Source organism: Aphelocoma coerulescens, chromosome 20 (genome assembly GCF_041296385.1).
Source record: "Aphelocoma coerulescens isolate FSJ_1873_10779 chromosome 20, UR_Acoe_1.0, whole genome shotgun sequence".
Classification (NCBI taxonomy): Eukaryota; Metazoa; Chordata; class Aves; order Passeriformes; family Corvidae; genus Aphelocoma; species Aphelocoma coerulescens.
Genome location: NC_091033.1, coordinates 15,991,310 through 16,259,756, shown reverse-complemented (window position 1 = coordinate 16,259,756; position 268,447 = coordinate 15,991,310). Strand labels below are relative to the sequence as shown.

General features: G+C 42.3%; 2 protein-coding genes and 2 long non-coding RNA genes across 24 annotated transcripts; 2 read left to right on the top strand and 2 right to left on the bottom strand.

Moving 5' to 3' along the window:
- Positions 1-23,378: 23,378 nt before the first annotated feature.
- LOC138120989 (uncharacterized) lies at positions 23,379-28,369 on the top strand. Its single transcript, XR_011156021.1, has 2 exons — positions 23,379-23,483; positions 25,486-28,369. It is a non-coding gene; the product is annotated as an uncharacterized lncRNA (long non-coding RNA).
- A 41,062-nt stretch (positions 28,370-69,431) lies between these two features.
- On the bottom strand, positions 69,432-76,941 carry LOC138120936 (uncharacterized). 3 transcript variants are annotated; one of them, XR_011155995.1, is made up of 5 exons: positions 76,799-76,941; positions 75,368-75,539; positions 73,423-74,022; positions 70,509-70,624; positions 69,432-70,318 (listed from the first exon to the last, which is right to left on the bottom strand). It is a non-coding gene; the product is annotated as an uncharacterized lncRNA (long non-coding RNA). The 3 variants fall into 3 exon arrangements; XR_011155996.1 differs by having other exon boundaries at positions 69,432-70,676; XR_011155994.1 differs by having other exon boundaries at positions 69,432-70,624; positions 76,799-76,940.
- A 1,910-nt stretch (positions 76,942-78,851) lies between these two features.
- Positions 78,852-141,198, top strand: NCOA3 (nuclear receptor coactivator 3). Of its 11 annotated transcripts, none has more exons than XM_069034526.1 (24): positions 78,856-78,981; positions 92,323-92,362; positions 105,044-105,125; positions 112,083-112,158; positions 118,571-118,678; positions 120,453-120,625; positions 122,108-122,208; positions 123,190-123,364; positions 123,918-124,106; positions 124,317-124,418; positions 125,208-125,348; positions 125,957-126,104; positions 126,982-127,370; positions 127,622-128,499; positions 130,087-130,222; positions 131,336-131,524; positions 132,008-132,247; positions 133,629-133,755; positions 134,462-134,633; positions 135,392-135,688; positions 137,166-137,270; positions 137,660-137,882; positions 138,107-138,281; positions 138,842-141,198. In XM_069034526.1, the coding sequence occupies exons 5-24, from the start codon at positions 118,581-118,583 to the stop codon at positions 139,116-139,118; spliced, it is 4,335 nt and encodes a 1,444-aa protein (XP_068890627.1). In that variant the 5' UTR covers positions 78,856-78,981; positions 92,323-92,362; positions 105,044-105,125; positions 112,083-112,158; positions 118,571-118,580; the 3' UTR covers positions 139,119-141,198. The 11 variants fall into 11 exon arrangements, with proteins under 11 accessions (XP_068890637.1, XP_068890635.1, XP_068890632.1 ...); XM_069034535.1 differs by lacking the exon at positions 105,044-105,125 and having other exon boundaries at positions 78,857-78,981; positions 138,842-138,983; positions 139,979-141,198; XM_069034534.1 differs by lacking the exon at positions 105,044-105,125 and having other exon boundaries at positions 78,855-78,981; positions 130,090-130,222.
- Positions 141,199-144,433: 3,235 nt separating this feature from the next.
- On the bottom strand, positions 144,434-266,680 carry SULF2 (sulfatase 2). 9 transcript variants are annotated; one of them, XM_069034541.1, is made up of 22 exons: positions 266,322-266,410; positions 246,226-246,292; positions 202,979-203,225; positions 196,627-196,866; positions 188,255-188,406; positions 184,759-184,928; positions 181,785-181,935; positions 179,650-179,825; positions 175,172-175,300; positions 174,156-174,212; positions 173,338-173,467; positions 162,632-162,839; positions 155,816-156,059; positions 153,884-153,980; positions 153,169-153,263; positions 148,971-149,030; positions 148,373-148,542; positions 147,747-147,889; positions 147,399-147,522; positions 146,906-146,936; positions 146,552-146,608; positions 144,434-145,512 (listed from the first exon to the last, which is right to left on the bottom strand). In XM_069034541.1, the coding sequence occupies exons 3-22, from the start codon at positions 203,151-203,153 to the stop codon at positions 145,482-145,484; spliced, it is 2,640 nt and encodes an 879-aa protein (XP_068890642.1). In that variant the 5' UTR covers positions 203,154-203,225; positions 246,226-246,292; positions 266,322-266,410; the 3' UTR covers positions 144,434-145,481. The 9 variants fall into 9 exon arrangements, with proteins under 9 accessions (XP_068890642.1, XP_068890643.1, XP_068890638.1 ...); XM_069034542.1 differs by lacking the exon at positions 266,322-266,410 and adding an exon at positions 266,054-266,081; XM_069034537.1 differs by lacking the exon at positions 246,226-246,292 and having other exon boundaries at positions 266,322-266,680.
- Between the last annotated feature and the right edge of the window lie 1,767 nt (positions 266,681-268,447).

The window sequence follows — 268,447 nt, the reverse complement described above, 5'->3', positions numbered from 1 at the left end:
CCGTCGCCAAAGGCTACCGGGACGGTACCTTCGCATGGAAAAGGTAAAGGCTTCATCGCAGAGTCCCGTGATACTTGCGGAGGATGCAGGAGGGCGGCAAGACAAGTCTGTCAGCCAGTCGGTGAGGAGTTCGGTGTAATACAAGGGGACTACCTGAAACACACAAGTGACAATGGATGCTTAGAGCTGTACCAGAACTTGGCACCCAAGGCATACCAAGTGCTTCTTTCCACCAGTGACTTCTTACCTCATTCACTTGACCTTGACTGCTAAGATCTGACTTTACCTCCTAAGAACAAAGACAAAGAACAATCCTGTAACACAGCCACCATTTATGTTTGCCCTGCAAAGACAAACAGTGACCGACCTTCAGGTGGGAACCCCCTCACACGGTATGGGGCGCTCTGCCGCAGATTTAATCCGTCTGCATCTGCAAGAACGTGATGACAAAAGTCAAAGAGCTGCATTAGAACTTCACAGCTCCAGCCATCCTGTATGAGTCTAGGAATACCATCTTGAGGCCAAACTACAACCTACACCACAAATTCCACAGCCCCAGGCCTTGTCCTATTACACCCATACTCCACAGTATGCATCAGGGCAGAGCACCTCTGGGCCAAACCCACTCAGGCACCCGTGACACAGAAGATGACAAAACAAGGGGACACAACAAGGAGAGAAAACTCTAGGCTAGATGATCACAAGGACCGAGCAAATGAGGAATGAGATGACCACGGCGAGACCGACGGTGAGCCAACGAGGCTGCAAGAACCCTGGCAGAGGAGGATGATAACAGAAGGGCTTATTCCAAGAACCGCAAAGATGGATGCCCGAGAATTGGACGGGTGGAATCCTCTAGCTATCTTCACATTCTTACAAGCCTTCATCCTCTATAATGGATCATTGCAGTGCACAGCTGACAATGCAGCTCAGAACAAGACCTGAAAAGACACCTGACTCAACGTCGCTGAAGAGAGACGTGATCCTGATGCACCTCCAAGCTCACGAGTCAAAGGATCAATGGTATCGGCACCACACTGAGGAACACCAAGAACAGAGACGCTAAGAATAATGCCCAGCGTTTGCGATAAGCATCTCAAAGGGCTAAGGCAAAAGACCTGTGACATGAGATGCACAAAAGACGGAGAACGCACAATAGACAGGTGACATGTACCAGGCCTGCTCTGCCCTGCGCACCTCGGCACTGTGATCAAAAGCAAGACTTAAGCTTTATGGGGCCTAAGGGGCCCCTTCTTGGGTATCCCCACCTCCAAATCTGACTCAAAAACACCTCCTGGTGAGTCCCAACTCAACACCCTGCTTTCACCCCTACTGTGGGTCACAGGTCTCAACTTATCTCTTGGATGTCTGGGGATGTCAATCTGCCTCGGGTGCAAAAGAAGGCTGCATCACCATGCGGGAAGCTCGTGCCTTCACCGGGCTGGTTCTCTCTTCGTCAGCTACAATAAAGAAAACCAGACAAACATCAGTGCATGAACTTAGTGGCACCTCAGCCAAAACCTGTCGATTCTGCCACTCACCGTCTCCTAAAAAGGCTGGCCTCCTCAGGCCGCACGCTTTGGCCACGCTCTGAGGCCAACGCCATCGTCATCGTCACAGAGTATACCTGGGTTAAGAGGAGACGAGGTGATGTGGCAGTGCCGAAACTTGAGTGGGCCCTCGCTCCTCCCTCCCTCCGCAACTCACTGCAACTACCTGGCCGTTGCCGAAGGCAACCTGGACGGCACGTTCAAATGGAAAAGGTAAAGGCTTCGTCACAGAGTCCTGTAATACTTCCGGCGGGCTAACGACAGCGGCGAGCCAGGTCCATCAGCCAGTTGGCAAGGAGTTTCACCATAATACATGGGGAGTGCCTGAAGCACACAAATGACAATGGATGCTTAGAGTGCCAGAACTTGGCATCGAAACAATAACAACCCGTTCAGTACACCGGTCACCACTTACCTCGCTAACTCGACTTTGACTGCTGAGATCTGGCATTACCTCCTAAAAACAAAGACAAAGAACGATGCTGTAACACAGCCACCAATTACACTTGCCCCGCAAACAAACGGTGACTGACCTTCCTGCAGGAAACCCCCTCACCCGGTAGGGGGCGCTCTGGCACGGATTTAATCTGTCTGCATCTGCAAGAAAGTGATGACAAAAGTCAAAGGGCTGCATGAGAACTTCACAGCTCCAGCCATCTTCTGACAACCTAGGAATATCATCTAGACGCCAGACTACACCCTACATTATGGATTTAAAGGCCTTGGGCCTTGTTCTATTACACCTATATGCCAGAGTATGCAGCAGGGCAGAGCAGCTCTGGGCCATTCCATGCAGGCACCCGTGACACAGGAGACGACAAAAGAGGGGATGCAATGAGGAGAGAGAACTCTCGGCGAAAAGCGTGACTGCAAGCACATCAAAGGACTAAGGCAAAAGACCTGTGACACAAGATGCCCAAAAGACATGGCATGCACTATAGACAAGTGACGCAAGATGCACTCGGATTGCTCTGCCCTGCGCACCTCAGCATTGCGATCAAATGTGAGGCTTTCCCATTATGCGGGCTAAGGGGCCCCTTCTTGGACATCCCCATCTCCAAAGCTGACTCAAAACTCCCTCCCAGCAAGCCCCGACCCGACACCCCGCTTTCATTCCCTCCGTGGGTCATATCCCTCAACTTATCTCTCGGACATCTGGAGATGTGAATCTTCCTGGGGCGCAAAAGAAGGCGGCCTCTCGCCGGCCCAGAAGCTCCTGCCATTGCCAGGCTGTTGTCTCTCAGTCAGCTACAATAAAGACAACCAAACATCAGTATATGAGCTTAGTGGCATGTCAGCCAAAACCCAACAATTCCACTACTCACCGTCTACTAAGAGAGCCCGGGTCCTCAGGCCGCACGCTCTGGCCACGCTCCAAGGCCGACGCCATCATCGCAGGGTGTACCTGGGTTGAGCGGAGACGAGGTTATGCAGCACTGCTGAAACTTGAGTGGACCCTTGTTCCTCCTCCCTCCCCGACATGCTGCAACTCCTCGGCCGTTGCCGAAGGCTACCCAGACGGTACCTTCGCATGGAAAAGGTAAAGGCTTCATCGCAGAATCCCATGATACTTGCAGAGGACTCACGAGGGCAGCGAGCCAGGTCCATCAGCCAGTCGGTGAGGGGTTTCCGTGTAATACAAGGGGACCGCCTGAAACACACAAATGACAGTGGATGCTTAGAGCTGTACCAGAACTTGGCACCCAAGGAATACCAAGTGGTTCTTTCCACCAGTGACTTCTTACCTCATTCACTTGACCTTGACTGCCGAGATCTGGCTTTACCTCCTAAGAACAAAGACAAAGAACAATGCTGTAAAACAAAGCCACCAGTTACACTTGCTGAGGAAACACAAACAGTGACTGACCTTCCTGTGGGAACCCCGTCACCCGGTATAGGGCGCTCTGGCACGGATTTAATCTGTCTGCATCTGCAAGAAAGTGATGACAAAAGTCAAAGGGCTGCATGAGAACTTCACAGCTCCAGCCATCTTCTGACAACCTAGGAATATCATCTAGACGCCAGACTACACCCTACATTACAAATTTCAAGTCCCCAAGCCTTGTTCTATTACACCAATATGCCAGGGTATGCAGCAGGGCAGAGCAGCTCTGGGCCAAACCCATGCAGGCACCCATGACAGAGGAGATGACAAACGAGAGGATACAACAAGGAGAGAGAACTCAGGGTGGAAAGCATGACTGCAAGCACATCAAAGGGCTAAGGCAAAAGACCTGTGACACAGGACACCCAAAAGACATGGCATGCACTATAGACAAGTGACACAACATGCACTGCGATTGCTCTGCCCTGCGCACCTCAGCATTGTCATCAAATGTGAGACTTTCCCATTATGCGGGCTAAGGCGCCCCTTCTTGGGTATCCCCATCTCCAAAGCTGACGCAAAAATCCCTCCCGGCGAGGCCCGACTCGATACTCCGATTTCATCCCCTTGACTTATCTCTCAGACGTCCTGAGATGTGAATCCACCTGGGACGCAAAAGAAGACCGCCTCACCATCCTGGAAGCTCCTACCATCGCCGGGCTTTTGTCTTTTAGATGGCTACAATAAAGAAAACCAAACATCAGTACAGGAACTTCGTGGCACATTGGCCAAGCCCCCAACAGTTCCACTACTCACCCTCTCCTAAGAAGGCCGGGGTCCTTGGGCCCCACACTTTGGCCACGCCCCGAGGCCGATACCGCCATCGCAGGGTATACCTGAGTTAAGAGGAGAGGAGGTGATGCGGGACTGCTGAAACTTGAGCGGACCCTCGCTCCCCCGCCCCCCCCCCACCCCGACTTGCCGCAACTCCTCGGCCGTCGCCAAAGGCTACCGGGACGGTACCTTCGCATGGAAAAGGTAAAGGCTTCATCGCAGAGTCCCGTGATACTTGCGGAGGACTCAGGAGGGCGGCAAGACAAGTCCGTCAGCCAGTCGGCAAGGAGTTTGGTGTAATACAAGGGGACTACCTGAAACACACAAGTGACAATGGATGCTTAGAGCTGTACCAGAACTTGGCACCCAAGGCATACCAAGTGCTTCTTTCCACCAGTGACTTCTTACCTCATTCACTTGACCTTGACTGCTAAGATCTGACTTTACCTCCTAAGAACAAAGAACAATCCTGTAACACAGCCACCATTTATGTTTGCCCTGCAAAGACAAACAGTGACCGACCTTCAGGTGGGAACCCCCTCACACGGTATGGGGCGCTCTGCCGCAGATTTAATCCGTCTGCATCTGCAAGAACGTGATGACAAAAGTCAAAGAGCTGCATTAGAACTTCACAGCTCCAGCCATCCTGTATGAGTCTAGGAATACCATCTTGAGGCCAAACTACAACCTACACCACAAATTCCACAGCCCCAGGCCTTGTCCTATTACACCCATACTCCACAGTATGCATCAGGGCAGAGCACCTCTGGGCCAAACCCACTCAGGCACCCGTGACACAGAAGATGACAAAACAAGGGGACACAACAAGGAGAGAAAACTCTGGGCTAGATGATCACAAGGACCGAGCAAATGAGGAATGAGATGACCACGGCGAGACCGACGGTGAGCCAACGAGGCTGCAAGAACCCTGGCAGAGGAGGATGATAACAGAAGGGCTTATTCCAAGAACCGCAAAGATGGATGCCCGAGAATTGGACGGGTGGAATCCTCTAGCTATCTTCACATTCTTACAAGCCTTCATCCTCTATAATGGATCATTGCAGTGCACAGCTGACAATGCAGCTCAGAACAAGACCTGAAAAGACACCTGACTCAACGTCGCTGAAGAGAGACGTGATCCTGATGCACCTCCAAGCTCACGCGTCAAAGGATCAATGGTATCGGCACCACACTGAGGAACACCAAGAACAGAGACGCTAAGAATAATGCCCAGCGTTTGCGATAAGCATCTCAAAGGGCTAAGGCAAAAGACCTGTGACATGAGATGCACAAAAGACGGAGAACGCACAATAGACAGGTGACATGTACCAGGCCTGCTCTGCCCTGCGCACCTCGGCACTGTGATCAAAAGCAAGACTTAAGCTTTATGGGGCCTAAGGGGCCCCTTCTTGGGTATCCCCACCTCCAAATCTGACTCAAAAACACCTCCTGGTGAGTCCCAACTCAACACCCTGCTTTCACCCCTACTGTGGGTCACAGGTCTCAACTTATCTCTTGGATGTCTGGGGATGTCAATCTGCCTCGGGTGCAAAAGAAGGCTGCATCACCATGCGGGAAGCTCGTGCCTTCACCGGGCTGGTTCTCTCTTCGTCAGCTACAATAAAGAAAACCAGACAAACATCAGTGCATGAACTTAATGGCACCTCAGCCAAAACCTGTCGATTCTGCCACTCACCGTCTCCTAAAAAGGCTGGCCTCCTCAGGCCGCACGCTTTGGCCACGCTCTGAGGCCAACGCCATCGTCATCGTCACAGAGTATACCTGGGTTAAGAGGAGACGAGGTGATGCGGCAGTGCCGAAACTTGAGTGGGCCCTCGCTCCTCCCTCCCTCCGCAACTCACTGCAACTACCTGGCCGTTGCCGAAGGCAACCTGGACGGCACGTTCAAATGGAAAAGGTAAAGGCTTCGTCACAGAGTCCTGTAATACTTCCAGCGGGCTAACGACAGCGGCGAGCCAGGTCCATCAGCCAGTTGACAAGGAATTTCACCATAATACATGGGGACTGCCTGAAGCACACAAATGACAATGGATGCTTAAAGCTTAGAGTGCCAGAACTTGGCATCGAAACAATAACAACCCGTTCAGTACACCGGTCACCACTTACCTCGCTAACTCGACTTTGACTGCTGAGATCTGGCATTACCTCCTAAAAACAAAGACAAAGAACGATGCTGTAACACAGCCACCAATTACACTTGCCCCGCAAACAAACGGTGACTGACCTTCCTGCAGGAAACCCCCTCACCCGGTAGGGGGCGCTCTGGCACGGATTTAATCTGTCTGCATCTGCAAGAAAGTGATGACAAAAGTCAAAGGGCTGCATGAGAACTTCACAGCTCCAGCCATCTTCTGACAACCTAGGAATATCATCTAGACGCCAGACTACACCCTACATTATGGATTTAAAGGCCTTGGGCCTTGTTCTATTACACCTATATGCCAGAGTATGCAGCAGGGCAGAGCAGCTCTGGGCCATTCCATGCAGGCACCCGTGACACAGGAGACGACAAAAGAGGGGATGCAATGAGGAGAGAGAACTCTCGGCGAAAAGCGTGACTGCAAGCACATCAAAGGGCTAAGGCAAAAGACCTGTGACACAAGATGCCCAAAAGACATGGCATGCACTATAGACAAGTGACGCAAGATGCACTCGGATTGCTCTGCCCTGCGCACCTCAGCATTGCGATCAAATGTGAGGCTTTCCCATTATGCGGGCTAAGGGGCCCCTTCTTGGACATCCCCATCTCCAAAGCTGACTCAAAACTCCCTCCCAGCAAGCCCCGACCCGACACCCCGCTTTCATTCCCTCCGTGGGTCATATCCCTCAACTTATCTCTCGGACATCTGGAGATGTGAATCTTCCTGGGGCGCAAAAGAAGGCGGCCTCTCGCCGGCCCAGAAGCTCCTGCCATTGCCAGGCTGTTGTCTCTCAGTCAGCTACAATAAAGACAACCAAACATCAGTATATGAGCTTAGTGGCATGTCAGCCAAAACCCAACAATTCCACTACTCACCGTCTACTAAGAGAGCCTGGGTCCTCAGGCCGCACGCTCTGGCCGCGCTCCAAGGCCGACGCCATCATCGCAGGGTGTACCTGGGTTGAGCGGAGACGAGGTTATGCAGCACTGCTGAAACTTGAGTGGACCCTTGTTCCTCCTCCCTCCCCGACATGCTGCAACTCCTCGGCCGTTGCCGAAGGCTACCCAGACGGTACCTTCGCATGGAAAAGGTAAAGGCTTCATCGCAGAATCCCATGATACTTGCAGAGGACTCACGAGGGCAGCGAGCCAGGTCCATCAGCCAGTCGGTGAGGGGTTTCAGTGTAATACAAGGGGACCGCCTGAAACACACAAATGACAGTGGATGCTTAGAGCTGTACCAGAACTTGGCACCCAAGGAATACCAAGTGGTTCTTTCCACCAGTGACTTCTTACCTCATTCACTTGACCTTGACTGCCGAGATCTGGCTTTACCTCCTAAGAACAAAGACAAAGAACGATGCTGTAAAACAAAGCCACCAGTTACACTTGCTGAGGAAACACAAACAGTGACTGACCTTCCTGTGGGAACCCCGTCACCCGGTATAGGGCGCTCTGGCACGGATTTAATCTGTCTGCATCTGCAAGAAAGTGATGACAGAAGTCAAAGGGCTGCATGAGAACTTCACAGCTCCAGCCATCTTCTGACAACCTAGGAATATCATCTAGACGCCAGACTACACCCTACATTACAAATTTCAAGTCCCCAAGCCTTGTTCTATTACACCAATATGCCAGGGTATGCAGCAGGGCAGAGCAGCTCTGGGCCAAACCCATGCAGGCACCCATGACAGAGGAGATGACAAACAAGAGGATACAACAAGGAGAGAGAACTCAGGGTGGAAAGCATGACTGCAAGCACATCAAAGGGCTAAGGCAAAAGACCTGTGACACAGGACACCCAAAAGACATGGCATGCACTATAGACAAGTGACACAACATGCACTGCGATTGCTCTGCCCTGCGCACCTCAGCATTGTCATCAAATGTGAGACTTTCACTTTATGCGGGCTAAGGCGCCCCTTCTTGGGTATCCCCATCTCCAAAGCTGACGCAAAAATCCCTCCCGGCGAGGCCCGACTCGATGCTCCGATTTCATCCCCTTGACTTATCTCTCAGACGTCCTGAGATGTGAATCCACCTGGGACGCAAAAGAAGACCGCCTCACCATCCTGGAAGCTCCTACCATCGCCGGGCTTTTGTCTTTTAGATGGCTACAATAAAGAAAACCAAACATCAGTACAGGAACTTCGTGGCACATTGGCCAAGCCCCCAACAGTTCCACTACTCACCCTCTCCTAAGAAGGCCGGGGTCCTTGGGCCCCACACTTTGGCCACGCCCCGAGGCCGATACCGCCATCGCAGGGTATACCTGAGTTAAGAGGAGAGGAGGTGATGCGGGACTGCTGAAACTTGAGCGGACCCTCGCTCCCCCGCCCCCCCCCACCCCGACTTGCCGCAACTCCTCGGCCGTCGCCAAAGGCTACCGGGACGGTACCTTCGCATGGAAAAGGTAAAGGCTTCATCGCAGAGTCCCATGATACTTGCGGAGGACTCAGGAGGGCGGCAAGACAAGTCCGTCAGCCAGTCGGCGAGGAGTTCGGTGTAATACAAGGGGACTACCTGAAACACACAAATGACAATGGATGCTTAGAGCTGTACCAGAACTTGGCACCCAAGGCATACCAAGTGCTTCTTTCCACCAGTGACTTCTTACCTCATTCACTTGACCTTGACTGCTAAGATCTGACTTTACCTCCTAAGAACAAAGACAAAGAACAATCCTGTAACACAGCCACCATTTATGTTTGCCCTGCAAAGACAAACAGTGACCGACCTTCAGGTGGGAACCCCCTCACACGGTATGGGGCGCTCTGCCGCAGATTTAATCCGTCTGCATCTGCAAGAAAGTGATGACAAAAGTCAAAGAGCTGCATTAGAACTTCACAGCTCCAGCCATCCTGTATGAGTCTAGGAATACCATCTTGAGGCCAAACTACAACCTACACCACAAATTCCACAGCCCCAGGCCTTGTCCTATTACACCCATACTCCACAGTATGCATCAGGGCAGAGCAGCTCTGGGCCAAACCCACTCAGGCACCCGTGACACAGAAGATGACAAAACAAGGGGACACAACAAGGAGAGAAAACTCTGGGCTAGATGATCTCAAGGACCGAGCAAATGAGGAATGAGATGACCACGGCGAGACCGACGGTGAGCCAACGAGGCTGCAAGAACCCTGGCAGAGGAGGATGATAACAGAAGGGCTTATTCCAAGAACCGCAAAGATGGATGCCCGAGAATTGGACGGGTGGAATCCTCTAGCTATCTTCACATTCTTACAAGCCTTCATCCTCTATAATGGATCATTGCAGTGCACAGCTGACAATGCAGCTCAGAACAAGACCTGAAAAGACACCTGACTCAACGTCGCTGAAGAGAGACGTGATCCTGATGCACCTCCAAGCTCACGAGTCAAAGGATCAATGGTATCGGCACCACACTGAGGAACACCAAGAACAGAGACGCTAAGAATAATGCCCAGCGTTTGCGATAAGCATCTCAAAGGGCTAAGGCAAAAGACCTGTGACATGAGATGCACAAAAGACGGAGAACGCACAATAGACAGGTGACATGTACCAGGCCTGCTCTGCCCTGCGCACCTCGGCACTGTGATCAAAAGCAAGACTTAAGCTTTATTGGGGCCTAAGGGGCCCCTTCTTGGGTATCCCCACCTCCAAATCTGACTCAAAAACACCTCCTGGTGAGTCCCAACTCAACACCCTGCTTTCACCCCTACTGTGGGTCACAGGTCTCAACTTATCTCTTGGATGTCTGGGGATGTCAATCTGCCTCGGGTGCAAAAGAAGGCTGCATCACCATGCGGGAAGCTCGTGCCTTCACCGGGCTGGTTCTCTCTTTGTCAGCTACAATAAAGAAAACCAGACAAACATCAGTGCATGAACTTAGTGGCACCTCAGCCAAAACCTGTCGATTCTGCCACTCACCGTCTCCTAAAAAGGCTGGCCTCCTCAGGCCGCACGCTTTGGCCACGCTCTGAGGCCAACGCCATCGTCATCGTCACAGAGTATACCTGGGTTAAGAGGAGACGAGGTGATGCGGCAGTGCCGAAACTTGAGTGGGCCCTCGCTCCTCCCTCCCTCCGCAACTCACTGCAACTACCTGGCCGTTGCCGAAGGCAACCTGGACGGCACGTTCAAATGGAAAAGGTAAAGGCTTCGTCACAGAGTCCTGTAATACTTCCGGCGGGCTAACGACAGCGGCGAGCCAGGTCCATCAGCCAGTTGGCAAGGAGTTTCACCATAATACATGGGGAGTGCCTGAAGCACACAAATGACAATGGATGCTTAAAGCTTAGAGTGCCAGAACTTGGCATCGAAACAATAACAACCCGTTCAGTACACCGGTCACCACTTACCTCGCTAACTCGACTTTGACTGCTGAGATCTGGCATTACCTCCTAAAAACAAAGACAAAGAACAATGCTGTAAAACAAAGCCACCAGTTACACTTGCTGAGGAAACACAAACAGTGACTGACCTTCCTGTGGGAACCCCATCACCCGGTATAGGGCGCTCTGGCACGGATTTAATCTGTCTGCATCTGCAAGAAAGTGATGACAAAAGTCAAAGGGCTGCATGAGAACTTCACAGCTCCAGCCATCTTCTGACAACCTAGGAATATCATCTAGACGCCAGACTACACCCTACATTACAAATTTCAAGTCCCCAAGCCTTGTTCTATTACACCAATATGCCAGGGTATGCAGCAGGGCAGAGCAGCTCTGGGCCAAACCCATGCAGTCACCCATGACAGAGGAGATGACAAACAAGAGGATACAACAAGGAGAGAGAACTCAGGGTGGAAAGCATGACTGCAAGCACATCAAAGGGCTAAGGCAAAAGACCTGTGACACAAGATGCCCAAAGGACACGGCATGCACAATAGACAAGTGACGCAAGATGCACTCGGATTGCTCTGCCCTGCGCACCTCAGCATTGCGATCAAATGTGAGGCTTTCCCATTATGCGGGCTAAGGGGCCCATTCTTGGACATCCCCATCTCCAAAGCTGACTCAAAACTCCCTCCCGGCGAGGCCCGACCCGACACCCCGCTTTCATTCCCTCCGTGGGTCATATCCCTCAACTTATCTCTCGGACATCTGGGGATGTGAATCTTCCTGGGGCGCAAAAGAAGGCGGCCTCTCGCCGGCCCAGAAGCTCCTGCCATTGCCAGGCTGTTGTCTCTCAGTCAGCTACAATAAAGACAACCAAACATCAGTATATGAGCTTAGTGGCATGTCAGCCAAAACCCAACAATTCCACTACTCACCGTCTCCTAAGAAGGCCAGGGTCCTCAGGCCGCACGCTCTGGCCGCGCTCCAAGGCCGACGCCATCATCACAGGGTATACCTGGGTTGAGTGGAGACGAGGTTATGCAGCATTGCTGAAACTTGAGTGGATCCTTGTTCCTCCTCCCTCCCCGACATGCTGCAACTCCTCGGCCATTGCTGAAGGATTACCCAGATGGTACCTCCACCCGGAAAAGGTAAAGGCTTCATCACAGAGTCCCATGATACTTGCAGAGGACTCACGAGGGCAGCGAGCATCAGGGCAGTATGCATCAGGGAAGAGCAGCTCTGGGCCAAACCCACTCAGGCACCCGTGACACAGAAGATGACAAAACAAGGGGACACAACAAGGAGAGAAAACTCTGGGCTAGATGATCTCAAGGACCGAGCAAATGAGGAATGAGATGACCACGGCGAGACCGACGGTGAGCCAACAAGGCTGCAAGAACACCGGCAGAAGAGGATGATAACAGAAGGGCTTATTCCAAGAACCGCAAAGATGGATGCCCGAGAATTGGACGGGTGGAATCCTCCAGCTATCTTCACATTTTTAAAAGTCCCCATGCCCTATAATGGATCGTTGCAGTGCACAGCTGACAATGCAGCTCAGAACAAGACCTGAAAAGACACCCAACACAACATCACTGAAGAGACGTGATTCTGATGCACCTCCAAGCTCATGAGTCAAAGGATCAATGGTATCGGCACCACACTGAGGAACACCAAGAACAGAGATGCTAAGAATAATGCCCAGCATTTGCAATAAGCATCTCAAAGGGCTAAGGCAAAAGACCTGTGACATGAGATGCACAAAAGACAGAGAACGCACAATAGACAGGTGACATGTACCAGGCCTGCTCTGCCCTGCGCACCTCGGCACTGTGATCAAAAGCAAGACTTAAGCTTTAAGGGGCCTAAGGGGCCCCTTCTTGGGTATCCCCACCTCCAAATCTGACTCAAAAATATCTCCGTTGAGTCCCAACTCAAGGCCCGGATTTCACTCCTACTGTGGGTCACAGGTCTTGACTTATCTCTTGGAGGTCTGAGGATGTCAATCTGTCTCAGGTGCAAAAGAAGGCTGCCTCACCATGCAGGAAGCCCATGCCTTCATGGGGCTGGTTATCTCTTGGTGAACTACAATAAACAAAACAAAACAGACATCAGTGCATGAACTTAGAGGCACCTCAGCCAAAACCTGTCAATTCTGCCACTCACCGTCCCCTTAGAAGGCCGGGGTCCTCGGGCCGCACGCTTTGGCCAAGCTCCTAGGCCAATGCCATCGCCATTATCGCAGAGTATACTGGGGTTAAGAGGAGACAAGGTAATGCAGCATTGCCAAAACTTGAGGGGGCCCTCGCTCCTCCCTCCCTCCACAACTCACAGCAACTACTTGGCCATTGCCGAAGGATTCCCGGATAGTACCTTCACATGGAGAAGGTAAAGGCTTCGACCCAGAGTCCCATAATACTTCTGGAGGGGTCACCAGGGCGGCAAGCCGGGTCTGTCAGCCGGTCAGCGAGAGGTTTTAATGTAATACAAGCAGACCATCTAAAACAGACAAATGACAATGGATGCTTAGAGCTGTACCAGAACTTGGCACCCAAGGCATAACAAGTGGTTCTTTCCACCAGTGACTTCTTACCTTGTTCACTTGACCTTGACTGCTGAGATCTGGCTTTACCTCCTAAGAACAAAGACAAAGAACAATGCTGTAACACAGCCACCACTTACACTTGCTCCGCAAACACAAAAGGTGACTGACCTTCCGGCAGGAAACCCCCTCACCCGGTATGGGGCGCTCTGCCACGGATTTAATCCGTCTGCATCTGAAAGAAAGTGATGACAAAAGTCAAAGGGCTGCATGAGAACTTCACAGCTCCAGCCATCCTGTGTCAATCTAGGAATATCATCTAGAGCCCAAACTACACCATACATTACAGATTTAAAGGCCCCAAGCCTTGTTCTATTACACCTATATGCCAGAGTATGCAGCAGGGCAGAGCAGCTCTGGGCCAAACCCATGCAGGCACCCGTGACACAGGAGATGACAAACAAGGGGATGCAATGAAGAGAGAGAACACTTGGCAAAAAGTATGACTGCAAGCACATTGAAGGTCTAAGGCAAAAGACCTGTGACACAAGACACCCAAAAGACACGGCATGCACAATAGACAAGTGACGCAAGATGCACTCGGATTGCTCTGCCCTGCGCACCTCAGCATTGCAATCAAGTGTGAGACTTTTCCATTATGTGGGCTAAGGCACCCCTTCTTGGGCATCCCCATCTCCAAAGCTGACTCAAAACTCCCTCCCCAAGAGCCCCAACCCAACACCCTGCTTTCATTCCCTCCGTGGGTCGCAGGCCGTCAACTTAACTCTCGGATATCTGGGGATGTGAATCTTCCTGGGGTGCAAAAGAAGGCGGCCGCTCGCCGGCCCAGAAGCTTCTGCCATTGCCAGGCTGTTGTCTCTCAGTCAGCTACAATAAAGACAACCAAACATCAGTATATGAGCTTAGTGGCATGTCAGCCAAAACCCAACAATTCCACTACTCACCGTCTCCTAAGAAGGCCAGAGTCCTCGGGCCACACGCTCTGGCCGCGCTCCAAGGCCGACGCCATCATCGCAGGGTATACCTGGGTTGAGTGGAGACGAGGTTATGCAGCATTGCTGAAACTTGAGTGGACCCTTGTTCCTCCTCCCTCCCCGACATGCTGCAACTCCTCGGCCGTTGCCGAAGGCTACCCAGACGGTACCTTCGCATGGAAAAGGTAAAGGCTTCATCGCAGAATCCCATGATACTTGCAGAGGACTCACGAGGGCGGCAAGACGGGTCCTTCGGCCAGTCGGTGAGGAGTTTCAGTGTAATACAAGGGGACCGCCTGAAACACACAAATGACAGTGGATGCTTAGAGCTGTACCAGAACTTGGCACCCAAGGAATACCAAGTGGTTCTTTCCACCAGTGACTTCTTACCTCATTCACTTGACCTTGACTGCTTAGATCTGGCTTTACCTCCTAAGAACAAAGACAAAGAACAATCCTGTAACACAGCCACCAATTACACTGGCTGAGGAAACACAAACAGTGACTGACCTTCCTGTGGGAACCCCGTCACCCGGTATAGGGCGCTCTGGCACGGATTTAATCTGTCTGCATCTGCAAGAAAGTGATGACAAAAGTCAAAGGGCTGCATGAGAACTTCACAGCTCCAGCCATCTTGCGACAATCTAGGAATATCATCTAGAGGACAAGCTGCACCATACATTACAGATTTAAAGGCCTTGGGCCTTGTTCTATTACATCTATATGCCAGGGTTTGCAGCAGGGCAGAGCAGCTCTGGGCCAAACCCATGCAGGCACCCATGACAGAGGAGATGACAAACAAGGGGATGCAATGAAGAGAGAGAACTCTCGGCAAAAAGCATGACTGCAAGCACATTGAAGGTCTAAGGCAAAAGACCTGTGACACAGGACACCCAAAAGACATGGCATGCACTATAGACAAGTGACACAACATGCACTGCGATTGCTCTGCCCTGCGCACCTCAGCATTGTCATCAAATGTGAGACTTTCCCATTATATGGGCTAAGGGGCCCCTTCTTGGGCATCCCCATCTCCAAAGCTGACTCAAAACTCCCTCCCGGCAAGCCCCGACTCGACACCAACTTGCTGTCATTTCCTCCGTGGGTCATATCCCTCAACTTATCTCTTGGACATCTGGGGATGTGAATCTTCCTGGGGCACAAAAGAAGGTGGCCTCTCTCCATCCCCGAAGCTCCTGCCATTGCCAGGCAGTTGTCTCTCAGTCAGCTACCATAAAGAAAACCAAACATCAGTACACAAGCTTAGCGGCACATCAGCCAAAACGCAACAATTCCACTACTCACCGTCTTCTAAGAGGGCCCGGACCCTCAGGCCGCACCTCAAGGCTGGCACCATCATCACAGGATATACCTAGGTTGAGTGGAGACGAGGTGATGAGGCATTGCTGAAACTTGAGTGGATGCTCACTCCTCCTCCCTCCCTCCCTGACTTGCCGCAACTCCTTGGCCGTTGTCGAAGGCTACCCGGATGGTACCCTCACATGGAAAAGGTAAAGGCTTCATCGCAGAGTCCCGTGATACTTGCAGAGGACTCAGGAGGGCAGCGAGCCGGGTCCATCGGCCGGTCAGTGAGGAGTTTGGTGTAATACAAGGGGACCGCCTGAAACACACAAATGACAGTGGATGCTTAGAGCTGTACCAGAACTTGGCACCCAAGGAATACCAAGTGGTTCTTTCCACCAGTGACTTCTTACCTCATTCACTTGACCTTGACTGCTTAGATCTGGCTTTACCTCCTAAGAACAAAGACGAAGAACAATGCTGTAACACAGCCACCATTTACACTTGCTCTGCAAAGACCAACAGCGACTCACCTTCCTGCGGGAACCCCCTTAACTGGTACAGGGGCACTCAGCCACGGACTTAATCCATCTGCATCGGAAAGAAACTGAGGACAAAATTCGAAGTGCTGCATGATAACTTAACAGCTCCAGCCATCTTGTGTCAATCTCAGAATACCATCTAGAGATCAAACTACACCCTACATCACAAATTACAAGTCCACAGGCCTTGTTCTTTTACACCCATACTCCACAGTATGCATCAGGGCAGAGCAGCTCTGGGCCAAACCCACTCAGGCACCCGTGACACAGGAGATGACAAACGAGGGGACCCAACAAGGAGGGAAAACTCTGGGCTAGATGATCACAAGGACCGAGAGAATGAGGAATGAGATGACTTAGGTGAGACTGACAGTGAGCCAACAGGGCTCCAAGAACCCTGGCAGAAGAGGATGCTAACACAAAGGCTTTATTCAAGAACCGCAAAAATGTATTCTTGAGTTGTACAGGCAGAATCCTCTAGCTATCTTCGTATTTTCGCAAGTCCTCATCCCCTTTAGTGGATTGTTGTGGTGCATAGCTGTCAGTGCAGCTCAGAACAAGACCTGAAAAGACACCTGACTCAACACTGCTAAAGAGATGCGATTCTGATGCAGCTCCAAGCTCAAGAGTCAATGGTATCAGCACCACACTGAGGAACACCAAGAGCAGAGATGCTAAGAATAACGCCCAGCATTTGCAATAAGCATCTCAAAGGGCTAAGGCAAAAGACCTGTGACACGAGATGGCCAAAAGACAGAACACACACTAGACAAGTGACATGCACCAGGACTGGTCTGCCCTGCATACCTTGGCATGGTGATCAAAAGCAAGATTTTTCCCTTTATGTTGGCCTAAAGGGCCCCTTCTTGGGTATCCCCACCTCCAAATCTGACTCAAAAACCACTCCCGGCAAGTCCCAACTCAACAACCTGATGTCGCCCCCTCTGTGGGTCACAAGCCTCGACTTTTCTCTCAGACGCCTGGGGATGTGAATCTGCCTTGGGCGCAAAAGAAGGCCAACTTGCTGTCCTGGAAGCTCCTGCAGTCACTGGGCTGTTCTCTCTCAGGCAGCTACAAAAAAAAAAACCAAACCCAACATCAGTACATTAGCTTAGTGGCACCTCAGCCAAAACCCGACAATTCTGCTACTCACCGTCTCCTAATAGGGCCAGGGTCCTCGGGCTGCACACTTTGGCCGCACTCCAAGGCGGACACTGTCATTGCAGGGTATACCTGGATTAGGAGGAGACAAGGTGATGTGGCATTGCTGAGACTTGAGCTGACCCTCATTCCTCCTCCCTCCCCAACATGCTGTAGCTCCCCAGCCATTGCTAAAGGCTGCTCAGAAAGACCCTCACCTTCCTGCGGGAATCCCCCTCACCCAGTGTGGGGCGCTCTGCCACAGATTTAACCCGACTGCATCTGAAAGAAAGTGATGACAAAAGTTAACGCGCTGCATGATAACTTAACAGCTCCAGGCATCCTGTGTCAATCTAGGAATATCATCTAGAGGCCAAATTACACCCTACATAACAAATATCAAGTCCCGGGGCCCTGTCCTATTACAACTATAGGCCAGACTGTGCAGCAGGGCAGAGCAGCTCCAGACCAAACCCATGCAGGCACCTGTGACACAGCAGATCACAAACAAGGTGAAGGGATGAGGAGAGAAAACTCTCAGTGAGAAGAATGACTGCAAGCACATTGAAGAGCTAAGACAGAAGACATGAGATGCCCAAAAGAGACAGGGCACACAATAGACAAGTGACATGACATGCACTGGGTCTGCTCTGCCTGGCGCACCTCGGCCTTGTGATCAAAAGTGAGGCTTTCCTTTCATGGGGCCTAAGGGGCCCCTTCTTAGACATCCCCATCTCTGAAGCAGACTCAATATTCCCTCCTGCCGAGCCCCGACGCGACACTCTGCTTTCACCCCCTCGACTTATCTCTCAGACGTGCAGGGATGCAAATCCTCCTTGGGCACAAAAAAAAGGCCACCTTGCCACCTGCCATCGCCAGGCTGTTCTCTCTTAGAGAGCTACAGTAAAGAAAACCAAACCAAACATCAGTGCACGAACTTAGTGACACCTCGGCCAGAACCCAACAATTCCACCGCTCACCATCCCCTAAGAAGGCCAGGGTTCTCAGGCCGCACGCTTTGGCCGTGCTCCGAGGCCGAGGCCATCGTCGCCACGTATTCCTGGGTCAAGAGGAGACAAGGTGATGCGGCATTACTGAAACTTGAGCAGACCCTCACTCTTCCTCCCTCCCTGACTCACCACAACTACCCGGCCATTGCCAAAGGGTGCCTGGACAGCACCTTTGAATGGAAAAGGTAAAGGCTCCGTCACAGAGTCCCGTAACACTTCTGAAGGGCTCACAAGGGTGGCAGACCGGGTCTGTTGGCCGGTCGTGGAGGTGCTTCAGCATAATACAAGGGGACCACCTAAAACACACAAATGATTGTGGATGCTTAGAGGTGTACCAGAACTTGGCACCCAAGGATTAACAACTTTTTCTTTCCACCGGTCACTGCTTACCTCGCTCACTTCACTTTGACTGCTGCTATCTGGCTTTACCTCCTAAAAACAAAGACAAAGAACAATGCTGGAACATTGCCACAATTTACACTTGCCCTGCAAACACAAACAGTGACTGACCTTCCTGCAGGAACCCCCTCAACCGGTGGGGGGGTGCTCTGCCATGGATTTAACCCGACTGCATCTGAAAGAAAGTGATGTCAAAAGTCAAAGGGCTTCATGATAACTTAACAGCTCCAGCCATCCTGTGTCAATCTAGGAATAACATCTTGAGGTCAAACTACACCCTACATAACAAATCTCAAGTCCCAGGGCCCTGTCCTATTACACCTATAGGCCAGGCTATGCAGCAGGGCATAGCAGCTCTGGGCCAAACCCATGCAGGCACCTGTGACACAGGAGATGACAAACAAGGGGACACAACAAGGAGAGAAAACTCTCGGCAAGAAGAATGACTGCAAACACATTGAAGGGCTAAGACTAAATACATGAGACACAAGATGCCCAAACAAGACAGAACGCACAACAGACAAGTGACATGACATGCACCAGGACTGCTCTGCACACATAAATGTTTTAATCAACAGTGATACTTTCCCTTTATGGGGCCTAAGGGGCCCCTTCTTAGACATCCCCATCTCTGAAGCTGGCTCAATGTTCCCTCCCGGCAAGCCCTGACCTGACACTCTGCTTTCACCCCCTCAACTTATCTCTTGGACATCCAGGGATGCAAATCTACCTCAGGCATAAAAGAAGGCGGCCTCACCGTCCAGGAAGCTCCTGCCATCACCAGGCTGTTCTCTCTTAGTCAGCTACAATAAACAAAACCAAACAACAGTGCACAAAGTTAGTGGCACCTTGGCCAGAACCCGACAATTCTGCCACTCACCGTCTCCTATGTAGGCCGGGGTTCTCGGGCAGCACACTTCAGCCACACTCCGAGGCTGAAGCCATCGTTGCAGGGTATACTGGGGTTAAGGAGACAAGGTGATGTGGCACAGTTGAAACTTGAGTGGACCCTCAATCCACCTCCCTCCATCCCCAACTTGCTGCAACTCCTCGGCCGTTGCCAAAGGCAGCAGGATGGTAGCTTTGAATGGAAAAGGTAAAGACTTCATTGCAGAGTCCTGTAATGCTTCCGGAGGGTTCACGAGGGCAGCAAACTGGGTCTGTCGGCCGGTTGGCAAGGAGGTTCGGCATAATACAAGTGGACCCCCTAAAACACACAAATAACAATGGATGCACCAGAAATTGATACCCAAGCCATAACAAGTCATTCTGTCTACCAGTCACTGCTTACCTCACTCACTTGACCTTGACTGCTGCTATCCAGCTTTACCTCCTAAAAATAAAGACAAAGAACAATGCTGGAACACAGTCACCATTCACACTTGCCTTGCAAAGACAAATGGTGACTCACCTTCCTGCGGGAACCCCCTCACCCAGTGTGGGGCGCTCTGCCACCGATTTAATCCATCTGCATCTGAAAGAAAGTGATGACAAAAGTCAAAGTGCTGCATGAGAACTTAACAGCTCCAGGCATCCTGTGTCAATCTAGGAATATCATCTAGAGACCAAACTACACCCTACAGAACAAATTCCAAGTTCCCAAGCCTTGCCCTATTACACCTATAGGCCAGACTGTGCAGTAGGGCAGAGCAGCTCCGGGCCAAATCCCATGCAGGATTTGCATGCAGCAGATGACAAAGGAGGGGACACAACAAGAAGAGAAAACTCTCGGCGAGAAGAATGACCGCAAGCACGTCAAAGGGCTAAAGCAAAAGACATGAAACACAAGATGCCCAAAAGACGCAGAACACACAATAGAGAAGTGATACGACATGCACTGGGACTGCTCTGCCCTGCACACCTCGGCACTGTGATCAAAAGTGAGACTTTCCCTTTATGTGGCCTAAGGGGCCCCTTTGTGGGTAGCCCCGTCTCCAAAGCTAACTCAAAAATCCCTCCCAGCAACCCCCTACCCAACACCCCGCTTTCATCCCGTTGACTTATCTCTCAGACATCCAGGGATGTGAATCCTCTTTGGGTGCAAAAGAGGGCCGCCTTGCCATCCAGGAAGCTCCTGCCATTGCCGGCCTGTTGTCTCTTAGTCAGCTACAATAAAGAAAACCAAATATCAAGGCTTGAACTTAGTGGCAGGTTAGCCAAAACCCAACAATTCCACTACTTACCATCTCCTAAGAAGCCCGGGGTCCTGGGGCCACACACTTTGGCCGCGCTCCAAGGCTGGCACCATCATCGTAGGGTATACCTGGGTTAAGAGGAGAGGAGGCGATGCGGCATTGCTGAGACTTGAGCAGACCCTCACTCCTCCCCCCTGCCTCCAACTTCTCGGCCGTTGCTAAAGTCTGCCCGGACGGTATCTTTGAATGGAAAAGGCAAAGGCTTCATCGCAGAGTCCCATAATGCTTTGGGAGGGCTCATGAGGGCAGCGAGCCGGGTACATCGGCCAGTCGGTGAGGGGGCTCAGCATAATACAAGTGGACCCCCTAAAACACACAAACGACAGTGTATGCTTAGAGCTGTACCAGAACTTGCCACCCAAGGAATAACAACTTTTTCTTTCCACCAGTCACTGCTTACCTTGCTCACTTGACCTTGACTGCTGAGATCTAGCTTTCCCTCCTAAAAATAAAGACGAAGAACAATGCTGGAACACAGTCACCATTTACACTTGCCCTGCAAAGACAAATGGTGACTGACCTTCCTGTGCAAGCCCTCTCACCCGGTATGGGGCACTCTGCCACCGATTTAATCCATCTGCATCTGCAAGAAAGTGATGACAAAAGTTAAAGGGCTGCATGATAACTTAGGACTAGAAAACTGCAAGACACCGCCATACCACTCCCGCCGAACCCCGCATGGACCGGCCGTGGTTGCTCCATCTGAGGTGTGGCTCAGGTGGTTATGCAAAGGTAAAGGTTACCCGTAAAGCCTTCTTTCTATTCCACCTACCCCCCAGTCTATTCCACAGGGCAGAGCAGTTCCAGGCTAAACACAAACTCAAACAACACATTATGCTACGAACAGTGGGACGCAAGGATGATAAAAAAAGCTCTCGGAGAGAAGAATGACGGTAAGGACCGAGATGACGCCAAAAGAGATGACCGATGGCATAGTGACAGTAGACGGAAGCGGCTCTAAGGAGCAGAAGAAAAGACTTTAATAGAGTGACCTATTATAAGAACTGTCAGTCACGATGATCAAGACGGCTACAAAACAATGCTATGTTCAGAATGCTCCCTGTATCCTTACAATGTTATAAGCCCCAGGACATCACAACTCACAGCTGGAAAGGATGTATGGCAATACAGCCGGGAATGAGGCCTCAAAAGACATCTGACTCAACATTTCTGAGATGCGATTCCGAGACATGGCTGAGCCCATCGGTAAGAGAACAAATGATATCGGTGACATGCCGAGAAGTACAAATGTTTGAGAACCTAGAGATGATGGCTGACACTTGCCATAAGGTCCTTGAGGATAAAAGGCAGACAAATCTGATCCAAGGGATCCTGAAGACACGCTAGACAACACAACAGACTGGAACTGCTCTGCACTGCATACCCTACAGTTGCAATCAAATGTGGAGCCTCTCCCTTTAGCTGTCCTAAGAGGCCCCTTAGAGAGCATCCCTTACCCCTGCACTAATTATTAAGTTTTTCCCAGGAATTTCCAACTCACTACCATGCTGCCATCCCATCTCCAGGTCATAGCCCCTGACTTATCTTTCGGATGACTGGCAATATGAATCCACATTGGATGTGAAATGAGTCCTCCTCAGTCGTCTCGGAAGGCCCCATAATAGCTGGGTTAGCCTCTTAGTCAGCTACAATAAAAAAAAAAAATCAAGATCAATGCATAAATCTAGTGGCATATAGGCCAAATGCCCACAATTTGGCTACTCACCACCTCCTAAGCACATCCAGGTCCTCGGGTCTCTGGCTTCACCCAGAATCAAAAGCTGTGGCCATTATTTCAATAGACACGTGAGACAGCAAGGGGCAAAGTTATATGGTATTTCTATGAGTGCAGTGGATGCATTCGTGTGCTTTAAGATGTATAAATGTATCTGCTGTGCTTGGGAAAAAGCCTTAGGTAGCCCCAAATAGACACCTTTTCCCACCCTATGGCCTTCAAAACCCCTTTTGGCACTTCCTAAGCCAGCTACCCTGCTCACACTCTCCCAGCTGCAATCCATAACTTACCTATCAGAAGCCACAATTTTGGATATCATCTTTGATATGGGCAAGGTCCCTTTTATGACACAATGAATACGCTAAAAAAATTTGAAGCTTCATACTCAATACAACCTGGAAGTTACAATGCTCCTAAAGAAAAAACAAAACAAGAAGAAAAACTGAAATTAGAAAAGCACCTTACCACCCCTGAACACTCAAGCCAAAATTATGAGCCTAAATACTCCCTGTGTTCAACACTATCTTCTTCACAATGTCTTCAAAACCTCTGTTGCTTTAGAGACTAAAAGCATCTACTGGGGGGAAAAAAAAAAAACAACCTGATATAAGCTGAAAGGCCCTCTTCATTAAAATGAGAGCAGATCTCCTACCTGGTCAATCCCAGGGAGGAAATGAATCCCCTTGGCAAGGGCTGGGGTTAATATACCCCTGGCCGGGTCCGCCTCTCATTCCCATCATGCCCCAGAAAAGGGAGGAGGCAATTACCACAAGGTATAAAAGCTGTCAAAGGAGCTATAGCTGCTTGCCTCCTCTGATTTAAGTTCAAAATGAGTAAAGGGCTGGAGAGGAGGAAAAAAAGCTCTTCAGGGAATTGATGATGCCTTCTTTTTTACTACAGCTACATCGAGCAAAAGGGCAGAGACCAGGTAAGAAATAAGACTTTGTATTTTGGCAGTGTAGATAGCCAAGTGGGATAACTAGCTATTAATTTGCACAGTTGCTCCTTAGTGATTAGTAAGTAGTACTTCACATGTGACTAAGTAGGGTGGAGAAGAATAGTAATTATATGAATGGTGAAGCTCTCACTGGGACCTCTAATTAGGGCTAGATACATTATAAATAAAAATAACAAAACTAATAGACTCCTGGGTGCTGTTAGGGTTACGTATGTGCTGGGCTTACTCCCATATGAGATATTTGGTACCGGGGCATGGGTAGAAGTGCCCTGAAATGCAGATTTAAACCCTTAAAATGCTGAAAAAGGGAGCACTTCCTTTAACTGAACCCCTAAAATGAGGAAATGGGGTGTTTACCTCCACTTAAGCTAATATGATGGCAAATAAATGGCTTCTCCCCTTTAATTTAATCCCCTAAAATATTTGGAAAAGAGGGGGTTTCCTCACTTTAAATCTCTCAAATAATACAGAAAGAGTAATTTTTCCCTCAGCTCAAACTCTTAAAAAGGGGGGACAACTGGGCTTCCCCCTCCATTTACACATTTGGATGATGAAAATGCAGGAGTTACCCTTAATTCAAACCCATAAAATAGCACAGTCAAGGTTTTCCCTTTCCATTTAAACTAGAAAATAATGGAAAATGGGGATTTGCTGTCAATTGATAGCATAGAAGGGGTGGGGTTTCCTTCAAATGATACTATTAAAATTGCAGGGGAAGGGGATTCCCCCTCAATTTTGATAGAGACAATTATGGAAAAGGAAGTTTATTCCCTCAATTTAAGCCCCTTTTCTCTTAATAATACTTCTCTTTTCTGGGGGCTCTGGGGAGGGACTGACAAGATAAAAGGGGAAAGTTGAAAGTTTCCCTGTGGCACCCCATATGCTGCCTGGCATGCTCAGGTGCCCAGGTGCATCTGGCTGCTCCCTAGCTCCTGCTAGGATGCTCCAACTGTTGTTCCTGGAGGGACACTTGGGATACCTTCATCAGCCCCTCTGAACTAGTAGCTCCCTGTGCAGGTGTGCCCAGGCAACCCTCTGAAAGCAGCTGGTCATACCTGGACCTGCTGTGCCTTGGAGCAGGGGGTGAGGTGGAGAAAGGTCCTGCCGGTTGTTCCCTCCCATTCATGGGCCATTGTCTGTCCCTGAAACACTGGGGTGCCGGGCTTTCCTTTCTGTGGAAAAGAACTGGCCTTCTCAGCCAGGTGCCTGTGGCCAAAATTGGGATTCTGCCTCCAAAATTCCCTATGTCCCTGCTTTGTAATTAACGAGGAAATTTCCCTCAGATCATAAGCGATTACAGGTAATTTTTCCTCTGCAATCATTACTGAATTGTGTTTCTGTGGAAGTGTTTGATACATCCCTTGAGGGGACAAGGGTTTGGCCGGGTTTTTTATGGCTAATCCTGACAGGCCCTGACAGAACCCGAGCCCCCCATCGCTGGTCTACCCCGAATTTCTGTGAACTATTGATATAGTTTATAAGTACTCCCTTTGCCTGCTACTCAGTCTTTCCCTGTCCATCCAGGGAGCAGATTACTCCATCCTTTGCTCCTGACCGCAGCTCTCCTGCCCAAATGCCAGTTCTCACAGACAAGAACTAAGCAGAAAACTGCTACAAGTGTTGGCTTTTAAAGTAAAATTCTTATTACATCTGGCTAAATGATCAAAATAAATACAAGTATTGATGGTCATTGGGCAAAAGCTTTTCAGAACAGAAAATATCAATTTTGATAGCACAGATCCCATTTTGACAATAATGCATTCTTTTGCGTTTGGGAATCCTGCCCATATAGGGCATCTGAAAATTGGTATTTTGGAATTTGATATTTTGAAATGGGGACATGTTGATATTTTAGAACTTAATATTCTGGTATTTTGAAAGGGAATTATTTTGGTATTTTGGAACTTGGTATTCTGGTATTTTGAAAGTAGGTTACTTTGCTATTCTGAAACTTGGTTTTCTGGTATTGCAGAACTGGATTACTTTGGCAATTTGGGACTTGGTAGTCTACTGTTTTGGAACCGAATTACTTTGGTACCTCTGGACTTGGTATTTTGGAACTGGATAACTTTGGTATTTCAAAACTTGGTTTTCTGGGATTTTGAAACCTAGTTTTCTGATATTTTTTACCTTGGTTTTCTATTATTTTGGAACTAGGTTATTCTGGTATTTTGGAATCTGATTTTTTTTATTATTATTATTTTTGTAGGCTGGTTTTTTGGTATTTTTGTGGGCTGGTTTTTTTTTTTGTATTTTGTAACATGGGCTTTTAGTTTAGTATTTTTGTAACCTGGGGGGTTGCTATTTTGTAACCTGTGCTTGGCAGGGGCCTGTGGCATCCTAGTCCAGGATCTTGGCTTCATTTGCCTTCTTTGACAGTGATTATCCTCTCATGGGAACTGTTAAATCACAGACTGTACAATGAGACAGACTTCCCAAAACAAAATAAATTCCAGCTATGGAAAATCTCACTGCCGCATTTAGAAACACTTCAGCAAAGACTTTGGAAAAAGCAAAGGTGATGTATGATTACCTGGGGCCCCAGGAAACTGAGGTGAAGGTGGGGAACAAGCAGACAGCAAACAGCTTCCACTGCTTCTTGCTCCAGACACTACTGCAAGTGCAGCTTCCCTGGAATTTCATGTCCAGTGTGTCTCTTCCAAGCTCAGCAGGCGAATGAACAGGTACTCCAGGATTTACTTTGCTTGTACTTCAGGCAGCACAGACCCTCCACGAGGAACTGGAATCCAAGGGTAGATCTAAAAATGGTCCTTCCTCCCACTTACCGCTCCACACTTTCTCCTTCTGCAGGTAGGATGCAGGTGCCACACAGAGGCAAGAAAACTGCCTTTCAATTCAGTACAAAACCTGCCTGAAAAAAAACAGGACGCCGGGACTGAGAGCCAGTAGCAATTCCTTAGTGTTTCTGTTCACAACTGTTCTCCTGCTGCTTTTCTTGACAGGGGCTTTTCTTTCAAGGTCATTCCTGTATTGTTTTATCTTGACAAATGTTTTAGAAAGTTGAGTTTCTTGAGAACTGTTTCATCCTGATGTTTTCAGTGCTGCGCTTGCCACGATCCTTTGGATGCCCTAACTGTGCATCCAATTCAGGGAACACCAACTTAGCCCTGGGCTGGGAAACAAAAGACAACAAACATTTTAAAATCATCCCTGCCTTGAGGGTGTTCAGGCCCGGGAGAAAGCCCTTCCCACCACCCTCTTGGCCTCTTCCCAGTCCGAGTAACTGGAAATGTGCATCCAAACCTGAGTTATACAGATCGGGGTGTGTTCTGCACACCAAAGATCACAGCCCCAAGCCCTGGGAGCCTGAAGATGCTCTGGATTACAATTCACAGCCTCAGTGAACCCTGCAGAGTAAAGCCAAGTGGTTTCTTTCTCTGAGGGAGGAAAATGCATGACAGCAAGGGCTGTCCCAGCTGACCCGGCCCTCGTGGGGTCAGCTGAACAGGATAACCCATTGAGTCTTGCTCTGCTGTTGAAAAACACTACAAACCCTGTGGCTCGAGGGTTCAAAATCTACTTTTTAGGTCAGCCAGAAGGCCTCTGGCTGAGACAATTCACTGAATTCACTGGCAGATCCCAAGATCTGTTTCCAAGTGCATAAAAACCTACACCTACAAAAAGGTCCCAAGCACAGTGGAGTTAAAGGTGCTCTGAGCATGGGTTCCTTGAACTTCAGGGAAATGACCCCTAGTCTGGCTTTGGGATGCTCCCACCTGCACCTTGTGTTCTCCACACCAGCCATCCTGCCTGGGAAGGCCAGGGGTTTTGGACGCCCTCTGGGAACCCCCAGACCCCCTGCCAGTGAGTAATGGCGCTGTCTGTGCCTGCAGCCCTCACCCCAATTTTTGTCAGTGGGTGGTTCTTGATGTGGCAGTTGGGGACAGGGGTAAGGAGTGGCCCTGGCAGTGCTGGGGCAGCAGTTGGACCTGATGGTCTCAAAGGGTTTTCCAGCCTCAGGGATTCTATGGAACAGCCTGTGACTGACCCAGCTGCACAGACAGCCACGGGAAGCTATTACACACAGATTATATTGCCATGAGCCAGAGCACTTCAGGGCATCCTTGAGAGAGTTGCAGAGAGGAGGAAAAAAAATACACAGTTACGGCGCTGATCATGCTCTGTGGTTTGCAAGTGGGGCATGATCACCATTTTGTTTTTGTCTTGATAGCTCCAAGGAAAATAACTGTTGAGCTGGCAGCAAAGATGCTGCCTTCCTGATACTCCTGGCCCAGAACCATGGCCCAGCAGGCAGCTGTGGCAATCTGAATTATTTGTGCAGTTCAGAAGCTGCACATCCCTAGACCAATCCCTTGGGAGCATGAACCTTCCCATGGGCATTTTGTACTTCAATGTGTACTTTCAGCACACTGGGACCATTAAATCAGAATGAGGTCACTTGGTGACAGCACAGCATTAGATCAGATATCGAGAGACTCACCAGACAACATTCACTATGGATTCTCTGTGGATGCTAAAAGGCAGGAGCAGAGAAATTTTCCAGCTCTGTAGTTTGTGAAGTTTTTCCTTTCTCATCCTTTAGCTGAGAAACAGAGAAATCCAGCTTCTCACAGCTTCTCTGTGAGAGCTTTCGTTCTCATGAGAACTGGATGGGTGGTAACAGTTTGTAAGAATGTAAACTATTTCTACACCTGCTATTGTTGTCAGAACACTAGAATTGTTTTCAGTCTTGTGAGAATAATATTTGGAAATGGGTGTCTTACTGCTCGGCCTATCACCTTGAGAGGTGGTGAGTGAATAAGCCAATCATGTAATTTCTTTATTGCAAACTACACTATAAAAGAGGAGAAATTCATTAAATGAGGTCTTAACTCCGCTTTGGCCATATCTTTTAACCTGGACCTATGTCGTGATTCGCCGTTCTCTGGGGATAACAGTGACAGACTCTCCATTCTCATTGTTCTGGCTGCAGCATCCTCATTTCTCACAGGTCTGTTTCAAGGACTCCCCTCAAAATATGGATCGCTGGTCCCAGTAGGGAATCCCCAAGGGCATTTTTACTCCCTGCAAACTGCAGGAATGACCAAGAACAGGTTCTGTCATAGGAAAAGCAGAGGATTGTGATGATTACACAGCTCTCCTGGTGAGGGCTTCAGTTTCTACCTGCAGTCCCTGAGCAGCTCTGCCTTGGTCCCACCCGCCTGCTCCAAAATGCCTCTGTGGGGTTTAACTCCGGCTCGTTGGATCTGCCCATCCCCACGGCTCTGACAGACAGCACAGCAGGGGAACACCTGAACAGGTACAGCCAGGAGCACACTGAGGCCATCAGGTCTTGCAGCACAGCTTCTTGTGCTTCAGGGCTTCCAGTTTTTTGGTACAGATTCACTGGAATTTAACCTCGTAAAAATCATCTGGCAAGACTTAACATTAACTCAGGAATTCCAGTGCATCCCTGCACCACTGGGATTCCAGCTACTGTACAAGCTGTGAGAGGCAGTGAACAAGCCAGGACTTTACAGGTAAATCAGGTGCCAATCTGTTCAGCCAACAGCAGCTGCAAGAAACGCCTTGAGAATCGCTTCAGTTTTGAATTCCTAAAGCAAAACAAAAGCAATTTTCAGATGCTTGGCAAAAGTCCATCCCATTTTAACCAATTTCTGGGACTTGTTCCCAGCCTCCTGATGTTCATTTCCCAGCTCACACGTGGCTGCCAGCCACCATTAGAGCTGGTTCTACACACAGACATGTGAGGTTGCTGCGACTTATCATTTCAGCAGTTCCTGGGAACGTGAATATGACCCACATTTCCCACCTGCCCAGCACGGAGTCCATCCAGTACTCACCGAGAGCTGCTGGAAACTGACATTCTTCCTACTTCCCGTCTGGGAAACCCTGCCTCCAGCTCCGGCCTCTCCACCTCTCACCTCCTGGGAAGGAGTGCTCCTGACTCTGCACAGCTCCTGCCCTTCGGGGGAGCAGGGGAAATGGCGAAGGCTGCTCTAGTGACTGTTATTTTCAGACCATTTAGAATCCTGAAGCATTTCCCCCGGGCGGGAGGGGGGCCGCGGGCGGTGGCAGGGGTCCGTGAGGCGGCACGGGACGGCGGACACCCTATGAGGACCCCCAATGGCGGGTGGGGGGAGAGTCCGGGAGGCACGGTGGGGTGGGGCGCAGGGCGCGGCCAGGAGCGGAGTGAGGGGCGGGGATACATTACGCGCGTGCGCGAAAGAATGGGGCGGAGCACCGTCGGGGGCGCTACGGGGGCGTTTTTACCCAGCAGCGCTGCCCCGAAGGTCCCGCGGTGCAGCTCTTTTAGTGACACGGGGCAGCGGCCACACCTGCTGCAGTACCTTTTGAATATTTCTTAGACCATTGTCAACATTTTATTCCGCTCACACTTCTTAGCCTTTCCCGTGCTGCTCTTTTTACCCAGCAGCGTTGCCCCGCCTGTCCCACGGTGCAGCTCTTTTAGTGACACGGGGCAGCGGCCACTCCTGCTGCAGTACCTTTTGAATATTTCTTAGACCATTGTCAACATTTTATTCCCCTCACACTTCCCTTTGTCAATATTTTATTCCGCTCACACTTCCCAGCATTTCCCGTGCTGCTCTTTTTACCCAGCAGCGCTGCCCCGAAGGTCCCGCGGTGCAGCTCTTTTAGTGACACGGGGCAGCGGCCACTCCTGCTGCAGTACCTTTTGAATATTTCTTAGACCATTGTCAACATTTTATTCCCCTCACACTTCCCTTTGTCAATATTTTATTCCGCTCACACTTCCCAGCATTTCCCGTGCTGCTCTTTTTACCCAGCAGCGCTGCCCCGAAGGTCCCGCGGTGCAGCTCTTTTAGTGACACGGGGCAGCGGCCACTCCTGCTGCAGTACCTTTATTGTACCTCTTTTACCATGCTCAACATTTTATTCCCTTTACACCTCTCAGCCTTTCCCGTTTTGCTCTTTTAACCAGCGGCGCCGCCCCGGCGTGGGTCCCGCGGTGCAGCTCTTTTAGTGACACGGGGCAGCGGCCACTCCTGCTGCAGTACCTTTTGAATATTTCTTAGACCATTGTCAACATTTTATTCCCCTCACACTTCCCTTTGTCAATATTTTATTCCGCTCACATTTCCCAGGCTTTCCCGTGCTGCTTTTTTTACCCAGCAGCGCTGCCCCGGAGGTCCCTCGGCGCAGCTCTCTTAGTGACACGGGGCAGGGGCGGAGAGCCCTCTAGGTGCGGCTCCTCTGTGGCACTTTACCGTGTTCTATTTTATTTCATTGGCACCTCGCGCGTTGCGCCGGGCGGCTCATTCGGAGACATGCGCCGGCTCCCACAGCGCCCCGCCCGCCGCCGCTCCCCGGGGCCCTCCCCGCTGCTCTCGGGAGATCGCACACCGCAGGCGGCCCAAGCCCCGTCCCGCCGACGGCACTCGCCACCCGCCGCCCGCCGCCGCGTTCTCCCGCTCCCTACCGGGCACGAAGCGGCGCTGCCGATGACGGAGCCGATGCGCGGCTGCCACGCCGCTTTCCCCGCGCCTCAGGGCCGGCGGCTTCGGCCCCACAGGGCGGCGTCCCCGCATCCGGGCCAGCCCGCGGAGCTCCTGCCGCCGCCGCCCCCCGACTGAGGGGCCGCGACGCCGGCGCCCCCTTTTATACTCCGCACCCCCTTTTCCCGCCACTGCCGCGCTGGGCTCCCCCCGCCTCAAAACCGCCCAGAAGCGCCCGAGGCGGGAACGGCGCAGCCGCGACGGTGCCTCAGAGAAGCTCTTTTAGCGGCACGGGGCAGCGGCCACTCCTGCTGCAGTACCTTTATTGTACCTCTTTTACCATGTGGAACATTTTATTCCCTATACACCTCTCAGCTTTTCCCGTGCGGCTCTTTTGACCCAGCGGCGCTGCCCCGAAGGTCCCGCGGTGCAGCTCTTTTAGTGACACGGGGCAGCGGCCACTCATGCGGCAGTACCTTTTGAATACTTCTTAGACCATTGTCAACATTTTATTCCCCTCACACTTCCCAGCCTTTCCCGTGCTGCTCTTTTTACCCAGCAGCGCTGCCCCGAAGGTCCCGCGGTGCAGCTCTTTTAGTGACACGGGGCAGCGGCCACTCCTGCTGCAGTACCTTTTGAATATTTCTTAGACCATTGTCAACATTTTATTCCCTTACACTTCCCTTTGTCAATATTTTATTCCGCTCACACTTCCCAGCATTTCCCGTGCGGCTCTTTTTACCCAGCGGCGCTGCCCCGAAGGTCCCGCGGTGCAGCTCTTTTAGTGACACGGGGCAGCGGCCACTCCTGCTGCAGTACCTTTTAAATATTTCTTAGACCATTGTCAACATTTTATTCCGCTCACACTTCCCAGCATTTCCCGTGCGGCTCTTTTTACCCAGCGGCGCTGCCCCGAAGGTCCCGCGGTGCAGCTCTTTTAGTGACACGGGGTAGCGGCCACTCCTGCTGCAGTACCTTTTAAATATTTCTTAGACCATTGTCAACATTTTATTCCCCTCACATTACCCTTTGTCAATATTTTATTCCGCTCACAATTCCCAGCATTTCCCGTGCTGCTCTTTTTACCCAGCAGCGCTGCCCCGAAGGTCCCGCGGTGCAGCTCTTTTAGTGACACGGGGCAGCGGCCACTCCTGCTGCAGTACCTTTATTGTACCTCTTTTACCATGTGGAACATTTTATTCTCTATACCCCTCTCAGCCTTTCCCGTGCTGCTCTTTTTACCCAGCGGCGCTGCCCCGAAGGTCCCGCGGTGCAGCTCTTTTAGTGACACGGGGCAGCGGCCACTCCTGCTGCAGTACCTTTTGAATATTTCTTAGACCATTGTCAACATTTTATTCCGCTCACACTTCCCAGCATTTCCCGTGCTGCTCTTTTTACCCAGCAGCGCTGCCCCGAAGGTCCCGCGGTGCAGCTCTTTTAGTGACACGGGGCAGCGGCCACTCCTGCTGCAGTACCTTTATTGTACCTCTTTTACCATGTGGAACATTTTATTCCCTATACACCTCAGCCTTTCCCGTGCTGCTCTTTTTACCCAGCGGCGCTGCCCCGAAGGTCCCGCGGTGCAGCTCTTTTAGTGACACGGGGCAGCGGCCACTCCTGCTGCAGTACCTTTATTGTACCTCTTTTACCATGTGGAACATTTTATTCCCTTTACACCTCTCAGCCTTTCCCGTTTTGCTCTTTTAACCAGCGGCGCCGCCCCGCCGTGGGTCCCGCGGTGCAGCTCTTTTAGTGACACGGGGCAGCGGCCACTCCTGCTGCAGTACCTTTTGAATATTTCTTAGACCATTGTCAACATTTTATTCCGCTCACACTTCCCTTTGTCAATATTTTATTCCGCTCACACTTCCCAGCATTTCCCGTGCGGCTCTTTCTACCCAGCGGCGCTGCCCCGAAGGTCCCGCGTTGCAGCTCTTTTAGTGACACGGGGCAGCGGCCACTCCTGCTGCAGTACCTTTTGAATATTTCTTAGACCATTGTCAACATTTTATTCCCTTACACTTCCCTTTGTCAATATTTTATTCCGCTCACGCTTCCCAGCATTTCCCGTGCGGCTCTTTTTACCCAGCGGCGCTCCCCCAAAGGTCCCTCGGTGCAGCTCTTTTAGTGACACGGGGCAGCGGCCACTCCTGCTACAGTACCTTTTGAATATTTCTTAGACCATTGTCAATATTTTATTCCGCTCACACTTCCCAGCATTTCCCGTGCGGCTCTTTTTACACAGCAGCGCCGCCCCGAAGGTCCCGCGGTGCAGCTCTTTTAGTGACACGGGGCAGCGGCCACTCCTGCTGCAGTACCTTTTAAATATTTCTTAGACCATTGTCAACATTTTATGCCGCTCACACTTCTCAGCCTTTCCCGTGCTGCTCTTTTTACCCAGCAGCGCTGCCCCGAAGGTCCCTCGGTGCAGCTCTTTTAGTGACACGGGGCAGCGGCCACTCCTGCTGCAGTACCTTTTGAATATTTCTTAGACCATTGTCAACATTTTATTCCCTTACACTTCCCTTTGTCAATATTTTATTCCGCTCACACTTCCCAGCATTTCCCGTGCGGCTCTTTTTACCCAGCAGCGCTGCCCCGAAGGTCCCGCGGTGCAGCTCTTTTAGTGACACGGGGCAGCGGCCACTCCTGCTGCAGTACCTTTTGAATATTTCTTAGACCATTGTCAACATTTTATTCCCCTCACACTTCCCTTTGTCAATATTTTATTCCGCTCACACTTCCCAGCATTTCCCGTGCTGCTCTTTTTACCCAGCAGCGCTGCCCCGAAGGTCCCGCGGTGCAGCTCTTTTAGTGACACGGGGTAGCGGCCACTCCTGCTGCAGTACCTTTTAAATATTTCTTAGACCATTGTCAACATTTTATTCCCTTCACACTTCTAAGCCTTTCCCGTGCTGCTCTTTTTACCCAGCAGCGCTGCCCCGAAGGTCCCGCGGTGCAGCTCTTTTAGTGACACGGGGCAGCGGCCACACCTGCTGCAGTACCTTTATTGTACCTCTTTTACCATGTGGAACATTTTATTCCCTATACACCTCTCAGCCTTTCCCGTGCTGCTCTTTTTACCCAGCGGCGCTGCCCCGAAGGTCCCGCGGTGCAGCTCTTTTAGTGACACGGGGCAGCGGCCACTCCTGCAGCAGTACCTTTATTGTACCTCTTTTACCATGTGGAACATTTTATTCCCTATACACCTCTCAGCTTTTCCCGTGCGGCTCTTTTGACCCAGCGGCGCTGCCCCGAAGGTCCCGCGGTGCAGCTCTTTTAGTGACACGGGGCAGCGGCCACTCCTGCTGCAGTACCTTTTAAATATTTCTTAGACCATTGTCAACATTTTATTCCGCTCACACTTCCCAGCATTTCCCGTGCGGCTCTTTTTACCCAGCGGCGCTGCCCCGAAGGTCCCGCGGTGCAGCTCTTTTAGTGACACGGGGCAGCGGCCACTCCTGCTGCAGTACCTTTTAAATATTTCTTAGACCATTGTCAACATTTTATTCCCTTCACACTTCTTAGCCTTTCCCGTGCTGCTCTTTTTACCCAGCAGCGCTGCCCCGAAGGTCCCGCGGTGCAGCTCTTTTAGTGACACGGGGCAGCGGCCACACCTGCTGCAGTACCTTTATTGTACCTCTTTTACCATGCTCAACATTTTATTCCCTTTACACCTCTCAGCCTTTCCCGTTTTGCTCTTTTAACCAGCGGCGCCGCCCCGCCGTGGGTCCCGCGGTGCAGCTCTTTTAGTGACACGGGGCAGCGGCCACTCCTGCTGCAGTACCTTTATTGTACCTCTTTTACCATGTGGAACATTTTATTCCCTATACACCTCTCAGCCTTTCCCGTGCTGCTCTTTTTACCCAGCGGCGCTGCCCCGAAGGTCCCTCGGTGCAGCTCTTTTAGTGACACGGGGCAGCGGCCACTCCTGCTGCAGTACCTTTTGAATATTTCTTAGACCATTGTCAACATTTTATTCCCTTACACTTCCCTTTGTCAATATTTTATTCCGCTCACACTTCCCAGCATTTCCCGTGCGGCTCTTTCTACCCAGCAGCGCTGCCCCGAAGGTCCCGCGGTGCAGCTCTTTTAGTGACACGGGGTAGCGGCCACTCCTGCTGCAGTACCTTTTAAATATTTCTTAGACCATTGTCAACATTTTATTCCGCTCACACTTCTAAGCCTTTCCCGTGCTGCTCTTTTTACCCAGCAGCGCTGCCCCGAAGGTCCCGCGGTGCAGCTCTTTTAGTGACACGGGGCAGCGGCCACACCTGCTGCAGTACCTTTATTGTACCTCTTTTACCATGTGGAACATTTTATTCCCTATACACCTCTCAGCCTTTCCCGTGCTGCTCTTTTTACCCAGCGGCGCTGCCCCGAAGGTCCCGCGGTGCAGCTCTTTTAGTGACACGGGGCAGCGGCCACTCCTGCAGCACTACCTTTATTGTACCTCTTTTACCATGTGGAACATTTTATTCCCTATACACCTCTCAGCTTTTCCCGTGCGGCTCTTTTGACCCAGCGGCGCTGCCCCGAAGGTCCCGCGGTGCAGCTCTTTTAGTGACACGGGGCAGCGGCCAATCATGCGGCAGTACCTTTTAAATACTTCTTAGACCATCGTCAACATTTTATTCCCCTCACACTTCTCAGCCTTTCCCGTGCTGCGCATTTTACCCAGCAGCGCTGCCCCGAAGGTCCCGCGGTGCAGCTCTTTTAGTGACACGGGGCAGCGGCCACTCCTGCTGCAGTACCTTTTAAATATTTCTTAGACCATTGTCAACATTTTATTCCGCTCACACTTCTAAGCCTTTCCCGTGCTGCTCTTTTTACCCAGCAGCGCTGCCCCGAAGGTCCCGCGGTGCAGCTCTTTTAGTGACACGGGGCAGCGGCCACACCTGCTGCAGTACCTTTATTGTACCTCTTTTACCATGCTCAACATTTTATTCCCTTTACACCTCTCAGCCTTTCCCGTTTTGCTCTTTTAACCAGCGGCGCCGCCCCGCCGTGGGTCCCGCGGTGCAGCTCTTTTAGTGACACGGGGCAGCGGCCACTCCTGCTGCAGTACCTTTATTGTACCTCTTTTACCATGTGGAACATTTTATTCCCTATACACCTCTCAGCCTTTCCCGTGCTGCTCTTTTTACCCAGCGGCGCTGCCCCGAAGGTCCCGCGGTGCAGCTCTTTTAGTGACACGGGGCAGCGGCCACTCCTGCTGCAGTACCTTTTGAATATTTCTTAGACCATTGTCAACATTTTATTCCCTTACACTTCCCTTTGTCAATATTTTATTCCGCTCACACTTCCCAGCATTTCCCGTGCGGCTCTTTCTACCCAGGAGCGCCGCCCCGAAGGTCCCGCGGTGCAGCTCTTTTAGTGACACGGGGCAGCGGCCACTCCTGCTGCAGTACCTTTTGAATATTTCTTAGACCATTGTCAACATTTTATTCCCTTCACACTTCTTAGCCTTTCCCGTGCTGCTCTTTTTACCCAGCAGCGCTGCCCCGAAGGTCCCGCGGTGCAGCTCTTTTAGTGACACGGGGCAGCGGCCACACCTGCTGCAGTACCTTTATTGTACCTCTTTTACCATGCTCAACATTTTATTCCCTTTACACCTCTCAGCCTTTCCCGTTTTGCTCTTTTAACCAGCGGCGCCGCCCCGCCGTGGGTCCCGCGGTGCAGCTCTTTTAGTGACACGGGGCAGCGGCCACTCCTGCTGCAGTACCTTTTGAATATTTCTTAGACCATTGTCAACATTTTATTCCCTTACACTTCCCTTTGTCAATATTTTATTCCGCTCACGCTTCCCAGCATTTCCCGTGTGGCTCTTTCTACCCAGCGGCGCTGCCCCCAAGGTCCCGCGGTGCAGCACTTTTAGTGACACGGGGCAGCGGCCACTCCTGCTGCAGTACCTTTATTGTACCTCTTTTACCATGTGGAACATTTTATTCCCTATACACCTCTCAGCCTTTCCCGTGCTGCTCTTTTAACCCAGCGGCGCTGCCCCGAAGGTCCCGCGGTGCAGCTCTTTTAGTGACACGGGGCAGCGGCCACTCCTGCTGCAGTACCTTTTGAATATTTCTTAGACCATTGTCAACATTTTATTCCCCTCACACTTCCCTTTGTCAATATTTTATTCCGCTCACATTTCCCAGGCTTTCCCGTGCTGCTTTTTTTACCCAGCAGCGCTGCCCTGGAGGTCCCTCGGCGCAGCTCTCTTAGTGACACGGGGCAGGGGCGGAGAGCCCTCTAGGTGCGGCTCCTCTGTGGCACTTTACCGTGTTCTATTTTATTTCATTGGCACCTCGCGCGTTGCGCCGGGCGGCTCATTCGGAGACATGCGCCGGCTCCCACAGCGCCCCGCCCGCCGCCGCTCCCCGGGGCCCTCCCCGCTGCTCTCGGGAGATCGCACACCGCAGGCGGCCCAAGCCCCGTCCCGCCGACGGCACTCGCCACCCGCCGCCCGCCGCCGCGTTCTCCCGCTCCCTACCGGGCACGAAGCGGCGCTGCCGATGACGGAGCCGATGCGCGGCTGCCACGCCGCTTTCCCCGCGCCTCAGGGCCGGCGGCTTCGGCCCCACAGGGCGGCGTCCCCGCATCCGGGCCAGTCCGCGGAGCTCCTGCCGCCGCCGCCGCCGCCCCCCGACTGAGGGGCCGCGACGCCGGCGCCCCCTTTTATACTCCGCACCCCCTTTTCCCGCCACTGCCGCGCTGGGCTCCCCCCGCCTCAAAACCGCCCAGAAGCGCCCGAGGCGGGAACGGCGCAGCCGCGACGGTGCCTCAGAGAAGCTCTTTTAGCAGCACGGGGCAGCGGCCACTCCTGCTGCAGTACCTTTATTGTACCTCTTTTACCATGTGGAACATTTTATTCCCTATACACCTCTCAGCTTTTCCCGTGCGGCTCTTTTGACCCAGCGGCGCTGCCCCGAAGGTCCCGCGGTGCAGCTCTTTTAGTGACACGGGGCAGCGGCCACTCCTGCTGCAGTACCTTTTGAATATTTCTTAGACCATTGTCAACATTTTATTCCGCTCACACTTCCCTTTGTCAATATTTTATTCCGCTCACACTTCCCAGCATTTCCCGTGCTGCTCTTTTTACCCAGCCGCGCTGCCCCGAAGGTCCCTCGGTGCAGCTCTTTTAGTGACACGGGGCAGCGGCCACTCCTGCTGCAGTACCTTTATTGTACCTCTTTTACCATGCTCAACATTTTATTCCCTTTACACCTCTCAGCCTTTCCCGTTTTGCTCTTTTAACCAGCGGCGCCGCCCCGCCGTGGGTCCCGCGGTGCAGCTCTTTTAGTGACACGGGGCAGCGGCCACACCTGCTGCAGTACCTTTTGAATATTTCTTAGACCATTGTCAACATTTTATTCCCCTCACACTTCCCTTTGTCAATATTTTATTCCGCTCACACTTCCCAGCATTTCCCGTGCTGCTCTTTCTACCCAGCAGCGCTGCCCCGAAGGTCCCGCGGTGCAGCTCTTTTAGTGACACGGGGCAGCGGCCACTCCTGCTGCAGTACCTTTTGAATATTTCTTAGACCATTGTCAACATTTTATTCCCCTCACACTTCCCTTTGTCAATATTTTATTCCGCTCACACTTCCCAGCATTTCCCGTGCGGCTCTTTTTACCCAGCGGCGCTGCCCCGAAGGTCCCGCGGTGCAGCTCTTTTAGTGACACGGGGCAGCGGCCACTCCTGCTGCAGTACCTTTTGAATATTTCTTAGACCATTGTCAACATTTTATTCCCTTACACTTCCCTTTGTCAATATTTTATTCCGCTCACACTTCCCAGCATTTCCCGTGCGGCTCTTTCTACCCAGCAGCGCCGCCCCGAAGGTCCCGCGGTGCAGCTCTTTTAGTGACACGGGGCAGCGGCCACTCCTGCTGCAGTACCTTTTGAATATTTCTTAGACCATTGTCAACATTTTATTCCCTTCACACTTCTTAGCCTTTCCCGTGCTGCTCTTTTTACCCAGCAGCGCTGCCCCGAAGGTCCCGCGGTGCAGCTCTTTTAGTGACACGGGGCAGCGGCCACACCTGCTGCAGTACCTTTATTGTACCTCTTTTACCATGCTCAACATTTTATTCCCTTTACACCTCTCAGCCTTTCCCGTTTTGCTCTTTTAACCAGCGGCGCCGCCCCGCCGTGGGTCCCGCGGTGCAGCTCTTTTAGTGACACGGGGCAGCGGCCACTCCTGCTGCAGTACCTTTTGAATATTTCTTCGACCATTGTCAACATTTTATTCCCTTACACTTCCCTTTGTCAATATTTTATTCCGCTCACGCTTCCCAGCATTTCCCGTGCGGCTCTTTCTACCCAGCGGCGCTGCCCCGAAGGTCCCGCGGTGCAGCTCTTTTAGTGACACGGGGCAGCGGCCACTCCTGCTGCAGTACCTTTATTGTACCTCTTTTACCATGTGGAACATTTTATTCCCTATACACCTCTCAGCCTTTCCCGTGCTGCTCTTTTAACCCAGCGGCGCTGCCCCGAAGGTCCCGCGGTGCAGCTCTTTTAGTGACACGGGGCAGCGGCCACTCCTGCTGCAGTACCTTTTGAATATTTCTTAGACCATTGTCAATATTTTATTCCGCTCACACTTCCCAGCATTTCCCGTGCTGCTCTTTTTACCCAGCAGCGCTGCCCCGAAGGTCCCGCGGTGCAGCTCTTTTAGTGACACGGGGCAGCGGCCACTCCTGCTGCAGTACCTTTATTGTACCTCTTTTACCATGTGGAACATTTTATTCCCTATACCCCTCTCAGCCTTTCCCGTACTGCTCTTTTTACCCAGCGGCGCTGCCCCGAAGGTCCCTCGGTGCAGCTCTTTTAGTGACACGGGACAGCGGCCACTCCTGCTGCAGTACCTTTATTGTACCTCTTTTACCATGTGGAACATTTTATTCCCTATACCCCTCTCAGCCTTTCCCGTGCTGCTCTTTTTACCCAGCGGCGCTGCCCCGAAGGTCCCGCGGTGCAGCTCTTTTAGTGACACGGGGCAGCGGCCACTCCTGCTGCAGTACCTTTATTGTACCTCTTTTACCATGTGGAACATTTTATTCCCTATACACCTCTCAGCCTTTCCCGTGCTGCTCTTTTAACCCAGCGGCGCTGCCCCGAAGGTCCCGCGGTGCAGCTCTTTTAGTGACACGGGGCAGCGGCCACTCCTGCTGCAGTACCTTTTGAATATTTCTTAGACCATTGTCAACATTTTATTCCCCTCACACTTCCCTTTGTCAATATTTTATTCCGCTCACATTTCCCAGGCTTTCCCGTGCTGCTTTTTTTACCCAGCAGCGCTGCCCCGGAGGTCCCTCGGCGCAGCTCTCTTAGTGACACGGGGCAGGGGCGGAGAGCCCTCTAGGTGCGGCTCCTCTGTGGCACTTTACCGTGTTCTATTTTATTTCATTGGCACCTCGCGCGTTGCGCCGGGCGGCTCATTCGGAGACATGCGCCGGCTCCCACAGCGCCCCGCCCGCCGCCGCTCCCCGGGGCCCTCCCCGCTGCTCTCGGGAGATCGCACACCGCAGGCGGCCCAAGCCCCGTCCCGCCGACGGCACTCGCCACCCGCCGCCCGCCGCCGCGTTCTCCCGCTCCCTACCGGGCACGAAGCGGCGCTGCCGATGACGGAGCCGATGCGCGGCTGCCACGCCGCTTTCCCCGCGCCTCAGGGCCGGCGGCTTCGGCCCCACAGGGCGGCGTCCCCGCATCCGGGCCAGTCCGCGGAGCTCCTGCCGCCGCCGCCGCCGCCCCCCGACTGAGGGGCCGCGACGCCGGCGCCCCCTTTTATACTCCGCACCCCCTTTTCCCGCCACTGCCGCGCTGGGCTCCCCCCGCCTCAAAACCGCCCAGAAGCGCCCGAGGCGGGAACGGCGCAGCCGCGACGGTGCCTCAGAGAAGCTCTTTTAGCAGCACGGGGCAGCGGCCACTCCTGCTGCAGTACCTTTATTGTACCTCTTTTACCATGTGGAACATTTTATTCCCTATACACCTCTCAGCTTTTCCCGTGCGGCTCTTTTGACCCAGCGGCGCTGCCCGAAGGTCCCGCGGTGCAGCTCTTTTAGTGACACGGGGCAGCGGCCACTCCTGCTGCAGTACCTTTTAAATATTTCTTAGACCATTGTCAATATTTTATTCCGCTCACACTTCCCAGCATTTCCCGTGCTGCTCTTTCTACCCAGCGGCGCTGCCCCGAAGGTCCCTCGGTGCAGCTCTTTTAGTGACACGGGGCAGCGGCCACTCCTGCTGCAGTACCTTTATTGTACCTCTTTTACCATGCTCAACATTTTATTCCCTTTACACCTCTCAGCCTTTCCCGTTTTGCTCTTTTAACCAGCGGCGCCGCCCCGCCGTGGGTCCCGCGGTGCAGCTCTTTTAGTGACACGGGGCAGCGGCCACTCCTGCTGCAGTACCTTTTGAATATTTCTTAGACCATTGTCAACATTTTATTCCCCTCACACTTCCCTTTGTCAATATTTTATTCCGCTCACACTTCCCAGCATTTCCCGTGCGGCTCTTTTTACCCAGCGGCGCTGCCCCGAAGGTCCCGCGGTGCAGCTCTTTTAGTGACACGGGGCAGTGGCCACTCCTGCTGCAGTACCTTTTGAATATTTCTTAGACCATTGTCAACATTTTATTCCCCTCACACTTCCCTTTGTCAATATTTTATTCCGCTCACACTTCCCAGCATTTCCCGTGCTGCTCTTTCTACCCAGCAGCGCTGCCCCGAAGGTCCCGCGGTGCAGCTCTTTTAGTGACACGGGGCAGCGGCCACTCCTGCTGCAGTACCTTTTGAATATTTCTTAGACCATTGTCAACATTTTATTCCCTTCACACTTCTTAGCCTTTCCCGTGCTGCTCTTTTTACCCAGCAGCGCTGCCCCGAAGGTCCCGCGGTGCAGCTCTTTTAGTGACACGGGGCAGCGGCCACACCTGCTGCAGTACCTTTATTGTACCTCTTTTACCATGCTCAACATTTTATTCCCTTTACACCTCTCAGCCTTTCCCGTTTTGCTCTTTTAACCAGCGGCGCCGCCCCGCCGTGGGTCCCGCGGTGCAGCTCTTTTAGTGACACGGGGCAGCGGCCACTCCTGCTGCAGTACCTTTATTGTACCTCTTTTACCATGTGGAACATTTTATTCCCTATACACCTCTCAGCCTTTCCCGTGCTGCTCTTTTTACCCAGCGGCGCTGCCCCGAAGGTCCCGCGGTGCAGCTCTTTTAGTGACACGGGGCAGCGGCCACTCCTGCTGCAGTACCTTTTGAATATTTCTTAGACCATTGTCAACATTTTATTCCCTTCACACTTCTTAGCCTTTCCCGTGCTGCTCTTTTTACCCAGCAGCGCTGCCCCGAAGGTCCCGCGGTGCAGCTCTTTTAGTGACACGGGGCAGCGGCCACACCTGCTGCAGTACCTTTATTGTACCTCTTTTACCATGCTCAACATTTTATTCCCTTTACACCTCTCAGCCTTTCCCGTTTTGCTCTTTTAACCAGCGGCGCCGCCCCGCCGTGGGTCCCGCGGTGCAGCTCTTTTAGTGACACGGGGCAGCGGCCACTCCTGCTGCAGTACCTTTTGAATATTTCTTAGACCATTGTCAACATTTTATTCCCTTACACTTCCCTTTGTCAATATTTTATTCCGCTCACGCTTCCCAGCATTTCCCGTGCGGCTCTTTCTACCCAGCGGCGCTGCCCCCAAGGTCCCGCGGTGCAGCACTTTTAGTGACACGGGGCAGCGGCCACTCCTGCTGCAGTACCTTTATTGTACCTCTTTTACCATGTGGAACATTTTATTCCCTATACACCTCTCAGCCTTTCCCGTGCTGCTCTTTTAACCCAGCGGCGCTGCCCCGAAGGTCCCGCGGTGCAGCTCTTTTAGTGACACGGGGCAGCGGCCACTCCTGCTGCAGTACCTTTTGAATATTTCTTAGACCATTGTCAACATTTTATTCCCCTCACACTTCCCTTTGTCAATATTTTATTCCGCTCACATTTCCCAGGCTTTCCCGTGCTGCTTTTTTTACCCAGCAGCGCTGCCCTGGAGGTCCCTCGGCGCAGCTCTCTTAGTGACACGGGGCAGGGGCGGAGAGCCCTCTAGGTGCGGCTCCTCTGTGGCACTTTACCGTGTTCTATTTTATTTCATTGGCACCTCGCGCGTTGCGCCGGGCGGCTCATTCGGAGACATGCGCCGGCTCCCACAGCGCCCCGCCCGCCGCCGCTCCCCGGGGCCCTCCCCGCTGCTCTCGGGAGATCGCACACCGCAGGCGGCCCAAGCCCCGTCCCGCCGACGGCACTCGCCACCCGCCGCCCGCCGCCGCGTTCTCCCGCTCCCTACCGGGCACGAAGCGGCGCTGCCGATGACGGAGCCGATGCGCGGCTGCCACGCCGCTTTCCCCGCGCCTCAGGGCCGGCGGCTTCGGCCCCACAGGGCGGCGTCCCCGCATCCGGGCCAGTCCGCGGAGCTCCTGCCGCCGCCGCCGCCGCCCCCCGACTGAGGGGCCGCGACGCCGGCGCCCCCTTTTATACTCCGCACCCCCTTTTCCCGCCACTGCCGCGCTGGGCTCCCCCCGCCTCAAAACCGCCCAGAAGCGCCCGAGGCGGGAACGGCGCAGCCGCGACGGTGCCTCAGAGAAGCTCTTTTAGCAGCACGGGGCAGCGGCCACTCCTGCTGCAGTACCTTTATTGTACCTCTTTTACCATGTGGAACATTTTATTCCCTATACACCTCTCAGCTTTTCCCGTGCGGCTCTTTTGACCCAGCGGCGCTGCCCCGAAGGTCCCGCGGTGCAGCTCTTTTAGTGACACGGGGCAGCGGCCACTCCTGCTGCAGTACCTTTTGAATATTTCTTAGACCATTGTCAACATTTTATTCCGCTCACACTTCCCTTTGTCAATATTTTATTCCGCTCACACTTCCCAGCATTTCCCGTGCTGCTCTTTTTACCCAGCCGCGCTGCCCCGAAGGTCCCTCGGTGCAGCTCTTTTAGTGACACGGGGCAGCGGCCACTCCTGCTGCAGTACCTTTATTGTACCTCTTTTACCATGCTCAACATTTTATTCCCTTTACACCTCTCAGCCTTTCCCGTTTTGCTCTTTTAACCAGCGGCGCCGCCCCGCCGTGGGTCCCGCGGTGCAGCTCTTTTAGTGACACGGGGCAGCGGCCACACCTGCTGCAGTACCTTTTGAATATTTCTTAGACCATTGTCAACATTTTATTCCCCTCACACTTCCCTTTGTCAATATTTTATTCCGCTCACACTTCCCAGCATTTCCCGTGCTGCTCTTTCTACCCAGCAGCGCTGCCCCGAAGGTCCCGCGGTGCAGCTCTTTTAGTGACACGGGGCAGCGGCCACTCCTGCTGCAGTACCTTTTGAATATTTCTTAGACCATTGTCAACATTTTATTCCCCTCACACTTCCCTTTGTCAATATTTTATTCCGCTCACACTTCCCAGCATTTCCCGTGCGGCTCTTTTTACCCAGCGGCGCTGCCCCGAAGGTCCCGCGGTGCAGCTCTTTTAGTGACACGGGGCAGCGGCCACTCCTGCTGCAGTACCTTTTGAATATTTCTTAGACCATTGTCAACATTTTATTCCCTTACACTTCCCTTTGTCAATATTTTATTCCGCTCACACTTCCCAGCATTTCCCGTGCGGCTCTTTCTACCCAGCAGCGCCGCCCCGAAGGTCCCGCGGTGCAGCTCTTTTAGTGACACGGGGCAGCGGCCACTCCTGCTGCAGTACCTTTTGAATATTTCTTAGACCATTGTCAACATTTTATTCCCTTCACACTTCTTAGCCTTTCCCGTGCTGCTCTTTTTACCCAGCAGCGCTGCCCCGAAGGTCCCGCGGTGCAGCTCTTTTAGTGACACGGGGCAGCGGCCACACCTGCTGCAGTACCTTTATTGTACCTCTTTTACCATGCTCAACATTTTATTCCCTTTACACCTCTCAGCCTTTCCCGTTTTGCTCTTTTAACCAGCGGCGCCGCCCCGCCGTGGGTCCCGCGGTGCAGCTCTTTTAGTGACACGGGGCAGCGGCCACTCCTGCTGCAGTACCTTTTGAATATTTCTTCGACCATTGTCAACATTTTATTCCCTTACACTTCCCTTTGTCAATATTTTATTCCGCTCACGCTTCCCAGCATTTCCCGTGCGGCTCTTTCTACCCAGCGGCGCTGCCCCGAAGGTCCCGCGGTGCAGCTCTTTTAGTGACACGGGGCAGCGGCCACTCCTGCTGCAGTACCTTTATTGTACCTCTTTTACCATGTGGAACATTTTATTCCCTATACACCTCTCAGCCTTTCCCGTGCTGCTCTTTTAACCCAGCGGCGCTGCCCCGAAGGTCCCGCGGTGCAGCTCTTTTAGTGACACGGGGCAGCGGCCACTCCTGCTGCAGTACCTTTTGAATATTTCTTAGACCATTGTCAATATTTTATTCCGCTCACACTTCCCAGCATTTCCCGTGCTGCTCTTTTTACCCAGCAGCGCTGCCCCGAAGGTCCCGCGGTGCAGCTCTTTTAGTGACACGGGGCAGCGGCCACTCCTGCTGCAGTACCTTTATTGTACCTCTTTTACCATGTGGAACATTTTATTCCCTATACCCCTCTCAGCCTTTCCCGTACTGCTCTTTTTACCCAGCGGCGCTGCCCCGAAGGTCCCTCGGTGCAGCTCTTTTAGTGACACGGGACAGCGGCCACTCCTGCTGCAGTACCTTTATTGTACCTCTTTTACCATGTGGAACATTTTATTCCCTATACCCCTCTCAGCCTTTCCCGTGCTGCTCTTTTTACCCAGCGGCGCTGCCCCGAAGGTCCCGCGGTGCAGCTCTTTTAGTGACACGGGGCAGCGGCCACTCCTGCTGCAGTACCTTTATTGTACCTCTTTTACCATGTGGAACATTTTATTCCCTATACACCTCTCAGCCTTTCCCGTGCTGCTCTTTTAACCCAGCGGCGCTGCCCCGAAGGTCCCGCGGTGCAGCTCTTTTAGTGACACGGGGCAGCGGCCACTCCTGCTGCAGTACCTTTTGAATATTTCTTAGACCATTGTCAACATTTTATTCCCCTCACACTTCCCTTTGTCAATATTTTATTCCGCTCACATTTCCCAGGCTTTCCCGTGCTGCTTTTTTTACCCAGCAGCGCTGCCCCGGAGGTCCCTCGGCGCAGCTCTCTTAGTGACACGGGGCAGGGGCGGAGAGCCCTCTAGGTGCGGCTCCTCTGTGGCACTTTACCGTGTTCTATTTTATTTCATTGGCACCTCGCGCGTTGCGCCGGGCGGCTCATTCGGAGACATGCGCCGGCTCCCACAGCGCCCCGCCCGCCGCCGCTCCCCGGGGCCCTCCCCGCTGCTCTCGGGAGATCGCACACCGCAGGCGGCCCAAGCCCCGTCCCGCCGACGGCACTCGCCACCCGCCGCCCGCCGCCGCGTTCTCCCGCTCCCTACCGGGCACGAAGCGGCGCTGCCGATGACGGAGCCGATGCGCGGCTGCCACGCCGCTTTCCCCGCGCCTCAGGGCCGGCGGCTTCGGCCCCACAGGGCGGCGTCCCCGCATCCGGGCCAGTCCGCGGAGCTCCTGCCGCCGCCGCCGCCGCCCCCCGACTGAGGGGCCGCGACGCCGGCGCCCCCTTTTATACTCCGCACCCCCTTTTCCCGCCACTGCCGCGCTGGGCTCCCCCCGCCTCAAAACCGCCCAGAAGCGCCCGAGGCGGGAACGGCGCAGCCGCGACGGTGCCTCAGAGAAGCTCTTTTAGCAGCACGGGGCAGCGGCCACTCCTGCTGCAGTACCTTTATTGTACCTCTTTTACCATGTGGAACATTTTATTCCCTATACACCTCTCAGCTTTTCCCGTGCGGCTCTTTTGACCCAGCGGCGCTGCCCGAAGGTCCCGCGGTGCAGCTCTTTTAGTGACACGGGGCAGCGGCCACTCCTGCTGCAGTACCTTTTAAATATTTCTTAGACCATTGTCAATATTTTATTCCGCTCACACTTCCCAGCATTTCCCGTGCTGCTCTTTCTACCCAGCGGCGCTGCCCCGAAGGTCCCTCGGTGCAGCTCTTTTAGTGACACGGGGCAGCGGCCACTCCTGCTGCAGTACCTTTATTGTACCTCTTTTACCATGCTCAACATTTTATTCCCTTTACACCTCTCAGCCTTTCCCGTTTTGCTCTTTTAACCAGCGGCGCCGCCCCGCCGTGGGTCCCGCGGTGCAGCTCTTTTAGTGACACGGGGCAGCGGCCACTCCTGCTGCAGTACCTTTTGAATATTTCTTAGACCATTGTCAACATTTTATTCCCCTCACACTTCCCTTTGTCAATATTTTATTCCGCTCACACTTCCCAGCATTTCCCGTGCGGCTCTTTTTACCCAGCGGCGCTGCCCCGAAGGTCCCGCGGTGCAGCTCTTTTAGTGACACGGGGCAGTGGCCACTCCTGCTGCAGTACCTTTTGAATATTTCTTAGACCATTGTCAACATTTTATTCCCCTCACACTTCCCTTTGTCAATATTTTATTCCGCTCACACTTCCCAGCATTTCCCGTGCTGCTCTTTCTACCCAGCAGCGCTGCCCCGAAGGTCCCGCGGTGCAGCTCTTTTAGTGACACGGGGCAGCGGCCACTCCTGCTGCAGTACCTTTTGAATATTTCTTAGACCATTGTCAACATTTTATTCCCTTCACACTTCTTAGCCTTTCCCGTGCTGCTCTTTTTACCCAGCAGCGCTGCCCCGAAGGTCCCGCGGTGCAGCTCTTTTAGTGACACGGGGCAGCGGCCACACCTGCTGCAGTACCTTTATTGTACCTCTTTTACCATGCTCAACATTTTATTCCCTTTACACCTCTCAGCCTTTCCCGTTTTGCTCTTTTAACCAGCGGCGCCGCCCCGCCGTGGGTCCCGCGGTGCAGCTCTTTTAGTGACACGGGGCAGCGGCCACTCCTGCTGCAGTACCTTTATTGTACCTCTTTTACCATGTGGAACATTTTATTCCCTATACACCTCTCAGCCTTTCCCGTGCTGCTCTTTTTACCCAGCGGCGCTGCCCCGAAGGTCCCGCGGTGCAGCTCTTTTAGTGACACGGGGCAGCGGCCACTCCTGCTGCAGTACCTTTTGAATATTTCTTAGACCATTGTCAACATTTTATTCCCTTCACACTTCTTAGCCTTTCCCGTGCTGCTCTTTTTACCCAGCAGCGCTGCCCCGAAGGTCCCGCGGTGCAGCTCTTTTAGTGACACGGGGCAGCGGCCACACCTGCTGCAGTACCTTTATTGTACCTCTTTTACCATGCTCAACATTTTATTCCCTTTACACCTCTCAGCCTTTCCCGTTTTGCTCTTTTAACCAGCGGCGCCGCCCCGCCGTGGGTCCCGCGGTGCAGCTCTTTTAGTGACACGGGGCAGCGGCCACTCCTGCTGCAGTACCTTTTGAATATTTCTTAGACCATTGTCAACATTTTATTCCCTTACACTTCCCTTTGTCAATATTTTATTCCGCTCACGCTTCCCAGCATTTCCCGTGCGGCTCTTTCTACCCAGCGGCGCTGCCCCCAAGGTCCCGCGGTGCAGCACTTTTAGTGACACGGGGCAGCGGCCACTCCTGCTGCAGTACCTTTATTGTACCTCTTTTACCATGTGGAACATTTTATTCCCTATACACCTCTCAGCCTTTCCCGTGCTGCTCTTTTAACCCAGCGGCGCTGCCCCGAAGGTCCCGCGGTGCAGCTCTTTTAGTGACACGGGGCAGCGGCCACTCCTGCTGCAGTACCTTTTGAATATTTCTTAGACCATTGTCAACATTTTATTCCCCTCACACTTCCCTTTGTCAATATTTTATTCCGCTCACATTTCCCAGGCTTTCCCGTGCTGCTTTTTTTACCCAGCAGCGCTGCCCTGGAGGTCCCTCGGCGCAGCTCTCTTAGTGACACGGGGCAGGGGCGGAGAGCCCTCTAGGTGCGGCTCCTCTGTGGCACTTTACCGTGTTCTATTTTATTTCATTGGCACCTCGCGCGTTGCGCCGGGCGGCTCATTCGGAGACATGCGCCGGCTCCCACAGCGCCCCGCCCGCCGCCGCTCCCCGGGGCCCTCCCCGCTGCTCTCGGGAGATCGCACACCGCAGGCGGCCCAAGCCCCGTCCCGCCGACGGCACTCGCCACCCGCCGCCCGCCGCCGCGTTCTCCCGCTCCCTACCGGGCACGAAGCGGCGCTGCCGATGACGGAGCCGATGCGCGGCTGCCACGCCGCTTTCCCCGCGCCTCAGGGCCGGCGGCTTCGGCCCCACAGGGCGGCGTCCCCGCATCCGGGCCAGTCCGCGGAGCTCCTGCCGCCGCCGCCGCCGCCCCCCGACTGAGGGGCCGCGACGCCGGCGCCCCCTTTTATACTCCGCACCCCCTTTTCCCGCCACTGCCGCGCTGGGCTCCCCCCGCCTCAAAACCGCCCAGAAGCGCCCGAGGCGGGAACGGCGCAGCCGCGACGGTGCCTCAGAGAAGCTCTTTTAGCAGCACGGGGCAGCGGCCACTCCTGCTGCAGTACCTTTATTGTACCTCTTTTACCATGTGGAACATTTTATTCCCTATACACCTCTCAGCTTTTCCCGTGCGGCTCTTTTGACCCAGCGGCGCTGCCCCGAAGGTCCCGCGGTGCAGCTCTTTTAGTGACACGGGGCAGCGGCCACTCCTGCTGCAGTACCTTTTGAATATTTCTTAGACCATTGTCAACATTTTATTCCGCTCACACTTCCCTTTGTCAATATTTTATTCCGCTCACACTTCCCAGCATTTCCCGTGCTGCTCTTTTTACCCAGCCGCGCTGCCCCGAAGGTCCCTCGGTGCAGCTCTTTTAGTGACACGGGGCAGCGGCCACTCCTGCTGCAGTACCTTTATTGTACCTCTTTTACCATGCTCAACATTTTATTCCCTTTACACCTCTCAGCCTTTCCCGTTTTGCTCTTTTAACCAGCGGCGCCGCCCCGCCGTGGGTCCCGCGGTGCAGCTCTTTTAGTGACACGGGGCAGCGGCCACACCTGCTGCAGTACCTTTTGAATATTTCTTAGACCATTGTCAACATTTTATTCCCCTCACACTTCCCTTTGTCAATATTTTATTCCGCTCACACTTCCCAGCATTTCCCGTGCTGCTCTTTCTACCCAGCAGCGCTGCCCCGAAGGTCCCGCGGTGCAGCTCTTTTAGTGACACGGGGCAGCGGCCACTCCTGCTGCAGTACCTTTTGAATATTTCTTAGACCATTGTCAACATTTTATTCCCCTCACACTTCCCTTTGTCAATATTTTATTCCGCTCACACTTCCCAGCATTTCCCGTGCGGCTCTTTTTACCCAGCGGCGCTGCCCCGAAGGTCCCGCGGTGCAGCTCTTTTAGTGACACGGGGCAGCGGCCACTCCTGCTGCAGTACCTTTTGAATATTTCTTAGACCATTGTCAACATTTTATTCCCTTACACTTCCCTTTGTCAATATTTTATTCCGCTCACACTTCCCAGCATTTCCCGTGCGGCTCTTTCTACCCAGCAGCGCCGCCCCGAAGGTCCCGCGGTGCAGCTCTTTTAGTGACACGGGGCAGCGGCCACTCCTGCTGCAGTACCTTTTGAATATTTCTTAGACCATTGTCAACATTTTATTCCCTTCACACTTCTTAGCCTTTCCCGTGCTGCTCTTTTTACCCAGCAGCGCTGCCCCGAAGGTCCCGCGGTGCAGCTCTTTTAGTGACACGGGGCAGCGGCCACACCTGCTGCAGTACCTTTATTGTACCTCTTTTACCATGCTCAACATTTTATTCCCTTTACACCTCTCAGCCTTTCCCGTTTTGCTCTTTTAACCAGCGGCGCCGCCCCGCCGTGGGTCCCGCGGTGCAGCTCTTTTAGTGACACGGGGCAGCGGCCACTCCTGCTGCAGTACCTTTTGAATATTTCTTCGACCATTGTCAACATTTTATTCCCTTACACTTCCCTTTGTCAATATTTTATTCCGCTCACGCTTCCCAGCATTTCCCGTGCGGCTCTTTCTACCCAGCGGCGCTGCCCCGAAGGTCCCGCGGTGCAGCTCTTTTAGTGACACGGGGCAGCGGCCACTCCTGCTGCAGTACCTTTATTGTACCTCTTTTACCATGTGGAACATTTTATTCCCTATACACCTCTCAGCCTTTCCCGTGCTGCTCTTTTAACCCAGCGGCGCTGCCCCGAAGGTCCCGCGGTGCAGCTCTTTTAGTGACACGGGGCAGCGGCCACTCCTGCTGCAGTACCTTTTGAATATTTCTTAGACCATTGTCAATATTTTATTCCGCTCACACTTCCCAGCATTTCCCGTGCTGCTCTTTTTACCCAGCAGCGCTGCCCCGAAGGTCCCGCGGTGCAGCTCTTTTAGTGACACGGGGCAGCGGCCACTCCTGCTGCAGTACCTTTATTGTACCTCTTTTACCATGTGGAACATTTTATTCCCTATACCCCTCTCAGCCTTTCCCGTACTGCTCTTTTTACCCAGCGGCGCTGCCCCGAAGGTCCCTCGGTGCAGCTCTTTTAGTGACACGGGACAGCGGCCACTCCTGCTGCAGTACCTTTATTGTACCTCTTTTACCATGTGGAACATTTTATTCCCTATACCCCTCTCAGCCTTTCCCGTGCTGCTCTTTTTACCCAGCGGCGCTGCCCCGAAGGTCCCGCGGTGCAGCTCTTTTAGTGACACGGGGCAGCGGCCACTCCTGCTGCAGTACCTTTATTGTACCTCTTTTACCATGTGGAACATTTTATTCCCTATACACCTCTCAGCCTTTCCCGTGCTGCTCTTTTAACCCAGCGGCGCTGCCCCGAAGGTCCCGCGGTGCAGCTCTTTTAGTGACACGGGGCAGCGGCCACTCCTGCTGCAGTACCTTTTGAATATTTCTTAGACCATTGTCAACATTTTATTCCCCTCACACTTCCCTTTGTCAATATTTTATTCCGCTCACATTTCCCAGGCTTTCCCGTGCTGCTTTTTTTACCCAGCAGCGCTGCCCCGGAGGTCCCTCGGCGCAGCTCTCTTAGTGACACGGGGCAGGGGCGGAGAGCCCTCTAGGTGCGGCTCCTCTGTGGCACTTTACCGTGTTCTATTTTATTTCATTGGCACCTCGCGCGTTGCGCCGGGCGGCTCATTCGGAGACATGCGCCGGCTCCCACAGCGCCCCGCCCGCCGCCGCTCCCCGGGGCCCTCCCCGCTGCTCTCGGGAGATCGCACACCGCAGGCGGCCCAAGCCCCGTCCCGCCGACGGCACTCGCCACCCGCCGCCCGCCGCCGCGTTCTCCCGCTCCCTACCGGGCACGAAGCGGCGCTGCCGATGACGGAGCCGATGCGCGGCTGCCACGCCGCTTTCCCCGCGCCTCAGGGCCGGCGGCTTCGGCCCCACAGGGCGGCGTCCCCGCATCCGGGCCAGTCCGCGGAGCTCCTGCCGCCGCCGCCGCCGCCCCCCGACTGAGGGGCCGCGACGCCGGCGCCCCCTTTTATACTCCGCACCCCCTTTTCCCGCCACTGCCGCGCTGGGCTCCCCCCGCCTCAAAACCGCCCAGAAGCGCCCGAGGCGGGAACGGCGCAGCCGCGACGGTGCCTCAGAGAAGCTCTTTTAGCAGCACGGGGCAGCGGCCACTCCTGCTGCAGTACCTTTATTGTACCTCTTTTACCATGTGGAACATTTTATTCCCTATACACCTCTCAGCTTTTCCCGTGCGGCTCTTTTGACCCAGCGGCGCTGCCCGAAGGTCCCGCGGTGCAGCTCTTTTAGTGACACGGGGCAGCGGCCACTCCTGCTGCAGTACCTTTTAAATATTTCTTAGACCATTGTCAATATTTTATTCCGCTCACACTTCCCAGCATTTCCCGTGCTGCTCTTTCTACCCAGCGGCGCTGCCCCGAAGGTCCCTCGGTGCAGCTCTTTTAGTGACACGGGGCAGCGGCCACTCCTGCTGCAGTACCTTTATTGTACCTCTTTTACCATGCTCAACATTTTATTCCCTTTACACCTCTCAGCCTTTCCCGTTTTGCTCTTTTAACCAGCGGCGCCGCCCCGCCGTGGGTCCCGCGGTGCAGCTCTTTTAGTGACACGGGGCAGCGGCCACTCCTGCTGCAGTACCTTTTGAATATTTCTTAGACCATTGTCAACATTTTATTCCCCTCACACTTCCCTTTGTCAATATTTTATTCCGCTCACACTTCCCAGCATTTCCCGTGCGGCTCTTTTTACCCAGCGGCGCTGCCCCGAAGGTCCCGCGGTGCAGCTCTTTTAGTGACACGGGGCAGTGGCCACTCCTGCTGCAGTACCTTTTGAATATTTCTTAGACCATTGTCAACATTTTATTCCCCTCACACTTCCCTTTGTCAATATTTTATTCCGCTCACACTTCCCAGCATTTCCCGTGCTGCTCTTTCTACCCAGCAGCGCTGCCCCGAAGGTCCCGCGGTGCAGCTCTTTTAGTGACACGGGGCAGCGGCCACTCCTGCTGCAGTACCTTTTGAATATTTCTTAGACCATTGTCAACATTTTATTCCCTTCACACTTCTTAGCCTTTCCCGTGCTGCTCTTTTTACCCAGCAGCGCTGCCCCGAAGGTCCCGCGGTGCAGCTCTTTTAGTGACACGGGGCAGCGGCCACACCTGCTGCAGTACCTTTATTGTACCTCTTTTACCATGCTCAACATTTTATTCCCTTTACACCTCTCAGCCTTTCCCGTTTTGCTCTTTTAACCAGCGGCGCCGCCCCGCCGTGGGTCCCGCGGTGCAGCTCTTTTAGTGACACGGGGCAGCGGCCACTCCTGCTGCAGTACCTTTATTGTACCTCTTTTACCATGTGGAACATTTTATTCCCTATACACCTCTCAGCCTTTCCCGTGCTGCTCTTTTTACCCAGCGGCGCTGCCCCGAAGGTCCCGCGGTGCAGCTCTTTTAGTGACACGGGGCAGCGGCCACTCCTGCTGCAGTACCTTTTGAATATTTCTTAGACCATTGTCAACATTTTATTCCCTTCACACTTCTTAGCCTTTCCCGTGCTGCTCTTTTTACCCAGCAGCGCTGCCCCGAAGGTCCCGCGGTGCAGCTCTTTTAGTGACACGGGGCAGCGGCCACACCTGCTGCAGTACCTTTATTGTACCTCTTTTACCATGCTCAACATTTTATTCCCTTTACACCTCTCAGCCTTTCCCGTTTTGCTCTTTTAACCAGCGGCGCCGCCCCGCCGTGGGTCCCGCGGTGCAGCTCTTTTAGTGACACGGGGCAGCGGCCACTCCTGCTGCAGTACCTTTTGAATATTTCTTAGACCATTGTCAACATTTTATTCCCTTACACTTCCCTTTGTCAATATTTTATTCCGCTCACGCTTCCCAGCATTTCCCGTGCGGCTCTTTCTACCCAGCGGCGCTGCCCCCAAGGTCCCGCGGTGCAGCACTTTTAGTGACACGGGGCAGCGGCCACTCCTGCTGCAGTACCTTTATTGTACCTCTTTTACCATGTGGAACATTTTATTCCCTATACACCTCTCAGCCTTTCCCGTGCTGCTCTTTTAACCCAGCGGCGCTGCCCCGAAGGTCCCGCGGTGCAGCTCTTTTAGTGACACGGGGCAGCGGCCACTCCTGCTGCAGTACCTTTTGAATATTTCTTAGACCATTGTCAACATTTTATTCCCCTCACACTTCCCTTTGTCAATATTTTATTCCGCTCACATTTCCCAGGCTTTCCCGTGCTGCTTTTTTTACCCAGCAGCGCTGCCCTGGAGGTCCCTCGGCGCAGCTCTCTTAGTGACACGGGGCAGGGGCGGAGAGCCCTCTAGGTGCGGCTCCTCTGTGGCACTTTACCGTGTTCTATTTTATTTCATTGGCACCTCGCGCGTTGCGCCGGGCGGCTCATTCGGAGACATGCGCCGGCTCCCACAGCGCCCCGCCCGCCGCCGCTCCCCGGGGCCCTCCCCGCTGCTCTCGGGAGATCGCACACCGCAGGCGGCCCAAGCCCCGTCCCGCCGACGGCACTCGCCACCCGCCGCCCGCCGCCGCGTTCTCCCGCTCCCTACCGGGCACGAAGCGGCGCTGCCGATGACGGAGCCGATGCGCGGCTGCCACGCCGCTTTCCCCGCGCCTCAGGGCCGGCGGCTTCGGCCCCACAGGGCGGCGTCCCCGCATCCGGGCCAGTCCGCGGAGCTCCTGCCGCCGCCGCCGCCGCCCCCCGACTGAGGGGCCGCGACGCCGGCGCCCCCTTTTATACTCCGCACCCCCTTTTCCCGCCACTGCCGCGCTGGGCTCCCCCCGCCTCAAAACCGCCCAGAAGCGCCCGAGGCGGGAACGGCGCAGCCGCGACGGTGCCTCAGAGAAGCTCTTTTAGCAGCACGGGGCAGCGGCCACTCCTGCTGCAGTACCTTTATTGTACCTCTTTTACCATGTGGAACATTTTATTCCCTATACACCTCTCAGCTTTTCCCGTGCGGCTCTTTTGACCCAGCGGCGCTGCCCCGAAGGTCCCGCGGTGCAGCTCTTTTAGTGACACGGGGCAGCGGCCACTCCTGCTGCAGTACCTTTTGAATATTTCTTAGACCATTGTCAACATTTTATTCCGCTCACACTTCCCTTTGTCAATATTTTATTCCGCTCACACTTCCCAGCATTTCCCGTGCTGCTCTTTTTACCCAGCCGCGCTGCCCCGAAGGTCCCTCGGTGCAGCTCTTTTAGTGACACGGGGCAGCGGCCACTCCTGCTGCAGTACCTTTATTGTACCTCTTTTACCATGCTCAACATTTTATTCCCTTTACACCTCTCAGCCTTTCCCGTTTTGCTCTTTTAACCAGCGGCGCCGCCCCGCCGTGGGTCCCGCGGTGCAGCTCTTTTAGTGACACGGGGCAGCGGCCACACCTGCTGCAGTACCTTTTGAATATTTCTTAGACCATTGTCAACATTTTATTCCCCTCACACTTCCCTTTGTCAATATTTTATTCCGCTCACACTTCCCAGCATTTCCCGTGCTGCTCTTTCTACCCAGCAGCGCTGCCCCGAAGGTCCCGCGGTGCAGCTCTTTTAGTGACACGGGGCAGCGGCCACTCCTGCTGCAGTACCTTTTGAATATTTCTTAGACCATTGTCAACATTTTATTCCCCTCACACTTCCCTTTGTCAATATTTTATTCCGCTCACACTTCCCAGCATTTCCCGTGCGGCTCTTTTTACCCAGCGGCGCTGCCCCGAAGGTCCCGCGGTGCAGCTCTTTTAGTGACACGGGGCAGCGGCCACTCCTGCTGCAGTACCTTTTGAATATTTCTTAGACCATTGTCAACATTTTATTCCCTTACACTTCCCTTTGTCAATATTTTATTCCGCTCACACTTCCCAGCATTTCCCGTGCGGCTCTTTCTACCCAGCAGCGCCGCCCCGAAGGTCCCGCGGTGCAGCTCTTTTAGTGACACGGGGCAGCGGCCACTCCTGCTGCAGTACCTTTTGAATATTTCTTAGACCATTGTCAACATTTTATTCCCTTCACACTTCTTAGCCTTTCCCGTGCTGCTCTTTTTACCCAGCAGCGCTGCCCCGAAGGTCCCGCGGTGCAGCTCTTTTAGTGACACGGGGCAGCGGCCACACCTGCTGCAGTACCTTTATTGTACCTCTTTTACCATGCTCAACATTTTATTCCCTTTACACCTCTCAGCCTTTCCCGTTTTGCTCTTTTAACCAGCGGCGCCGCCCCGCCGTGGGTCCCGCGGTGCAGCTCTTTTAGTGACACGGGGCAGCGGCCACTCCTGCTGCAGTACCTTTTGAATATTTCTTCGACCATTGTCAACATTTTATTCCCTTACACTTCCCTTTGTCAATATTTTATTCCGCTCACGCTTCCCAGCATTTCCCGTGCGGCTCTTTCTACCCAGCGGCGCTGCCCCGAAGGTCCCGCGGTGCAGCTCTTTTAGTGACACGGGGCAGCGGCCACTCCTGCTGCAGTACCTTTATTGTACCTCTTTTACCATGTGGAACATTTTATTCCCTATACACCTCTCAGCCTTTCCCGTGCTGCTCTTTTAACCCAGCGGCGCTGCCCCGAAGGTCCCGCGGTGCAGCTCTTTTAGTGACACGGGGCAGCGGCCACTCCTGCTGCAGTACCTTTTGAATATTTCTTAGACCATTGTCAATATTTTATTCCGCTCACACTTCCCAGCATTTCCCGTGCTGCTCTTTTTACCCAGCAGCGCTGCCCCGAAGGTCCCGCGGTGCAGCTCTTTTAGTGACACGGGGCAGCGGCCACTCCTGCTGCAGTACCTTTATTGTACCTCTTTTACCATGTGGAACATTTTATTCCCTATACCCCTCTCAGCCTTTCCCGTACTGCTCTTTTTACCCAGCGGCGCTGCCCCGAAGGTCCCTCGGTGCAGCTCTTTTAGTGACACGGGACAGCGGCCACTCCTGCTGCAGTACCTTTATTGTACCTCTTTTACCATGTGGAACATTTTATTCCCTATACCCCTCTCAGCCTTTCCCGTGCTGCTCTTTTTACCCAGCGGCGCTGCCCCGAAGGTCCCGCGGTGCAGCTCTTTTAGTGACACGGGGCAGCGGCCACTCCTGCTGCAGTACCTTTATTGTACCTCTTTTACCATGTGGAACATTTTATTCCCTATACACCTCTCAGCCTTTCCCGTGCTGCTCTTTTAACCCAGCGGCGCTGCCCCGAAGGTCCCGCGGTGCAGCTCTTTTAGTGACACGGGGCAGCGGCCACTCCTGCTGCAGTACCTTTTGAATATTTCTTAGACCATTGTCAACATTTTATTCCCCTCACACTTCCCTTTGTCAATATTTTATTCCGCTCACATTTCCCAGGCTTTCCCGTGCTGCTTTTTTTACCCAGCAGCGCTGCCCCGGAGGTCCCTCGGCGCAGCTCTCTTAGTGACACGGGGCAGGGGCGGAGAGCCCTCTAGGTGCGGCTCCTCTGTGGCACTTTACCGTGTTCTATTTTATTTCATTGGCACCTCGCGCGTTGCGCCGGGCGGCTCATTCGGAGACATGCGCCGGCTCCCACAGCGCCCCGCCCGCCGCCGCTCCCCGGGGCCCTCCCCGCTGCTCTCGGGAGATCGCACACCGCAGGCGGCCCAAGCCCCGTCCCGCCGACGGCACTCGCCACCCGCCGCCCGCCGCCGCGTTCTCCCGCTCCCTACCGGGCACGAAGCGGCGCTGCCGATGACGGAGCCGATGCGCGGCTGCCACGCCGCTTTCCCCGCGCCTCAGGGCCGGCGGCTTCGGCCCCACAGGGCGGCGTCCCCGCATCCGGGCCAGTCCGCGGAGCTCCTGCCGCCGCCGCCGCCGCCCCCCGACTGAGGGGCCGCGACGCCGGCGCCCCCTTTTATACTCCGCACCCCCTTTTCCCGCCACTGCCGCGCTGGGCTCCCCCCGCCTCAAAACCGCCCAGAAGCGCCCGAGGCGGGAACGGCGCAGCCGCGACGGTGCCTCAGAGAAGCTCTTTTAGCAGCACGGGGCAGCGGCCACTCCTGCTGCAGTACCTTTATTGTACCTCTTTTACCATGTGGAACATTTTATTCCCTATACACCTCTCAGCTTTTCCCGTGCGGCTCTTTTGACCCAGCGGCGCTGCCCGAAGGTCCCGCGGTGCAGCTCTTTTAGTGACACGGGGCAGCGGCCACTCCTGCTGCAGTACCTTTTAAATATTTCTTAGACCATTGTCAATATTTTATTCCGCTCACACTTCCCAGCATTTCCCGTGCTGCTCTTTCTACCCAGCGGCGCTGCCCCGAAGGTCCCTCGGTGCAGCTCTTTTAGTGACACGGGGCAGCGGCCACTCCTGCTGCAGTACCTTTATTGTACCTCTTTTACCATGCTCAACATTTTATTCCCTTTACACCTCTCAGCCTTTCCCGTTTTGCTCTTTTAACCAGCGGCGCCGCCCCGCCGTGGGTCCCGCGGTGCAGCTCTTTTAGTGACACGGGGCAGCGGCCACTCCTGCTGCAGTACCTTTTGAATATTTCTTAGACCATTGTCAACATTTTATTCCCCTCACACTTCCCTTTGTCAATATTTTATTCCGCTCACACTTCCCAGCATTTCCCGTGCGGCTCTTTTTACCCAGCGGCGCTGCCCCGAAGGTCCCGCGGTGCAGCTCTTTTAGTGACACGGGGCAGTGGCCACTCCTGCTGCAGTACCTTTTGAATATTTCTTAGACCATTGTCAACATTTTATTCCCCTCACACTTCCCTTTGTCAATATTTTATTCCGCTCACACTTCCCAGCATTTCCCGTGCTGCTCTTTCTACCCAGCAGCGCTGCCCCGAAGGTCCCGCGGTGCAGCTCTTTTAGTGACACGGGGCAGCGGCCACTCCTGCTGCAGTACCTTTATTGTACCTCTTTTACCATGTGGAACATTTTATTCCCTATACACCTCTCAGCCTTTCCCGTGCTGCTGTTTTTACCCAGCGGCGCTGCCCCGAAGGTCCCGCGGTGCAGCTCTTTTAGTGACACGGGGCAGCGGCCACTCCTGCTGCAGTACCTTTTGAATATTTCTTAGACCATTGTCAACATTTTATTCCGCTCAGACTTCTTAGCCTTTCCCGTGCTGCTCTTTTTACCCAGCAGCGCTGCCCCGAAGGTCCCGCGGTGCAGCTCTTTTAGTGACACGGGGCAGCGGCCACTCCTGCTGCAGTACCTTTATTGTACCTCTTTTACCATGTGGAACATTTTATTCCCTATACACCTCTCAGCCTTTCCCGTGCTGCTCTTTTTACCCAGCGGCGCTGCCCCGAAGGTCCCGCGGTGCAGCTCTTTTAGTGATACGGGGCAGCGGCCACTCCTGCTGCAGTACCTTTTGAATATTTCTTAGACCATTGTCAACATTTTATTCCGCTCAGACTTCTTAGCCTTTCCCGTGCTGCTCTTTTTACCCAGCAGCGCTGCCCCGAAGGTCCCGCGGTGCAGCTCTTTTAGTGACACGGGGCAGCGGCCACTCCTGCTGCAGTACCTTTTGTATATTTCTTAGACCATTGTCAACATTTTATTCCCCTCACACTTCCCTTTGTCAATATTTTATTCCGCTCACACTTCCCAGCATTTCCCGTGCTGCTCTTTCTACCCAGCAGCGCTGCCCCGAAGGTCCCGCGGTGCAGCTCTTTTAGTGACACGGGGCAGCGGCCACTCCTGCTGCAGTACCTTTATTGTACCTCTTTTACCATGTGGAACATTTTATTCCCTATACACCTCTCAGCCTTTCCCGTGCTGCTCTTTTAACCCAGCGGCGCTGCCCCGAAGGTCCCGCGGTGCAGCTCTTTTAGTGACACGGGGCAGCGGCCACTCCTGCTGCAGTACCTTTTGAATATTTCTTAGACCATTGTCAATATTTTATTCCGCTCACACTTCCCAGCATTTCCCGTGCGGCTCTTTTTACCCAGCAGCGCTGCCCCGAAGGTCCCGCGGTGCAGCTCTTTTAGTGACACGGGGCAGCGGCCACTCCTGCTGCAGTACCTTTATTGTACCTCTTTTACCATGTGGAACATTTTATTCTCTATACCCCTCTCAGCCTTTCCCGTGCTGCTCTTTTTACCCAGCGGCGCTGCCCCGAAGGTCCCGCGGTGCAGCTCTTTTAGTGACACGGGGCAGCGGCCACTCCTGCTGCAGTACCTTTATTGTATCTCTTTTACCATGTGGAACATTTTATTCCCTATACCCCTCTCAGCCTTTCCCGTGCTGCTCTTTTAACCCAGCGGCGCTGCCCCGAAGGTCCCTCGGTGCAGCTCTTTTAGTGACACGGGACAGCGGCCACTCCTGCTGCAGTACCTTTTGAATATTTCTTAGACCATTGTCAACATTTTATTCCGCTCACACTTCTTAGCCTTTCCCGTGCTGCTCTTTTTACCCAGCAGCGCTGCCCCGAAGGTCCCGCGGTGCAGCTCTTTTAGTGACACGGGGCAGCGGCCACTCCTGCTGCAGTACCTTTATTGCACCTCTTTTACCATGTGGAACATTTTATTCCCTATACACCTCTCAGCCTTTCCCGTGCTGCTCTTTTAACCCAGCGGCGCTGCCCCGAAGGTCCCGCGGTGCAGCTCTTTTAGTGACACGGGGCAGCGGCCACTCCTGCTGCAGTACCTTTTGAATATTTCTTAGACCATTGTCAACATTTTATTCCCCTCACACTTCCCTTTGTCAATATTTTATTCCGCTCACATTTCCCAGGCTTTCCCGTGCTGCTTTTTTTACCCAGCAGCGCTGCCCCGGAGGTCCCTCGGCGCAGCTCTCTTAGTGACACGGGGCAGGGGCGGAGAGCCCTCTAGGTGCGGCTCCTCTGTGGCACTTTACCGTGTTCTATTTTATTTCATTGGCACCTCGCGCGTTGCGCCGGGTGGCTCATTCGGAGACATGCGCCGGCTCCCACAGCGCCCCGCCCGCCGCCGCTCCCCGGGGCCCTCCCCGCTGCTCTCGGGAGATCGCACACCGCAGGCGGCCCAAGCCCCGTCCCGCCGACGGCACTCGCCACCCGCCGCCCGCCGCCGCGTTCTCCCGCTCCCTACCGGGCACGAAGCGGCGCTGCCGATGACGGAGCCGATGCGCGGCTGCCACGCCGCTTTCCCCGCGCCTCAGGGCCGGCGGCTTCGGCCCCACAGGGCGGCGTCCCCGCATCCGGGCCAGTCCGCGGAGCTCCTGCCGCCGCCGCCGCCGCCCCCCGACTGAGGGGCCGCGACGCCGGCGCCCCCTTTTATACTCCGCACCCCCTTTTCCCGCCACTGCCGCGCTGGGCTCCCCCCGCCTCAAAACCGCCCAGAAGCGCCCGAGGCGGGAACGGCGCAGCCGCGACGGTGCCTCAGAGAAGCTCTTTTAGCGGCACGGGGCAGCGGCCACTCCTGCTGCAGTACCTTTATTGTACCTCTTTTACCATGTGGAACATTTTATTCCCTATACACCTCTCAGCTTTTCCCGTGCGGCTCTTTTGACCCAGCGGCGCTGCCCCGAAGGTCCCTCGGTGCAGCTCTTTTAGTGACACGGGGCAGCGGCCACTCCTGCTGCAGTACCTTTTAAATACTTCTTAGACCATTGTCAACATTTTATTCCCTTACACTTCCCTTTGTCAATATTTTATTCCGCTCACACTTCCCAGCATTTCCCGTGCTGCTCTTTTTACCCAGCGGCGCTGCCCCGAAGGTCCCGCGGTGCAGCTCTTTTAGTGACACGGGGCAGCGGCCACTCCTGCTGCAGTACTTTAAATATTTCTTAGACCATTGTCAACATTTTATTCCGCTCACACTTCCCAGCATTTCCCGTGCTGCTCTTTCTACCCAGCGGCGCTGCCCCGAAGGTCCCTCGGTGCAGCTCTTTTAGTGACACGGGGCAGCGGCCACACCTGCTGCAGTACCTTTATTGTACCTCTTTTACCATGTGGAACATTTTATTCCCTATACACCTGTCAGCTTTTCCCGTGCGGCTCTTTTTACCCAGCGGCGCTGCCCCGAAGGTCCCGCGGTGCAGCTCTTTTAGTGACACGGGGCAGCGGCCACTCCTGCTGCAGTACCTTCTGAATATTTCTTAGACCATTGTCAACATTTTATTCCGCTCACACTTCCCAGCATTTCCCGAGCGGCTCTTTTTACCCAGCGGCGCTGCCCCGAAGGTCCCGCGGTGCAGCTCTTTTAGTGACACGGGGCAGCGCCAACTCCTGCTGCTGTACCTTTTGAATATTTCTTAGACCATTGTCAACATTTTATTCCGCTCACAAGTCCCCTTGTCAATATTTATTCCGCTCACCCTTATCAGCCATTCCCGTGCTGCGCTTTTTACGCAGCAGCGCTGCCCCGAAGGTCCCGCGGTGCAGCTCTTTTAGTGACACGGGGCAGCGGCCACTCCTGCTGCAGTACCTTTTGAATATTTCTTAGACCATTGTCAATATTTTATTCCCGTGACACTTCCCCTTGTGAATATTTTATTCTGCTCGCACTTCTCAGCCTTTCCCGTGCTGCTCTTTGACCAGCAGCGCTGCCCCGCCTGTCCCACGGTGCAGCTCTTTTAGTGACACGGGGCAGCGGCTACTCCTGCTGCAGTACCTTTTGAATATTTCTTAGACCATTGTCAACATTTTTATTCCGCTCACACTTCTAAGCCTTTCCCGTTTTGCTCTTTTAACCAGCGGCGCCGCCCCGCCGTGGGTCCCGCGGTGCAGCTCTTTTAGTGACACGGGGCAGCGGCCACTCCTGCTGCAGTACCTTTTGAATATTTCTTAGACCATTGTCAACATTTTATTCCGCTCACAAGTCCCCTTGTCAATATTTATTCCCTATACACCTCTCAGCCTTTCCCGTGCGGCTCTTTTTACCCAGCGGCGCTGCCCCGAAGGTCCCGCGGTGCAGCTCTTTTAATGACACGGGGCAGCGGCCACTCATGCGGCAGTACCTTTTGAATATTTCTTAGACCATTGTCAACATTTTATTCCCCTCACACTTCCCTTTGTCAATATTTTATTCCGCTCACATTTCCCAGGCTTTCCCGTGCTGCTCTTTTTACCCAGCAGCGCTGCCCCGAAGGTCCCTCGGCGCAGCTCTCTTAGTGACACGGGGCAGGGGCGGAGAGCCCTCTAGGTGCGGCTCCTCTGTGGCACTTTACCGTGTTCTATTTTATTTCATTGGCACCTCGCACGTTGCGCCGGGTGGCTCATTCGGAGACATGCGCCGGCTCCCACAGCGCCCCCCCCGCCGCCGCTCCCCGGGGCCCTCCCCGCTGCTCTCGGGAGATCGCACACCGCAGGCGGCCCAAGCCCCGTCCCGCCGACGGCACTCGCCACCCGCCGCCCGCCGCCGCGTTCTCCCGCTCCCTACCGGGCACGAAGCGGCGCTGCCGATGACGGAGCCGATGCGCGGCTGCCACGCCGCTTTCCCCGCGCCTCAGGGCCGGCGGCTTCGGCCCCACAGGGCGGCGTCCCCGCATCCGGGCCAGTCCGCGGAGCTCCTGCCGCCGCCGCCGCCGCCCCCCGACTGAGGGGCCGCGACGCCGGCGCCCCCTTTTATACTCCGCACCCCCTTTTCCCGCCACTGCCGCGCTGGGCTCCCCCCACCTCAAAACCGCACAGAAGCGCCCGAGGCATGATATCCCTTGCGCCGGAATCCCTCCTGTCCTGGAAAATGTTCGCTAAAAAAAAAAAAAAAAAGACCTCCGAATTTTCAAGAAATATCCCAAAAAACGAAGCCGCTGTGAGGGGCTTCGATCTGAGCCTGGTCCCTCAGGTAACGGCGCTTCCCATTGGCTGCCGGAGTAGCCAGGGCTCCTATTGGCTGCTGCACGCTGCGACGCTTCCGATTGGCTGCTGCCCGACCCACCGCCCCCGGGCAGCTGCTGCTGGGGGTCTCGCCAGGCGGGCTGCAGCCAGAGCAGGACACAGCGCAGCGCCAGCAGGCGTCCAGCGGTGCTCCGTGTCTGTCGGCGTTTGCACTTCAGACAGACAAATTGCATCCAAATTGCCGGCGATTTCCACCACCTGCTATTTCTCCTCTGTTTTCCTGGATGGATTTGACAGCGCTTTCTTTCCCCCCACAGAGCTGCAAAGCAAAATACTCAGCTGCCCCTTGGCCATCTCCCCTTCCTTCCACAGCTCCGGCCTTGTCCCTCTTTCTCTCCCCTTTACTTTGCACTAGGTTCTCCCTCCTCCTTTCCCAGGCAGCTCGCAGCAGAGACATTTTGCCCACCGGCATGAGCTGCTTCCTCTCACTCCGTCCCAATTTGCCCACTTTGAACTACTGTAGCCGCCTGCCCGCGGAGCCGGACCCGCCGTGCGCCTGGGTAATGGTGGCGTGAATTATCGCAGGGATTATTGGGGTGGGCTGGGCCTGGCCAGGTGCCTGGTGCCAGCAAAACCGCTCCGTCCCTCTCCTCCTCACCCTGGGCAGGGAACAGAACACATCAGGAAAGACTTGAGGATCAGGAGAAGGGCACAGAGAGATCGCTCACGGGTCACTGGAATAAGACACGACTGGGGGGAATAAATTGAATTTATTGTCAAACAAATCAGAGTAAGAGAATGAGAGGTAAACCTGCAGGGGTTCAAGCCTAGGAACGAGAACTTTTTCCTCGGCAGCTCGCAGCTGCACGAGGGGGATAAAGGATCCCCCGGGCCCCCGAGCAGCGGCTCTACCCCCCCTCAATGGGGATGTGTCCAGACCCGCCAGTCCATCCCGGGCTTTGGGGGGCAAGAGAGGAGCAGGTGCTGAGCTGCTCCATGGAGCTTCCAGCCCCTGTTGGATCCGTCGGGGCGTGACACAGTCACTCCTGGGTGTCCGCTGGCGCTCGGTGTCTATCGGCGTTTGCAATCCTGACAGATAAATTGAGTCCGAACTGGCAGTGCCAGCTCATCTTTACTGTTCTTTTCAATTTCTTAATGAATTAAGGGAAAACTCCCTTTAGTCACCATTTCAAAGCCTTGAATCAAGGGGAAAACGGAGGTTCCCTCTCAATTTAGACCCGTAACTGATGCATGAGAAGGGTCTCCTCTAAATTTAAACCCAAATAAAAAGTGAATCAAGGGGGAGTTTTGCTCAAATTAGCCTCCTAAAATGAGGGGAAATGCAGCTTCCTCTTCAATTTCCCTCAAGAAACACCATTTTGGGGGCTTTTGGACACATTTTTCCTCTATGAAGGTCCCTTCAAATGAGGGTCCCCCTTGATGGAACTCTTATAATGGCACATAAAGAGGTTCTTCTCAAGGGAAGCCCTTTAAAACCAGGGACGGTGGTGTTTTGCCCTCAATTTTAACCTTAAGATTATGAAAATGGGGCGGTTTCCCTCAATTCAAATCCATCAAACAGCACCATAAATGCTTTCTTCTTCCATTTAGATACGAAAATAATGGAAAACAGTGATTCCCAGCCAACTGAGATACAAAATCATGAAAACGTTGTGTGTTCCTTCAATTGAGACCCTCCAAATCGTAGATGAAGTGGGATCTTCCTAAGTTCAAGCACAATTAAAGAAATGGAGTGTTTTCCCCTCAATTTAAATCCTTTTTCTTCTCATAACCCCGCCCCCCCTTTTTTGGGGGGTGAAGGGGGGCGAGGCACTGGGAGCACTTCCTCCTCCTCACTGGTCGCACTTGGGGCTGCTGCACGTTGGAGAGTGGTGGGAAGTTTCCTCCCAGTTCCCTCCCAGTGTTCCCAGTATCTCTTCCAGTGCTCCCACTGGCAAAACACTGGGGGGCACTGCATGGTCTGATGATGGGGGGGGTGCATTGTCGAGGATCACAGAGGGGCTCGGGGGGTCCCAGGCGTCCCTGGGGGGGTTCCAGATTCAGCAGTAGGATTTTTCGGACTATGAGTGAGCTGTGTGGCCTTTGGAGGTGTCCCTTCCTCTCCTGCTCACAAGAGAGCAGCTCAGAGGTGATTTGGCTCCTGAGCGTTTCAATTTAGGCCCCCAAAGAGAGGAGGAGCTGCTGCCCACATTACACCTTATAGCTCTGCCAAGGGGCATCTAACCCCATGTGTGCTCAGGAGGTGGGGATGCAAACCCCAAATCCCATCTCCACCTCCCTCTGCAGTCCTTTAAGGGGTTCCTCTAGTCTGGAAAACCAGTCCCATAACTACAGTAAACCCAGAGTCTCCTGAGTGAGAAACCACGTACTTGTAATTCCTCTGCAACAGCCTCATCCCACCTCCAGCAGCCCCTGGGAAGTTGCAGGCAAGAACACCTAACCTGGTAAGCAACTCCATTTCTTGGCAGATTTCCAGGGCAATACAAAAACATTAAGGAACATGAAAAAAGCCAACATCACAATAAATTCATAACAATTATGGAACATGCGAAAAGCCAATACCACGGTACATTTATAACAATACCTTCCTTTTCCTTTCTTTAGAGATCATTTGGCTTGACCGCCGCCTCCTCGCCCGCCATCACGGAGATCGGCCGTGCCATCGCCACCCCTGCCGGGCCCCATCCCCGCGCCGCAGACGCCCCCGCCGGGGACCCCGCCCCGCGCAGCCGTATCCCTCCGCCGCCCAGCAACATCCCTCCGCGCAGCGCAGCCCCGCCTTACAAGCTGCAAGAAGCGAAGGGAATGGTGCAGCTCCAGTGGCAGGGGAGACAGGGAGCCGCTCTGCCAGAGCTGATCCTCCGTGTCTGAGGCGGCGCTGGACACGGGAGCGGGCGCAGCGCGTGCGTGAGGCGCGGCTCCTGGCGGCCGCGGTCGGTGCCCGTCAGGCGCGGGGCGGGAGCGGCCCCGGGACCCTGCGGGCCCCTCACATTCCCTGAGGGATCGCTGGGCTGGAGAAGCCCTTCGGGGACCATCAAACCTAGCCTGTGCCCCATCCCCACCTTGTCCCCAGCCCAGAGCGCTGAGTGCCACGTCCAGGCCTTCCTGGGACACCTCCAGGGCTGGGCACTCCAAACCTCCCTGGGCAGCTGTGCCAAGGCCTGAGTGCCCTTTCCATGCGGAAATTCCTGCTGACGTCCACCCTGAGCCTCCACCGGCCCAGCCTGAGGCCGTTCCTTCTCCTCCTGTCCCTGTTCCCTGGGAGCAGAGCCCGACCCCGCCGGTTGCCCCCTCCTGTCAGGGAGTTGTGCAGAGCCACAGGGTCCCCCCTGAGCCTCCTTTGCTCCGGGCTGAGCCCCTTTCCCAGCTCCCTCAGGAACTCTCCAGCCCCTTCCCAGCTCCGTTCCCTTCCCTGGACTCGCTCCAGCCCCTCCGTGTCCCTCTTGTCCCAGAGCTGCCCCCAGCACTGGAGGTGCCCCAGCAGTGCCAGCACAGGGATGGGCACTGCCCTGGCCCTGCTGTCACCCCAAGCTGGCACAGCCCAGGTGGCCTTGGCTTTGCCCACCTGGGCACACCCAGCTCGTGTCCAGCTGCTGTCCCCAGCACCCCCAGGGCCTTTCCCAGTTTTCCAGCCCCTCTTCCCCCAGCCTGGAGTGTTCCATGGTGGCCCAAGGGAAGGACCGGGCACTTGGCCTTGTTGACCCTCACACTGCTGGTCTCACCCCATGGATCCAGCCTGTCCCGATCCCTCTGCAGAGCCTCCCTGCCCTCCAGCAGATCCACATCCCACCTGACTCGATGCCATCTGTGAATTTACCGAGGGTGCCCTCGATCCCCTAATCCAGATCATCAATAAAGATATTGAACAGGACTGGGCCCAGCGCTGATCCCTGGGGGACACCAGGCGGCTCCCAACTGGGTACCGCACCATTCCCACCCCTCCCTGGGCTGGCCATCAGCCAGTTTCCAACCCTGCCCAAGTGACCCTGTCCACGGGCTGCAGCTTTTCCAGCACAGCAGCAGCCTGGGAGTGCTGGAATGAGGCACGGAGGCAAAATTCCATCCCAGAGAATAGCCTGAAAAAAGGAAAAGCATCGGGAAAAGCCACAGAGGACGCTCAGAAGAAACAACGCAGCTCCTGGGCCTGGCGCGGGGACAGGGAAATGTGTAACTCCAGCCCAGAGACCACGTGCTGCTAGAAATAGCAACATCTGAACAGAAAACTGGACCCGCAGAGAGAATTAACTCCTTGCATGTGTGAAACAGAATATTTGGGAGAGGTAAGAAAGCTCAGGCGAATCCCTGCCGTGTCCAAATGCTCTGCTGGAGCAGGCTGCACCTCAGCGGTGCGGCTGTCAGCACAGGGATCAGCAATCAGCGCTTGGATGCATCCATCCGTGCCGGGAAGAGCAGGAATCCGCTGAGCGGCAGCCAGGGGTCCCCTGCTGCAGGCGCTGCTGAGTGGGACAGGGACATTTTTGTGACTGCCGAGCAGTGAACGGCAAAAATGGACAATTTCCGTTCCTGTCTCCGGGAAAAGCAGCAGGGATCAGGCCAGGGAGGAGGTCACTGGCTCCGGGAAGGGATTTTTCCAAGCCGGGAATGAGTGCAGGCAGCAGAAGGAAGAAGCTCTGCAGCAGCTGCCCTGCACAGCTGGCCACAGCTGGCCTGCGGATGGCACAGCGCCTCAGCAAAGGAGGCATTTAGTGGTTTTTAGTGAAAAAACCCCTTTTTCAGTGAGTCCCCAGGTGCTGCAGGGCTGGTTGTGTCCAATCCCACAGCCCAGAGCAGAGCAGTGGGACAGAGCTGAGGCAGGAGCGCCACAGGGCTGATTTAGTCAGGATTTTTTCCTCCTTCTGGAGGAGTTCCTGGGGGTATCAAGGGTTCCCTAAACTGCCTTCCTGCTCCATTATTTTATCCAGTTCATTTGGGACCACTCAGAAAATCCTGTTCCCCTCATGTCACCTGGCACCATTTGTTATCCTTGGTTCCATCTCTAGAGCAAACAGAAACTTCTAATTTAATTTAAATGAGATTCTATAACATTCAAGCATCAATTTTTACCACCTGCTCTTCCCTTTTCCTCTTCCTCACTTTTTTCTTTCCCTTTCCCTCTTTTCTCTTTCTCTTTTTATTTTCATTTTTCTTTCTTCTTCTTTCTGTTTTTCTTGCTGTCTCTTTTTCTGTTTTTATATCTATTTTTGCGTTTAATTTTATTTTTATGTCTAATTTTTCCTTCCCTTTCCCTTCATATTCCCTTTCTCTTTCCCACCTCTTTCTTTCCCTTTCCCTTTCTCTCTCTTCTTTTTTCCTTTTTCCATTTATTTTTCCTTAAGGAAATATCTCAGCACACCAATTGTCGTTTAATGCACAACTCAAAACTTTTTGGAAGCAGTAAATTCCGTGTTTAAGCTTTGATTCTTGGACGGGGAAATCAGGAACATCCAGGCTAGAAAGAAACGTGATCCACACGTGCTGGAAGCCCTTCCCAGGCATGAACCACCTGGAATTCGTTCATGTCTTTGGGGAAGGTTTTGGATTCAGGTAAATTTAAGTCAATTGCTTCCTTGGGCAGTTTGTTTCTCTCACTAAGTCCAGGTTATTAAAGATCTGGGATGAAATTTAAGATGCAGCTTTTGTGGACAGCTCAGGATGGGAAAACAAGGAACACAAGCAAGTTTGAAGGCTGGGAAGAGCAGGTGCCTTTTTACTGAAATATTAATTGCGATTACCAAACACACACAATGGCCAGGGCAGCCCAGAATTCTGCTCGAGAAGGGGCAGTACAGCAGAACCCCCCCTGCAATGCAATAAAACACCTGGAAAAACATCTGGAGCAGTCCCAGAGGCTGCAGAAGCTGCAGGGATCCTGCAGGGGTGTGTTGGGATCTCCCCGTGCAGTAATCCTCCTGCCACCATCTATCCCCGTCATTTTAGGATTAGATGGGTAGGATGCATTCTTTAGGGGTTGAACCTTGGAATTCTTGGGGAGCAAAAGGTGCTGGGAGATGCTGCTCACCTGTGACACGTCCCCGGGTGCTGTGGGCTCTGTGCCAGAGGGCTCCAGGTGGGATTCCAGCTGGGATCATCCATAAAGCTCTTTCACAGCAGCAGGTGCCAGAATGCTTGCAGCTGGACCCTGGAGAGGGTTGGAAAGCATTGGAGCACACCAGAGTGCTGGAGTCCCAGTCCCTGGAAGTCTTCAAAAAAACCTGTGGGTGTGGCACTTGGGGCCGTAGTGGTGCTGGTTGAGGGTTGGACTCGATGACCTTTAAGTGCTTTTCCAACCTTAAAAATTCCAGGATTTTGGGATTTTTTTTCCTTCTTACCTGTACCTGGTGCTGCCTGGCCAGGCATGGGCCACTCCAACATCACACCTGGATTTTCCAGAGGGAGGTTTCTCCCCTGCAGGTCCACAGGCTGTTCCACACTCTCCCAACAGCTGCTGCAGGGAAAACAGACACTTCCCATCCATATAGTGGGAACATTGGAAAATCCTTGGCTTGGTTAGTGCTGGGATTATCAAGGAATAACTCAGGTTTCTCTACTGGGATGGAGATCATGGATCCACCATCCTCCTTTTTATGCCCTCATCATATCCCTCACCCTAAAAACATCTTATGGGGCTGGGCATCAACACATTAAAACACCAATTAAAGAATTAATTAAAGCATTAAAGCTGCTGTCACCCAGCCCTTTGCAAAGCCCCTCCCTGCAGGCACAAATTCCCTCTCTCTGCTTCTTCTTTTTCTGGGGCTGCATTTTGGAGCAGCCCAAGCTCAGGGATCAATCAGGGAATAAAGAGGATTTTTTCCCTTCACCTCTCCTTCCCCAATCTCCTGTGGCCAGGGACATTTAACAGCCCCAATTTAAATAGCTCTGATCTGCAGACAGCAGGAAAAAGCAGCTTTTTCCTCTGCTGATCCTCAGATGTGTTTTCAGTCCCTGCTAGGCAGCTCCCTAATTCCAGCCCTGTAACAAAAGGCCCATTTAAAACCCAATATTCCTATTTCAGGCAGAGCTGGGGGGATTTTTGCTGCATTTGAAGTTCCTGGAAGCCTTTGGCACTTTGCTTTCAGTGATCCTGGATCCAGCCCAGCAAGAGCTGCCCCAGATCTGGGGCAAGGTGGAAAGAAGGGAGCAGATTAAGATCCTAATCTTGATTCCATCACAGATTTTTTCATCACCTGTCCTGGTGAATCACTTTCACTTTTATTATTCCTCCTGTCCCATTCTCCATCTGGGAGATAAGATCTTCTTCCCTGGGCTTTTTTTTTAATTTTAGGTAGATTGCACTGACACCTTCTGAGGGAGGATGGGTTGACAACTGAATGGATTTTCGTAGAGGAAGCAGCTTTAAAAAGCCAGAAAAAATCTGTTTATGGCCCCATGAAAAAGAAAGTTGCTTTGAGCCGAAAACCTAAGGAGGCTTTAGGCTCTGTACAGTCCTGAATTAATGAGAGTTTCTGTTCTATTCCTAATTTTTAAAGCTTTTGCTTTTAAAGACAAAGTCCATATTAATGTTTTGTTCCAGCCATTACCTGGCCTCGAAATCGGGGACCTCAGCCGTGCTGTTCCCTAATCCCAGGGATTACCCAGCCCTTCTTTCCCTTGCATTCTAAATACCACACAAAAAAAGGGCCGAGGGGCTCATTTCAATTTTATATGCAGTGGTTTGATCTCAAAACTTCCTCGAGTGTTTCTCCATTTCTCTTTGAATCCGGGGGCGAGGGGAGCAGCTCCTTTGGAGCTGTGATTTTCCCAGATTTCCCAGGCTTTACAGGAAGGGGAGGAACCCAAGGTCGTTTCCCTCAGTCAGGAATTTTGTTGTGGGAATTCAGCTGCTCTCCAGGCAGCTCGGAAAAGTTGATTAATACATGTAGGGGCTGTGGAGAGAAGGATACAAAGGAACTTTTCCATGATTTTGGGGCTTGAAGAGGGATTGAATTTCCCTCAAAGCTGGGAAGGGCCTGAGTGGGAGCAGGTTGGGAAGTAAATGTCCAAAAGGGGAAAGATGGATTTGTTTCACATATATTGTTGGGAATAAAGTCTCAAGCTTAGTAAAAGAACAACTAGTAAATAAAGAGGCAAAGCCAGCACAACAATCTAACTCTATATCAACCCCAATTCAAGACATGTATGTGAAACTCAAACAACAATTTCATCCCCATCTCTGGTCTACCCTGAATTTCAGTGAATATCGATATAGTTTATAAATACTCCCTTTGCCTGCTACTCAGTCTTTCCCTGTCCATCCAGGGAGCAGATTACTCCATCCTTTGCTCCCAACTGCAGCTCTCCTGCCCAAATGCTGGTTCTCAGAGACACTAAGCAGAAATGTACTACAAGTGTTGACTTTTAAAGTAAAATTCTTATTACATCTGGCTAAATGATCAAAATAAATACAAATATTGATGGTCATGGTGGGAAAGCTTTTTTGGAAGAGAAAATATCCATTTTGGTAGCACAGATCCCATTTTGACAGTAATGCACTCTTTTGGGTTTGGGAATCTTGCACATCTAAGACAGCTGAAAAGTGGTATTTTGGAAGCTGATACTTGAAATTGGGCCATTTTGATATTTTTGGAACTTAATATTCTGATATTTTGAAATGGAATTATTTTGGTATTTTGGAACCTGATATTCTGCTATTTTGAAACTTGGTTTTCTGGTATTATAAAACTGGACTACTTTGGTAATTTGGGATTTGGTATTCTACTATTTTGAAAATGAGTTACTTTGGTATTTCTGAACTTTGTATATTGAAACTAGGGTACTTTTGTGTTTTTGAACTTGGTTTTCTGGTATTTTGAAACTGGGATTTTGAAACCTGGTTTTCTGATATTTTTTAACTTGGTTTTCTATTATTTTGGAACTAGGTTATTCTGGTATCTTGGAATCTGATTTTTTTTTTCGTAGGCTGTTTTTTTTTGTATTTCTGTAGGCGGGGGGAGGGTGGTATTTTGTGACATGGGCTTTCAGTTTAGTATTTTTGTAACCTGGGGGGTTGGTATTTTGTAACCCGTGCTTGGCAGGGGCCTGTGGCATCCTAGTCCAGGATCTTGGCTTCATTTGCCTTCTTCCAGTACAATTATCCTTTCATGGGAACTGTTAAATCCCAGACTGTACAATGAGACACGCTTCTCAAAAGAGAAGTAAATTCCAGCTATGGAAAACATCACTGCCACATTTAGAAGCACTTCAGCAAAGACCTTGGAAAAAGCAAAGGTGACGTGTGATTACCTGGGGCCCCAGGAAACTGAGGTGAGGGTGGGGAACAAACACACAGCAAACAGCTTCCACTGCTTCTTGCTCCAGCCACTACTGCAAGTGCAGCTTCCCTGGAATTTCATGTCCAGTGTGTCTCTTCCAAGCTCAGCAGGCGAATGAACAGGTACTCCAGGATTTACTTTGTTTGTACTTCAGGCAGCACAGACCCTCCACGAGGAACTGGAATCCAAGGGTAGATCTAAAAATGGTCCTTCCTCCCACTTACCGCTCCACACTTTCTCCTTCTGCAGGTAGGATGCAGGTGCCTCACAGAGGCAAGAAAACTGCCTTTCAATTCAGTACAAAACCTGCCTGAAAAAAAACAGGACGCCGGGACTGAGAGCCAGTAGCAATTCCTTAGTGTTTCTGTTCACAACTGTTCTCCTGCTGCTTTTCTTGACAGGGGCTTTTCTTTCAAGGTCATTCCTGTATTGTTTTATCTTGACAAATGCTTTAGAAAGTTGAGTTTCTTGAAAACTGTTTCATCCTGATGTTTTCAGTGCTGTGCTTGTCACGATCCTTTGGATGCCCTAACTGCGCATCCAATTCAGGGAACACCAACTTAACCCTGGGCTGGGAAACAAAAGACAACAAACATTTTAAAATCATCCCTGCCTTGAGGGTGTTCAGGCCCGGGAGAAAGCCCTTCCCACCACCCTCTTGGCATCTTCCCAGTCCGAGTAACTCTGGAAATGTGCATCCAAACCTGAGTTACACAGATCGGGGTGTGTTCTGCACACCAAAGATCACAGCCCCAAGCACCGGGAGCCTGAAGATGCTCTGGATTACAATTCACAGCCTTGGTGAACCCTGCAGAGTAAAGCCAAGCGGTTTCTCCTTCTCCGAGGGAGGAAAATGCATGACAGGGAGTGCTGTCCCAGCTGACCTGGCCCTCATGGGCAGCTGCGTCGCTGAACAGGATAATCCGCTGGGTCTTGCTCTGGTGCTGTAAAATACTACGTACCCTGTGGCTCTGGGGTTCAAAAGCTACTCTTAGGTCAGCAAAAAGGTCTCTGGCTTAGACAATTCACTGAATTCACTGGCAGATCCCAAGATCTGTTTCCAAGTGCATAAAAACCTACACCTACAAAAAGGTCCCAAGCACAGTGGAGTTAAAGGTGCTTTGGGCACGGGCTCCTTGAACTTCAGGGAAATGATCTCGACTCTGGCTTTGGGCTGCTCCCCCATGCAGCCTGTGTTCTCCACACCAGCCATCGTGCCTGGGAAGGCCAGGGGTTTTGGACGCCCTCTGGGAACCCCCAGCCCCCCTGCCAGTGAGAAATAACACTGTCAATGCCTGCAGCCCTCACCCCAATTTGTGTCAGTGGGTGGTTCCTGATGCGGCACTTGGGAACATGTCTAAGGGGTGGCCCTGGCAGTGCTGGGGCAGCAGTCAGACCTGATGGTCTCAAAGGGCTTTTCCAGCCTCAGGGATTCTACGGGACAGCCTGTGACTGACCCAGCTGCACAGACAGGCATGGGAAGCTGTTACACACAGATTACATTGCTGTGAGCCAGAGCACTTCAGGGCATCCTTGAGAGAGTGCAGAGAGCAGGAAAAAAATACACTGTTACACCATTTATCCTGCTCTGTGGTTTGCAAGTGGGGCATGATCACCATTTTGTTCTGTTATTTTCCTTGATAGCTCCAAGGAAAATAACTATTGAGCTGGCAATGAAGATTCCACTTTCCTGATACTCCTGGCCCAGAACCATGGCCCAGCAGGCAGCTGTGGCAATCTGAATTATTTGTGCAGTTCAGAAGCTGCACATCCCTAAACTAATCCCTTGGGAGCATGAAGTTTCCCACAGGCATGTTGTACTTCAATGTGTACTTTCAGCACACTGGGACCATTAAATCAGAATGAGGTCACTTGGTGACAGCACAGCATTATATTGGAGATATCAAGAGACTCACCGGACAACATTCACTATGGACTCTCCCTTCCCATTGTTCTGGCTGCGGCATCCTCATTTCTCACAGGTCTGTTTCAAGGACTCTCCTCAGAAAATGGATCGATGGTCCCAGTAGCAAATCCCCAAGGGCATTTTTACTCCCTGCAAACCGCAGGAATGACTGAGGACAGGTTCTGTCACAGGAAAAGCAGAGAATTGCGATGATTAGACAGCTCTCCCGGTGAGGGCTTCAGTTTCTACCTGCAGTCCCTGTGCAGCTCTGTCTTGGCCCCACCCGCCTGCTCCGAAATGCCTCCGTGGGGTTTAACTCCAGCTCTTTGGATCTGCGCATCCCCACCGACAGGCAGCACCGACAAACAGCAGGGGAGCATCAGAACAGGTACAGCCAGGGGCACACCAAGGCCATCAGGTCCTGCAGCACAGCTTCTTGTGCTTCAGGGCTTCCAGTTTTTGGTACAGATTCACTGGAATTTAACCTTGTAAAAATCATGTGGCAACAATTAATGTTAACTCAGAAATTCCAGTGCATCCCTGCACCACTGGGATTCCGGCTACTGTACAAGCTGTGAGAGGCAGTGAACAAAGCAGGACCTTACCGGTAAATCAGGTGCCAATCTGTTCAGCCAACAGCAGCTGCAAGAAAGGTACTGAGCTAGCACCTCACCAATACTACACTAAAAGAAATGCCAACACCTTGAGAATCGCTTCAGTTTTGAATTCCTTAAGCAAAACCAAAAGTGATTTTCAGATGCTTAGCCAAAGTCCATCTCATTTTAACCAATTTCTGGGACTTGTTCCCAGCCTCCTGATAATTTCCCAGCTCACACGTGGCTGCCTGCTCAGCACGGAGTCCATCCGGCACTCACAGAGCTGCTACGAGCTGAAATTCTCCCTGCTCCCCCTCTCTGGGAAACCCTGCCTCAAGCTCTGCCGCCCCCCCCACCGCCACCTCCAGGGAAAGAGGAGCTGCATCCTTGCTGTGTCCTCCCATCTCTGCACAGCTCCTGCCCTTCGGGGAAGCAGGGGGATGGCAAAGGCAGCTCTAGTGGCATCTCTGCACAGCTCCTGCCCTTCGGGGGAGCAGGGGGATGGCAAAGGCAGCTCTAGTGGCTGTTTGGTATTTTCTGACCATTTTGAGTTTTCATGAATTTCCCGGGGGTGGGGTGTGGCCAGGAGCCCGGTCCGGCACCGCGTGGCGTCGCGGGGCCCTCGTCACGCGCGGCGCTGCACGACCGGGACAGAGACGTCCTCGCCGCTGCCTGCCGCCGCACGCTCAGCTCCTGCCTACCCCCGGGACCCCATACCGAGAGACTCCACGGAAAATCGCGCTGAAAGCGCCGTGTCGGCGTCGAAATAGGGGTCGGGTTCAGGCAGCTGAATAGACGCCTTTCGGAGAAGTGGGGATCCCTGTGGCACCATATTTGGTCCTTACCCAAAAGCGCACGCGCACGGTGCCGCCACCTTTAGAAGGCCAAAAATCGGCGTGCTGACATGCTTTGGTCTTGCGTCACGTGACTTCCGCCCTTCCTCGCCATCTTGGGATTTGGCAGAAGCCGCTTCCGGCGGGGCCGCCATCTTTTGTGTGGTACGAAAAAAGGGTCCCGCTCCTCAGAAAAGTTTTTTTTCCGTCGCCTGAACCCAACCCCGACTCCGACGTCGACTCTGCTCTTGCACCATCCGCGTCCGCACACCGCAAAGCGCCGCGCAGGATCGGGCTGTAAGCGCGGGGTCGGGGTCGAGGTTGGGCTCAGGCCGGCGGGAGGACGCCTTTGTGAAGAGAAAGCTCCTGCCGTTGAGCAATTTTTCCCTTCCACGAAGCGCATGTGTGACCACCCCCCATCTTGGGAAGGACGGCGTTACCCGTGCTCAAGCCGCCATCTTGAGTGTGGCATAGGCTCACCGAGCGGCTGCAGTACGTCAGTACGTGCAGTTCTTATCACCAGGTGGCAGCAGCGACTTAAGTACCAGCCACAATCTCAGGCTGTTGGAGAGAAAAAACCTGAATACACTAAGCTATTTCTATTGCCTTCATAGGTACCATATTTTCTTCCATTTTCAAGCCTTTTATTGTTTAATTTATATATATATAAGTTATATTTGCATTTTTAAACCTTATATATCCATATTTAGGATTTCTTATCCTCCAAGATCCTGTATATAATACACTAGATACGGGGTTGTATTTTGAAATCCATTTTAATATAAATTATTAATTTTATATATATATAAAGGTAAGGAAAGCTACAGTTTTTAATATTTTCTGCACAAACACGCCCTCTAAACTTCCAGGCATTTTTGGGTTGTAACCTCCCTTTTTTGGGAGGACACCACCTAACCCCTCTCACACCCTACTCACCTTCTCCTCCACTGCATCTTCACTCTCCAAGTGACACTGGGGTGCCCGAAATGACATAATCATCCCGCGGACTCCAATTCCCTCCCTTTTTACTCGTCCCCAAAGAAGGCAAAACCGAATCACACTAGCCCGGACAGCAGCATGTTTCTTTAATAATGCCATTTATATATGTGTACACCCCCCTCCGCCCCCCCACCCCACCTCCAAAAGGAGCATCTTCCAGAAAAATAAAGGGAGGGCAGCCCCCCAAATGGTCGAAGTCCCTCCCCACCTCCCGTCTCGCAGGCTGGTGGCTGCCCCACAGCAAAGGCGCAATGTGTCCGAGGATGGTGTCTCGTCTCCCTGTCAGGCTGTTCTCTGCCTTGTTCCTCCTCTGTTCCCGCGCTCCAGGCAGTGCCAGATGTCTGATCCCTTCCCTGTGATGCTCCTGCGGGGATATCACCCGGCGCGGCTGGAGAATACGGCTGTACGATGATCGGAATCTGTGCTCACAGACCCGCCACGACAGCTCCAGCCCTCGCGATGGTGCCGCACGTCTCACTGGCAGGGCCAATGAAGCCCAATGTAAATTGTGAAAATTTTAAGAGTAACATGAAAACCGATTTTTTTTTTTGTTTTGTTATCCTGCTCTCTCACGGCTGCGGCCACAGGGAGAGCAGCTCCAACATGTACAAACATACACTGCACACAAACAAAACAAGAACCAAAACTCCCTGAGAAGCCCGAGTACAGGATCAGGGATACAATCAGGACCCACAGCTGGAGGTCAGCAGAAACAGGGGGGGAAATCGCACGACCCAGGGCTGGTACCGCACTGTATTTTGAACTCTAGTGCGCAGTAAAACGCTCCTATCATACTGATACGGCATCGCGTGACCTCTAGGCGCACTGTGCAAGTGCCGCCGGATCGTGCCTAGGGTTGCGCGGCATAGGCAGCTTCCCCTGGGACCGCTTCCTCCTCCCCGTTTCAGCACGCCCTACCGCAGAGAACGCCGCGATGCAGAAGAGGCACCGGAGCGCTGCCTGACGGCTCCGGCGCCGGGCCTGACGCGGACTACAAGTACCATGAGCTCCCACGGGAAGAGGGAGCGGGTCCCGTGAACGCCCGCGCGGAGCCGCACTACAGCTCCCACAATGCCTCATACCGTCTGGTGTCTCCACTCCGGTCCCGATTTAAATCCAGGCAGTGAGGAAGATGGCGGTGCGGGGTTGAGTGTGAGGGAGACGGAGATGTACCTGAGATTTGGCGCATTTCCTAGGTGAGTGGGGTTTGGAGGGAGGGAGTGAGTAATGAGTGGAGGGAGGAGAGTTCTAGTTCGCGTTCCTCTGCTTCTAGTGCTGGGGTGGGACGGGGATGGCGGAGGGAGCGCTGCCCCTTGCCGGGGAAGGGCGAAGCTTGGGGGTGGCCCTGAGGGGCGGCTCTTTTCTGTCTCTCGCCCCCCTCCTCAATATGAACGTGGTTGCCTGATGGGAGGAGGAAGGGGAGCGTAGATGGATTGTGTGAGGAGTATTCCTAGGGCTGAGGGGGTTCCCCGGGCAACGTGTGGCTGCCTTTACCTCTTTCTAGCTATTGTAACTTTACTGGTGACTGAGTTTGAAGGAGCATTCCTGAGGCAGTGGCGGGGAATTGATGTGTGAAGTGAAGGCTTCCCGTATCGCTGTGTGATGTATATCTAAGTACGGTGATTTTGGGTGGAGGTTCCTCGTAGAATACAAAGAGACCTGAGATCGCTGTGGACTTAGCTTTAGAATCGTCTGACCCACGGTTTCTCAGCCTGAGCAGAGGCGGGGTGTGGGTGAAACGCCTCGGTTAGAATGGCCCCGTCTGCCATTCATTTGGGTTTATCTGGTACTGAGGCGGTTCCAAAGACCTTGATATCTTCGTTCTCCTGGTCTTCCTGTAGCCTCGGTAAGTTTCAGAGCTGACTTCTCTTGCCTCCTTATCTCTGGTAATAAGAGAAGGGATGAAAAATACTGCAAATGAAAGGTTCATTTCCATTCCTCTTATCTCTTTATGCCTTGTAGCTGTAGTGAAACTGTGTTTTTGAGGGCTGGAGATGATGCGTTCTCCCTCCCCACCCCCCGCCCCGAGGTCGTATGCCACTTTAGTTGTTAGTGTTTCTGGGATATAAATAGGGTGATTATGAGTTAGAATGTAGCGTGAGGTTGAGATAATTCCCACAATTATTTTTCTTTGGTTCTAGAGTTGGTTTTGTTTGTGGTTTCTGCTCCCGCTCCTAAGCACAGTCAAGTTTTCCTTTCAAAGCAAAGCTTCTGAATTTGTCAGCTCATCTTCAGACTCATTTGAATCCTCAGTATTTCCTTCCTCTTTTAGATAGAAGTTAACAGAAAACAGTATGTTGGATTCTAACTGGAATAACAAGACAAAACAAAAGGAAATCTGAAAGTGTGAGGTATGGTAATACCTAGCTATATGGTATCTGTAACACAGTTAAAATGGACTCTTACAATAAGCTTAAAATTCTGTCATAGCTATTGTAAAAATAAATATTTTCTCATGGAACATTTTCATCTTAAAATTTGCTGCTTCACATGAAACAAAGTTGTATGTTCTGAATATAAAATATAGCTTTATAGAAACAAATAGTATATGAGTGAAAACCAGGGACTAAAAGCTTGGGTTTAGAGGAAACAGACAAAATTGGGTGGTTTTGGGCTTTTTGTTTTGTTTCGGTTTTGTTACTTTTGTTTTTTAAACAAGATTGTGCGTTATAGCATGCGATCATTATATTTACTGTTAATTGCTGTTACAGTGGGCTGTTCAATTGACTGTTGTAAAGAATTTCTTTCAACTCTGTTACTACTACTGTGGGGTTTTTTTTTAACTAATACCAGTGGATTTGATGGATTCTCTGCTGTGATGTGAGGATAGAGGCTGTGGGATACGGGAAGTGATAGAATAAACCCAGCATTCAGCCTCACTTTAAGTACCTCTCCTGATTACAATGTGTTGTTTCCAGTCTGATTTTATTTGGAATATGACTTGCGTGCATTTTGGGCTTGCCTGTGGCTTTGTGTTTCTTTTAACTGTTCATTTGAAGGCCTTGTTCATCCTGGCTTTGGATTTATTAACTTGGAAGTTTTGCCTTGCCTGGTTATCTTTTTTTTTTTTCTTTTTTTGCATTGTATCAGTGACATATACCCTAACGTATAGCTAAGACAAAATGCAGGTTAGGAAGGAGAAGCAAATCTGTTTTACAATGGAACCTTATCTTTTGATCATGGTGGGGTTTTTTCCTTAATAATGGACAAGAAATCACAAAATCTTCAGGATTAATCTCTGTGGTACAGTTTCATAGCAAAGGGGGTGTGTGCTTTTATTTTTCAAAAACTGTGGGAAAGAAAAGATGTCTCGATTATATTTACCTGCATAATTAAAGCATTTGTAGCATGTGAAAAGGTATTGGACACTACAGTCTGACACTGGAGGTTGCTTCAGTTCCTGCATTTAAATTAGTCTCTGTCGAAAAGGTGATCTTAAATGACTGTATGATACAGGATCTTCTGCATTTCATGTTCAAGCTTTTTGAGTATTTAGAAACATCTTAGATATTCTTCTGACTTGCTTTAATAAAAAAAAGAAATGGAGGAGAGGGGGAGGGGAGGAATAGTATCCTTTATGACAAGGGTATGAGAGGGTGGTGAAGAATATCTAACCCGAATGCTGGGGCAGCCTGCCTATGTAGTTTTTTTCGTTTGTTTTTCCCCCCTTCCCCTCTGGCTAGATCTATTGATGTTTCTAGATGTAGTGTATTAGGAAAGAGGCAATTGTAAAAGAATTTAACTGCTACTAATTTAAATCTGCTATGGAGCTGTATTTCTACTTACTCTGATTTTTGTATGCTGCATTTAGTTGAGCGAAGGTACATCAAATTATTTTTTGCACCATATAAAAACGAGGTATATTTCAGATGGATCGTGTTACTTTAATAATACTTAACTGGTGACTTTTTAAATTTACAGTTATCAATAAGCTGATTTTTGAAAAGTCAAACAAAATTACCTTGCCTTCAATCTCATAAAGGATTTTTAATCTTTTGTGTGCAGTGTGTCTAATAACAGCATGCCGTGCCTCACTGCAACCTCCCAAGGTGAAAGGTAATGGGACAGCGACTGGGTTTGGCGACTTCTGTTGCCGTATCTTTTAATGGAAGGTTAAGTAAAAGACAAATTACTTGGAAAAAAAAATAGAAATACATGTTCCCTCCAATATTTTGGGGAAACTATTGTTCAAAACAGTCAGGAGAAGAGTTCTCTGTTGGTTTTGTGTGAGTCTGAAGAACTAAATAAATCTAAATCAAAGGTAGCATTCTTCTGGTTTTGCTTTGTGCACTCAATTTGTAATTCTAACACTTTGCAGATTGCCCTGTAGAGTATATTAATATCTTACCATTGCTGCGTTTTATCGTCACATTCTCTGGAGGCTAGTAAGTCACAGAAAAAGGTAAACTGCTACTTGCTTTTTCCTGCTGTGTGTGCCTGAGGAGGTAGCTAATATGGTCTATGTGGATAAACTTTTTCTTTAGAAAAACCTTTTAGACAGCTGTCAGGAGCATACACGTGCATGCGTCCACACGTAGTCAATCAGTATATGGAAATGCTATATTGGTTTTTTGGAATCTTATGGAAGAAGCAGTAAAGCTTCAAAAATTATTTTATTGTATCAACAATGACAACTCTAAAACGGTTTTTCATTTTTGGCAGCTTACATCTTAAGGAGATGATTTCAAACAAAAACTTGCAATTTCTTTGCCAGTGATAGGGATAGGCTTTTCAGGCATCTTCCCCTATAATAATTTTTCTTTCCCCATAAAGACTAGGCTAGAGAGGTTAGGTGGAAATAGGGAATTATGACTTGGTTTGCAGTTCTTTTTGTGCTCGGTCCATCTTTGCTGCTGCAATGAACTAAAGCAGACATAGCAGCATCTTTTGTTATAGTACAGTCCTGGTTTTATATTCTATGGCAGCCTTTTTGATGTTCAGAGTAGAGATTTCTGTCTCAATGGGCAGACGTCAGTCAGCATATTGCTTAATGTTCTTAGGTAGTAATTGAAAGAATCCCCTCCTAATCAGTATTTCAAGTATTTATCTAGTCATCGATTCAAAGATAGCGCTAATGGCAAAAAAAGCAAGAGTACTTTATCTGCAAACTGTTCACTTGATTAAAATAGAACAAAACCGACATCATCTGTTAACCTAGAAAGTACATTTGATCCCCCCTTTAGAAGGAAGGCAGTTTCTCTAATCAGTGCACAGAAAACTGGAAAAAGAAAACATCTTCACTGGCCAAAGTAGCTTTCAAAGACTTTTGTATTATTGCTGTAGGTCTTCTGTTGAACCTTCTAATCTTTGGTGATTTTCAAGGCCAGTGAATAAGATTTGTACAGGTCTGGTGTAGAACTGGTACTAGCAAACTGGCCAGACTTAAGAGAGACAATAAGCAGGTAGTAGGGATGATGAGTAGGATTCAGGACAATGGAAAACGAGTGCAAATTTGAGAAAGTTGAAGGAGTGCCATCACTTAATAGGAACAGAATAGCTTACGTTGTCATCCACCGTGATTTCTGTTCAAATGTACAGCTACGAGGCAGCTTTATCAAGTGCTTTGTCTTCTCTTGCCCATCTGTCTGTCTGTAGCTGAACCTCAAGTGACCTCTATCAAGATTAATACACAGTATGTAATATTTCAGATTGGCCAAGCAATGCTTTTGGTATATGAGCAAAATTTTTTCCTTCCCTCTCATCTTAGCCCTGCTTTACAGCAATGAAACTTTAAACGAAAGAGTCTGTCTAGGCAGAAGTGGAAGGTTGTTTGAGCAGTATATTTGAGAGAGCCTTTTAAAAATCTTTAAAAGCAGTGGAAATTTCCAGGCTTCACGAAAGAAAAAAAAAAAAAAGCTTTTAGGGTCTGGTTTAATAACTGCTTTGCAAGAAGAGAAATATGAAAAGGAACCGCAGACATTCTGGATGTCAGCCTGAGAAATTTTCCACTGTTTCCTTTAATAACATGCAGGCATGCTTTTATTGCTGGAATTTCAGTTAGGAATCCCTTCCTGACTGAAACTTCAAGCTATTTGGTGAGCAAGTGCTTGCTGAAAATCAGTTGTCAAGAAATAAATTCTCACATGCAAGACTGCACATAAACTACTCTCATGCTGGGTATCAACTACTGATTACGTTAATCTTCAGTTTGTCGTTTTACAGTGTGTTAACTGTTCCTATTACTACGTGATCGCTGCTAGGTGACAATACATCTTTTCTTGCTTCCGGTAATTCTAGATTAGCATTTCCAGTAAGGACTGTCTGCTGCTAAAATAGAAATCTTAATTATCCTATCTTTAATATACAAAGGAAGAAAGGCATTAGGAAACATATCTTTTGTCAAAGAGTTAACCTTAAAGATGGTTATTTTAAAAATTATTGTAGTTTCAGATACAGTGGTGAAAATCAAACTGAAGGGATCTACAGGTTCAACCTCATTTGTCTACCTTAAAGCTCTTTTCTGTGTAAGTTGTTCTTGTTCACTAAAAGCTACCTGACCTTTCTCCAAGATGTAGAGGACTCTGTACTTGGAATGTGTCTTGTCTTTCTGTCACTACAGGTATTTATCGTTGACTTATGCTGTTTTAGGTTAGGGCCTAATGAATCCTTCATCTATTGGGTTGAGGTTTGTCTTTTTTTTATTCTTAAAAGCTGGGGTGGGAGCTAAGCTCCCACTTTACTGTACTGTGTAAAAAGTAAGCAACATCACAACAAACTCTTGTCTTTCTAGTATTAATTGAAAATTTAAAACCAGAACCCTTTAAATGCATGTTGATGGAATGTTGTCTTTTTAAGACAGCATAGTACACTTCCACAGCTCTCAAGCCAAGTCAGAGCTATTGTGCTTCCTTTTCTGTTACCTCTCTTTCCCTTGCTCTGGGGCTGAGTCTCTTGTCATCAGCAAACAGATTTTAACTCAAAATTGCCCATTCCCTCCTTCCTGCGAACAATAAAAGTTAAACCCCAAAACAGACTTAACCACCCAGGCAACTCCTGGCTACCGTCTTACCCCTAGTTGCCCAAACGCCAGTACTAGTGCAAGGAGATAGGTGGGATGGGACTATAGTAGCCACAGTTGTGTCAAAATGTAAACTAGAAGGAGTTCCTCTAAGAGTCTGCTTCTGAAACAAATGTGATAGAGAAGAGAGAGTCAAGTGGTGCCTGAGCATAGAATGAATTCAGCACCCTCTATAAACCCCGGGGTTGTAACGGGGAAGAGTTGGATGAGATACTGATTGTGTTGTTGCTGGTAGTTCTTTACCTACTGTATCTGCATTAGAAAACTAATTTCACTTAAGTCAATAAGGATTGAGTAGATATATCGAATGTTGTCCTGAAAACTGATGTTGAGCAACCTGCTGCATTTAATGTGTATTTTTTACTAGTGTAGAGCATACGCATATTGCTAAGCAGACTAACTGACTGAAGGGGATAAATACTAGAATAATGTTTATTTTGAAGTAGAATTAATGTCTTGAATCTGTTGAATTGACCACATCTGTAAGGGCTCGGAAGGTCACCAATCCCATGCTGTTTGGTTTAGGGTTGAAGGATTTTTAATGGGACTCTAGAATTAGAATATACTAGGTTTTGTTAGGAGAAACTACTTCTTTTGCTTTTTTCCTATGCTGTTGTAATCAGTGGTGCTTCATAGGTGGTAAGGGAATTCGTGGTTGCTAGGCTGAGGTTTAAGGACTGAGAACGGGACTGAGATCTTTAATAGCTGCTGGTGTGTGCGTCTAAATGAACCTGCAGAGTAGACTGACACACTTGCCAGCATTTACAGGATTTGGGCTTAATACTCTAATTTTCACTTCCATGAAATCAAGGTTTATATTTTTGTCTAAGGATCTTTTTATGTGGGAAAAAAACAAAAGGGGAGGGGAGAAGAGTAGAGAACATCTTTTGTGTACTGTATACCAGGAGTGCCTTTTGTGTCTAGGTCTAGATAGTTTTCAAATTAACCTGTGCAGCTAGGCTAAAGTAAACAACTACATGCAAAGCTGAAGACAAATTATTGTACTCTGATAAAAGTTTGTTTATTGTAGGAAGCTACTACTAAGTAGAAATATATTCTATGTTTATATGAACACTTGTTCAGAAAGAAGCTATCAATGCCTGTAACACAGATTTATAGGACACAGGTCAATTTCAAATATAGCCACCTTACCTGCAACTTCATGGAAGTGATGAAAGTGGGAAGAGTGGCACATAAGAGTAATTGACTTTTTTTTAAGCTCATGTGACAGTGTTTCTCAACCTCCAAAAGCAGCACAGCTGAACCTTCTTACTGTAACACAGCTGCAGAAGTTATTATTATTATTATTATTTTTTTAGGGCCCTGTTTGATGTCTGCTTAATATTGTCTGTGAGCTTTTTTCCTGTTTTCTGTCTACCTTTATGTTACAGTTATGCATGCAGGAGATCCTCAGTCAGTTTTCAGGGCAGATACTTTACTGAGTTAAGTAGGGATCAGACTTTTTTAAGAGTGGAGTGTCCAAAAGTCTTATTTCAAGTGTATGACTTGTATTTGGAATTACCTTTTAGCTGACATGCAGGTTTCACTGCTATGGAAGTTTAGCAAATGTTTCTCTAATTTATGATAACGCAAACCTATGACATGAGCTGACTTTATCAGAGGCAGAACAATCCTAATACTTGTTTCTGATTAGAATCCACAAATGTTTTACCTGGAATAGGATCTCTTGAACATTAACAATCTATGAAGCGTCTGTGACTGGCCTTTCCTGTTGATTTGAGTTTAAGGAAAAAAAATAGTGTATTGAAAATGCAGTTTAGCTATAAAGTAAACTTTAATGTCTGAGTAATAGTTTGCTATTATTAACTAATAATCTGTTCATTAATCCTCTGTCTTTAAACAGAACTGGTTGTCCTTAATGTTTCTGTTTACTAGCACTCTTCAAGTTTACATGTTTCATTGTTGACGTTTCAGTAGTGAGTCACCTTTTTCATCCTCTTTCAGAGCTCACAAGAACTAGTAGCACGCTATATAGAGAGAAACCCTTTGGGGCAGCACTATTCCTTAGTGCAAAGTTGGCTTGAAAGCTTTTTCAAGGTGATGAGGTTGCACTTGTGAGACTAGGAGTATTCTGGCATGCAGCAGTAATTCATTGTGCTTGCATTTTGCATTAAGTTTGATATAGCAGGGTTATTAACTTTATCTTATTAACTTATCAGGTTCCATTAACTTTATCTGTTTTAGAGAATCTGGAAAAAGATGTCAAACTTACTTTCTAGGTTACGTGCTATTGCAAGGTTTCTTCAGTAGACTAATTTCCTTGACCAAGAACTGCTATCTGGATTAACACAGTGAGTGAAGTACCTTTAACTTTCAGTAATACATTATTTCAGGGTACTTTATTTAACACTATGTGGACTTGTGCATATATAACCTTAGTCACTTGATTTCATACCTAGTATACAGGGTCTACCACAGCACAAGTTTTTTTAAATAATTCTAGAAAAAAACGATACAGTAGCTTCTTCCTTAAATATTGAGACACTAGTAGAGGATAGATGTATTTACGATGGATCTGTTTCACCAGAGTGGTGGTGCCAGCTGAGGATGTACCTCAGTTGTGGTGGTGTTACTATAGCAACTGCCTTCTAAGAGCAGTCTCAAGGTCACTGATCGGTTGTACCATGAAGTGCTTCTTGCTTAAGCAAAATATCTACACCAGACAATTCCAGAAATGATACTTCTGCTTTGAAAAAGCAACAACAGGAATGCAAAGTAGTGTTTTATTTTTGGGTCAAGGGAAAGGAGATTGTCTTCTGTTACGCTGTAGATTCATCCATTACATACTTGAAGAGTATTACGAACATTGAGAGGCAGATTTTAATTCAAATGTGAGTCATAACTAATTTAATATCAATGACTGAAAAATGTCACATTTAAAAACAAAACAAAAAGGAGAACCTGTAGAAGTTGAAGAATTCGAATAGAAATTGGTGACTAAGCCTGAAGTTTCTCGTAAAAAAATGACTGCTTATACTGGTGAAAATTTAGACAAGATGGTGAAAACTTACACTGAACTGAGAATTCAGAGCTTCTCATGCTTAAGAACTTTTTAAATGAGACGTTCAGATGCATGCTCTTATCTAAATCCTTGTGTATGTAGTCAGAGAATGTCAAATACACTTGAGAGCATTTTTAGTGTAAGGTGCAGTGATTCACAGATAAGGCTAAAGAAGGGGGTGGTTCGTGAAGTTGAACTTGTGTCTGAAGTTACAATAGATTCTACTATACTGCACGCATAAGATTGAATTGACTAGGCTAAAACACTCAACATGGTTTTCTGAAAGTGAATGGGTAGACTTGTGGGTCAGGCTTATGCCTGTATTTTTCATGGCATTTTGCTATAGTTATATCTATTTAAGAACTGTCCGAGAGTTCATGAGAGAAAGACACTGATATTCCACAGCTGTTACAGATTTATTGAGGATCCAGCTATTTGATATCTTCAGAAGCAGGTCAGCTAAGATCCTAGGCAGTAGGAATGTTTTATTCCAATATATGTACAGGCTATAGCCAAAAGTTTCAAGTTTAGGCACATTACTTGCCTTGCCAACCTCAAAAGCTTTTTTAAGTTCTTTGCAGTCCCACAGCTGTTTCAGCTTTCTAATGTAGTATTTTGAACAAAAGGTTGGATACTTTCCTATAGTCAGACGCGCTGCCCTGAAAGCTTTTTCTAATATGGAGCCTTGATATTTAGTAATTCTAATCTGGTCTAGGCTTTTTGTTTTTCTGGAATAATAAACTTGCAAAACTTTCAGACTTTTCTTCCTCCCCAAATACAGTTAGCAAGGCATTTCACCACAGACTGATTCATTTAGAAAAGATTTTCATGTGCTGTTATGGTTAAAAACAAGCAAGGAAAAAAACCCAAACAACTCAAAAAACTGTACATGAAATAGAATGTTTTTCTTCTAGAGTTATGCTGGCTCCATAGCATCAACAGTGGAAAAAAATAAGTAACTGACAATCCTGGACAGACTTTAGCTGTATCATTTGAAACAATGATACATCTAGAGCTATTGGTTAGTGTAAAACAAAACCAAAGCCACACCCACAAAAGAATACAGCTGAAAAGTGGCTTGTTCTAACTTGCCGAGTATATACTAAGACAGCATTTTTAGCATATTTGTGCTAAATTAAAGGCCTTACCCCTGAGCCAACGATTTCAGAAACTGGTCTGACTTTTCTCTGTATGCTTGCATTTCAATATTAGTCTAAAGAATCTGAGGAGACGTGGAACAGAATTAAGCAGCTGCTTAAGGTCTAACTCGAGATTGGCCACCGTCAAAGGATCACAGAATGGGTAAGGTCAGAAGGGACCGTCACAGTGGGTCGTCTGGTCCAACCTCCCTGCTCAAGACATCCTAGAGCACATTGCACAAAATTGTGTCCAGACAGTTTTTGGATATCTCTTCTGTGAGGGAAATAGTCAGTTAGTTTGTAAGTGGTGTGTCATGGCTGGTGGAATTTACATTAAGATTTGTTACATAAGACAATATGGTAGACACATTTTGCAGAACAGATGAAGCAGCTTTTATTTTACATTGAAACGTTTTTAACTCTCATGAGAGGATACAGCTTGTTAAATACAGCTTGGTCAAAACAACTAGTTTTCCAGGAAAGTTTGTCACTTTTTTGAAGTAAGTCTGGAACAAGCCTAAGGTATAGAGCTGTTCACCCACATTTCTAATCAACTTAAATTTCTTCACTGGCAGCTATCTTAGTAGTTCTTTCCTCATTCTAGGTGAAAGAGAAACTTTGTGACAAAGGCTGCTAGAATTTGGCATTACCTTGAATCTGCTTTACTCCATGCAGTCCTACATTGTCTCTGTTTGTCAAAAGCTAAAGAAACAGAAGGACAAAGCACAGATCAAGCATCAGATAAAAAAAAAATTAAAAATGCTTTAATAGTTTTAAACAAGCAGAAGTTAAGGCTTCTAGAATGAAGCTGTTTCAGTGGTTTTCCATTTGGGATTATTTGTTCACCTTGGGTTTGATGCCATATATCCAGATGTGACTGACCTGTCTCGAGGCAAAGTTTACTACAGCACTTTTCTATTGCTCAAGTTTAAAAAGCTATTACTGTCATCTTGTAAATATTAAGTTCTATATTAGTTACAATTTACTGTGACAAGGCAGAATTTACTGATGTCAGAAATTAGTTTAATCCTCTCAGAGAAATTAAGTTATTGCTTACATGCAGTAAAATAACATGAAGATGGCCCCTAATTCACTGTTTTCCTAGCAGTCATCTGAAGCAGTTTCAGTATCTGCCATATGTATGTAAATGCGTCACGGTATCTGCTGCTTCTAAATCTCTACAAAAAAACAGATAGTTCATATAGCCTATAATTCTTCAAAGAGTTCTGGCCTTCAGTCAAGGCTACCTTGCAGTGTTGGGGCTCAGACATACAGGAGTACTCAAAACCAGTTTGTTACCTCTTAAAGACTAGCAGATGCTCATGCCTCTTCCCTATTTGTTAGCCTTCTTGAAGTGCAGTTGTATCAGGACATTTTCAAAGGGATTGTCTTTCAGTTCATTATTATGTCAACTCCTCGTAAGTCTGTCGTGAGTTTGGCTGGGTTGCTTTGATCTCGTGAAATGCTTTAAGAAGTATCTTGAGTAGCTCTTACAGCAGTATCCTAAATTTCACTTTTAAAAAGGCTTTCTAAAGAAATTGTTGCATTAGTGTCAAACTACATGGATGTGAGGACTGTTACTCTGTGACCTAGAGCAAAATGGGAGTCCAGATTGTTTTGGTTTTTTTTTTTAACTTTGGAATGAAACATGCTTATGATGTACACCATGATAAAGAAAAAATAATAATAGCAAGCAATTAATTGCTACTTTATAAAGCCTTAATTTGGTATACTGGGACAATGGGGGATTGCATTAGTTGACTAGGTCCAAGTAATTTTTATGGAATTACTTGTTGGGCTACTTTTTTTTTTTTAAGTAATTTTATAAACATTTCAAAATCTGACTTCCTGACTGCTTATAATCCTTTCTCACGTATTAAGTTACTGCTAATGAGAATGCTAATGACCAAAGTTAAAAATAGAGCATGTTGAACTTTACATGAACCTTAATATCTTTTCCAGCTTATGTAAGGATTGTATTGTGAATTGTGTATTGTTTAATTGGTTTCTCACTGATTAAAAGTACTAAAATTACTGCCACTGCTTTGTGTATTTGCTTTACAAATTTGCTTTACAAATTTGATGCAAAGTTCAAGCTTGAGATGGGATTTTTAAGTCTTAGTGAGACTTTCTCTTCCTGAAGGCAAAATGTATTGCTGAAGACATAAGACAACTGAAATGTGTTTATTGTCAAAGCCTAAAACAAATTTACTTTGTTTATCTGGGCTTTGGATAAAGCTAGCGTGGCAGATGAGATATTTCACTATAGTGTTAGATGCTGAGGCCTTGCAGAAGTTTCCAGTGTTCTTTGAGCTTGGTTTTACATGTATCTTTATTCTGCTTATTGCAAACTCATTTATTGACTTAACTGGTAAGTTTGCTAAATACGTTACAGAAATAAGGTTGACCTTGACTGAAGCAATTCTGCTCTGAGCAGAAGCTTAATGCATGAAGATTTGGTCAACTTCAAGAAAAAAACTCAAATCCTTCTTGTTCTGGTAGTAGGTTCTAGTGTGGCTTGGTTACCTCTGATATTTTATTCTTGTCTTCTATAAATGAGATTTGGTAACCACAGGTAATAATTGCAGTCAGAGTGGTCATTGAAGATGAAGCCGTGGTGATTTAAGAGAACTGACTTTTCAGGATGACTGACTGGATGTATCGCCAGCACTTGGGTTAGGAGATTTGTCCTTACTCCAGTGATGCTTTTGTCTTTATGCATAGTGTTTTACTGAGGGAAGAAGAGGGCATTCTATAATCAATAAATATTTGTTCAATTTTCCTCCACTCAATAGAATAAAAAATAAATCTGAATTAATTCTTCTGTCAAAACGACAGATCAGTGCGAAGTAGTGCTCCAAAAGTTGAGTGTTGTCAGTAAAGAAAAAGGTTAGAAAATTGAAAATACTACATCATTATACAGTCATATTATGTCTTCCTCTTGAATATAAGTATTTCTGGTATATGCAGTATCAAAAAGAATATAATGGACTATGTTTCTCTGTATTTTTAATGAGAAACAGAATTTGCAGCATTTCTCTCCCTTTTTTAAAAGTTTTATTTTGTTGGCCTAACAGTACAGGGCAGATCTATACAAAACTGCAAGTGTAATGGAAAATCGAAAGGAAGAAAGCGTTTTCTTCTTCACTCATTTCACTTACTCTCCTTATTATCAGACGGCAGGGCTAAAAATAAAAAAAAATACTTTCAGATAGTGTAGAGCTTAACTACAGAACTGACTGCCACAGAACATCCAGCAGCTAGCAGACTCAGTCCTTTTGAACCAGGAAATTCCTAAACAGTAGACTGTAAAGTTTGAGAGTACGCTAGAACACATTCATATGCTTTTTCTTTCTAGGTATTGCTACTGGCTTGTGTTGGAGAGAACACTGTGCTAGGTAAGTTTTCTGTCATAAGTACTTTGTTTTCTCTGCATCAATTCTCATAAACAATTGATATTTAGGGAGTTAAAAAAGGGAGAAACTTTCAATTCCCTTAGAAAAATAAAGGGTTTTTTTATGTTCTGTATTAATATCGAATATAGTTTGCTCTCTTCCACCTCACTTAAACTTGAGGAAGTCCATGGTGTGACCTGGCCTTGGTACGTATCGCAGTATCTAATGCTATCAGGCTTTTTGGGGAACACTTGGACCATTAAAGCATGCTCCTCTTCAGCTGTGGGATGGAGTGCTAGCATCCTTGTGTGTATATATATGTGTTCCGGTTTGGCCAAGTTTAAAAATATATCCTCTGAGAGAAGGCAGGTCACAACCACCCCTCCCCCACCAGGTTCGGGAAAAAATAAATTTTCCTTGAAGGAAAGTGAAAGAGATAAAAACTATTTATTTAACAAACACACAGGAAAAAAAGATAATGATGCTAAATAATACAACCTCTTGATCTGCCGAGAGAAACCTGGGAAAATTTCAGAGTCCTTCCGTAGATCTCTCTCTCCCCCTCCTTGGAGCTGGGACGGGATGGTGGACCCACCTCCAGGGCCAAGGCCTCGGTGGAAAGTCCTCCCAGTGTATTCCGATGCTGAAACAGTCCAGCAGAGAGAAAAGGAAAAAAAAATGAAGTCCCAGGAAAACAAAAGTTCAGCTCTCCAAAGGAAAAGGAGCTGAGGAAAAAAAACTGCTGAAAGCCAACTGGAATGAAAAGCAAGCCCGGGTGCTTCCCTTCCCTGTCTCTCTCCTGCCGCAGCTGAAAAAAAAAAAAATTGCTATCTCTGTGTGACCTTGAACAAGCTGCAAACTGCTTTGAAAAAGTTTTGCTCAGTTTTTCCTTCCCCCTCTCAGGCTCAGTTTAAAGGCATAGAAAGGCACAAAAATTAATTTTTGGGCATAGGGCAGTGATATGGGGTACACATCATAAAGTCACCCCAAGACATTCTGCCTTTGGTTTTTAATTCTCTCTGTCACTGGTACTGGAGTGTTCTTCTTCCTGAAGTAACCAATAATTGTTCTGAGCAAAGTATTCACATTATTTTGAAAGACTGGTTATGAAATAGGATTTCTTAGCTAAATCTGTTCTGGGCTCAATGCAGATACAATGCTAATTGCTGCTGGGTATTGTTTGTTTGAGGTTTGATCATAGCTCCTAGGGTAAGCAATTTAGCCTTCAATACTCCATTAGATTAATATGTCAGCTTCTATATTTGTTGCTGGAGAGTAGTGAAACTGAAAACTTGTCTGGACATTCTATTCAGTGGGATTTTGGTCTCAAGAAAGGAAGCACCTCCTTTGGAATAATCTCTTGTCATAAGTTCAGCCTCTATGCTCTGCAGTTTAGCAGGTGCCCTGAAATAGAATTCAGGTGAGCTGGCTTGGTTAGAATGAGGTAAGGTTAAAGCAAAATTAAGAAAATGAAAGGAGACAGTTGAAAGCAAACCTTTGGAGAATAATCTCTTCAAAGGACAGAAGAGTTTGTGGTTTTTTACAGATAGCTGTGCTCATCAAAACATTACAGTTCCTAAGCCATGTTTTGTAGACAGGTGACACACTGAGGTAAATAGTACAAGGTGGAGAGAAGTGATAAATAACTTTTGCTCTTGACTGGATGCAGGCACTTGTCTGAGCATATTGTCTGTCATAAATCTACTTCCAATAAAAAAAAGTTACATCAATTTTATTCTTTAAGAGGATTAAATGATACCAGACTTAAGTTTTGTATGCTCTTTTCTTGTGTTCCCTCCATGGTGTGCTGTGATTATCCTGTTATTGTTTGCACAGTCTTACTTAGAGGCTTCATCTATATGAGATTCTAGCAAGCTTTCGTACTGATGAAAGCTCAGGGGTAGGTAAGGCTTTGTAGGTTTTTGAACTTTCAGTGGACTGTTGGGTACACTAAAAAATACTTACTGGACTTTGAAAAGAGAAGCTATTCTATGCCTAGAGACAATTACTAGTAACTTTTCTCCTAATAATTTTGACGAGGCCCAAGAATATAAACTTCTGACTGCGGTGTACCTAAACGTAACTTCCCACGCTGTGTGGGATGTACTGTAGCAGAAGCTCATTCACTGGATGAATGCAGTGTGGCATATACTGATAAGAAAACTCATGCCATCAATCATGCTGCATAGCCGATCTTCTCCGCTTGTATGGCATAAATGCATGATCACGTGCTACTCAGTTAGCTACTATGTTTTATTTGCTTATCAGATGCTAATATGGCAACGTTGCAGTGCAGTGATGTGGCTGAATACTCACTTTAAAGATCAAGCAATGGCTCTCCAGCTCAGGGTTTACTGATTGTTAGATACAATTCAGTCAGTCTACGTATATGGGAACGAAAGAAAAAATGCATGTAAGAAAAAAGTAATAATAAAAAAATCTACAGCTCTGTCCTGGCATTTCCATCAGTGCACTATCTAAGAATACGTAAAATTTGCTTCCTGATGATGTGAAACTGCACAACTGCTTAGCTATTTATCTATAAACAAGGAAGGAACTGGATCTGAAGACATCATAAATGCTTTCCTTGAAGAGGGAGGATATCATCCCATCTGGTTTTGGTAGTCATTGACTTCTTGTACTAACTTCCAGAATGGCTGCTAATCTTCCTAAAATTACTTGGCATTTCTATGCTAATGGTGCTAGTGTCATTTTGGAGATTATTATTATTATTATTATTATTATTATTATTATTATTATTATTATTATTATTATCTGCAGATAAGCATTAGTGTTTGAGAAGTGCCATTTGTAGAAAAACTTTCATGAGTAAGACTGATTTTCTGCCTGCTTGAGGAATCTTAGGGAGCTTAATGTGAGATTTGTTGGAAAATGGCTGTTTAATGAAAGTGAAGATACCGCTTCTTTAATAGAACATTAGAAAAACTAGGAGCATAAGGTTTTTATGCAATGGAAATTTCTTGTAAAGAATAGAAAGGTTTGGACCACAAAAAAAATCCAGAGGGCACTGAGAGCCTTATTCAAAAGCATGCCGTTTTTTCTCATAAATGGGAGGGAAAAAAGATCCTTGGTGGTAGGAATGAATGTTGTGGTCAGGATTACATACTTTGTGTCCAGTAAAGATGGGACTGTTGATGTATGTATAAAAAATCTAAAGTGTACATGATATTAATAAAACATACCTCTTAACTCAGAACCAAAAAGAATGTGGTAATATATCTTAAGATTAAACAAAGTAGGATCAATTGTAATGTTACTTTCCTGTCTTAGTGGCCTATTGTTATAATGGTAGGAGTTTATTTCTGGGCTATAGTACATAATTCCCTGATGATAATGTTTTACTGAAACTCATAGCATATCTATGCTGGCATCAATTCAAATACCATGAGCAAAGTTAGTGCTGGTTGGTCAAGGTTTTTTTCAGTCAAGTATTAAAAGTCTCTCAGGATAGGGATTCTGTAGGCTGTCTGAAAGTGGTTCCTGTGTTCAATAACTATTTAAAAACTGAAATTTAACTTGTTGCAGGTAATAAAGCTTGCCTATTGCCCTTTTCTTGTAGGTCTTGGAGGAGACTCTGGGACTCTCCAGTCTCTAATACCTCTCTAGGTGGTACTTCTCTGTTTTATGTAGCACTGAACAAAGATACCAACCTTGGGGCTTTTTCCTTTTTATTACTTCACTTTGTTTAATTTTTAAATAATTGAGCCCTTAAATCTTAAGATTTCATTTGACCAGAGACGTGCACAATACCACTGCACCTTTGTTTTGAGCAGTAAATTGTAGTGGATGCTCTGTTACAAACATTGGTACACAGTGGGTGGGTGACATCTGAAATGTTACAAGATAACCTGACTGTATTGTGGAAAGATTAATTAACCTGATTTGGGGGTGATTCTGTTCTGCCTTTATTTTGCAGTGTAACTGAAAGTACTCTACTAAGCTCTGTTCACTGTGAATGAAGCATGGTAAGGTGTATGAAAAAGAAATAGAGAAAAGGGGATCCTAATTATTGGAATGCTGAAATCTGTTGGTATAATATAGGTAGACAGCTGATATTGCTTCAAATTTTGAATGGTAAGCATTTTTGTTGAACTAAGTGAATACCTCTTGCAGCCAAACAAAATGTACCTGCATATACTCAAACTTAATCAGATTTTAATTACAGCATTGAGCTTGAAACATTTCCATATTTCAAGGACAAATTGGTGTTTAGAAATGTCACCTTTGTATTAAGTAGCTGTACATATTCCTTTCAATTAAATAAATCATATATAAGCACTGATGCTATGCATGGAAAACATGAACTATTTTGATTTCCTTTCTTCAGCAGCTTACTTTGGCTTTAGTAGTTTTTGATCTTGTACTCTCAAATCTGAGAGTCTAGTTATGCCAAAAACTCATTAACAGGTCTTTAATTACTATTAGATCAGCGGATACCAAGATCTGATCTTAAAAACAGAGGATGTGTGTTTTTCAATAAATTTTAAAAATACTCTATTTTAGCAGCACGATGGAAACAGATACAAAGTAGGATTCTCAAAAGCTCTCTTAAGACACCGGGCACTTAACTGCTCTTAAAGCCAGTTTGTGTGAGTCTGAGTAGACTCATGCAATATGAAACCCTGTAATGGATAGATGCCTTCCCCCCTACACTCTCCCCACAGCACTCAAACACTTTTTCAGAATATGAATCTACGTTTTCTAAACTGTAACGTTTCCAGTGTAAAATAATATCTTTGCTTTACATTAATTCTATAACTTAATTCTTGTGCAAGCACATAGATAAATGTTCATAAGTACTGCAGCTGCCAACTAGCAAAATGTGCCTAAGGCAAGGCAATGGGATTTATGGAGTATATTTCTTTCATGCTCATGGGCCCACACATATTGATGGGTGTAAATATATTCCAACAGTTAAATCAGTGATTTAAATGTCAGTTTAAAGTCTCCTCTAAAAGAATGTTCTTAATCAGAAGTTGGGATCTGTCATAATCAAGACAGTATGTATCCATGTTGTTTACTCTTCATTAGAAAAAACCTATGTGTCCTAATTTGAATGTCACTGGAACTCCCTAAGTACCCATGCTGGGCAAAGGCCAAGTTAAGATACGGGTCCTCGACAGACTTCAGATCTCCATTTATGAGATTATTGTCTATTACTGTGTAGTAAATTGGAAGTCATTGCTGTGTAACTGCTTGTGAGACTCTCTGTGGGATTGGCCCCCATCAGTTCACAGAAAAGACTACTATAGTCTTATTTGTCTGTTCTGTCATCTGTGCAGTGCACTATTTCAGCAATCTGCTTAAAGTAAGAACGTGTGGCAGGGTGTTGAGAGGTGGAGCTGACAATACTTTTTGAAGTTTTTTGAATGAGCTCACATCCTTAGTATTTTCAGTGTAAGTTTCTGTATGTCTTTAAAAAGCTTATGGAAAAAATAGTATAATTTGCCATAAGGAAATTTCTACTCTGTTTGCCAGTGAGGTAGTCATCGAGCAGGATGCCACCCTGGTCACTGAACGGAGTGCGCCTTCTACAGGGGTTACTCACTGGAGGGGCAGGAAAATGGGGTTTTAGCGCTGTTGGCTGAGACCTCCAGCTACCGTTTTAAATGAAATCTTGGAGGGAAGTGTGGCCTTTGCTAAGCCCTTGATCCTGCTGCTGCCTCATGCTTTGTAGATGCTGTGTATGGGTGTGGCAGTATAACCTAGAAAAATGTCCCTGTTCATTAACTACTGTGCAGCCAGGGACTTTTAACTGCTTTGTAGCTGGCAGTTTTATAGAGAAGTTGCTCTTGGTTTTGGTAATGTAGTGATAAAGCATGTTCTGTCTTGTCATTGTGGAGGAGCTGTGCAGCAACAAAGCAAACTTGGTTAGATAAAATACTTGAGGATCTTGGCAACTGGTTTAAACCAAAACTAAGCATGTTCAAGTACTTCAAATATGGCACTTACCAGCTATACAGAGATCTTCACTGGAACAGCAAGATGAAGTTCAGTTTGCTTAGACATTCGATCAGTTTCTCTTCCAAAGCTTTAACTTCTTGGCCTAAATAAAAGGTTTCACTTTGTTCAACAGAATTCTCCACTCATTTTTTAAATGTCTGAACCAAAAAGTAGTTCTGAGGTGCATGTCAGAGACAGGCATTAAAGAATTAGAACAGGCTGCTGTGATGGAAAATGTTAGGCATCCTTAACCACAGATGTAGTTGTGCCTGCGCAGGCACCGATATGCTGTAGTTTATTTTTCTATTTTAGGCAAAGATGCCCATCCAAAACCAGCAAGGCTCCTTTCTTTTTGCTGCACCAATTTGTCAAAATTAACTTTCATTCAGGAGATCATCCTAATTTCAGCCTGGTATGAAACATCTGTTGCAATGATGGGTGTATCAAGGCTGTTTTATTAAAGATGAAGTATACTAAATTAAAGGTGAGTGTGTGTATGTCTGTGTGTCCCCCGATGTCCTTGTGGAAATGTCTGTTGATCTATGGTTTTAAATGTTTTTCAGCAATAGATTCCTTTCACCCTGCTGCCAACGTGGTACTCCAAATTGTAGAAAGAGCAAAAGTAATACTATTTCTGTTTGGTAGGGTCTCATTTTCATGACCTGTTGTGTTAACAGGGAAGGGAAAACTACATGTGATTGGCCTCATGCATAATGCAAATGTGGCACATTTTAAAAACAACTTACTTTAAAATACCCTTACAGGGCTAAAAATATCTTTACACATAGCAGGTGAACACAGCTTATTTCTAATTGTTTTCGTAAGCTAGGTACAGTCTTCAGAAACTGGAAAAATGCATGCTGTAGACATCTGTAAAGAACTTGCATGCTTTCCCAAAATGCATTTTTCCTAAATGACTTCAGAATAGGACACTATGGATTGGGTGGAGTCTCACAGACTCAGTAGGACTGAGACATGCTGTTAATTCAAGGGCAGTCTCTTATTAGCTTCATGAACTGCATGAGAAAACATAGATAGTATTAAAAAAAAAAAAGTACATTTTTGAGTAAATTGCATACAGTTTAGTAAAGGATCCTCAGAATTAGCCATTTTTTGCAGGCTAGCTGGTGCATCATTGTGAATCTTGTTTGCTTGGAACAGTAATTATACAGACTCAGACTTTAGTTATTAGGTTACTTATGTAGTGATGAAGTAAAAAATTCCAAATTTTACTCAAGTTTTGTAACTGGTATATTTTTGGAGACAGTGCTAGCAATTGCCGGTATTGCCTTCCCATCCCCCAGCTTTTTGAGTCTAGTTTGCTTGCAGCTGCAGTAGTAGGCATCTTTCTTTCAGGAAGTGACCTTGGCTTGTATTAATCAAATTCAGAAAACACAGAAAAGCTTCTTGGTAACATGCTGACTTGATATAAAATTTTATAGTATCCATTTTCTTTTAAAAGGAGGCCCTCTTACAAAAAGGGAATTCATGTATGATATCTTACTTTAAAATAATTTCTCTAAAATGACACGGTATTTAGAGAAGGCAAAACAACAAAACCAAACTTCACTTTTTACTGAGAGGAATGTACCGAGAGCTTTTTAGAAAAGTAATTAAGTCTTAAATTGGTATTGGCAAAACTGTATTTTAACCTAGCTAAGCTGTGAAGATACAGCATTGTTTGATAGCATTTTCTTTGGTGTCTTTCCATTTTTGAACTACAGTAGAAAAGCTTGGTAGTAGGGCATTAACTCAGTCAGCTAAGATCTTATGATGTCTTCAACTTTCTGACTTTGTGTTTTAATTGCTTCCTGCATCTTTTGTTAGCAGATCTCAAGGCACTAAACTTAACCTCATAGTATCTGCATTAAGCTGCCGCTGTGCCTATTTGCATAGATTAAGAAAGGAATCTACCTATGTCGGCTCAAGAAATCACTGTTTGACATTGCTCACCAGGTGGAAATTGTTTTCCTTTGGCTGCTCTGAAATGGAGTGGCTGACTATTCCTGAGGCAGGTTTTAAGGAGGTTTTGCATGATTATCTTATTGCCTAAAACTATTTTGTGAATTGAGTTGCAGAAGTATGATTTGCAAAAGAATGATTTACAAAAGTTTGATTGGCAGTGTTTTCAGCTGGCATAGATGTAAGTCTTTATCCTTTTTCTGGACCTGTATAGAGGTCTGAGACCAGAGTATCTTTCACCATTGCAAAGTGCACTGAAACCCTTTAAGGTTCTAGATAATTTACTGATTTTGAAACTGTGCCTCAATGGAAAATTAGTAATAGCTGCCAACTGAAAAACAGTGTTTTTTTCCCCCCTTACGTTGTCATGTGCATTATCTTGAACAATCTACCTTGGCTTCAGGGTTTGGAAAACTGAGTTGTATTTTCACCGGCATCCTTACCATGAACCTTTTCTGTATGTGGATGGCATATTTACTCATTTTACCTCTTCACAGTATGTTCAGATTCTTGTCATCCTTTCTGCACTGTGTTGGAGATCAGACTACGCCAACATACATGCCTCCAAGTGTTTCCTGATTTGACTGCCTCCTGCTTTGGAATGGTTAGTTCCATGTGTCTTACTCTGCAAATGTGTGCAATGACTTGCCATTCTACTTGGTATTAAATCAGAGCTGCTAAGATCTCCAAGTAAGCCTACCCCTTTCTGCTGTGTTGAATCATACTCTTAGGTTACAATGATACAGATTTTGCCTGAACTACATGCTTTATATACTTCCGTTCATGATGTCTTGTATTATATTGTCCATTGCTACACTGAACTGAGAACTCTCTCCTCATCTTCACACTTCCTTTTGCCCTCTTTTCCTTGTAGTCTGCAAGACCAATAAAGGGGTGATAAATCTGTTGCTCTCCTTGCTTAAGTGTAGTTGGACATTGACTTTTTTCAAGTTCAAACGGATGCCAAAACAGAATTGTAGACGGTGCCATTCAGATTTGCTGTCATCAACATTTTCACCAGTCTCCCAGAGAAAAATCTGGTGGCAGCATAGATTCTGAGGTACCCCACCATGGACTGATTCACTAAGTCTGTAGTTCCTGAGATGAAAACTGCATTGTTAGTGATGACACAGTGGACCAAGAAGCCTGTTCGGTGTTCATGCTCTAGTTCTGTAATAACATGAGTGGAGTAAAGGTGCATCTTGTCTTTTTCAGTGCTAAACCAAGCCAATCTATTATAAATCTCATGTCCAGACCATTTTTTACTTTTGTGGCTATGCATTACTTGTTTTCCTTTGCAAGACAACTGAAAACCTGAGGATTTTTGTGCCAGGAGGAGCCATGAATTCTATTTCCATCCTTCATGGAGTAGATGATGTCCTGTTTTCTAGTCAACATCCAGAAGGAGGCTATTATTACTGGTACTCTAGGGACTGGGCAGCAGTACTTCTTGGGCTGCCCAGCCTTAAGCCACAGCACCGTGGATTCCTCCTTTTGACGTGAAACAAAGTAAATTACTGCAGCTCTGGACTGCGCATTAAAAATCTTTTCTGAGAGTTTTGTGCTGGTGCTCTCCCTTCCCTTTCTCAAGGTCCGACTTTCTTGTTTGCCAGCACAAACAGGCAGCTCATAGCTGTAACATCTCCAGAGTTGTGATGCTTTGATAATGCGTAGTATCAGTTCTACCCCTTCGGTTACTGCCATGGTTTTCAGCTACAGCGGGGGAAAGGGGCCCTACTTCTGCAGGTCTTAACTTCTGCCTCGCTGCCATACTGCTAACGACGGCTCCCCTTTCCTTTTATTTCCATGCTGAAAGCAATGCTCGGTCCGGAGGAGGCTGCTGGGCGTTCTGCTGCTCGTTCGAAGAGAGGGGAAAGGGAGGAGAGAGGCCCTTCTCCCTTACTGTCCGCTCCCTGGCGGGGGCGGGCCGGACCGCAAGGAGTTAAGGGCCGCTGCCGCCCGCGGTTCTGTCTGGAGCCGCCGCACGCTCATTGGTTGCAAAAAGGTGAAATTGAAACCACGGTAAACTTTTGACCCTGTAGCAGTTCTTGTGGAACGCCGTCCCCTTGCCAAGAGCAGAGGGTTGGGTTCCCCCCCCTTCCTGTATTTTTTCTCTGTGATCGTGCTGTGCTGCATGCAGCTTCTTCGAGGGAGGACGAGGACGAGAGCAAGTGCTTGTGTGCTGCTAACGGCAAAGCTGGAATATGCCTTTAACGGCTAGTACCAGCTATCTTCTAAAACTCATATCGCTAAACAAGTACGAGGCCGTTTTTCAGTTTCCGACATGTTTCTGTATGGTTAAAGAAAAAACAACCCAACAAAAAGCAACCTGCAAATTGATGCTGACGATCGGGGCTAAGTAGAAAGTGGGGAAGCTAGGATGAGTCACCCCGTATGCTGGTTTCAGCGAGCTCAGTTGCTTAATACACGTGTTGAGCTTTTTAAAAGATTGAAGTGGTGTCTTCTTACTGAAATCCAACGTAGAAATGTCTCAGTATTACTACTTAGTTCATATGTCTGTGAATTAAATACATATTTACCTACCTAACTACTTTTCTGCATCTTCCGTAAAAAAGAAAACCCCAAACACCTCAGTCTGGGAGACAAGTAGTGCCAGCTGAACTTCACTGCCAACTTGCAAAGTGTCAGGTGCCCAGAGAAGCCAATGTTACGAATTTTTATTTAGGGTGTGCGACTCTAGCAAATTCTGGACCTAATGAAAGTGTGTGTCATTTTCATACTATGCAGATTTTATCACAAACCTGCAATATCTGTGGCCGAGAAAATTTGTCTTCCCTGTGTAGGTTTGCCAAACCAAAATTATAGCAGCATTACATTTTCAGTGAAATACGAACACGACATTTCATTATTCCACGTTTCTTTCTCCTTAAATGTGTGTCTTTTCACTGACAAAAGAATAGCTAACTTGATTACTTTACTACATCAGCTTCCATTTCCTCCCTCACTAGCTCGTAGGCACAGATATCAGCCTCCTGTTCCTGCTGTAACATTAAATTTACTGAATGTTAAGTGCCACTTAATCAAGCAGTCACTCAGCACCTTACCTAGAGATACCATTCAAAACTCTTCCTCAACAAAGAAACCTGATGCCTGACTACTTCGGTCTGTGGTTTTCATATCTCTCGTGTCTTGTTCTTGCAAATAGTTTCATCAGATTTATATAGCATGTTCATTTTCCTAATTAGAGATTTAGCTGGGGAGGAACCCACAACTGCTGTGATTTGGACTTTTAAAAAATTCAGTCTGTAAACAGTTTAGTGGTTAAGAAGTGTTTACTTTACAGCAGCATTAATACAGTAGGACAAAATTGTGGCTGTTAGGTGTGGGCTGTTCTTGTAGTGTTGCTGTTCTTGATGCAGCTTTTTCTGGGAATTGAGGGAGTCTCCAGAAGCATTGCCAGCAACATCGAGGGAACAATGAATATTAAATGATTAATAGCAGATCCTCTGCACCCTCTTGTGTGCAATTCTCCTTGCAACTGCAAAAGAAACATGCACTTATAATGATAGTTTGTGGCCTCCCTGTTTGTTCCAGCTGGTGCTCCTAAGCAGCAGCTATTATATGGTGTCTTTTTCCCCACTCCCTGTGATTCTTTGTTCTGTCCTCCCTGTGCCTGTGTACGTCCTTTCTGCTTCTCATTGTCTGTTTCGTGGCAGTTCATCTGCCTTCACAGTAGAGCTGCAGTGAAGCTGCGCATCATGTTGCCTGTCACAGTAAAATAGAGTAAGTGCTCTTCTAAAGGAGAGTGAATAACAACTGTCAGAAATTAGGAACCACTTCTGAACTCTTATTTCTGAAGCATCATTTAATGTGTCTCTCTTGAACAGTTGCATGATTGCATTGTGGTAACACTGTGCGTACATGCCTTTTAGTGGCAGAAATCCATAAACTCTAAAATTGTTGCTGCACATGCCAGCAGGAGGGTGGGAAACTGGCAAAAAAATGAACACTGACACTGAAGCTACAGAAGCGCAAGTTTCATTAGTTTTGTAAATCCTTTAACTTCGAAGGACCCCACTGGGGGGAGTGTTTGTGAAGACTATTATTGAGAGCTAACTGCTGATAATGAAATGTCACTAGTGTAACCATTTCCTGTAATGAATATGGCTGGAAAGAAGGTTATCACAGATACTGTGGAGACATTTTGTAACCAAAAAGCATTAAATGAGCACTCACAAACTGAAAATCAGTGTTGGCCTTCTATACTGTTTTATTCTGTGTATTTATTCAGAGTAAATCTTGGTGTTGGTGTCCTCTCCCCATATGCCACAGTGGAGTCTTGCTAGCTACTTTGTCGCTGCCATTTTAGAATTTTCTTCCCCCACCAAGGTTTCTGCACAGTGAACAAGAAATTTAAAGAGAAGTTCATGCCATGGTGTTTTCATCTATATTTTTCTCTATCTAGAGTAAGCAGTTTTCTATCTAGAAAGCAGTTTTTTATCTGCTTTCTTCTAAGCAGAAGGATGGAAAGGTGATTTAGAGGAAATTCTAGAGCACAGCCTCTCAGTTTGGAAAACTACTGTATGTTCCAAAGCTTGTCAGGACTACTATTGCGTGCTTCAAACTTCTGCTGGTTTATTAAGGCTTGGCACTTCCCCCTAGATCAGCTCCTCACTCTCATGCTGGCATAAATGATGCTGAAAAAGAGTAGACATGTAGTAGTTGGACTCCAGATTTTTGTTTGGTTTTGAAATGTTACCATTGTATCTGTCTTTTCTGCTTTTATATCTGTTTCAGTTGGTGGTGAAACTTACTGCCTGCAGTGTGATGGTTTCATCGTGGGATGCAATAAGTGGCTTTTACTTGGCTTCTTCCTCAGGTTTGTCTCAAAACTGTCCTGTCCACATCCTTGGTGCAGCTTTTCAGTGATGAGTGAACTCTTGGTCTTCTGCAGCAATAATGGCTTGGGTTACTGGATTTTAAATGCCTTTTTGAAGAGCATGTTTATAGCAATAGCTTACTGAAAGACAGTTTAAAATAAAATCAATCTATTCATTTTTTACCTCCTCTGCTAGTATAATAATTTTGTAAGTTCTCTTGCAATACCATCCGGATGCATCATGAATAGACACAAAAAATTTTAAGCTGTAGACATGCGAATTCCTTTAAGGATATGTGTACATACACACAGTCTTGTTTTTCAGGAATCAGTATCTGAGAATTTTTTTTTCTCTTTTAATGTACAAACCAGTATGTAGAAAGAATAGTGTTCTTCTGACACAAAAGTGGTGTGATCTTGATGAAGCAGACCTCCTGCTGCAAGTTGCATTTCACCTCTTGCACTTCCTTGAAAAACGTGATAAATACGAGGATTGGGTGCTATAGCTGAAAGGACTTTATGCATTTATAATCTCTGTAGGTTGCATTATCTGTGTAAATGTTTGTAGGTTAGGGTGGGTTGATGTGCCTGGATAATCAGATTATTCCTAGCTTCTGTTACAGGCTCAGGTTTCTTGATCTCTCAGGCCACAGGGACAGTAAACAGTGGCTTTCCTTACTGATTTCTGCTGAAGTAGAAACAAATAGCTTTGTACTAGCTTTGAATTTGTGTTGATTCTACTACTTGGTCTTTTTAGTGTGTCACTGCATTTTCCTATTAAAAAAAAATCATGTTAAAAATGAGCTTAAGGTTTGAAAGGCCTGTTTGAACTTACAGTAGAGGTATTCAAAGTCAATCAATTTTATTCTGACTAGTAGTCCTGTTGGTCTTATAAAGATCCCTAAATACTATGCCAAATTTTGAATGAAATTTAGAAAGTCTACATCTGGTGAGTTATAGTAAGAATTTGATATTTCTGTGTTTTCTGCTGCCTTTATTCCAGTGCTTCTATAAGGGTCTTATCTACCTTTTCTGATGTCCCGGCAGTAAGGTTTTTTTGCAGTCCATAGAAGTGCTAGGCATTATTTGTTCCATGGATTTGCCCTTTTTTCGATTGTTTTTTAAAATGTCTCCATCATACACAGCTGGTTCCTTTTTCTTCTCCTCCTGCAAAGACTCATGTTTTCTTTTCTTGTTTCTGTGTTTGAGTTTGTTTCATGACTGCTGCCTGATTTATCTAAAAATTGAATTCAGCAGAGAAATCCAGCAAGAAATAGACTAATTTAGTTATGGCACATAAGGCTTCCTAACTGCATTTTGCAAAATTACTCACATCTTCGTGTTACAAACAAAAAAGGCTTGCAAGCCATCCTCCCCCACACCCTCCATTATAGCTGTATAAGGCTCCTATTGTCTCTATTCATATTGAGATATCACAGATGTGTACACTCTTCTGGGTTCTTCTCTCACATGAAACTATAATGACCGGTCCTCCTTTGATTCCTTTCTCAGGCAAATTGGCATATGCTCTACAAAACGAAATTTAGGTCACAAATAATTTTTAAATCATTCTGCTTGAGTGAATGGAAGATTTAGCTGACAGTATTTGTATATACTGGAAATCTGTGGCAAAACATGGCAGAAGATGGTTGCCTTAAAAATATCACCAAAGGATTGTGCAGTTTTACTGTGAAATGTAGGTGTGCAATTGAGTTTTAAAGCTATATTTATGCTATCCTGAAGATTAAAGGCAGGTGTGTGCACCTGTGCTGTTAAAACAACTAGGAGTATTAGAAATAACTAATTCTAAAGAAATACTTTTAATTTTATGAATATAAATATGAATATAGACATTTTTACTCTGAGATTAGCTGCCCTCAATACCGTATTCCCTGTCTGTCAGAAGAGTGAATTTAGATTTTAGTTCTTAGGATAGATGTAGATTTCTTTGAAGTATGTGGAGCACTGCATGTGTTTTGTCTCTTGATTCCGTACATTGAGGTGTCATGGTAGACAATTTGTATTTGCTTGTGGACCATATTATTTGCACAGATACGCAAATGGTTTAGTTGAGCAAGCAGTAGCAGTGGTCTTCCATTCATTAAAAATTATTTTACTGTAAGCAAACAGATTTCTCTTTTACATGGTCTTGAGATAGGTTATTTATGTATGGAAAAACCAAGCTTTTACAGAAACAGGAAACTATTCTGTTTCACACTACATGTCTGAACTGTCTTGTGCCAACATCCTTCTATGTGTGGCTACTTTTTTCCCAGCACTCAAAAGGTAAAAAAATCTGTTGATGCAGCATAGTTTCTAGTTGTTTTATAGGATGCTGAGATTAAATTAAACATCTAGCTAAATTATTTAAGGTGCTTCTCATTATTGTTTGTCATGTTGAATTCTGTTCCATCAAATACATGTGCCCTTGAAAGTATTGTGTATTTCAGCTGGGTGCAAATTCATGACTGCATGCTGCCCAGTTTCTGGCACTTTTTTTTTTAAGGGGGTGATCAATGCTTCTGTCCAGTACTTGAGGCTTGGTAGCATGGAATGCTATATTTTTTAGAACTCCCTTTCAGTATTTAGGAAGAGGGACTGAAATTATTGTGAGCATGTTTTTACAGAATATAGTAGTAGGCTGTTGTTTCCTACCAGTTATGTAGTTAGAAGTCCCACTATTGTAACCCAGACATCACATCCTGTTTCTTTCTTTCTGGTATTTGAGCTAGAGATTTTTCTGTTTCTATATATATATATATTCAGTAAATTTTAAGTTGTTTTTTTTTTTAAATAACTATTTACTACCTCCTTTTAGATACCAGTCTTTAATGACTTACCTATGTTAAAAATACTCTAAATGTATTCTAAAACCACTTGACTGAAGCCATCAGCTATAATGAAAGCCCGAATTACCTCTTCCAGCACAGTGGCTTGGAAATTAGTCAAGATTGAAGACCACCTTCAATATCTTTCTGGCCTGCTGTGTTTGAGCATATGAATTCTCACTGCCAGGGTCATGCAAATAAGTGGCATGGCTGCATCATGCCCAATTGCCTCTTCCTTACGAAAGCTATATCCTGAGCAAACACATCTAGACAGATAAGCTACTACCTGTTCACAGCTGGGTTCTGAGAACAGCAGCTGTTCTGAGGCTAAAATGTGGCTCACATGTCTTTGGTCTTTGGAGCTGTGATGAGATGCAGTGACCACTTCACCACAGTGCTTTGTTTGGAAGTGGACAAGTGACAAATTCTTACAAGTGTTTGGCAGTGTGCGGTGAAGGCATAAGGGTAAAAAATAGTTCTTTTTATAAGTGTGTTCACCGGGGCCCTGCTTTTCTCTTTCATACATTTTGTTTGCTGTAAACGTGGTCCTTTATGTGTTGCCCTGACTAGCAAACAGGGATGTGTAGGAAGCAACAAGTAATGACATTCCAAAAATAGATCACATGCATTATTTATCAAAGGAATGGGAGACAAACCCCAAGCATCTTCCACCTCTGACCATACCTTAACTAAAAGTGTTCTGTCATATTAATATATGCAAAGTGAAAAAGGCTCAAGTTAATTGTCATGTCTGAAAAATAGCCCAGGAGTGCATGGTGTTTACTGCACATAAACACTGCAGGGGAATTGCTAAATTAAACCTGACAAGGTCTGAAAAATTAGTCTCCCAGATGGAATGTATAATATAAAATGAATGTACGTGGAGTTAAGAATAATTAACATGTTGCAACAAGGTGTTCTTCACTGGCATTATAGATGGCACTTTTTTTTTTCAACTGAAAGTCCTGATTCAGTGACTTCTCTGAGTCATTTATGACCTAGTAAATCACTTTTTTTGTCTGTGGGAGGAATGTGGGAGGGAGAAAGAGTAGAGAATGATCAAATGCCTATGTTTTGGAATAGTATTTTATTAGTTATTGTACTGATGGAGGGAGTGCTGGATTAGCACAGTGGTGTATCAATACAATTAATATAATTTTCTGTTTGCTTCATAATATAAGTATAGGTGCTTTCATCTTAAAAGGTAATGAAAGACTTCTTAGTATAAACTACTTACAGTACACAAAAACCTCTTTATTTACTCAGTGTACATGAGTATCTGTTTCAATAGTTTGTTACATCGCACTCTCAGATTCGCAAAGCTGTAGAAAGGTTCAGTGGCATTTTTTATCTGCTGCATTTTGCCCCTCCCTCAGAGGTTTAAAAATACATTGGTCTTATGCACTGTAATTTAAAGTGTGTTGTATTTGGGTTCTTTTTTAAAGAGGCGCATTCATTATCTCTGAAACATTTAAGGAAGATTGTAAATGCTACCCTTTTTATGTCTTCTTTTAAAAAGTAACCATTGTGTTTACCATATCTGGCACATTGTATATATATATGTATATTTTTAACCTGAACACAGTGTAGGTTTAGGTGTCTGTCATCTTGTTGTTATCTGTGCCACAGGTAGCAATATGGTTTGTCACTTAGCCATCTCATCCAGACTGTAATGTAATGATCTTTCTTTATGCATTTTAAAAATGGGATCAAAAAATGTACCATATGTAAACTTAGATTTGGTAGCCAGGCTGTGTTGGATGCTAAGTTTCTATATGATGTGAATTGATTATCTTTGTAGCTCATCCAGAGGGTGGGGAAATCAGTCAAAGGTCAGTATGTTGAGCTCATTGAGATCAAAACATGCTGAATGATGTTTTTGTTTGAGCACTCTTGGGTTTTGGTTGAGCAGGCTTTAGGCAGGAAATTGTATGCTCACGTATTGAAAATTGTACTGGTGTGGTGAGATCTGATAGGGAAGCTGACTGCATGGCCCCAAATGCCAAGCGCGTAGTGCATGGCTGTGCTTTGATACAAGCACCCTAATAACTTAAACTATTTCATGTGAAGCAAAACAGAGCACAATGTTAAAATAAAATATGTTTTGAAATTAAGATGTTAAGCAGTTGGCTGATACCTCTGTATTTAGAAGAGGAGCATGTGGGTTTAGAGTAGGGACAATAGAGTTGAATGGTCAACTTTGAATATCTAAGAGTTTGGACTGTCATTAGCAAAAAAAAAGACCAAGTATTATTGAAAAATATGGATGTATTTCGCTTTTTCATTTAAATGTCATAGATCATAGAATCATAGAATGTGCTGAATTGAAAGAGACCCATCAAGATCACTGAGTCCTATGCCTGGCCCTGCACACCTCAAGAATCACAATGTAATGACTTAGTGGATTCTAGAATGTATATATCCTGTTTTATTTGTAGTGGTAGTAACTTGAAGTCTGATTTACTGTGGACATATGACATAATTTTGCTGTAGCATATTTGGTGTAGTGTTTTCGCTCACCGGGAAGGGTTTTCATCCCTAATTCAGGCTGTTTTAGTATCATTTGGGTCTGTAAAACAGAACTGAGAATATGTGTCTAGGTTGCCCTGCCAGTTGAGAGTTCTCTTAGAATGGTCCTCTGCAGTGTTTGGCCAGACCAAATGAGTGCAAATGCTCCTCTAGTCTTCCAGATTCAAATTATTAATAAGGTTATTTTTTAATTACTTTACTGCAATACTACTTTGTAGAGTTCATATTCTGGAGTTGTATTCCATCTTATGTTTTTCAAATTTGAGGAAAAAACCTGCACATGTGACTGAACTGTGACTGTAATTTATGCTACATTTTTGTTTTATAAATTCTGTCCAGCAGAGACATCAGAAAACAGCCCTTCTTGGGTATATAAGACTACCCCAGGGAAGCTAGATATCAAGCTATCACTGAGCAGTATATGTCTTGTATAACATTTTTTACAGAAATGAAAAGCTGAAGGATTTATTTTACTTGACATACAAATGTTTCTGATACTGCATTTTAAGATTTCTTAGGTTTTTCTTGTGTGTGTGTGTGTGTGTGTGTGTGTGTGTGTGTGTGTGTGTGTGTGTGTGTGTGTGCTTTTGGCTGAGTTTTCATGATTAGCAGAGGTACATGTAGCATAAACATGGTGTTATTAAAGTCTTTAATTAGGAGAAAATTTACTCTTGATGCTTACTCTTATTTGACCGTATTGTCAATCAACCTTCTAATTGATAATTCAAGTTTGTATAAATAAAGCTACAATCAGTATTGTCAAAGGGATGGTTAAAAAGCAGACGAAGGCATATGTAACGTGTTGATAGGAAAAGCTTCAGTTTAATTTCTTAAGAAATGAGCTACTTAAATAAAACTCCTTCACCTGCCTGCTAGTGATTACCTATTAAATAGTCTGCATGTAGGTATCAGTTTTTAAACTCTTTCTTTTGGGTAGGACTATGGTGTGCTTACATGTGAATGTCTCATAAATACTTCCCTAGTGCAATTTATTAGCTTGAGCAAGTTCTGCCTTACATAGCACTTTAAGCAGTTTTCAAAAGATCAATCGCACAGCTGTTGTTTAAAACTTTTCCCAAGTTACTGTAATTCTCCATAGAGACCTGGAATCTCACTAGTTAGTACACTTAATCATACTTTGTATAAAATGAATGATAATATGGATTAATCATTCGTAGAATTCCACAGGAGAGCGATCCAGAAACCTGATGTTCATAGCGCTGAAAACAATTTGTTACTCTCATGTATTAGTTATATAGCAAGCAGTATGTACAGACCAATGTAGAGTGGCTGCACATTTAATTTTACTTGCCGGTCATATCTTCACTAAATAATTACTTTGATAGTGTGGCTTTTCATATTAAGATTTAAAAGTTACTAAGATCAAACATCTATACTAGTTTCGCTGTTTCTTAAAAAAAAAAAAGAAGAGAGAGGAACACTACATTTAAAATAAATACTTTTAGTTGTTATGTGAAAGAAAATCTGCCTTACTGGATGGCACTTGTGATGTTAAGATTCAGAATTCTGAGCTGTTCAATGTATAGCAGAGATGACAGTTACTTGAAGTTACATATTATATATTATTTTTGTTTTTCAGGATGTGACTTAAAATGACTTCTTATTCTGAAGGTCCACTGAAAAATATGCAGTGCTTGAATGTTTGCTAAAGACTAGTAAGTGACTGATCTCATATTTGGACTATATATACCTGAACATTTTTAAAGCTACAGTTTAGTATATGAGAAGCATGTACTTTAAAAAAAAAGGGAGGGGAGGGAAGAAAGAAGGAAAAAACCCAACTCAAACCAAAAACCTTACTGTGCTACTGCCAGAAAGTGAAATTGCTGCTTATGTTCTTGTGGATTACTGTCTATGTAAGTGGAAACATCAGTTGTTTCTGTGGTCAGTCTTAGAGCAAAAGAATCTCTGCATAATATCAATAATATTTTGAATCAGAAGTTTCACTGGAAAGCTTTGATACTTTTTTAATGTGTATTTGAGGGAGATACAGGTTTGAAATAACAAATTTCCACTAAGAATACAGAGTTGCAGAATGGAATACCCTCTAGATTTATTTATTATCAAATAAAATTTAAATACTACAATATGCATCTTGCAAAAATGTGTGACTTACGTCTTGATTTTTAGGAGGGAGAATTATATTTAATATTTTAACACTATATACAATTTAAAAAGTTCCAGGGCATCCTTATGATTCATTGAAATGAACTTGTTTGATTTAACTCTTTGTAATTGGCTTATTCTAAGTAATGCTAAGTTCTGCTTAGCCAATTTTTCAAACAAGAAATCAGCTCAGATAGAAGAGCTCCAAGGATGCAAGATACCACAAGTACACATACTTAATATAGGAGAAACTTGGTGGTTTCATGGGACCAACGAAGTATTAAAAATGTTTTCATGCAAAAAATATTATTAAAAAAATATTTTGGATATGTTTTAAATTAGTATTGTATAGTTATGCATTTTGGAGGGTAGTCAACTGTTTCCGAGAAAGAGATATAAAAACTAAATCTGAAGCATCTAATTGTTTGTATTTTTGGGCCCCTGCTAGGACAAAATCTTCTCACTTGCCATGTCCTGTTTGGTGAATAGGTCTTTCATCTACCAGCTACTGAGAATTTGGGCATAAGGGAATGAATCATGCTTGAGCTGGAGAAGGAAACGAGTGCATTGAAAGACAAGCTAGCAGAAAGCAATCTAAGGGATATTAGTAGCTTTCCAAATTCTGTGGGATGAGTTGAGTAAGACCAGGGAAGGAATAGTTGCATCAAACTGAAAACTTTCTGCTTACTGTGCCTAGTAATTTTGACATCATTTTGGCTTGAATGCTGTATAGGAAATGGCCTAAGGAACTTTCCCCATTTCAAACATACTGTATTGTTGGCATGTGCATCGTTTTCTTGTTACTCCAGGGCAGAATGTTAGAAGACAATGGGTTTTACCCTGTCAAAATACTGAAACCATGGCACATTGGAAATTGCTACTCATGAACGCTCATGATTTCTTTAAATTCTATGGTTTTGTTTGGAAGGCTCTACATACGCTGTTGCAAGGGATGGATTAGTAATTACTGGAATTTATTTTACCTGCCATGTGCAAAACCCAGTACTTTTTTAACAAGTCATTTATGCTTTTCACTGAGAAATGATATGGCAAAGGATGTAGGCATGAGCATTTTAATAATAAGGACTGGTGTTTTTTCAGCACAGTTAATGCTGAACAAGAATATCTTCATTAGTTTTTGTTTTCTTGAATTGAGAAGAATGTTGGAAAACTTAGGATTATACCTGAAAAGATGTTGCACATAGTCATGAAAGTTTGGAACTTCTGCTCAAAATATTGCTGCCTTTGGTTCCACTCCACTGGTGGGGTTAGGAGCATCATGATGTAGTGGTTCATTGTTGCTACAACCAATGGAATTAAGCAGTGCATTGCTTTGAAGACTTTGAACCTTTTCTTATGTCACCTTCGTTTTTCTGAAAGTATAAACTTTGGAGGGCTCTGGACATCTTTATTCCTTTCAACTTCAACATTCTGTTTCATACAAACACATACCTATCTAAATTATTTGGAAAGAGCTAGGGCTTTTTTTCTCCAAATACGCTTTAGAAAATCACACTGGACAGAAGAATGTATGGGTTTGTGTCATCTGTTTTCAATGGCTAAATGTGCAGTGTAGCATAAAATGCATTTAATTTCTACAATGTTCAATGAAATGACAAAGTATTCCAATACAGTGGAGTAACATGGGCAGTTTAATTTAGAAATTCAGATTAGTTGCAGGTGCTGATGACATCAGACTGGCAAACATTTAAGTACTGTTCTATATGTAGAAGTTATTGTTCATTAAATACCTGGCTTTAAAATGCAGAAATCCCAAGACATTATGAATTATATTAGTAGGAACAGATAAATTTTAGAAAAACATCATGTCTTGTCCCTGGGTAGAATTTATATTCAACATTTCTTCATCCTTACATATAATCAATCTCCTGTAGCTTCTTGCATTTTAAGCAAATACTCGCATACAAATTTCATTGAAATGTACACAATAGTATGTATTGTTAGCCTAAGTTCATAATACAGTCCCACTGTTAGTTGTCCTTCTATGCAGTAGGTTTGCTGTCTATATTTTGAGCTTCTGCATCCAACTTCAAAGCAGAACAATTGTCAGATTTTTCATGGAAGTTGTTGCTGTCATGTCTGCATTTCCGTTATTCTGAGTAAGAATAATATTCTAGGACAGAAGATTATCATTCCTGTGTTTTGGGTAATTTATACTGATCTAAAATTTAACAGAATTTCTTGTATTTGCCCAGTTTTATGTGGTAACTGAGCTATTTAGTCAAATTAAGCTAGCTTTTGGATTTATTTTAGTCATGCAAATAATAGAAAGAATTTCACTCTGTAATTATTTTCTTTAAAAATGTGCTTCATTTAGGTAGGTAATATTGTGCGCTATAACTAGCAGAGAAGCCTTTCTAGCCAGCATTAGTGGTTCATAAGCCAGAAATAATGTTGTTGCCTCTTAGCTCAGAAAGTAAGTTTACAAAGATGCCACTGTTAATTTTTTTTTTTGCTTTTAGCAGTAAAAATGCATAGAAGTTTCAGAGCTGTCTTCTGAAATAATTTACTTCAGGAAAACTCCCCTAAACCCCCAAAATAGCTTTCCTTTTGGAAAAGCTTTTTAGCCCATTAGAAATTACAGGTTCATCTCCAATGAATAAATATAACACCCGGTACTTTTAGAACTGGTGATTTCTTTCATTATTAACTGACCTTAACTGACCTTAACTACCGAGTAGTAGCTTCTTTTGCAAATACTTCCTGTAGCTGGGAAATTAGTTTGACTGTTAACAATTTGTACTGTAAATCCATCTGTATTGGGAAGCAGCTTCTGTAACTTCCTTAGCTAAACAGTTGCAGAGTTGTTCTAGGCATGACCTGCCTGTGCGGCTTGTTGTATATTCTTAGGGAAAGGAAAATACATGTGCAGCAGCTCTGCAGCTTCAGACCTGCATAAACTACCACTGGCTACTTGGGTGTAAGAGTACGGTAACATCCTATGCAAATTACTGATTTTTCCTTCCTTGTCCAAACTCCTATATTTAGGCACTGAAAAGTGCTTTTTTAAAATAGAAGAAGGGTTTTATTCTCTGATATTTATCATGTTTCTGAGACAAAATGTAGTAATTTTTGGTTTTCTCTTTAATCATATTGTGAGTTATTTCTCAGCACAAGTAGATGTTAAGTCAAAAATGACATTTCTAAATAATTTAATGCAACCATGTAACCTTCAAAATTATGTTAGAGTGAAATATCTGTCCTAGCTCAAATTTTCAACTGCTTAATGTGTTTCAAATGCTTCCTCCTCTTAAACAGAATTTACTCTTGGCTTCAGAAATACTTGTTTTGTCCACATCCTTGCTGAGCTAGCCTTCCATTTTAAGCTCTTCCTTTCTCTTTCCACATTAGCTATTAAACCTGCAGTTCTATCTATACTCAGCCTGCAAGCGTAGTTACAGGAAGGGAAGCGGCAGTCCTGGAAGTGTGCGCATGTGTCACTGATAGCATAACTGAGGATTCAGCCTTAGCTGTGAGGTCTGTAGACATAAGACCTTGAGTCATATGTAATGCTGAGTATCAGCTTCAGATAATCAACTGCTTTTTGCATGATCATAAGCTGTTTTTATAATCTCTTTTTGGCAACTGCTTACTCTTTCAGAAGAGTAGTTTTTCATTTAGCCATTTAAATGAAGGAAATACGATCCCTGCAGTTCTCTAGTTCTGTACTGTCATCTAGTGGCCTAGCAATGTATTTTTCTTGAACTTTACATAACATAGGCCGCTACATGCGTATTTGGGAGTTTTTTGCCCTGGAGGAATATATGAATGGATAAAGGTCTTCAGACTTGCTCTTCCATGTCTCTGTTGATTTTGTCTTATTCATCCTGGTTTTTTAATCAAATATTTATATGTAATACCAAGTTCTTACCTGTACAGTTCATGCCCATAATACAGAGTTAAGGCATCTTTTGTAATTGTTTATTTCAAATGGAAGATTATGTTTGATTGTTGAGTTTAATTCTGTTGTCATTTTAAAAACATGTTATCCTTCCTTTTGTAATGCGTATCGATTGGCATGAGGACTGGTTATGATACAGTTTTATGTTAAGCATTGTAACATTTTCTTAGCTGCAAAGAGAATTCGTACTTTAAAAAGATGACATTTTATTTCTGGGCTTTTTACACATGCTAGAGTAATCCAGTCCTCTGTCTTGTTTAACTTTCAAGGTTTTGTACTGCTGTAAGAAGAAGGTTCTTTTAAATTCTCCACCTGGAGAATTTCAAACCCCCATACTGCTTCATGTAAATCTGTTCTTGTGTGTCCTTTCAGTTTAGACTTTAGAAAAAACTAAAGCAGATTTTTTTTTTCCCCACAAGAAGCCAATAAGCAAAAATTCAGTCAGTCAAGGTTAGTAACCTCAAAAGTTACTACTTTTGAGCAGTAAAATGCACTTTTTTTTTTCTTTTTTTTTTTTTTTTTTTTTCCTTTTTTTTCTCTCCTCAGATGTCTTGTCCTGGAAGCAGTTAGTTGATTAGGTGCCTTTTCTGAGGGGTTGGTTGTCTTTGCTGCAAGGATACACTGCTGACTTGTGTTTTACTAACTTCTTGTTCAACGGGGTGCCCATATTTTGTTCTGCAGAGCTGCTTGAGTCCGTTGGCTACCAGCCTCTGATACCTTAACATAAACTCCATTTAGTTCTGTTGGTTCCTTGTCCTTGTGTTATGTGATCACTGACTCCTAGGAATTTGGTCATCCTAGGCCAGTTTCTTTTAACGAATGTCATAATGGTGGTTTTTGCTTGTGGAGATAAAGAACTTTTTCTATGAAAGATCTCTGTCACAATCTCTTAGTGCCTGGGTTATGTTATGGAAAAGTTTCTCTCTAACTGACAAGTCTAGCTCTATTAACTAAATATTTAGCACCATTTATTGCCACTGCTGTATAGGGTAAAGAACTGCAGTCTGAACTAGAATGCAGTAAAATAAATTTACACATAATTTGGAAATTTCTGTAAAAAGGATAAATTAATGCTGAAATTCTAACTGCCCAGATCTGTTTTGTTTCATTGTGGTACAAAAGACCAAAACCAATTTTTTAGATCATTTTATAGTTCTACTTATGTTTTAAAATACTCCAACTAGATACATAGCATAGATCCATTAAATTTTTTTTCTTCCCTCAGCATGTTGTTGATTATAGCGTAGCAGGACCTGACACAGCTTTCTTCTCTCCATTGTGTCTGTGCTCCTTTTTTTTTTCCTGGGAGTGAGGGGAGATGAGTGTCATATATATCTAATCCGCCAGGTTTGTTTAATGTAACTAGACTTCAACAAAATTACCTGATATCTTATTGGGTTATGGCCCAGTCTTTGCTGCAGAAGCAATAGAAATGAAAGATGCTTGAAGTTGTTGCTTGCCTTGGCCTCAAAGTTTTAGAAAACTGTATTCATTTTAGAAGGTTTAGCAAGAGATACAAAAACAATAGTAACCTGTGAAGATGGTAATAGGAATCTGTTGGCTTTATACAGAGACGGGTGTGAAACTCTTGTAAGCCCCTTGATTTACTCCTAAGGATGAAAATTATTTGTTTCTGCAGTTGTATTTTGGTACAACATTAATATATCGCTTTCTTTTCAGGTTATTGAAATATGTATTTAAATACTGAGAATTTTTTTAAAGACGAATTGAAGCTATGCAGTGGTCCCAGTACAATGGTGGAAATTTTAAATATCTCTGAAACAAATTAAATGCATTTTTAACCTTTACTTTTTGCTTACAATGATACAAAGCTTTATAAACCTGTGTTTTGGCTAAATATGGGTTAGATTTAAAAGAAAGGTATCCAAACATTATTTTTTAGTAGCAAAAAAGTTTATGGATTTGCAGTAAGAAAATTCACTTGTAAATCTGATAAATTGCTTATCTGGATAAGTTCTCTGTATTTTGAATTAGTATTTTGAGCATTTTCTTCACAATTATTGTTTCATTGCTTTTAGTTGCTGATGCATGGTCAAGATGAGTGGATTAGGAGAAAACTCCTTGGATAGTTTGACTAATGAGTCAAGGAAGCGCAAGCCATTGCCCTGTGATACACCAGGTGCAAGGTAGGTTTATATAGAACTTTTCTGGTTTTTAATGAGTTTTAAAAAATATTTCTCAAATTTGCATTGCAATTTAGAGTAAGTTCTAACTAAGGAATTTGTTTAGTTGAAAAATTCTCTAGGTCAGCTTCTGTTGTGAAGATAGGTAACTTTACTAATAGGTGTAGATATGCCAAAGTTGATGAACTGTGCTTTATAATTTAGACTCTTGTGGGAATTTTAATACAGTGAACATATAGAATGGATTGAGTTGGAATGGACCTTAAAGATCATCTAGTTCCAGTTCCCCTGTCATGGGCAGGGATACCTTCCACTAGATAAGGAAAGACTTTTGAAGTTGTGATTGCAAGGCAAAAGAAGAAAAACCTCTTGCTTCACAGTAATTTTTAAGGTGACATCTTGTAGCTGGTAATTGATTTGACAGGCCTCATTTCAGGCAGTTACATTTAGCAAAGAATACTGCAAGAGGTTGAGCTTTTTGCTAATTTGTTTGTACTTCTTTAGACTAGTTCTTTGCAAGTTCATCTTAAATTTTGGCAATCTATACTACCTGCCTGCCCCTCACCCAACTCTGTCAGATACCGTTGTCTGAGGGACTCAGTTTTCTGTTCCCCACAAGTTTCATTGCTCTCCATCATGTGAAGTGTTCTCTTTTATCCTTTTGTGTTCTTCTTCCTACAGAGTATTAACTTTTATTAAATTCATCTTCAGGCGTTCTGTGTGCTAATATTTGTCCCTTTTATATGTACATCCCCAGTGCCCCATGCCAATTGCCTTCATCATTCAACAGATTTTGTATGAGATCCTTAAATGCTTCTACTGTATCTTGAGTGTCTTTTTATGAGTGTCCTCCATTCCATTTTCTCTTTCTCTTTCTCTTTCTACAGTGTCTGTCTGTCCATTCAGGAATTCTTTTTCAGATTGTCACCCTTCATTAGCTTTCTTTATCTTTCAAGCTCCTGCTTTGTAATGTATTTGTTTTCTCTAGTGTTGGTCCATCCATAGTTTCCTAACTCTTTCGCTTGGTTTCTTCTCAAAGAATGATTATTCTCTTTCAATTACCTTGATGTGTCCATTCTTGCCCCTGCCCTGAGTCCTTCTTTTCCTATTCTTGCCATACTATGTATGACATTTCTCCCTCTTGATTTAGTTTGTAGACAGTATAGTTACTCAACATATTAACCTGGGTAGGAAAAGGAATTTCAAAGAGACACTGTATCTAGCAACATTAGGTTGTCTGGGATTGCAGGTTGAGATGGCATTTAGATCCTGGCCTAGAAATTTCTGAGGTATTACCTCTTATAGTCATCTCTTTACAAGCAAACTGAAGGGAGTTAATAGAATGTTAAAATTCAGTTTCATTTGTCTAATAAATTTTAAGCAACTGTAAAGCAACTTTTAACTCCAACTCCAACTTTCTGTAGGAGTGCTACAATTTTATGACAAAAACAGTTGCTCTTTTCATTAAATCTGTCAATAAAGTAATAGAGTAAAAACAGGAGGATTTTTTTTTATTAATAGCTTTCTTCTATCCTCTTGATATAAATTTGTATTTGAAATTCTTAAAAAAAACGCAAACCAAACATAAACCCCAAACCAAACACCAGTGTAACAAAACACACATATTCGCCCTTCAGATTCATGTTCACTGGAAGAATAACTACTGCCTAGGTTTAATGGGTGGGTGTTAAGTGAAGTACATTATAGTTCACAGAGTGAGCACAGGTTTTGTATAGGATGGTATGTAAGTATATGAAACAATGTTTTTGATTCCTAGTCTGGTCTGCAGTGGTGAGAAGCGTCGACGTGAGCAGGAAAGCAAATACATTGAAGAACTGGCTGAGCTGATATCTGCTAATCTGAGTGACATTGACAATTTCAATGTCAAACCAGACAAATGTGCTATTTTAAAAGAAACCGTGAGACAGATTCGACAAATAAAAGAGCAAGGTACAGTTCCCTGCTAAGTCAAAATGAATAGTTTAATTTCATTGTGATTCTTTTTTTGAAGCAATAGTTACCTGGGAAATTGAGTAGTGGTTTTTGCAATACCGTGTAACTGAGCAGGTCTTTGGGCTTTGTCTTGGTTCAAACCTTAAATGAACCCTAAGTAATTTTCTGTTTAAAAGTAAACAGGTATTTATCAACACTTTTTATTGGGAATCAGGATTTTAAAACTTTGTATGATCTTTCTTACCAGTTTTGTACCACAGGCAAAGTCAAAAAAAGGAGATGGTACTCTACCATCAGCTTGTACAATACACCGAATACTCATCGGTGTGAAGAACACATTCTGTTGCCTTTCAGTTCTAGGAAATTCATCCTTTTCTTATGGGCAAGCCTCCAATCACAGATAGTGATTTTTAATGCTATTTTAGTGTGATTGAATGTACTCAGAATACAGCCAAGTCAACAAAGGAGAAAGAAACAATGCATCATATCTTGGTAATTTCTGTCAGATAGGGTAAACCTAAGTGATGTAATACTTTTTCTTTAACAAACAGGTGGGTGCAAAACCCATGTTTTAAAATACAGAGTGAGAGGTATATATAATTTCTTTTTTAAAACACCACCCCACCCCCATCTCCTCCTCTCAATGACTAGCCTCCCAAGCTTATGTGTGTCATTTGGGCAGTAAAGCATTAGAAAACCGGAATATGCTGTGGTGTGTATCTTACCTGTTGTGGTAAATTGCCACATCTTATGAAGACATGCTAGAACTATTTTTAAAAATCATCTTCTGTTTTTAGGGTTTTTTGTAGTGCCATCCAGTGTGTTCTAATGTTTCATGTTGGAGTTGAGATGATGTACTCCTCTTGTGGTCTGCTTAACCAGCCAGCAAGTACCACAAAATAAAGTTTACAATTTTTTTTTCTGTAATTCTGCTGCATGGCATGGATTCCTATTCCACCTTCCTGTGCAATCCATTAATTTAGGATATTTTGATTTTAAAATATAGTTTTATTATGCGCACGCACACACACACACACGTGCATATATATACACATACAGACACCAGACTGTTAACATGAATAAAGGCCTTTTTGTAGAACAGTGGTGATGGCATCTGAAGACTGTAACCAGTGATAATGAGATGATCAAAATAAAAGCACAACAAAGAGATATATATTATGTGTGTTTAATGGCTATTGAAAGACTCATCAGACGGTATCTGAAAAACAAGAAATGTTCACAAAGCAAGTTCGTCTTGTAAACTTCAACTGCCAAGTCAATTTATGTGAGCGTAGAGTTTGGCATTATGTGGCCATGACATTTTTCTAGTCTTAGCAACTAACAGTATATGAGCCTTTCTCTCTCAGTTGTGCTTCTTATTGCCTTTATTCACAAGCTTCTTAGAATCTGGCTTGTTATATTAAAATGTGGTCTTCACGTGAAATGTCACTTTCTGGAAATATATCTCTTGGCTTTCAGGAAAAGCAGTTTCTAATGATGATGATGTTCAGAAAGCTGATGTATCTTCCACGGGTCAAGGAGTTATTGACAAGGATTCATTGGGACCTCTTTTATTACAGGCAAGTACAAATTAGGCCCTAGTAAATTCCTATGGAACAAAATACTTAAGGCAGGTGAAAATATTACAATATTTTGTAATATGCAATCCTATAGAAATAAAACAGTATGCAAGAACCATGCAGAAGTATATTTGAAAGGGTCAGGAATAAAATCTATCATGTGTCCTTCATTTTGCTGAAATTCTCCGTAGAAGGAAATAGAATAGCCTTTGACTTTTTCTAATATTCCTATGCTTTATTTACTCCAGCAGTCATTAGCAAAATTCTACTGAAGCAATGCTTATTCGTACAAGTAATATTTTATTTCTTATAGAGGATAGACATTAAATGGAGGAGTTTTTGTAAGGAGAGGTTTGTTATGTGTGTTTGCATTTGTGTTACTGAATTATGAGGCATTTTGAATGGATGTTGCCATCAAGCAAAGTAACCTTAGAATAATAGTAAACAAAGGTACATAGCAGATAGCCTTTCTTTATGCCTAGAAGACCAATCTGATATTTACAAGTTAATTAAAGCATTTTTGAAGCCTAATTTTGTAACACAGATATTGAATTTTTCCTTCAATTAAGAACATACAGTATTTGGCTAGATCCTACTATCTCATCACTTTCGAGTGGAAATGTATTCATATTCATGACATACTATTTGTTTCTACTGGACTTCTTGTTTCAATTTGCTAGCTATTGAATTAATGTTACAAATTCATGATCTAGTGTTCATATGGATCAAGAATGGAACAAGAAGGCTGGTTATCAGTGTGAAAGCTGAATGGAGTATCAAATGAACATACTAGTTATTATTTAAATAATTCTTTACCAGACACACTTTTCTTCAAAGAAGAATTTAAAACTTCATCTCTATCCTTGAAAATAAATTAATGTATTGTGACTTGACATTTATCACCCACACAGTTTTCAAACTAAATTCTGTTCAAAATTAGTCAATATGTCTTGTATGATATGTTGTTGTGTTAATATTTAGGCATTGGATGGCTTCCTCTTTGTTGTAAATCGAGATGGGAACATAATATTTGTATCAGAAAATGTCACACAGTATCTGCAGTATAAACAAGAAGATTTGGTTAATACAAGTGTCTATGGTATCTTGCATGAAGAGGACCGGAAGGACTTTTTTAAAAACTTACCTAAATCTTCAGGTAGTAAAAGTTGATTTACTACACTTACTAGGCTATTTGAAAGCAATCAGAGAAGAAAAAAAAGACCTTGTAATGGATAACCTTTCAAAAGAGATTACTTCTATAAAGAATTTTTGTCTACAAAAATATCTTGATAAATATTACTGTGTTTTTACAACAGCACGCCATCAGAAAGAAATGTGCTGGAAATTCACACTTTACTTTAGCCTTTGCAATTTGTTTACCTGTAACTTTCAAACAGCGACGCTAAAGGAACACCTTTCCTAATACCACAAGGCTAGCTGAAGGACCTGCTTGTTTTTAAAATATATGAATGACTTTCCAGCACTTCTTCAAGTGACTGGAAAGTGTCATGCAAAAGAAAGAGTGTTTTTTACTTGGTTCTCAATACTCCTATTTTATACCGAGCTTATATTGATGGTATATTGAGAAGGCATCTTAAAATAGTCTTTATTATCTGTAATCTAGGAACAGGGTATCTAAATTAAGAAGAATCAGTTATTAATTGATTCTATCTGAAAATCTATATGAATTCTCGCTGTGTTCTTTTAAGTTAATGGAATTGCTTGGACTAATGAAACACCTCGACAGAGGAGCCATACATTCAGTTGCCGGATGATGGTGAAAAGCTTTCATGATCTCTTGGAAGATGTAGATGGCTACCAGGATATACGTCAAAGATATGAAACTATGCAGTGCTTTGCTTTATCGCAGCCAAGAGCTATGATGGAAGAGGGGGAAGGTAGGAATTTTTGTGGAATTATCCTGCATAGAAATTTCTGGGAAAAGCTCTTTGGTGTTTTGCAATCCATTTTTAAGAACACAGCAACTTTAATCCTTACTGTCTGTACTTCCACTGTAACAACGAAAGACGCTTCAGCTATTTCATTAGATTCTTCAGTAGAGTAAAACAGGAGAAGATGAAAGAAGAAACATTCTTTTTTAAATACAGATTTGCAGTCCTGCATGATTTGCGTGGCGCGTCGTATCGCAACTGCAGAAAGGGCATTTCCAACAAATCCAGAGAGCTTTGTTACAAGACATGATCTTTCAGGTAGGAAGCATACCCAGGAGGAAGGTATGAAGGAGTCTTCTTTGTCCACGTGCTCTTGTTTTAAATAAATGGAGTATATATTGTGTATCTGTAGTGACTAATGGAATTCGTACTGAGAATTCTCAACTGCTTTTTACAGTATACCATTGTTGGCAGTGAGGTGTAATAAAAACTGTGGGAGGCATTTTCTTCTCTATGTTACTATTTGGTAGCTTGGTAAAAAGCATTACTTGTGTTTTAACTAGCATTTCAAATGGTTGTCATTCTGCTGTCCTTTACGCATAAGAAATATTTTAGGTCATAACGGAAGCGAATGGAAGTCCTTCAGAATGTTTGTATTTTTATACAATACATGAGCTAATGTTTAAAATGGTTTATGCTGTTTAAATCGAAAGAGTTGTTTAATCTAAATGGGACTTTTTCAGGTGCCAGTTTGTGTTTATGATGTTCATTCTGTGTAGTTGGTCAGTATTTTTTAAAATTTTACTCTGTGCATCCCTTAGGTGCCTGTAACCAGCAACTAAAGTTACGGTTTTCTAAAGCTCTGACATTGACCTGTGGGTGATTAACTTCCTCTTACTCAATTATATAAATCCCTTTGAATAGTGATGCTTCAACAAGCAGCATCATATTCTCATATGGCAGATAATTCATAAATGTAACTTCTGCATGCTCAGAATTCGGTGATTAAAAGGGTGGTGTTGGAGCCTTATGAAATGTACCATATTTATACAAAAAGAATTGTCATAGTCATAAAGAGTTTAACTTGTGAATTTTTTTTCATGTTAGGCAAACTTGTCAACATTGATACAAACTCATTACGATCTTCTATGAGACCTGGCTTTGAAGATACAATTCGTCGGTGTATTCAGAGATTCTTATGCCATAATGATGGGCAGTCGTGGTCAAATAAACGCCACTATCATGAAGGTAAAAATCAGTTTACAATGTTTGGGTCATATTGCTTCTTCTAAGGGCTGCATTTTTTTCTGAAAAACAAAAATGCTAAATTCTGCCTATGTTCCTTTTTTTCATGATTTTTTTTAATTACCGTGATTCATTTACAAACTGAAGGAGGATGATCTCTTGAGAACAAGGAATTCTGCTGGAAGTTGTTTTGTTTTTCAGTGTGTTGGTTTTGGAAATTTTCATGGAAAATGTCAGATACATGATCTGGGGACCTCGAGGAAGCTGTTTTTCCTTAGATGGATACAGCGATTACAAGAGACAGTTATATTTCTGTGGTGATATGTCATCTTTAATTATCATTAGCTTGTTATTTTTGGTTAATGTTAGTTTGACTTTGTTTTAATTCACCCTTTCCTTTGTTAAAGAACCACTCTGAAAGTGGTAACGGTTGTGTTGATGCCTTTTCCTTATTTTATTTATTCATTTATTTATTTTTAAAGTTTTATGGCTTTTTGGGGTTTTTTTAATCTTTAGCAAATGAAGGGCATTGTGTCAAAAATATCTTATGATTCATATTAATAATTCTTGGGATTTTAAATATTAACTATATTTGTATATTCCCTTTACAGCTTATACACAAGGTCATGCTGAAACCCCATTGTATCGGTTTTCTTTAGCGGATGGTACGATAGTGACAGCACAAACAAAGAGTAAACTGTTTCGAAATCCTGTAACTAATGACCGCCATGGATTTGTCTCTACCCACTTCCTTCAAAGGTGAAATTAGTAGTATCTGTTTATAATTTAAGTGTTACAGTTTTTAAACATGCATCTGACCTTGAAGATAACCTGAGAAAAATAGCATAGTAAAATATTTTACCTGATTAAAACTCAGATGGGGGATAACTTGGGAAACAGAGCTGCATAGCACACAAATAAATGTGTAAACATAGCAGAGTCCCGTTTAACTATGTGGCAGAAGGACAATCACAGTCAAAAGAGATTTTTTTTTCTTGGTACCTGCACAAAGCCTGTGCTATGTTTTTATTAGTCTTTTGTGGTAACATTGATGAAACACTGAAAATAGAAATGCTTGGTCACACACACCGATTAAAAATACAGCAAAACCCTCTCAGATACATAATCCATGACTGAAATGTACCTTAAGTAGCATTTCCTATGACCTGTTCTTGTTCTTTGCAAGAATAATTGAAATGTCACTTTGGTGGGAATCTGTCTCCCTCTGGCATTAGAGTGCCTCCAGATGCTGAAAGACTAGTAACTAAGATTTTCCAGGGTTACCTATCATTAATGTGCACAGTAGAATGGTGTCAGACATTAACTCAGGAAGGTGGTAAAAAAAGGAGGATCTTTAAATTGATAAATCTGATTAATAATCTGACCATTGATTAAAGCCTTTTGAGGCAGTGATCTAGTATGTGCTTCTGACTCAAAGCCCCCAAAGGATCAAGCATTTCTGTAATGAATAAATGAGTGTCATGGCTTAGTTCTGCTTTTGTGGAAGCTTGATTCTCACTGCTCTTTTTTGGAAAAAATATTTGGGCAATTATTTAATAATGTATTTGTAGCACGATTCCAAATAAGGTTTTAATTTATTTTCTTTGCGTTTCTGGGGATGATGTTGAATTTACAGGGAACAAAGTGGATATCAGCCAAATCCTAATTCTGTTGGGCAAAACATCAGAACACCTGTGACTGGAAACACAAATTCTGTTGGTGGTCTTCTGAACATGTCACCTGGTCAAGCCATGCCAATGCAGAACAGCAGCTATGGGATGGGAGATCCGAATGCAGTGGGTCAGCTCACCAGCACACGATATGGAGGCCCTGGGAATATGGGGCCAGTGAACTCTGGACCTGGAGTGCAGTCCTCTGCTTATCAGAATAACAGTTATGGGTTAAATATAAGTAGCCCACCACATGGTAGTTCTGGCTTAACTTCCAACCAACAGAATTTAATGGTATCTCCTAGGAATCGAGGGAGTCCAAAAATAAGTTCACACCAGTATTCTCCAGTTACAGGTATTTTATTTTTGCTATAAACTCTTTTTTTTTCCAAGCTATCTTTTCTCACTTTTACCTGAATCCCATCTTTCATCCATTTTAACCGTTCTATATGACTCTATATGTGTTACTTGCATGTAGTATGACTTCATGGTAAATATGTATTTTAAAATTATTAACTCAGTGTGGCAGTCATACATAATCCAAAGGAAGAGTAGATACAGGCAGTACTGTAATCTAATAAGTTTGATCTCTGTCGCATGATACAGGTATGCACTCGCCTATGGGATCTGCCAGCAACACTAGCAACAACACTTTCTCTAGCAGTTCTCTTAGTGCTCTGCAAGCCATTAGCGAGGGTGTTGGAAATTCCCTTTTATCAACACTTTCTTCACCTGGTCCAAAATTGGATAATTCCCCAAACATAAGCATAACTCAGCAAAGTAAAACAAGTACCCAGGACTCCAAAAGCCCTTCTGGTTTGTATTGTGAACAAAACCAAGTGGAAAGTTCCATCTGCCAGTCAAACAGCAGGGATCTCCTTAGTGAAAAAGATAGTAAAGAGGGTAATCTGGAAGCATCTGAAAGTCAGAGAGGACCATCTGAGAGCAAAGGGCATAAAAAACTCCTTCAGCTACTCACATGCTCCTCAGATGAAAGAGGACATTCTACACCATCAAACTCACCTTTAGACACAAATAGTAAAGAATCTTCTGCCAGCGTTACCAGTCCTTCAGGAGTTTCCTCATCAACATCTGGAGCGGTATCTTCCTCCTCAAACATGCATGGGTCGCTCCTGCAAGAGAAGCACAGGATTTTACATAAATTGTTGCAGAATGGTAATTCTCCAGCAGAGGTGGCCAAGATCACAGCTGAAGCTACTGGTAAAGACACGTATCATGATGCTACTAACACAGGATGTGGAGAAGGCACTGTCAAACAGGAACAACTGAGCCCAAAGAAGAAAGAAAACAATGCTTTACTCAGATATCTGCTAGATAAAGATGATGTTAAGGATCCGCTTTCCAAAGAGTTGAAGCCTAAAGTAGAAGGTGTGGATAATAAGATGGGACAATGCACGAGTTCTACAATTCCTACTTCAAGTCAAGAAAAAGAGATGAAAATAAAAATGGAGCCAGCAGAGGAGGTACGTGTAATGTAAAATGATGGCAGTGAGCAAACCAATCTTTTATTATTACATGAATGTGAATATATACGTATCATGTATACATTACATGAATGACTAAATATAGAACACTCTACAGTATGCATGTGTAAACATTTCTTTAAAAGTTTTGTGCAAATGATGTCAAACAAAAAACTCAGGTTTAATTGTGAATGAAAAGGCACAAACAAAAAGAATTACAGGAAATGTATCTAACCAAATCTGAAGTCTTGAAGTCCTGGACTAATGTTTTTAAGTTATGGTACAATTAAAGTACTATTTACAACTTATTCCTTAAAATCAGATCTTAGCACATGTTTGGTTTTATGGCTTACTAGCAAATGGGGCTGTAACTGCCTCTGTAATTAGTTGGCAATACAAGAGCAAAACGTAGAACATGATTTCGTTTTGAAAATATAAACAGTACACAAAAATGTGTAATACTTGAAATAGCCATAATTTGGTTTAGTTCATTCATTGGTTTGAGTGGTCTTTTTCTTTCCTTAAATGGGGGAATATGTTCTTCCAAATACTTGTATTTGTATTCAGCATTCAAATAAATACCTATTAAAATGTATAAATGTATACATAATTTGAAGGAATAAATACAAATAAATAAATTCTAGAGCTGGAATTCCAAGAAATGTCATGATACAGAAAACTAGCACCATGGAACAACTATTCTGAAACCAGTAGTACACTAGTTAGGAACAGCTGTTCTTAAAATTATAATCTATATATAACATTTTTGTATTTAAGTCCTAAGATTTGGAGCTTCGAAGTAAACAGTACTGATCAGTATGACAGAGTTTACTGAAGATATGTCAATTTCTTAGACCTTGAATTTCCCAAATCAGTAATAACTGTGTATATAAAAAAAAATATGCACAATTTTTTTATATTAGCTAAGGGGTGACTATAAATGAAACACCTTATAACATTGTTAGAATACCACTTACCAGAAAAGTCACTAACAACTCTGTAATAGTACACAACATGTAGTTTCAATACTTGCTCCTGAGATGTAATTAAGGTATTCAGAGAAGCACTTTTTTGTGAAGATAGGGATCCACTATATATGAATTATTTTTCTATTGAAACTGTATCTGATTTGAAAACAAGCTTTTACAGAAAGCTAGGGCTCCAGCTGACCAGAAAAACCTTGTGGATAATTTTCATGTCTTACAGTGTTCACTAGTAGCTTTTTGTGTATGATAGATACATTGTTTATCACTTAAGGGTACACATTCTTGATGTTGTTCACTATCATTAGTGTATATGTCTTTGTAATTTGTGATGATTGAAATGTTTCTATTCAGAAATGCTTTTCATTTTAGTTATGTGTACCTCCAGTTTCTGCTAATTCTCAGAACTACCCAAGCAAAATACTCTAAAAAAATGTATCTAAATGATATCTGAAGTTCTTTGGAAGTTAAAAGATAGCTCAAGATAGTGTCAGTGAATTTGTCTCCCAGTTATATATTTTAAGATTAGCAAGAAGCTAAGTAAAAAGTGAAGTATAGCCATATGAGAGTAAATAACCTTGATATTTTACTGCATCATTTTCAGAAGAATGGAGACTTGGAGAATTTGGATGCAATTCTAGGTGATCTTACTAGTTCAGAGTTTTACAATAATGCTATGTCCGCAAATGGAAATAACCTTGGAACAAAGCAAGCATTATTTCAAGGAAATGCCCTACTGGGTAAGGAATTAAATCTACTACTTGGGTTTTAAAGTTAGGGTTTTCTTCTTACCCAATGTTAACATAATGCATTCTCAAACCCTTAGAGAATACTTTCTTCATCTCCTATTTCTTTAAGGACAAATGTAATGCAAAATGGCTAATTATATATGGCTTTCATAGGCTATTATATACACTATTAGCTGTCTTGACAGCACTCATCTTCTATATACATGAGTAACATTCAGTTCCTTGTTTTGTGGTTTATTCTGGGTTCGTCTTATATGGGTTTGTAGATTTCTCAGAGACAAGTCATCGGGAAAGATGTTTTGTGAATTGTAAATTAAAATTGAGAATTTTTGTCCTTTACTGATGACTAAGGATGTAATATGGAATTGGTGACAAGCTTTTAATTTCTTTCTTATTCTGTGTGAAAACATCCTGTGGCCAGTAAATTCTAATCGTTACTTCTCCTTGACATCAGAAGGAATTCCCTTCCTTAGCAGGAAGCTGAGTAGGAGGGGAGGATAACCTAGCTAATAGACCAGCATCATGGCAGTTGTTGCTTCCCTTCATGGCACTGGTCATCTCTTGATTATATAGGGCAATGGATTGCTGAGATAACCGAAGGAGGTGAAACACGGATAATGAAAAATATAAAACCAGGTACAAGAACACGTAAGGCCACTGACACTATTGGCTGTGAAGCACAGTGATTTGTGGGTTAATTGTCCATGTAGGACACTGTGCTCAGAACACCATGTCTGGATTCCAGCTGTTCCAAACAGAACCATTTGTTTCTACCTCCATGTGAGAGTTAACCAAAGTCTGGACAGTCCACTTATATATATATATAAAGAAGTCTGTTTTACTAAGTTCATTACAGAAATTAAAATGAACTATTTTTTTGTCTAGGGCCAAAGGGAACGGCCTTTGACTTTTTCTGCAAAAGGTCTTAACTATGTGTTCAAAATGGGAATTTTTGTAGTGAGAACATAAGCAACATAACTATTCCTGGCTTGCTTAAGATCAAGTATATGAGCTCATATATAGATGAGACTAATTTATTTAAGTCATTAATAGCATATTTTATTTAAAATGTACAGTTGCATGCATCTTTTAATTCTTTAACAGGTGTGAAGAATCCCCAGTCTGTGCAGACTACTCGCCCACCTTTTAACAGAGCCCTGTCTTTAGACAGCCCTGTGGGCTCAGGTGCTTCAGTGAGGAATGTCAATGCGTTCTCCATGTTACAAAAGCAAAACCTGATGGGTGGAAGTCCAAGAATGATTGAAAACCAAGAAAATTTTGGAGCAAATCTGGGTTTGTTGGTTGTGTACAAACAGCTCTCATTGTAAAGGAAAAAGCTTTTATGTACAAAAAATTGCAAGATTAAAATACAAATTTCTGTTAGAAGAAATTTTAACATTAATGACTTATAATTTTACCATCATTAACACTTGTGAATTATTATCTTAGCTAAAATTATAAGAACATAGCTGTTTACTATCTGTGTGTCATTACCAGTACTTAAGTAGTTAAATTATTTTTTACTATTTTGATACATAGAAGCAAGAACAGTTCACAGTGGCAGCCAGTCATTATGAACTTTACATACATTTAGACTCATATAGTTTTTGTATGATTTAGAACTTGGCATGGTGAGCTCTAGTTGCTTTTGTAGGACTTCAGTGAATTGCTCTGACATTAGCAGGTGCACTTGGTGAAATAGCAAAAAATTCTAAAACCAAAACATATCATGTACTCCAGGTAATGAATTGTTGTGTTTTCTGCTCTTCATTATAGCAAGCACTCCCAACAGAAATGTGATGAATCAGCATCAGTCAGGAGACTGGGGTTTGCCAAACTCCAAGGTGAACAGATTGGAATCTGCAAGCTCTGCTTCAATGTTGAGACCAGGACCTGAATTTAGTACAACCCTTCCCAGGCCCCCAGAGGGTGGCTCTATGTCTGGGTTGCCTGTTCGCTCTAACAGCATACCTGGTACTAGGCCAATGCTGCAACAGCAAATGATTCACCACATGAGTAAGTTCTTAACTTTTTATTGTCCTACATAGCACTATCTCATTGGTTTCTTGGTAAGCATTCATCATAAGAATCTTTGCAGTTTTGGTAAAATGCTAGATTTTCGTTGAAAGGCTTTTTGAGGTAGAGACTCTCGTATTGTTCCCTGACTATGACATTTTATGACTTTTTGGTGGTGTTCTTGTTTTCTTCTGGTGCTGTATGTCTCATATGCAGATAATTTATTCTGGATCCTGAGATTTGGGGGGAGTAATTTATTTATTTAATGCAGTACTTCTTTGCTAAATTCTGGGAGCCAAATAGCATCTATGATTCCATATGTGAAGATACTAGTATTGTGATTAATTTAATTCATCCTACTTGATATAGATGTCTTTTTTTTTTTTTTTCCTGTTAACTTCTTGGTAATCAGTGTCTTTTGAAATTTTTCTCTCAAGCATTTCAAAATTCTTTTCACATGGAGTAGCCAAATTTCATATAAAACCACGTTGCAAATACTGTTTCTCTTCAAAGTATTCATGTGTGCATGAGAGAAAATAAGCTGTATGTCTAAAATATGAACAGTCTTAAAGCCTGTGGGTTTTTCCTGTTCTATACCTTTAACAAAGGTTTAGTCTAGAGCTGAAATTGTCCAGTCTACTATGCCAGTACCAGTATGCCCCAAACCAGCTTAATTAGACAGCATTCCTTTCTTATCATGGAAAGCTGCCAGGACTGTTACCAGTTCTCTTAAACAGACTTACTATTTCAATGCAACAAATGGGTATAAGTTTAAATGTGGAAGAAATTTGTGCAGTCCTGACTGAGTCAGAATTTTTCAGCTTAGCTTCCTAGAAATTATTGTTGCTAGGTGATTCACACAGATACTGGGAAATAATGGGATGACATAAACTCTCCTTTATATTGCTGTATGTCCCTGGACAGGTAGAGGGAAGAAAGTACTCCCAAAGATCAAAATGTTATGTAGTGTGTGTTTCTTTTGATTTCCACTCTGTATTGGAATTTAAAATGACACATTTTGATGTCACTATGACTGTATATTTGCTGGTACCTAGATATCATTGTCCAGAATTTTTGGTTTTTTTTTCATGTAAAGTGCTATGTCTGTCATGCTCCGATTTAGAGGCTAAAGGAATAGAAATAGCAATTCTGCTGTAACAGCATAGCAGGTCTAGATCACGGTCTGCCATATTTAAATCTGTTGTCTGTTATACTTGTGAAATTATCTTGACTGTGAGTTTGTGTGTATACACTGTAAAACATGATAATGGAAAGCTCAAGAAGCTGCTTGACAATTTGTGTGATCATCCTAATGTGAACACTAGGAGAGCAAGCGGAGACCTTCGGTTTTTAAAAAATACACAAATGTTTTACCTTGCAGGGCCAAACGAGATAAACATTGACATGGGAGGGAATCCGTATGGACAGCCTGGACCTTCCAGCCAACCTGGATTGTGGCCTGACAATATGATGTCCATGGAGCAAGCATCACGGGGTTCACAAAGCAGGTAGAATTGGGGAAGGTTTTAAGGTAATTCTAAATACAACTGTTTGCTGTCTGTCAGAAGAATTTAAGACCTGGAAATAAAATTGTGTAGCATACACAGTGGGGGTAACAAATTGGAGTCAGAATTCCATTTCTGGAATGTTTCAGAAATGTTTCCATTTCTGCTGCTGATCCGACACTGGATATCTTTTAACCCAGCTCCATAAAAGGCACTGTTAACAAAATCTATCAATCCTTGAGTTGGGAGGCACAGAAGAAAGAGATGGGAAACTCTGAAATCGTATCTCTGTGGCACATGGCAGAAGCTAGGAGAAAACAGAATTTATGTATGTTCACGGATGCAGGGAAGGTGACTGGACATTTTAGGACATAAATTTGGGACTTAAGTTGTTAAGTCTTACTTCAGTCATCTGGGTGACGATAGTACTTAATCATACCCAGCTCAATATACTATATAAAAACTGTGGTTTTTATTGTAATGGTTGTAATGAATTTCTTCACTGAAAGAGTGGTCAGGCATTGGAATGGGCTGCCCAGGGAGGTGGTGGAGACACCATTCCTAAAGTGTTCAAGAAACTACTATATGTTGCACTTAGTGCTATAGTGTAGTTGGCAAGGTGGTATTTGGTCAAAGGCTGGTCTCAGTGTTCTTGGAGGTCTTTTCTAACCTTACAGATTCTATGATTTTAATCTTTTTTTATTTATAGACAATTAGTTAGAAGCTCTTTGGATGATCTCTTATGTTCAGCACCAAATATGGAAGGTCAGAATGATGAAAGGGCGCTTCTGGATCAGCTGCACACACTACTGAGTAATACAGATGTCACAGGTCTGGAAGAAATTGACAGAGCATTAGGAATTCCTGATCTTGTAAACCAAGTAAGTAAACAGATATTTTGGCCATTTATTTTCCAAAGACCAATATTGTTTTGTTACTTGAAAAGAAAGTGAAGAGGGCCTCCTCATTTACTTTGTCTCCTCACATTCTCATCTTCATTTTCATACATTTGCTTTTGGAAACCTCTACATTGACTAGTGATTTTCAATGGAGAAGCTCAGTATGGATTAAATTTCTTGTGCATTGCAAGAAATATAAAATGGCATATTCTTACGGAAGTTTATTGTATCATGCCTTGGTATATAAAGGTGGGCTTTTGGGTGTAATTCATTATAAATCTATAAGCTGAGAATTGTGTTGGGTTTCTTTAGTAGCCTGTTGTCAGCTGAGCTTAGGTTGTGAATTATTTGACTGGCAGTGATGTGTATCTCCTTCGGTTGCTGCTTGAATTTGCATGGCTAGCAAATAGGAAAAAGAATTTCTGTGAGTAATTTGGAACTTGCTAAGAACCACAAAATGACACTATCATTTGTACAAATAGCATCATAAAGTGCAGACGGGCTTGAATAGTGACACTGGTCTGCCTGTGTATGCAGTGTGCAGCAAAATTGATTTTAAAAAGAATTATTATTAATCACTTTTACTATTTCATTAGTCTGGAGACAGAACTAACAGTAGCTGTCCACGTTATGTTCTATCCAAGAAATTGCTGACTGGTGTATTATGCTGTGTTAATTTTATTGCTTCTTTAGGAATTCTATATATACTGCTAGTGAAAGCACTTTTGTATCTGTTGAAGGGACAAACTTTGGAACCCAAACAAGATTCATTTCAAGGTCAGGAATCTTCAGTTATGATTGACCAGAAGCCTTTGTTATATGGTCAACCCTACCAAGGGCAAGGGGCAGCAATGCCAGGAAATTTCAGTAATGTCCAGGGCCAACAGCCGTCTTTTAATTCAGTGATGAATCAGATGAGCCAACCGAGCAATTTTCCTATGCAAAGTATGCATCCCCGAGCAAATGTGATGAGGCCTCGAACCAACACACCAAAGCAGCTACGCATGCAGCTCCAGCAGAGGCTCCAGGGACAGCAGGTAATTTTTTGCTCCTACATTTACATTTCCTCCATGTTTCAGAATTGAATCACTTGCACATGGAATTGTGTTGCTTCACATATATAACAATGGAGATCACAACAGGTGATTGAGAGGGTGGATCTTTCATTTTGACAGTGCTTCTCATTGAATGCCTGATGGCTGTAGGAGTGGAAGAACATTTATTAAGACAAGTGTTTCTCCTGTATCAGCTACAGGTTAGATTGGTTCCTGCAGCACACAAAACGATTGCTAGTTAAAACAGTGCTTTTGTACAATGTAACTCTTTATCAATTTTAAGATTAGCATCTTCTCGGAACCTCACAGATAGCATTAAATGAGAGCTGTATTTCTTCTGTAAATCAGGTGTTACTTCTTTCTTGCTGTATTTTCTAACTAATCATTTGGGTTTATCAATATATGAGTTTGCTTTCCATTTCATGATTTGATGTGACTTTAGGTACTTTCTTTGGATGAAAGGTGAGAGAATAGATACAGCTACATAGATCTTAACACTAGGTTGAAGAAGCTGCTTAAAAAATTGGTGCATGATTTCAGCATTGAATTCCTCACGTGAAAATGCAGGCTTGGTACTAATACAGCGTACAAATAAAACTTGGAAAACTGAACTACTGCTGTATGACATGGTGTGTGAACAGAATACATGCAGGTAACACCAAGACAACAACAAGACACAGCTGAAGTGCAAAGAGTAGGTTTATTCCATCATCTTGGATTCCAAAAAAACAGATACACATAAACTGCTAAGCTCATTTTAGCAGGGGCAAAAAGCACCCAGGCTTGAGCCCTGCATTACGTATCAAAAGGGCCTGGAGCATGCACAGTCCTTCGCCAGGCTGTAGTTTTACATCTCCAAACCCTCTTATCTCCCTTCCCCCACCTTTACAAAGAGGCCCAAGTCTGTGGGAAAGGCTTTTAAAAGTCTTTACAACATCCTGCTATCTTTTGTGAGAAAATTCCATTTCTTCTCCTTAGACAGACAACATCTCAGAGCAAACATAAGTGTGAATTTTCTCAGCCAGAGTATTTTCTAACATCCCCCAAGTGCATCATTGGTCTTTGAGAGAAAACAATTCTAAAAACAGCTTTTCTCTCTCCTCGACAATCTTCCATTTTTCAACCCTTTCCTCTCCACACATGGAATGGCAATGTTAGGAAATACTGTGTTCTCTCTTGGTTTTCTGTGACACAACTGTTTGAAACAGATAGTCTGCTCTTTATTCTTGAAGAATGCTAATTTCAAGGGAAATAAAAAACCAAGGCCAGTTAATGCTGCACTGTTTGAAAGGGGGGTGGGGGGGTTTGTGTGTGTTTGAGCTGCTTAAACAAATAGTTTGGTTCTTCAGGTACATTAGACAAGGCAAAAATTAGCCATTGCACTTTTGCAGGAGTTGCCATTACTTGGTTCAGATGCTGTTATTTTCAAGCTAATAGTGCTAAAATGTCTTTTTCAAAGTTTATGAATCAGACCCGTCAAACGCTTGAAATAAAAATGGAAAATCCAGTAAGTGGTACTAACTCAGTGATGAGACCAGTTATGCAGCCACAGGTGGGATCCCAGGTAAATAATTATTACAGTAGCCATCTATTTAGAATTCCAACCTTCTTTCATCGTTTTATAGCATTCCTCTTTGGTTTTGTTCATCTGCATAATTTAAAAAAAAGGGGTTTTTTTACCTTCCTTATTCCTGAGATTGCAGGGGGATTTGTTCAGTAGGTTATACTGTCAACTGAGTATGCCAATAGTTTTTCCATGTAAAATATCATTATCATTTGTTTAGCATTAATGACAATTTAATGAAAACTTTTGTCTTAATATTTTGATGATTTCTTTTGTACTGGCTGGGGTTTCTCCTTAACTTGGTGGGTCTTAGAAATGAGTTTGACTGTGACATGATTTTATTTGTAAAAACATCTTCTAATATGATTTTTCTTCTCTTTGGGGGATAGCAAGGTTTTCTTAATGCTCAAATGGTGGCTCAGCGTAACAGGGAGCTAATAAGTCACCATTTTAGACAACAGAGGATGGCAATGATGATGCAGCAGCAACAGCAACCTCAGGCCTTCAGTCCACCACCAAATGTGACTGCCTCAGGAAGCATGGATAATGCTTTGACAGGCCCTCCAATGGCTCAACTTCCTTCACAGCAATTCCCCTATCCACCTAATTATGGTACTAGTACTAACATGGTTGGTTTTTTTTTTATTTGTCTGGTTTTCTTTTCCATTTTTTAATTAATCCAAACTACCTAAATACCAGTCATTCTGAGAAATTGAAAATACTGCTGCAAAAAAGGATGACTTTTCCCCTTCCAACCACTGCAAGAAGATAAACCAGAAGTACTAGGTGATGATAACTGAAGTATGTTGTATCTGTCTCCTTTGTTTTATTTTAAGGAATAAGCCAACAACCTGATCCTGCATTTAGTAGAGTATCAAGCCCTCCCAATCCAATGATATCATCAAGAATTGGACCTTCCCAGAACCCTATGTTGCAGCATCCTCAGTCAGCAACAATGTACCAGTCCTCAGAGATGAAAGGCTGGCCCTCAGGAAGCATGCCCAGAAACAGGTGAACTTAACAATTACAACCTGTTTCTCAAAAAGTCTTTCATTTCGCTGGAAGTAGAAACTATGTTAAATAGCATGTAGTAGGAAAAGGATTTACAAGAGGAAAAAATAACCACCTCTCTAGTGTCTGTATTGTCCTTCATCCTGCTCTGGTTTGGGAAATAGAGTGATTAAGTGTATTTTATGCTTAGCTCCAGTGATTCATACTGGACCTCTACAATCTTTGTAACCAGATGGAACATTCAGTCTTTAAATATTGAAAAAATAACTTGGAGGAGGGGGGTGGGGAAATACAAAAGTTCACATAGTATTACAGTGGATGATACAGCCCTAATACTAGCCTCCAAAAGGTTATATTAGGCATACACATACAACTGTGCATTTCTAAAGACTCAAATTCCTTCTGGGAGGGAAGTTTCCATGTTAAACAGATACTAGGTAAAAACAGGTAAATGTGAAAATAGTTTTATCTTTCATGTGTTGACAGCTGGTGCAGGGAAGGCAATACATCAGTGTGTAAACTTCTTGGAAGGTAATTTTATTTGTCCTTTTGTACTTCAGTTCTTTTCCCCAGCAGCAGTTCAGCCATCAAGGTAATCCAGCAGCGTACAGTATGATGCACATGAATGGCAGCAGTGGCCATATTGGACAGATGAGTATTAATACCATGCCTATGTCAGGAATGCCTATGGGTCCAGACCAGGTAAGTTGTACATCAAGACTGATGAAAAAGATTGCTGACTCTTTTTCCATTGAGTACAGTCTGCTTACATCCATTCCTCTGGCACAATCCTGCTCTCAGTTATCCTGTTTATATTTGCATCTGTGGGCCTATTAATTTTATGTCCAAAGAGATACTTTATTTTTGATGACATGTAACCAAATTCACAATGAACCCAAGCTGTATGGCGTGATTAGCTGTTGACTTTGAAGTATCATGGGTAGGATCAAGCCTTAAACTGCACAAAGGATTGAAATACTTCTGAACCTGGAGAAACCCCAGGAAAAAATCCCATGGGCATTGTGAAATGCATCTTCAGCAGATCTTGAAAATTATACATAACAGCTCTTACGAGTCAGGCTAAGAATCCTGATAGTGTGGTATCCTGGCAGATGCAGATAATGATGCCCTTACAATACCTTAGAATAACTTGTGTATGCATAGCCAGAAACGATGGAAAATTTAGACCCCTCATTTAAGGTGAAAGTGTGCTTATAACAGGCACTGAAAAGAAAGCTGAAATACAAAATACACTTTTGCTACAATTCTTCCACAAAATACCTAGGCATGAGCAACATAATACTGACATAAGCTAAATCTATTCAAGTAAAAAGTATCTCATGAAATTTTGTCCAGCATACCTGAGGAAGCAGTCAGAATAATCTGAGGACTTCTGGGGGTTAGTAAAGTTTTGGAGGACTTTGATACAACAAATGCCTTTTATAAAGAGGAGAATACAAAGGTGAAATATCAGATTTTCCAGATCTACATGACATAAAGATACCCAAATAGTATGTTTATGAAATCCAAGGACAGCATTTCTTTTCTAGAAATTATTTACAAAGTGGAGCACTAAAAAGCTATTCTTCTGCTTCTAGGCATTGACTGTCAGTAGTTTCCTCTTCCAAATGCAGTACATGGACCACTTTTTTTCAGCAAACATGTCTTCTCTGATGAAAGTATCTTTTCTTTAACAGAAATACTGCTGACATCTAGAACCACATCTTCAAACAAGAATGGCTAAATGCACTAGTGTTAGAAAGGAAAGTGACACATTCTTCATGACAACTCATACTGGGCTTACAGAAACCGGTGATAAATTTTCTCATCCAGAGGAAAACAAACCAAAAAAACCCCTACCGAACAAAAATACATTTTAGTAGAAGCAGTCTCTGTATTACTGTATAATGTGGGGCACAAAAAAGCTTAGTATTTTTGGTGCTCTTCCTCTAGATATGTGAATTTGGTAATGGCATTTTAATAGGTTTGATGGGTAGACTCCTGGTATACCTTATCTGTTTACTGTAGCTATCCAAAGCCCTTTAACTACAGGCAGACAAAAGTGCCTGGAGAAGTCACAGTGGTAAGAATTTCCTGATTTCTCTAATAACAATATCTGACAGAGAATGTAGTTCTTAGCCTTGACTCTTTTATATGAATTCCTGAATATAAATGCTGCTTTTAGTCTCTTACCCCAAGAGTCAGGGATTTCCCAAGCAAAGTAGCACTGCAAAATTAATTGGCACATGCTAGTCCAAAATCCTGTCCATTGAAGCCAAGGGTTAAAAAGAGAGGATAAACGATTTAAATTATTTAAACACAATTGTGACTAATATTTACATATTGCTGTGCAGCTGAGTGCACTTTATAGAAGACTATATAATGGATTAATGCAATATCTTTGATAAGGACTTAATATGAAGGTGGGGTGTACTCATGTTCCTTCTCAAACACAATCTCAAGAATTATTTGAAAATACTGCATAATGTAATGCTTTCTGTGTATGGAAATCAGAGCAATAATCTTTCACCTTTTTTTAAAAAATAAGAAAACTCAAGGCAAGACACTGCAGTCAGAATCAGAATTTTGCAGTCTTTTTTGTGAATAAATTTTGTAAATATGATCTTTAAAATAATGTATTATATATATGACTTTTGTAGGTCACTAACTCATTTTTGCAGAGTTTGTGAAGCTAAATATTTAACAAAATTGATTTCTGGAAACTCCCTGTAGTTGAGGTCCAAATAGAATTTTTAATTAAATTTAAGGACTTTGAATCTGGGTGATTTTGCCCACATATTTCTCTTCTTTGGTCTTCAACACTTCATTTATTTTTACATCTTTAACATACAGCTTTTCATAAAATAAAAGACCGGTTGTTAAATACTTTCTCCACCTATGAGCACTTCTGTTACATTTCTTTTTACTTAAGGCAATATGACACAAAGGTTCTGCATTGTAAGATCTTAAAACTTGTCAGAATGCTCATGTCTGTCTATAATAGGTTGCCTTTTCAGTTGGTGAAGCTGGATTGGGTCTTCTTGGTCAATTTTAATGAACTCCCAATGTTCTTCAAAAATGTTTGTCTGTTGAAAAATAGTTGTTGTTATGTCACATCCAGAAATCTTTAAGGATATTAAGCCACACTTTAACCAAATGTCTACAACTCATTGGATTGTTCTAATAGTAATGAATGTATTTTCTAAGCAGATTTCTCTCATATCAGTATTTAAGTCTGGTTACCTATTATTTGCTGATAGCATGGGGATTTTTTCCCCCTCCATTTTGGGTGCTTGAAATGAAGATCCCTTTGCACTTTTTGCAGTTACAAGGACTTAAACCGTGAAACCTTCATAAGGGATGATCCAGAAATGTTTAAGATGTGTGGTGCTTCTGTTCTGTTGTTCATTGTGTAATGGAAAACTGATTTCTCCCAAGTGAGTAAAAGAAACCAAAAAAACCTGATCTGTGTTCTTTTTTGCTTATTCTTGGTGCTGTTAGCAAGAGGGGTTTTGTTGTTCAAAATATTCAGTGATCTTCCATTTTAATACAAGTAAGTTTCAATAGAAATAGTCTCCAAAAATTAATCCTTAGCACCTACCCACCTGTGTTTCAAAGGGAATGTAGAATCAATTGATCTACTTCATGCAACCCTGTCTACTCCCTTAGTACTGAGTATATAGATTATCACAGCATTTATTTGAAATTTTCAGTCCTGGTAATGTGTGTTTATAAATGCAAAACTTTTAAAAGCCTAAGGAACTTTTATCTTTTCATTTCTTGGAACATATCTGTTGAGTTAAGTGCTGCTTTTACTGAAGGTGAAAGGCAACAATCCCTTGCTTTTTATATCAAATCAGAGTAGAACAATATTTATATTTTGTAGTTGTTCATTATATTGATGGAAACTACAAACACTGATTGCTTTCATTAGGTGAGCTCTAGACTATATACTGCTATATACATCTTGCAGTGCAATTTTTTAAAAAGTTAGTAATTCTATTTATACATCTATGTATAATTGGTACCTACCTGACGCTATAAAGGCTCATCCTTTTCTCTGTTTAGAATGTTGGAGCTTTCCAGTACCTACTTTTTTTTCTGAATTAAAAGATTTTTAGTTTAAACTTGATGAAGGGGCAGGGGGCACTTTTAAAATGGCATCTTTCATGGCAGCACTAAATAGTAAGTCTAGTTTGAAATCTGTTGACATTTAGTTACCACCATCAATTTTGCTTTGGTCCTATAGCAGTAGATTTTTCTGAATTTTTTAAAAATAAAACCCATGTAACATTTTTCAACAATAAGAGATGAATTAACTAGTACAGCAACTTCTGATCACTGCTGCATAAATGAGTGTTGTTTTGCTACGGCTCTGTTACTTTTCTGATCACAGAAACCATGCATTTAATAAACTTGTATGTAGTTGTACTTTTTCTACTGGCCTAAAATACTGCTTTCAAAGTGAGAAATTCAGACCACGTTTCTGTCACAAGACAAAACTTACTTGGATGTTGCACCAATTAGCACACCTTTTATTTTAGAATTTATGTGCAGACTACCAGATGACAGAATGACACAGCAAGTGTGAAACCATGTAATTCTGAGGGCAATATTTCAAAAAATTCTCAGGAGAAGGCATACAGTATTGAGAATTGCATGTAAGTTTAGTTTACATTATAAGTATTGCTTGAAATATCTGTATCTTTATTTTGCAAAACAGAAAAATCATGAGGACTGATTTATAAAAGTTGGTTGTAAGGTATTACTGCCCTTCTGGTTTTTGTTTTGGGTGTTAATAATAATGTAAATAAAGGTTTCTATTTAAAATCAGAACTTGGTGACACTGTATGAGCTGTCTAATACTTTAAGGCTGATTATCCTGTAAAGGTCAGAGAAAATTCCCTGCTAGCACTGATGAAAACTGTGTGGAAAGAATGATTTACATTTTTTCAAAGTTGTCTGTAAAAGCTGAGGGAATAACAACTGAGACCTTTCACTTACGAGACACATTTAGCACTGACACTGACTAGAATTCACATATTTTTCAACTTAAATAGCAGTCTCTAGAAGAGCTGAAAGGATGAGAGGTGGTGTCTTTCCCCAAAGTTGGCAACAACATACCTTTCATTATATACCAGCTGCTTCTTGTGTCACATACAAGTCTCACAGCTCAGTATTTTCTGTAAAGGGCCAAGATAACTTTTCAAGCTTTTGACTGAAAAGTAACAGGTGCAGTTAACACTGGTCCTGCAGGATTTTGACAGTCACAACCTCACCTTGCCAGAGACTATAGGCTAAACATACAAGTGCATGCAAATTTAAAAAAAATCTAACCTCATACTCTTTCTGCGTGCACGCTGGGAATAGCAGATACCTGCAGCTCTTCTCTGGAAAGCACCAAAAATGTGGGATTTTTTGGGAACTTAAGTATTTTTTAACTTACTTGTATGTATCTGGGACCTCACCATCTAGTAGATTTTTCTGATAATCCATGAAATTTGTAACAAGTTATAAAGAAAATACATGGCTAGATGAAGACAGACATTCAGATTTTACTTCCATAATCAAAAAAAGCTTGCAAGAAAGCTTTGGGTAGTGTATTTGACTTACCACATGTGATACAAATACTCAGGCCCTATCTTACCATATACAAAGACTGCACTTCTGCTTTCTGAGCAGGGATTTTTTCTCACTTCCTAAATTCAAGTACATTTTTTGAGTATGGGGTTGTGATACCAGGGATCTATATGCCTGGATATAATTCCACTTGATTTTCCTAACTGCAAAACCAGGAAGGGCTTCAAAATAATTTCCATGCTGTATTTTTACACTGCATTTCTACAAGGGCAAGTTTGCATTTTGAAAAAAAATACCTCTTTGTTAGGAGTGAAGGCCACGGGTTGTTGAGTCTGTCCCATGAGCACCCTCAGGCATTTGCCTTTAAACACAGGTAGCAATGTAACATGAAACAAATTAAAAATGCAAATCTCACTACTAGTGCCTGTACTACAACATATTTAATAATGTCCTTATGAAACTACTCAAATAATTCTGTACACTGTGCTTAGTAAAATTATAGGTTTTTTCCCCTGTGAAAACATTTGAACAGTAACTGTTACTCAGAACATTTATTTTTTTGCAGACTAAAGTAGAACTAGATTATTCTTTATTAACTACAAGTATTGAACTCTCAGAGCTGCCTTTTTTAAAAAATAAATGTAAAAGTTACACTGCTAAGCAAACACTGCTTTCTCAAAGGAACTGTTTTGGTTTTGAACATACAGTATAATATTACCACATAAAAAAAGTCATACAAATCAGATTTTGTTAAAATTTAAGATGTACATTTACTGAAATTTTTCAGTACCTTTAAAAATGAGTAAATTCTGACGTACTATGCAACAGTAAGTAGCATTTTGAGAAATGGTGGGTGGGCATTACACTTTTTTATTAACAAAGTTCTTCACAACCTGAAGGAATTTATTTTCAAACAGTATACTGATCAATATTTACACTACCCCTCCAAAAATCTGGCATCCTGTTAGACAAGATTTTCTCTAATATTCATAGAAGTGACAATACGATGAACAAGTAGATGTGGAACTAAAATGTATCCTCAGAGGAAATTGAAGAAACTCCATGGTATTGAGAACACTCAGTGCTGCTGACTTCAGTTCCTGAATCTTTTCAAAGTTCTTTTCAACCATTACCCCAGTGATAAGAAAAAGCTTGTTTTCTAAATCTTGCTTTAGAGTTGTACTTGGCTTTGAAGTTTTTCTCATGGCAACTAAAGATACAGGTGAACTGGAAATTGTTTTAAGGTCCCTTCAACTGTCTGTGTAAACACTGTCGCTGCAGCGGCAGTCCTCTTTGGGATTTGGCTAGGTTTCCTCCTGTATCAATTCCTGAATCAGCGTTAGTTGTGTCTTGAAGTAAAATGCCTTGTGAAGATGATGAGGTATAATCCAAAGCAAAAAAGCAGGTACAACAGTGGATTTCAGAGACCTGTATTTCTGACAGCATTTCCCATTATTTCACTGCTTCTATTCAACTCACTCACCAGTGCAAACATTCTATCTATTTCAGCCTCAAAGTTTATCCAGTTCTTCAGGCAAACGTTAAAATTCATTTAGTCTGTACATGGATTCAAGTCCTGGCCAGGTTGTATCCTCATGGAGGTGCAGCACATGGGGGAGATTAGCCCTCCCAGCCTTCCCACAGTTGTCCTCTTTAAAATAAAACAAATGCAGTTTAGTGTATAGCATTCTAGTAGAAAGTAGTTAGAAAGGTATTTTTAATGGTTCCATGCAGTAAAAAACAATGGAAACACCGTGAACCACCTATAAAAGCATAGCACTTGAATGACAGAAACAATCCAACTGTGTTTGAAACTTCAGCCTGTACACAGCTTGTTAATTCAGCCTTCATTTTGGTTCTAAAGCCAGTCTTAGATCTCTTCAATTAGAAATAAAAACACTGCATTATACGAGCAACTCCTCTTGGGCAAGAAGACCAGACTGTGCCTAGAAAGGGACTTGTACCTGGTTTTTCCACTGTACAGTTTGAGAACACTTTATGATTTTTAATGAATTGAAGTCTCTGTCTTCTTTTTAAGGGGAGATTCAGAGACAGTAACAGGCAACGGTAATTTTTTAATATACGTAAATTTGTACCTCACCTTGGAGCTCTGGCAGTTTGAGAAACTGCCAGATCATCATCAAGTTTTAAATGCCAGCTGAGTAAGAAAAAAGCAGTTTTAGATACAAATCTGTCTTGTAGTCTACTTTCTGTTTTAAATTCCTTTTTCTGCTCACAGCACAAGGCTGTAGTTGGATAAAGAGCAAGAAAATACATGATGCTGCCTCACAACTCATGAGAAATCAGTCGGTTTTGTTCTTTCTGGACTGTGTGAAAAACCACTAGGTAGCTGCTACTAGTTTAAATCCAGACAAAACCAATATACTGGACTTCAATTTTTACTGGCAGTTGACCATAACTGGTTTCTTCAACTGAGCATCTAACTTGTTTAAAATTGCCTTGACCTTAATGCTCCTAGATTCCCAAAAAACATGTACCAAGAGGTTTTGTGCAGCAATAGTAGTCAGTAAAGATATGGCAGTATCGTATTTCTTGCATAATTTAGAGGACTTTCCTCCTAAGCATTCCATGAGAATAGATGATGATGGTAAAAAAGGTGGTGCATGCAAAAAGAGAAGGGAAAAAGCTAAGTAAAAGCTAATGCTTTTGGTGAATTGCTCCCAACTCACAGTGACTTGGCAGATGATCGTCTCTTCACATCTGGCCATTTTCGACGCTGAAATTGCCTAATTTTCAAGCAGCAAAAGGAGAAAAAAAGTTAACCATCACCAAGAAAGCAACCAGCACCACACAGTGTGAAAGAGGAGGAAGAAAAATTCAGCCAGAATTTTGACTACTAGGATCAGAACATACTGTAACATTGAAACAAATAGCTCCAGTGTTTCAAAGCAACTGGGGTGGAAAGGTCTTTCAAATGCTCTTTTAGGCCAGGGCTTTCCATGTGGTTCCCAATCCCACACTTGCTCTTTCAGCATGAAGGTAGTACTTAAGAATAATAACATAACTTTTTTTTTTAAATGTACCTGTACTGCTCGTAGCTTCCATCTTTAAGTCCTATATGAAGAAAATTAACAATGTTACTAACAATTGCCTGTATGAGGTAAATCACAATTTAAAACAAATACTCAAGAATTTAACAAATTTCCTGATGCCTTGAGTAAGCTGGTATGCCCTCATATCTGACCCTGCACTGAGCAGAAGTTTGGAGCAGAACTCCAGAAGTCCCTTCCAACTTGAACTGACCTGTGACCACCTAACAGTGGCTATTACGGTATTCTCTCCCTCTTTCACCAGTACTGTTCCTTCCTCATCTTCTCCTGCATCTCAGCAATATTTATCACTATGCTAAGGGTCATTCTTCATCTTAAAAACATGACATAACACAAACTGAACACGTACAAAAATCTGAGAACGCAGTCAGCCTCAGCAGGACATTACTAGTGTAAGTAAATCATAAGTTTCATAATGGTAAGGGTCTTTTGGGGAGTTTGTGAGTGCAATAGGAGAGGCACTTACCTAGATCCATGTTCCTAGTTCTTGGATTGCATTGCTTATACCCTCTGCAACTTCTGAGTTCCATGAGCTGGACGTGCAACCGATTAAGAACATCTCTGTCGAGCGTATTCACTGCATTAATTAGCTGCAATAAACAGGTGGTTCTTGTTAGTAACTATTGCTCTGTAATTTTGTAACTTTTGGAATATAGGTTGTTTATTTGTAACAGGAAAGAGCCACATTATACTAGTTTAAATGATACAGGCCTTAACTACATCCTGCAGCAATACTGCACAATTTCAATTTATTGCTGATAAGTAACAATGATGTGTTTCTTGAGCTGTGATCTCAAGGTCTATGATCAAATACCTGATATGGATCGGTATTGAGATCAAAATACTCCAAAAATCCAGTAGCAAATTCACAGAACAGGAAGTTGTGGGTCTCGTTGATTGTCCTCAAACACCAGTATGTGTTGTTGTTGGCACTGGTACAGGCACAGAAAGGGCCCACTGCAAATTCAAGAGTTATAAAGACATAAGCTACATGCTTCTGTCTTTAGCCCTGTTAATTACTTTCTGTTTATGGTATTACTTTATTCATAGACAGTTACTCTCACTCCTGAGCTCTAAACCAAAGAATGCCTTCCAGCATCAGCTTCTTGTTCTGTGCATACCCAACCCACATAACATGACTAAAGTAACCTCTTGTCTAGTTGCTTTCTCTGGTTGGAAAACATTCCAGATGGTGAGATACCATGCAGGTCATTGTACAGTATTCAGTATCTGTTGGTTATTTGCAGTTGGTTTTACATCCTTGCCTTTTGTGCAAGAATAACTACAACACTGAAACAGAGATTATTTACTATGGAGAAGACTGCATGGCTTTGGTTACAGAGTAGCTGTAAACCAAAACCAGTAGCTGCTAGCAACCCAACATCCTGGCCCAGTCTAGCCAAAACTTGCCCCCCATTCCTTAGTTTACAGTATTCTTACGTGTCCACAGGGGAGCAGTTTGCCAGTGCTGGTTGTCATGGGTGAAGCAGGTCAGACCAGGCATGCTGCATGTGTCATTATTTTTAATTCTCTTAAGCAATTTACGCAGTTTCTTCTTCCGTCTCTGCTCTCGCAGCAGCCACAGCCTGTCTTTCTCCTGTAGGGCTTTCCTGCACACATGAAACATTAGGGTCATGCAAACTCTGTTAAACTTGAACACACCTAAAAAAACCCGAACCAGCTAATAAAATAAGCTGCTCAGAGGGAAAGAATCTGCATTTTTTAATTAAATGGTGTTCCATACAAATGGAGATGACTCTGCAATTCAATAGCACTGGAAAAAAAAAAGCAGCCAAAGAGGCTTGTAGGCCTGAGGTTTGCAATGTGGTATTTTCCAAAGCAGAGACTTTATCTTAGAATTTACAAGCATTTTGATATGGGCTTAGTTCCTTGCCCAGATGTCCCTGTGTTTATGCTTTTTAATACAGGATAAATTAAATACTACTACTTTTGCCTAGTGTGTAACTGGTGTGTACAGACCAAATGTTAATATTAACATTTTGAACATCATCTTTCAAAGGAACAGGCCTTCACTTACTTGAAAGGATGAAGACTGGATCCTTTGTGTCTCAGTTTGCTCTTGTGTTTTGAATGATAACTGGAAAATAAAAACAACATTGCTGGTGAACAACAGCAAGACAACTGCCCCTGTTCTTACCACATTATCTGACTGGATTTGAAACAGATTTAATCCAGTGTCACTTCTCTCTTCAATTTATTAGTGTATGTGATGAATAAAGGCAATCTTGCTCGACTGGATCAGGCACTTCCCAGCCTCACTGCGCCTCTTTCTTCCGCTCCTTTGTCCACAGTGACACCCGGTGTGCTAACACTGCATTGCAATGTATAGCCATGTCCAGCTACAATTGACTATTATTTTAAACTGGTTGTTTCCCTACACGAGGCACATGGAATAAATAGATTTGTAATTAAATTACATTTCTGCAACTGAATATTCCCTAAATTCCCTAATGACAAGTTTATACAACGTTCCCATTATTTTCCTTCTGAATACAAGCATTTCAACACCAGCTGTACTTTGTAGGGCTGGGAGGCAGGGGATGTGGGTGTCCTCCACTATTACTAGCTGGAAGTTCCAGGAAAACTTTAACAAGATGGATTGAACTGTCCCAGCAAGAGCAGTGTCTAATATAGTCAGAGATAGAGCGTAAGCAGACATATATTCTGGCTGAGTTACTACTGCTTTGCCTTCATCTCCAGGAACTCTTAACAATTTTTCAGAAATTTCCTTTTCTGTGGCATTACCAAAGTTAAAAAAAAGAACAGCCTCAGTCAATGGCAATATTTTCTCATTGATAAAGCTACTACCTACACAAATCAGCAAATTCAAACTTGGTTTAATAAATGTTGTTTTCTAAACAGTACGCCTGAATTCAATTAGTTGTATTAAAATTCCCTTCAAAACAAATCTTTTAAGTTCTTAATGCTATTGGGAGATTTCTTAAATTTAATCCGCATAACAAATTAATAAAGTAAGTTTATTAAAGAACTATCTTCTTCAGTCAATTTTTTCATCTTGCACAGATGCTGGGCATTTCATCAACTAATTCTAAATGCTAAATCAATGCAATTAAAATGCAAACACTTGACCATATATAACTCAGATGATTAACTTCATTGATTTCAGTGGGATTAGTCATCTTAATAATGCCATGCACGAATATAAGTGTACTCTATATCAGTCTGAAAAATAAAATTATTTTACATTTTCTATAAAACATTCACCAAAAATAAATTCATCTTTACAGTACATATTAAATAAGCTCAGTTTATATAAACTCAGTTAATCAGTTTTGAAAGCAGTGGATTATAAACCAAGATAAAGTTTCTGTCTATTTACCATCTAGAATGATACATCTTAAGCAGTTTTTGATGTGGGCTCCCATAACCCAAGAAATTGATGTTTTCCATATGTTAGTGATCTGGTGCTGAAACTACGTTGCCCACATGGGCCACATCCACAATAATTATATACCTCGTATCTGTAGAGTATGTTGCACCTCCAAGGTTTTAAGCATTAAGTTCAAAAAGGCATTCTGTGACACCAGTGAGAAAGAGAAGTTTTATCCACACCCTCTCACAGAGTCTACTTGGTAAGAGGTGCTTTAGCCACAGCTGACAGCACAGCTGCCTTGCGGTTTTGATTCCATTCAGATACAGCGCTTTTTTTTGTGATAATCATACCATTCTGCCACTGTGGCTACAGTACACCCAGTGATACCTGGCTCTCAGCAGCCTCAGAGCTGGCTCTGTGATCACCATGAGCAGGAGAAGGTGCTCCTGGTCTCTTTCTGAACAGCTTTTCTCAGGGGAAAATTCTGTTCAATTTTGGAAGATTTTCTGTTGTGCTTATTTTCAGAGCAAGAGCTCGATTGCCCCTGGGTTTCAGGTGTGCTTGAATCTGGATCAGGATCAGGTTTGAGATCATCTAAGGAACCTGAATGTGCACAAGTCCATGGGACCTGATAAGATTTTTTCATGGGTCCCGAGGGATCTTGCATGGAAAGTTGCTAAGCCACTATCCACCATTTTTGAAAAATTGTGGCAGTCAAGTCCCTGCTGATTAGAAAAAGGGAAATATAATGCCCATTTTTAAAAAGGGGAAAGCAGAAGATCCAGGACACCACAGATCAGTCAGTCTTGTTTCTATGCCCGGCAAGCTCATGGAACAGATTCTTCTGGAAGCTATGCTAAGGGCACATGGAAATTGAAGAGGTGATGGGTAACAGCCAACATGGCTTTACAAAGGGGAAATTGTGCCTGACAAATTTGGTAGCCTTTTGTGACTGGGCTACAGTGTTGGTGGAGGAAGCAGAGCAACTGACACTGTCTACCTGAACTTATGTAAAGCATTTGACACTGTCCCCCATGACATCCTTGTCTTTTAAATTGTAGAGACATAGATTTGATGGATAGATCACTCAGCAGAGGAAGAACTGGCTGGATGGTCCCACGCAAAGAATTGCGTTCAAGGGCCCCTTGTCCATGTGGAGACCTGTGATGAGTGAGGGCCCTCGGGGGTCAATATTGGGGCTGATAATGCTCAAATGTCTTTGTTGTCAACACACAGTGGGATCAAGGGCACACTCAGCAAGTTTGTGGATGACACCAAGCTGTGTGGTGCAGTCACACACTCTAGAGAGAAGAGATGCCATACAGAGGGACCTTGACAGGCTTGAGAGACGGGGCCAATGCAAACCTCATGAAGTTCAACAAAGGGAAGGGCAAGGTCCTACACCTGGGTTATGGCAATCTCTGACAAATCTACAGTTTGGGTAGAGAAGTTACTGTGAGCAGCTCTGTGGAGAGAAATGTGGGGGTGATGGTTGATGAAGCACCCAAGCCCACAGTGAGCACTTGCAGCCCAGAAAGCCACATCTATCCTGGGCTTCACCCAAAGGAGTGTGGCCAGCAGGTCCAGGAAGGGGATTCTACCCCTCTAGTCTGCTCTTGTGAGACCCCAAGTGGAGGACTGTGTACAGTCCCGAACATAAGAATGACATGGAACTGCTGGAGCAAGTCCAGAGGAAGCCACAAAGTTGATAAGAGGACTGGAGCACATACCCTACAAAGACAGGCTGAGAAAGTTGGGACTCTTCAGCCTGGAGAAGAGAAGGTTGTGTGTGGAGACCTCATAGGAGCCATGCAGTATCTGAAAGGGCCTACAGGGAAGCCGTAGAGAGACTCTGTCTGGAACTGTAGTGATAGGACAAGGGGCAATAGGTACAAATTGTAAAGGGGAAATTTAGGTTAGGTATTAGAAGCCAATTTTTTACTGTGAGGGTGGTGAGACACTGGTACAGGTTGCCCAGGGAGGCTGTAGATTCCTCAACCCTTGCAGTGTTCAAAGCCAGGCTGTATAAGGCCATGAGCAACCTGGTCTAGTGGGAGGTGTTCCTGCCCATGGCAGTGGGGCTGCAACTGGATGATCTTTAAGTCCCTTCTGAACCTTAACATTCTATGATTCTATGGACCTTCTTTCCACATAATCAATGGGCTAATCATATGGCCATTTTGCAAATGTTTGGCTACGTAAGAACCAACTATGCAGAGACCTTAACGCATAATCAGTATTCAAGTGCCTACTGCACTTCATTCACAAATAATTTGTAGTATGAAAAAAAAGAGATCTGGTGCACTGAGTCAGTAGTAGTTACAAATACAGGTACTCTCCACCAGCTGTTAAATTCCTGCCTCTCCCACCTGATGCAGCTGCTAAATAGTGCAGTGATTTCATCCTGGGAGATAATACCTCCAAGCCTTGAAAAAAAATTGGATTGGAAAAAATTCTCTCATCTCCCCATTCATATACATCATGTATTGTTATTTGTAAAACAGATTTGTGTATCACTCCACCATAATAACGATTTGCCCTTGTGAAAGTTTTCAGAAAAAAACGTGCAGCTTAAAATAATAATCTCCAATATCTAACAGCAGCATCTTCAGTACAAGAGCATAACTAACTGGTTTACAAGCCATGTCACATGACCTGTTACATCATCACCACTTGATGTGGTGCAGAGGCAATTAAACTCCCGCCTGGCAGACAGTGGGCCTTGTACTTGTGCTGCAGCTCAACTTCCCCTGAATGTGTACACAAGAGTACAGTAAGCAGGCAACCACTGAAAAAAACAGATCCTGATCTCTCCTGTGAGGACATAAATCAGTTACAGTTGCACACTAAAAATAATTTTTCTGAAGTACACAAAAAATACCTTAGTTTGTTACAATCACACTCTTCAGGTCGCTTCTTCTTTAGATGACCTCTCACCTCCCTCAGGTTTTTTATTTTATTTTGCAAAGTTTCAATCTTTAAAAAAAAACAACAAAAAGGCACAAAGACAGAGGTTGAAAAAAACCAGCATGATTTAGTCTTATTCTAACCTTCTCAAACCCATCCTACTGTCACCAAGAGCTTCCTCTTCACTACCTTCAATGGCTCTCACTCTCACCACTAACAAGCATGTTCAAATTATCTAGCACTAACAAGTAAAAGAAATTAATTCTAGAAACACCAAAACTAATGAACTAAACTAAACTCACTTTTCCTTGGGCTTATATATTTGATACTGAAGGACTGTGTTTTCAGAGGTACACTGGGGAACACAGCTACTAAGATGTTAAAAAGAGCCAGATTAATTTTTTCCCAGGATGGGGACAGCTTTAAGTCTTGTTTGTCTCATAAGCCATATGACATTTCTCAGCTGTACCTTCAGTTGCAATTCTCTCCTCCACTCAGCATCTTGTCTTCACAAACTTGTAATAATTTAATTATTTCTGAAATGTCCATTCTGAAATCAGCCAGCAAGTTCAAAAGGTTCCAGGGAGGGACAAAGACACCCAGAGGCAAACAGACACACAGACAGTCAGCTTGATCCTATCAGCCCACAGAAAGCAACACTAAAAACACACACTGAAAACATCACTGACCTCATGGTCAATATGTAGTTTATGGTCCTTCCAAGCTTGCAGTGACCTGTACAGATCTGTGTCGCACTGAACGGTATCATTCTCCAGGATATAGCACCTTGGCATGGAAAAGCAAATAGTGTTTATTACAGTGGCTACACATACACACTCAGAGCAATGCAAACAGCTGCTCTTAATAACACAGCTCCAGGACAAATGAGACCATGGATTGGAAATGACATGCAGAATTCAAAAACCAATGTTCATTCAAGAAAATACAAGTGTGTTCTGAGCCAGGAAAGAAGTCTGGGTTTGAGTTGCCATGGAAATTTTTAAGTAGAAAAATTCAACGAGAATATTTCTATCAAGCAGAACCTGTTGACTGCTTCATTTCTATACGTAAAGGGTGCTGCACAGAATTCTTGCTTATTCGTTAGACTTCCTACATAAACAATCATTACTAACTAGCAAGAATTGAAAGCATTACTCAGAGGCAATTTCCCAATGCATAATTAAGTAATGCAGGAGTAGGAGCAAGGATAAAGTACTTCCTTATAAGATGTATACCATCTTATACACCATACATCTTGTACACCATAAAGAAAAGAGAGGAAACCCAAAACCAGAAACCAGAAGCAAAGAAATTTTGATGTTTTCTACAAAAGTGATTAAAATTTTTCAAGGGTATCTCCCTGACTTTCAAAGCAAAACACCCTCTGACAATATAAAATCCTTATGTTTCACTAACATCTAGTGAAATCCAGTTTTTAAACTTAATAAAGAAGAAAGCAAAAATCACCACTTGACAGATTTACCTGGAAAGTTTATTAGGGGTTGAATACCATGCAGTCATTTCTGAATGCATGTTTAAATTAAAGCTGAGTATTTGCAATACTGCTTTATTTTCTTTAAACCACCTCATGTATTTTGTCCCGTAGCCTTCTTTTCTGCTAAGGACAGCTCATGAATAATGCACAACCTTCCTGACAGTTCCTTGTACGAATCTTGGATTCACCCAGTAAGGCAGCAAAAGTCAATTCAATTTGTTCCAGAAGGAAAAAACAAACAGTGATTCATGGGTCCTAAACATTCATGAGAAGCTGGGGTAAGAGGGCACAATTCTCTGATGCCTACATTTCCTCATATTGGTGAGTTTCTAATTCACTTCTGCGAACAGAAGTCAAATGGAAAACACAGATATCAACAGCAGCTACCTGGCTCCTGCATGTTTACATGAGCTTGTCATGAAACAATGCATGTAATCAATGATGATTGGTGGATTTTCTGATAATTCACAGGTGGAAATGGGGACTAAATGAATTAAAGTACAGCTGAAGAGACATCATCAGTCCCTAGATTCAACACTGAGGAAATTATTTTAGCTTATTACTAGTCCAAGTGATCAGACAATTGCCTTCCTTCTCTCTCGATATGTTTCATTTCCCAATGCTCCTGGCCCATCCAATTTCAGTCACAGTATAGATTTTCCTCTCCTAGCACTGGTTACAGAAAACTCTGTACAAAGCAACCAGTGACACAAAACCAGTTCATGCTCCAGTCAGGGCCTTTGGTCTCCAGCCAGGCCAGGTTATCCACTACACACTGATTTCCAGGTGTAAGGCCTCTTTTGGTTTCACACAGTTAACACCACTGTTGCAAACAGTTTTACTTGTCCTCACTAGAAACATATGCACTGATGAGTGGTTACTGTCTCAACCCAATGCAGAAGACACAAATGCACTGCTGCAACTCTTCAGGAGCTTCAGCCCCTCTGCACCGACGAAACTAAAACAAAACTGAACACTATTGGACACATGGGAATAAGAATTTTAGTGAAGCTAGACTGGGTATCTGAGAGGGACACAACATGCTCAGCACATTTCAACCCACCCATTTATGTAAAGCAGTCACTTAAGGAGCAAAAGCTTTTCAAAATCTACCATGTGCACTTACCTGTGGGTTACTTTGATCAGGTTAGGGGCTGTGTACTCGGCAATGCTACCAGTGCCACTGTATTCCCCCATGTCTCTATCTTCCTCCTCCTGGAAAACAGCCCTCTGCACCTTGTGCCGCTTGGTGATGTTCCTTGGTAAGATGGGCTGGTAACCATCCTCTAAAACCAGGTTATAGTCAGTTCCATCCAGCTCAACAGATACAGAACGGACAGAGCGATTCCGGACATAGCTTGGTTTGAATTCTGCATGGAAAAAGTGCAAGCAGGGCAGAAACAGCATGTTACAATTTGCTCCTCTTTGTGGTTCTTGGAAGGAAAAACCCCAGCCCATACTGTGCTGTTTGGAATTAACTGGATGACAGTGTTTGTTGCAGTTGTTCTGTGAGCTGCTGCTTCCCCAACTTTGGCATGGATGGGTGGATGGATGGACACTTCAGGGCATGAGAGGGGAGATACAATGCAAATACAAAAGAATGGCAAAGGGGAAAGAAAATGTTCTAGTCCAGCACCAGTGAGAACAAATAGCTCATTCAAATGGATGCTTGCTCTTCCCCCACGATCACCAGATGGCAGTCACACCTTAAGCACTAACTACGACAGCTGTGACAGCTGTCACGGGGTCACCCTCAGGGACCAGTTCTCTGTGCTTTTCTGCTGTCCACCGTACAATCCTTCACTGCTAGGATTCCTGCAACACTTTCTGGAAGTTGTCCCAGTATTCCTAGTGCTCAGCCTGAGCTTTTCCCAGTCCTATGTTCATTCTTCAAGGCTAGATCCTTGATTTTTTTGGAAGGGATTAATATCCGAATCTTTACTTTTATCCACATGCAATTCTTTTCTTTGCAATTCTCTTCCTGATGTGCAGTCCAGACAGTCAGTTTCTCCATGAAGCACCACCCTCCAGTGCTCTGTACTCCCTCAAACTTTGCTTCTGCATTTGCAGCTCAAAAGCAAAATGAAACATTTGTTATGAATTGCCAGTGTCTCATGGATCTTTGCCCAAATCCCCAGAACTCCTCTCTTCTGTTTGGTCTGGAATGGCACAAGGAGAATGTAGTTATGAAATCTAAATCTATATCTAAACTTCCCTGCTGTGTGATGGAGTCCATCTCTGACTGTATTTCCTGCTCACCACCAGCAACTGCTGAGTCACTCATTAGGCACAATCATATCATTCCTTGAGAAAAAAGTACAACCTAGGTACCACAGACTCTCTTGTGCTCCCTGCCCTAGGGGAGTGTATTGGTTTGGCATGGCCTGGTTTTAGGTAGCAGGAGGGCCACAAAGATGGCTCCGGTGGGGAAGCTGCTGGAAGCTTCCACCATGTCTGACAGGGCCAATGGTTGATAGCTCTGAAGATGGACATGCTGCTGGCCAAAACTGGGCCAGTTAGAGAGGTTGGTAGCGCCTCTGCAATGACATATTTAAGAAGAAAATCAAAACAAAGTCACGAGATTTTGGATTCTAGGCAGAGAAAAGGAGGAGGTGAGAACATGTGAGGGAAAACAACATGGCAACACCAAGGTCAGTGAAGAAGGAGGGGGAGGAGGTGCTCCAGGCGCTGGAGCCGAGATGCCTCTGCAGGCCGTGGTGAGACCATGGTGAATCAGGTTGTCCCCCTGCAGCCCATGGGGATCCACGGGGGATGCAAAGATCCACCCATGGCCCGTGGGGGAGGTGCCCATGCCAGAGTGGGTGGATGCCTGGAGGAGGCTGTGTTCCAGTGGAAGACCTGGTGGAGAGACAGGGCCCTGCTTCCAGGCTGGAGCAGCCTGTCCTTGGAGGACTGCACCCCGTTGAAAGAGACACCCATGGCACAGCAGTCCTGGGAGGAGTACTTGCCAGTGGGAGGACTCACACTGCAGCAGGTGCTGTGTGGCTGCTGCTCATAAGAGTGGACCCATGCTGGGGAAGTTCACAGAGAACTGTCTCCCGTGGGAGGGACCCCACGGCCTCACAGGGGAAGACTCCTCTCCTGGAGCAGCAGAAGGAAATCTCAGTGATGAACTGACCAAACCCCCATGCCCTGTCTCTCTGTGCTGTCAGTGGGAAGGAGGGAGGGGCTGGGGGGTGGAAGGTGTTCTAAGGGCTTATTTTACTTCTCATTAGCCTCCTCTGATTCTGTTAGTAATAAATTCACTTTGCAACTTAGGTTGAGCCTGTTTTGCCCTTGAAGTGTTTTATGGTCCTTATCTCACTCATGAAGCATTCGTTAATTTTTTTTTCTTTCCTTTTCCCTCCTCTGCCCAGCTGTGGCAGGGAAAGGTGAGCGAGTGGCTCTCAAGGGTGCCTGGCGTTGGACCAGTGTCAAACCACGACAGAGAGCCTGAGGCTTTGCTCAGTGTATGAGGCTTGGAGTTACCACAGACATTACTAGAAACAACTAAGTCCCTTGGGTCCTTTGGTCACCTCTCATTTAAAGAGACTGAAACACACAGCACACCTCATGAGATGGGACTTCCTTCTGCAATCTGATAAAGGGAAAATTCAACCAATGTGCCAAATGAGAATATCGATCCTTGCAATCCCAAGCTCCACAGAAAGACCATCTTCCTCAATGGGATAATCTCCCCAGCAAAATAAGCAAAGGGAAAAGAAAATATGGAACCGGAGGTAGAACAACCAAAATAGACAGAAAAGTACCTTCCTTAACTGTCGTGCTCTGGCATTAATGCAGAGTGACTTTTTTCAATAAGCCTTACATTCATTTCAGATAGATTGCACAGTCTCAAAAGCCGTTTTGCAGACTGTGGGAAGCGGAATAAACATCTCCTCCCACCTGAAACTGGGCCAAGCATGATATTTTTGTCAGTGCCACACACAGAAAGTAGAATACCAGCTGGATTGTCTGGCTTTGCACATTTTCCACCTGTGGTTCAAAGTTTATTGCTGATATTAAGCCAGGTGAGTCACTGCTGAAGGGATAAAAAAAGCCACAAAAGACCAGCCCTATTTCAGGCACCCAGTCAGGAAATGTTTGAATAAAAGAGAAGGAAACTCCCATCTTTTCCAAAGTAGGAGGAAGTTCCAAAAAGCTACACCCTACCAATTGGATTCAAAGTATAAACTCACATTTATTTAATCATTCCTTCATTTTATCTTGTTCAGCTCAGCCAACTAACAACTCATCTTCCATCCAAGTCTAATACACCAATCAAGCATGCTGGACCTCAGCAGATAGTCCCAGGGAACCATCAAGTACACGTGTCCCTGAACAACTAGGAGCCAGGTTACTCCTCCCTTTGCAGCCAAAATAACGCAGCCTTAGAGCTAACTAATTGGTATGGAGTGAGGCAGCTCATGAAGGACTGCTTGTATTGCTTTATCCTAACGTGCTACCCACAGTGCTGACTCAGTGCTGTGATTAGTATCAAACTCTGAAGTGGTTAAAATATTTAATAAGATCAATATTCATTTGTGCTGTGTGCTCCCATCTGCAAAGTGCACCGCAGGCATAAACACTAATGTTTAATTACTTATTAGTCAATACTCTCCCAGGTTTTATTCTCCAATCAATTTACCTCTGTACACAGCCTACGAACAGTTGATCCAGGGCTGTTAAATATTTGCCCAAAGACATCTATGCTTCCTTCTTCAGATTACCAAAGTTTGGCTTTGGTAAGCTCTCTGAATCCCAATGCCTCTCTTCCTCAACTACTACAGAGACCAGCTGTCTTACTGCTAAGAAGGTACTGCTAAGAAGTTACAACCTCAAAATTGAGTCACAAAATGGAGTCCAGAAGAATTTAAGCCAAGAAAGCCAACTGCTTTCAGAGACCCACTCATCTACCTGGTCTTGCACCACTTGACCAGCATGTTTGTCTTCATTGGAACCTGAAAGGAACAAAGTTTTCTCCTAATGCCTATACATTTTGCACTTGGTAGACAGAAGAGCATTCTTTTTTTTGATAACACAAAGTAAAACTGGGCACTTCAAAGACATTCTTTTAAAAAATCTCTAGTGTCTAGAAATACGGATAAAGTTTAGAGGTACTATCTTGTATCCCATTTTTCACAACTGCCATTAAAAATCATACTTCTAATGTATTATCTGTAAAGTAATGGATTTTTTTTCCCCCAGTAACAATGAATGTTATTAAAACTGTCATTTTGATCCAGCACTGAGACTACCTCAAAAGAAAATTGAATGTCAGGAAAATTTCAATAAAAATGCAGTAACCCCTTTGTACACACTTTCTGTTTCTTTACTAATCAGTGTGGCCTATCATCATTTCTCTACATGCAGCTTAAGAATTCCTTTAGTCACACACACTCGTTCATCACAGGAAGAAGAGATCAAATCCACAGCAAGAAAAACATAATAGGCCACAAGACAGCCAAAGATTTTAATAGCTCACTATTTAAATTTCTACCTACTGCAAAGCTCTGTTTGATCTTTCTTATAAAAGTAAGAGCATACTAAAGAAATAAAGAGGACAAAAATGAAAACATTCTGGACACCTAAATCCAGGCATACCAAATATTAATGTTTATGGGTTTCTGACACTTAAGAGCTTTGCAGTCAAGTTATGTATTCTTGCATTGTCCAAATGGCACATATATGACAGGACCCTGTTTTAAAACTGACCTTACTCAATTTAGAAAATACCGTTCCCTGCTAAATGCACTGGTGCACCTGAAAATGAGTTGTAGACCATGCCCACACTAGAAAGTAATTATTTTATCAAAACATCTCGTGCTCCAGCCCCTCTACCAGAAATTTAGTCTGGTCTTTTAGACCATAGGTTCTCACTATACGTAACTGGTTTCAATCTTTCTGAAAGACCCATCCTTATACACTACTAGGGTTTACAACATGCTTGATGCACCCTAGATGCAGGGCATCCATCCCAGTTTTATGCAAATGACTGTAGATTGGAATCCAACAAAATTACCTTTTGCAAATCTATCTCTGTTGTGCACAACAAAAAGGAGAGATCAGGGCATTTCCTTCAAAACTCCACTACTGCTTGGAACTACTGCATTAATGTGAACATGACCCTTAGTTCAGTTAGAAACTTCTATTTTCTATTTAGCAATGATTCAAACTAATGAATATTATTTAATGGCATTCAAGTAGGGCTGCAATGTAATCTCATGCACTCATCAAATTGTAGCAGACACTCATCAATTGTGTAGCAGACCCCAAAGGTGCCCTAAGATTTATGCAACCCAGCGCAGACCACACTTTATCCCAAATAAAGTGGAACAGGTCATAAAAACCCAAATACACATCATGAGTATCCAGGTCACCCTCTTAACTATCCACAGTCCAGTGAGACAGCTTTCCACAAAATTTGTTTAGAAAAACCTTGGCATGTTACCTTGACTTGTACTGCTTTGTGCTCATTTGCATTTGGTGTGTGATTTACTAGATAAGTGCATGTAGAATAACGGCCAACACCAAATGAAAAGGTCTCTGTAAATAGGTCCAAGCTAACCTCTTCCCTGTATAGCACATTCCAGATGTGGGCAGAGGGAAAAACAAAGCATCTGTGGAGCCAAATAGTTTACTTAAGACACAAACATTGGCAATGTGATTGTCAAGATCCTATTTTATGTTGCTGAAGTTTGTGCCTTAAGGTTCACTGAGGCTAATGAGCTGAAAGGTATAGTGTAAACTCTGTCTCTTCTGAGCTGAACACAGGGAGAAAACACCATTCTGATCCCTCTGTGAGAGGAAGCAACTTTCACTTTTTTTAGCTCAATTTCCTACATACATAAATTAAAGGTAATTATACACATAACCACCTCCTTAGGATGTTGTGAAAATTAGTTAATGTTTAGAAAGCAACAATGAAAAGTACTTAAGCAAGTGTTAAGTATTATCAGATAGCATTATGTTCCCCTCACTTAAATTGTTTTCCTGTCCTCATTAAGTGCCTTCCAACTACTGCTGTTCACTCCCCATGACTTGACTTCCTTCTCTGTGACTTAAAAAAAAGTAGTTAAATAAGTACAAATTCTAGTGTTCTTTAAAGATTATCTGCTGTGCCACATATTTGAACATCAAGTATAGTTGATGGAACCTGTAATTTTTTTTCAACTAAAAATTAGCTTAGTAACTATTAATCAGCTTGCAAGACAAATATAGTGGGAGAAAATAAATTAAAACTCTGTGTTTCAAGTTTGTGCCAGGTCATTATATAAAAAGACTAATCTGCTAAATAATTAAGGCTCTGTATTTGTGAAGTGAGATGAAAGAAACATTACAAGTAACTAATAATTCTGTGTTGCCATTTACCTCTAATCTATAACTAGGCTATATACTTCAAATATAGATGTTAGTCTGACTAAGGTTTAACAGAGTCAGTAAAATGGGTTTTCTGAAAAAGCACTAATCTGTGTCAAGGCAACAAGAAACAGTCATCCCCTTTGGTCATTATCTCTGATTAAAAGTCAGCCTTGTCTCTGCTGACTGAGCAGAAGGAAAAGGATGTTAGAAGCAAGCAGCTTCTGTAAACAAAGTACACACATCCCTATTAAAAATGAATTACTGAAGTAACAGCTCCAAGCATTGCAGTAGCTATTGAAAACTGAAATATTTGCTGTAGAACACTGTTCATGTTCCGTGGCCTATGTAACCATGTGCAATTTGCCTCTTCAGCATGGCCACTGCATGTTCCAGAACCAAACATTCTTCCTACAGATATTTTCAAATCTGATTGTCCAATATGAGACACGCTGTTTCATAGTTAAGATACACAGGAAATATGCTAACACAATTCAATGCCTACAAAAGTCAAGATGATTACGTAAGTTAGCAAACCACAGCTTTCTAAGGCAGAGACAGAAGATGCAGTGGGTTTGCTTACTTCTCTTGGAGAAGAGTTTCTTTCTCTGTCCGATGTGGCTCAGCTTGTATTCATTCTCTTCACAATTGCAATCTTCACTATTCCTGTTGTAATACTTGGGCAAAATATTGGAGGTGCCTCTGCCATTGCCTGCAGCCGCCAAGTTTCCCATTCCCTTGCACTTGTGCAGCTTGAGCTTTCCAGTGGCATCTTCCACACACTGCCATTTCTGGAAGAAAAATTTGGTCATTAAAAATGTGTCCCAACTGTGCTCTGTCTAATGGCCAGCTCCAGCAATTTATCAGATATTCCTTGTAGTAAAACAGGGCTCATCTATCACCTATTATCAAACCAGATTTTTGTAATCTTCCATTTTCACACAAAACAGCAACTCTTTGGAACACCCTTGCATTTGTTTCTGATTTTGCTTCTTGGAGGCAGAACAATTGAAATTTCTTTAAAAAATCAATACTGCAGCTAAAAACATGGAGGCGGCAAGTGACAACTTTCAGAAATGTAACTGTGGCATAAACCAAGGACATTCAAGCCATATCCTAATCCTGATAGTCTTACTGCATTTATAACCCTCAGAGCAGTGGGACCAAAACCTTCCAGTTTTATGGAAGCTCTCCAGATAGAATCATATATTGGTTTGGGTTGGAAGGGACCTTAAAGATCATGTCGTTCCAACCACCCTGCCATACGCAGGGACACCTTTCACTAGATCAGGTTGTTCAGAGCGCCATCCAACCTGTCCTTGAACACCTCTGGGGATGAAGTGTTTTCCAGGATTGCTCTGCAAAAGCACCTGTTCCTCTTCAATGACCTTTAAAAGGGTCAGATCAGCTGTGGAATTCCTTAGCTGCACGAATTTATCTCCATCTTGAGTGGTTCTCATAATAGCTTTTTCCATTCAACACCCTTGGGCTTTGACTTGTAATGGTGAGCTGCACTGGATGTCTCTGAAGTGAGAAACCCCTCTCTCTTGCACTCAAACTAGAGAAAATACTGTCCCTGATCACCAATTCACTCTGTTACTCAAAACCTGAAGTAACTCACTCACAGTGCCCTTTGTGCTGCTGTCAGAGCTGTACCAAGGGCAAGGGAGTTTAGCTGCCTTCAAACTGGCACAGAAGTTCCACCCACTTCCCAGGTACCTCACAAAATTATTTCACCTACTCCTTAATTTATCAACACTTTACTAGCTACAGAGACTTTAAGACACATAAAAAACCCCTTAGAGTAGCAGTTGCTACTGCTTTATTTAAAGTTTCTCAGAAACACTCAGCTTCTTGTTGAGTCTTGAGAAGAGTTCCTCTTCTTTATTACAAAATCCTATGAGCTTGTGCCTCCAGGAATCACTGGAATATTGAGAATTTTCCAAATAAAAGGACATAAGTAAAAACAGCAGCATCTTCCAAGATGATATTTTACAGCAGCCTGCAGCTCTACGAGGGAGACTCAGCCACTTCAGTTTCCACAGCAAGGTGTGCAAAGGCTGGGACAAAAAAGCCTACATTTTCCATTGAAATCCATTGAACTCCATTGTTTGCAGGACAGAAAAGTAAGAAAACAAGATCACTGTGCTTTTATTGTCATACTTTAAAAGGAGTCAAAAGTGAATTGGTCAGCTACAGTACATTTACGTATCTCTGTGGCACAACCTCTCATGTAAAATAATCAGTTTTATGGTGTGCCCACTGATTTCTTCGGACACCTGGATGCCAAGTCTCCTGAGCGGTATCTATGTTCAATCTCCTGTACAGCCCAAGCCTTGCTCTGATGCAGATAAACCCAGCTTAACTTTCAGCACAACAAATCATAGAAAATCAAGGAGAGATATGACAATAAGACCTTTGCATGACTATCTTCATCTGCAAAGCAGTACTCATTTATCTAGATGTGGTAAAGAATTAACATCTGAAGAATAAATTGCTCTCTTACTTTTCTAAATGCCTAACACTGATTGCTGTACAGACTGAAGTTTGAACTAAAAGTTATTTTACTAGAATAACCAATGCTTTCTTTCACAATTAAAAGAGATGTAAAAATGTTTTTTGCTGTTTCCCATTTCCTCTGAACATTATTTTTGAAAATATATAAACAAACTGCATTTTCTGCTCAGTAGAGCTCTATGCTCTAGGTACACTTTAATACATGAAAAATGAAGTTTCAACAGAGGGCCAGTTCAATGCTATGATGAGAATTACTGCAAGTACTCTGATGTGTGGCCAAAAATATTTTTTCTCTCTTTCATCTCTTGTCAAGAGAGTGATGCTCATTTTTCCCCTCCAGGTGAACTGGAAAAAATCCTTTAATTTTTGGTGCAGCTGTATGCTACAGTGAAAACATCTCAAAGACTTTGCCGAAGGGCACATTGTATGAATTAACAGGCCCCACTGCTGAGTGACTGCAGTGCAGAGCTACATAAATTACATTAGAAGCAAACATTGAACACATGGGGGAGGCAGGGAGCAGGGGGAAGGAAAGTCTCAAGTTTCTTCTTTTTTTTCCACAAAACAGATATGGGCATGTGGGTGAATATGTCTGGGATTCAACAGCTTACTCTTGGTCTGCTTGAAGGTCCAAATGCAAATTCTCTAGGTTGATATCATGGCTCTATCAGCTGCAGTCATTTCCACAGGATGCCTTCAAACTTAGGGGAAAAGGGCAGGAATTGCAAGAAAAATGAAAACCTCTGCTTAACAGTTAAGAAGCTTTAAACACTGTTAATTCTGGCATTTTAAATTGCTTTCTAGTGTACAGCATACCATCTGCTCTGTGGAGAAGGACCAGGGGGTCCTGGTGGACAATAAGTTGTCCATGAGTCAGCAGTATGTCTTGGGGGCCAAGAGTGCCAAGTGTCCTGGACTGCATTGTCAGCAGGTCAGGGAGCTGATCCTGCCCCTCTACTCAGCCCTAGTGAGGAACATCTGGAGTGCTGTGCCCAGTTCTGGGCTACTCAGAGCAAGAGAAATATGAAGCTCCTGAAGTGGGTCCAGCAGAGGCTGTGGAGATGAAGGGACTGGAGCACCTCCCTGCCAAGGAAAGGCTGAGGGAGCTGGGCCCGTTCAGGCTGGAGAAGAGGGGACCTCACCCATGTCTGTCTGTGTATGCAGGGAGGATGGACCAGGCTCTGGTCAGTGCTGCCAGTAGGACGAGAGGCAGTGGGTAGAAACTGATGCACAGGAAGTTCCACTTGAATATGAGGACGAACTTCTTTACAATGCAGATGACTGAACACTGGAACATGCTGGCCAGAGAGGGTGTAGAGAATATCCCTGGAGATATTCCAGAAACATCTGGACACAGTCCTGTGCCATGTGCTCTAAGATGACCCTGCCTAAGCAGGGAGGTTGGAAGAGATGACCCATGTGGTCCTTTCCAATCTTCCCCATTATGCAATTCTATGATCATGCATATACCTGTGGAAAACCCTGGAAGCAACTAAAATATTTTTTAAGAGATAATCACTTAAATAAATAAATCTCTATATGAAGAACTTCAGAGTGTCCCAGAGATACTTTGACTCATAGGTAGACGCGATAACCATCCAGCAGCAAACATAATTAAACAGTGGATTAACTCAACTGTCAAGAAAACTAAAAGCCCTTAGTTCACCAAAATTTTCAGATATTTTCTTCATTAGGGCAAATGATACATTCCTAAATCAAGACCTATAGCTTGTTACACCTCAAAAGCAGAAAGTCCTGAAAGAGGGGGGAGTTTAACAGCAACCAAAACTCAGTGGAAAACCCAGACTGCTCCACAATCTTCATCCCAGCTCATATCAAAATTCCCAAGGAAGAACCTTTCTTTCCTCCTGCAAAGCCTGGCAGAACAGCTACCCAAGCCACCACATAAATGGCTTTTGCAATATAGCCTGAAGTCCATCAAGCTCACATTGTGCAAAAACTTTCCAGACACCTCCTTTTAACATTAAAGCTGTTCCAGCTGGAGATTTCCCACCACCCTCAGGCCAAGTTAGCTGCTGTGCTCATGCTTTCTGTCACCAGTTGTGCTAAGCTTGTTCTGATGCTTCTACTTCATCCCCTATCCCACTTCCCATTGCACAACTCATGCTACCCAGCTATTTGCTTGCAAAGCAAAAAAGTCTAGGCTTTATTAGTTTAATAGGCAAGTTAGTGGCACTGAACAGAAATCTTGTTCAAATGTACACTGCAAATGAAGAAAAAAAACCAAACCACAGTTTGTTAACATGTTCTCTCGAGCCCAAACTATCTGCTATATGTATCCAAGACTAAATTAGGACTTCAAGATCTATGAAACATGAATCTTAATGGCAGCAATTGTAGACTGAACAGACACCTTGTTCCCTTCCAGTAACACTCTTTACCTTGAACATGCAAGTGACCCAGTACCAGAAAGACATATTGCATTTTTCTGTGTTAAAAACCTATTATTTCCTTCACAGCCCTTATCACCATGAAGTGGGTTTTGCACTGTTGTGCATCAATGTCTTCTTACCATTACAGCAATCACAGATGTTAATTCAAAGTCATTATTTAAGGCCCCAATCAGAAATAAATAGCCATGAATTTCCCTGTAGGATTTTTTCCTACAGTTCACTCATTTCCCTCAGTGAGTGTCTCTCAACTGACACTGCTTTCTTTGGGGGAAAACAGCCAATCATATAAGCCTTGCTAAGAAAATATTCCATTGAAACACATGTCTTTCAGAGCTCGGCCCTAATTCATCATTCTGTGTCTCAGCAACTGTTTGTTTGGGTTTTTTTATTAAGCCAAAGAGATTCCATCCTTTTTACAGAAAAGTAAAAAGTGAAACAGTTTGATCCCTGACCTGCCAGCAAGGCTCCCTAACGGCTCTAGGAATCCAAGTTTCTACAGGATAATAAAGTCTTCTGTCTTTGCCAACAATCTGAGAAAAACACATCAGTAATATATGTTCTCTTTAATTTATGCAGATGCTTTCTGAACCCAATGTTGCTGCCACATTAGATGGTGAGCTATAAACAAACTGCTTTAATAGCTAGAAATATTCTAACTTCCAGTCTAATTGATTCATGAGTAGTCAGGATACTTTTTTTTTCCTTTTATGAAACAGTACAGTTACAGTTTAGTTAGCTCTTCTCTGCTGTGGTTTGCTCCTTGTGTTATTTTCCATTGGGCTAATGAGGACAAACCAACAAAATCCAGAGAGACACACACAGGACCCTACTCTACAAGAGATTGTTCTTCTGTTTTTGCTGGCAGCTTATCCTACTGCTCAGATGGTACGAGGTTCAGGGAACAGACAACTTGAATTTGCCATTGTTTGTCTCATACACATTACTACTTCTCTGTTCTAGATGACTTAAAATAATCAATTCATGTCTTCTTCACAACATCTCTCAGATTCAGGCAGTCAGACCTCTCTCTTCTCAGCTATTTTTTTAACTGATTATGCTCAGTTCCTTAGTTCTTCCCATCAGGTTTCACTTCCTTAACATTTTAACATTTTTGTTGGGTTCACCCCTTCTCCTGGTACCTTCTTCCCACTCATCTACTGGCAAAAGATAAAGTCTGGTTTCCTCTACTTCATGTTATCAGTATATAAATGAAGAATACTGCCTGGTTTTCATTCCAGGGCAACATAATTTCATTACACTGACTCATGATTTTTGGAGATTCAGACCTCTGAACTCTCAGCTCAATTTCAGTTGTCACACACTACATACCACTCAAATCTTGAAATGGTAAGATAGATGGCAGAATATTTTGAGGGCTCTTTAATACCACAAACTGTAGCTGACATGAGACAGGTGGGACCATCACAACTAGCACAAAAATGAAGAATCAGGTATTCAGCTAATTTTAAGATTACAATTATATAATTCATTTATTATTAATATAATAATTGGATCATGGTATCAAATGGTCCCAGCTGCTGCGCTAGGCATCGCACAAGCTAAGGACTGAGCGCAGTCTTAGCAGAAATTACATTAGTTGTGAAGGAAAAAACCAGCAGCACCAAAAGGGGAATTGATTTGTCTGAGGTGCCACACTGAGCCTGTAACAGCACTTAGACTGAAGCCAGTTTCCTGACCTCCAGTAGTCTTTTAGCTAAAGTAAAGTACACCACTACTCATATCAGGATATTTTTAAAAGCTGTGGTATTATTAAATGTTGGTATTGATTTTAGCAAGCTACTTACAACAGCCAATACTGTAATGACAGTGAGTTAAAATATCTCTTATCCAGAAATGCAAATTTCTTGAGTTTGTGAAGCAACAAGCAAAAAAATCCCATAAGTAAAACAGCCTCTGAAAATTATTATAGGCTATTTCTAGCTTAAGAAGGAAAAGTTTTGTTAATTAGAGTTCCTCATAAGGAATACAATCCTCAGATTCCATCTGATTTATCCTTTAAATCCTCAGATTTATTCAGCCTTAATAAACCATCATGATTTTAATTTTCATGGTTTGTTGCCTCCTAATTTTATCAGTTCCAGGGCTGATAAAATTTTTAATGTATGAAGTTATCAGCAAGTCATTTCTTGCTGCAATTACAGATTATGAATTCAATCCTGAAAGCTGATCATGTGCAACTTGTTCTGAAATTCAGGAACTCCAAAGATCTGGCAAAAGGGCTATTGAAGTTATCTGGACTCTAGCTGGCTTAATATACGTCACTTATCAACAGAACTTAAATCCTTTCATAACCTCAGTATATCTCTGCCAGCTACAAAAGTACCAATAAACCACAAAAGATAGACAGATCCAAAGCTTTCTTGCCAACTAAAAAAAAATTCCTTCCAAAACATGACAGTTTCCTAGGTCCGGTTGATACAACCTCAAGCTACAGTGGCCTCAGACAAAGGAGAAAATATAAGCAATTTTTTTCTATTGCTCCTCCCTTGGCACTAAACAACGGCTAATAACGATTGTGGTGAAATCAGCAATATGATGTAGAGGTGCCATTTATGAACTGCTAAGGAAGGCACACACTGATCAGAATAGTTTTCATCACTGGTATGCCATGTTATGTGAGGGAACTGGGGGCACCAAGCAAGTAAGCAACATGCTTTTACTTATGGTATCTTCAGGCCAGTTACAAAAGAGAATATCCCTTCATGATCAAAGGGATATTGAGCAATACAAAGCAATTGGAGGGAAGACTATGTCAAACCTTTCATTTGTAGAACACCTGAAAGAAACAATGTGCTAACATTTGCATTTTGAATGTTCTCCTGTGAAAACTGCCATATAAAATGATACTTTGAATGCTATTTAAAGGCAATTTCTACTGTATCAGATTTGCATGTAAATAAAGCTCTGAAAATAAAATGTATTTGAAAAGGAAATAATGTGAAATCAGGCAACTATTTCTCTTCATGAGTTAGCAGTATTATTGTATTATGCTTCTAAAGAAAAAATTACGTCCTGCTAAAGAAAAAAATTACTATCTTTTAATCTGGGGAGTTTTCACATGTACAGCATAGATTCCCTCTAGCAATCAGCACTGCTGCAGGTATTACATGTTTATCAAATGTGCGCAAAATTGGCAACTTACTTAGACGGAGATTTTGTGCAGCTGATGTTATGATACTGTGGGGTTGCTAGGAATACTCTACAGAGCAATGCTAGTATCATAATTGGCTTCCACAAAAGCACATTAATGCAGGCTACCAGATAAAAGTGGGTCAGCTTCCACTCACCAGGCAGTTTTGAATGAAAGGCCAAATTATACTGAAAAGAAAAAATGTGTGTGGAAGCCATTAGGTAGTAGGATAAATGTTTTTATATTTCATGTGCGAAGAGCTCATCTCTTTTAAATCCTTGAATATAAATGCTGAACTGCTCTTTTATCTGATTCTACAGTCACCCTTTGTTGGACGCAAATAACTAACACAGACCAAACCCTAATAACTGAAAAAGAAAACATGGCAACACACAGATTCCCATTGCTCTCAGAAGAATTTACATATATCAGTGGTGCCAAAAAAATTCCACATGATGGACTGTGAAACAAGGTTTTAGACACCATGAATAGCCTCATCTCCATGATCTTGGTACTCTCTTATCAAAACAATTATAGATTAAGGAGGGTGACAGAGATTTTCAAAGATCATTTTGTGGCAATAGACCTGTATTCACAAACTTGCACGCTCACAAAGCAGAATTTCAAATTCTCCATCATACATTCAAAGCTTTATTTACTTCTCCTTTCTTTACCTCTTCTTTAAGTTCTGTCCTTGTCTCTTGTCCTTCACTCCCTTCTGAGTCTTTCTCCTCCATTTGTGCTTCCTGTCTCCTGCTCACACTTCAGATTCCCTGGGACTGCTCAGATTTCTCTGTGCATGGAATAGTGGGTCCCCAAAACTTGTTTAAGTCAAAAGAAAGATCCCAATGACTTCAGCAAGCTTTCAACTAATTCTGACCTGGATGTGTCTCTATCTTTGCATCAGGATATGAAAATGCACTTTTTGTATTGAATACTCCAGGTACTGTTAAATAGAGTGTCCTGCAGCATCAGAAGACATCTGCTAAATAACCATTGCATCTGCATAACATCAACTCCCCAAGGCAGGGGTGTGTTATTAATTTGGGCTCATTCTACTTACTATGTAGAGCTGTGAACAGCACCAGCAAACAGACAACACCCATTTGTCATTTGAGAAGTTAGTCTTGCTTCACTCTGAAGAGCTTTTTGGGTGCACCCATATTTAGACACAATTTATCCTCAAATAAGCAAGTTTATCTCCCACTAGTCCTATTGTCTAGACAGACTACTAAGACATATTTTCTAGAGTAGAGGTTAGATGGATTGAGACTCCTTTGAGAGCCCTTCACAGACTTTAATTGACTTGACTGTTTGGCAATTTTTCCTGATGTCCAGTGTAAATTCCTTTTTTTGCTCAATTTCATCCTATCACTTCCAATTATGCCTGACCAAACTGCTCAAAACAATTCTCCTCTCTGTCTCCTGACAATAAGGATGCAGCACAAGCATCTCTTATTAGCACATCTATACTTCAGAATTTATTGGCAATTTTGACTATGGAGTTGACATTTCATACCCGCTTCTTAAAGAGGTCAAAGATATTTTATCATCCATGGAAGAAAACATAAGCCTGTGAATGTGGGTAGACATTACACGACCTTCCCCCTTTCTTCCACAATTGAAACGTGGTAGTTAGAGTAAGAAAACCTGAATGTAGCTAGGTTACCTTATGCAAAGACAAAGACTCAGTGACAACATGGACTTGGAAAGTCTCTCTTCCCTCTGTTCTTACAGTAATGTTCAAAATAAGTAGGCGGACAAAGACAGAAAGTTGAAACATCTCTTGAAGAGAAAATAGTGATGGAAAAGAAAAGCTGTATTTCCCCATACTACTTACTGGATGATGTTGTAATAGAAACAATAACTTTTCCTCCAGTTCTTCAAATAACATTGCAAATTCATAAAACAACAGATTTCTCCCATTCAGCTAAAATTTCAGCTCAAGACTTCTGGTGACAATAAGCTACTGCATATAGTTTTCCTTTAAGTTTAGTATTTTTATGAAGAACAGGACGTTAAAATCACTCTGTATACTAAGTCTGACATAGAAGCCACAGGAAGAAAAGAACATCTGGAAAATTCTTATACCTATAAACTGGATCCAAACACCTAAGGAACAATGGATTTATTTCACAGGTGCACTGAACTACCTGATCAGTAGAGCCAGAAGTATGGAGTCTGGCCTTTGACAGTAAAAAATGAACTACTGCAGCCTAAGTAACCCCTTACTGACTATAGCCTTAGTAAGTCATATCCTGTCTGCAAGAACAGCTCTATTCCACAGACTAACTCCCCTTGACAGCCCTCTGGGCTGCCGGGATATGAGGTAATGCCAGTGTAATAACAAACACATTAGCATGTGGACCCAGTTACCCTCACCCCTTTGTCCACAGAATGTGTTACAGTCCTTGGAAAGGAGTTCTCTGACCCATACCTGGATGAGAGAGCAGTAACACAGAGTCAATTTTGCCAAGAGTGGTGAATTCTCTGGAGATAGCTATGCTATGCCTTTGCACTGCTCTGGTAAATTTGCAAGATCCTCTCCTGTGTGTGTCAAGATCATGTATTGATACTACCCTATTTTTTTTTTCCCATTAATTTCTTCTATGTAACTTGTATCTAAATTGTCATATCTGCCCAGAACAGTTAAGCAACAAGGGAAATGACACAAAATCAATTAGCTTTATGCCCATATACACACAGACTGCCTCCAGTCATAATTGCACGTGTGTTTTCCAAGTGTGTTTTTGTTAAGAGGAGGTATATATATTGAGTTAACAGAATGTTAGTTTCCCATTACTATACGTAATTCTAAATAACAACAACAAAATGAATTAAAAAGAGAATTCAAAGCAAAGCAAGCTGTATGTATTTGAAGAAGGCCAGTCTGTTAGGTACATTGTAGCTTCTCATCGCTAATGAATCCCAAATCACATTCTCTTTGGGGAATAAAACATTAAAACAGCCTAGGTGGTTTTCTTAACAGTAGTCAGGAATCAATGCAGAACACTTGAATCAGCAATTTCCTGACTGGCAGTCAATCTCGTAAATGCTGTAACAAAGCTTTGAGCAAAGGCCACAGAATGAGCCATTTGATTTATATGCTGGCATTGATGATGAGGTGAAGGACATTGACACAGTGAAGGTGTTGAGCTTAGCCCAATTATAACTGCTTCCTTGCAGTCAGTGGTAACAATGCCCTACCTGGCCAAGCTGTTCACAAGCTGTTTGATACTCAGCTCGCTGACAGAGATCTTTCACGCGCTGGTATTTGGGTAGAAAGTTTTCTTCTTGGGCATCTACCTTCTCATTCTCCCTTTTATGCAGCAGTTTACTGGAAAAGAAAAAAAAATATTTTTACATTAACTCCAAGATAAAAATACAGTTTGCTGAAAAGACTCAGAGGAGTAGTTATTTTCCAAGTCCATACCATCTCTAGTAGCCAAAACTTAGCAGTCCAGTAGAAACTAGCATTTAGCCTGTCCAATAACACACAAGTTACTCATATCATGCTCTCAGGGAGCATACAAAAACACATAAAATCAAGACAGTGTGTTACATGCCTGAGTGACAGGCAGTGACAACAGTCAATATAGAGAGACCACACCTCATTCTACAGGGCTGCACTTTGCAAACCCCTCACGCTCCCATTTGTGTATTAAGGCAGAGGTGCAGAGGGAATGGCCAGCAGATGAAGATGCAGAGAGGAAGGGTTGTTCATAATCCCATGATACAAGCAGGAGGGTGGGGGGCAGCAGCTGAAAGCAAATTGGGATGCCTTCCCATCTCTCAATCTAAGTAAACTCCCCTTCCCCCACCACAGCAGCACGTTCATGCAGGTTGTAGGCAAAGGCCATGCATTCCGTCCAATCACACCATCACTGCCACTAGGCATACTGCAGCCATGTCCCTGCTGGCACAGCTAAATGGCTTTAGACTGTGGTGGAGTGCTGCTTTGGCTTTAACTATTCAATATCCTTCTATTTAAAAAGATTGGGCTTTGTGATTAACACTTTCCTTACCCTCTTTCCACGAGGAACGAGTCTCTCCACACCTTCATCTTTTTCTTTAAATGAAACCTAGGAGGAAACAAGGAGAGGAAGAAGCAATTCCCACAAAACCAGTAACCAAGTTATGCCCCAGTTTTCTCTCCCACCCCTAATTCCAACAAGAAACGTGCCACATAACTGCACAAGAGGACATTCAGCTCTATGAAGCAGGGACATATGCCTCTCCACTGAAAACAATAGGATATGTTTTTCTCACAGGGACAAAATCCACAACAGGTTTATGCAATACAACTTCTCAACATAAGCATGTTTAAGGCATGAGGCATTAACTGAATTGTCCTTGTTCACAAAGGATCACAAATTAAATCAGGACTTCCTGACTCAAATTTGGGCTCTTAACCTGCATCTACCCACAAAGGATCCTATTCTAAAGCAGCCGCTCCTTTCCCACTTTCCCTCCACCCAACTACTTGTAAAGCAAATAGTTCTCCTTCCCTGATTTTCTCTTGCAAGCATTCTCTAGCCAGTCTAATTCTCTTCCTCAGTCTTTTTCCAATGAAAGTATGGATGGAATAAATAATCTTAATAGTCTTAAATAATAATTGCAGTTTTTACTGCGAGTCTGTCTTTATATTATAGTCTGACACACAATCAACGCCGTCAATTATTTTACTATTTATTCAATATGAAATGCTTTGCTACAAATGATGCCACAGAGACATTTTAAAACTATAACTCACATAGCTGAAGACTTTCATGTGTAGCCCTCTTACTTCTACACAGACTACATTTAGTATATACAGATGCCACATATGCCATACATCTAGAATATGAATGTGCCAAAATAAAAATAAATGACTGAAGTGAGTTGTATATGCCGAATAGTCTTCAGACTTTCCAGTGAATGATGTACTCAGACAGATGGTGGTTTTCTTATATTTTCCTTTAAATTTTCTGCATGTTGCTGAACACCTGTTCAGTCTTGCAAAAACACATGCATGTTTCCATGCAACATTTCCATGTCTTACCTATTGACTGGTCTCTCAGAATCCAGCAGCTTTAGAATGGATTTACCATCCATATCAGATGGAATATCCAATCCAGCAATATCTAGAATTGTGGGTGCAAGATCAATATTCAACACAATGTGAGGATTCCTGAAAAAAACATAGGAGAACACAGTTTAAAGTCTATACAATAATACCAAGCAACTCAAGCTTCCACAGAGTCCAAGGATCTGAAAAGTCTTATTTTGTGACACCTGCAAATAAAAGAGGACATAATCTGATTCCTTTCCATGATGGAAATTAACATATAATACATAGATAAGTTGCATAACCTCAAGGGGACTAATACAAATATTTTAAACTTTAGCACAGAGCATTTTTGAGAAAGAAAAGTAGTTCATAAGGCAAAGTTAGTTAATTTTTGCAAAAGACAGTTTAAAAAGCATTGGAAAAACTGTTTGGGTGTCTTACAGAATCAAAATGACTGCCAAATATGTTGATGACTTTCTTAAAAAGTAGATTTGGCAGGTAGCACGTGCTTTACCTGTTTTGAAATCTGGTATAGAAATGAGTACCTCAGTTCCTATCACAGTAGGCATGTTCTGAAGAGAATATGAGAAACGTATTGCTAGGCACTAGTGACAACTAAAAGTGACTGCTAATTTACAGTGTGAGACAGAAAAAGGAAAGGGATAAAAAAAAAGCAGCATGGAGGAAACAGTTATGAAGAAGAGAAAAAAATAACAGCTTTACCTAAAATGATCTTTCAAAGGGCACACATTTGCACATTCTGCAAAAACTTATGAACAGCCATCCTCTGGTACTTTGCAGAGTACGGCATATGCTCCTCAGCCACCACAGTTAACAGTACATCTGAATTCAAACTGACTTCAGATTTGGTTAAAACACTAGCATTAACTCCCAAGTAGTATGTTAGCTTCTATCCCCAAACCCACTGAACTGTCACAGCTAAATATGAGTTAATATATCAGAGCATCTGGCTCTGACAGATGAACTCATATCCATCCAGCCCAGAATTCAGTAGCTAAATGAATGCCCTGTTGGGAAATAGAACTATTGGGATCAATAAAAGAACTGTGCAAGCAATAGGCCCGGAAGCTTTAGGCTTGTGTATGAGAAAACTTTCCATGGGAAAGTCCCTGTGTGAAAGATAACAAGCAGGGCTGGGAACAAAGAGGGAGCCTTGAGATGGTCCAGCTGTACTATCCGGGAGTGAATGAGGGAGATAGACACTGACTGCTTTATGGAAGCTTGCCAATATAAGTCCAATTATGTAGAAATAGAAATGTGTTTTGATAAGCTTTAAGCCACTTAGGAGTTAACAAGCTGGTATACTATATAAGTGCCTTTGGACTGCTAATAAACGGAGGTTTGCAGAGTTTGCTCTATCAATCATAATGGTTGGACTGCTTCTCTCTCTCCCCCCGCCAGGGGCCTGGGCTTCTCGTCCTGTTAAGCTTCTAACAATGCCCAAAATTTTTAATCATGTGATTTGGTTTTACTGTAGGTCTGCTTTTGCAGAAGTGTTTTCTGTTTATGCTCACAGAATCACAGAGTATCCTGAGCTGGAAAGGACCTACAAGGATCTCTGAGTCCAACTTGTGGCCCTGCACAGGACAGCCACAAGAATCCCAACACGAGCCCGAAAGCATTGTCCAAAATGCTTCTTCAGCTCCGGCAGGTTCAGTGCCACGACTGCTTCCCCCAGCAGCCTGTCCCAGTGCCTGACCATCCTCTGCAAGAAGAGCATTTTCCCAATATCCAACCTAAACCTCCCCTGCCAGAACTTCATGCTGTTCCCTTGAGTCCTGTCACTAGTCACCAGAGAGAAGGTGTTGGTGCCTATCCCTTTGTTTCCCCTTAAGAGGAAGTTGTATACTGCTATGGGGTCTCCCCTCCCCTCAGTCTCCTCCAGGCTGAAAAAGCCAAGCGACCTCAGCTGCACCTCACAAGGTTCCAGGCCTATCACCATCTTCATAGCCTCCTTTGGATGCTCTCTAAATAGCTTCAAGTCTTTCTAATATTGTAGTGCCCCAAACTGCCCCCAGAACTCAAGGTGAGGCTGCCCCAGCGCAGAGCAGAGCAGGACAATCCCCTCCCTTGCCTGGCCAGCAATGCTGGGCCTGATGCTCCCCAGGACACGGTTGGCCCTCCTGCCTTCCAGGGCAGTGCTGACTCATATTTGACTGGATCCCCCAGTCCCTTTCCAAAGCTGGTCTCCAGCCTCTCTCTCCCCAGAGTCTGTCTGTATCTCCAGGGTTGTCCTGTTGCAGGTGAAGATTCCAAAACTTGTCCTTGTTAAACTTCAGAGAGCTGATGATTGCCCATCTCTCTAATTTGTCAGTGTGTCTCTGCAGGGCCTCTGCCTTTGCGAGGGTCGACAGCTCCTCCCAATTTAGTATCATCAGCAAATGGACTTCATATTCCTTCATGTCCTGCACCCTAGTTGTTCATTACATCGAATCTTAAAAACTCATTTCAACCATGTCTATGATAGTGTTGAAGTTGAGTGTGCAATTACTCACAATATTACATATATAAATACTGTTTATCAGCTGTGTGCTATTGCTTTTCCTTACTTTTGGAAAACAAGGATTAAAAATCACAACAGACCCTCCATTTCTTGAAAGTGGGGAAAAATAATAACATGAGCATACTGCTACACAAACAGTGTTCTACAGCACTGAGCATAAAGAATCACCATGTTATGACCAGCAGGCACAAAGGAAGGATGGGACCAGATGGACTGCAATACATGTCAGTGCAGAATTCCAGCTCAGAATACAGGACAGAAGCAAGCTGCTAAATTCACACTATTTAATGAGATACTATTTTAAAATTACTACATCCTTGAGTGAGCAAGCAAACAGGCACTGACAAGAGCATAGGCGATGAATTAAATTGATGTATGCGATTTGATTTTAATTACTGATAATTATGATGTAGCATATTTAGTAACAGAAATGAGAGGTTAGTAATGACTTGCTACAGTGATTGATATTAAAATTTCCCTGGTATCCAAAGGGAGTCATGACAATTATTCTGCAGGAAAAACATAAGGTTCACACAAAACACAGATGACAGAAGTTCTACCATTTAAAGAAAATCAGGCTGAGAGGGAAGATCAATTTATTATCTGATGTATTCCCTCTCCAAGGCGTTTTACCCTGTTCTTCCTATTTGCTCTGCTGTGACAAGCTCTGTTCTGTCAAGACTCTGTCAGGTTGACTATTCCAATTCTAACAGAAAGATGTTTTCATCTTTGGAAGTCTGAAAAATAAAATTCAGTGGGAAGGTTTCAGAACTTTTGTGGATATCTGTGTGTAACGATCCTTGAACTACCATAGACACAATGTGGCTGGTCTCTAGCACTATGTTGCAGAAGCACTAGCTCAGTCACTTGGGCCATGTCAGCACTGACTCTCCCGGAAGGCCAAAAACTGCAGACAAAGGGAAAGAGAGCAGGTTTGTAGAAGGCTATTCCAGCTCATTTGAAATTCTGGGCTGCTGCAGACAAAACTCTTTCAGTGACGAGGTAATATGTTTAATCCCAACTGAGGAATCTCTCCCTGCTCTTTAAAGAATATTATTTTTTTCACATGCACAACTGCTGAAAATAAATTAGAATCACAGTGCAATATCTACAGATATTTAACATTCTTCTGCAGATAACGCGAATCAGTGAATTTAACCAGCATACGGAATGAGATGTATTTTTATAACTATTTGCTATCATATTACACATTAGATGCATTCCTCTGCAGTAAAGAAAAAATTGTGTGTGGAAGACTGTGTGTGTTAATTATGCTAAAACATGCACACTGATACGAATATTAGGCAGCAATTTATGGCACTCTGTCCAACATCATTACTTAAGTGCAAATATTTGCTATCCAAAATAATTGCTTAGAAAGTATATTTGCTTAATTTTTAGCTGATCAAAGCTACCATTTCAATTAACAGTCATACTCTGCATGCTTGTGTGCATCTGACAAACAGGCCTAACCACATAGTCCCAAAGAATAAGCCAGAAAGAATATTTTGTGGATGATAATATATGAACTGATCATTATAAATTGAAACAAGTGACTTCAATGTTCACCAATAATTATATACTGTGGCATTATACAGTATATTTTTTAACTTTAATATGACAGTTACATGTATAATTTGCACTCCTCAAAAGAATGCAAGTAAGTGTTTCCTAGACTGGACATCATTCAAAGTGATTTTTCAACTAGATCCACAAAAGTACAGTGGCTTGTGCTGCACATCCATGGAAGCAAAAAGGCAATGGCCTTGAGTTTGTTACACCAGCCTGTGCTATCAGCTCTGTTTTTTGAGTAGACATATTTTTCTGCCAAAGATAACCAGGATGGGCAATACTTTGTGCCTCCATTTGGCTGCCAGGTCAATACAACTGGAGATGTGAACATGAAATTTTCAGGTCACAACACACACAATAGCAAAGAACTTACAAGGACCCAGCCTCCACATTTGGTCCTCGGACATAGAATGGAACTCTGATATCAAACTCATATGGCATAGACTTCCCTTTCACCAGCCCAAACTGCCCAATATGATAACCATGGTCGGCCATGTATATTATATATGTATTTTCCAGCTCTCCTGTTTCAGCCAACATATTGTAAATCTGAAAAAGAGCAAAACAAAATATGAAATTAATTCCACTGAGTAGCTCTACATGTGGAACACTGGATATCACTTTCTGCCTATGTGCAACATACAAATAACAACAGCTAAGGATGGCACTGAGTTATCACAATGAACCACTCTGAATAATACATAATCACATCTTAATTTTACTAACTGAATATTGTGGCTATTACAAGGCAAAACTCTGTTTTAAGGTAAAACACAGCATGCCATTTCAAAAATGTTTGGGTTCAGTATTTTGCGTGAGAGCTGTCAAGATAGTACTAAATAAATACAGTAACACAAGGTGTCATTTCAAAATTTTCTTTCGACTTTTATCTTTTTCTTGCAGCAAGCAGTTTTAATAAAATGACAGCCTTTTGAATCTCACACATATTCAGGCAGCACTCAACAACTTCAGCTTCAGACAAATGAGTCTCCATTATGCAGAATATTTGCAAAATATCTTCCAGATAAATATCGCTCCATCATAGTACTCTCACTATGGAGAATTACGAGGAGATTTAAATGTGGATGCGTCTACAGATTTACATAAGAAACTATGTAAAATGTACCAACTTAAGCATCAAGGATTAATTTTCATGTGACATTTTGGCTTGAGAAAGGTAAGGTGGTGGGATACCACCAAAGTGGTGCCTCACACAGGTGCAAAACACATCAGCACGGGACAAAACTCTGTTGTGTTGGTTTGGGAGTTTATTTTTGGTTCTTTTTCAGGTTGTTTTGTTTGTGGGTTTGGCTTTTGTTTTGGTTTTGGGGGGGTTTTGGTTTGTTTTTTGGCTTTTTTTTTGTTTGGTTTGTTTGTTTGTTTTGGGCTTTTTTTTTTTTTTTGAGTGTGTGAGGTTTTCTGTTGTTTTTTCTTTTTAATTTTGAAAGACTATTAACACATATAAATCAGTAGAAAAAGATCAGCCTAACTTGGTAATTAGAACTAAAAAAGAACCTAACTGACTGCCTGCAGTAAATCACCTGGAGTGAAAACCTTTTACTAAACAGAAAATCCTAATAGTGTAGTAAAATCACCAATTTCCCCTAATGCTGGTATATGATCCATCTAAACAGCTTCATTAACAGGAAGCAGAGGTCATATTTGCCTGAATCAGTAATTATAAGATATTAGTAATTATATTAGTAACAAGCTTATGCAATGCCATCCGGATAATCTCCTTTTTGCCTTAGAGGACTCCTCTAAGTCAAATTTAGACTCCTCTAATCCTCTAATTTATGTTCTAGCTTTTTTGACTAAGAATGCCAAGAGATAAGCAGTAATTGCAACACTTTTAAATCTGCATAACCATTCTTTTTCAGCACAGCTTTTAGTGAATCAAGATCTTTCTGTGGGAGACACATAGTTTGTATTAAGAAATCTCATTGTTAGATGATGCAGATAATTTTAAAAGTACCAATCTATGTATTTATTTACTTCCCATATTTAACCTCCTGGGCTGGGTTTACCCTGGGATCATTCCAGTTAGGACTCCTGTATCACCACTTTTTGCTGCTGTTGTTTTCTTCTTTTAGAAACTCAGTGTTACAAGATTAAAATAGACACACATTTAGGTAGTTATTTCCCACAGGCTATATGATGACTTTTTCTTTATCAAAGGTACATTTTTAGGCTTTACGATGCGTAAATTTTCAGGCAATCCCTTTCTCCTCCCCTTTATCAGCAGTAGTTCTGTGGCATCAAATCAGCTTGTTCACACCACCCAACTCAGGGTACCTGTCTTTAGGAGATGAGGAACCTTACACATTGAATAAAGAGACAAAATGATCAGAGGTGAGAGGATTAGATGCTATTAAAAAACTGATGCAGTCCTTCTCCACCTTCTTTCTCCCTTATCTTCATATGCAGGACAATGTGGAGCTTAACTCAAGAAACAAGCACCTGTTCAGCCAAAAAACAAACCAAAACAAAAGCGACTGTTAATCTCACCATCTCCATAGAGTCATCCACAGACATGAGCGTTTGAAGGCGCTTTCTCTGTAGCATGTTAGTGAACTCCATATGTATGGGTTTCATGGGACCGGTATACCTCATTATCCAGTGCTTGTCTGGGTTTGGAGCATAGTTATAACTGGGAGTACTAAGGAAATGAGAGAAAACCACAATGTTTTAGCCAAGTAGAAAAAAGTGATAGTAATGAATATTAATTTCTATTTGATCAACACTATAGGGAGTACTATCTGAGGTGCACAAGAAAATATTAAGATTACTTTCGAAATGTCTTCTAGTTTCATGTTATGAAACACGGGAAAATGAAAACAACTTGGGGGGGGGAATAAAATCTATGAAAACATTAAACATACCTTATCTTTCGAGTGATTTCAGACTAACAAGTGTACATTTCAAGGCCAAGAGACAGCCTCAGAAGTCTTAACTCCACAAGTATGATCAGGATGAAGGATGTATTACAGAGCTCCTACTCATGTAATTGCTTTGCTTTCACTCCACTCACATTAGCACCAAATACTATGTCTTCTGCAAGCTGTTTAAAAATAGCTATACAACTTGCTGTAAAGGTTTTACTATGTTCTTTAACAGCTTTTTGGAATTCAGCATGACTGGCTACTTGAATACTTTCACACTTATGCAACAGAGGAGCACAGGCACTCTATCTACTGGTATCCAATTGCATGTGAGCAGCAGAAGTGGATACACAGCCGGCTTTTAAAGACCTGCGAAGAAAAGTGGGATGAGGAAAATAGGGCTGTATTTTGAAGACTCATTCCAGCCACCAACTCCTTTACTTGAAGTCCCTGCAAAATCCCAATAACTGGTTTCAACATCCACCTGGAATCTCACTGTCCCTCAAAGTTCTCATGATCCTGGGACGTCATTAAAGTGATGAGGAAAAATACTGTCCACAGTTTCACATGGTTGGGAGTCCCAGCAATCACTTTTCTATGCATAATTATATTACTTCAGGTTAGCTGAACCTAAATAAAAGATTTATATTACCACCATGATGTCAACTCTCCACATCACCAACTCATTAAAAGCTATTATTACAGCTTACATTTGCAAGAAATACTATTCTTACATACTATATTTATTCCTTATTACTTATGGTTGAAGACCACCTTTTACAATTTCTTCACATCATGGCTCAAACACATCATGCACAGAGTCTAAAGTGTTAAAAATTACTTTTCCTAGGTAATTTGGTTAGACTTCCTTTTTTCATTCAAAGCAGTAAACTTGGTCTGTGCCAATCCGCAAGCCAAGAGAGTAACACAGGAAAACAGTAACACAGGAAAAAATAGCAAATACTCATTTACTTTCCTCTTACCAAAACAGAATTTCCTGATAAATTCCTATTTGGGAAATTTCTACTGTTGGTTTTGTGTAGGCAAGACAGCAGCAAGGTAAGTTATTAAGCTAAAAAATAACATAAGTTGAAACTTCTCATCAAAATACTGCGTATCTAATGTATCTCTGAACATGACAGTCATAAGACATTTAATATGAATATTAAACTAATAATCTGACAGTGAAATGTTTTATGCTGAAAGCCTCTGTTAGATGCTATCTGAAAAACTTTTTTAGGTGGCAAGTGGAGGCTTCTTCATACAGGGAGGAAAGTGCTGGTGTCTATTCTCTCTGTATTGTTAATAGTCTCTTGAATTTCAGAATGTTATTGTGGTTGAAATAATGACATTGCTTCTCTGAAAATGCTGACCGTTACGGAAACTGTTGCTATGTGATGCTCAGAACGAATCAAAAATGCTTTGCTAACTCCTTTTCAGCTTATTTTGTAATTTCCTGGCTGATTTGAAACCTCCCACTATTTAGTCCAACTAAAGCCCACAATTTTCTTTGATTACTACAAATGTAACTCTTTAATCCTTAACAGATTTGTCTGTCTTATGGGAAAAATACAAAAAAGTAACATTCCTAGAAGCTAGCTGAAACAAATTCTTCGAATGTATCCAGAAGGGAAGCCCCAGACAGACTGAATTTGACCTTGAAAAAGATGGATGGTAAAATGTACCCCCTATTGAAGTGAATTCTGATCACTGCTAAAACTGCCCAGCTGCCACATTCTCTACAGCTCACAATATAGGCAGCAATAAAGGAAAACCATGCAGCTCAGGGATTTTCTCTGTGAATAATTTTCAAACAAGACAAGACTGCAGATGCTCACAGAGAGGAGCTCTACAGAATGAGATGGAGAGAGTCTGCAGTATAGGGCAGAATGGTCATACCAGCCAGCATATGGTAGAGAATCAAGAGAACAGCAGCATAAATTAGCCACAGAAGTACATACCAGAGCTCCAAGGCAAAGCAGCACCCTGACTAAAATCCATACCACTGGCTTTTAGCTATTACTAGCAACGCCACATGATGTAGTATGTACATCAACCAATGTCAAGCACTACCATCCCACTTTCACTTGGCTTTTCTTTTCCACAGAATCCACTTACAGTCTTTGCCACTACTGCCACAAGGAAATGTGTGGAGTCACACCACACAGTGTACTGCCTTCTGGTTTGGGGACTAGGCAAAGACTTTGTCCAGGGTATTGCTTATTGCTTTAGGGCAATTTGTAAGTGTTCCACCTGCATTCTGATCCTTCCTTACAATATCCACATGACAATCAAACAGTAAGAACTGCCTGCAACCCTTTATCATTGAGAGATTTATCTGTCACTGAGATTCCCTGGAATTTGGGAACAAGGGGGAAAATGGAAAGTAGAGAACTAATTTGTATCATTCCTTCACTGTGTGTACACATTCTGCATTTTTACATTTACTCTTAAACCTAGGCCACTGAAAACTCCTCTTACATATTTGTGACAAAGTTATGCCAAGAGTACTATAAAGAAAACATTGTTCACCCAGAGGTACCCAGAACTTCCATACTCCAGAACCTGAAAATCAATCAAAGGTTTTGTTTTTTCCTTACATGTGTTGTGAGGCATTAGGAAAGAGCTGTGAGTACTGAGGGGCTGAATCTTCAGGGCCATGAGGAGCAGCATGGCTTATAACCATCAGTACTGGCCTGTGAGGATACATCTTCTTTGATATTCTAAAGAAGGTAATACTGTCATTGGTAATCAGATCAGTCAGATAATCCTGCAAGTAGAAGCAAAAGTATAATGAGACACTTGAAAAGGAATTTCAAACCGGGGGGGTAATAGGAAGGAGAGGTCTGAGGAACCATAAGAAATAGGAAAAAAACTACTTCACTAAGAAAGGTAGGAGGAAGAAGTAAGTTACAGATGTTAAAATCTCAAAAAACTAAAATCAAATAATTCTTTCTTCATTGCCTAGAAAAACAAAAACCAACAGCTTCTAGCTTTTTCTCAGAAATGAATGGCACTAAAGAAGATCAAATAGTACTTTTTCTTCCTAAAGTGGATAACTACATTATGAAAAACACAATGCTAAATACAATGACCAGGTATGAATGAAAAAAAATTATTAGTGTCAGTATCTTCAAGGTGTATAGTCCAACCTTACATCACAAAAATACTTTGAAAAACCAAATGGCTCAATATTCTTTTTTCTTAACCTTCTTCTGAACCAGAAGTCACTAACACGAGAAGATGGTGGGCTAATTGAATGAAAGACTTCATTCAAAAATACAGTGACAATCTGATAGAGATGTAGCTCTATTGCACATATTGTTGAGAATTTAGAAATCTTCCTGTAGAAGAGTTGGACTATCTCTATACTTTCTAAGAAGTGTCATTATCATTCTTATGATATCTGCAAGAGCTATAGGGATTGAAGACAGGATTTTTAATGACAAGTCATGCTCTCCCTCAGGTGCTTCACAGGAACACTACAAGTATAAATATCCACCAAACATTAGTAGGATACGAAACTACACCTTAAAAAACCCAAAATAACTGTCATGTCACAGCAGAACGCAAAATCAGATGTAACATATGGTCAAGCCAACAAGTACAAGGTGTGGTATAGACTGGATTGCATCTCTTTTTGAGTACAGCTTTCTGCCCATGGTTAAGACACTTGCTCCTCTTCACCTCTGTCAGCATCCTTGGTCTGAAAAGTCAGCTTGTCATTCAAAGGAAGCCTTTTCCACAGACTATATTTACCTCCCCCAAGTTATTTCTTGTCTATCCCAGAACAAGGCTGGCAAAGTCTCCATTTATAATTTTACACACTGGTCCCAACACAAGGCATGACTCTTACAAAACTGCCATGATTATGACTGTTCCTGGGATGGTATTTTCACTCTAAATAGGCATTAAATGAAGGACTTCCACTCATAAAAGTAGGCAGAGGAAGGGAAAATGTACCAAAGCAAAACTGACTTCTGAACATGCTTTCAATGCCTGAGACGATATTCATAGCTGAGAGAGAACACTGAAGTGCTCTCAAAAATGCACTGCTGTTTATCTTCATTGTGCTGCTTCTTTAAGCTGGTCAATCACTTTAAGCCTGTAACTCCTCTTTGGTTTAGCCATTAGAAGAGTAGAGTTTTCCAATTTCATTTTAAAGAGACAGGTTTCCACAAGGTCAAAGTGAAAATCACTACAAACCCAGCATTTACCAGGCCGAAAGACCAAACAGAAACATTTCACTGAACTGATTTCTTATGGTTTTTTTTTAAAGGTCCACATTATAGAGGTTGTAGTTGTACGAAATTAAAATTCATCTAATAGATGTTGGCAGAAACTGAAAAAGAAAAATCAAAGTAGAATATATCTTGTAAGAAAATCTGAAAGAATTTAATTTTCAGAGAAGCTTAGCAGTTACTTTAGAGGACAAAATGAACTGTTGGGTTTTTTTTCCTAGTTTTCCACTGGCACATAATTAACATTAGCTGGTTAAACAGATAGGACTAAAAAATAATCTGATTATATTGCTCTTTGCTGGAAAATCACATTTTCAGCAACAAGAATGGCAGGAAAGAAAGAGAAACAGTTTTCCAATTCGGCTTCTGTTCGCTCATTTGAACTCCGGTGTTAACATCAACCAGTGCTGTTGCTCTGCACACTATCATCTGTTTATTACTGTAGCTGTTTATTATGCAAGAATATGAAGATTATAAAAAGTCTGTCTTTTCATCAGCCTTATTTTTTGATTTATTTATTACCAAAATCAGTAAGAAAAACTAAAACAAGTGAAAACCTAAACATTTTCAAGTCTGGCATACACAAACAGTTGAATGTATTGGAACATAAAGCTCCCTGTTGGCTCCTTGGTACAATGGAGACGGAGAACAGTGCCTATGAAATCACTTGACTGACACTGTTCCACAGAAGATATATTTCCATCATAACATTTTAGTACATGGCTGTAAAGATTAACTCTGTCATTCTTCATAGATCAGAAGGAAAATAGAAGACAAATAATTCTGTACACTAGTTTGCACCTTCCCCTTAGCAGCTGATGATGGAAAAGGCAGCCCTAGAAGACTGTGAAGTTTTATCTCTCAGCACAAAGTACATTCAATTATAAAAGGCAAATAGGGCAAAGGAAAATGGAAATCACAGAGAGGAAACCACAGACACCAACCTTTTAAAGGAAAAACTGGCTGTGAACACTATGCTAATGAAACACAAATAGGAAGGTGGGATTTGCCATCAATAAGAGAAAGCGAACAAAACATCTGTTAAATATACATTACAAATCACTTCAGAATGAGTCAACTTCCTTAGTGATACACTAAAACTAGAGCAGTTTATGGAAAGACTTAGTTACCGTCCTACTTGAGTCACTTCTGCCCACTTTAGGACTTCACTAAAGCTGGTTCCTTTGGAAAGGAACACTTTTAGCTGAAATAAACATATCCTGGACTGCAAGCAGGTATTGAGCTGTAACATGTTAGATGAGGAAAAAAATAATACTGTGTTTGACAATGACTATCAAGCATTTTTGTAAGTTTGGTCAGGATATAACATCCTTGAAAGGATATTAAGAAACATATGCATCTGTATGCACAGAAATACAAACATAATATTTAAATTCTCCACTCATTCAGAATTATCATAAATTGTACCAAGATTCTGTGAACACTCCATAATATTGTGGCTGTGAAACAAGTTGCTTATACTAAAAGGATTGGTCTAGCTGGAGGGAAATGGATTCTTATCTCATTAATGCTTGTGTAACTCTGCCGACACAATAATTACATACAAAGCACAGAAATAGTTAACACACAGCATTTAAGTCTACTTTCACATCTTCAGCTTGTAGTATCTAATACAGTCTCAGAATATTTTACTTGTTTCCACTCCTGGTAGTAATGTTTTCAGTAACATGACCCTCCCAGAATGGAAGGTAACCATTCCCAAACACTACTGTTACCAGCTGTAGATAATGTTACACGTACCAGCTTTCAAATATAAAAAGAGACTGAAACCATTAAGTACAGCTTTCTTATGGTCATGTCTAAATGTAAATAGAAATAAATCAACAGGACCTACCCTGGAGTAGTCATATCCATGCTTCTCCTTCACTCCGTTTCTACAGAGTGTGTAGTTGTAAAATCGAGAATTTTTAAGTAATCCAACCCATTCTTTCCAACCAGGAGGCACATAGGAGCCATTGTATTCATTAAGGTACTTTCCAAAGAAAGCTAGGGGTAGAGAAAACAGAAGTGTAGTAAGAAGGCATAACAGAAACACCATAGTTAAAGAGATTATTTCCTTTCTGTTTTTTCTTAAAATAATTTTGTCCTCTACATTACAGTAGATTTAAGATAAGTTCTGAGTTTTAAGCTTGCCTCTGTTTTTTTAATCTGTATCTCTATAATGTAGATATTTTGATTTACAACCTATGTATATGAGAAACTGGACCACGATTACCATTATATTTTCTTTTTCAGTGCCTGATGTACTTGGAATCAGACCACACGTTCCTCCTCCTAGACTCTTCATATCCTTCACGCTGCTGAGCTGCATCCATCCACCCATTAGTGCCCCGTGAAATTGCACTTCCCACTAAGAGTGTGAAATTAAAACTCACGTTTTAAGATATTAACACTCTACATTTAAACATGAATGCTGTGCATAAAGTACTTAAAAAATGTATTTAGAACATTGTTTTTCTGACCTATTTCAACAGGAAATGTTCCAGATATTAACCTGGATTTTGAGCATGAGTCTTAATTACTCCTAAAGATTTGTTTACCTCTTTAAAATCTTTTACTTCTGTATCTGGTATCAGTTTTCCCCAGCTCAAAGTTGGACAATTAGCTACAACTGCCCAATCCCTTAGTATAGGGATGGAGTGGGGGGAGTGAGGGAACACTTCTGTCCTTTTTTCTGAGGTATATCTAGCAAAAATTACTTTCAGTACTTTTTGTCCCGAGAGACAATCAGAGGAAAGCAGATGAGAAAGTACTCTTGGCATTGCACGGAACAACCAGTTAGCCCAAAGGTCAACTACATTTTGCCTTCACATCATGGCCAAATATACTCTTAGACTGACAATATACAGTGGAATAAACCTCGTGAAATTAATGGGTTTACTGCAGAAATAAGGGAGTTCCAAGATAAAATCCTGTAATTTAGTATTAAATTTGGTTCCACGGGTAAGATGTTTTCAAGAGATATCAGTTCTTTTTAGGTATCAAAATAACTGACCAAGCTTTCCAAAAATCAGTAACTCCTAAGTGCTGAAGCCACCTTCAAAACAGTCAACAAAACGGTCCCAGTCAGCACTTTTTGTGACAACTGAAAATATGACACTACTGTAAGGGTTAGAAGATGTGGCATTAGTATTATTACCTTAGTAACTGCAGGAAATCTAATGAGTTGCATAAAACATACAGTGAGTCCCTCAATCTTAAAGAGTATTTTCAAGGATGCAAGGAGGGGCTTAAGACTACATTTTGTTATCAGATCCCTTTAGTAACATCAGTTTCAAGATGCTAAGGAAGACTGGGTTCTGAGTACCTTTTATTATTTCTTGTCTCTTGTATGTCTGCAACAGTCCTTGAAATGATGAATCCATTGAAGTACTTCACCAGGTAGATTAAGAGGAGAAACACAGGTGTGTATTCACACACACATTTTAGTCTACTGTGCACTGATGGCAAATTTTTCTCTACCTTGCAGCACACTGATAGTGCAGTGTGCTAGCACATGCTCCATCCACCATCTTGCAGGGGACTAGTCTGATATCTAGCAGGACAAAGGCAAAGCACAGTAATCTTTGTGACACCTTTGTTCTTCTTCCTGAATTTGCATTGCACATTCCTCAGTGGTTGCCAAGGATCAGTGCCAAGATCTATTTACCAAATCAGGGGAATTGGCGGGAGGGGAGCAGATGAAGCCAAATAAGACAAAAGTACTCAAACCAAATACCTTGAAATGGTCAACAAGGAATCAAACCAAAGAATGCTGATGGTGAGCCAAGTGTTGCTTGTCCTTCTCAGATAAGCAAATTTCCAATGGAATTGGGACCAAAGGTCCTTTTCACTGATGCCTAGGACAGCTTACAAAAGTTTAAACCCAGCTAGAACTGTAAGGCACAAATATCTTTCTGAACATCCCTTTCAGGCACCCTTTGAAAGTTAAAAGGAAAAAAAATGTAGAAATGGTAATCTTTATGTCACCAATCTTTATTACAATTCAGGACATGATGTCTTGGTGTATCATAACAGCATAATTTCCTACACCGGGCAGCAGAAGAGGCAGCGGGAGTGCTTGCTGGTGCCGTGGCTGAGAACACTCCTTTACAACACACCTCACTAGCGCTCCTCAGTCTGCTCACACACCTTGGCAGCCAATCCTGACAATTCAGATTTTCCATAAAACGTTTCCTAATGTCAAAACCACAATAGTGAGATATTTTAATAAAAATTTACCATGGGCATCACGCCCCCCCTTTTATACACCATGAGCACAGAAGAATCTTAACATTTAGATTTATCCTCCTCTTTCCACATGCAAGATTTCTTCCTCCTCCACATGTAAAACCCAAAAACCTCCTCAATAGTAGATTGTCAGACTTTTTAAAATAACTTTTAAAATGCTTTTTTACTCTAAGCAAAAGTTTACCCAGCTTAATGCTGAATCTTTACTAAAATACCAAAGTCTGCACTATGCTGTTTGGGCAACCCCTGAAAGAATTTCATTTAGAGACATTTTGTTTATAGGATCTGAAGAAAACCCGGTTGCCAAGTTTCAGGGAGCTATTAGGATATTCCGCACAAGAATAATTATTTGCTGTATTTTAACAAAGTTGGGTGTTTTCCCATCTACCAATAAACCAGGAAGAAACCTACTAAAAGCATTAGTTCATGAATAAAAATAATAAAGTCTTACTGAATCCAATTAGGTGAAAAGTCCAACCACAGTTCAGTATAATCACAGACTTCCTTTCAACAAGATATACACTGAATAAAAAGTCATCTAGATTTTACAGTCATTTATTGTCTGTACATTTACCTTTTACTTTTGACAAAAAAATATATTTGACACTTTTTTTGTAATCAACCAATAACCTCTTAGAGTTCTGAAATGCCTCCATCTCAAAAATGCACCTAGTCCTCCCACACATAACACACAGGCAGGGATGCAAAGTGCTATTGTCTCTAACTTGGAAGACAAGACAAAGGTCTCAGGGCAGTACTTTTGCTACCAAAACATACAAAAAGACACAAGTTTGCTTAAATTCAAAGAAATAGAAATTCAACTTTCAGAAACTGGAATTAGAATCTATCTGCAAATTTTATGCTGTAGGCACTGGCAAGTCTCTGGAATCATTACTGTTCTCCTATGCACTTCATTAAGGCATACAGCTTATTTGAACTCCCATATCACTAAATTCTTCCAGTGCCTACTAAATTGTGTATCACTGCTGTGGAGGACAGGTATATAACCATGTGGGCGATACAGAACACTCACACCTTAAACACATAGGAAAAACAACTTAGGAAAAACTGTCCTGAGTACATTACGTTAGTAAAATAAGCTTGATGATTTTGAAAGACCATCTTACTAACTCACCACCATGAACCAAGCCTATCAGAAGAAGTAGTAAGATGGACTGAGTCAGTAGATCTGGGCTATACATGAGGACTCATCGTAGATCCTTGGTTTCCTTTTGCAATAACAGCTATCATGATATAGACACTCTGCAGAATCTTTCTTTCACATCAATTTCAAGCCCGATAGTCTAAAACTATCTAATGGATGACAGTCCTTGCTAAGACAGTAATATTTCTATGTAGAGAGCAGAGGACCTATGGAAACTAATTTACCTTCTAGATAAATAATTCAGAAACCTGCTACCCAGTTTTGTAAGTTACCAAAATGTCCTGGAGGTATCCAACACTTCAGTTCCTAGTCAAGCAAATCACTTCTAAAAATTAAGTCTGACTTTTAAATCACTTGGTTATTATTTGTAACAACGGCCTGCAGTCCTTCATCAACTGCAAAAGCTATCTGTTCTGCAAATAGGTTGTTACTCTGATCTGGATAATCTGTTTTCATTATATGCAGATAACATGACAGAGTGCAGTATGGCATAGTGGCTAGGGCACTGGAGGGTGGATGAAAACTTGCATCTCTTCTTTGTGTTGGTTTTCATCTGCACGGGACCTTGTAGAAAGTACTTCACAATTCTGTTTCTACTTCTGTCTATGCTTTGAGTTTTTAGGTCACTCATTATTCCTCATCAAGCTATTATACACAAAAATCAACTTAAGTTTTTAAGTATTTCTGTAAGAAAAAATAGCAAGCAGCAACTATTGCATAGAGCAAATTCTACAGCAGGGAACAGTTAATCTAAGAGTCTTATTCCTGACCTGTATCTAGGTATTAAAAACTGGTCACATGTTTATTAAAGGAGGAATGAACCTCAAAGGCTGTTTACCAATAGCCTTTCTTCTCCTTCTTACAATTTAATGTTAAAATCACTTTAAAATAGGAAAAGCTCAGACAGTGAAGTACAAAATAATTACTTGAATGGAGTCAGCCACTGTATCTTCTTACTCTAATATTAATGGAAGGTAATGGAAAGCTGTCACTGAATTTTAATCAATTCATTAGTTGATTATTGTAAAGCCCCATGAAAATGCTAAGAATGATTATTACTTTTATTCCAAATAAATATTTCATAATGGCAGAGTTGGACCTCCCAGACCCACTTTTCTCTAGGTTCAAAATACATGATTGGTTCAAAATGGCATTTTATTAATTCTTTGTATAATTCAAGTACAGACTTACCACCACAAAGAGATACTGACACATCACCATACAAGCAGCAGCTTTTGCCTTTGTTAATACATTCATTTAACTGAATAGGGTTAGCTGTACTATAGGGTACTGCTCAACAGGAACAGGGAAGGTAAGTTAGTCAAAATGTGTACTGCATTTGGTGCATACTGAGCCACATTCAGCCCTAACATAAATTAATGGAACTCTCTCAGAAGAATCACTGAAGCAAAAGTGTCCTTCTGCCAGGCTGCAATTGACCTCCCATCCCTAGTTCTTTTGAATTTCTTAAGATAAAACATCTCTTTTCATTTCCTGACTGCAGAGAAGGCTGACAAAATACCTTAGAATCAGTCATCAATTTAAGACCTCATCATTCAGCCAGCTGGACAAGCGGAAAAGAGAAGCTTTTCTCATTCAGTAATGTCAAAAGAAAGTTTAAACCTGTATTTCAGTATAACATCTTGGTATTTGTTGCTGCAGGACCAAAGTATACAACAATGCATTGTGCATTTTAAAACCCTTCTCAGAGAAAGAGATGCATATGTTCATAGAAAACAGATCCTTTTTTCTATAAATATTTACACAGGAACACTTGGCAGAGAACTCCATTCAGAAATGCTTGTCACAGGATCTCTTTGTTTCTTTTCCATTCTAGTAATGTCCTACTCTAAGCTTAAGTACCAGCATCCACTATTTTAAGTTAGTCATGATTCAGATGTAGCTTAGTGACTTTCTAAAGATTGATTCATCAACTGAATTGGTTTACTTACATAAACTGCCCTCCTTGCCCAATTTCCCACTTTATGCTATAGGAGAATATACTGAGATTGGGAACTCATGTTGTGGGAAGGTATAGCGGCTACATAACAAGAACACGTGTTGCTATTCAGGACACTGGCAGTTTTTAAACTGTGAGACAGGTTAATGCAGAACACAACATACTTGTAATGCCTATTGCCTCAATGGCTTCCCTTGTAGAAGGAAAACCCACCCTCTGTATTCCCATGATATTTAATTGATGGACATAAAGTGACAGCAAGCCTATGCATGACAGTCAAAATCCTGGCTGTTACAGCCAAAGACTGGACTTCCCTTGAGCTTGGCCCCTCTATTCTTTCAAGTACAGTGCCTAACAAAGTTGGTCAAGGTTTTTAATGTGCCAAAGTTAAAAAATATAAAACTGACAACCAAGGCTGAAACCGAAGAAACAACTGGGGGAAAGACATACCTTTTCCATCTATTTTTCACTTGCAACTTGGGCCAGAAAAACCTGCACCACGCTGCTCTCTCCTGCCTGCATGCGACTAGTACATTCCCAAAGGTGTCAGCAGCTGCACAAGTCTCTATAGATCCCAGCCACAAATGCCACTACCCCAGAGAACACGCTACAGTACAGAAAGACTGATCCCCAGAAGAATCATCTTTTGCAACAAAACAAAACACAGGGAAATCACAATGGATAGAGAAGAGGCAAAGGAGATTTGAAACCAGCAGCAGGAAAGAAAAACAGATGGAAGCTATGAAGTGGAGTAGGAGAGTACAATTTCTGCCTTCAAGATAACACAAAAGAGAAAAGAGAAGAGAAAAAACACAGGGAGAAGGCCTGGGTTATGAATCAAATAAAAAGTTTTCTCATTCCAAGGTTGTGAACTGAAATACAAAAGCAAGCCTCAAAAAGCTTTACTCCTCATTGCCTCTTTTTCTACTCCGTAAAAAAAACCCAAACCAACCAAAAAAAAAAACCCCAAAACCAACAAACAAACAAACCACACCAAAATCAAGGAATTAAGAAGCTAAACTGTATGTTTGCGGAGCAAACCAGTACTACAAAGGACTTCAAAAATAAAAAATAAAACCCAACAAATTAATTCCTGTGCTTTCCACATCTTCCTTTGTTCACTGTAGTCATGTTCAAGGACGTCTCTCCATTTCAGAGAAACTTTATTCACAATCTTCAAAGTATTCTTCTTAGCAAATTTCTTTTGAAACTTGAGAAACTGAGTAGACAAGGTTCTCAAATACAATCTCCTGCTGTTTCTGAAGCAGGTAATGCTAATCTATCTTTGCGGGGGGGGGGGGGGGGGGAAGATAAAAAATACCTTATTACTGCTGACATCCTTCATAGTGGATAACTCCAGACTTTAACTGGAGAACAGAAATGAATGCCAGCCTCCACTTACAGCAAATTCCATTTAAATTTGTATAACAACATGTCACATTTAACTACATGAATGAGGATCTCATTTTCACCTTACGATCACTTTGTACTTCTAAAAGCCCTATTTCTATGTGTTCCAATAAATTTAGTTTCCCCATTAAGAGAGGTAGACTGAATATGTAATATAGATTCACTAAGATCTTGGGTCTAAATTTAAACATTAAGTTAATGTAAAAAAAAAAGACATATGAACACCTTGCAAGAGTTACTCAAGTTGGTAAAAATTGCAGGTTCTTGAAATACAACCACTAAATATAAAAATTATTACAACAGACAAAGCTCAGTAAACACAAACCAAATAATCTATGAAGAATAAAACATTAACCTTGGTTTGTACTCATATGCTCATCGGTATTGGTGCCAGGAATGATAAATGGAGGGACACAGCAAGCAATTAATAAGATATGTGCACTTCCCCTAGTTTAGTTCTTTCCAAATTAATTCAGGTCTTCATTTTAGAAAAACAAAACAAGGAAATCACTTACTTAAGACTGAAACTTAGAAGAAATAACACATAAAACTCACTTGAATAGTCAGAAAGAAAATAATGATCTTGTTACAATTACTATTCAAGGCTTATATTAGTTTCTGGAAGCATCAAATAACTATGAATTCAAGGAAAAAAACCGCATACTATTACTAATGAGTATAATACAATACTGCAGTACATATACACTATAAATATCACAAAAAGAACCAGGTTTATGCTCACTTCTCATCATGAAAAAAGGCAAGAAATGTAACAAAACCACTGTCACAGGCAAGGACCTAAATCTGATGTCAGGGGGAAGCAAGAAGAAATTAGGTGTGAAACATATGCTATATGTTTTCTGAAATCCTTTCTACAGGATATTTGTTCCTGAGGAGCACTGCATGAAAAGAGGATAATTTGTTTCTCAGGAGTGCATTTCATCTTGCCAATTATTCCTCAGTCATTATTTATCCTAAACACCTTTCTGGGAATTGATTGTCTAGAGAAATCATACCAGCTGACTGTCCCGAAGCACAAAAGGAGCAGTCCCTTCCCTTTCATTCTTAATTTGCTTAATATATCAGTTTTATGAAAAAAGTCAGAACACTAATTCCTTTTCATAGCATTTTTCTTGGTTGTTCTGCACACTTCAGGTAATTGTAGGCCATATTCTATGTTTGCTAGGCCTTCAGTTCAAGCATGAACAGTATTTTATTCCCACCTTCTGAAAAACAAAAGTCTTGGTTTTTTTGTTGACTGTTCATTTGTAAATAAAAATTTCCTCAAGTAAAAGTGCAAGGACGCTTCCACCAACGTGGAAGACTTAAGCTCTGGCATTATGCACTGCTGCAGTAAAGAAGAAATTAGAATTAAAATATTATATACGTTAGTCTCTGTACTAGTAAGTCTAAGGAAGCTTTCAGATGGACCCAGCCTTACCTGTCCTGTACCCTGTATTGTTGAGGTACACTGCAAACGTGCGTATTTCATGCTGAGCCTGCCAGGATGGAGAAGAACAGTTCTCATTGTTTGTGTAAGTGTTGTGGTTGTGGACGTACTTCCCCGTAAGAATAGAGGAGCGAGATGGGCAGCACATGGGCGTTGTCACAAAAGCATTGATAAAATGAGCACCTCCGTGTTCCATGATACGCCTTGTTTTATTCATCACTTGCATAGAACCTGTAAGAGGAAAAACATTTCAGAATTATATTCTTGTTTCAGTCACAAGAGCTATGTAAGAGCTCGGACGTTACATTAGAAACCAGAAGGAAGGACAAGTAGAAAGGGCATTGTTATCTCTGACTGAACCCAAATCCAGAGAGGTTACTCCTGCCTCAGTGAAGCTCTCCCACTGTTTCAGTAAGGACTAAATACTGAAGTCCCAAGTAAAGATTTGACTCAAGCATGTTAACATAGATCATACTGCTTCCTTCATTTCTCTCTCTCTAAATTCAAGATTTAAAACTGTAACTATCTGCACCATCTCTACAGCCTTTCTGGAGCTGCTAATACTGTTCACCCTAGTACTGAGGGTGAAAAGCACTTTATGCAGAAACCCTGACCAAAGCTTGCATGCTCTTTAAGTGGTATTTAATCTTTGGTTTCACAAGAAACCTGATACGCTACCTTTTGTGCCAGCCTTATGCAAAAGGCTGAGGGCTCTAACCACAGAATCATTTCGTTTGGAAGACTATTTAGTCCAAACTACTGCTCAAGAAGGGTCTGCTAGAGTTGCTCTCTAGATAAATTATTCTATTCCCTAATGTGAGGTATTAGGAGGTATTGATTTCTGTAATTGTCACTGAACCAAAGACAACAAAAAGCTCCCATAATAATTTCCATAACGAGTTCACTGAGTTCTAGCTATCTGCTTTATCCATTCTGGTAACAGACTTACTATCTACATCTTCTTAGGCTTGATTCTGCAGAATCAGATTTTTAGATGACTACTCAGGGCAGGTAACACTATGTATTACATAACCATTGTCTAAAAACAAATAAGCAAGGGACTTGAATAAATCGGGGTAACATGAATAAAAGTCTTTGACAACAATTACTGAATGCCACAGTGCTGCCAAATGGTTTTTCTGTTTATTTAAGACAAGGTTTTGGTCAAAGACTGGATCCTTACCATAGACATCCACCTAGCTAAATCTGGATCCATATCAGTGCTCTTCTTAAACCCAGAAACACCAAGGATCAGAGAAACAAGAAATTTAATTTCCCTATTCTATCAGTACCTAATAGTTAAAACTGCATCAGAACAAGTTAGGTAAAATTTTCTTTATCTAGGAAGAATTCCAATTTTGTAAAGAATTCGTCATGGTACCTGTCAACAGCATGACCTTGCAAAGGAGATTAAACCTGTTCATCATCAACCCTTCCTTCTTGTTATGAGCAGAGAAAGCCAACTGACAACATGCAGATGAAGGTATGGGCTCATGCTAGAATAGGGTTGGGGCTAACTTACCCAAAGCTGAGTTGGATTAACTGTTCAGCTTTAATCAATGCATCCTGCAACCATCTGGCACAAACTGTGTTGTTTCTGTCAATAATGCATTTAGGTTTCTTCTAAGCTCTTTATGCAGGGATTTCATTATGAAATTGCAACAGTAAGTTGATTGATACATAGCACATTGATATAACCAGGAATCAAAACCTAGAGGGAAAATGGTCATAAGCCACATACAAAATCTGACTCTCTGGCACCATGAAGGAAGGTTAATTGCTACTGTAGGTCATTTCACCTAAAAACTACCATGGTATTAGTTTGAGACCATTTGTTTGGAATGAGTATTAAAAAAAAAAAAAAAGAAAAATTACAAATCTGTTTGTGCATTTCTCGGGTCGGAGGACGTCGCATCACTTTGTGACATGAACCAAGGCAGGTTATTGCACTGTCCCCTTAGAACTTGCTAAACTTCACCTATCAAAAAGGAGTTTCTGAAAAAAGCAAGATTTACTCTTTTGTTTCTATAATAGTTGTGTATTAAGTGTTAGTGCCTAAAGGTACTAATAACACAGTTAACAATTATAACAGCTAATTACACATGATGTGAGCCTGAAAACTATGCATGTTTCCTCTGTGTTGTCTTATGAGCTAGCCCAAGCATAAACAGGCAGTCTGAAAGAATGTTTTGTCATACCAATATTGAAATACAATTTAACAACCCCTTTAAATGACAGAGGCATTTGTGCATAAATAACAGTACATGTTAAGACTCCCCTTGGGGACAATAAGCTTCTTTAATAAAACTGCTGTAATGACAAGGCCCTATATATCAACAGTCTTTAACACACAAACATATGATCTAATCTGCTTCTCCAGTTTGAGAACTAATAGGGAGTGACAGGGCAGTGGAAGGTAAAAATCCAGCATACTCTTCTGTATAATCTTAAATACGGCAGCTTTAAATATTTTAAACAGCATTAAAATAGCCAACCAAAATTTATTTTTTTCAGTTTGCCTCCAATACACACACATCCATTCTCTGGCAGATTACTTATGTGTTAATCAGCAACTGGAACCTCACTGCATCATTCTAGCTTTTGAGCTAGAAAACCTTCTGAGGTTTCACTAGTGGATGTACTAGTGGCAGTCATGCTTTGAAAGTGTCAAAACTTAATTCAGAAAATGTTCTGTTACTCATCTAAAACCACTGATAATAAACAAAAATCTAGCAGTTAAAAGTGAAATTTCTAAGCCATTTTAAGAAAATATCCATTGGACTACTGTGAAAATATGGAAGTTTAACTAATTTGATGTACTAAAGTTACTCAGTGAACAACACTAAGCAAAATTTATGTTAAAATTTCACTTGAAATGTGTGCTTTCCATAACTTTGCTTCACATATCTTCACTGTTCACCTCAGGGATAAAAGCTGATATTTTGACTAATATTAATGGAGAAAAAATACCAATTATATATGAAATAATACTGACTTCCTACTAGTTGTGTTTTGTTGTCAGAGGGAATAATTTACATGTTTTAGGGAGCTCCAACTGTTGAAGAACCTGTATTAAGTATCAAGTGACTTGTCTACTCTGAAGCACAACTTCAGAAGTGTTTTCCAGTAAACTGAACCCCAGAATTTTAATTAACTGTCCCTTAAAGACTTCTCCTTTAATTGTATTTAAAACTCCTTAGACACCCTTTTCACATCTTCATTTCCTTTTCTTCCTCTCACATTTAACAAAGCTCTAAAGCCTAATCTCCACATATGATAAGAAAAATCATCTTCCATGCTATTTTTGTGGCTTTTCAGAGGAAGGTCTCGAAACATACAAATCACTTCCCACTCAGATTTCTCTAACATGGTTGAAATACCCCCTAAATAATCAGATCTTTCTCCAACTAGATTATGAAATGAACTGGTTTGTTAAAACCATAGCAAACCCAACTAAACTGGAGATGCTGAGTCTGCCACACAGGGGACATCAGCATTATATTAACTTGGATTTAAATGTCTCTAATGAGGGGAAAAAAATCTTTGTTCCTAATTAATTATTCTTTGTCAGCATATTCCTCTTCTTTATATTATGCCTGTCAATACAACTCTTTTGATTAGACAGTCTATCAAATATGTATGTGTCAGTAGTTCTTGGCATTCTCATTTGTCTTCTCCCATTTGTATCCACTACAGTTTACACTCATTCTCCTTTGATGTTCTCCAGAGAGTGTGCATTTGATCCATCAGCCCTTCATCCGTATTCTCCTTCTTTCAATACAAGGCTGAGGTTTGGTTCCCCAAATAAAACTCATGATTAGCAGTAATGCGAATTCAGAAAAGAAAAAAAAAAGAGCTGTACTCCTTTCAGGAAAGGATAACATTGTCTTTCTGGTAAACTCCACCTGCTACTGGCCCATTGCTAAATCTATCTTTAAATAAATAAAGGAAAGTGTCTTGGGGTGGCTTTATGATGTTGCATCCCACATCACTGTTCTATGTCCAGAAATTAATTTTGTGCCTTTCTATGCCTTTCAATTGAGCTTGAGAGGGGGGGAGAGAAAACCGAGGGAACTTTCAAGCAGTTTACAGTTTGTTTTCAACGACACAGATAAAACTCTCTCTGTGTTCAGCAGCGCCAGGAGCAGGAGGAAGCACCATGCTTGCTTGCTTTTCAGCCAGCTTTCGGCTTTCTTTTTCTCCGGAGGGAGACAGAGAGTTGAACTTTTGTTTTCCTGGGACTTCATTTTTTTCCCCTTCTTCTTTTTTGGACTGTTTCAACATCAGAACACTTCAGGACTTTTTCCACCAAGGTGGAGGCACTGGAGGAGGGGGCCCCACCCCACCCCAGCTCTGAGGAAGAGGAGAGAGGCTACCTAGGGAAGGACTCAGAAATTTTCCCAGGTTTTCTCTCTACAGCAAGAGGTTTCATTATTTAGCATTATTATCCTCTTCCAGTGTGTTTGTCAAATAAATAGTTTTTATCTCTTTCACTTTCCTTCGAGGAAAAAAATTCTTTTTTATCCCAAACCTGGTGGGGGAGGGGTAGCTGTAACCTGCCATCTCTCAGAGGATATATTTCCAAATTTGCCCAAACCGGCAAAGAAAGGCTGTTAAAGGCACTTGAGATTATGTTGTGTTCCCTTTCACCTCCAAAGTAGCTACAAAAGAACAATGAAATCTACAACACCCATCAGTTACAGAATATTCTTAGGAACAGATGAAATCTTACCCACAGCTTTCTTCACTACGCTTTCATAGCTTCCAACTTTTCCTTAGCTTTTATTTGTAATTCATGTCCTGTTTTGATCTTTCTTAAATGCACTAGCCACAATCACCACAAATGGCAATTTTGATTAACTTGGACAGCTCACCAGACAACAGACAAGAATAAAAATTAATTCAAACAAATATTGGATCTCCCACAGCCATTAGTGGCAAATGATGAGTATCAAATTTCAGCTTCATCAAATAGATTTTCCTCACTTAGATGCTAATTTGCGTGGACACGTGCCCATTATCCTTGAAATTGGAAAGCATCAAGTTACCAGAGAAGCGAAATATACTTCCCAAAGGACTCAGACAATTGCATCAGAAACACAAAGGCTAGCATAAAATAGAAGATGATACATTTTTCAAGACCTTCCAACCCTGCAAGGTAAAGTACTTAGGTTCTTTGGGATATACATTATTGAAATTGCTTCACTTGTGATCCAAATAACCATTAAAAAAAGGTGACGACAACAACAACAACAACAATCTTCTGATCCTGCTAATTTGAACTGGATTTAATTTGATGAGATTACTTCCATAGCAGGCTTTCTTACCACCTCAGAGAAGAATGTGACATCTGTGATACTGCGGACGCACAGTAACATTGATACGAACATCTGTAAAAAGACTACCACATTGCTGTGATTAACTTCTCAACAAGATAAGTAAGTGTATGAGAAGTACAAGTTGATTAATTTTGTGCTCTATTTCTTCTGTGAGATCCGTTTTCCAAATTTTACTATCCATGCTAGAAATCCAATGCAGAAAAATTTGGTGGCAAAACTCCCCCCACCAGACTACACATACATGAGTTCTCATTTTTCAGATGACCCAGGCTTTATATACACTTAAGAGCATAATTCTAATGCAAAATTATTAATGTTAACTGGTTTGGGCTAATCACTTCTCATAACTAAAGACAGCATTTGGTAAATACAAGCTTGTTCAGGTAACACAACAAAAGCCAAAGTCTGTCAGTTAATTCATTATTCTGAATCATTAGGCAAAGCATGTGTTTAATCTTCATCTCCTTTCTTCAAAAATTAACATAGCGTTGATAACTCAGTAGAACCTTCTCACTCTGCGTCATTTTGGTCAGTAATTAACTACACATCTAAATGGACAATTACAAGAATAGTATGACTGTGCTAGGTAACATTTTAGTAAATAAAATGAAAATTGTGTATGTAATGAATGCCTGCAATTACACAAAAGAATTTGGGTAGTTACATGGTGCAATTATGAATTTAAACCTACTGTTTTGGCATGTAGCTTCCCAGGTTACACTTGCAATTGCCAGAAGCAAAGTTTAGGTGTTTAGATGAAGACAGACAGGCATGAATTGCGTATTTCCACAGGAACAGGAAAGTTAACATTTTGGGACTAACTTCTTCTGTCCCTGAATTGCAGGCAGATGGAAAGGATGTTCTACATAAAGGCAGGTTAAAACTTGTTTTTCCTATCATTTTTCACACTGAAAAAATTTCTTATTTTGAATGCAAGAATCTAGCTTCAAGAAAAAGCAGTGTCATACCCATTGGCTAAAATTCTCTTTATATTAGGCTCTTACCAAGTTCTACATCCTGATCATCAGTAAGAACAAGGATGATGTTTGGGCGGATGTTTCTACGGTCTCTTTGAAATCTTCCCTTCAGACGTTGATTTAACAGGAAAGCTGAACTTCCATCCAACAGTGACAAAACAGTCATCATGAATAATCCAAGGACAATACTATGCTGTGCCATGTTGTGCTGATTTAATGTTCTCTCTGAACAAGGTAGCTTAATGGCTTCTATTTCTTTTTCTTTGCAGGTCTCCTATAAGGGAGAGGGAAACAAGTATTTATCTATATTTTCACCCCTCTGCACCCATCAAGGAACAGCCAGGTCCTCTCCAAAGAAGTAAAACGCAATATACTTGAAATAATCTTAACTCCTAAGAAAAAAAACTAACCAAACTCCCAAACAACAACAAAGCAAACACTTCTTTTTCTAGTGCCAGCTAGAAGCAGAAAACTTGAAAAATTAAATTCATAAGCTGTTATCAATGTAGACAACGAAATTTCACTCAAAGCTCAGATTTGGCAGCAAGTTCAAGGACTTAGCAGCGTATCAAATTCTTTTGCTTTCATACATATAAATAGCAATCATCTTCCTTCTTTTTCCTTAGTGATCCAAGATGTTTTCAGATCACATTTTTGTTAACATCAAAAATGCAGATGTTGAAGAGAAAAACCCCATATCTATCATTATTTTTAAACAGGACTGTAGCAAAATTTACTGAGCTAACAACATATTTGCAAAGTCACAGAACACTCAAACAGAAGATTTGTTATACACTGATTTATCTTACAAAGCCATTAGAGAGCAAACCTGCCCTGATCTTGGAACTATGGTATGTATGATACTGTTTGAAGTCTACTACAGGTTTTGATGTAAGTGCGATATCCTTTAGCATTTCTGTTGGCTTCCAAGATTATATATATTTTTTAAAATATCATTATTAATAATGAACACATTTGAAGGCCCATTACTTCAAATGTTTGGGAATGGATGCATCAAAGTGACTTGCACTGCCTATGACTTAATTGCAAAATGGAGCATATGCCCCAAAATAGACTAGATTGCAAAACAGACCACATCTAACTGGTGCTACTCCTGTTAGTGAGTATAAAAATAAAAAATTCTTAGCAATTCCTACAAGGAGATTACAAGAAATGAATTAGCATGCTGAAGAATCTTTGAAATCACAGTTTTGCTCAGTCATCTTCTGATATAAAGGGATCTCTCTTGCTTTCAGAAGTCAAAATAACAATATGAAAATGTACTGAAAATATCAAGTACTAATTATTTCATCAGATACATCAATCAGTGAGTCAGTTTTTTATTAATTCCCTACTTGCTCCCTGTCTTTTCCTGGACTGGTGCCAATGATCTCTTGTAAGAGAAGAAAAATCAATTTAAAATGACGCAAGAGAGATTATCTGCTTTTTGTAAAGACCAAAAATGCCTGAGCTGAAAGAACATAGTGCAATGTGTTTTACCCTAAGAAACACGTTGGCTATTCTGTCCCTACAGCCCCTTGGGAAAACAGTTTTTACTCCAGCAGATTTTTTCCTAGCCATATTTTTACTTAATCTCTGACAGCAACTGCTCTTTGAGATAAACTTTCTTGATCAAACTTTTCATGCAGTAGCAAAACTACTGGTCTGAAAAATTACAGTCAGTTTCTATGCTCATATAAGAAATGCATATTGAATTTTCACATAAGTCAACAGATACGTTGCTATATTGTGACAGAATATTTATTAAGGCTACTTTCCAAATTTGCACACTAATAGGTTTTTGAGGAAATGAAAAATCCTCCTTGCTTACTAGTCCAGTGAGTTTCACAAGCAGGTGAAGTTAACTTTTTCCCTAGAAACTAAAACTTGATTTAAATATCCTCACACTTGCTCCAATGGGTAGGGAAAGAGCTTTTAAATTTTACAGATGCAGCTTTAGTATCTGCTGCTGCTGCTCAGAAATCTGCCAGGCTATAGCAAAAGAAACACTGACAAGTCCAATGAATTTTCATTCCTTGTACTCAGAATTCCATCTGCAGCAGTACAACTGGGAAGAATCATGTCAATGTGTTGCTACTGTCCAGAGTAGTCAAAAGCAGCTTGAGAAAGGAACCTGGATCTGTTTCAACAGGGAAGATAAAAAGAAAGTTTGCTTAGCAGGCACATATTCTTAGACACAAGCTTTTTGAGGGGGGAGAAAAAGAAATGCCTTCTGCTCTTCAGAAATTATTATGCATGTACTTTTACTTAAAAAAATAAACTGACAGTATAGATGTTTTCATTACACACAAACATTTTTCTGAAAGGTCTGAAAATTGATGTGGATTTTCTTCTGTCTATACTAGCCAACAGCTTCTCAAAATAATAGCACTTACTGACTTTTCTTGCAGCATTTGGAAGGCTGTCCGTTCTTGCTATATCTGGTCGTAACTACCTTCCCTACAGTATTGTGCATTTAACAGTCTTTCTTACAATTTTCTCTTCTTTAAAACAAATGCATGTTTTAACCTCATGACCTCATTGCCTCTCTCCCCTCAGCCTGTCTTTTCCTCACAGTTTATTGCCCCTCACACACTCCACTTGTACTAAAAATAGAAGCTGTCCTCAGCTCAGAGAGCTGCTTAGATATCTATGAAGTAATTAAGACATTTGGGGATGCACATAAACTGCTCTCCCGCAGCTATTCTATCCACACTTGCATATTAATGGTTAAAAGAATTAGTGATCTCTGAAAGGATACTGCAAGTGGAAGAGAGAATTTCATGTCAAGTACAACAGGCATCTTCCACCAAACCTGTTATTCTCACCCCCCATCCTCAATGAGTATTTTTCAGCTATTGAGATGTGTTATGTTCCTACTGTTATCAGGATAAGTACTCCCAGGAATCAACTCAAAGTATGTAATTATGTGCAAAAGTCATACCAATAACTAGATAAGAAAATTAAAACAATTTTCAAAAATAACCTATTTCTTAAAGTATGTTTTCACAAGACATACATGCCACAACTAACAGCATATATGCAGTACAATTCAGAAGCTAGCATTAAGTAGTTATCAGAATAGCAACACAAGAGTGTTTCTCATGGATTGCCAAATACATATTGGGTTTTTTAACCCCTAGTCTTTGGTGAACTTCCAGGAAGAAACACAACAAAGTTTCTATTACCAGTTCTTTTCCCATTTCTGTCAACAAGGTTAATCTGCAACTCACAGATAAAGCCGGAACAGTTCCACAGCAGTGCCCCAATCTGCCTTCACTTTTAGCACCCTCTCCAATGATGCATTTTGATCTGAGTGGTACAGGGAGTCCACTGCTCTCTGTGCCTCTGCAGGCCATCCTCCAGTATTAAAGATGCTTAATCTGTAGTGGTTCTCATGAGAATTCGGTATGCCTCTTATTTTCTTCGAGATTACACACATGAACTTGACAAGTCTGGTCACTCATGTTTTATACTTACGAAAGTGCTATCAGAAATTTATGAAATATTCAGATGGGTCATCAGCTGAGCTTTACTAAGCCTATGAAACCTCTTAGAAGGCTGCTTTTGAGAAAGTCTGGTCCTCTTCCTTTCTCCTTTGTGGCAACACAGAATGTTACACTAACTCACATTACAAATGTTGAAGAGATAAAGCCACACATTTATTCCATTTATAAAAGAACTCAGCAGAGGGCTGTTTCCAAGTAGCCTTTACACCAGGGAAAGATTTCTTCTTTATGACACTGCAACACTGCCCTCAGTAATTAATGTCAGTTCTGCAGCAGTATAGGCAGAATGCACAGGGATGACTGATGTCAGCTCTACCCCAGATGGTATTTTTAACATGCTATTGATTAGTATTGCTTGGCACAGATGTAAGAGGCCCCGTGTATGCAAAATTAGTAATTGACAGTAACTTACATAGACTGGTGTTCCCAACCTCACTAATCCAAGTCCCAGCACAACTGTCCCATGCGTAAACTCAGTGTCACTTCACTGAAGTCAGGTAATTCAATTATTACAACATAACCAAGAGTAGCATCTGACTCTCCTGTAACTCTGTATCAAAAATTTAAGCCCTGCTTCAAGTCTACTTCTAGAAAGCTGCTTCTAGTAATGTTTACATTATCCAGCTTGGGGTTTAGTTTGTTTTGGTTTGTTTTTCTCTTAAATAAGTATACTGCAAAACACTAAATACAGAATTGGTATGACAAGTTCAACTTGCCCAGCAGCCACCACAGAACAGGGTAACTGCATGTGAGCCACACAGTGGAACTGCACAGTAAGGGAAAACTGGCTAGAGAAGCAACACACACCTGCTCTCAATATGGCTAGAGCCAATACCAGGTGTATTATTTAAGCAGATCAACGTATGTCATTTGCCAACGTTTAAATTCATTGAAATACATGGTGCTAGAGCCATTCCCTAGCAACCAACCCAATTAAATCCACTCTGCCAGTTAAAAGGATTCAGCTGTGCTGCTGTTCTTTTAACTGGTGTCACTCCTTTGCTTTGGTTATGCTAGGTCTTTTTTCAATAAAGCTGTCAACCATCACTTCAAAACATTATATTGTGTTTGTAAGAGATAAACACATTTTTATATGTGGATTGGGAAGAATCTTATTTGCAATCAAACAGGGGTCCCCAGGGGAAGACTAGTATCAACGTTACTGCTGTAATGTAACAACATGCTGCGTTTGCTTATAGTTTTCTACTTTCTGATTTTTTTTTCCCCAGGCAGTCAAAAATTTATGAGAACATACAAAAATCAAATCCCCAGTGCTAAATGTGAGTCTTGAAGATTACAGTTGTGCTGATTTACAGGAATCACAACAGGAACAGAGCTTCCAGACTACTAGAGCACTGAATTACTATTCAGGCACATTCTTCTGACTTGCTTGCCTTATGCTGGTAAACTCTACAAAAACTAAGTATTTTTCAGAGAAGCTTGGTCACATTACAAAATCTCATTCATATTTCGTAACTTTATTTTAAATAAAACAGAACTATAAATTAGTTATAAATTTCACTGGGACTTGATATTTTAAGAAATGTTTTAAGCAGCTCAATCTACTTTCTTTCTGTTCATTGCTTGCAAATTACTGTTTCCCAGTGACACACAGAGAATTAATTAGTCCTCTGATAGGTTAAATCGCTGTTTGGATCCCCCAAATCCACAATAACAAACACATTTTTCTGCACCATATGCAACAACCAACAACAACTTGAAAGAAACAAAGAATTATTTTGCTTTTTTACATATTATCATCACATAATTACATATAATAGATGCAGTCTTTGACTTTAAAGATAATTATATTAGCTTGTATTAAGTACAGTAATAACCACAGACTTTTACTTCTGAAAATACCATAAGGAAATGAATGCAAGTACTTTAAGACAGAAAAAGTAGGCAAAACCAGTTACTATTACACAAATACATTCTACCAAGTAAACGCATTTTTTTGTAGCTGTATACAGAGGAGGAAAAAATTAAAAGTCTCACTGTGTTTATACAGCTGCAAACACACACAGGCGTTCAGACACACACATTACCCGGATCCGTCCGGTGATGTGCCAGATGTGAAGCTGAGCGCTACGGCATCAATTGTCTTTTGGGAACTGTTTTCCGCATAGCCCCGGCCCGGCGCGGCTCCCTCAGCCCGCACCCCGGAACCCCCCCCGGCCGGGCCTCACGAGGGGGGCGGCACGACCCCTCCGCCCGGTTCGCAGCCCCCGGCGGCAGCGCCCGCCCGCCGGGCCGGCAGGGCCGCAGCAGGGCGGGGGAGCTCAGAGGAGCTCCCAGCAGGGCTGGCCGCGGCTGGCGAGACCACATCGCCCCCGGGCCCCCTTACTCAACTTCCAGCCCCACTCGGTCCCTATACAGCTCCCTTAGACCTTCCACCCAGGTTCCCCGCGATGGCAGCCTGGCTCTGTGGCCAGCAACTCCACAAGAGGCACGGCAGCCCCGCCGTCCCCAGCTCGCGGGGGGGGGAGGGGGGGGCGGGGGCTCCAGACCTCCCCTCTAGCGCTCCCCACTTACCCGCGGAGCCGGCGCTCAGCCGTGCCAGGCCAGGGCCGGTGCAACCACCGCCCGCCCGCGGAGCCCGGGGCCCGGCGGCGCGGGGAAGCGCATCCTCGGGCCGCGGTGCTGGGCAGCAGCCGAATCCCGTTTCCCGAAGAAGCGTTTAGAGGAAGCGCTCGGGCGGGTGCTGCCCCCGCCTCTTCTTCCTCTTCTCCCTTCTTCTCCTTTTCCCGTTTAAAAAGTTCATTTACCTCGAGGATCCTCCCCCCGGGATTGACGCAATGCCCAGCGGCGCGCAGGGAGGAAACCTGTTCTACCAGCCCCGGGCTTGTTCAAAATCCAGCGGCAGCACCGCGGCAAAGACGATGGCGCAGCCCGGCGCCCACGGGGGAACCGGGGAGGTCCCAGAGCCAGCCCCGCTCCAAAGAAAAGGGGCCGACGCTGAGCGCCCGCCGGGTGCACAGAGCCTTTAAAAGCAAAGGGGATAGTTCATGGGGGGCGGGGGAAGGGGAATTTAATCGCCCCTCATAGTCTGTGCTCGTCTTGTCTCCTATCACTAGGCGTTAGCCGAGTGCTGCCAGCCCCACGCAGCAGCTGCCCCCCATCCCCAGCGCTGTGAGGTGGAGGACGGAGGTGGCATCCTCCAAAGGGGCTGAAGGCCTGCACCGAGACACCTGTAAGGAGGGCCTGAAGGCTTCTAAAAGGTCATGCTAACACAGACCCCGTTCCACTGGTGCAGTTGAAATTAAAGGGCTCAATATTTTTGAGTAATTAAGAAAAGCTCTGGGAGGTAGGGACTGTGTTCACAGCAGGTGCAGTCTACGCTACTGGAAACCAGTAACACTTTACTCCTGGAACTTGTTTGAGTAACTATCTAAATCGTTAAGTTCTTCAGTGGATTCTTTAAAGACCTCTTAAATAAGTATCTTTCAAAGATACTAGTAGATTAGTATGTTAAAAAACCTGTAAGAATGAAGCATTTTCTTCTAGCATTCCCATACTGATAGTGTCAGACATGCAGCACGGGTTACCCCAGAACTTCCCAATCCTTCTTATTACATCTAATATTCTGTTCAATCTATGATGTATTAGGACTTTTGCTTTAGAAGAAGCATTGCCTCCAATGACCTCCTCTGGACTTTGCTGGAAAAGGCTAACAGTCTTGAACAGTTTTTCATTGTTGGCTCTGTTCTTGGCTATGCATAGACAGATCCTAAATTAACAAACAATGTAATAGCGCACTTCCTCCAAACACAACGATCTCACTGCTAAGGTACCAAGTGTGCTCCTGTATGTACAGGAATAAGCAATATAAGTGAAACACTGTATGTCAGTAAAACACTGTTCACACTAGGGGCTGCAACAACACAACTGTATTGGGATAAATAAGCCACTCCCTAACAGGGAGTTACACTAATCATAGACCCATATGATGTGCATAAAACAGGAGCTACATCTCGCTAACATTTTGATAACATTCTTTTATTGCTTTCTGAGATAACATTCAACCTTTGCCTAGCAACTTTCAACTCACAATGAAACAATTTACAGACAATTACTTTTACAACACACCCGTGAGCCAGAATGTTCTGATTCTGCAGATTTTAGACTTGAATTAGTGTCTAAAGGCAGCTGAGTCACCCAGAGTCAAACAGCCTTTCAGGCCAGGCACAGAACGAGGAACCCGACATTCCTCTGTCCTAACCACAGGCCAACAGTTTGCCACCGGCAATATGCAACCTCTACAAACTAGCTCTAAAGGGACTGCAAGCAGTAACTACCAAACCAAAGAAAATACTAAGTTTGCAATTGGTCCACATTTCACATTGGAGAAGAAAACTGATTATCTCCCTCTATTTCTAGAGGACCGCAAATGGGATTTTCCATTTTAAGAAACACATGACCTAATACTAAGATACAATGTCATTAATATAAACTACAAGCATCAAAAGATACTAAGACTAGGATTAGTGACATCAGTATAGGAATCTAAATTTGATTTAACATCACTGGAAAATGTCGCAATAGATTGCTCATTTCAACAGAAGAGTATGTTCACCTCACAGGGAGCGCATGTAATTTCCATTAATGTTAATGGGAGTTATGCAAGTGCATTAAGAGGATAATACACCCCCTGGTCTGAGAGAACCCTGCAAAGTGAAAGGTGCTTCCTCTTCAAGAGAATGGCATTTCCATCTCATGCATTTCAAAAGAACTTCTGGCACAGTTACAAAATAGGATGGGTAACAACTATTATGCATCCAAACTTGAAGCGGTTTAGTGATTTCAGCTATTTTCCTATTGCCAAAAACTCAAGGGATAAAGATGTATTTTAAACACTATGGTTTATTTGAAGTCCAAGGCAATAAAATCATGTGAAATTACTGGTAAAACGAGAAGGTCTGAAAACTTACTCATGAAATGATGAAGAAATCTTTTAGGTATCTCATTTTAAAACAAAGTCATTTTATTAACTACCTGGAAAAGGATTCCATTGGTGTATATGGATCATCATGGCTGAGTTCAAAAGACAAAACGAAAAAGCAAGATCATTCCCTTCCACTGCCAGACCCGAGATTTTACATCAAATGAACTTCAGATTTCTCCTGCAGCATGCCACTGAACAGCTTGAATTTATTTTACTGCACCTCAAATAACAAATGTTGCCTATTATCTAAATAATTTGTCTAAAATTATCCTAGGATTTTCTAAAACATAGGATATAACTATCAAAGTTAGGAGAAAACGGAAGTGCAGTCATTTCTTTAAAAATCACACATCCACCTACATTGTTAGCTGGAAAAATTCCTTTAAACATTTAATCTGCAGGCTCTCTGTCCACCTTACTCTCAAGTAGCACAGCACAGGAATACGTATGGAACAACGCATGTGGGACTATCAAGTGAACTATGGAGCTGCATGTAAAGGGCAACCACTTTGATCCACCTGGCAGATAGTGGGGGTCCACAGCATTATCTTTTAATCAGTCCTGAGACAACAGCTAAAACTTCAGGGTGTAGCAAGCAGTCAGGGGAACTGTCATGAAGAAAGGGCAGCATGTCAATGATACAGAGAAGCAACTTCTGGGAAACAAGAAGATGGTCAGGAGACCAGAAGTAATTTTTAAAAACCCCAAAAACAGAAGCTAAGCAACATGCTGTGTGAAGCATGTCTTTTTCATTGTTGCCAAATATATTGTGCTTTCAGAGCTTGAATATTGTCCTCATGTTATAAGAAACAGAAAAAAAGGGCTAGCTTTCACACTTCTACATATTTAACCATGCCTTCTAACTCTTCTTCAGACTTGCTAATATTTAGCTTTATAGTAACTCATCATACGTAAACCTCTCACATCATTAGTCATTTAGATTTTTCCTCTGCTTTCACATTTCTTAATGTCTATCAAAGTAAAGATGGCTTTGAGCCATCTTTAAAGACCTAATATAAAGCCAATAACAAAATATGAGCCTGATCTCCATTGCTTTTCCTCAGTGTAAGTTATTACAGTAATCAGTCCACAGTTATAGTAATTACACTGGTCAGAGCTCTTATGGCAGAGTTTATAGAGTTTAATTTTTTACTACTTTAAACAACTGCATTTCAGTTGCTTAAAGTGTGTAAATACTACTTCAACAACAAATCAAAAAGCTATTAGGAAGGCATAAACAGCACAATATATTCCACTCCTTGATTCCTCACATGACATGTGTTTTATATGACAGACTCCAGCTCAACATGATTTTATAGGCAATTGCTTGACACCTGTCTTTTAAAGTCAAGTTGCACTTTCAATAAATGTTCAGTCACATTATGGGGGAAATGGTTTATACATTTTCAGGTACTACAAAAAGTGAAAAAGGGGAACACTGACAGGAAAAGCAAAGGAGAAAGAAAAAAAGTAAAGTTTGATTGATCCAAATGCTAAGCATTACATTCTTCTGTGTGAAAATAAAAATTAAATATATTACACTGTATGAACTTAGTTACAACTACAAGTTTGCAACACTTAATATAATTCTAGTTTAATATTAATCAAATTAATTTTTATCATAATTCACAACAGTGAATGCAAGCTATTCAGCAAAATATTGAAGCAACAAAGATGATGAGGAGGATGTAACAACAATAAAAGTAACACCCTAGTGCACTGACAGAAGTGATAACTTATCTTTCTGGACAACAAACTCAAAACAAATCCTTCCTGCAATGCCAAAGAGAAATTCCTAAGAAAACACTAGCAGAATCCCAAAGCTCACACATAAAATTAGTATGTGTGTCCTGAGTATTAATATTATTAATAATGCCCAAGGACGCATCTGAAGGATGAAGAACGTCAACTCAAAGAACTATTGTTGGTCACACAGCCCATAAAAGGAAAAAGAACAGTAGCCTTTTTTTACCCTATTTATAAATGACTCTTAAAATAACTGCCTGTAAGTCAGCAATAATTCAATAATTTATTTTAATAAAGAATTTTTCTTTTTATAAAGAATTCATATTTTTCTTTTATACATCCTGATCTTGTTTTCCTTTGTAGGGTTTCAGCAGGCTGTACTACAGTGCTCAGACTGCCTCCTGTTCCAGTTCCCGATGTTTTATGCAAATGGATGAACAGACCAATCATCAAACACACACAATGTTTAATTGATGATTAGCTGCAACCTCAGCACAATTTGGTATGTGATGCAAAATGTGAACGACTCCTATATTTTTTTTTTACTGAAAATTCTCCTACAGAAGACAACAGCCACTCCCTTATCTAAATAACATTTCCTAACGAAAGAGTAAAGTATGTAATGATAAAATATTATCTAAAAACAACTAGGCTCTGATTTGAAAGTAGTAAAGCAGAAAAAGGTATAATCAACTGATAGAGAGGATGGATACAACAGCAGGCCTCAACGCGACATTCACTCTTTTCTGTGGTTCCCTGTGCATTTAACTTTAGTCAAGGGTCTCTTTGTGTGACCACCCTATCTCCATTTATCTCCAGTAGACCAGTCCTAGCACCCTGAATGGTCACCTTCATGTCCCACCTCTGAACATTTCACAAACTGGCACAGGTATACAATCTATGTTACACACTTTTTGCCATATGAAGGTTTTGTTTGCAGTCTTTAGGTTCAGCTGAATTTGATGCACCTACAGCAGAAGTACTTTCACTTACAAAGACCTATCCTGTAGGCACAAAGTCCAAAGGGATGCACCTGGACTTCACCTCCATTAGGAAAGCTGTGTTTACTCACTCGGCTTTTCATTGTCTTCTAATTACTACTGTTCAGCAGTTCTCCCCCTCTACCTCAAATACTTTAAGTAGTAATATAGATACCTTGATCTGACTGTATATTTATATATTCTAAGCTGGGCTTCAAATGGACAATTGCAAGAAATATTAGGAGAGAAAATTACACAACTGCCTGCATTTCGCACATGCAGGAAGTAATTTTCTTGTTCTCTTGCCTCTATAGCACAAGTGAGGCAAAGCTTATGGTGGGATGTGATACCTGTTATTAGATCAACTGCTACAGATGGGAATGAACAGACACGGCCTCAGGCATATCAAGCACTTCTTCAGATCTGAAACAGAAGCAGCCATCTTCAAAGCTAAGCTGCTCTGAATTTAACTAATGTTTTAACCAAGCCATGTGAAAAAAAAGTAGCTCCTATCTCTGATATAGGAAGGCTTGCTAACAAAGAAAAAGGAGACAGTTTGGATCGTTAAAATAAGGTAGTAACTCATCTGCTGAAAAACACAGACTTGTTACTTAGCTGGGAGAAATCAGGAGAGAGGTTAAGAAAATTACAATACCTTTAAAACTGGTATGTCTAGTAAGTCTGTAATTTTTACCTTTTATCGGAGTCATGAATTTTAATATTAAGGCTTATCTTTTGAACGTGCTTTGTGGATTTCCCTTGAGGGTCAGGACTGATTCATCAGACATAGAGTAGTCACTTTATGAAAAATGTTCACCTACCAGTTACAGGCATCTCTCTTACTGATCATCTCCAAGGACCTTGGGGATTTTTTGATTCCCTTTGTGTAAGGTCATTTGGGGCATTTGGGTAGGCAGGTTACTTTCCTCTAGAGACTACAGAGATGTATCAGCAAGTAGATACACAGTTTTGATAGTGTTATGGTAGCTTCATTACTCCCAGTACTGATAATGTGCTGTTTTTTGAAAGATATAATGCATACCTTTTGCATTCTTAAAATACCAACTATTATATTTTTGAAAAAGTTGCTTTTTAATAACAAATTCGTTTCATTTTTTTCTACCACGTATCAAGGGTAGGGATTATTTATATAATGTTTAAAGGACACGAAAGCCATTCAAATTCTTTCTATTTCATTCAAGACGAAAAAGACACTGAAACAGACACAAGAGTTGCCCCTGGCTAAAGAACGCTTTACTTTCATTTCCAAAAAGTTAAAGTTGAATCTACATGTAAACTTTAGCATCACTCCCCTACCTTTAGAGTTTACAATCTTCCATAAGGTTGAGACAAGATTCCTGCATATGAAAAAACCTAGATCATAACTACAATACTATACCATTAATGGCAACTGACTCAGTGATGCCTCAAATCATAGAATTGTTTGGGTTGGAAGGGACTTGAGGATCATTCCTTCCAACCTCCTGCCATGGGCAGGGACACTTTCCACTAGACCAGGTTGCTCAAAGCCCTGTCCAACCTGGACTTGAACACTTCCAGGGATGGGGCAGCCACATCTTCTCTGGGCAACCCATGCCAGTGTCGCAGGTGCTACCCTCAGACAGAAGAATTAAACATCATGGTTGCCCTTCTGGCTTAGAATACGTTATTATTTCTGATCCCTAATTCAGAGAGAAATGTATTAATAACTAGAAGCACAGTTTATTTTTCTATCACTGCGAAGCTCTGATATTATCAGTAAGCAACAAATGACAGGTAAGATATCTTACTTACAGTAAGTCTCATTTACACCCCTAAAATACAGAGGACTGATTTTTCAGAAGTAGTAAGCAGCCACACAAAACAGTTCTGAAAACTTATGTAGTTTTTCTTAGGTCCTGAAACTGTAGTTGAACACTCTTGATGTCTGGCAATGAAACCTCTTTTATTTGTACTTCAGTTCACCTTATGTTATTTGTATGCCTCATCACCCTCATGATTGACTACACCAGCAATTCTTGAGAATTCTTTGAGAGCCCCAAAGTACATGCACTACTTCCCCTGCCAAACAGGAGTGTCTGACATGAGAATATCTGAGTATATTTCCACAGGACTTTAAGAGATTATTTTTCAAGACAAGACTGGATGCTCCCAGTTAGAAAAATTTTTTACCATACACTGAAAAGTTGGTATGTAAACTGTAGACACAGAGCAATAAATTCAAACATTTAATTTTGCATTTGGCTCCCTTTTTTACCCGAATAAAACTATGTAGTATCAACAAAAAGCTTCTGGAGGTACCTATCAAGTCATCACACAGATTTTTACTGACAAAAGTGGTAAACCCACAAAAACTAAATTGCCTTTCAAGCATGAATGATATTAAGTGCCAGTTAGTATTTATAGCTCAGCATTAAAATGTTTTAAATTTTGCTTACTAGCAAAGAAATAGGTCAAGACAAACATTAGGCTTAATAATTTCCAGCTGAATGGATTTTAAAAAGGCCAAAAATCTTTTGTGAAGTAAAGTGGAATGTTTTATCTGATGAGCTCTATGGCAGTATACAATTCCAAAGCAGATTTCCTATCCCCAGTACATTTTTGGCTTTGGTATTTCTAAATGCACACAAGATCACACACCAAATTTTGTTCTTTGATCAATTAATACACAGTAACTGAAATAGCAAAGTATACTTTTCCAAGAAGAAAGTATTTAAAATGAACAAAAAATATTTCACCAAAAGCTCTGTGATACCCCTGCTAAATGAGAACCTATTAATCAGTCCCAGTTTTATGATTAAAACCTGTAAAATTCCCAGAACAATTTTAATTTTTTTTTTTCAAACTATCTTGGGCATAAAGTTATTGCAAAACCCAAGACAAGGAATATCTTATCATAAATAAGATTTTTGGCCAACACTGCAGAACAGTAAGATGACATCTGCAGCAGGACTCTACATTAGCAATGGCAGGGTAGGTCAGATCTGAGGTCATTATGCAGATAAATTAAACTTTACTATCCTTGGCTTTTCTTAGATGAAAATATAAAAGTTATAATTCAGTTACTTTTTTAGCTTAACTTTTATGTATCTCTAACAGTAAGTTTACTTCTTACCTATTGCTTTTCATAGTTAAATCTCGAAGGGGTTTACAAATTCGGTATGGAACATTTGTAATATCCACTGCGAAACTGAGCTGTAGAAAGGTAAAATTACTTACTCAAGGTCAATTCAATGGGTCAGCGACCCATCTAGGAACAGATATTCCGGGCTCCAAAACACCGTTGTATTTACTAGGCCAACAGCTTCCAACTTGAAGCCCAAGGATCTCTGGGGCTCCACAGGGTAAATTTATAGGCTACAATATATGTTATCATTTGCTTTGCTTCCCATAGTTTCTCTACATGCATCAGAACATACCAACTAACCTGTGATGACAGCTCTCCTTGATACGCAGGTAATTATGCTCTGAACTGTCACCCATTTAGATTAACTAGAGCAATAGCACAGGGCTAAAGGCAGATGCAAATACACTCAAATACTGCTACTGAGGAGCAAGCATGAGACCTGCCCTGCTCTCTGGGCACACAAAGAACCTACATGTGTGCACATGCACCTACTGAATGTCATCTAAGGTATGCTCCAGCTCTTACTGCTGTGGGCAATATGCACATGCTTCTGGGGAAGCAGGATGAGCCAGAGGAAGGGGGAGAGGAGAAAGGACAAAGCCACTGGTGGGGCACAATGACCAAGGAGATAACAACCTTCCCACACAACACACATACCCCTACACCAACTGGTATTACAATTAAAACAGAAACACTCCTGCTTAGTAAAGCACTTTATACTTCCCATATATGGTATTCTGGGCTGTCTGAAAACTCAGGTCGACATATCCCTACTGATGGCACAATGCTCAAGCGTTCATGAATCATGAAGTAAACAGTTACAATAGGAAGTTTCAAAGAATGAGTAACTATTTAGGATTCTGATATAATCACATAACTTCAGGTACTTACAACTTATCCAGGCCCTATCTGTTTTGTGAGGAAAAAAATTTGAGTAGGGAAATACCAAGGAATTTATGTTGGAAAGTCATGATTCAGGATCTTGCTACAACAGCCAACAAGCAGTCCATTTACTCTGATCCCCTAAGGATCTGTATTGGTTCTGGCTGGGACAGAATTAATTTGCTTCATAGTAGCCAATATGGTGCTATGCTTTAGATTGTGATGAAAACAAGTGTTGACAACACACTGATGCTTTACTTATTGCTGAACAGTGCTTACAGAGCACCAAGGCCTTTTCTGCTTCTCACACTGTCCCAACAGCAAGGACACTGAGGGTGTATAATAAGCCAGAGAGGGGGTGAAACAGATGGGACAGATGATTCCAATTGACCAAAGGGATATTCCATATCATATGACATTGAGCTCAGCAATAAAAAGCTGGGGGAAGAAGAAGGAAGGGAGGACATTTGGAATTATGGTGTCCAAAATTGCATACAAATGCTCAAGCTCCAGAAGAAAATATCACATTTCAACTGAGTCCCTTTCATCAGTGCTTAACTGGTGCCTCTGCTGTAAGAGATCTTAAAAGACTAAAATGTTGATTAAAATTCAAGCGTAAAGCAGATTTATCTGTTGCAGTTGATAATAGGCAAGGTGATAGCTCAAAAAATTTGCATAGCTGTACTAGTTTGTATCTAATTACAAACTGCCTCCAGGATGCTGACATATATGTGTCATGCGCACCCTTTTCAAATCATTGAGACACTCCACAGCTGTTAACAGCATCTCAAGTTAGAAAGCACTGCTCATCAGTTTTTACCCTGTGATCAAATCCGAACACCAGAGAAACCTCAAGGGCTTGTTCTGACTTTTGAAAACACTCCTTTCTTAGACTAGATGTTTTTTCTTCAAGTAGTACATCTTTTCTTTCCTTCCCTTCTCTACAGTTTCTGCAAGTTCTAATTTTCCCTAAACCTTCTCAGTTGTGAGCATGTGGCTGATAAAACTAGAGGTAGAAATCATACTACTGAGTGTGAGAATACTCTATGCTGCTGCAAGCATAATTTTTAAAAATTCTACTGAATTTTAGGATGGCCTTACAAGAGCAAACAAAAAAACAAAAGGGCTGACTTTAAGCTGTTCTGCTAGTTCAAACATGTTCAAAAATGTCACTGGGGTAACTTCATCCCCAGAGACTTTGTGCTACATCAGGTATAACTTCTCCTCCCATAGTTCAACAGAATAAATCATCCGCTTGGTTCAATCCAGCAGAAAGACAGACCTGTATTTAGTTTACACCTCCAGATAACCCAGTAGTGCACAGATTTAATCTTAAGTATTACAAATGTCATTCTTCTTGCTTTAAAACAAAGCTGGGGATTGGGAGTGTTAATATTTGCTTATCAGACCTAAAAATAAGGTGAAGACACTGGAGCTATTTAGCAGACTGTGTCACAAAGCAGGAGCTTCTTAGACCTTTTACAAGAGTAACCTCATAATAAACTTTCTCAAAAAGTTACCAGTGCCTTTTTCTTCATTCAGTTTGCAATGTGCTGATCTCCTTATCATCTCACTGTTAAGCCTGACAAAAATGAACACAGGAAAAAGTTCATTACACCTGCCTCAGTGACAAGAACAGCGATGAACTATGTTAAGTTAGAAGCTTAACTTTTAGTACCTTGGATCAGGTTGGTGGAAAGGAATAGCAAAATAATGTGGCAGATGATTATAAAACAGCTACAGATACTACTAATTGCAGGTGGACTTTTAAAGCTTATGTTGCGTAACTGTTTCTGACTTTACTTAAGATACACGCCAGTACCCACTTGTCCCCTTTTCTGTGTCAGCTTTGTGACATAAATAATCTGTTATCTCCATGCTTTTTCCCACGCTACTTTAAACTGAAACAGACAACATGGTATAAATGGTCTAAGTACACTGGCCTGAGGCAGCGTACAGAAAATTGCAGGTTATGCTTAGCAACACTATTATGTAAGATTAGAATAACTGACCTCTTTTATTTTTACAACCCAAAGCATATGACATTTAAAAACAGTGTAACAGGTCTTTCTATATGTGTGATGATGACTCTTTCTGAAGTTTAGGCCTTGAAACATTTTGTGCACCATCTGGCATACTATCATAGTCCAAGGATTACAGTAAGGAGGGCTATTCCTAGGGACATAATATCAGCTGCATACAAGACTGATGCTGGTAGCTACAATAAAGCATATCACCATCCCTGCTATAATAAGAGCATTACATGTTCTCTCGCTGACCTGCAGCTCTAAAAATACATGCTGAGTGACCTGAATAGCTTTGCAGCAGTTCCAAAGTTAAAAAGATTGAACTACAACAGACAAATGAAATATGGCATTGTGAATTCTTCGAGTGTGTAATATGAAGCTTTCATTTTTGCATACTTTCATATCAATATGTTGCAGTGGAATACTCAAAATAATGCTTCAATTCAACATTAAATGCAGATAAGCTACATGACAAACAGGTCATACTCAGGCATTATATTATCCTGATCTCAGTGAAGAAATGCTCTTCAAAAATTTGGACAAGGCTCCCATGCATTTAGAAACTATTAAACTTTAGTAACTCCATAAATCAACAGTGATACATCCTCAAAAACTTGTAAATACTCTCCAGCTCCTTTGATATTTACAATTTTATTAATACTTCTTTTTACCTTTTCTGACTTAGTAATGCATATGGGAAGTTCTTTTTACCTTTTCTGACTTAGTAATGCATATGGGAAGTCTTACTACAACTTGCCACAAAGGTCAACCATATTATCAAACAATTCTGGGAAACCTGGATGAAGTCTGAGTGGGTGCCTCAGTGAGCATCTTCGAGCAGAAAGTTTGTTCATTATGATTTTACATTATTGCTTCAGGAAAATCAGGCCAGAAAAAGAAACAAAGGAGTCAACTAGATTCAGATAAGTAAATATTCAAGGAAGAAGAGACAACGAGATCTAGATAAGTAGGTAGAGGAAATAGCTAGAAGCCTGAGTTTCCTCTCTCCAGTTAACCATTAAAGATTTTCTGTGAAAGGAAGAGGTTAGGAAAACATACAGTGTCAAATACACACACAGTGTTTTTAGGCTACATAGAATGTACTTAAGAATGGAATACTGAAGTGTCATCTTAGTTCACATGTTCCTATACTGCTGCTACTATTTCTCCATAAACTTCATGTGCTGCAGAAAACACTCATAAAATCTCTGCCCCCTGATGTGACCTTGCCAGTACAACAGTACTGCATAGTGGCATTTAAATCGACTACGTTCTTCTGGCTTTTAAAAAAGCACTGCTATATATTAGAAGTTCATAAAAGATTCAGTGTCTTTATCAAAAGTTTCAGAGGCAAACAGGAAAAAAGTAATGAGGCATGAATTCAGAATTCCATAATTTTAAAGCTCTGGTCCCCAGTAAACCAGTTTAAGCATATAAAGAAACAGACGCAGTAGAGATCAGCCTAAGGCTTTCAATTTGCAGAATTTACACGGTTCTGCTAATTTACCAGGTAGCTAAGCACCCTCATTATCAGTCCTTGTATTGTTCTGGCTAACCACTCTTACCCTTATTTTTTCAAAAGAAGCCAGCAGAAGAAGGTAGTTATCTGTTCAAAATCACAGCATGATCCATTAGAAAGCAACAAGTACCTGACCACTACTTTGAGTGGCTAAGCAAAAGGGTGCAAAATATTTGCATTTAATGCAATTCATCTCATTTCACATATGTAGCAACATAAACAACGATAAACATGCAGAGCAACAGAGAATTAGGTTCAAGAATTCCTGATTACTCTAGTTCTTCTGACAAAACCTTTCTACTGCGAGAAAAATTTACACCTAACTTCCATTAAAAACTGAGTGCATGTCAAAGTTCTGTTTTATAATAAAATTTCATCCAGTGTATCCTTAAATAAATAAATCTACTGAAACCAAGGATTGCATTGCACATCCACTTCTCTACCTAAACAGAGGATGAGTAAGAGAAACAATCTAAACGACAACTACTTATGTGACAAAATACTGAAAGATGCCAAGACATTATGCTGATCTGAGCAGTGTAAGAATCAAGCAGGAACAGAATGGCTTCAACACTACAAAAAAACAATCTAAAATCTCAGGCAGTTAAAGTCAGAAAACCTGATGGCTACCAGGCTTGCTGTATTCAGGGATTTGACAAATTATTCATCTTTCCAAAACACTTGCTCCAGAATCCTAGACAAGTAATACATTTACAGTACACCCAAAAATCGCTGTACTTTTTCCAACACAAAGCTCATACTAACTCTAACCTCCCTGATGTTCTCTCATCTTTATCTGTCAAAGCAATGCCTTGGCATCAGATATGAGAATGCCCTGACAAGCTTTTATCCATATTCGGTCTGGTATTTTCACATTTCCCCCCTCTATTCTTATTGTTTCGTTCTGTCCTTCTTTTATTGTCCTCCAGCATGTTTGGTATGCTCAGAATATGCTAAATCCATGAACTTTCACCTTAAAAAAAGATGAAGGAAAAAAGTATTCAACACAGAACCCACACTCTGTAAGCTCCTCTTGTTCCAGCCAGACCTTAAGTCAGACTACATACAACTTTTTAGGAAACACTATTTTACAATTTTCTGAATAGTTGGTTGTCTAATAGGAAAAACTGTCTGCCATCCTGAGCACCTTTGCCCTTTAGGAAAACACATTCCATTCGAATTATGCATTAATGTAAAACACTTACATGAACTACATACCTAATTCCTAGAATAAAAGATTTCCTTCTCATGCATTCTATTATACTTCAAAACTAAGCAACTTTCAAGCCTTTGATACTGCTTGCCCTATTGCTCAAAAAAAAAAAAAAAAAAAAAAAGGCCCAAACTCTTAATTTCCAAACTAAGGAGCACCTGAAAAGTAAAAAAAAGTAATAGAAGGTACTTTCAACAGATGACAAAACTCAAGCAGTAAGGCTGTAATTAGTATTTTATTCTGAGAGCTTTGCACACCAAGTCTGATGGCATGCAGGAACCTGCTCACCCAAATATTTGCAGAGATGTTAAAATGAAAGTTGTGTTAACACCTAGAGCAGCAGCATGTGTTCATCATATCAATGCACTCTCCCTAGCATGACTTCAGAAAGACCAAGTAATGGTTATTGACAATTCCAAGAAAAAGTATGAAGTTCTATTTCTGTTTATACATTTTCCACTTCTGCACTAAATACAACAGAGTTTACGCATGCCAGCTTCCTGCACAAACCTAACTGAACAGTGGGACCAAGCAGATAGTGTTATACTATTATTTTAAATGGTATGGGAAACAACTAGGTTGTATTTGGTAAGCAGCACGCTACTGTGTCCCTTCATTAATGATTCTCAACAGGATCAAATGCCAGCCACGTGGTTTTCTGCTGTACCACTATGAAGCATGTCCGCTACACATCTGGACCATTTTTTTTTTGTTTCAGTTACTACTGATGTTCATCTAGGTCATAAGGTACAACAAGTACAAGTGTGCACTTGTACAACAAGTACAAGTGTGTTTCTAGAGTCCAGGGTTATTTCCTTGGTAGGTGGTTAGTACAGGTTGCAAATGTGCTTTCTACATTAGAAGCTGTTTAATATGAGTATATATGGGGGTGGGGATGTCTCTGAACTGATATAAAACTGGGAATTAAAGAATCTTCTTGAAAACCTGTACATTTAGTGAAATTTTAAAAAATAATAAAGTGAATCAGTTTGCCCTGTGAACCTCTCCAGGAACAAATATGACCACATACTGTAATGCCTGAGGAAAATAAGGCATCTACAAGACTACTTTGAGCTTTCAAAGAAAATATTCACTGAGAAGCTCAATAAGTGAGCCAAAGTTTATATGCAAGATATTCTGTAAAACCCTGGCTTGGAAAATTCCACCACAGAAGAAATGAACCCCTTAGCAAAACTGTCTATTTACAAAGCAAATAAATAGAATAGAACAAAACCAAAAGGAACAAATGGCAGAACAGCCAGGTTAATGTGTTTAAGAAACCATAATTAACCACTAAAAAGAAGTTTTAGTTTTAGGGGTCATCTTTTTATTAAACAGCTTAAGCAGGAAAGCTTCCCATTTCAAAGAAGCACAGAGTAAATTCCAATGTTTCTTTAAATAAATAAGCCTTATATTACATATTTATCAGGCATTCTAGGGATTTGTAGGCGAATACACGCCAGATATTTTATAGAAAAGAAACGAATCTGTTTAAACTCCTATAAACAGGCATAACAACAGATATATTATTATACATACTGGCCTTATGGGGCAGCTGTTGTTCATACTCTTAGATAGCAAATTGATATTATATATATTTCCTTATTTTCTGGAACATGTATAATCAGGAGTATTGTTAGCTTAAAAGAAAATAGAAAACACAGCAAAAGTCTTGCTAGGAGGCTGGTTTAGGGCAGAAAGCCACATATTGTTTGTCCTCCAGCCTCACACTTATTTGTAATCAAGTAAGGTGAGAGCAGAGGCTGCATCTTTTTATGCATTTCTGTGGGACTTAGCATCCTGAAGTCTTGAATAAAATACAGTCTTTTGAGGCTCTTCTAATATAGAAATTCATCATTCAGAAGATAAAATACTATGAAAAAATGCTAGCAGGTGTGAGGTGTAATGCACCTACAAAGAAAGGAAACCATTTCAAAAGCCCTTTGAAACGTACCGATGGGGTTAGAGTGAAGTTTGATATGTCTGATTGCATTTTTGCACATATCTGTCACTTCCAACAACATTCACTGTTACCCTAACTGAATCAACTCCTTCATTCCTCACCAACGCACACTTTTGTCTGTGAAGTGTCACACTGTTTTCATGATTTATTTCAAGTCATTTGGTAGGAGCTAGAAAGTCAATAGGTGAACGCTAAAATGATTTTTCGTAATTATTTAAGGCTTCAGAAGAATAAAAAGCCTTAACATGAATTAGCATTCAGTAGATAATGCTTGAAGAATAAAAACCTCTACAGTCTCTTCACAAATAAATAAGGGACCTGACAAGTTAACTTTGAGAATAACCACCAGAATAACTAAGATTCCTAGGAACATTTTAGGTCTCCTGATACAAGTTTCTAGTGTTGCATATTGAGTAAAAACCATTGATATTGGTGCACCAACACTGACAGACAAGCAACAATGAAGATGTATGGCCATCCCCTGTTAGCCTTTGGCATTGAAATAATGTCCCCTGGGTGATAAATGGACGCTGCATTTGTGAAAAGGTGCCGTCATCATTATGGATTTCTGAAACAGCATCTGTTCCGACATGTTTTTAATGCAGCCGAGGTCAGCACTGAAATATGTCACCAGGAACTCCTGAAGCAGCTCCTGAGAGACAAAACAGTCATGGAGATGCAGTTGACATCCAGCAGCAAAAGGCATCTGACTTGGAACTGTAATTCTTGTCCTGTCTTTGAAGGTTTGTGTAAATCAGCAAAACAATGTAAGAATCTGAAATGAAGTTGGCTCATGAAGAGTACATAGAGTGAAGTCTCTTCTAGTAAGATGAGGCAAAAAAATAATTGTTATTGAGTTAATACGTTACTGCCTAAGAGGACAGAACAGCATAAACCAACGAATGCTCATTCTGCTCTACAGAGAAGTACGTTAGTACAAACCCTTGTCATTCAGAAGTTCTACAAGTTTTATTCCAGATGAGCTGATAAACAGTGTTTATGGAATGAGAAATCTCTTATCTAACTTATTCTAAATTTTTTTGAATTTTCTCTTGAGTATAGCAATAGCTTTAATATTAAACAGGGGTTTAGACTGTTTACAACAATGTCAGAATTGATCCACTGGCAACTTCCCACACAAATAATGCCAGCACAATCAGACTGTAATATGCTTTCCAAATCATCAGCTGTGTCTCATGTTTTTTTCCAGGAATGTCAGTAGGGGACTTCAGGGAAGGAAATTTATCTCATATTCTGTCAGAAATTTCCAGAATGTCCTCTTTGCCCACTACTGAGTTATTTTAGTATCTTGCTTGCAGAGGTTTTGAGACCATGAGTCACTTTGAGAGGAGCAGCATGAACAGGATATGATTGGCATGGTTACCATGCTGTTTGAGATTTCATGAAACCAAGCCTTTCAAACAAGCAGTAAAGGTTCTAACATGATGTAGAAACTAATTCCTAGTATGCACAAAAAACTTGCCCTGAGGAGAGAGGGAAAGTTGCTATCAAGCAACTTTTTCTGCCGTCAAAAGGCATAATACATTTTATGTGCACAGGGGAAGGAATCAAATTCAATTTTCACAGGTAATGATAATGATAAGTTTGCTGTAGCTAATCTGTATTATGTCAGTTGACTTATCAACACCTGAGAAAATCATAAATGTGCTTACCCAAGGAACACAAGGAGAATTTATATCCCATGTTTCTAAGAAGCTTAATTGCAGGTCTGGTATTATTCATGACAGAGAATGTTAGCAGAACCTAAGTGTTACTGCTAATATTTACCACAGCTGCTAGGTGTCAAGACTGACCTCACTTTAAAATGGTGCTTTCATCACAATGCTCCTCACACATAAGCAACAAAGGATGCTACCTTTGACGGTGAAGACTGAGTTATCCCTGCATTTTTAGCCCATACTTCCTTGAACTTCCCTGTGCCCCTCTGAATTTAGATGCATAAAAGGTGGTAAAAGGAGCCTCAGGAGAAGGGTGAAAAAGGTCTCCTTCCCTCCTAGTGCATTATAACAGACACATGCTCCCATAACATGGAGCTGCTGGCAGGGATGAGCATAATGTCCTCCATGGATTATCACAGGCTCTCTCCAGCTGCCTACACCTGACATTTAGAGTCAAAGGGTTAAAGACAAGCTGTGATGCTGTACTAAAACCACAGAAATACCAGCACCACAGAGTAGGAGAGGGAGTTAACAGGATGGAAATCCTGTAATCTAATCTCTTCCTCTCTGTCTCAAATCTATAAACTGGTAACTGTTATTCAATGTCAATGTGAGAACGGACAGTTTGCACAAAATCAGCATATGACCTCAGGAAAAATAAATCCATATTTTTTCTGTTTTTCAAACTTTGAAAAGTAAAATATAATTGGGAGGGGGTGTTAATAAAACTGTTTCTAAACTATAAACTTCCATTTTAGCTATTGCTAGATCCTCAAAGAGAGTTTGAATAACAAATCTTTCATAATGCTTGAGGGAGAAGGTTCTGCATTTTAAGGAGTTTCTCTCAAGCACTGACTGCCTTTCTGCATAGAACTGGGCAGGGGTGTACATCCTCGTGGAAGTGTGCAGGATTCTCTCTGGCTAGTTTCAGACAGGAGGTCGTATGCTATTCACCTAAGCCCAGAGCCACGTTGAAACATAAAAAATGTTTTCCTGTTTATATATCTAATCCCCTGATTAATCTGCATAGGGAATGAAGAGCTCATATGCCTTTGATCTGGTCACAGATTGCCTAAAGCACTCTTTATACTTTAATACAGAGTAAGCCCATTGAGAGGAAAGACAGACACATTCCTTTTGCCTGGTCAGACTTAAATACCCAAAGTGAGGGCCTGTGGAGTGCAACTCTAATTGTTCTCTTTAATTGTTAGATCTCAACACCGGGTTTTGCAAGTGGTCCGAGCATTTTTGAAAAGTGAGATTTGTGGCAGAGCCCAGTGCAGAACACTTTAAGAGCTGCTGTGAGAGGAAAAGCCACAAAAACTTTCCTCACAACAGGAAGACAGAATCTGCTGTCCAATACTGATGTCACTTACTTGGCAGCATTGGTCTGTCCTTGTAAGGCCAATATCACAAGACCTACCTTTGCTTTAGGGAAATCTTTCTGTAAGAATTTTCACTGACAGGTTGAGCCTCACAGACTAGAGCTGCAGCTCTCAGGACACTTGAAAAATTCCATATGCCCAACTTAGAAGTCCATATCTAAGTGCCCAGAGACTCCGACTTAGCTCCATGCTTTGTCATCTTCTCTGCTGATGAAGTGAGGCAGAGATGATGAACCAAATGGAATGGCAAGCAAGAGTTCTCTAGTCCCTTTTTACCTGAGAAGAAAAATGGTGGAAGCTTATACAAGAACTCAATACTCACTAAAATGAAAAAAGGTTTGAAGATAAAATGACTGAGAAAAGTTCAGTGAGCAATATATTCCATTGTTGAAAGCAGAAAATTTGATGGCCTGAGCTGCAGCCTAGGTCACAGTCCCAAAATCTTACATCAAGAGTATCGCTGGTGTTAGTTCACTGATTGAGAAAAGGTCAATCCATGAATTTGTCTGCCAGAGTATATTTGTTTGGGCTACATTCCAAACTGGCAGAAATAGAAGAATAATTAAGATGGATCAAATGAATATAAACTGTCTGTCTAGACAGTAAATAACAATAAATCCATGTGTATAGATTCCTTCCCTTTAAACAGCTCCAAAAGGCAGTAAAAGCCAGGAGAGAAGAGAGAAGCAGGCATAGAATGAAAGCCAACAACAAACAATGGACTGCATGCAATAAAGTTTAATACAGTGCAGTTCCCATTCAAATGGGCCTTGGAGTGTAATGATACAACCCAACTGATCATATCAAACATGAATGAACTGCCCAGGAACACAAATATCGCCCTTCTACTCAGCAGAATTGGCAACTAAGTCAATCACAGCCTTTGTCTGTACCATCTTCCTTCTCTTTACTGGTAGAATACTCCTTTTGAAAGTGCTTTTTCAAGCTCTTTCAGAAAGCTTTTTATTTCTTGCACCATAGTTCAGTCAAGAATGTTAAAGAAGAAAGGGTGGATTAGTCACTTGAAGTAATTGGAAAATACCTCAGGATACCATTTCTGTTCTTTCAAGGAAAAAGGGTTAAAATTAAAATAGCTGATTTAAAAATTAAAATAGCTGATTTTAGTGTGATTGAAAGATCAGTACCAGATCCCACGGCCAACTAACTGTATGTGCAATAAATGAAAAGAGGTTGCTGCAAGAATGCTGAGATGTCACTGGGCAATGAATCTAGGCATCCAAGATGGCTGCAGCTTCCTGACCTCACCATGAAAGTGAATTAAGTATCAGAATCACTAGATGAAAGTTTCACAGAGAAGATACACATCCTCCAGAACAGATTTGTGTAAGAAAAGTGGACTCCATATATTTAGGAAAGACATACATATGTATAAGGTAAGTAGATTCCATTTAAGTACTGGGGATAAGGAGAATACAAGAGAAGAACAGATCAGAGTAGGGATTTCTCTGAAGAGCTAATGGGTTACATGAAACATAATGCACAAAGAGATCTCAAAGTAAAAAGGATTCTATTTTTATAGGGAAGAAGCAAGGAAGCACACAAGAGACATGATGGTGAGAATAAAACCCAGAACAGTGATGACACATCCATTAAAAGCCATAGAATGAATTTACGCATCTAGAATGTAACTGTGCAAGAAGTTGATACTGAAAACTAGAGATAATGATGAGTTCTTGAACTCAGAATACTTGAAGTTACCCAAGACTTCTCATGCTGAAGACAGAACAAGTCCTAACACCAAGCTTTAGTTTATTCAAAGATAGAAAGAAAAAAAAACAAAGACTTCACTGTTCTATTTTTCCTACTGAATGAAGAGCTTTTACAAGCCTTTGGTTTGCCAAAAAAGATTTCATTACAAACGAAGCTGTAGCACCACATCTATGGAAATGTTGCTTTGTGCTGTAACACACAGTCCTTCAGGACTCCCTGCTATTAATATCTGCCCCAGGAAGACATTTCTATGCTTCTCTGAGCTTGCTCCCACGCACACACCTTTAGAAATGCAGACATATTTTGCTGTGCAGGAATGGCTCTGAGATACCTTAGATATTACTCTTTTCTGGGATGCAAATTTAGAACTCTTAAAATACAGAATTTCAACTGAAATCCACAGTACTGCTTCCTGCAGAAGCTGGACTGTCCTGAAAGTTTTTCTTCTCTGACATTGACAACTTAACTCTGAGAGGCTACAGCTACAAACAGCTAACAAAACTTTTCCATTTATATAATAATGACCCCTCTCCATTTCTGTATATTTTCATCTTTGGTGAGCAAGGTAAGGAAAATGGTCCTGTCCCTAGTTAGTCTTCTGTGTTGTCAATAACCAAACACTAGGCACTGTTGATCATGTATCATTAAATTTTTTTCCATTATCCCGTAAAAGCTCTAGCTTTTATATTCTTACTTGCCTTATATCCTTGACAAGTTTCTCTTTTCACTCCTTTAGCAGGATTCCTTCATCCCCTGTTTTAGTAAGTGTAACTACCATCTTATAAAACCACATGAACACTGGTATCTTTGTACACACATTCATAGTAATCGATACCGGCTATCTTTATTTCTCTGCCAACAGTCATGACAACTTTAAACTCTACAAGAAGCAACCAATTTTAACTACAAAGTTTACATACCTATTTCTTTATGCAGCATGTATTTTATACTCAGAATAACTGGGCCACAACAGACAATGATGAAGAAGCAAGATTTTTTTTCACTGCATTTTAAAATGGCTGCAGCAGATGCCTTTTGTAGTCCTTGGAAGATTGATGATTCCATTATTTGTAGTACTCAGCAATAAATCTCTGAATTTAGGCTAAAGTGAGCACTTTTCCCTACTTTGTGTCTTCCATTATACTGTTATTAATCATGTTTAATCATTCATTTACCTCTCACTGCTACTGCACTTTGGGAGGACTGGCACATTATTGATTTTTGACTTTTACCCTTTAGAAGCTGGCTAAAGGGCTTTGCAGCTGCTTAATCAAAAGTGACATGACCAAGGCAGGGGCATTGTAGACCTCAGGAAAACAGCAGCTAAACAACATGCCAAGTTATGATAAAATGAAATTAAGAGTCAACAAAGAAAGCAAAATATAATAAATGAAAATTACAGCAGATAACCTCAGGAGACCACAGAGTACAAAGCACTCCTCTGGCCTTGCAAAACACATTGCTAGGAAAGAGGAAGCAAAGATTAAGAAGTTAAAACTACAAATTCCCACAAAAAGAAAAATGCAAAGCCATGTAGTTTGTCAGCCAATGTAATTTGGCTCAAGCAGATTCTCAGTTACTTATAAAGCTTTTCCCACAGAGGAAGCATCACTTCAACACTCCACTAGCAACTGTAACAAGAATAACACATAATGTAATATTTTGATAGCTGGTTTCTTCTCCGCTTACCAAAAAACCTGGTATTTTTAAGAAAGTCAAAGAACTCCATTCATATCTTTTAAAAAGTGCATACAAACCCTTAATTTCATCTACAATATCTAGCAAATTATGCAATAAACAATAGATATAAGTGCAGTTATCAACTCTATATGAACAGCAGTAATGTTGGCTTCATATTGTAGAAGAGAGGCAAAAAAGAAACCAAAAAAGGCATAAGAGAGGGTTAAAATTGTCCAGGTCCTTGTACAATCCAGTTAGAGAGGAACAACTAAAAGTGGGAGGATTTGTGGACTTACAAATAAAAGAGTTCAAGCTCCTATTGCTCTTTCCTGGAATTCTCAGTGTCATTTTTTTCTGATCCTTGACATCATGTTTTGCCCTGTTTGTCTTAAGTTATGCCACCTCAATTCCACTAACCTCAGTGTAGAATACAAGAACCAGAGGAAACCAAATGAAATCATCAAGCAATATGTTCCATTAATGTGCTTATTTTTCCTGCATATCACATTATTAAAATGTGTAGCACGCTGGTGAAAGATATTGTCAAGACCAAACTACATGGACCAGTAAAACTCTCATCAAAAGTTTGTTATGTACCCTGCATCTACAGCCCTTAGCTGTCAGTAACTGTTTACACTATGGCTACTATGCAGTAGTAGTTCAGGTCACATGCCAGTTACCGCTCTAGTATCTCCTGCTGGTGATTAAAGTCATATATTTTGCCAATGGCCACTGCAAACATTCCAGTGTAACTTATTTTATTGTAAGTGAAATGGGAAGATGCATCCACACGACTTTAATCTGGCACAAAGAATGCAGGTAAAGTAGTTCTGATATGAAAGGTGGCACTGCTGCATGGGAGGTGCTGTTCCCTGGCTATGTTAACTGAATGAAGATCACTGATAAACTGTTTATGAAAGTGAAATTGACCTCTTAGAATGTGATAAATGACACAAGAAGCTCAAGAAAGGAAAACCAATAATGATGCATCTTTAAAATATAGTACACATAAGCCTATGTATGTGCAAACAGCACAGAGTAACTCCCCATGCCAGATTTTCATCTGTCTCACAAAGGATACTGTCAAGAAGAGAGGGTCCTTTGGAAGAAACTTGACATTGAGTATTTCAAGACAGTACCATATACACAAATTACTAGTAAATCTTCAAAGCTTTATCCTTTTATACCTACAAGTTTTCTGAATTCCAGTTTCTCACAGTCTGCTACATTTTAATGTAACTACAACACAGGAAAATAAAATTACAATGTTGTTAATCGAACATCATTAAGATTTGCAAGCTCTTGCATCAAAAAGGAAAGTAAAAATATAAAGTGAAAGGGAAAGCATTAAAATTTAGGAAATGCTACTGTTCATATACTGTAATTCATGTATAGCCCACTCACTTTACTTGTACAGTTAAAAAATATTTTCACGAATGCTTCAGCATAAAGAATACAATAACTAAATACAAGGATTGTATTTCTGGGGGTGTTCAGTGTCTTGGCAGATCGGAAGAACTACTGGTGGAAAGGCCTTCTGAACTCTGTTGGGTTCACTCATAAGGACAGCATATGTAAAAACTAACTGGTCAAAAAGCAAAAAGAAGAAAAAATGAAGGTACGAAAAATATGGGGTTGTTTTGTTGGTTTGGATTTTTCCCCCTCGGAAAGCTGCTAGGCATGCAAATGAAACCATGGATCATATAACCAATAATCTTTTTAGCTTTTTTGCTTGAGTAGGATTGTTAAATCAGAAAGACCAGTCCCACAACATCCTCAAGCCAAGCTGAATCCCTGCTCCACATGAGAACACTTCTTAACACACACACACACACACAAAAAAAAAGAAAATGACAATTTTTTCTTAAAGGTTTTTTTCCCTTTTTCTAGGGAACAACTGTATAGTCTTTTCTCAAAATTCAACAATGTCAAACTGTCAGAAAAAGTTCAAAGAGACATTAACACATTCCAAAGTTCTTACAAGATAAAGGAGAGCAAGCAACATAATTACAGAGATAATCCATTTCTTCTGTTACAAGAACGTGTGCTCTATTTCCTGTGGTCTGCTGTCAAGAGAAGTGTAAGACAGTATCCTATAATTGTTATCATTAAATTGTGGTTTCAAATAACATTAAATGAAACTTATCTTTTTATAGTACGAAGACCTTATCTGATACCTTTCTTCCTTAGTATTGTCATTATTTACAGCAATTCTGAGTAGTAGGGCCTCCAATTTACTCAAATGGAAATATCGTGCTTCGTATCTGCAATACCCAACCATTCTGACAGGCATCACAAGAGTTTACCATCACCTTTCAACCTTACTTCAATCAAATCATTTCATGAGGCCTTTTAGTTTGTCTGGATAGTCAGACTAGCTTGTAGTAATGCTGCAACCAACAATGCAGGAGTTTTGAGGAAATGGCAGGGAAGTAACAACTGGCTCCCCAGCTATAAGCAACCTGATGAAAAGGTTACTGTTCACCAAATACTGACTGAAAGAAGACAAATTCCTCTATAATTTTGCCTTATTCTGTCCCCACTCTAGTTAAAAAAGAATATCAATAATACCAATGTTTCTCTCTAATCACTGTAGCACACTTGCAACCTTTATATATTTCATTTTTAAAATAAAAGTGTCTTCATCTTAATAATCCTATCAATTCATGTTATGCACGATTTTCAGTTCCCCACTAGCAGAAAAAACCAGCCCCACAAGCAGACAACAACTACTTTTCTGATACTATGTGGCAAAGTAGGGCCAAAGTCAAATGCTGTGGACTATAACTACACTGTAACAACAATCCCATTATCTCCCTGTTATATTTCATAATTTGAGTAAATTAAAGCAAAATGCGCAGTGCTCACACCAATGAGCAGCAGTAAATTCCAGTAAAACCCATTTAATTTGGACTACTATTTTGTATAAAATACGTTAGTGTTTAAGTAATGAAGCATTTGGTTGATTGGGTTTTGTGCAGTCGATTTTATTTTATGTTGCATTGCAGGAAATCTGAGCCAAAGGAGCAGGGTAGAACATAGCTGAGATCATGGGCACATATTTCCCTTTTTGACATCAAACATTGTTTGAAAATATGAGCCAGACTTATTTGCCTGTATGACTTAAAATGAATATTCAACATTCTGGTTCAGTTCTAATGATTGTTGTGATTACACCTCCAGGCAATGACTTGGTCACACAGCCCAACAGCCTGAAAAGAGCAGCAGCAATATTAATGGAAGACAGGAATGGAATAGTGGAAATTTGTTAGTTACTTAGACCCCAAAGATTTCGAATTCCACAATTTCTAATTGGTATCATGCACTAAATCACAGAAACATCCTGAGAGAACAAAACCAATAAAAAAGTACACTGCATCATAAGATGCCCACTCTGACTACCAAACAGTTAATTTAAACCAATGCAGTTTTGAGGATGTAACAGCAAAGTATCTAAAATAATAAAGTGCTGGATATAATAAAGCCATTTCAGAGTGATAGCGCTAAATCATTAAACTTGGAACAAGCAAACCCTTCCACCACACCAAACACAGCGATAAAGCTGGCCATGCCCTTGGCTGTCTCTGAGGTTACATGATAGATTTTAACCACTGCTCAATGGCTAAATAGACAAGTCATGGCATATCTGGTTCTCGGTACTCAGAAGGATACTAACTGGTCAAAAATATTCATTTAGGCAAAAAGGTACCTGTCTAACAGGCAAACGGGGAGCCCCCCCTTAACTTGCTGTTGGAGCAAGTAATGCATGGGGGGCTTAGAGAAGATGTAGCTGTACATTTGTATTGCTCTTTCAGTGGCTATACATACATGCTTTTCTTGAGTCCAGTTGCATGCTGATGCAGACTCTGGCATAGAAACTGGAAATAGAAAAAAGAAAGCTCTTTTTGGCAACAGGCCTTCCTGAAAGCATAGTAACTGAACTCTGACACTACTCAGATTCTCTGAATCAACAGAGGCCATTCAATTCGACATCTGTTCAGCAAAGCTAATCACATTCAGTGTTTAAACTTTAGAGTAGACAGTGAGAAGAATTAGAAATCTGGATTCTTAGCAAGTAGAATAGGAAACCATTGGCAAGTTTTTAAAAGCCAAAAATTCCCAAGGTTCCCTTAGATGAGGAAAATTTGAGATGTTTGCTTTGGAGTTTTAACTCTCCACCCAGTCCCATTAGTCCAAATACACTGTCCCATTAGTTGTCAAAGTAAGTAAATTACTGTCCTAATGCCTCCAAGTATTTGAAGCCTACTTTGCTTTGCAAATCAATTAGTAAAACTGCTCTTTCATGAAAGACAGATCCTTTCCCCATTTTTTCCTCATTTATAGCACTATAAGTGAACTATTTTACAAAACAAGCATTATTTCCTATAAAGAAAATTAGCTGAGGTAAGTATATCACTGAAACTCACAGACAAGAAGTTTTATGAATAATTAAGTAGCTGATACACAGCAACATTATCACGAGTCTCTTACTCACACTGCTGTCTTTCTCAGCATGACACAGGCAAGACTTTGCTTCTGAGGTATAAAGAGACTTAATTAAATCTTCATTCTTCAGTGTACCAGGATTTATTCTTCTTAATATGAGCTCAGATTATTATATTTAATGCTGAAAAATGTTAATTTTCTGCTTAAATTCACCAAATTACAGACGGGATTTCCTTACAATTCTTTATTGCTTCCAACGTCTTTAAGATACAATGCTACACATTCTTAAGTAGAAATTATTTGCACTACTATTCCAGTCTTCAGAGTAGGCATCTGAACATCATCATTCCTAAAAAAATTCCATTTTAACATATTGTTAGTATGTTTGAGTGATCTTAATCCACAGTCATAAAATTCCACGTAATTGCCTGTGTCTTAATGACCTTAGGCTTTGAATACAATCACTGATCTTTGCACACTCACTTTTAGTGCTTGAGTATTGACATTGTATCTCTTTTAGGTTCTTTTCAGCCCTTTAATGACTATGCCAATTAATAATGCATCATTCTCTCTCCTTTAGCTAATTTTAATTGCTGTAATTTATGTCCCTAGACAATTTCTGCACTACAGATGGAATCTATACTACTGTAGCTGAGTTAGAAGATCACACTCTCAAGGTCCTTAGCAGCTAAACAACACAATTTCAAGTTTACAGTTTATCTATAATTGACACCAATTACTGTTCAAGGAAACAAGTCATGACATTACAGGTAACATACAGATCATTTTTATGTTCTGGAGCAGTGTGGACTTCACCAGTAGGGCTTTGACAATTAATTATAGCTTCATAGTGCTTTCTGAAGACACTCAGATGCCTTTAAAGGGAAAAATCCACCTAAAATTAGCTAATATAGAGGTTACACACTTCTTTAACAAGGCCTATACTTTTACACTGATATTCTCAGAAGTACATGAACGCCCCCTCTGAGGTAGTATTAGAAGGCAGCAAAAGCTTAAAGCCTGAAACAGTGCCTAAGATCTACTTCAGCTTTTTATTAAAACATGTTTGCAAAGCTCATGGGCACAAAGAATATAAAGCAGAAAGAAAAACTGTTTATCACTAATCTCTATTCAGCTCTATAGACAGCCCAAAATGAAGGGTATAACCATGAACTGTGTTTGTCCCATATTAGATTATCATTCAGTTCATCCCCTTGCCAGCATTAGGGATACTTCACAAATCATATTCCAGTGTTTCACTTAGTACAGCTTACAATGATCCATAGCCCTGTAAAGTTCAGTCCCTCTGTTTTTATTGTCATCTCTTCTTACCTTCAATCCACTTTTTCAAAACCATAAAGCTCCTTGTGCCAGTTGTTTCTGCTTCCCTTCGAAAGCCAAGCATCTTTCTGGCCTAGAACATCACATCCTAGTCTCCCTAATAATTTTTCTCAGGCACATTGGCCCTGTTCATCTCTGTCCAGTGGACAGCGAAACATTAAGACAGCCTACAACCTGTGTGTGCTTCTAACTACACACAGTATAATCCACTCAATTTACCCAGAAGAACCTCACACTGTGCTAGAACACTTTCTCTTCTCAGCTGCATCAAAATTCATTGAAGATGTATTACAAATGTCAGTTTTGGACCAAATCATATTCCCCCTTTCATGGGGATGAAAGGTCAGATGAATGGCTCAACATCAACAAGGTTAGAAATCCATGAAAAAAGATGTCAAAGGCTAACTTGCCTGCTACCTCAGTAGACAAATATATACACTGGATTTAACTTACACTTACTTGGAGTTCACTGTAACACTATTGCAGATTACTTTAAGACTAGTCACCCCTCCCTGGGTTCAGTGTTGTATTGAATGAGACTAAAGATCCTGGACATAATTAGCTATTTCTTTTATTGATATAAGTACTGTATTTCAAAGGGGACAAAACCATTAAAACAATTGCCCTCAAGCACAGTAATAACCATAATTCTTGCATGAAAAATGTGCACCCAGTTAAACAATCAAATAAATTTACCTGTACAAGTGCCACAGACTGCAATTTGTTCCAGTCATCTTTAATTGATACATTCTCTTTACACACAATGTTGTTTTTTAATATACGAGATGACTAAATGAAAGATAAACTGAAAAGCAAAACTTACTGTGGCTTGCAATGCATATATCATCATTCATTTCCAAGCACCCACTGAAGAATTTTTGAAACAGTACACATTTTTAACTAGTCTATAGTGAACTCTATTCTTGTATACTATCCTCAGAACTCCTCTAAAACCCTCCATAAATTTACTGGCACAGGTAAACAGAGTGAACACGTCACAGGTCTTTAACCTGTTTTCTTTCTTCTATTAGAGGCGAGGAACTCATTTGCTGTTAACTATTTCTAATAGCCAGGAAGATGAAAGGCTAATAAAAACAGGTAAGTGGGTAGAACAGATTCAGGGTCCTTTTAGCTACATCTGCATACCCGCCTCTGGAACTTGAAAGTAAATCTAGAATCCCTCAGCTGCTGAAGCCCTCTTTCTGTTGGCATAAAACTATTTAGGTTTCTGGCAAGGCCACATAGCTCACTCACATGCAGAGGATAACAAAAGTTACTACAGCACTAACTACACTCATTAAGTAGAACACAATAGTATGAATGTGAAGGTTCCCACTGCTCTTACGGACTGGCCTGCAGCAGTCTTCCATGTGACAGCAAAAGCAAACAAAACTAACCCAAAAAATTCCAAGCAGGAACAAAATAACCCTTCACCAGAAAAAGCATGCTCAATGGTGAGCAATTACACTAACATTTAACTATTAATAACTTCTGCTGCATGACCAAGAAATTAGTTAGAGCAAGGCTTTTTCCCACAGCTGATACCTATTGCTATGGTCACCATCTCCTGGGTGTTAACTGAGTATCTCAGAAGCACTGTATGTGCTACACTGTAAATGAAGCCAAAAAAATGTTTATAACAATTATGCTGTAAAATGCTCCAAAAATGCAAAGTCATCTAGATAAATCAGTCCTCCATATTCCTAAAATAATCACAAAGTTTTAATCTAAATTGTGCCACACCTATCTCCGCTTTGTCTGGAACAATGCAGTAATGACACCGATTTTCAAACCCTGTAATAATCACAAAGTATTTACATACGTTGATAGTCACTGTAAGTTATCCAAAATAGCATTCAGGTTCACTGTTGTACAGTGTCTGATACGCCAGGCAACAGAACAGTGAGAAAGTGCTGCAGTTATCTGATGCAGTAAGCTCCACCTGTCCTGTGTACTGGACCCTGGAACACAGAAACTACACGTTTATGACATGGACACATATAATGATAATATACTTGTGCAAGGGACCAAACAAAAAGACCACTTGAGTGCTCAACTGTACAAGCATAAAATTAAACTTAAAAGGGGTGGGTTAATGTTTAGTATTTAACAGCAGCATACCCCTAGCTGTTAAAACAGTTGCAATCCTCATTCACTAGCAGTTCAGGTTCAAAATTGCAGTTCTCACACAGACATTAATCAATCCCTCTTCAGTGACAATCAGTTTTCACTTTGAAATCCCCCTGAACTTAATTTTCCAGTGAGCAGACAAATTTGCAGTTTTTGAGGACCATACACTGTGCTGTGACACAGTCAAGGAGCATACACGAGTATACAGAATTGAATCTGGGCATGTAAGAGGGATGCATTTCTTCATGACAAACTCTTTACTAGTAACATTGTCTGCAGAAAAGAATGGGAGCCAAACACACCACAGCTTTCCATTAAAATTCCCTGTTAAAGGGGGAGACAAAGCCAGATTACTAGAAGAGTGGAAGAAATAAGCAAAATGAAGATGTGATTCTACTGAAAGGTTACACAACAGCAAAGTCAGCAGAATGGTTTCTCTGTATGATTTAGAATTAATCTTATGAGAGGTTTCTCTAGTAGCTCATGTGAACTGCTAAGAAATTTTTTCTTCCTCTTGCTTTATCATACTAGGAACAGTAGTAACTATGTCAACCAACGAAAATGCCTAACATTGTTTTATATAAGAAAAAAATCCAACATCTAAAAATCCCCTTAAATCTACTTTAAGTTAAGAAGGTTTGAGCATAGCCTGTACATGACTGCCAAAAACCTGAACTGTAGCTAAGCTAAATCCAACATGCCCCAAATTCCTAAGATTGGAGGAACTATAAAGAAGTACACAACCACTACAACTAGCAGCTGCTTGTGCTTAAACCATTTAGATATTATTATATTTATTCATTTTATATTTATATTAAAAATTATAGTATTATTTCTTAATAGAACTTTTGCAGTGTTTCACATCATCCCTCATTATTATTTGCGCTTACATACAATCAGTCTCAAAGGTTGCTCAATAACTTCCTTGGTCTACAATATAACAATTCAAGCTATGCAAAATACTCACAGAGAAACCTAAAAGTTTTGAAAGGTAAAGTTTGCTCATCTTTATTCCATTTCTTGAAATGGAGAAATTATTTTTTCTTTTATAATAGTAACATAAGAGTTGTTCAATTTTTTAATTTGTTGATTTGATCAAATTTTCTCACCAGAGTAATGGGTAAAGGACGAGAGAATAAGAATTTTGTTTTTCTAGTAGAACACTTGATCATTTTTATCAGGAATTCTCTGGTGAGTAAGCAAATGGCTAATAATTTGAGGTTACAAATCATCTTTTAGAGAAGACTTGACTGAAATTAAAGTAATTAAATGCATACTTCCCTTTATATCTTAAGCTTGTATGGAGACAAGAGAGTGATGTGATAAATACTTGTCATTCATGTGGCCACAAATGAAACATATTTTCATATTTGAAATTAATTCTAAACCACTGTCTGGACCTACTTTTCTCAAGATTAAATTTTACCATATACATAAGATACTAAACAACGAAGAACAGACTTACAGGACATTCAGACAAAAGGAAAAATAATACATCTAATCAGAATAAAACCACTCAATTACTCCAAGAACAGGAATTCAGTAGTTTTTAGCATGCGCTATAGTTAAACATAGAGCCAAGAGAACAGACTCAGCACTTCCTTAATAAAGTTCTTCCAGAGATGCAGGTGTGTGTTATACCACCAGTGCACCGCAGAATTCAGCCTTGAAAGCCAGAGCTATCTCTCCACACATTTTAGAATGTTTGCTCTGTAAATCTACTAGAGACTTAAACAAAGAATAATTGTTTATATGCACACAACCTAATACTCTCCATTGCTCCATACAGCCTGAATTTATTTTTTAGTGCATATTAAAATGAACAATCACTATTCATTTATACAAGGAAATCCTGCTGCAAACAAAACTATTCACTTCATTCTATTCAGGAAACCTCACATCAGGCCTCCATATAGACAATCCTTAACACTCGTGCTATACTTTGATTTCAAAAATACTTTTCTTTAGAAACAATACAGCTACTAATTATTTTTCAATTATTAAAAAGAGTAGATTTTTTTCTATACTTCTTTTATTGAAAACACTTTGACCTGAAATCTACATTAACTGAAACGTCCATGCAGGACTGGGGAGTTTTTTGTGTCACTGCAACACTAGGAAAGTGATTTATATCCATTGTATTTTGGCTATTTCAAGAGATTTAGTTCAGCCATACTACTAAAAAATTGCTCCTGCTGCAACAAATACTACTCATATCTGAGGACAGCTGCATTTTCTTAAAAATTAACACCCCAGTATTAGAATATTTTCAGAAATGAAGCAATATTTAATTGGTGTTATTTATCTTTCTGCACAGTGGTTTAATTCCACTTCCTTGTCCTTTCTGTATGTATCATGTGCCACAGTTAAAATTTTTATTTTGTCTTTGTCCCCTGCATCATCACCTACTATCATGCAAGAAACTATGTACAAAAATAATAAGAAAAAGACTTCACAAATGAAATGTCATCCGGTTCTTGCATCCCAAGAAAGCTGGCATTCAGAGGCATGTCCGATGTACAAGTTTCTGATACTGACTGATGGTGTCTCTCACATACTACCTACAGCCAAAGGAAAACAAACTTTCATTCACTCTGATGAAGTGCAATTGTATATATTACCAGTGTAGATAGCACAGATCTGCAAGGAATATAATATTTGCCATAAATCCTTGTGTTACAAGCCAAAAATACCAATTAATTCTGGCCTAAAGGGTTCCTCTCTGTTTTGAAACTCTTGTATTTTTCAAGCATCCAGTGTACACATGGGGCAGAGATGCAGAGAAAATAAAACAGAAAAAGGAGAAAAAAAAAGACAAGTATCAAAAGAGACCAAAATACCCAAAATAGCAGGGACCAACAGAATGTTTACTCAAGCAGAACAATGAAGAATACATTTCCTGCATATCAGAACAATCTTGCTAGACCAATTTTAGTGACTGGGTGTATGAAGCTGTCAAAAATTAAAAGCCAAGCCTAACTTCTATATGTTATATATATATATACACACACACACACACACACACATACAAACACACAGAGATTTCCTAGTTTAAGTAGGCTAAAACCAGAGGAGTATATATTTCTAATGTCGATCATTTTAAACACTGTATATGAAGTTCCAGTATCCATAAGAAACACATATTAGTAGAGATCAATGTATTACACTTGCAGAAAGGCGAAGCTAAACACATCTAAAGAAAAATAAAATCCCTGAAACTCCCGTTTTTAATCTGTTACTGTAGTAAGTAAATCTATTAAAAATATATAAACTGTACACACAAGCATGCAAAACGGGTATCTAATATTAGAGATACATACCCATTCTAGATTCTCAATACCATTTGCCTCTATCAATAATTGTCAGCATAAAATTCCCATTCCTGGAAGTGTTCAAGGTCAGGTTGATGGGGCTCTGAGCAAGCTGATCTAATGGAAGGCATCCTTGCCCATGGCAGTGGAGTTGGAACAAGATCATCTGTAAGGTCCCTTCCAACCCAAATAATACTGTGATTCTATGATTCTGGGAAAATATAAAACCCTAATTTTAAGAACTTAGGTTATAAGGTTATAGCAAAAGTTCATGAGTAAAAGAACATTAATGTTCTCACATTCAGTTAGTTGTGGTTACAATACACTCAAAGGATAACTGTTCAGAAATCTCAGTATCTTTCCATAATGCAAGAGTACAGAAATAGTCCGGTTCCAAAATGGGTTTTTCCAGAATATGATCTGGATTATTAGTGTTAAATTAATTGATATACAAAGCAATTGTAGGTGTGAGAAAAGTAGACACTTAAGAAGATACTTTTGCCAGTCTCAGAATCACAGAATATTCTGAGTTGGAAATAAGCCACAAAGATCATGAACTCCAACTCTGAAGTGAAAGGTCTATAAGGGATCGAACCACGGTGTTATTAGTACCATGCTCTAACCAACTGAGCCAATCAGATTAGGTCAATAATATAATTAAGGAACACTAAGATTATTAAATGCAATTTTATACAAATAGTAACTACAGACATCTATCAATAGCATTACTTGAATCACATTCTACAAGTATGCCAATAAAACCTACTCTTATCCATAGGGACAAGCATCACCAATTTGAAATGCAACTAGCTTCTGGATAGGCACTTAAAAAAGCATTATCTCAATGGGAACACCATCATCTAATCCTGCTCTTGTCCGACTCCCTCCAAGTGCCAAGATGCGATATTTCAAAAAAGGTGAAACCCTCTATCACCCTGATAATACATGTTCAGCCAAAGCATGACAATTTACATACAGGTGACATCCATCATTCTTCTTGATTTCTAGAAATTATCAATTTACACCTGCAGATGAGGTTTGCATCTAATGACTTCAGCATTACTGTCAAACTCATTTTGAATTATATTTTTGTGCCATACATCTGACAAACTTCCTACTGTTGTGAACTGCCATAGCAAGTGAGTCAGTTAAGAGGTATATACTTTATACTTGTATCTTATTCTCAAAATGGGGGAAAGCTCAGCTTCATATTCATATCTGCTCACAGTTCTGACAACTCCCTCTAGTTTTCCCTCTCAGGCATCAAATGTGCACAGATGTACCATCTCACGTCTTTCAGAAGAAATATCCTATTCCAATCTCTGCTACCTTCATTTAACCTCACACAGTCACCCCCCCCTTCTCCACTTTTCAGCCTCTAATCACAAATGCATGGCTGATAGCCATCTTTCCTTCAAAACTGTATCTGGGGATAGCCAACATGTCAGACCCACAAAAGGAACCAATGCTTTTTTCTTTCTGAGAAACTGAATGTTTCTTTCCGAGAAACAAACCTCCCCTTCTCTCAAGCTGACAAATTAGGATCTTTTCGTCACATGGCTACAGTCTCTGCAAACTGCTAATGTCTCAATGAGAGCTCAACTAAATAAATCATTCAAAATGAAAGAGCTGCTTAAGCTGTAAGTGACCTGAAACAGCTGCTGAATTTTTAAATGTTCACATCCTCCCCTCAAAGCAATGAAACATTCTGTATAAACAAACACCAGCTCTCCGAACCTGCTGGGCTATCAGAAAACAGGGTTAAGAATGAAGCATGGGAACTGAATTAGCAGGGACAATTAATTTTTCTTGAAGGATCGCAACACTGCCATTAATTGCCTCGAAGTGTACAGAGTATAGGAACAGTGTCAATAATAACTGATATTCAAATACCAACTGTACTCATCTTTTAACCACATACCTTGCATATTGATTTTGACACATGTCAAATGTGTATTACAGAGTATGATATTTTTATTGTGAAAATCCTTTAAGACAAAAGGTATACTTGCGAGAAAATGTCAGCGTTATTCTGTGGACATTAACAAATACCTACTGTACTTTCCAGTAGTTGTAACAACTGTTGTTCCCACTTGAACAGACATTTTTCTCCCAAAATAGAAAACCAGTTACAGATATTTCTCTACAGGAAGCATCTGCTATTTTTCATTAATTTGTTATTCTGAAGTTTTGCAGACTTCAAGACAGTTGGATAGGGGGAAAAAAAATCCAAATTATTCTACATCTATTTAAAGGCTGAAACTATGTAAACTAATTCAACAATATTCAACACAGCCATGCTTTATTCTTTCTATAAACATTCTCAAAAAGGCTTTAGCATTGCATTTGGTTTAGGAAAACACTGTGATATGAGGTAGGTTTCTTTTTTCAGTATTGAGCATCTGCAGTACCTGGAGAGATCACAATGTCTTGTTAAATTCTGCCTGGAAGAAAAGTGGATTGACAGAAGGCACTTGAAGTCTGCACTCTGTGTTGAAAACTATTTGGCAGATTAATTGTTGTCCTGCTCACAACAATTAGGGAGCACCAAGAAGAGAAAAGAGGAAAAGAGGCAGATGATAATTAAAAGCTTGGTATTTTGTTTCAGAGTTTTTAGATATATTGTTTAAAAAGAAAACTGTAACAGGATAGATTTCAATACACTAAATATGTATTGAGATCTTGGGTACAGTAATGGAATCAGTACCCATAAACAGCCAGCACTAATTTCCTGTAGTCCATACCCCTAGAGCTGTATGGCAATATACATTTTAATGTTTAAGAAGAAGGTTTTTGAAATTATATCCATCAGGCTAAACAAGTAGATTCATGAATGCCATTAATAGTCATGTTTAAAATATCAAAACCCAATTCTGTTTTTTACATATTTCCCTTTTAAATACAAATCTATTCTCAAAATAACATACTGTTTTTTCCATTAGTGTTTGCACTTCAAACAGAACTACTTTCAGGCACAAATACAGGAGACGAGCTTCTTCATACCATACCCATATTATAGAATATTTATGCAAATTATTTTCAGACCTTTGAGACAAAGAGTGGTAGTATCTAAAGTGTCCTCAAGTGCCCAGAATGTAAGCAGTGGCTGTTAACCTTCCTGCATGTGTCAAAGTTGCACTGAAGAAAGAAATCAAACACAAGAGCAGAGTCTCTGATAAGTTCGGTTAAGTAATTGAAATTAAGAACCGTTAGGGATGTAATTTCTTTTCTATGAACAGAAGCATTTCAGAGATATTATTTATTATGATATTCATCAAGTACTATATGAAATCTTTGGTGATAATTCAAAATATTTTTTAAAATCTTTTCCCTTTTTGTAAATGCACGTGCAATGAGAGTCATATTCAGTGAAGAGAATTTCTGAAATTTCTTTCTGAAATACTGTTTCAGAAATATTTCAACTTTTTCCATTGTCTGTCATTCTCATGCTTCCCTACCTTCACCTTAAAAAGTTAATCACATAAAAGTCCATTGCATTGTGAGGTACTCAGAAATTATTTGTGATAAATGAATGCATGATGCCAGATTGCCCCATCAACAAGAGGGCAAAATTATTTCTACTCACAAAACTTAATCTGAACACATACCACATGAGAATATTATCCACAACACAGTATAATCAACTCAGTATATTCTTACCTGGTCTTGAAGGAATTCAGGTTCAGCCTTCAATTTGAAAAAGTTCCTCCTGGCTTAATAGCAGCAACTGAAAATTTGTACAAATTAATAGAAACTTTAGCTATATTTATACAGGAATAACTTCTCTCATTAATTTCTTTTTAAACACAAGAGATATTGCTGAGTTTAGGATTTGAAATATCTGAAAAGCATATATCCACCCTTTCAAAAGCTTGCAATCTGGTGCTTCTCAACCACTAACCAAGAGAAGCAATTCCCCTATAAATTTATGAATAAGGGAATTACACTGTGTGTAATTCCAATCTTCTCAGTCACAGTTGGTTTTTGCCTCTAGCAGTAGGAATACTCAGAGTTGAAATAGGGAAAGGACCCATGGAGACCACCACCAAGTCCAAAATCCTGTTAAACAGCTAACAATACCAAAACTAACAGACCCTGACAGAATAAGCTCATAAAAAGAAAAGAGCAGGGACTAAGCTGTGGGGCACTTCAGCTCCCTTTATACACAGAATTCCCTGTACTCTGAGATGACTGACAGAAAAAGTTCTCATTTTCAAGATCCTCCAGTTAGTAGAGAGAGAGAGATTTAATATCTCACAACTTAAAATTCCTATTGTTTCAACTTAATTTTCAAGAAAACTAGAACAAGACAGAGGCTGTATTCTACTTCTTCTGCTGCCATAAGAAAAAAAAAAACAAAACAAAAATCCCAGGAAAACACAGGACACATTTTCATCATTTAAATTTAGGCACAAAGCCACATTGTAACAACATAACAAACCACAACTTCAGTATTATTTCTACAGAATCACTTTTTCTTCCTCACCCTTAAAAAAAAAAAAGGGCTGCAGTGCCCAGGAGGATACAATGTGGCAGATCCTTTACATACAGGCTCTTAGAATAGAGGAAAAAATTGGTTTAACCACCAGGTAGAATATATGCAAAGTCCCACTTGGATGGCAGTGGTTTCACAGCAAGCAATAAAGCTTCCTGCCACAGGAATGTTTTTATTATGTTCAATGTATTTTACAGGTAACAAGGAAATGAGGACAGATAACAGCATATGCCAGTTCTCCCCAGTTGGTGGAGGCAGCTGATCTCTAGCAAAATTGCAGAACATACCCAAGGCATACACCAAGCAGACACTGCTTATTTGGTGTGGTGCTCTAAGCCACCCGACTGAACAGACCAAGTTCCCAAGAATCTGTTAATGGAAATTTCACCTGTCCCTCTTGATATTGCATATTTGTAACGTATAATCATCCAGAAACAACTCTTATGTCATAAGAAGTCCCAAACAAAAACAAGTGTCTGAATCAGTGTCCTATAACAGCCCAAAATTCCACACTCCCCCACCAAACCCATCTGTTTGCATGGCCAACACAGGACTCAGGATTGCTGTAGAAGTGTTTCTGTCTGCTTTTTGCAGAGTATTCAGTAAGTTGTTTCTAGATGCTCTTGCTGCCACAGGCAAAACAAAAAATAAGTAAAGATTTTATCTCCAAAGGAAATCTGTGGTAAAAACTTCAAGGAACAGACAGTGCAGAAAGGATTGGCTCCAGAGCAGCTGTTTCTCAAGGCCTCACCCTGTAAACACTCGATGTATCTAATTGTCAGAAAACACTCAGGTTGTTTTGGACTATGCATTACTTAATAGATCTGTGACACAGACAGTATGAACTGCTACTACAAATTGGTGTGAATAATCATTCCACCTTTTTCAACTGATTGCTGTATAATTTCACTTCCTTAAAAAGAATATATACTTCATGCATGAGCCCACCCAGGTGCCAGAGAATCTCATTTGCACCAGAAAAGCAGTATTCAGATCTGCCCTTAAGACAAGATCTTCGTTATTATTTTGTGGTTATATTCAGACTTATTTGCATAACACAGCCATGCAATAATAGAATTGCATCAGTTACAAACTTCCCTACCAACATCTGTACTGGTTCTAGTTTAATTTAAAGCATGAAAAAGAGGGGAGCTCCTGGGAAGCTGCCAGCAGTAATGTCCTCCTGCACTTTAAGCAAATAGCTTGTTTCCTCCACAGGAGACAGATCAATACTCAAGAAACAAAACAAAAAATCAAGAAAAGCTAAAAGCTTAGTCATGTAAATCAGGGTGGAGGAAAAATGAAAGAGAGCTCCTCATTGGCATTCTACAACTTCTGCAGACCCCCATGGCCCATTAGCTAATTTCTGTTAAAACACAGAGCTCTGGAATAATAAATGCCAGTGACACATTTCTAAAGGTTTGTGGTAACTGAAATAAACATGTCCCTGTTCCCAGGACACCAAGAGACAGAAAATTAACCAGAGGTTAACTGGGTCATTAGCTAGAGCACAATATAGGTCACTGCAGATTTAATTTAGTTTGCATTCAGCTAAAGAATCAAATACAGCAACCAGTTCTCACAGCAGGAAAGTAAGTAACTTATCAGCATGCTGATGTATCTTAGATACCAGGGCACCATGTCTGCCATGATTCATACCACTTTTAACTAATTTCACATTATTCTGATGAAACAAAGTACACTGTATACACACACATGCACACAACTTAAATGGTTCTGAATCTAAGTATTCAAATACATGCACAAATACTGAATATTTAACACTGTATACAGTCTGAGGTTTTTGTCATCCCCCCTTTTTTTTTTACTACACTGGAAAATATTTAAGTAAGCTTTTCCTCCAAAACAGGGTTTGCAAGAAAGTAGTCAAAACACAAGTCTTAAAAAAAATGTTACGTGGGTTAAGAAAAAAACCAAACCATTATGTTTTAATGGGTCTGATCAGCACCTAAATAACATATGCAAGTATTTTGTCTCAATACAGTCTCTGACGAACAAAATACCTCTGCAGCTCTAACATAAGAGGTCCAATAGCCCAAACATTGCAAGAATTGGCAATACTAAATAAACATTTAGAACCTGTTTGTAGCCAACAGATTTGCATCAGTCTGCACTAAAGAAGAGGGTTTGGAAAGACTGCATGAATTATCGAGAATCCTGTAGTCATATCAGGTTAAATTGAGAGACTACCAACTAGGTCTAGGTTAGAGAGAACGAAAAAGATCTTAATTTCCATGGCTGCTATCATGTTTATAGCTAGTCCCTTGTTCTTAACATTTTCCCCTCTTCTGCCACTGTGCAAGGAAAAAAACCAAAAAGATCAGAAGTGGCAGCAGACAAGGTGCACTAGTAAATAATTACACATAGAAAACAAACCAGAGTAGTTGAATGGTGCGGGTGAGCAGACCAAAATTTTAGGTGGAACATGTGGCACTAAAATTTTGACTTAAACTGAACATTTTCCTTCTAAAATGCCATTTTAATCTGAAATACTCCATTTTCAGTAAAAGTAACCAACAGGTAATAAGGATCCAGAGTCAACAAACTCCTATTCAATACAAAATCCAAAGTTAAAGTGAAAAATAAGTCAAAGTCAAATCTGTGCTAGACTTGAGAATAAGTTTTGCAACAAGGGTGACCCCTGCACCCAGGAATTTTTATAACTAAACCAGCAAATTACTAGGCAAGTATTTCTTTACCAAAAATGACTTTGAAAATAAAATAATTCCATTTGAATATTGTAGCTTCATCTAAATTGTATTTTTCACACCACATATAATTAATCAATACCTAAATAATGCATTTTTGTACATAAATACAGTATCTTCTCTTGCTCAGATGGCAACAATTGAAGGGAGGGGTGGGGCGAGGGGAAGAAAACCCTCTCTTACCCCTAATGTCAAGGTTGCAAACATTTACAGCTCAGCAGCCAAAGGAATGATTTCTGCACACCCCAGCCAAGCATTAGAACAAAACTATGTGGTGGTACAGGCCTATCCCCTTGCAGCTCTCTGAACAGCCATTTCCATTTACAGCAGCTACATTTTCTACTTAAACTGAGGTCACTGTCCCAGCTCTGCTTCAGCTGAATATCCCAGGTAGCATGCTTCTGTCCCACACCAAGATTCCTGCACCTCTCACTCCTCCCTGACCTGGAAACCTCCCAATGGCCCCCCACACATAAGAATCCCACACACGCACCCACCTCAAACACTTAACTCATGTAAACATATTGATCTCTGAACATATTGATCTCTAATGTTACAAGCCCTTGAGGTCAAACTACAGGATTTGCAGTAGGTAGGCACTGCCAGTCAGAATCGAAGTCCCAGAATGGGATCAGGATAGCAATGGTGAAGAGGATACATGGCAGAAAAGCCCAAAAGCTTCAAATTTTTCTTTATGTCCTTTCACCCGTTTCTCCCCTTAACTTCATATAAAGGTGACTTTAAAACATCTCATCTCCAAAAGTTATTCTGCTTTGCAATAGCATGTGTTTAACCATCTTAAAATTGTCACTCCAATAGCTCGATTGTAGCAACTACACAATAGGGCTCTATATCTTCTCTATTCCATATTCACTGTATGAGTATTACCATACTCTAGCATTTGCACTCTAAAGTGATCCAGTTCTATTTGACGATTTGTATTTATTTTACACCAAATTCCTAAATTATCATTCATAAATTTCACTGAATTATCAGTCTGCAGAAAACAAACATTTATCTGAAAATCAACAGGTCATCTCAACATTTGTACTAAAATTAGTTGCAACAACTGAGAGAAGGAACTTAACACCATACAAAATTTGGCAGAATTTTGAATTCGACCTTATTTTCTTTTTATAGAGTCCCTACTGTCTATAAATGGGACTTTTTAGGCCTTATAATAACTTTTTTTAAAAAAGAAAAAAAAGTCTACCTTACAAACATTGGGAAAAAGGAAGAAATTGAAAAAAAGACTGAATCAGAATCAAGCTGAGCCTAGATCCAGCTTACAAAAAGTCCAAGTGGCCACACTTAATAACTGTCTTACATGAGTAAACTAAACTAAAGATTAGAGTAAGAACACATCTGGACAATTTCTTGAAAGTTTTGTAGACACTTTGTAGACTTCAGCATTTTGGTTTCCTGCATCTTCGCTCACAACACGAGCACACGAAATTCATGGGACATTATTAAAGTTCAGTACACCACAAGAGGTTTTACTGAAGCTTCCCAAAATTCAGTCTTTCCTCCTTCTATAGTTAGTATTGCTTACAATACATCCACAGAAACAAAACGAGTACTTTATGATGTGAGTACTTGAGCTTCAACTCATGGCAGGTAGTTCTTAGTGGTAGAACAATGTTAAACCAAGCAACTGTGTATCCCATCATCCTCCATAAATATGGTTTTCCCACCTGTTCCCCAGTTTATAAGCTTTCATAAGTATGAACAGAGCAATTTTATTTTGTTCTAAAACACTCATAAGAAAAAGAAGTGAAATTTATTATTTTGGTATCTTTTTTCCGATCTTGGCAATATTAGAAGAGGTTAAGATGCATGTTTTCTGTGACAATACTTGAATCCTTAGATTAAAGATTAATAATATATCACACATGCTGATGAATGCATGATTCAGGAAAGACACAAACAGCAAGTTCTATTTAAAGCTTTGCAAGGCATGAATAGAACACTAAGATGTACAGAGCGGAAGGTAAAAAGCCAAAGGTACAATTTTCAAGAGAAAAAACCCTGCCCTCATAGAGGTATAAGATCACATTTTTCACAACAAAATGGATGTATAGCTAATATATTAACAAACCACAGCTCAAAAAAATAAAGGTGGCAAGGAACAGCCCAATATCAGCAGCCATACTTAAGAGAGGTTTGCATATCATTACAAACTCTTCTGCTGTTAGGCGATTTTCTGAAAGCTCCACCTACTAGAAATTAAATTATCTCATGAATCATTTAATTATCTTGCACAACTGTAGGAAAGCTTAAAAAATCCCAGTCTAAACAGCTCAAAGAAAAAAGCAAAATAACACTCTTTGGTTTTGCTCTTAAGTATAATGGATTTCAAATCAGTGGCGTTGATTCACTTTTTTTTAAGTAGGTTGATCTTAAGGCCTTGAAACAGGATTAGATAGAATACAAAAATAAATAGATCTAAAGCAAGAACTTCAAGACTTTTAATTCTCTGCAGCAAAATTTTTATTACATGTAGATTTCCTAAAATTCAGAAACATATAGCACCTGCATTAGTAACTTACAAACCTATCACTTTTCTTCACTTCATGCAAGCTACAGAAATGTGTTCTCTTGAGAACTCTCATGAGTTCTCTTTCCAAAACTTGCATCAAGATCAGAATTGAAAATAAAAAAATAAAACCAGTGTTTAACAAAACTCCATTCTGTAGTACTATTCAGTCTAACTTCATCATCATGTGAATGTACAATTTCTGCAGCACAGGGTTTCTAGAGCAGATGATGTAAAACATAATAGCGTTTAGACATCAAAAGAACCCCCAAACAAATCATCCCCCAACACAAAATGGTTTCCACACCATATGCTTTAGTGTCATTGTTTGGAATTTGTTTTCACCCCATCCTCCAACAGATGACACACAATGTTCAGTAAAATCTAAAATTTATAGCCAGCTAAATGTTACTACACTCCTGAGATTTTTTTTTACAACACAGTAGTAAATCAACCCATAAAAGGCTTTCTGGGAAAACAGTTTATTAAGTGCCTCAGCTCTATGCCTACTAAGAGTCAAAGAAATCCTTACCATATTCCAACTCGAACACAATAACCTTCACAATATACCAAACACATTCATAGGTCATCAGATAAGCAATTCTAATTGCTGCTGCTTCTGAATACAAAGTTTACATGGGACTTAGACTACAGTTTTAAATTAACAAGTACTGTTTTCCTAAATCAGAGAATCATTAAGTGTTTTCTTTCATTGGAAATGTTATGTTTCAACCTGACATTTTTCTAACAATTTTCTCTCTTTTTCAGCTTTTTTCCTAAACAATCCTATTCTAATCATAGTCACGCATATATCCTCAAGTTAGTTCCCTTCTCTTCATACCACCTTATTGATCCATACTCAACACAAAGCTCAAAACAGTGAACTACCACCCAGAAAAAAGCTTCAAAATCTTTGTGAAAAGCGCAATCCAAACATAAATTGTCACGAATTGTTAAAACAGTAGTACAGGTTCAATTTAGTGAAAACATACATTTATAGGCAAAAAAAATCCATTAAGATTACTAATTGTGACACGTAAACCCAGTAGAACTTGTAGAACTTGCTGAGCCATAGGGACTTGTCAGTATCATACCTCTTTATGTCTGTATTCTTATTACACACTAGAGTGCCTATTATCAGCTGCAACAAGAGATAAAACACTGAGCTTGACAGGTCTCTGTAACTGCCTTGGTGTAAGAATAAGAGTACTGGATTAGGCCAAGATGTTACTTAGCCGCAGTGGTCCAGTACTATCTTTACTTTTGAGATTCTTAAACAGGTAATTTTTAATTAGACCAATAAAATACAAGCCAAGTTATTTTCCAATTTCTGCTGATATAAACTGAGGTACTGCATTTTTCAAAATATGTTTTCACCACCTTCATTATATGCATGATAAAACCGCTTATAAACCCACCCCAAAATAAAGTCTTGAAACAGATACGCAACATCCTTGGCCTATTTAGTAAGGTAGAAATGGATAACGTTGTGCCCCCTACAACGTAAATATGAATATAGCTAGGAAAGTGGCTACTGCGGCATGCTCTCTCTCTTCTTTTCTGTCATGTAAAGAGACTAACCACTTCAAAATCGTCACACAAGTTTTTCTAAAGAAGGAAAGACAAATCAAGTTACTCAAGTAGAAGTCTACACATTGACAAATCAGAAGAATTTGCAGCAAAATTTGTACTGGAAGTGCTTGTATTGGAAGTGATTTTTAGCTCAGCCTTGTATTTTCTGCAACTTAGGCACCATGAATAGGATTACTGTAATACAATGATTAAATCCTACTTCAGAAATAAAATGACAAGTTCCTATCTGCAGTAAATAATTTCAGCTTGGAACTCCATTTAAGGCTTCTACCACAAAAAACAGCTGACATCTTCTGCAAGAGGTTTCCACTTGAAGTGCAGTAACTTCTCTGTTAGTGGTTTCTACAGAATACATGCTTACAAAGGAAAGAAGATAATACAGAACAACATTTTTTTTTCTTTAATTACAGATAATATAATAGAATAAGTAAACTTGGACTATTTCCTTCAGAACACAATGCAATACTAGAAATGCATTTAAGCTAGTGGAATCAGACACTTACTCTTCCTAAGGCTACTGTAAAAGCAGGAAGAGAATCTGGGATCAAATGTTCAAAGGAAGCTCTTCCCCAGCTGATGATCTTTCCTTCTGTGTCAGCCAAGTACAGAAAATGAATACAGCAAACAATTTGAATACTGGTTTGCAGTATCAAGGTCTATTCTAGGTTATAACCTTTCTAGAGGTAGCCGGAGTTCACTCAAAGGTAAACTAATTTATAGAGGACATTATTTTTGCCTTTTTTTTTTCCCCCCCTTGATCTCCCCACAGATCATGATTCATTTCTTCTGACTGATTCCTCTACTGGAAACATTTCTTCAGCTTCTCAGAACAGTGACATACAGGATTACACAATACAATTTTCTGGGAAGCCGACATATGCTCAAACATTTCATTTGCATTGACTTGGACTTAATAAGCTTAGTTTGTGTTGTGTAAAACAAATCAAAACTAGACAGTTCATTTTTCTCACAGCATATATGGAAGGGATAGGAAATAGCAAAAATCAAGAGTATAAAAACTGGCTTATTGTAATTCAGTGTTTTAAAATCCTAATCTGCTAATTGTAACGGAGACTATCTCACCAGAAAATAAAAATTAGAAGTGTGATCAAGAGTCAAATTAACTGAGTCACTGAGATAAATCCAGAGCAGATTTTTTTTAAAACAGAGACCAGATGTTCAAAAGATATTTAACTGTCCTTACCTATGACAGTTTCAAATTTTATTTCAGGTTTAGTTTGGGGATTATTTTTTTTTTAATTCAAAAGCACAACTGAAAAATTCATTTAATACTACACCACATAACTACACTGCATTCCTTAGGAGGTGACATATGTGCTACACACAAGTGTCAATGAGGTATTTAAATTTATATTGCTACAAACACACGTCTATAAGGATAATCAACACACTGGAAAATTCTGACCCTGGTTTAGGTTTGTTTTAAATCAACACCACTTTGCAACAGCTGTTTCCAATGGATGTTAGGTGCTCAGCACCAACCATCTTGCCCTAAGAGGCTGCCTAAAGTGTGTTTATTTAGTAATGCAGAATAGCATCTAACTACACATTAGCTGATGAAGATGAATCAGCTTAGCATACTCTAACATTTAAATCAAGACCTCAAATTTAGTGTTAATGACTTCTCTGCTTCTGATATAAAATTTCCTTACCATATAGTCCCCTTTTTCTTCACACATGCAATTAAAGCAAGGGACTAACTTAGCTTTATCCACCACAATAGTCACAGAAAACATCAGAAGCCTTCAAAGTTTTAGCTTTGCCCTCTTTTGACTCTGGGTTCACTAAATAACTTTAAATTTGTAACACATACACACAGGCAGCATGCCCCCACACATACCACCTTCCAGAAATTAGTATTATGAATAGCCCGTAAATCCTGTTTTCCCTTTCTAGCGGCAATGCCTTAAGTTATTAACAAACATTCTTTCTGCTTTAAGATGTCATTCATCAGAATAGTTGCTTTCAGCTTGGCTTGACTGCTCACTAATAGTTCCAAAAATTCCTGTAGTGTGAAGCCAGTGTCAACAACTGCAACACGGCATTAAATACCAAAAAATGGTTTTCTGTTATGTTACAGTGGCAGAAAAGACCTATTTTATCATTAGTTATCTGAAGAAAAATCTGAAAATAAATCAGTTTCAAGTTAGTAGCCTCACCATGCTTTGGTTTTTTTCAGAACACTATGTATATTATAGTTTTCACTTGGTTATCTTCCAAAGTCTTCACAAACATTTAAGATTTTGCTAGGTCAGTCAGTTGGAGAGAAGAAAATAGAAAAGATTCCAATTTGAAGACATCTTAATTCTGAAATTTCATTTGGACATCCAATTTGTATAACTCTCTGCTTCCAGTGAAATCAATACAACTTCCGAGATGAAATTTCAGCTCCCCCTCAAAAAATTAAACTGAGATATCCAAATGTATTTATGAAGCATATAAAAATACATTATCCTGGTCTACAAGAGCTAATTCCAAGAGTGCAGAGACTCTGCAAAATCCAGAGTACCTGTGTCCACAGAGCATAGCTCCATTTAGAAATACCCAAACTAGTTCAAAGTAATTTAAGCACATTAGAACAAAGACCTACCAAATAGATTCATGCAGAGCTCATATCAGGTCACTAACACAGGTAACACTGCTTCCAGTACTCAAGGAATCCCATTTGGAGCTAGCTTAGTTATACTGCATTATACAGAGTACCTGCACCCCTGGTGATCCACAGGCGAGGTGGCTAAGTGCATCTGAGGCTAGATTTCCAACAGCATCCAAGGCTAGATTTCCAGGAGTATCCAACTAACAGTAGGGACAGAGAGGAGCATGCAACAAATAGCAAGGGAACACATTACAATTGAAAATGGTGCTGATACCTTCCTTGCCATCAGCTGTACTTTTTAGCAGACAGCACCACCTAAATCCACAGTATTTTTGCCCCTTCCGCAAGATACTCCATTCCATCTGTGACAAGTCAGGAAACAGGATTTGAGGCAGTAGATCCAACATGGGGATGTTGCAGTAGATCTATTCTGGAGTTTTTTTCCACTCAAGGGAAATCTTTCATTTCTCACCTAAAAGCAAAATAGGAATGGCACAGAACCAGAAGTAGCCATGCATTTGGCCTATAGGAAATTATTTTAAAGTATTTGAATAATAGCAAATCCAAGAATTAGACATCTGTAATTTTTAATTCAGGTAAGTTCTGCTGCTGGCTCCCAACCTACCCTAACAAATCCAAGTATCAGTATCAATGACAGGAAAAAGAGGAAAATGCCTTGCTCCTTGCTGTTCAGCATGAAGCTTCAAATAGTCAGTGCTCAAAAATGACTGCTTTACAGCACAGTAGAAGTTAAGACTGTAGGCAAGAAGGACCTACTCTAGAAGCTTTGAGTTCAATTCCAAATTGAAAATTGATGGGCAGAGGTCATCTTGTCTGCAAATCAGACAGCTGACTGTCCAAACATAAATATTATCTCCTGCTCATGGAGGAAACTGCCATTATGCTGCGTTCTAGCAAAGGACTACACTTCACCAAATACAATCTGGAGTTATTCAGTTTCTTTGCCTTTGGTAGTGTTGGCTTCACCTCTGGCAAGGGGTTTTTGGAAGTGGGCATTACTAAACTACCTGGTATTTGACTGAAAACAGAATTAAATATCCCTTTGCAAAGAGGGTTATGCTTATCATTCATGCTTATCATTCAGGTGTCCATGTATTTAAGCACCATTTCATCCTGTGTAAATTCATATCATATGTTGCAAGATTTGTGCCCAGTTGAACCGGAATATTTTTGACACATACAGACAACTTCTACTGGCTTTTAAGACTCAGCCCTGTGAGGCAGACATTAGGTTTTTAAGCATCAGTAGCTCCCAATATGCATCTTGAATGCACCAATTACTGTCTCATCATTGAAGATGCAGAGAATGCACATGTGGAAGACTACTGAAAGTTATTAACATGATAATGTTGGTAGCTGAGCCTTTGCCCTGAGATCAAAGAAAACAGCAAAATTCAGCATGCAGATGAAAAACACTTACAGTCCTTGTATGAGTATTGAGCATTAAAACTTAACTGTCTTGAAAGCCAGTTTAATGTTGATTCAGGTAAGAATAAAAATACATTCAAGTGCAATTGATAGTAGAACATTTTCCACTTACATATTTTATATACATACATGGAAAAAGTCAATTTGAAGTAGGTATTGCAAAGAGTTAATTTTTTATCTTAGAAAGGAAATTTGCCTTTTAACTGTTCTCTTCCTCCTCTCTTGTAGGAGATTTCCCTTCCTATTCTCTTGTAGCAGGTTTCCCCTACACACATACACATTTCTCATTCCTTAATATCATACCAGTGAAAACTAGAGGAAGAAAACTTATAGTCCTGCATAAAGACGAGTAATTATGTATTCTGAAAAGTAGGAAAGGTACTAATGCCTCTTCAAATCTGACACAACCAGACAATGGCTCACTTCTAAGTGCTTCCTCCTCCTATCACGATGCTGATTTTGGCCCCAGCTAGTTTTGTATCTACTTTCCTTGATACTATTAGCAGCCTGAAAATAAGCAAGTGCCCTAAACCCAAGAAGTTGAATGTAATTTCAGATGGTTCCGTCACACCTATCTCTGCCACCATGGCTGCCTTGTCTTCATTCTGCACCAGGAATATGGAATCAGACACAGTGAAACATAACCCACAGCATAAATACATTCATCCTGCTAGTGATACTCCAAGACTGAGAAACCAGGGCTATCTGAATTTGGTGAGGAACACAAATCTAAATAGATGTTCCATAATTGAAGGAGTTCTGTTAACACATATAACAGAATTTTTTTTTTTAAATACTCAAAATAATGCTTATTAAGAGAATTCAGTACACAAATTTTATTAAGCAGATATATGATATATGGGAAAAAACTCTTGGAATTAAGCTCTCCTCAAACTTAATGTTCACTACAACCCTGCTAAACAGAGGGGGTTCTAACAAGTAACTATGCTTTCTAAATAAGAATGTGGGAAGCACTATATATTTACACCTTAGCAATATGCAGTCAAGTCCAACCTGATCACAGAGGGCTGATTCAAAAATAAAAGGATCCCTGGAGTTCAGCCAGCTTATGCCTTTGCACCATAGGAGAAAGGAGGTATATAGAGATCTTACGTCTGTCTAACCTGTTAAACCTCTCAAAAGCTTTCACAACTTTACTGGGTACTCAATTCCAGTTCTTGGAAATGCAATGTGAAATGCAGAAGACCACATTAGCATCACAAATACACAGGGCATGTTCATAGTGTAAGCTATAAAATACTGCCAGTTTATTTTGAGGACCCTCTGCCCAAGACCACTAGAAACAAGTCACACAGCATAAGTATCTTTTAAGAGCACAGCAGAGAAATCACAGGCTTTCTCAAAGTCTTAGAAAGATGGAATTCTGTTTGGCTTCTCACCTAATTCCAGGACACTCAGTCTTCTCTTACGGGGGTAATAATTATTTTAGATCATAGATAATTTTTCTCCTTTTCTCTAGATCCTCCTAGGGAGTTGATGTTTCCAGGATAGTTCCTTAAGAGGAGAAAATGCTGATATGTGACAGCTCCTAACAATATGGGACAAAAACCAACTCCTCAACCTCTACAAATATAGCCAAAGATTTAAATGAGGGAAGTACTTCATTTGAGGTTCAGCTTTTACATGTTACTAGTGCCAAGGTACTCCTCCTATCTCCTGGAACCAATAAATGAGGCATATATGCTGCCTCACTATGTGAAACTTGCCAAATTCAGGCTCTATTCCTGTGCCCCTTCTCCCTTTACAGAACTCAGCAAGTGTTTCTTTAAAAATCTAAGTCTTCATTTCTTTGAAGATTCTGCCTTGCTGAAGAACATTTTGTTGCTTGAAACACTTGTTTCTGGATCAGACTTGCCAAGTTTGGTGTATGGTGGTATAGCTTAAATGCATTCAAATGAATGAAAATATCAGATTGTGCTATTAGTTATCTTGGCATACATCATTAACTTGGGATTCACATCCTAGAAAAACTTGCAAAAATACACATTCAAGAACAGAGGTATCAGACATTCTATTCAATGGAATTGATCTGTTCAATTTTGAAAAAAAATTGAGCTCTGCTCTTGCATTGTGTTTAGGTTTTTGGTTTGTTTTGTTGTTTTGGTTTGTTGGGTTTTTTTTTAACAGGTCTTTAATAAACCTACAGGATTGCTATTTGCAAATCTAGTTTCCAGAGGAAGGGAAGAGAGATATTTTTGCTAGTTAAAAGTTAAATCTTTCAGTAATTCTTATTTTTAAAAAATTTAACTGTTCTTTTAATTGCTTGTAACATCTCCATTCTTGCAAAGACTGACAAAAATTTTTGAAGTATTTGAAAATTATTTTTGTAATTTTGAAAATGACTAACTATCAAGGCTGTCTGGTTCTTTTCAAACTGCAGCCATATTACAAGATAAAAGCAGGATGAACTCACAATTTAGTTTTATAGCACAGTACTTTTCAGCTGTACTTTTAATGAGATAAATGGCAGTGGCTGAAATACAGTACTCAGTCACACTTTAGAACATTGGTGCAGGAGCTATAAAATATACTTATAAATTGTACTAGGTAATAAGCTACTCTAAATGCATCATATTGTTGAAGCTTTTATGTTCTGTAGGTAGCGACGTTAGTACTCAAGTGTGACACTACAAATCCTTGCTCTGCTAGAGACAGGAAGAGTAAATGTCACAAGGATTATCTGAAACTAGATTAAACCTTTCCCTAAAGCCATGGTTAATGCATTCATCAATTAAACATGTAAGTTAGTATTACATGTAGCATCTGATGGAAAAGGACTAAACAAGTGAACTAAAACTGTTAAAAACAAAAACGTAAGACAGTCTCAAAATTTTCCCAAAGATTACAAGAGGAGCTAATTGAGACTACAACACTTTTCTACAGTGAAGTGCTGGACTACTGGCCTCACAAAACCAGGACAAATTCCAATTCAACAGCAGTGCCTGAAAGAAAGGAAGACACCAACACACGTGTCAAGTATGTAAAATAATCTCCAGCTTTTTTATGGAGGTGAGAAGAGATAATAAATCCTTCATTGCTTAAAGGGGAACATTTTTGTCTTGCCATAGAACAGCTTCCCAAAGAATATTTACGTTTTTCTACAACCTGTAATTTTCTCATTCATCATTTGTCATGGCCCAAAGATCTTTTGCTGCACACAGGATGTTTGCACACGTTTAACAATCATTTTACCAAAGAAATGTCACAGTCTGAATAAAATAAATCAATTAATACTGTTGATGTTGCTAATTTAACACCATTAATATCACACTGCGAGCAGCTACAGAACCGACAAGGTCTTGTATCATATCTAAGCTCTGCTGGTTGCAAGTCTGTTCTCCAGCAGACAGCACTGAGAAGACAGCCCATGAAAATATCACTGGCAAGGTAATTCAATAGAATTTTTAATGATTGCTTTGATCTTACAGTTAAGACTATCAGACAAGTGTGACTAAAGACAGATCATTAGATAGAGATTTAGACGTACTAGTTAGAACTCATTTATCTACATTCTTACAGATGCCTCCACTTTCATCACTTTCATTTGTGCTAGGATCTGGAGCAGTCAGAAGACCCTAACCGGACCACAGAATCCATTGCATTATGGTACTGCTAGATGTCCAGCAAGAGCTAAAGATTTATCCAGTGAATTAGAAGGCAGAAGACACATTGCAGTACTGTCTTCAATGGCAACTAAACTGCCTCACCCTTCTGTAGGCACAACTAAGTTACATTTTGTAAAGTAATTTGTCTCTGCACATACTATCTATGGAAAAAGCCTTCTAAGAGCAGAAACATATTTTTCTCTAAGCCACTCAAGTCTTCTATACTGACTACTTCTCCCTCTGACAAAAAAAGAATGACAAAGGAGTCCAGTTATTTAGGAAGTCCTTCAAATGATGCTGTACTGTAATACAAAGGAAAATAATAAATTAAGTACTAGTCTTCTTATCATGCACCTACCAAGTATTTGTTGTTGGAAAAGTATTGAAACTTTAGTTCTTAGGATTTTGGTACCTTAACTTTCCTTAGAAGCAAGCTGTGATTTCCCAGACTGCATATTTCAGTCACAGAAGTAAAATGTATGAATTTAGGATTCTAATATTAAAGTTATAAAAACAGAGCAACTAAAACCCCACCCTAAAACACCCTCCTGGCCCATTTTGACTTGTGTTCTTTCTGTCCACCAAAAGGCAGAAACTCTGGGGTAACATGCAAAAAAAGATGCACCAAGACCTTCATATTGTTAGCACTTCAACCATAAAGACACAATTCAGAAGAAAAATACTAAATCTATAAGCAGACCTAAGAAAATCTATATAACAGGCCAATCAATCAGGACTTCCAGATACCAAAAACCCATAAGATACTTTCCTTATTCAGTTTCCAGATTGAAAAATAACATCAGCTTCTGACACAACTCAGCACCTTTTAGATGCACAATCTTCTTTTCCCAAATATTACTCAAAAATCACAAGTTCTTATATACAGTGATTTAATCTATTAAGATGGAGATTCATAGTCAATGATTCAGTCATGGAGATTATCAGAACTGTCAGATCATAGTAGAACCACACTTTACAGTGCTTCCTACCTCAGGGAACAAAAATTTCAGTGTTTCACAATGCCTGCTGCCTAAAATCTTCAAATAAGACAGGCAATTCAATTGCTTTCCTTTCAGGAACTTGAAATAAGGTGCTGCCCATTTCTAAATGGAATATGTCTTTCAGGAGCAATGAAACTTCATCTAATATTTATGTCATTTCCTGAGAGGTATTGATACTTACAGTTGTTTACCCATCACCACAAAATTGCAACCTTCATTTCAGAATACTACATACAGGTTAGTGACAACTAATAGCCCGATAGACCAATTTTATTTTGACACTCTATCCCAACAATCCATTAAATATGGCTAATCAGTACTAGTGATTACTCCTCAGAACTTTTATTTCAGTTCCACAAACTGCTTAAACTCACTGAACTTAGAGATGCTATTCTGATTTTACTGCAAAAGGTCAACTAATGCTGGAAAACACACAGAGATACAAAATAATAAAGAAAAACCAGAATAACATTTTTATGGAATTCAGAAATATTACACAACCTTTTTCTTCCTACAGAGGTCAGACACTAATTAGCTGAAATCCTCCCTTCCTGAACTTCTACTATCATTTCAGAATTTCTTCCCACACACCATTTAAGTGAAGGGTGAGGAAGGGTGGTGGCGACAGGTAGTGGAGAAGCAGTTAACCAGCAATAAACTACATGGAGAAATTCAGACAATTTCCAAAGTTAAATAAAAATCCAAGCATATAAGAAACTCATTTAAATGGGAAGTAGGGGGGAACAGGGAAAAAAAAAAAACAACAAACCACAAACAAACAAACAACCACACACACAAAATACCCAACCAAACAAAAAAAGACAAAGTAAACCCCACTCATTAAGGTTTTCAGGTTTCAAATTACATCATGGTTTGTACTAGAATAAACCCAACATATTCTCAAAAACATGAGCATACTGGAACATCCATTTTATCTGTAAGCATATATGCCATTCTCTATTATGCCCACTCTAGCCTGAGAAATTGACCCAACATATTGATAAAAAAATGAGAATGTGTTCTGTCAAGAATACTGCAAGAGACAATTGAAAAGGCAGGTTTTATCTACTCTTCATGAAAATTGGCAAAGGTATGGAGTATTCTTCACAGAAGTATGATCTCACTGAAATCTTCAACCAAGATTCTCTGATGGGTTTGTAGAAGTTCTTGATCTTGCTTTCACTCAATTCTAAATTTCACAGTAAGACAACATCTTCAGGTGGCTAAGAGAAAAAAAGTGAAAAAAATACTGTGCTTCACTGAGGACTTACAACTATTTGAAAAATATTAATCATTTTATGTTATCTACACCGAAATAAGTTAGAGATATCTGGCATTCAAATTAATTACTTCTAAAGCAATTTTGAAGGGAAGGTAAAATATAAATTTGCACCAAGTTGTAGAGTTTTTTGATATATTAAAACTAGCATCTCAAAAATACATATTTCTACTACACCACAAAGTGTTTGCTTTATTCAATCACCTTCTCTCTCACAACACAGAAGGCTCTTACTCATTTATAAATGCAAATCAGTTACATTTGCAAATTTGATATCGCCAAGTCTGTTTCAATTACTCTTTGTAGATAAGCAACCATAACTCTTCCAACCTGAGATCCTCATAACAGAAATGCTCAAAAGGAAGTCACAATAGTGAAATACACAGACTTTCTTAAAAACAAAACATCATCTATTTCAACTTAACATCTTGTTTAATTAAATAATATCAGCTACTTAGGTAAAAAAAACTAAAGACATTTTCCTATCCATTTAGAAGAAATTATGGAGAAGCTGGTACTGAAAGGGCAAACTAAGCAAATGAGTTTATGCAGTAAGGACAAACTCTTTCAGCTAGAAATTACCCAAAATAAGACTCCTTGCAAGGAATCTAATGAAGAAAAAAAACCCCAAATACAAAGCACAAAAAAACCCCACCAAATATTATATAGCCAAAACACAAGCACAATAAAAAGTGTCCTTTTTTTTTTTTTTTTTTTTCAAATATCCAAGTCCAGGGGAAAATAAAACCATTAAAGGATTTGAGAAAAACACTCTGTTTTCTGAATGAGACTAAAACAAACACATACAAACCCCTCCACATTCAAACGACAAAACATCCACGGTAGGGAAACCCTGTGATACCGGAGACCTGGCCTTGAATTCCATAATTTGTGTTGAAGAGTGTACAGAGTTCACCTAACACCCTAATATAGATTAAAATAAAGCTGTCCTATTTATACTAATATTTTGAGCATTTTACTAAACTTCTCTCATATTCAATTTCCCTACCCCCCCAAAAACTAAGAAGAGCAGCTAAGCTAAACTGAGACGGTAGCAGGGACAATTTAGATTTTGAACAGCACACTTTAACTTCTAAGTTTCACTTAGAAGTTAAATGAGGACATTTTCTGAAATGCAAGGATTAATCAAAGTCTATGAAGAGGATTGACTCTGACTACTCTAATAACACTTTTAATCTAAAAAATATCCTTATAGGTGTCCATTTTACTTTCACATAATGAGAAATTCAAAAGAAACACTGAACATTAGCAGGGATAAACTACAGAATGTCTTCGTGCAAACTCATTGAAATTACTTTTGGAGAGGAGAGAGGGAAGGAAAGACAATTGCTATGTATACAGCTAGCACCAAAGCAATCACTCCAGTTGCATCCTTTGGAGAACTCAGCCACACTATATTCTAGTCCTAAATTCTTAAATCATGGCCTGCCATGCTTTATATCTCACATGCACTGAGAATAAAAGCTATTGCACTGCAGATTAATTCTGGAATGCAGCTGCCATTTAACCAATTAAAGGGCTTTTCACAACAACTCTCGGACAGTATAAAAAGACATTCACTATTAATGGGAGGAGGGAATCAACAAAAAAACAACAACTTATTGCCATGGTAAAAGTTTAGGAAAAAAACATGGTATTTTTACCATTAATTTCCTACTGAATTTAACATTAGCCACAGAAAAGCATGACCACATATGCATTCATTCACATGTCTGAAGGCAGGAGAAAACAAGGGAGACGACACAGATGCTGCACCTCTGCATGCTTTAACGTCCATACAAAATTTTAAAACAAAACAACAGCAACAACAAAAAGTAGCTAATTAGAGTCCTACTTACAGCTCAGACAGATTTATGCCTGGTGTCTTGCAGGGCTGTTGAACAGCCCAGCACAGGGCTAGAGATCAGAAGTTTTTAGTACAGCACATATTATTTGCCCCTGCCTCACGGAGTGACCTTGGGCAAGTCACTTCCCCCGCATCCCAGCTCCCCACCTGACAGTCTATCCCCGTCCCCCCCTCCGCACTGAGCGCCGAGGACCAAAACCCGGTAATTACTCGCTACAAGTGGCTCTGCATCGATGAAGCTGGAATAAAGGGAAAGGGGGAGCGGGAATAGGGAGCGGGGGTGTCCCCTCACCTACCTAAAAGTCTCCCCAGCATGGATTCCGTCTTCCGCTCAGGGGAGAATCCCCCCACCCCTTCCCCGCTTCCCTAGTGCACCGGCTAGGCCAGAGAAGGCGGCAGCTCCCACTCGCCCGCCCCAAGCACGGGCAGCAGCCGCAAGAACCGCGCCCTCCGGGCCTCGCGCCCTGCGGGCCTCCCGCCCCCGCCGCCGGAGCAGTCCCGGCAGCCCCGGCCGGCTGCGCGCGGATACGGCGCTACTCGCAGCCCCGCCGGGCGGGCACTCACAGGTGACTGCAGCCGTGAGAGACGGCCGATGTTCCAGAGCGGAGGTGGTCTCGGCAGCCTCGCTAGAGGCGAGGGAGCCGGGATGTGGGCGCTGCACTCCCGCCGCGGAGCCGCCACTGCAGCCCGCCCTTCCTCCGCCCGGGCCGCGCCGCTGGCCAATGCGGGCCGCGCTAGGAGCCGGGAGCCGGCTTGAACCATCTGTTGCGAGGCGCCTCCTTCAGCCCTTCGCCGGGGGCTCCCACCCAAGTGCAGCCGAGGAGGGGGAAGCCTGCAGGGAGCCTGCGGCCCCTCCAAGGAGCTCTTCACCCTGCGCATCTCGGGGACTGCGGCTGTGCCCCGCCTCCTTCCCCCCAGCAGGAATCTCCCCGTCTCAGGGCCGCCGCCTCTCCCTCACCGCTCAGCTCCCCTCACAGCGCCCTCAGCGCCCGCCCGGACAACCGCCTCAGGAGTGCCAGGTGGGGTAGCGAGAGGGACGGGGATGTCAGGGAGCAAGAGCTGCATGTGGAACTGATCCTCCTTAGGTGTGCAGGCGATAAAGTCCCGACCTGATAAAATTTTCGTACTTCCCACCTAACAAGTGGGATTCTCGACATGGAATGTTGCACGGAGAAATGTGTCTCATCCTGCTTCAGTGTCAGAAACCGGGCTAAAATCTGTGTTTAGACTTAGACATCTCTTGTGAGCAAGCTCTCCCAAAAGAGTCAAGTCTCTTTCACTATTTAACGGGTTTGAGTTTTAGCCTTTCACGTTCCCAACTGGAGGGTTTTCCCAAAAACATGAGGACAACCTATGTGCCCAGGCCCTTATTTTGGGTCTCCACTGCACGTAACGGTAGTTGAGATACTTGCAGTGCAGGTGTAAACTTTCACGAAAGCAGAGTGATAGTTCCTGTTTTACTTCTCTTTTTGTATTATTAATTTCCTTGTTACAGACCTCCCTGATCATGCTTTTTAACTAGGTGCCTATGTTTTCTGTTGATTCTGCAGGGAAATAAAATCCAGGGAATAAGACAATAGCTTTATTCCAACAGGTTCTAGAGTAATATTTTTAGGAAGTCATGTCAAGAAAAATATGCAAATTTATGTCAACTTTCAGCAACTTAAAGTTAAGTAAATAATCTTGAGATTCATGCTGTGTAAAGGAGAAAAGGTACGTTTTTAAATGGGTTAATACAAGTTCTAATTTTGTCTTTTTTTTTTTTTTTTTTTTTTTTGAAACCATCAGATTCTTATTTCTCACCAGAGCAGTGTCAAATTACATATTTAAAACCAGAGTATGGACTAGACACTATTCACTATTTGCAGGGCTTGAGGATTTGACGTATAGTATTATGTAAATTTTGTGGTGGGGGGAATGTCAAAGGGTCAAAATAAGCTGGGTAATCTTGTAATTAATCATAGCTCCTTTTATTATAAAAAAATATGATTTCTGGAAGTAAAGCCAACCAGCTGTATTTTATACCAATGCTGTTATGACATGGCTTGTAAGTGGTTCAACATGTTACTCCAAATAAACACTTTCAAAGATCGGATCTCTTTCTTGCCCACCAAGAAAGTTTTATCTTTGTATTAAAGGTGCTGAACAGCTTTATCTTATTATTACAAAAAAGTCTCAAAAGTACACAAAATTAAATGATTGCAGTCTTTCTTAGGAGACTCCAAATGGATAAAATTTTGTCCTCAATATGCATGTGTAATGCCTCTAAATCTGAAGGGACGAATTGTCACTACAAGATATTTTTAAGGAACAATTTCTATATAGTTATAATTACCAGAATGATAAATTGGCTAGTGAACCTTCCATTAATCTTACAAAGCTATTCTCAAGCCTAAGTTATTCCCATATATATTCTAATCAAGACTGATCATAATAATTTTGTGAGATACTGTGTCTAACATTAATGCAAGATTTTGTCTTACTACTTTAAGAATGTTATTATTGATTTTATTAATATATAGAAATTCTTCTAACAGCTTAAACAAATTTACCTAGGTGCCAAATACATGCATGAAAAATTGCTCTTCACTTGACAGAAGAGCATGCTGTCATCATATATGAAAGACAAAGGATGGTTGGAAATAAAACTACCTATAAGCACACAACTGACCTCTGAAGCAGTGAAAATA

Excerpts from the sequence above, each read along its gene's own strand:
- NCOA3 (XM_069034533.1), top strand. The coding sequence starts at position 118,581 with ATGGTCAAGATGAGTGGATTAGGAGAAAACTCCTTGGATAGTTTGACT. Across the intron at positions 131,525-132,007 it reads AAATTTTGGAGCAAATCTGG|CAAGCACTCCCAACAGAAAT; the intron begins GTTTGTTGGTTG and ends TCTTCATTATAG. Across the intron at positions 133,756-134,461 it reads TCACGGGGTTCACAAAGCAG|ACAATTAGTTAGAAGCTCTT; the intron begins GTAGAATTGGGG and ends TTTTATTTATAG.
- SULF2 (XM_069034537.1), bottom strand. The coding sequence starts at position 266,636 with ATGCGCAGGGTGAAGAGCTCCTTGGAGGGGCCGCAGGCTCCCTGCAGG. Across the intron at positions 156,060-162,631 it reads GAAACTCTTCTCCAAGAGAA|AATTCAAACCAAGCTATGTC; the intron begins GTAAGCAAACCC and ends TTTTCCATGCAG. Across the intron at positions 149,031-153,168 it reads TGTGATTGTAACAAACTAAG|TTATCATTCAAAACACAAGA; the intron begins GTATTTTTTGTG and ends TTTATTTTCCAG.